The 288,358-nt window shown below is 39.7% G+C and overlaps 7 protein-coding genes, 3 long non-coding RNA genes and 1 other non-coding gene across 26 annotated transcripts; 5 read left to right on the top strand and 6 right to left on the bottom strand.

Moving 5' to 3' along the window:
* Positions 1-7,104: 7,104 nt before the first annotated feature.
* Positions 7,105-8,893, top strand: LOC124149030. The gene is made up of 4 exons (XR_007219429.1): positions 7,105-7,209; positions 7,735-7,766; positions 8,037-8,092; positions 8,259-8,893. It is a non-coding gene; the product is annotated as an uncharacterized LOC124149030 (long non-coding RNA).
* Positions 8,894-17,416: 8,523 nt separating this feature from the next.
* On the bottom strand, positions 17,417-58,028 carry LOC124149040 (pre-B-cell leukemia transcription factor 1-like). Of its 9 annotated transcripts, none has more exons than XM_046520374.2 (9): positions 57,594-58,028; positions 57,395-57,468; positions 47,592-47,836; positions 47,256-47,446; positions 45,742-45,877; positions 31,292-31,433; positions 30,582-30,706; positions 28,654-28,749; positions 17,417-19,799 (listed from the first exon to the last, which is right to left on the bottom strand). In XM_046520374.2, exons 1-9 carry the CDS (start codon positions 57,836-57,838, stop codon positions 19,551-19,553), a joined length of 1,503 nt encoding a protein of 500 aa, XP_046376330.1. In that variant the 5' UTR covers positions 57,839-58,028; the 3' UTR covers positions 17,417-19,550. The 9 variants fall into 9 exon arrangements, with proteins under 9 accessions (XP_046376330.1, XP_046376331.1, XP_046376329.1 ...); XM_046520375.2 differs by having other exon boundaries at positions 30,606-30,706; positions 57,582-58,028; XM_046520373.2 differs by having other exon boundaries at positions 57,582-58,028.
* Positions 58,029-66,371: 8,343 nt separating this feature from the next.
* Positions 66,372-66,444, top strand: Trnar-acg. Its single transcript has one exon. It is a non-coding gene; the product is annotated as a tRNA-Arg (tRNA).
* Positions 66,445-94,366: 27,922 nt separating this feature from the next.
* LOC124149041 (coiled-coil domain-containing protein 180-like) lies at positions 94,367-189,675 on the bottom strand. Of its 2 annotated transcripts, XM_046520382.2 has the most exons (36): positions 189,380-189,675; positions 187,528-187,721; positions 186,669-186,757; positions 185,974-186,031; positions 185,394-185,445; positions 180,533-180,637; positions 179,354-179,488; positions 178,503-178,598; positions 178,123-178,286; positions 176,071-176,190; positions 175,535-175,614; positions 175,293-175,381; positions 174,208-174,330; positions 173,385-173,558; positions 171,221-171,336; positions 170,470-170,596; positions 166,007-166,141; positions 124,098-124,381; positions 122,542-122,623; positions 121,931-122,024; positions 117,340-117,520; positions 116,652-116,798; positions 115,022-115,198; positions 113,543-113,726; positions 112,614-112,752; positions 112,044-112,112; positions 110,733-110,832; positions 109,238-109,489; positions 107,024-107,171; positions 106,385-106,529; positions 104,588-104,748; positions 101,813-101,950; positions 100,301-100,412; positions 99,419-99,535; positions 96,977-97,104; positions 94,367-95,112 (listed from the first exon to the last, which is right to left on the bottom strand). In XM_046520382.2, exons 1-36 carry the CDS (start codon positions 189,464-189,466, stop codon positions 94,984-94,986), a joined length of 4,731 nt encoding a protein of 1,576 aa, XP_046376338.2. In that variant the 5' UTR covers positions 189,467-189,675; the 3' UTR covers positions 94,367-94,983. The 2 variants fall into 2 exon arrangements, with proteins under 2 accessions (XP_046376338.2, XP_046376339.2); XM_046520383.2 differs by lacking the exon at positions 112,044-112,112.
* On the top strand, positions 133,507-141,867 carry LOC124149043 (arrestin domain-containing protein 4-like). 5 transcript variants are annotated; one of them, XR_006863058.2, is made up of 3 exons: positions 133,708-133,959; positions 138,368-140,116; positions 140,705-141,867. XR_006863058.2 is itself a non-coding variant. In XM_046520389.2 (2 exons), exon 2 carries the CDS (start codon positions 138,473-138,475, stop codon positions 139,655-139,657), a length of 1,185 nt encoding a protein of 394 aa, XP_046376345.1. In that variant the 5' UTR covers positions 133,507-133,530; positions 138,368-138,472; the 3' UTR covers positions 139,658-141,867. The 5 variants fall into 5 exon arrangements, 4 of the variants coding, with proteins under 4 accessions (XP_046376345.1, XP_046376340.1, XP_046376341.1 ...); XM_046520389.2 differs by lacking the exon at positions 133,708-133,959 and adding an exon at positions 133,507-133,530 and having other exon boundaries at positions 138,368-141,867; XM_046520384.2 differs by having other exon boundaries at positions 138,368-141,867.
* Positions 189,676-192,561: 2,886 nt separating the features above from the next.
* On the bottom strand, positions 192,562-203,909 carry LOC124149004 (lengsin-like). The gene is made up of 3 exons (XM_048389485.1): positions 203,776-203,909; positions 203,103-203,239; positions 192,562-195,198 (listed from the first exon to the last, which is right to left on the bottom strand). The coding sequence occupies exons 2-3, from the start codon at positions 203,233-203,235 to the stop codon at positions 194,066-194,068; spliced, it is 1,266 nt and encodes a 421-aa protein (XP_048245442.1). The 5' UTR covers positions 203,236-203,239; positions 203,776-203,909; the 3' UTR covers positions 192,562-194,065.
* Positions 203,910-215,372: 11,463 nt separating this feature from the next.
* On the bottom strand, positions 215,373-221,459 carry LOC124149005 (lengsin-like). The gene is made up of 4 exons (XM_046520338.2): positions 221,384-221,459; positions 220,179-220,295; positions 217,018-217,154; positions 215,373-216,677 (listed from the first exon to the last, which is right to left on the bottom strand). The coding sequence occupies exons 3-4, from the start codon at positions 217,148-217,150 to the stop codon at positions 215,584-215,586; spliced, it is 1,227 nt and encodes a 408-aa protein (XP_046376294.2). The 5' UTR covers positions 217,151-217,154; positions 220,179-220,295; positions 221,384-221,459; the 3' UTR covers positions 215,373-215,583.
* A 16,753-nt stretch (positions 221,460-238,212) lies between these two features.
* On the top strand, positions 238,213-244,877 carry LOC124149045. The gene is made up of 5 exons (XM_046520391.2): positions 238,213-238,343; positions 239,777-239,913; positions 242,692-242,853; positions 243,974-244,020; positions 244,751-244,877. Exons 1-5 carry the CDS (start codon positions 238,297-238,299, stop codon positions 244,808-244,810), a joined length of 453 nt encoding a protein of 150 aa, XP_046376347.2. The 5' UTR covers positions 238,213-238,296; the 3' UTR covers positions 244,811-244,877.
* Positions 244,878-256,446: 11,569 nt separating this feature from the next.
* On the bottom strand, positions 256,447-256,844 carry LOC125376922. The gene is made up of 2 exons (XR_007219384.1): positions 256,723-256,844; positions 256,447-256,571 (listed from the first exon to the last, which is right to left on the bottom strand). It is a non-coding gene; the product is annotated as an uncharacterized LOC125376922 (long non-coding RNA).
* Positions 256,845-260,606: 3,762 nt separating this feature from the next.
* On the top strand, positions 260,607-264,159 carry LOC125376921. 3 transcript variants are annotated; one of them, XR_007219381.1, is made up of 5 exons: positions 260,607-261,127; positions 261,253-261,330; positions 263,203-263,259; positions 263,643-263,900; positions 264,107-264,159. It is a non-coding gene; the product is annotated as an uncharacterized LOC125376921 (long non-coding RNA). The 3 variants fall into 3 exon arrangements; XR_007219382.1 differs by lacking the exon at positions 260,607-261,127 and having other exon boundaries at positions 261,194-261,330; XR_007219383.1 differs by lacking the exon at positions 260,607-261,127 and having other exon boundaries at positions 261,200-261,689.
* A 2,062-nt stretch (positions 264,160-266,221) lies between these two features.
* On the bottom strand, positions 266,222-277,603 carry LOC124128599. Its single transcript, XM_048389528.1, has 4 exons — positions 277,305-277,603; positions 269,811-269,989; positions 268,815-268,916; positions 266,222-267,475 (listed from the first exon to the last, which is right to left on the bottom strand). The coding sequence occupies exons 1-4, from the start codon at positions 277,378-277,380 to the stop codon at positions 267,425-267,427; spliced, it is 408 nt and encodes a 135-aa protein (XP_048245485.1). The 5' UTR covers positions 277,381-277,603; the 3' UTR covers positions 266,222-267,424.
* Between the last annotated feature and the right edge of the window lie 10,755 nt (positions 277,604-288,358).

Genomic DNA, 288,358 nt, shown 5'->3' on the forward strand with positions numbered 1-288,358 from the left:
ACTGCGTGGTGAATGTACCTTTGGACACTCTGTACTAAAGGACACTGCATGGTGAATGTACCCTAGGACACTGTACTACAGAACACTGCTTGGTGAATGTACCCTAGGACACTGTACTACAGGACACTGCGTGGTGAATGTATCCTAGAACACTCTGTACTACAGGACACTGCACGATGAATGTTCTCTAGGACACTGTACTACAGGACACTGCGTGGTGAATGTATCGTAGGACATTCTGTACTACAGGACACTCCGTGGTGAATGTATCCTAGGACATTCTGTACTACAGGACACTGCGTGGTGAATGTATCCTAGAACACTCTGTACTACAGGACACTGAGTGGTGAATGTACCCTAGAACACTCTGTACTACAGGACACTGCATGGTGAATGTACCCTAGGACACTGTACTACAGGACACTGCGTTGTGAATGTATCCTAGGACACTCTGTACTACAGGACACTGCGTGGTGAATGTATCGTAAGACACTCTGAACTACCTGATACTACGTGATGAATGTATCCTAGGACACTCTGTACTACAGGACACTGCGTGGTGAATGTATCCTGAGACATTCTGTACTACAGGACACTACGTGGTGAATGTACCCTAGACCACTCTGTACTACAGGACAATTTAGAATGGTGGATATTATTTTAGCTCCACTAAGATATCCTTTATCGTTAACATTTGGCCCACGATCCACACACTGAATGGATAATGAACTATAACCTACTTAAATTATAAACTATCCATTTTAGTGGTGTTGAATTATATTCAAAACCTAAATACGTCTCTTAACGTAAGGGTGGAGGCGATGAGTGGAAGAGCCCGTCGGTTAGCCATGTTTGAAGATTTTCAGTTTACGTCACAGGTCATTACAGATTTGATTTTAAATCCAGCTCAAATGAAACACAAGGTTAGTCTTAAATTTGGCAACTTAGAAAAGTAATAAAGTTTGCTCTGACCCTATGTTCAGTGTAACAAAGTATACTTATACCCTGAACTATTATAGTTAAAGCACAAGGACATTATAACTTTAACTGGAACGGGGCTTGGTACTGCGCGGATTGTCGATGACGTCACAATCTAATGACGTCATAGAAGAGGCAATGTTAGATCGACTTCAGAGCATACGTGTTTAGACAACTGGGACCGTCAAAATGGAAAGGTAAGCATTTTATAGTGCATGCTCTCAGAATAGGTACCTGATTCCGGGTTAGAATAGATCCCTGGCAACCTATGCTTGTCAACAGTAGGCGATTTAATGGATCGGGTGGTCAGGCTCGGTGACTTGGAAGATTAGGTATCATCGTACCTATGTTGCTCATCGCTCAAAATATAGTCATTCTTATTATACAAGAAATCCTTTCTGTTAATCTATTACAAATGTTGATAAGTGATTATTGAACATAATGCCACCATGTATGTTTTTATATTGATCTCTGTTAACATGCTATGTCTTGTAGCCTTGAGTGAAATCAAGTTCAATTCTGTACCCAATGGCGAGGGACATTGTTCATACTACCCAACACTGGTTTGTCTGGCCAAGATTCTATTATTTGCAGGTTGCATTGATATGAGGCGTTAAACAACCCACTGTATTTTCAATGTGACGAGCAGGGCCCAATGCCATACCTGCCCCCAGTTGCCAAATTGTTGTCATATATCATAAGTCTTTTGTTCATATAAATCTGTCATGTTTTTTTCTCATGCTTGTCAGGTTACAATATTTAGGTAATAAATTAGCCATAGTTAATTCTCTGTTAAGAATCAGCAGGGGCTGAGACCTAAAGTCCTTCCGTACACTCACTCAGCATTCCATCAGGACTGTCCAATGCTGATCATTTATAATCATTCAACACCCGTGCTCATTCACAACGCTGCTTCGTCCTAAGCTCTCCCGTCCGATATATCATCTGAGATAGAATTCAATAATACATTTACCAGATAAATAATTACGGGAACTAATGTATTTTTTTAAAGGATTCGATCACTACATCGTCATTTCATATATGATCTTAGTCTGGGGTTAATATGCAAACTCATGTTTGATTGATAACTGGGGCTCGTGACTTTTCCAAACAAATCCAGTATGTCATTTCGAAGCGGTACTTGAAATACATGTAAATGACGTTTTGTACGCTACCCGTAGATACGCTTCAAAGTGTCATAGGGCGGTGAGGTAGCCTAGTGGTTAAAGCGGTCGCTCTTCGCGCACAAGACCCAGGTTCGATTCCCCACATGGTTACAATGTGTGAAGCCCGTTTCTGGTGTCCCCCACCGTGATATTGCTGGAATATTGCAACCAAACTCACTCACTCAAAGTGTCATATGGGTCCTACAGTGTATGTTTGGGCGCACGTACGCTAATTCTTTCTCCTGAACTCTCTAACAGAGAGAAACCAGGTGATGGAGAGGAGAATGCGAAGGGGAGGGGCACGGGACATGACGCTCAATTCAAGAAACAGGAGAGGATAATGCTTCAAAGGGGGCAGAATCAGAAACGCACACACAATTATGTGAACCCCGAATATTTTTAGGCATCTGTTCTGTCAATTACTTTTTGACCACAAAGCATTAGACACATTGCTAAATCTTAATTTGTACCCATCCGCAACCCTGCACTTATACGATCATCTGCTTAAAAAGCATGCACATATACTTTCATAATTTTGACAGACATGAACATACATGAACACATATACCATAAGATTGATAGGCGTGTTAATATAACTGTATACATATATACCTACACATGATTGATAGGCGTTTATATAACTGTATTCATATATACCTACACATGATTTATAGGCGTTTATATAACTGTATTCATATATACCTACATATGATTGATAGACGTGTTAATATAACTGTATTCATATATACCTACACATGATTGATAGACGTGTTAATATAACTGTATTCATATATACCTACACATGATTGATAGACGTGTTAATATACCTGCATTCATATATACCTACACATGATTGATATGCGTGTTAATATAACTGCATTTATATATACCTACACATGATAGATAGGCGTTTATATAACTGTATTCATATATACCTACAGATGCTTGATAGACGTGTTAATATAACTGTATTCATATATACCTACACATGATTGATATGCGTTTATATAACTTTATTCATATATACCTACACATGATTGATAGACGTGTTAATATAACTGTATTCATATATACCTACAGATGCTTGATAGACGTGTTAATATAACTGTATTCATATATACCTACACATGATTGATATGCGTTTATATAACTGTATTCATATATACCTACACATGATTGATACTCGTGTTAATATAACTTTATTCATATATACCTACACATGATTGATAGACGTGTTAATATAACTGTGTTCATATATACCTACACATGATTGATAGGCGTTTATAAAACTGTATTCATATATACCTACACATGATTGATAGACGTGTTAATATAACTGTATTCATATATACCTACACATGATTGATAGGCGTTTATATAACTGTATTCATATATACCTACAAGTGATTGATAGACGTGTTAATATAACTGTATTCATATATACCAACACATGATTGATAGACGTGTTAATATAACTGCATTCATATATACCTACACATGATTGATATGCGTGTTAATATAACTGCATTTATATATACCTACACATGATTGATAGGCGTTTATATAACTGTATATATATATATATATATATATATATATATATATATATATATATATATATATACCTACACATGATTGATAGACGTGTTAATATAACTGCATTCATATATACCTACACATGATTGATAGACGTGTTAATGTAACTGCATTCATATATACCTACACATGATTGATAGACGTGTTAATATAACTGTATTCATATATACCTACACATGATTGATATGCGTTTATATAACTGTATTCATATATACCTACACATGATAGATAGACGTGTTAATATAACTTTATTCATGTATACCTACACATGATTGATAGACGTGTTAATATAACTTTATTCATGTATACCTACACATGATTGATAGACGTGTAAATATAACTGTATACAATATTCCAAAATATTGAGTTAGATTAATCAGGGTAAGTTTTAACCTAATATTTAACACTTGGGACTATAAAATGAGGAAATCGACACAACCGGGTTAAAAAGAGTGGAAAATAATTAGGAGTATGTCGGTACCTGACTGTAAGTTCGACATAATAAGGGATCCCACGGGTGGTTCGACAGTATATGCTTGTGATGGGTGTTAATTCAATGTAAGTTAGCTCGGGGTTTTGAGAGCGTAGCTGTACACTTATAAAACCATATCTTATTTATAACCCAATCCTACCAATGAATGTTTATATATGTATCTGAACTCAATAGAAGATATATTTATGAAAACATAATGTAAGCTGTTTGTTTATGAGGGGATGTAGAGGATTTGTTTATGACGGGTGTTTGTTTATGACGGGTGTTTGTTTCTGATGGGATGTAGGGGATTTGTTTGTGACGGGTGTATGATAATGTTGGGATGCAGGTATTTGGTTGTGACGGGTGTTTGTTTATGAAGGTCATTCACACTACGTACAATCTGCTAGCCTTCATTCAACATGTGACTAGCCTTTGCAGCATAGTGTACTTGGCATAACTTAAAGAGGTTTGTTGGCGCCACACGACATCAGATTTTATATTTGCACAGACAAGAACAGAATCATGCAGTACGGGAAGATGGTGGTGTTGAGGATGTACCAGATGAGTTCCCCCCGGAGGACACCCCCCATATGCCCCCCTCTGTACACGACGCAGTGACTGAGGGGGGACACAAGAGGCGGCCCCTCCCAGCAGCACTCCGGTGCCAACAGCCAGACAGGTCCGACATCAGCTTGACCCCAATGTTGTTATGGTAGAGACTGTAATGTAACATGTTCGTATCCATGAAAAGTATCAGTTGTTCTATTGTTTTCATACATATGTTCAATAGTAAGAAGTTGGGTTTTTTTATAGGACATCTCTTGGAGACAAGGTAATACACAGATTCCCATGGTTCAAGGACGAACACAATTACAAAATCACAATGATAAAAGTGCACCATGTCTGTCTTGATACCATTTCCCTCAATCTACCATTATCTGTTGTTTAGGGCTGCTCCCCGAGCGGGACACGAGAACAGAGATCTCGGGGCTGGGGATGACTGCAAGGATGAATTATCCCACCCCAGGTCACCAGGTCCTCCACCCAGGTAAGATAGCGATCACTGGATGTATTGTTTCCCCCACAACACATTATGTTTCAGAACATCCATCAAGTCCGGGGAACGGGATTAGACTTTTTATGCGGTTTATATGAACCCGTTTTTAATGAACCCAAGAATTATTATCTGGCATCTGTTGTTTGTATTGACTGACAGTTTATATAACATAGGGAAATTAGACTGGAAAGTTGGTTTCAACGATATCGTATTCTTGCCTATCGCCACAAATATGCCTACTCCACAATAGTATAACGAAATTAACAGTATTCACGAAGGTAGAAAAATTGTTTCTTTGTTGTTTAACACCGCTCTCAGCAATATTCCAGCTATATGACGGCGATCTTTAAATAATCGAGTCCTATAACTTTATTTCGTTATACTTTCTGGTCTTTGCAGGGATCCTGAAGTTGCCTTGAATCGAAGCGCAGACAACTTGTAAGTTTATAAACCATTAACTGTTTATTCTCCACTAACTAAACTGTTTTTTCTCTATACTGACATCAGCCATGACCTGTCGGATACAGACAGTGATACACCATACATTGTTTATTCTCCACTCTCTATACTGACATCAGCCATGACCTGTTGGATACAGACAGTGATACACCATACATTGTTTATTCTCCACTCTATGTACTGACATCAGCCATGACCTGTTGGATACAGACAGTGATACACCATACATTGTTTATTCTCCACTCTCTATACTGACATCAGCCATGACCTGTTGGATACAGACAGTGATACACCAAACATTGTTTATTCTCCACTCTCTATACTGACATCAGCCATGACCTGCTGGATACAGACAGTGATACACCATACATTGTTTATTCTGCACTCTCTGTACTGACATCAGCCATGACCTGTTGGATACAGACAGTGATACACCTTACATTGTTTATTCTCCACTCTCTATACTGACATCAGCCATGACCTGTTGGATACAGACAGTGATACACCATACATTGTTTATTCTCCACTCTCTGTACTGACATCAGCCATGACCTGCTGGATACAGTGATACACCATACATTGTTTATTCTCCACTCTCCATACAGACATCAACCATGACCTGTTGGATACAGATAGTGATACACCATACATTGTTTATTCTCCACTCTCTGTACTGACATCAGCCATGACCTGTTGGATACAGACAGTGATACACCATACATTGTCTATTCTCCACTCTCTATACTGACATCAGCCATGACCTGCTGGATACAGACAGTGATACACCATACATTGTTTATTCTCCACTCTCTATACTGACATCAGCCATGACCTGCTGGATACAGACAGTGATACACTATACATTGTTTATTCTCCACTCTCTATACTGACATCAGCCATGACCTGTTGGATACAGACAGTGATACACCATACATTGTTTATTCTCCACTCTATGTACTGACATCAGCCATGACCTGTTGGATACAGACAGTGATACACCATACATTGTTTATTCTCCACTCTCTGTACTGACATCAGCCATGACCTGCTGGATACAAACAGTGATACACCATACATTGTTTATTCTCCACTCTCTGTACTGACATCAGCCATGACCTGTTGGATACAGACAGTGATACACCATACATTGTTTATTCTCCACTCTCTATACTGACATCAGCCATGACCTGTTGGATACAGACAGTGATACACCATACATTGTTTATTCTCCACTCTCTGTACTGACATCAGCCATGACCTGTTGGATACAGACAGTGATACACCATACATTGTTTATTATCCACTCTCTGTACTGACATCAGCCATGACCTGCGGGATACAGACAGTAATACAGTGTTATTCTCTGTATTTAGGCACGACTCATCTGGCCTAATCTCAACAAGCAGCACCAGCAGCAGCAGCAGCACCACGAGCAACATCAGCATCATCTCGTTCTACTACATCGATGAAGTGGATAGGTGACTTATACTTTTTTACTGTGTTTTAATTATCACAATAGGTACTGTAAAATTAAAGACAACATGTCTTGTAAATAATTACTAGGTTAAAGAGCAGTTAATTATGGCCGACAGTTCGATCACAGACAGGAAGTTGGTCGGACAGCCTCTTGCAAAGTTGACAATAGCTGTCGAATGTTTATCATCACTTATTATTAATTATTTAACAAATCATACAACTAACTATAAGACATGCCTTTGACTTATTCGCGTCAGAGCCGATACGTTTAATGATTAAATAATTTCATTAACTTTTCATCAAACTTGGTATGAGACTGAGACAAACAAAAAATCGCAGGGCTAATATTTGAGATACTTTTTCTACGAACATCCTGATCCCCTCTATATGCGTCCTCCTCTCGAGTAAAGGCAGTGACACTATGGAAGCATGCACGCTGTCAGAATACCTGCTAGAAACTGTAAACCGGTAGGTAGAAAATGACAATTCTTCAGACAGTAATGTTATTGTATTCCTCCTCATTCCAGAGTTCCTGAAGCACCCTCCGCCACCTTCTCAGGTACCTATATTGTCAAGAGTGCGTAAACCTCGTGAATATCCGCCCTTCCTTACAATACAATACAGATCTGATGAATTTGTGTTGGAAGTTGTAGAATTGCCATTATATATTTCTTGTTTCATGACAAAACGTATATGTTTATTTCCCGACGGGAATACGCGTTGAGTTACGAATAGATAGCATAACATGTGAAATACTTTGAATCGCGAATTGGAGATAAACCAGAGACCATATGGTCGCTGAGATAAACAAATGTGCTTTCTTCAACAGACAATTCCAACAAAAGGAAGTCTAGGATTCGCCTTGTGGGAAGAGTGATTCTCAGGGTACGTACATCTATACTGTGTCAACCACACGCGTTACAAACATCCATCAAATAAAAACATAATACACGTGTATCATGAACGAATCGGTGAAACTAGTGTCCAACATAAAATTTATTTTTATGTTTGATTGTCAAGACTCGACTTTTCTTATTTCCTTCTGTTTCAGGGACTACGTATCCTTGCCCGACCATTTGCTGCATGCTGCTGCTGCTGCTGCTAAATGTTCCGTTAATGTTGACTAGCTGACATCTTTACATGGAACAAAAAAACCGCTGAATTTATTTCGATATCTCTTCATGCACACTGTAATAATAATTTCATTGTAATACATAACTGTAACTGATAAATTCAAATATCTGACGATGTCGGGTTGTCGTCCGGGTAAGTTGTCAAGCCAGGAACTGACCCAGTACCCGGAAGCGGCTGACCGGGTGACCGAGTTGTGATGTTCCTCACCCACCCTCCGACTGTCTGACGACCCCCACCCCTCCTCAGGGCGAGGACTCATCGGTCAACTGGTCAGTCTGACCGGGTGTTGCGTTGTACAGTCCTGATTGCACTCGTCTGGTGATAGTCCCGCTTCGTCCTTCAATGTCGAAATTCGAATTATCATTGAAATACTCATATTTCTGGCACACGTTTTTCTTTTTGGGGTAATTGTAGGATGTCAGTTCAGTCACCATGCTTGAACATCATTTGGTCAACTCTATACTTGTGCACTTCATAGACTGAGCAGTTCAGTCTTTTATTTGTTTACTTGGATTCATTTATCATGTTGTATTTTCTTATTGAATGAATGTTTATCAATTTTCAAGAATAAATGTGTTGTTGTATAACTTTATTTTAATACTCAACAGTTAAATTGACATTGCACAAGACTCATTTCTGAGCCTTATACTTACCTTCAAGGAGAATTATGAGTAAAGTATTTTGTAGTCATAAAGGCGGCTTCACACGGAAAACATACGTCGGCAAACTCCAAAATGTTTCAATGGTGAGGTGAAAGTTTTAGCTTCATTCGTCCAGTGGATTCTGATGTGATGTTTACAATGCGAGCACATGCATTTTGAGAGAATTTAGGAGCATGGTGCTTAGGTCAAATCAAGGTCACATTTTAAATATCGCAAAGCACAGAACAGAAATCGGATTTGAACATCCTGAACGGATTCGAGTATCACTTAAGCACGTGCAGTTTCAGCATCATTGGTCAGGTGGTTTCTGTGGAAAGATGGTTACAGACGACGATGCCGGACCCCGGACAAGCAGGCCAAATGTGGCAAAGGCTCACGTGGTTTTCAGTCGGGTTCAAAATGAAAGTTAAAGTCTTCGTTAGGGGAACGTTTAGAATATGATCGTCATTAGCCAAGTTTTAGAAATATCAATACAAGGACCACCAATGCAAACTTTCAGCACTACAGGGTTCGTGGTTATAGTGAGAGATTGAGTATGGGCTAGCTTTGAACAGTGTTTCAGTAATATCACGGCATGCCAGCTTGATATAGAAGGAAAGTCCGAAGTGATGCGGGTCTAAGATATTTACCACTTGGTCAAACACACGAGCACGAGCACGGAGCTGAGAAACCTTCGTAAGATATAAATACGACCGACATATCAAACAGATTCCGACATGTGCATAGCTTTATGCTGTTGCCCAAATCAATCACTTGTCTAACTCTAGGAAGAAGACATCATCAGCAAATAGTACCAGAATATATGCCCCTGCCTTTAACAAGGTATTTGCCTGATGAAGAACACACTTTTCTACAGACACTGGGCAATGAAAGAATAAGGAAGTTGAAATCAACACGTTCACTCTGTCGTCACTGATACTACAGTTTCTACACTTACTTTACCATGTGATTCACCAGTCAGTGTCAACGAATATCACTACTTCTTCAAATTATCTTGATGTCTATATAACACACTGAACTATGGTGCCTATATTTAAGATGCATATAAATGAAATAGCTCTATGTATATAGGCCTATATATACATTCCTGCTTTAAATTGAGTCCGCATTTTCTGAAAAGAGTCGAGTGGTTGGTTATGTTGAAGAACGGTACGGAATCACAAGACATATCTTCAGCATCCCCGTCAATAACAGATAATAGAAAATTGTCTTCAGCGATAGTACTGGCGTTCGAATGGGCTGTTTTTCAGCACCGACTTCTGTGAAAAATTGCTAAAAGCAAACCGAAATTCTATAACCATCCAACATTTGTATCAACCTTTTCTCGATTAGCGCATGTGTTCCGGCTTCAATACGACTTCAGCTGACATTACAACTGCCTTTCTATGGGACTAGGGTACCGTTGGCGTGGACAGCACCCGCAACTCATTCTTACACTTCACCATGAATGCGGAAGGTTATACTTTCCCCATTACTCGGAACATTCAGACCAGCAAAATACACAATCTACTGACCACATTCTTAACAGGGAAAGTCCAGCATAGCATGGCTTTCGCAGAATGGAGCCCACGTGACCATGAGCAGTTAGTGATGCACTGGAATGGACTTGATCTTCACCAAAACAAAACTAATCAGATAATGTTCTCCAGAAAAAAAGATAAACATATTTCGTTACAATTTGTGGTTAAAAACTTCGTTCCCATAAATAGCCACACAAACTAGGGAGAGAATTTACTAAACTGACAGACTATATTTGCATTGACAAGTCTCATTTATCACAAAGTAACGTGTCCCCCAAAGCATCTGGAAGGTGTTTTTCATGTGTAAATCACCAACTTTTATTAATTTGCTAATAATTCAAATAGAATAAGAAAATTGGGAATCGGGACTTTTCAAAAGTTGTTATCCTATCCAGAGTGCTGGGGCCTTTTCTAACCCGGGTTCCAACGGGTTGAGAATCAGTAATAGAGTATAAACCTAAGTCATTTTTTTCCAAACTTTCTATGTTAATACACTGTATATTTCTGATGAACCTCTGCCTTTTTAAATACCTATAACAAACATGCTATTGTTACGTCGTAATACGCTTTTACGATCCGGGGTAGAATAGGTCATCAGCAACCCATGCTTGCCTCAAGAGGCGACTAACGGGATCGGGTGGTCAGGCTAGCTGACTTGGTTTATGCATGTCACCGTATCCCAATTGCGTGGTTCGATGCTCATGATGCCAATCAATGGATTGCCTGATCCAGACTCGATTATTTATAGACCGCCGTCATATAGCTGGAATAATGCTGAGTGCGGCGTTTAGCAACAAACAAACAATAAGCTTTACACACCTTCCACAAGTCTATACCATTTAGTAAAATCCAGACGTAAGTACAGAGACCATCAAAATACATTTTATGGTCACTGGTAAGAACAAAATATTTTATGAAGATCACGTGGACCAATCAGATCTCATCATTTTGACATGAAGGTATGATAAGTCAGTATTTCAATTATCAGACGTTACATCATTACAATAAAGTAAATGGAAGTTCCTAGTTATCGACTTTGTTATAAGGATTTTAACGATAGAAACATTACTTCAGTGGTAAAGTCGGGATACGCGATACGCACTCTGTCATGTCAGTTGAAGTATTACTTGTTTTACCACATACCGTCGGCAGAAACACAATTATGTCCTCCACATGTAAGGTCTGGTATGAATTATAACATTTAATAACACATTCGCAAACTACCGAGAAGGAAAGCCACATCAGTGAATTGTTTCCACCCCAGCATATACTGTTGAAAGCAGTGTTGCTGTCAATCAATCAATCTTTATTCATGGTACTTATGAGGCCAAAGGCCTATAGTACAATGTGTGGGGCGTGTTACAAATTCATACATTTTCTTAGTTTCATGGCATGATAAATGAACATTGATAGATTTCTAATAGTTTCTGTACAATCACAAGTCATTAATTTACAAAATTTGTTACCGTTTGGGTTGCGGTAGAAATAGTTATTTAGATATTTTGCTCTTAAATCTTCATACACTGGACATACACATAAAAAGTGATATTCATCTTCAGTACAATCAGTTTTACAAATCCTACAAAGTCTGTGTTCTCTTGCAATACCTTCATATCTGCCTGTTTCAATAAATAGATCATGTGAGCCACAACGGAATCGAGAAAGAGCTGTTCTAAACTTATGTAAATTTACACTTAATAGATAAGGTTCTAATATAATAGTAGTCTTAAATGTAGTGTAATAGTTTGCTTTTCTAGAACTAAACAAAGAACAATGCCATTTTTGAATGTACATATCTTTTAAAGTCTGTGTCAAACGGGAGAAGAAATGTTGTGGCATATCTACATGCTGCTGTAACCAAATATAACCATATCCACATTCGTATAACATGTTTTTAACTTTTGATGCCCAATTTTGTTTCCCATGGCTGTCGTAGAGAAGCATCATATTATAACATTTTTTCGGGTATCTTGAAGATGGCATATTTAATATCTTAACCCAGTATTTAATAACCTTTAAATAACTATTAATATACATGGGAAACCGTCCGCATTCACCATATACCCTTGCGTTTTCTGTGCTAGATTTTACCCCCAAGAACCGTTTACATGCATATAAATGTATTTTCTCAATAACATCCAAATGTTCTAGGCCCCAAATTTCGGATCCATACAATAGCATCGGGCTTATTTTTGTATCAAATATTTTAAAATAAACATCATATGTAACATTGTCCAGAACTCTAAGACTTTTTAATATGCCTACAAAAATTTTCTTGGCTTGCAATGAAATGTTATGTGCATTCCTTGACCAAGTTAATCTACTTGTAAAACACAAGCCTAAGTATTTATAAAATGGAACAACTTCTACAGGCTTCCTTCTGTAAAACCATTTTTCTTTTCTGGATATGTTACCACCATTTTTAAAAACTACAACTTTGGTTTTATCCATATTTACAGTAAGTTTTGACTCGTCACAATAACTCTCTAATACATGTATTTGCTTTTGCAGGCCAGGTATTGTGCTCGAGAACATGACTATATCGTCAGCGAAAAGAAGCAGAAATAATTTAATAGTTTCGGGGTGCAGTTGTATTCCATCAGTGCAATTTTTTTGGATTTGATATGCCAAATCATTTATGAAAAAGGAAAATAAGAAGGGACTTAATATACACCCTTGTCGGACACCCCTGCTACTTACAAAAGTATCCGATATAGCGCCATTGTTCCGTACACATACCTTCACATTTTTATATAGAGAGCATAATAACTTTCCAATTTTGCTACTTAGCCCATGTCTTTGAAAGTGTGACCACAAGTTATCCCTTTTCACAGAGTCAAAAGCTTTTGCAAAATCTACGAATACAGCATATAGCTTCCCTCGTTTCACTGATAGATATCTCTGAATTATAGAATATAGGATAAAAGCATTGTCAGTGGTGGAGTATCCTTTTCTAAAACCTGCTTGTGACTCACTTATCTTATCCAAAGAATCCGCCCAGAAAACAAGTCTCTTGTTAATAATTGAAGTAAATATTTTACTGAATGTACTTAGGAGAGTTATGCCTCTGTAATTATTAACATCGCTGGTTGCGCCCTGTTTGTGAAGAGGGACAATAATGCCAACTGTCCAATTATCTGGAAAATATGATCTCTCTAAAAGGATATTAAAAATTATTTCCAAATATGGTATTAAAATGTCTGAGGAATGTTTAAAAAACTCTGCTATCACATTATCATTTCCAGATGCCTTATTATCTTTAAGGTTGGATATGCTGTCAAAAATTTCCTCTCTAGATATTGGACATTCAAGAATATCATCTGTTACGCTGTCAACTTTATCTTCCATGAATTCCATGTCAAATAAATTGTTATTGTCATGGCTAAATGGAACTGAAAACAGTTCCTGGAAATGCTCAAACCAGGCTTGAATATCAATATCATTTTTGCAATATCTATTTGGTTTAATGGCTTTTAGCGATGACCAAAATGTTTTAGAATTATCTATGCTTGATTCCAACAGTTTCTGTTTTTGTTCGAAATATTCTGTCTTTTTTTTCCTACAAACATCGTTGTACTGATTTCTTACTCTATTATAGTCGGTTAGTGATCCTCTATCCTTATTCTTTCTAAAATTATTCAAACGTCTACATCGCTCCTTTTTAAGTAGCTGGCATTCGCTATCAAACCATTGTTGATCATATTTACAGTCCTTATTCATTTTCTTCATATCTGATGCAGCAATAATAACAGCTTCAGTGATATACCTAATACTTTCTTCAACATTAACAAATGCTACATCTACAGCCTTCTCCAGTAAATCATTCGCAGTCCCAGAAATAAGGTTTATTCTAAACTGTTCAGCCTTCTCTTCAACCCACACAAATTTGAAGGAAGCATTGTTACGTGTATTGCGTGGCATAGGGTCATTTACTAGAAGCGTACGTAAACTAGTCGTGACAGGAAGGTGTGATGACTCGGCTCGAGACGGAATGTCAAAGCTATGGCACATATCAAACAACTCGGACGAGGCAATAACATAATCCACCACACTCGCACCCTGATTTCCTATAAAAGTAAAATCTCCCACCCCGGCGTCTGACCCGCACCTTCCATTCATAATATGTATATTTAGTATACTGCATAAATCTAGTAAGCTCTTTCCAAAATTATTCAAAGATAAATCCACAGAAAATCTTTTTAAGCTGAAATTGTCTAACAGAAATCCCCATACACTGTTATCATGACCCTCGAGATATTCAAGAATATCATCTTCTACAAAATCAGATTCCGTGCTAGTTCTGGCATTCAAGTCTCCCCCAATCATCAAATAAACATCATCACAATGTGCTAGTGTATCAAGTAAGTCATTTTGTAATATTTGTATACCATTTTTGCATTGCCTCAAAGGGTTGGTGTACCAAGTCGAACATTCAGGGTGAACATAGACACATGAATATAGCAAATCTTTTTTAGATCCAAATACGGTTTTATCTAACAGCATAAAAATGCCACTGTCGTAAACTTTAGACCATTTTACATATTTAACAAGCTGCTGTCTAACTAATATGGCAATACCACCAGAAAGTCTACCAAAGTTGGAAATCTTTTCAGCTTCTTTGATCCATAGCTTGAATCCTGGGAATATCAAACTTATGTCTATACCTTTCATCCATGTTTCTGTTATGCCGATGAAGTCAAATGAGTTTAAATAATCCTGATCAGTTAATTTAGAATTAAGTCCTGATACATTCCAGAAAACAAGTGTTGCTGTCTATTCAGCCACTCCTTATAACACTAAATGTTGCAATTGCTGAAGTTGTGAATATTGTAAACATTATGTGGCAAGAAATAGATGACTGAATTATACATTTCTGCACTTATCTTACTGTTATTTCCAACGTTCCTTCCGAAATCACTGCATGGCAAGAAATCAAGTTGAAAAACGTTTCTTGTGCCTTCGTAATAAACATCTAAAAATATTCATTGAAGCGCCTTAATTGTAGAAACAACAATAATAAGCGTTTAAGGTAATTTTCATCTCGATTCTAAATGGACTCCATCAGTTTTGTGAAATAAATTTAACATGCGCCGGTGCAGGTGTTCAATATCCGCCACTTCTGCTTCCATTCATGGCGTCTGGAATAAACGCGCATCAAAAACTCGTGCAAAGAAAGTGCAACCCGATTGGTGTAACTCGTAGCCATGACATCACGTGGCAACGCTGGTGAACACCTGCGTGAAATATACAACGCTTCACAATGACACATGTTTATGTAATTATGTTTAACTCGAGGAAGCTGACGTAAAGGAGAGACATAGAAGGGACGGTGGGGTAGCCTCGTGGCTAAAGCGCTGGTTAGACATGGGAACACGCACCCTGTGGTACAATGTGTATAACCCGTTCTTGGTGTCCCTCGTCATGTGACTGGGATAATGCGACAAGCGCCGATAAGCCCAACTCACTCACTTAAAGATGTACTGTGCCCCACTACCATTTCCAGGCCAAGTCTAGTTATAATTATAGATAGCGCCTTTTGTGAAGTAACACGGTAACTGCGTTGATTTAAGATTAATGAAGGCTAAAATATTATCAAGATTATGCAATTTGAGTAAGTTGAGTAACAACAAGTAGCAGCTTTTGATATGACGCGGCCGGGGACCTTCCGCTGTCCGGGTGGACGCTCTACCATTACTTTGCAATAATTTGTATTGATTTGTCAACCTAGTAAATTTTAACTGTATAACATGTGTTGGTTGTTTGTGGGTTTCCCACGGAATTCTTTTGCGTACAGATTTCAAGGTTAACTGATTCTTTCAATTTGGAAGTCGTTACGTAACAATATGATATTCATATGCGAATTGCTTGTACTAGGTTTTCTCTACTTTTAAACCTGGGATCTTTCAGTACTATCAACTTTTATTTTCATATTCGCCATATCCTTTGTAACTGCTGAAATGTTTTGGATATGATACAAGCAACTGTCTAAGTACAACTTACAGCCGCTCCTCTCTAAATCTAGTGTCATCACTACTGACGGAAACAAGCATGGCAAGTTTCATCTTCACTGGTTTTGTCATTTCACTGAGATGGGGGAGCTGAAAATGGAGTTTAATCCGGACTTACGCTGATTTTATGTGATGCTAGCCCATTGAGATAGCATGCCAAACGTCTGGCAGGACTACAAAAAGTATCATCTTTTAACTTCTTTTCGCATGACGCGGCCAGGGCATCGAACTACCGACCTTCCGCTCTCCGGGCGGACGCTTCACCGTACGGATTATGGGAGATGAATGATTGCACATGACGACTGACAAACAGGTCGTGGCATAAACTGAGATTCTGACACTGGCACGTGTGAGTAGACGGAGAGACCAGTATATGCAAACAGGGCCAAGAATAAGTAGAATTACCTGTGCAAGTCTCGTGACGCATTTTCACGTGTAGCCAACCTACCTTTTTAATATGGTTCTGAATAAACAAGAAACAATTATCACTTGGCGCAGGTCATCCAGTCGTCTAAGTGTCGCAACTTGATGTGTAGAGTTGCGTCCCTTAGGCGTTCCAGAACCCTCTGATCGTGGTTCCAGTCCGTGTTTCGCCCTAATTATGATTCTTGGTTTGCCATTGCCATACCCGGCTCTTAGGTTTCAGGAAAGAGATAAATGTCTTAGACCTGCGTCATTTCCAGAAAACTCTATTGACATGCTCGGATATAATTGAAATATTGCATGTTCAAAGGGTCAGTAAACTACACTCACTCACAAGATCACTTTGCTCCTGTCCTCTTGAGCTGTATATGTCCTTCTGAGAAAGCGCCATCTTGCATCAAATACTGACACCGATTTAAACCATGGTCCCCGAGCGGGATGAATGAAAAGTCACACTACACCTAACGCTAACTCTTTATTTTCATCCTCACAACATTTTACAATTATTGAAGTTTGACTAAAAACCACCAGGTTAATACATCAATAAGTTCAGATAAATCGTATGAAATTGTAATGCTGATATAAATGAAAGGGGCTTTGTAAAATGATTAAACTTTCATTAAATAAACAGCCGGCAAGGAAGTATACACCGATGTTGATGGCTAAAACTGAAACAATCAAGAATGGTTAATTTATGGTGATGTATTTGATGCGGGCATCAAAGTCGTGTCTTGGACCTCAAGTATGCTGTGTTTCAGCCACTGTTTTCAGTCTAATAAGGGGGCACGGGTGGCCCAGTCGTATAAGGCGCCGCGATTCGCTGTGCAGAGTTGCGTCCCTTGGGCACGCCAGAAATCTATGATTGTGGGTTCGAACCCCGTTTCGCTCCGATTATGTTTCTAGGTTTGTCAGCACTATACCCGTGCTCGTGGGTTTCACCGAAGTTGTTAACGTCTGAGACCTGCATCACTTTCCTCCCACATTAAACTGACACGCCGTGATATAACTGGAATACTGTGTAATTTTTTGGTCAAATCCACTTTTCAAGGGTATACTTTCTTTTGCCCGACAGTTTGGTTCATGGTGACCCTCCAAAATGCGTGTCTACTTGAAGGAATATTGATGAATCACAATGTGTTGTAACTGTAACGCTATCGTCTATTTTCTCAATGACCCTCTCCTAAAATGGTGTTATTTTCCCCATTCCCTACTTGTCCTGTCTCTGGTGACCTAAGAGCTCTGACGGTCAGTCGAGACACAGGTAATGGAGTCCATTTAATTCTACCGTTCAAAGTATTACCATCCACTTTCCCATACTGGCGAATGAGACACGAATGAATGTCCCTCAGTGTCAAAGATCACAGTAGCGATGAAATTCTTAATTCTCACCAATCCGTGATCAACACAAAATGTACAACAGCCAATGGTAAACGTTGCACAATCAAAAGAAGCTGCACGTGAGAGTTGGCGCTAAAGTACACTGAGCATTGAATGAGGGCCTGATTCGGACAAGGTACACCATGGCCAGCAACTTACAAACTCGCAAACAAAGTCAAAACTAGTTTGTTAGTACTAAAGAGTTTATATTCGTTGTAAAATAAACTTCCCATCGAATTATCTCTAGCGCTATGGAAACCAAACTAAGCTTTGTTTGGGTAAAACATGGAGTAAACTTGGTACCCACGCAACAAAATTCCAACATTGTTGATAACAGTCAAAGATGATATATCACGAAGACATATATGAAGAAATCTGAAATACTATGGTCTGTTTCATTGACATTAAGGTGTTTTTTTAACATTGGAAACTTTTTTTATCCGGAAAGCTCAACTAATTCTTCAATGTCTGTAAGCAGCGTTTAGAGACACTACTGTCCAAGAATCCTGGGCTAATTGGTTTCCTAGATATCGTATTTAAATCATATCAGTATGCGAAAGTCAACGGCCAACTACAGACGTGTAGGTTTTCAATGGGGGGAGGTGGGGGTGTGTGTTATGGCCAGTATTTAAATCGAACCTGAGATGTGTTTTAGAGACACCGGTCTTGAGATGAACCATGCAAAAGTCGGTCAAATAGTTTCCTCTGTTTCACCTGCTGGTTTACAGAAGGCCGAGATGTACAACTGTATGCGAATACGCTTCGGTCATATTGGACATCGGACAAGACAGAGTTATCTCCCTTTACCTATTTCCTCCAAGTTTGAAAGCATGTTGTGGAGTCCTGAATGTTAGGCTTTAGTTAAAGGAGGAAGTTAGAATTCTATAATCTTCAACAAAACAAATGAAGACCAATCTAAAATCTACTTTTCCATTTTATATGTCAACAAATTAATTTCATTAATCTTTGCGTTTTCTCATTTACCTGTTGTGTTGTGAGACCATTCAAGTTGAATCATGATGGTTATTTAGTCCTTAATGCCTCTTGATTTAACGTTCTTTCATGTGTAAAAGTAATGCATGATACAGTGTCCTACTTGGAATCTGGCAATAATTTCTAGAAATCATAACATACTCCATTCAAATAGAAACACTTTTGAGTTGACAAGCTTCAGCTAGTCTTCAACCAGTTCAGATCAGTCTAATCTGCCTAAACTGGTTTAGTCCGACCCCATGGATCCAGTTTTGTGTTTGATATCTTCATCTTCTTCTTCATCATCGTAGTCCCCTTCCCCTTCCTCGTCGTCGTCCTCCTCCTCCCGTTCTTCCTCATTCCCTGCCCGGAGGCCTGCAACAAAGCCCTGCATGGCCGACCCAGCCCAGGTCATGCCGACCTTCTCTGACTTCAGAGAGGCTAGGTCAGAGTGACTTGGTTGACTGTCACTGCGACCTCGGCTGTGAGAGGGCACCTGCAAAAATCAAATGGAACGTAAAGCAAGTTTTCTTAGCCAGTCTGACACAAGTATTATATCACTGCATTTACACCTTGAAATTCCAGTAATGTGTGTAAGACTTTACACATGCACGTGCACTGTGCCACACTGGACAAGCATGCATACATATGGCAGTAAGTAAGAATGAATGTACATCACGACATCTACACTGTCCTGTTATTCCAAGGCTGGTAAAAATCCGGAGGTACACCTAAAATGCAAGTTAATAATGGTACTGTGCCCCTTGTCTCTCAAGGTCAAGACGTTGTAATTAGTGCCTTGTGTAATGGTTAGTCATGAAGTGCATGATTTATGTACAACATGTTAGTACATATAGATTTTGAAGACTTACAAAGTGGTGGTGTGGAATTTTAATCAAACCTACAGGGACCCCCAATTGGCCCAAAACTATAGTCCTCATCTTTACACGACAGCGTTACTACAATTGTAATAAGGAAATAGATACGATCTTGTTAGGGGGTATAAGTGATATTGGTCACTATCAATGTTGTCTTGTAGCAATTCGTGTTACTTACCACTGATTTTATTCTTTGGAAATAAATACACAGATCTTAATTCGTGCTTTATGAGAAAGGATATCTCAAAGTACATTCTCACATTTCTAAAGGTGAAAGAATTTATCAAATGATCTTTGCATCACAACTGTCCATGGGAGGATAACAAGACACTGATAAAATATCAATAGTTAACATTGATGCTGCACTACACAACACTTCACTACCACGTTACAGTTCAAGTTTAGAGTACTGTGATGTCACACAGAGTTACAGTGCTGTGATGTCACGCAAGGTTACAATACTGAGATGTCACACAAGGTTACAATGATTTGACGTTATACAAGCTTACAGTACCGTGATGTCACACAAGTTTACAGTGATTTGACGTCATACAAGTTTTGAGTACTGTGATGTCACACGTGGTTACAGTAGTGTGATGTCATACAAAGTTACAGTACTGTGATGTCACACAAGGTAACAATGGTGTGACGTCATGCAAGGTCACAGTACTGTGATGTCACACAAAGTGACAGTTGTGTAACGTCATATAAGGTTACAGTACTGTGAAGTCACACAAGGTTACAGTGGTGTGATGTCATACAAGGTTACAGTACTGTGATGTCATACAAAGTTACAGTACTGTGATGTCACACAAGGTAACAATGGTGTGACGTCATGCAAGGTCACAGTACTGTGATGTCACACAAAGTGACAGTTGTGTAACGTCATATAAGGTTACAGTACTGTGAAGTCACACAAGGTTACAGTGGTGTGATGTCATACAAGGTTACAGTACTGTGATGTCATACAAGGTTACAGTACTGTGATGTCACACAGAGTTACAGTAGTGATGTCACACAAGGTTACAGTGTCGTGATGTCATACAAGGTTACAGTACTGTGATGTCACACAAGGTTACAGTGGTCTGATGTCATACAAGGTTACAGTACTGTGATGTCATACAAGGTTACAGTACCGTTATGTCACACAGAGTTACAGTACTGTGATGTCACACAAGGTTACAGTGGTGTTATGTCATACAATGTTAGTGCTGTGATGCCATACAAGGTTACAGTACTGTGATGTCACACAAGGTTACAGTACTGTGATGTCACACAAGGTTACAGTGGTGTGATGTCATACACGGTTACAGTACTGTGATGTCATACAAGGTTACAGTACCGTGATGTCATACAAGGTTACAGTACTGTGAAGTCACACAGTTACAGTACTGTGACGTCACCTAAGGTTACAGTACTGTGATGTCATACAAGGTGACAGTGGTGTGTCACAAGGTTACAGTGGTTGGACGTCATACAAGGTGACAGTGGTGTGATGTCATACAAGGTTACAATGGTGTGACGTCATACAAGGTTACAATACTGTGATGTCATACAAGGTGACAGTGGTGTGTCACAAGGTTACAGTGGTTGGACGTCATACAAGGTGACAGTGGTGTGATGTCATACAAGGTTACAATGGTGTGACGTCATACAAGGTTACAGTACTGTGATGTCATACAAGGTGACAGTGGTGTGTCACAAGGTTACAATGGTTTGACGTCATACAAGGTGACAGTGGTGTGATGTCATACAAGGTTACAATGGTGTGACATCATACAAGGTTACAGTGCTCTGATGCCATACAAGGTTGCAGTGGTGTTGCGTCATGCATGGTTTGTGCTGTTATGTCATACAATGTTACAGTGCTGTGATGCCATACAAGGTTGCAGTGCTGTGATGCCATACAATGTTACAGTGCTGTTATGTCATACAATGTTACAGTGCTGTGATGCCATACAAGGTTGCAGTGGTGTGATGTCATACAAGGTTACACTGTCGTGATGTCACACAAGGTTACAGTACTGTGATGTCACACAAGGTTACAGTGGTGTGACATCATACAAGGTTACAGTGGTGTGATGTCACACAAGGTTACAGTACTGTGATGTCAATGTTGTAGATACCAACTGTATGTGAACTAAATTAGTTGGTAATGCTGGATAACATATAATGTGTTAAAATACTGAGGTTTGGCTGTTCGCGAAGGTTTGTGTCTCATATTCTGTAACTACGGCCAAAGTGTTGTTGCTGAGCAGGTACATTCTGAGTTTGTTGAGAGATGTATGTTGTAAAATATTTAGCCATTAATTACAATATAGAAGCCTTTCACATTTACTGACCATGCAATGTGGTCTGGTTTGATGTGAGAGAATATTATGACCTCAGTGTAATACATTTCATTTTGTATAACAATGTCATGAAATCATCCCTAGCTTATGAAATGCAAGATATTTCTTTAGAAGTTGTCAATTATGGCCACATTTCTCAACTGATTTTAAAGTTCTGGTAATAATAATTTTAATAATTACAAGCTATGTCCCTTTTATAACCCTATTGACCGATCAGATTCCACCTCTCATATTACTTGCTTCAAACAAATTGGCAGCGCTAGTCAAGACGATCTTATCAATAATCAGATCTAAATTGTAATACAATTGGTCTTACTTCGCGAAGTGCGTCAATTTACGTGATAAAAAACATGAAAAGTTTTGGAAAATATCTCTTGGCACCGAGTTGGAGGTACACGTGCTTTACAAATCCTGCAATCGACCGAAATCTTCGAGGCAGTTGAAGAACTGGATTTTGATTTCATTACAAGATTTTCATTGAACTATGCATATACTCCTTGGTCCGCCAAAATATATCTCCATAATTTCATCGTAGTTCGGCAAGGGTGGAAACTGGACTTTTACAGTCAGTTAACTCACTTGCCTCGGAAAGATGGGTCGGTACAGACATGAGCACGGGTACCGACAAACCAATAAACTTAAACATGTCAAACCAGGCATTCAAACCAATTATCATCGGTATCTGGCACGCCTAGGGGACGCAACTCTGCACAGGGATAGTCAAACTTTAACTCCATTTTCTCGACATGTTATTTAAAGCAGTGTAACTTCATAGCCTGACACACTCCTCATGGACTCCTTGTTCCTTGTGAGTGGAGAATAGGTTTAAAGACACTTCGACCAGAATTTCATTTATATCACAGCGTCTCAGCTTTATGTGTGAGAAAAGCCCATGATACTAGCTTTGTGCACACCCATTTTATGCAACTCTACACAGAAGTTGCAGCGCCTTTGCCAACAATATCCCTCATTCCCTTCATGTTATTATGCAATGTCTTATACTGGTAGTACATTTGTACAGAGCTGTGCCCCGGGGCTTCAGGTAACAACGCATTGGTAGTGCTAAGCGCCGAGAACCTTGTGACCTGCTGGACCACACTGGGAGGACATGTTACTGGGCTTGACCTCTCCTTCAGCAACTTACTAGGCTACCCATTTGTGAGCCTGGTGTGGACAACATACCAAACAAACTCATATAAGCTTTGTTCATCTCCGACTAATTGAGCTATCAATAATGAAAATGTTTACTTGGACTAAACAACATTACAAATCAGTTGTCAAAGGTATGGAAGTTTTCTCATTGTTTTAATGCATGGGCACAAAGGGTAAAAACAAAACAAAAAAATTGCTATGTGTTTGCAAAACAGAATCAGCCCCAGGAATCATTTCATGCCACCATGCACTTCCGGTTCAGTTTGGTGACACATAAGCCTACAACCTCCAACCAGACAAGCTACCTTAGCTAACCCGGAGAGAACCTACATGCAATTCTGATCATGTAATTACTTGTGGTCTGAGAAAACACATGACCTCAATACAAATTGATATTCAATTCAGCTCTAAAGACATTTCTTGCCCAATACAGTACAACTTCAAAACAGAAAGTATGTGACCAGGAAGACTGTAAACAAACATGGCATGGCATAGACTAGAGTAGCTTCCCTGATAAAAGGGCAGTTACTTAAGCAGGCGGACATATAGATTTCTGCGAAAGACAATCACTGACAAATTGAAAATTGAAAAATTGTGCGTAGGCAATTATATTTTTGCCTATATGGTAGTTAGTTAAGTCACTGTCTACAAAATAAGTTTCAGTAGGGATTATATTACCTGCCATCACTGATTAATCATTGACCTTGTGGCACATAATATCTATGTGCACATTCAAAGAAAACTTGCAATGTTTAGGTACTGTTTGTAAGAGTGTTTTTGAGATTTCGTAATTAGAAATGACATAACAAGTAAGAGGTTATCACCATTTTGTTTTGGGATGCTAAATATCCTGTCACCTTAGGGGAACCCCTCCACACAGCAGACTGAGTCTCAGATGACTGGGCCACCCATGCAGCCATGTTATCAATGACATGGGGATGCACAACAATATTTCATAATGACATGAATAAAACAAAGCCAGGTAAACGTTTACACATTTAATGCATGTTTGTTTTTTGAAGTACAGTACACAAATTTCACACAATATAAGGACTGAAATGACCTCATGACCTTTGTATGACCTACAAAGGTCATGTCAGTCTGGCTGCAGAACATGAAATCTACAATTTGGCTATCTTTGTTATTGACTATGCAATTACTGAGATATCTGCATGCAAGCTAGATTTAATTTTACTTGTTGGTTTGACATTTTCTCAACGATGAGGTAGCACCGCTTATTACTTTAATATGATAACTTGGCAATCAAATCTAGATGAGTGACCGGCAGCAATTTTCAACACTGAAGGTCAAGGTCATGAAAACTCTCATGAGCATGATCTGTCAAATGTGAATTCATTACACAAGGATAATGAGTAAAAGTGATCAAAAATATAACAACATTTGCAACAAAGTGAATTATTATTTTCAATTTTTACAAAATGTCACGATTCTGACAATGAAATAAAAATACAATAAATTTCACAATTACTTCTGACACAAATGAACTATTTTAAAGTATTTTTTAAGCAACATATCATCAGGATTCCATCAACTTTTAACATTTGTCCTGACATCAGCAAATGAAGAGGTATTAAGTACATTCAAGATCTGATGCCACACTATCTGCCCTCACACATCTAGGTAAGATGGACATGCTATCCCAGCTTGTTTTGGAATGGTCATCATTAAAGCTATGTACCACACAGTATTCACTAACAAGTCCCTGTGATTATGCAAAGAACAAACTTGTCTTCTATATAAAACTGTCTCCAAATATTTTTATGGCCAAAGGGAGGTAATGCTGATATCCATGATAATTTCAGATACGGTAATATTTTGGCTGCTACCAAACATTATTTCCACAATTCAACATCCAGACTCCTAAAAGAGTAAATGTATACATAATTTATGAAATCAACTAGTAACAACACGATTTATCGCAAACAAACAAAAATGAACATTGTTTTCTAAGGAATAGGCACAATGTTTGGTTCAGCCAAAACAGGATATCATTTGACAATGGCACATGCAACCAAAAACATATGAAGACAGTTGTATTCAGAAGTGGTAAGATTTGGACAATAATGACAGACAGACAAAAATCATAATGACACAGTCAATGAAACAGGAAAACAAAGCATCTAGCAGCTCCTCGTGTTTCCTGCAGCACTTGATAGTCTTTCAATATAAGTTATATATCGGATGACATGGCACCTCGTACATAGTGTGCGCACGCATTATAAAGTCATCCTTCAGAAACTCACATGGACATGTACACAGAAATTACCTTCCAATAATAACAAAACCACAGTGTCCTAGAAATAGGGGCCTATCTGATTAATTTATGAAATTTTGGGAGTGGGCTAATTCCTGCAAGTTACCCTATCTCTGTCATTCAGGAGCCAAGATACAGTTACTATTATTGTGTCTAATGATTCTTTAATTGTGAAGTTTTACTTCATAAATATTGCTAATCTGAATATAGCAGATGTGGTTTATTGATTCTATTCCTGACGTCAATACATTTAGAACAAAAACTGATCACATCATACGGAGGAAGTATTTCTACATTTTAGTTGACATTATTGGTGATAACATTTCACAATATAATATCTAATTCACCTAAATCCCATCTATAATACATTATGAACATGTATTTACTATCTAAAGTAGAAGTTACCATAGGGGTTATTAAAGGTAAGAGATTTCTGATACATAGTCCAACATTCGCCACCTCTGACATTTGCAGTGTGAGATTTCTAAAAGACAAATAAATAAATCTTGCCACTACTATATCCAGTCTTTCATTCTTAAGAAATAAAAGTTTTCTTATAACAGAAGATAGATGACAATACAATAATACACAATTCACTCTATTCAAGTATGGGTCAGCCTTTTTATTTTGATTTTGTCTTCTTCAAAATTCTACTGGCTGAAATCTACAGTAATTTACCCTTTTTAATCCGTCTACATTCAATACAAGCTTACACATAGCCTTGAAGGCCTGCGGTCGACATACAAACATAGTCTCCAGCATGTATGCTTGATGTCGGCACAAGCTTACATACAACTGCATGCTTGTTGTTCAAGACTAAGTTCATACATAACAGTGACTGTGCTTGCTGTTTACATACAAGCATGACTGTTGACAAACAAGCATACACATAACCGTGTGCTTGCTGTTAACATACATGTTGAACAAGCATACACATTGTGTACTTGCTGTCAATACGCAAGCATACACAACAGTGTGCTTGCTGTTAACATGCAAGCATATATTTATTAGTGTGCTTGCTGTTAACAAACATGCATACACTGTAGACATAGTAGCATACACTTGTATACTTTCTGATAACAATCATATGCATGGAGTATGCTTGCTGCTAACAATCAAGCCCACAATCCAAACACTGTTGTCATTAACCTTTGACTTACAGTGTGATAAATCACTGTATGATTTCTGCCTGCATACACGTCGACACACATGATTTCTCCTAAAGCATACTGAGCTTATGCTTGCATGTACCAATCATCCAGAAAATAGTCTATGCTTGTTGTGATGTGTCACAGACATGTGAATTTTTTCTTTACAGTGGACAAGATCACACTTTAATCCAAACAAGAACTATCAGGTATTTGTCCGTAAGAATTCTTCTCGGTACGAAATAGGAAACACCGCCAGTTCTCATTCATGCGCGACTGTAGATCTGAACATAGGTCTCCATTACTGAAACGTCCAGACTGTCCAACCACTGACTACAGCTCTTATTATGAGCTTCTTTGGTCGATATCCTTTGTTTTAGAGTTCGGCATTTTTCGGCATATTGCTGTGATTTGAAAAAAAATTCACATCCACGAGAGGTTTATTGCATGAATCTTCGAGTAAACATTTTTCGAGATTTGACAATTCTACAAACAAAACAAATAGACATTGACTACAACCAAACATAAAATCATCCAATAAAAATTTGCATGTTAAAAAAATTGTCATGATATAAATGTATGTTGCCTTTAAGTCTCGTAAAAACTGCACCCAGTCAACAGTTCTGTCCTTCAAATAATACTAATTAATGAGCACTTAAAACGTAAAGAAATATATCTCCAAGAGTCATGTCTACGTAACGTATTTGCTACGTTCTTCTCAACTCCATCAGTATTGCGGATCCTCTTCATCGTATGCGTCCGATTCGTCCCCACTCAGATGAAATTTCTGAAAATAACCGTATATGCAAACTCAAAATTTGCCTCCGTTTTCACAACACGTCCTTTGGATCAAACCGTCTGAAAGAGTTTTGTCTCGGCTTTTGTTTAATTTTTCTTAAAACATTTGTGCACCTGTAAGCTGACTTGAAGAGAAACAGAAGCGCCACATGCAGCCAACTTGCAGAAACATTTGGCAGTTCATTTTATTAAATTTCAGACAAACTTTGACTTCATTATTTTTAGGCTCATCACTTCATTATTTTAAGGCTCATCACTGAATTTAATATCAATAAAAGTAAATATTGCATTTTATTGCAAATGTTTTTGTCTGAAATTCAAATTAAGAAAAAGAAACATTTTCCTTCTTGACTACAAGTGTATAAGGAAGAAGCACTCTAATATTTCAATTTAGGATAACTTGAATAACAAATTGATACTAGAGAAAACAAGAAATTTGACTTATGCTTATGAAAAAAGAGTTACTCATTTTAAACAGCTTGATCCATGGGCAAACAATTCTTTCTTACAAAAATCATTGATAATTTAGAATTCATGTAAAATCTACAAATAAAAATGCAAAATTAGAAATTAGGTAATTGTTTTTCTGTAAACAAATTTGAACTTAGCAGAATTAAAAGAATAAAGCATGCATACGAAGCCCACAACATGTACATAAAGACAGAGGTGATGCAAACATGCAAACTGCTGCCAAAGATGCAAGGGTCATGATGTGACAGGATATTGAAGGTCATGTGACAGGAAGTACCTGTTGTTGCATGTGATCGTACATGCCAGTGCCTCCTGGGATACCATCTGTGTTGTAACCCCCAGTCTGAGAAATAACATGCCGAAGTGCATTCACCTATGGAGGAAAGGAAAGTTGTTTACGAACATGCAGCCATTCCGATAGTCAAGCAGAGCAACAACATAAAAGCAGTCTGGTCAATATCATGCCGTGCTACAATATGGAGTTGTGGGACAAAACTGATTTTGAAAGTGAAATTTCAAAGAGAAATTTGTCAAAACAAATTCTATGTTTAGGAATATATACAGCTTTGGTCTTTTACTGGTAATCAAAAACAAACATGAGAAGAGAACTTTTATTCAGATTTGTTTGCGGCTGGTGGGTCTTGTTTACATATATTATGTTTGGAATCACACTTTCTTTTAGTTTCATCATTGCTTGAAAAATGTTTCAGAGCAAATTTTCTCAAGAATTCGGCTTAAAAAATTAACTCCTTTTTTTGACCAGACCTAAATAATAAGCAAGGTTGACAAGACAACAAACAAAGCTTCACACATTCCATGAACAATATACACACATGAAACACAGTACATCAACAACAGTTACATAGGTCAGACTCAGCTTCCAAAGGCTGCATTATATCTGAATCTGTTGGATACAGCAACACATTTTCTTGACAAAAGGAGACATTGAATTGCAAGGCTTCATAGAACTCACTTATATCCTAGAACATTGGATACCCTCTAGAACATAGCATACCCTCTAGAACATTGCATACCCTCTAGAACATTGGACACCCTCTAGAACATTGCATACCCTCTAGAACATTGGACACCCTCTAGAACATTGCTTACCCTCTAGAACATAGCATACCCTCTAGAACATTGGACACCCTCTAGAACATTGCATACCCTCTAGAACATTGGACACCCTCTAGAACATTGCATACCCTCTAGAACATTGCATACCCTCTAGAACAATGCATACCCTCTAGAACATTGGACACCCTCTAGAACATTGCATACCCTCTAGAACATTGCATACCCTCTAGAACATTGGATACCCTCTAGAACATTGCATACCCTCTAGAACAGTGCATACCCTCTAGAACATTGCTTTCCCTCTAGAACATTGCATACCCTCCAGAACAGTGCATACCCTCTAGAATACTGCATTCTCCTTAGAATATTGCCAAATATTGCATAGCCATTAGATTAAATTTCCTCTAGAACATTTCACACTCTTTAGAATATTGCATATTCTTTAGAACATTACATATCCTCTAGAAAAATGCCTACCATCCTATCTGGCCCTAGTCTGGATTAGTATCTAAATACAGTGTTCCCATGTCCCTGTATCATTACATGCCACACATGCCACACATGCACCACATGCCATACATGTACGATGTCTGTGTCCCAAGCAGTCACACATGCAGTTGTATAGCCCATGTACTCCGCCATACCTCAAGCACAACTTACCGGTACACCTTACATGCTCATAGAATTGCAATTGTTTTTCTGCCCCAATGAGAGTGAAAACAAGTAAAGCAAAAATTGCTGCCAAAAGCAAAGCTCCATAAAATTGCATTGATGCTCCATCAATATTTGCTTTATCCCAGGCACTCGAGGGGGAAGAGATTGTAAGATTTGTTGAGGTATCATGTAGTTTGGATTGTGAAAGATGACAACAACAAACAACAAACAACAAACAACAGAACATGCCACAATACACAAACTTAAAATAATGTTCAGCGTTTCTACAATTGGTAATTTCATTGACGTTCATCTTCAGTAGACAGTGCTAAAATTTGGTATTTGATTCAAATGGTTGAACTTGATAAAAAAGTAAACAAAATAAGTTTGTAAAATCAAATTTAGAACTTGTAATTTTTTTGCCAAATGAGGCACTGTCCATTGAGTGAAACAGTCGGATGGAATATTACCAACCTGTGACTGAACATTAGCTCCTACCGAGTTGTCTCCCCCTTGATAACTCTCTCCGTTGATGTTCATATACATCCCCTGCTGCTGACCTATAAGTCCAGACTGTGAGGTCCCAAAGCCAGCTGCACCTGGAATGTAAGGAATACTTTACTGAACACAATGATTACCAACATCTTCCTCAGTCACAGAGTCACTGGTTTCTCCTTCAGTCAGCAATATTCCAGCCACATCCCGGTGGTCAACACTGAGCAACAATTCAAAGCAGTGAGGTCGTAACCACCCAATCCTCACAAGTTGGCTGCCTGTACAACCAGCATGTGGTACTGGAGACCTATTCTTCCCCGGAATCCAAATTCGGTGGGTCTCTTGTGTTGGGTGATTGTGTGAGGCTGACGACAGATTTTATGCAACGTCAAGAGAAATTGCACTCACATTCACATTCTTTGTCATTGTATCGGTTTTTTTATTGGTCATTCTTCTATATAATTCCAAATTTTGAAGAGAATCTTTGAAATATTTAGGTTGCGGGGCACTGAGACTTTGCAAAACCTATGAGCCTAAATATTTTTTCCTTAAAAACACATTGCAACAATGTAATTTTGATGGCAGACAATTTCTTTTTTGTTCTAAAAATATGAATAATTCAGTGAGAGACAAACAGATTTGACTGGTGACTGAGACGGTCTTAAAGTGTGTTATGAACACTGTCTCACCTTGAGCTGTAGCACTATCTCCGCCAGGGGTGTTGGATGCAGCTGCTGATGCTGCCTTGGCTGCGTACAGGTTTGCCTCCTCCTGCGCCTTGCCGATGTTCTTCTTGTAGCGGATACGTTTGTTGCCAAACCAGTTAGACACCTGCGGAGACAACCAAGCATGTCATCGGAGGTCCAAACAGTCCACAGGCAATTCTGTAAAATACCCCTTGGTACACAATCAGATTTACATTGGGGAAAATATTCAACAAAATCGACACAGTTATGATAGGAATGTCCACCTTCAATTATACATACAACACAAGTAAATTAGGACTGCCTTGATGAATTCAGTTGTCCATAGAATTCACTTAAGTTGCAACCAACTGACCTCAGTTATCCATACAACACAGGAAAGCTGACTGACCTCAGTTATCCAGACAACAGAGGAATGCACTGATTAACCTCAGTTATCCATACAAGAGGAAAGCTCTGATTGACCTCAGTTATCCATACAACACAGGAAAGCTCTGATTGACGTAAATTATCCATGTAACAGAGGAATGCTCTAATTGACCTTAATTATCCATATAACAGAGGAATGCTCTGATTGACTTCTGTTATCCCAAATTTTATGTTGTTTCTTGTAAATTTGACAACACTGCTTCTTGTCACTGACAAGGAGTCGGATCACAAGGAAATGTCCGTAAATACACAACAGGACAATAACATCTGATCAATGATAACAGGTCAGCTCAGTGGCTTGGTACCAAATTTCATAAGTGTTTTCATGTTCAAATAGGGATAGCGTGTTCAGAAAAAGGAATAAAAATACTGAACAAAATAAATTAAATTATTATCAAGAAAATATGTTCAACTATCACTCAACATTTCTCTTGATGGACCTATAACACAATAAGGTTATTTTTGAGTGAGTGAGTGAGTGAGTTCACATTGCATCAGTCTGTGTTTTAGCCACAAAACAACCCACGTAACCTATATCTACAGATCCAAACACTGACTAAATCGATAACTTGGTGCACTCATGTTATATATGCCTTATCTTTGAATCAAATCAAGTTTAAGAACCATTGAATCTTTAATCCATTCGTTTCCTGTAAAGATGTCTCCTATATTTACATAATTAAATCCACAGTGATGTCGCAGTAAAATTTAGTTGTCAAGGGATCTGGATACTCTCGGAGACAATTTTTTAATGTCAAGAATTCCGAGGACGATATTGATTTTTTTCTCTGTGCAGGCTTAATTTCTCTCCTACCGTCTTGTAACTGACCTATCAGTCAAAATGTTGATCCCAAAGCAAGAAGATCAAGATTTGTTCGTATTGTATCTTAGGTTGCCATAGTAACTAGTCAATGGATTTTTTACCCTCCAGTCTCCAAGGATTGTGTAATTTTAAGTACAGAGAAGTTTACAGGAAGTGGGTCAAAGTATGTGGAAGGTAGTCAGTGAAAGTCATACTTTCATATCTATTGATTCTGAACACATACTTTGTTCATATTAAGACGTTTGTCACATTGATTTATTGATGACGGAAAGATTTTAAGAAAATCAATTAGCAACTAAGAAACTATGAACCATGAAATAACTAACATAAAAAAACAGCACATAAAAAAAACCACTTGATAAAAGAAGTCTGATTGAAACATACATTGAAGGTGTAGCACTTTCAACATATCTTACATTCCATATTGAAATGTGGCTTCGTTTCCTTGCATGACTACATTCATGTCATCTATCGATTAGTGGTCCTATTCCTTGGTGCAGGAGCTGTACACAATTTCTTTGTGAGGCAACTGAACGTTGGAACGCTGGAATGCTGTCACAGGGATTTAGCTCCGATTCTGAACTAAGTGCCCCTGGCAGGCATAATGGGGAAAAAATGTTATAATGTTAAAAATTGTCATTTGCTAAAGTTCATATTTTCTTAAATTTAAAAGATATTTTATCATTGTCTTTTGTGATTGTATTCAATGCAATAAAATAAAACTATGCATGAAAACTACTTCCACTTTATTGGTCCTGTTATCAATGAAATAAAAATTTCAATAACATTAATAGTTATATAAAAAAAAAATTGGGAATTTTTACTGAAATTTGCTGCAGACCTGGGGCCGAATATCTGCCTCTGAGCAGGCTGAGATAAATCCCTGTATCATCATGTGCATTAATCTCTCAGTCATACAAACACGGATAATTGTCAGCAAAAGTATAAACCTTACCAACATCATAAACTACTCCCAAAGTTTAGCATGTTTAGTTTTCTGTCTTTAGCATTGTAATCTAAGCCAAATTTCTCAACATTCTGGTATCCATAGGATTAGCTATCATTTATCTATGTAACAGACCAAAAGGAAGACATTTCTGTCTTTGGGTTTTCTGTTATTAAAGTTTTTCCTGTTGCTTTTTTACGAAAACAGACTCCTCTTTATGAAACCACTTTTTTTGTCAGGTTAATTTTGCTTAAAAAGTCTCCTGCCTTCTCATGCTGCTGTTTTCTCCACTCTTGTAAATATATTTGACAAATAACGTAAGGTTAGATTATTTTTTCAACAATATTTCCGTCAATCCAGAACAAGAACATTGAACAATGTGAGTGTTATCTTTTCACCAATTCCGTGATCAATACATTTATCGGCCATGTCCAGCAATAACATTCCCCTTCAACTATAACACATGAATAAATGATGCCACATGCATCGGAGTGGAAATATCACTGTGATCTTCACCTGCTATTCAAAGAGTTGTTGCATTTTCACAGAAATGTTGTGATTTTTGTCTATTCGAGCGTTAAGAATCCAACAGTTAACTTGATGTTTATTACATTCTAATTCGATGTAGATAAAAAGATATTAATTGTGTAAGTAAAACTTAAATGCCAACCCTGCATGCTGTCTCACTCATAAATCAAACACAACAGTTCCCAGGATGCTTACATTCCACAAAAACTATTTTTGCAATTATTTCAAAGTCGCAAATTAATAAACATATGTTTGTACATACTTTCGTTAATGCACTAAATAACTCAACACTGACAAAGCTTTTATAAATATTATCAAGTTTGATAGCGTATATAAATTTCCTCCAGTCAGACACGAAATGCTGATGTAACCAACTACCATATCATGTTGTTCTATCAAATACTAAAGCATATTTCAAAATCAACTAAAAAGACAACGATTTCTTTATGTTAAGTGCCTTAACAAATGCACAATAAATTGTCTCCCATATAGAATGACGAGTAGGCAGAGCAAGACAAAGATCTAGCCACATATCTAAGCACCCCTCAGATCAACAATTGAGAATCTCCTCAGCCGTAAGAGTCAGGCTACGCTAATATAACTTCTTTTTTTTTTCTTCTCAGCTTCTCTTTCTGGTCCCTCAGGCTATTGGCGAAGACGGACTTGATTGATGAGGGAAATCTTTCCTGCCAGAAGGCCAGCCTCCGCGAGGGACTATCCCTTGACGGATTACCACGAGTCTTACAGTACAACACTGGGCTTGTCCTTACTATCAACACTTGTAGTGCCTGCGGCAGTCTTATGTACACCCAACCCTTTCACTTTATTGCTTCAGAATATTAAGTACCTTAATACATAAAGAGCTGATTGTATTGGCCTTTGTCCCCATGTCCCTGAGTGTATGTGGAATCTTCTCTCAATTACAGACTTTTAACTTTGTACTACTTACTATGGAATCATAGGGCAGCTTTCTGAATCACAAGCCACCGTAAGTGTATTATTGGGTACTTTTTTGTATCATAGGACACCGTTATCCATCATAGGACACCTTTCTGACCTATGGTCCACCTTTCTAACATATGGGACACCTTTTTGTATCATATGACACCTTTCTAAACAATAGTAACCTACAGTATACAGCAACAACAGTATCATAAGGCAACAGTATTGAAGGTCAACTACAGTATTATAGGGCAACAGTATTGAAGAACTACAGTATTGAAGAACAAGAGTATTGAAGAACAGTATCATAGGGCAACAGTATTGAAGGACAACAGTATTATAGGGCAACAGTATTGAAGGACAACAGTATTATAGGGCAACAGTATTATAGGGCAACAGTATTGAAGGACAACAGTATCATAGGGCAACAGTATTGAAGGACAACAGTATTATAGGGCAACAGTATTGAAGGACAACAGTATCAAAGGGCAACAGTATTGAAGGACAACTACAGTATTGAAAGACAAATACAGTATTGAGGGACAACTACAGTATCATAGGGCAATTACAGTATTATAGGGCAACTACAGTATCATAGGGCAATTACAGTATCATAGGGCAATTACAGTATCATAGGGCAATTACAGTATCATAGGACAACTACAGTATCATAGGGCAAGAGTATACTGTATTGAAGGGCAACCGGCAACTGCCTCTTCAAAGGCCATGTATTGTACCTTGTACAACGGCAACTGTATTACAGAGAACCTAACAGACCAAGGGGAGAACTTCCACTAAAAATAATCACTGAACAAAAGAATTAACTATGTGTAATGTAATGTGACTTTTTTGTTTTCAAATATCTCATTTAAAAATAGTCACTGAGTCACACCAAAATTCTGGAGGACCTAAAGTAACACATGCCCTACATACATCACAACTGCATTCTCTTTCTGCACGTCAGCAGGGAAACATCATTATTGACTGTATCTCACAAAACAAACAATGTATATATTAAAGTAAACAGTGCAGTATGTGGTCTATGTTTGACAAAAAGCCTACATCCAAGCTGTTCCTGAAATAAGCTCTAACTTTAAACCAAATTTAATGATTTTTATTTTCCTGTGGTTCTTGCCAACAAATGCTGCCGTATTGTGATTCTCCATAAAAAAACTTGAAGACTTGGTCCTGCTGGACTCAGTGTTTCATATCATAGAGGAAGATGCTGTCTACACTTATACACCAATACACCATACATCATCTCTTCTGAAATGGGGGTTTACAGAACACTAAGTTCCTTTCATTATAAGGTGAGGCCACTAGAAAACACATGAAGGGACAAGGGCGTTCTTACTTTTGGTGGGTAATTTGTCTCTCGATCGATCAAGCGAGAGCAATGTTATTCCATACTGGAGAGAGAGGGAGAGAACAACCAACTGGAGAGAGAGGGAGAGAACAACCAACTGGAGTGAGAGGGAGAGAACAACCAACTGGAGAGAGAGGGAGAGAACAACCAACTTGAGAGAGAGGGAGAGAACAACCAACTGGAGAGAGAGGGAGAGAAAAACCAACTTGAGAGAGAGGGAGAGAACAACCAACTGGAGTGAGAGGGAGAGAACAACCAACTGGAGTGAGAGGGAGAGAACAACCAACTGGAGAGAGAGGGAGAGAACAACCAACTGGAGAGAGAGGGAGAGAAAAACCAACTTGAGAGAGAGGGAGAGGACAACCAACTGGAGAGAGAGGGAGAGAACAACCAACTTGAGAGAGAGGGAGAGAACAACCATCTAAAGAGAGAGGGAGAGAACAACCAACTGGAGAGAGAGGGAGAGAACAACCAATCCTCGAATGATGGCAATGTACCTGTCAATTTTGAGACTGGGCCGGGTCATTAGACAAGACTAATTCCTGTTACAGACATTTTGGGTGCAATGGCTAAAGTTTGACAGTCAGATCTGTTTACGGGTAACTGATTGGGTTGGCCCAATGAATACTAACGTTGATTTCTATTTCACTTGACACTACAAAGAAATAAAATGAATGCACATCCTCCATTGGCAGACATGGCCTAACTTGTCCGACTTCTCAACGCACATTCAAAAGTTAGGCAATAGTAATGTCACCCCTGCATGATGAAAGTCAGTGTTCACCAAGTGATGCCACATTCCTGATTACAAAATTTAAACTATCATAAAACACAGATTAAAATCAACATACATGAAACCTAAAAATTTACTTGAAAGGATCATATAGCAGCCAGACCTTTCAACACAAGTTTAACAGAGGATGAAATGGTATGGTTAAAAATGTTTAAAAAACGATACATCCTTTTCCCTGACACCTACTGATGTAAAGATAAATGTATCCTGCAAGTTGTTTCCACCGCGATCTCCAATCCCCTAGAGTCTAACAACACCGTGTGCACTCAAGGGAGGGTCAAGCAACAAACGATGCAGACACTTAAATGAAATTTGAAAACACTGGAAATAATCTTTTCAGACGCTTTTTTTTTCAAGACTGCACTGAGATACCCCGATTTCGGAAGAAAAAGAACTTTTTAGGTTGCAGTCTAAACGAATTCTACCTAAGCTGTCCTGTATTAATCTAGTGAAGTCGACCAAGATGGTGCTGTCTGCATGGGATTTGATTGGCACATTCATTATCACAGCACTTCTAGTTCCCTTCCTACTGTGGGGCTCTACAGGAGGGGCTTCGAAAGAGATGTTCAGTTTCCCTAACTGATGTGTAGCATTATTCTCTATAAACGTTAAATTCACATGAGATAATCCTACAAATCACCTACACAATTTTCTTTTTAAGAAATTAATTATTTTTCATGAGATATCATTGCCTGCATGTATTTGATACCCTCTAATGTATTTGATACCTCTAAATGAGATTTCTCATAATGGTTTGTCAAACATTATGCCATTATTCACCCATTTTCAATGATTTGGCGACATGATATGAATCGTCCCTAGACAACACTCTAATTGTATATGATTCCGTTAATAACATAAACAGCTGTTGTCGCAGTTTTAACAGATTGTGTTAAATATCCAGCCAATTTATGTTTGAGCAATGAATCAAACACTTCAGCAAGTTGAACAAAGCCTAATGTTCAGAACACATGTCAGATACAACAGTCATATCTAACATACTGTTTACTCATTAAAATCAATTTTAAATTCATTCATTAAATATAGTTTAGGAGGTTGATTTTTTAACCAAACCACAAACCCGTCATTCACCCCCCCAAAAAAATCATGTCATTTCACAGATTGGGAGATCATTTTCTGAACTGCAATAATGCCTTTTGAATAAGACGCCATATTTTGTGGGAAGCTGAAGATTTTCTTTTTCGCCAATAGCATAAAAAATTACACACACACACCCCAACAGGATTTTCTATTTTAAATTCAATTTTAATTTGTTATAATCATTTGATTCTTCCAAAATCTCCTCCACTCATTCATGAAACAGTATTTTTACATGCAAATCTAAAATATGTTGAAATATTTTACTCAAGAAAGATTGATGTTTGATGATGGACGAGCACAGACTGGCATTTTGCTCTCCTTCACTTAGATAGATGTTCTTGTATTTTATCATTACAACTGAACAGAAGTGTTAAGTCAAGGAATCGACTGGGTGTTTAATATGAAAGACATGCCAGACCCTGCCAGGGTGACAGTTCAACATTTAACAGTTGGTTGACGGTTACCCTGTAATAATCTGCACATTTTGCAAGATTTTGTGCATGCTGACTAGAAGCAATTTACCCTATTTCCAAATTATTCTATTTTAATACTTTCTTGTAGTCTCTGGTGACAGACTCAGGTCTTAAGTTCGAAAAGATTTGTAATGATAAATTCTGCTTGAGGATTCTTCAAATAATTGATCAAAAACATACCATATTCACCATATTAGCGCCATGTTCTTATAAGTGCTTCCTGACCAAATTCTAGCCCAATCTTTGTAACACTGTCCATATTTTCCTGTACTTATTACAGATTGTTTAACAAACTAAATGCAGCACAGAAGGGGGAAAAAAAACCTGCCTAGCAACCAAATCACAAAAGTGTTAATTTCAGTGATGTTTGAACTGATATATGGTTCAGAAATATCTTTTTGTCACCCAATTCAGGATTTTTAAGACCCTCTCAAGTCTGTTACTACTTTTTAAGGCTGAAAGTCAATACATCTGCAAACTTTGTCATTGTCCTTGGCAGGTAAATCGCAAAGAAAGAAGTTATTTTTTTCAAAATTAGGAAGTTCTAATGTATTTTGATATTGCATTCGGTGCAACAATGTAAAACTAAGCACTAAAGCCTCTTCCGCTTCACTGGTCCTGTTATCAGTGAAACCCATATCACCTCCTAAAACTTGGCAAATGCCATAAAGTTAGTTATGACTACATACATATAAATTGGAACATATATAATTGCAATTTGAGATTTTTTACTGACATTTGCTGCAGTGTTGGTGCCCAATTTTTGGCCTCTGGTCTTGATAAACACCTACTATACATACAAAACAACCGAGAATTATTCTTAAAGGTCCAATTCTGTCAAATTCCAACCTTTTTCAATGCATTTACTCTTAACTCTATCCAGTCAAGGTAATCTTGTGTTAAGAGGTCAAGGGGTCAAGGGTGTGAACATCAGGGTATGGGTACCAAATGTACCAGTGGCCATTGTGGACGTAGAAACACCAATTTAGTGTACAAACACCATTTTGGACGTAGAAACACCAATTTAGTGTACAAACACCATTGTGGACGTAGAAACACCAATTTAGTGTACAAAAACCATTTTGACCGAAGAAACACCAATTTAGTGTACAAACACCATTTTGGCCATAGAAACACCAATTTAGTGTACAAACACCATTTTGGCCATAGAAACACCAATTTAGTGTACAAACACCATTTAGCCATAGAAACACTAATTTAGTGTACAAACACCATTGAGGACATAGAAACACCAATTTAGTGTACAAACACCATTGTGGAAGTAGAAACACCAATTTAGTGTACAAACACCATTGAGGACATAGAAACACCAATTTAGTGTACAAACACCATTGAGGACATAGAAACACCAATTTAGTGTACAAACACCATTGGGGACATAGAAACACCAATTTAGTGTACAAACACCATTTTGTCCGTAGAAACACCAATTCTGTTTACAAACCATGATGACTGCATTTGATTCAACCACTAGGCTACCCCACCATCCCAATTCATTTTTGAATATCATTCACAAATATCACAGCAAAATTTCATAAACTAACCAATTATTAGCTCTCATTCTAGTTTATCTGGTATCTGATAGATTCACATGAGTACAAAATTGAACATCATACAGTTAACAGTCAATATGTCTTAAATAGTGTCATGGCAAATATAGCCTCAGAATCTACAGCCAGCGCACTACGAATCTAGGACTACACCAATACATATGTGGATCAAACTCATCATTAAAATATTATTGTTTGTATTTCAACATGACAACAAATTGGGCAACAAAATAATCCATAACAAAGGCTATCATAGTTCACTGCCTTATTCTCCTAAACAAATAAGTCTCAGCTAAAATATGAGCTTTCATATCCCCTACAGCAGCACTAGAACCTTTTAACAAACTCATAAACTAACTTTCCATTCTCAGGTCACATATACTCCTCACTACAAAATCCGTCTCCTACATTTAGCATAGGCAAGTCTCTGGTACAAACTATGATATACTCTAATCTGATCAATAGTTGAGATGGGAAGTGGCAGCACTGCAACAAAAGTCCAGCAGAGTCTGTGATGCAAGCTGCAGGTTAGCTATAGAGCTCTCCCTCCATTCCACACGCAGTCGATATCCGGACGACCCGGCTTGAGTGACAGATTCATTATCAGGCCGCTTTCCATATTGCGTTACCCTCTCTGGAGGTTGTGAAGCAAGGACACGAAAAAAGACTGATATTTTCTTTGGTTAAAAATAATGGACTTTATCTGCAAAATCAGGACAGTCAGCCATTTTCCTTAATTGAAAGTGGGTAATTCTTATCACACATCACAGGCAGAAAGTATTTGACTTGTTATCTGTTTCATATTGATACTTTGCTGACTGAAATAACTACGTTATTAATTATTCAGAAGTAAGACGGTTGGTATTTTTTGTGTGAAAATGTCAAAACATAAAGAAGAAAAATCGACAAAGACGACCATGGACATTATATCAATGCTATACATCAATGACATACATCAATGATATATTTAACACAACAGATGGATGTTAAACCAGTTAATCAGTGTATCCAGGTTGTAGATATCAATACCCTTCTCTTCTCTGTCTCAACAATTAGAGCTAGTTCACAGTCTCTTAGAAATTCTTCAAATATCTTCTTGAACCATAACAAAAATAAAATTGCCCAAATATCCATGACTACATTGTTGGAAAGGATTGTGAGCAGACTGCTATTTGCATAGTAATTTCTTGGTGGCCATTACAGTTTGTGCAGGAAACGGAGTTTGATTGACAGCTTCATTATCAGCAGCAACGTTCAGCCAGTCTTGGATGGGGCTCTACACAAGTGGCCAAGTAGGAGGAACTAATTTTTTAACTTTGAATTTTTTTGGTGTGCAAATAAACAAGAATGGCTGTTCCTAGAATAAAGTTGGAGATTCCATTTCTTCATGAAGTTTAATTTTTCAATATCAACATGAGATTTCTTCTAATTTTAATCTTATATATTTTGAAAGTATATATGAAAAAAGCCAGTTTTGTCCAACAATATTTTTAAACTACCCTCTAGCATTGTTTTGAGAAAAATAAAATATGATTTTGTGAAATTTAAATACTTTTCACCAAAAAATTTTTTTTCCCGGTTGGGATCAATTTTGAGTTCTTGATCACTGTTGGCGTGAATGGATTCACAAAAGACTTCACCTACCACAAGCAACATCATTTTTCAATTGATGTACAGGCCACTGACAGCTAAAGTCCCTGTATTTGGCTTCGATCCCTGTGATAAGCAGTCTAGCTTAAAAAATTTTGCTATCTCTGTCAGAGCTAAATATATATTATTAATGTTGTAAATATACCAGATCAGATCATTCTTACCAAGAGATTTTGCTCAAGACAAATTGCATTAGGTCATTTTCATGATTTCATCAATGCTTTAAACAACATTGTTCCATATCGTTAAGAAATTTAAACAAGAGTTTGCCACTAACGTGGTTATATCCCCCCATCCCTGTTGCAGAATTTATGACATAATTAAATCTAAACAAACCCTAACCTTTTTTAACCGAGGTGGAACTTGTCATGGAAAATGTTAAAAAAAAGAAGAGTTTGGAACCTAAGTCAATCTTGTTGCCATGGAAACGTAAAAATTAAAAATTTCTAAAATTTCTAAATAGCAAAAGGCACCAGTTCAGCATGTACCTGACAGACCTGCAAAGTTTGATGAAAGATACTGAATGGTTTATGAGTTATGCTCCGGAAACGAACCCTACCCTCACAGAACCGAAGTCCATCTTATTGCCATGGAAACATAAGAAATAAAAATTTCTAAAACTTCTAAATAGCAAAAGGCACCAGTTCAGCATGTACTTGACAGATCTGCACAGTTTCATGAAAAAATATTGAACTGTTTCTCAGTTATGCTCTGGAAACGAAACGTGACGGATGGACAGAGCCCGTTTCTATATCCCCGCCAACATTGTTGGGCGGGGGATCATAAAATCTTTAGGACATTTTGGAATACAATAGCCAAAGTCCAAGAAAATTAATCATTCTGAAATCCTATGACTTACACTCTAACTACATATGTCGTTGCTCGTGTTGTCAGCCAATAGTTTGTCTGATCCAAACTTGATTACTTACAGGACACAGGGATATAATGTAACACTGGCGTCATACTGTGGTGTAAAACAACACTCACTCACTCACTTCTCACAGTACCTCAAGGAGAGGAATTAAGAACATGTGCACTGGCTACACTACATAACTTTATACCCTTGAAGATCCAGGTGAGAATTGGTCTTCAGCAACCCATGCTTGTCGTAAGAGGCGACTAACGAGATCGGATGGTCAGACTTGCTGACTTTGTTGATGCATGTCATCACATCCCAATTGCGTGGATCGATGCTCATGATATCAATCACTGGATTGTCTGGTCCTGACTCAATTATTTACAGACTGCCGTCATATAGCTGAAATATTGCTGAGTGCGGCGTTAAACAACAAACAAACAAACAAACATAACTTTAGCTGTTCACCCTGGACACAGAGCAAGTTATGAATAACTTAAATCAATGGTCAGGGTTTTTTGTGTGTTCCAAAGTACTAAGACTCAACAATTTTGCTGTGTTGTTTGGATTTCAAAATTTAGTTTGGTGCAAAAGTATACATGCACTAAAAGACATTCATGTATTTAACATATGGCCGGTCATGATAACTACCTGACAAAATGAATCTTGAGCATTTTCTACATTTTTCCATAAAATCATTATTGTTGTCACAAAACAAAGCAAACGAGTCTACTTTAGATAAACATGTCATTTAAACTGGATCCTGGAAAAAAAGCATCTAAACACAAATTGAATGTCATGACACGTATCCATTTGTCGCAATGCATAGATGAGACATGTTCAACAATTCTGAAACAGAATGCATTTTAACACATTCAAAAGCACTCAGCACCATGTCATCAGCGTTCATGTTCTCACCAGACATAAACAGCCTGACTAGACTCCCCAAACTGCTTCACAATTAGCTGCAAAACTTACTACTGTCTACCTGTGTGAAACTTGAAGCCAGTACCAGACAGAGCTGACAAATCCCATACAGGTCATTCAGCTATACAATTAATTGTGAATGTGAATACAATTCCTTACAAGTGGATATCAAATTATTAACACCTGATTTCAGAACATGATCTATTGCAGTAACAACTACACAAAGCATAGTGCTGCAGAATATATTTTTTGTCAATCATTATCTTCTTCTTTCTTTTTTATTAAAAAAAATGATAAATTATGCTTATGAATAGAAATTTTAATAACATAATATTTCCATCTTATTCAGTGGTATTAAAAGTCTTGCAGTAATATCTAAACTCAATTTTGAGTGTCACTGAATAGGTTTTTTTTATTTCTTGATCATTATCATTTTTAAAAAAAACAACATGATAAATTAAAAAATGGACAGAATTTGAATTAAATCATTTCAAAAATGTATTTCAATGATCTGTTACCTTTAAGACTATGTACATTTCAAAGAATGAAATCCCATTTGTCATGTCATTAAGAGCCCGGACCGTACGTTATTTAGAACGTGTCGTGAATTTTGCCAACACGAACACACATTACCCAGGTTCAAGTTAGTCATTACTCAGTTCTATTATTAACCAGCCAATCAAGCTACAATCATCTGAGAAATTTGGAAGCAGGTCAGAAAAAAATCAATTCCACTGCCAAAACCTGCTTATTAGATTTGACAGGAGAGGACCCAAATTGGTTGAACTCCTTTCTCTAAATTATACACTGCATAAGGCTGAGATATCGCTATCTTCAAGAATCAATAAGATGTTACGATTTTTCTTTGCAATAATTTAAACATTATTTCTAGAATAGAAACAAAACAAATTATCTTATGTTATTTAGAAGGGAATTTTGCTATTCTGAAATTATTATGATTCTGTTTTGATTTGAAATTGTTCAGAAATCTTCTTTCAACATTTGTCCAATAAAAACTGAAATCTAATTTACCATAATAGTAGAATGTTGATTGGTTGAATATTCATTTCAAAATTTCTAAAGTATCATTTGATTGGCTGTTGATATGAAATGTGGCCAATAGCAAAATACATGGCTCGCAGTGAACATTATCCTGATGATTCATACCAACTCAATGTTCAGCTTCTAAACTACAACACAAACTTAAACTTAAGAGCACAAATATCCACTTGTAAAGCATTCTATTCAGTTAACAAATTGGGGACCGCAAAAAGAGAAGAAATATGTATTGCTGCATCCCAAATTGCTGCTAAAATCTTGATGTGCTAAAACAATATCACCGCACTGTCTACCAAGCGTCGTAGTGTCAAAAGTAGTGGGTAACCGTGGCAACGGTTTTCTAACTGCTGTAATTGACGATACATTTAGTTACGCATTAAACCTATATGTTTCACTTTACTGATTAAATACTGATCACAGTTATGTAGGAACAGAATAAACTACGTCTTCATTGCTTTCTTATATGTTATGCTTAGTATGCAAGATACAAAAATGTAAAGTTAATACTTGCTTCAAATTAATTCATACTGTAATCGTTCTATAAAATACAATGACTTTAGCATTTGGTAAAAGGTATTACATTTACTTTGATGTAATTCAACGACTTGTTATTTTACAATTTTCAAGCATGCAGTGTTCAAAAACAATTCTCAAAAATGTACAGACAAGTTAAGTTAGTTACAGCTAGCCAGGGAACAATTTTTCCGTTATTGCCAACACGTTTACAGCGAAATCAGCTTTAATGAGCAAAAACATTACAACAACATGCATAATATATTCATATTGAGCTACATTTCCTCTGGGTATGTTGAGATAAATGCTCTAGGCCACGTACGGAAACTAAAAATGCCAATGAAAGCGTCAAAAACAGCGTAAACTAAATGTACTCAACCCAACCACGTGACTCTAAGTCTACTTGGCCCAAACAGGCAGTATGTTATTGCAGTAGCCATCACGATCATAGCACCAACCTGAGATACGGTAATGCCACACTTCCGCGCCAGTTCTTCTTTTGCTTCTTCTGAAGGGTAGGGGTTGCTGAGGTGTGAGTAGAAGTATTCATTCAGTATCTCTGTAGCCTGCTTGCTGAAGTTACGCCTCTTTCTTCTGAAAAAAACATTTTAAATTTTCTTTTAGAAACAAAATTAGGTCAAGGTCATATAAAGGTCATTTTGAAAATATTATATAGTTCGAATTTTTTGTCAGCCATTCACATCAAATCCTGGTGAGATTTTCATAATTTAAGTAATAAGTTCACCTTCAAAAAAAGGTGAAGGTCACACAGCCACAGAAAGGATTCGTAAGATTCATGTCAATAGTACAAGTTTACACTCACAGCACATGACATGAAGACTGAAGCATCTTATCAAAAAACGGAATGTCATTTCTTTCCATAAATTACCTCAAATTAGCTGTATGATGCGGAAAGAAATGTTTTCGAAGATTTTAAAGCAGATCTCTTCTTGGAACGTTCCATACAGTTTCTTCAGCCACCCCCCTTGGTTTTATCACCAAAGCATGCATATTTCTCGCACAATCTAACCTCAAATTAAACTCAGAGCATGCATAATTCATCATAATTGCCTTCACATGTCATTGCTTATCACAGTACCAACAAATCTTTCTCTAAGTCAAACGCGACAACTCCGCCATGTGGAACTATCTATGCCGTGTCCTATGAATATTTTAATAAGTTCTAAAAAGATAAGGCATGATTGTTATTTTCTTGAGTTAACAGCTGTGTTGGTTTTTCATATCAACAAACATAAGATAACATGCTGAACATTTAAACCACATGTTTTTATTTGGTTTCAAAGAAATTACTTCCAAACCGTCGGAACTTAACACAAAGTCATAAACTTCATCACTGTCAGCTGTTGAAGGACTATCAGTCAGGTGCTATTTTCACAATTCTCTTTTATTAAATATTCAAACAAGTGAAATAACTTGTACTTGGAATGCTGCATAGCATGTGTCTGGCCTGTATACATAGTACATAAGCCTATCTTTGTCAGGAATCTGGTGCTGGTAGTTATACCATTATCAAAAGATTACTGGAGCGATCATATAGGGTCATATGTCCCTAAGTTGGCTGTGCATTCATTGACTTACGTGCAACTACTTGCTTGATTGTAGAATACATTAATGACATTGATGACATTTTAATCTAAAAATAATAACTAGAATGGAATAGTTTCTCCTGGTGTTGAAAGTGGCTTACAATGTGTCCCATCTTACTAAAAAAAAAATCAGATGGTTGGTTTCAACTAATACATGAAAATTCCAAATTTACACTACAACAGACCAACCACTTTCCAGTCCTCAAACCCAGAGTTGTTAAACAAGGATTTCGCCCCCCTACCACCAAGCCATTGGGTCCATGCAACTTGATAAGACTGAATGCCCAACAAAACATTCTACTCAAAGTACAGAAAACCTCAGGATAGTTTAAATCTGAAATGATAAACAATTTGAAGTGACTGACCTGGCGTCTAGGAACCGTGATCTGAGAATCATCACAGCTTCACATGTACTTTGTTTCAGTTGCATTTCAATTGCTGAGAACTTCTTGCGGATTATGCTGACCATTCTTTCGATTTCCTTAGGTGCTATGGGTCGCGTTCGACTTTGTTCCCGTAACAAGTTGACCACATGTGTTGTGAATTCGTTACAAGCCTAGAAAAAAACAATTGCCTCAATAATGCTGTTTGAAGTGTAAAGAACAAGTATTGCTTTTCCAGAAACCTTTAGGTTGGAACTAAGGTCAAATACAGAATGTCCATTATTAATGTGGCCCAGAATCAAATGAACTTGAACTCACCTGTTCATATTTCTCTAACTCTGTGTGATATATCTGCCTGATCTGGGCCAACTTGGCCCTGTAATCTGAATGTTCAATAGCGCTGTCTGGCTGGCCCCCTGATGCGGCAGCTGTTGCGCTGGCCGCTGCCGACGACCCACCCCCCTTCTCTGGCCCTGCTACCCCTTCAGCTATCAGCATATTGTCCAATCGCATGAGCTGGGGATCTGGGGGCTCCTCCTCTTGTGTATTGCGAATACTCAGTACTGCAAGAAATCATGTCAAACATTAGCGTGGAACACTTACCTACATCTCAAACATTCATACCATAATTAATATCAGATGTTACTCCAATCCTAGAAACTAGCCATCCAATACCATGAAAGGATTTACAGTACACAGTGTTTGAAACAATTCAATCATGAGTGAGTGAGAAGTATTTTACGCTGGAATATCCCAGCAATATTATGGCAGAGGACACCTGAAATGGGCTTCACACATTGTACCCAATCGGAGAATCAAATCCGGGTCTTCGGGATGAGCAAAGGCTTTAACCACTAGGTTCATTGCAGCCCCTAATTCAAACATCGGACCAGGTAGACGTACTCGCAAATTTTACATAGCAGTATTTCAAATAAAGCATGAAAGTCAAGAAGTCCATGTCATAACCCTCATGTGGAAAGTGCAAGATTTAGAGGATCCCTAGACCCAACCAACCTAGTAACTCAAGGACCCCAAGACCAGACTTACTTTGGGACACCTCACAGTGATGACTATGACTAGGTTCCAGATCTTGGAACCAGCACCCTACTTATCCACAAACAACATCACAAAATCATGAAATAACAAACATATGATTAATACCTTGATAACTGTGTACATTCTTATGCAAGTTTTTTGACAACAGGCCAAACCACTCGGTTAACAAAACAGCTGGCCCTATACTTTTTCTACTGGCCACAGGCCAAAAAGCCAGCAACCATGCCATGCCACCATTACAAGAAACTTTCTCATGACCATTAGCGACAGTTCATAAGCACGAACTTCTGTTTAATGCATGGCAAACTGACTAAGTTTGGTTTGTTATAGAGACTTTGAAATACCATCTTGTGTAATAAACACAGGCGTGAGCCAACGTTTATATACACACAGAGCCATTACCGACTGACACATATCAAAACTCATAAACATTATCCGACGATAGCTCCACCAACTCCTATCTTTTTCAACACAGTGCTAAATACCATGATGCACAACTGGAAATAGATATTACAAATCTACTGCACTTTATGGCTAATCCTGCTGCATAATTGTGCTGCTTAGTGTCAAAGAAAACACACTGTGATGGAGGTTATCTGCCTCGGCAAGAAAATGTGTATTTAATTATCCACTGACGGGCTAAGTATAGCAATGCTTTCTGTATAGAACTGTTATTTGATCTACATCAAATCATGGCCCCCTAAAAATGCTGTCATTAATTCCACATTAGATAAACATGTTCTCTGTAATTATCAGCTATCGTTGTAATTACCATGGCGTTGATTTAGCTCAGTTTCACTAGCCTGGATGGAATGTAACTTTGTGTTGCAGTAAATTAAGAGTGAGAAATATGTGTTTTTTGTCAAAGAGGTACAAAAGGTGTTTTTGACACTATCTCTAAAACAGGAAATGCCATGAAAATCTTTTGATCTTTTAGGCTAAATTTAACCATTAATTTACATGATTTTATCAGCTTTTCTGAATTAATGGCTTCCTCAACCGTTCTTATGCAATCTTCTCATGTTCCACTATTTTCCTTACTCAAAATGTAATACCCCTCCAGTTACCATTTTAGCGCTGTATTTAATGTCAAGTTAAAACTCAGTTTTCAAACGTCAACACCACATTCTTTACATAAAACGTTTACCCCAATTAAGTGTCCGAATGTTTCAGATAATTTTTCAACTACAATTATCCACAATTAGGGGCAAACAAATCACTTAAATTGATTTTTCAACAAAATCACAAAAACAGAAATTGGTCGTCCGCTACAATCGACTTATTCCTGGCCAAATTCCATGAAAGGATCTTAGTGCTAAGATCACCAGAACTTACCAAGACTACTGTGTAAACAGGGACCCAACTAATATATTCACAGAATGTCAAGCAAAACGTAGTCATACACGACTCTCAAAATCACTTACATTATCAACAATACACATTGCTCTCAAACATTTTCCATCAAAATAATTTATCAACATAAAATAACATTATTTATTGGTAATTTATTCCCAGCACATACTCAGAAAAAGAACTGCATTGCTGCATTTCACGTGTGTATTGGACCAGGAGATATTCCACACACATGCCCGGTAGACCCCACGCCAGTTTTATATCTCTGTTAGCACTCGTCCATCTATCAATGCTCTGTACCACGTGTCTATGACTTGACACTTAGAACATTTGATGAATTATGTCAATGTTTAATTTTGTCTATGCTGTGTTAATTTAGCGTTTAACATCAGCTAGCTGCATTAAAGCCATACCGAGAAGAGAAATAAACTTAGCAGACATTTCCTTGGCGCCAGAAAAAGGTGAAGTGGCCTTTGTAAGAATCAATAAAATTTGTTATAGGTAAGAAAGACATACAAATGCCTAAACTTTAACAAAACTGTTAACATAAGCTATTACAGCAGGACTACCGGTAGCATAGGTTAACCCACAGTGACAAATAATTATGCTTTGAAATCACACTGATTGTTAGAACATTTTCAACTGCAGTTCCTGATAAACGAAAAATCTGGGTTTGAATAATATTTTACAAATAAAACTTGTCAGAATGTGTTTCTACATATGTAAGGTATGTTTATAAATTTACAACTTAGCTGCATATGAATTTAACTCAACTTTTCAAAGAATTGTCAGGAAAATGTCAAGTAAATGAGTAAATATTACTTGTTGTATAGGGTAACTCTCTTATTAGTTAGTTAAATGCTATACTGATGATACGCCCGTGGCTCTTGCGGTCACTTGAAATACAAATTTCATGCCTATTTCAAATTTACTAAGAATGTAAATTGCTATTACATCATAATAATGGCTGATTTCCAATCAGACCAAGATTGATTGCACTCCCCTGGAGGTAAACTCTGGTCACATGTGTCTGTTTATCTGTGGTCATCTCATGGAAATTAATGATATGACATCATCATTGTCAATTTCAGACCAGCTGTCACAGCTCAAATCTACATGCAACAGGTTTAGATGAAATGAATGCAATTTGTGCCTTCTCCTCTCCTTCAAATTGAAATACACATGATCACGTCCATTATATCACAATGTTATCACAGCCACAATCACGAAATCTTGCAGGATCATTATTGACATTACGCAACATGGAAGAGAAGAAATATAAAACAGAGATTTGTTGAAATTTTTCTGTAATACAAGCTGTTTCCAGAAATCCCTGTCGCCTTGTCAACAATGTCACCTGGAAGAAATCCACATCAAGATAAATCCCTACTGTCATGTAGATTTCGCTATAGATCATGCTCATTTCAATAACGCATTGAGATTCAAGGGCTCACTGTGTGGCAGCCTATCTTATCATTTCAGGGCCACACACACCATTGACAGATCTTGGATGGGCTAGAAGGGGAGCTCAAATTACGCATAATAATCCCAGGCAGATAATTTTCATCCTTGCTGTATCTGGAGCTATCGGGTGACCCCTTAACTTGCCACTGAATTAAAAATCGATAAGCAGAAAAACGAGTCGAATGTGTGATATTTTGTCGGCTCTTATAAGGCATTTACGCTCGGTTATAGAACCTCCAAGGTTGAAAAAATCTCTCACTTTATACTAAGCTACAATGGGCTAATGTGATCTGTGAACACACCTAATAACCATTAAATCCTTTTCCTAGCATATTAACCTTTGACAGCGTGTGCCTATCAATTACTTCCAAGTGTGTTGGAGGCCATAAAGGCCTGGATTTTAGATTCTTTCAAAACGATAAATCCCATAGAAATATCATAAGCCATTGTCCTTTCTCTACGTTCAAATTTCAACACTTATACACATATTCATTCACACAAAAGATGTAAAAACATCCATCACACATATTCCAGCTTTTTGTGTCACGATTCACATATTTTTTAACGCAGGGCCCACACTGAACCAAGGGACTTGAACATTCAGTTTGGAGGCCTGGTAAACGAGTACATCCCACTGCCTGGAACACATATACTGGGGCAGTACCCTGGAGCATGTTTCACAGTTCACTACCAGCTTATTGGACAAATAGTGTATTTGCTTATTAGTGTAGCCGACAGAGTTACAATGATAAGATCCCACGAGACGAACCTAACTCAAGCTAGTCACCCAAGCTTCATAAATGCCCAAATGAGACTATTTTAGGCTTGATTTACAACTGGAAACAGTGATTGCATATTATGTTCTTATCGGTGTGACTCCTTATGCGAGCTAGGTCTCCATGTCTGCCCAGATCTCAGGTCACGTAGGTTATCTTGGGTAATCACTACACCGACGTTGCCATTATTTCAAACGGCAAGGTACACACGAAAAATAGAACGCATGGAAACCTCGCTCATAAATTTCAAGAAACAATACACTTCAGTATGTCCTGCGACAAGGTTGTGTATCTCGCAAAAAGTCTCGGGTTTAGAACCGATAATAACTTGATGACTAACATGCAGCACTCGTTAAGGAAATGGGGTTGTTGACCTCTACATGACATAATATGTAACCGAAAACTTAACGATGGTATTAGATTAACGTTTCTACTTGATGGAATATTAATGGTCTATAATTAATTGTCAGACACAACTTGCAATCTGTTTTAATAAGACCATACTGAGAATTAATTGGAGCTTATATGAAAAAGGAGTTGATGGTAATCATGTTTTAAAATAGCTGACAAGACATTTTTGAACAAAAATATTTGTTGGCAATCTTGAATTACGTTCTCTCTGATCATGGATCCAATCCCCAATTACACTAGAGAATTTCTGACATGGAAAGGAACAGGCAAAAAGTTTGTAGATCTTTTCTTGAATGAATGAATTACTGCCAGTGAGGTATATAACTGTCCTAATTAATCAATGAGATGTCTTTTTTATAAATAAACATAAAACTGGTTTAGCTACAGACAGTGAAGACCACATTCAATGGGAAAACAAGAGTAGTTTACACAGTAGGACTATGTTATGTTTCCTGCTTTCTTTCTGAAAAGACAATATTCAGTAAAGACCTTTTTTCAAACTAATGTATTTGACAGAATTAATTTTGCTGCAAGAATTTATTGACCTGATTGAAATCATTTGTCATGAAACATTTGAATTGGCCAGTATTACTATCTTCAGGGTTCACAAGGAATTGTCTCCTTTGTTTATCAAAAGGGCAATTTACATAGTGAGCAGTCACAAACCGGATTCACACTGAGACGCCAGAAATACTTAACCCACTAAATACATGGCAACGGGTGAACATCTGAACACAGTCCACGCCATGAACATCATTATTAACCAGAACACAAAGCAAGAGCAAATTTGTCATCCCAAACAGGATGTATGAAGCATGAAGATGGTTTCCTAAATTGTATAACTCATAACATATGTTAATATCCCATCACTTTGTATTCATGTCATTCCTGGTATAGACATTAACACCTTGGCCAACTAGGAAGTACTCACTCATTTTAGGACGGGTCAGTAATTGTATCTACTTAATCTACATAATATAATCATCTAACAAAATGTACATAATCAGCAATTTAAATTCCTAATAACATATTCCAAGGAATTCAATAAATAAGCTGAACAAAGCAATCAAGTCAAGCATAAAATGGTAAATTGACAAAACAAAAAAATTATTTATTTTAATTTATATCATGATTTATGCATCATAATTTATTACATGCTTTGCAGAACTACAAACTATGAACAATTTTTTCGTATTCCTTTTTTCGATTCCCCAAATAATAAATCATGTCAAATCATCCTCATTGGTCACAGCTTGGCAGTTTCCAAACAACAACAAAGGAATCGCTGCCTTAGTTTGTCCAAGGCATCCATGCCCTTAGAGCCTCCAAACCCCCTTTTGTCCTCCTGTGAGAGCCATAGCTACTCAGGCATTAACTGGTGATTTTCATAAAAGCACCCTTCTTTCATAAATGGCACATTTTCCACCCCACACTTCAAGAAAGGTCATTAGAGGAGAACAAAATGGAAGAATCTATTTAAGTGTGGGCTGTAAACAGACACGGGGCCCTCGGCCTATTGGTTTGCTTGGCTGGAGACATTTGAACCCCCAAATTGGAGTAAATCTTTCCACAATAAATCTGGATTTGGACAAGGCTCCTTTTGATTTAAATATCATGACACTGAATGCTTCTCCGTTAATGATTTGTTTACACTGTCAAGGAACTGCCTGTCTAATTAAATTACTGTGGTATCACATTTGAACTGGCAGAGAGGATCCACTAGTCCAAATACTTGAAATGCTTTGTCAGTTTTAATGATATTAAACGACTGTTTACTGAACTGCACGTTTACATTTTGTCAAACTTTATGGAAACTCAGTGACTATTTACATAACATGGGCATAACAGGGTTGGGTGTTTTCTAACCTTATTATAACTATAATGATGTATTCGCATAAAATTAGATACCTATCTCAAAATAATAAATACCAAATGCAAGTCTGCACAACATAGCATGAGTGATGTTAACAAATATTAATCTAAACAGAAGTGTCTCACAGCAAGTTAAGCAAGACGCCAAAACAAGCACTGCGAAAATAGGGATGTACAAAACATAAATTCAAATTTGGAAGTTAATGAAAGTTTATAAAATATGGCAAATACCCAAAATAACAACAATAAATCATTCGTTGAAAGTAATGAAACTGCGATGTTGATTTCCAAGCATTAGCAAACATCATAAATCATATTTACTTGGGGATTTCAAGACATTTTCCAACTTTTTGTTGTTTTCGAGATATTTGTTCCAAAAACTTAAAATATTATTAAATGATTTTTTGGAGTGGTAATTCAAACAAGATGATCCTCTGATCATAAAAAACCCATAAAACAGCAAACAGGATTCATTCAAGTGCCACATAAGAACAGACATTGTGAAAATGTTAAATTAACATGATACTATCTACTTTCTCTTTACTTGAACATCTATCTTTTCAATTAAACTTGAAACATAAAACCTAAATCAATGTGTAAAACTATTCTACGGCCAATTGAACAGCATTCTCTCATTTTGTCCTAAACAGATTCCATGGGACCAAATCATTAATCAATTTCTTCAGTATTGTATGACACACCCAAACATCCACTAGACCCAACTGCCCATCTATTGCTAAGTATCAGGTTATATTTTGAAGGCAGTGGCTGCCATGGTATTAGGAGCAGCCCTGTCTGACACAGGGGCAATTTTAGATAGGAAAGTCTTCCCTCCCTGCTGTGACCCTGAGGTCAGAGGGTCAGGGTTCATTGTAACCATTTCCTTGGGGCTCAACTACAAGAACTAGGCAGGACCATTTACTTGGATTTAGAGGCCAGCTATTTGAGAAATTTGGAGGGTTGGAAATTAATTTTCCCAGCTGAGGATGGTAGGGTCCGTTCAATGTGGCCTACAGATGATTAGTATCTATGTGGAATTTTCTTTGTCAGTTAATGTCTGCTATCAGCATGTGTTTCAGTTGAGGAAATTGTTCCCAACAATTCCTTTGTTGAGGGTCTTAGGAAATTGAGTTTCTCAGAACAAATTAATAATAAAATGTCTTCGATTTGAAGAAGTTATTTGCTTAACACTGCTTAAGGGTTTAACTTCAAAAGTGTGTTTTGAGTATTTTCAAAAAATAATTCAAATTCCTGCAAAAAGTTAATAAAATCAGTAGTTCAAGCTTGCTTGAAGACAGACCTAAAGTCTTTTCTACTCTGTTGGTGAAACCAAGAAATGTTTGAAAAACTTATCATTCAAAGCTATTCTAATGTTGCCAGTCTGTGCCCAACAGACAGACTCTTCTTTGAAAGCAAGAAAACTTGCTAGCTTCCTATGTAAAAGTAGGTCTTCGTCTTGTGTTGGAAATAATTCACATTCATCAATCCTGATAGCTTTGTGGTGAAAGAAATTATTCCAGAGCGAAATGTAAACCCTGAGTGTTCAATTTCCTGTATCAAATATTCAGCAGCCCAATCCATCATAAATTGACAGATCAGTGTCAAGATTGCAATCTACAGCCCCTGAGCCCAATATTCCTAGCTCTGACAGTCTGGGCTAGAAAGTCTTCTACAGTCACTCTTCTTTCCCATGAAGCCAAAGAATGGATACACATGATACACAATGACCACTGGTCAATGGGAGTTCAGGGCCATAGCAAACAATGCTGATTAAATCTCTACTCATCGACTTGAAAATAGTCAAAGAGATGATCATCAATTTCAATGGATCGATAATTCAAGTGACTAATTGAAATGAACAGAGAAATTCTATTAGTTGGAGACATTAGAAACTGTCTATACTGAGACATAAATTTGCTTCCTTTTTCAAACTGAATAAATCTTAAAATTAATATTTATAATATATACATGATAGGCAATAAAGGTGAAAATGGTATTAGAAATACATTCTAATATTTTCATAATTAATGTAATGCTTGTTTTCTTATCTATGTTATTGTTTCAATTGCTGTAATAATGATGCATACATATCAATAACAACATATCTGTCAAGTATACAGCTCTCTGCAAGAAAATACTGTATAAAAGGTCTCTACTTTCTTGTTGGGGATCTCTGTTGATAAATACTGTATAAAAAGTCCCTTCTTACTCGTAAGGGAAGTTAACAAGCCTAGGTTGTCAAAATATATCTGCACATTCCCTTGTTCTTCCTCACAAATAGCTTCATAAACAAAGCGATCATTCTGTGTCTGTCCTAAACAGATATCTGTGATTCTTCATCGAGTACCAAGGTACATATAATTTTATTTCTTTGACCAAGTTCCAGCTGTGACCATGAGCCTCACATGGGTATTGTGACAACACTGACATCTAGCATTAGAAAACGATTAGAACCACACACATCTACCTGAACTGTTTTGTTCATTACTATGTAAAAAACATAATTGTTTAACATAAAACAATTACAACTCAGTCTTCGGTAGCAGACATGTTAAATCTACAGTTTGACTTAATTATTAGCAATGACTATATACATAGACTGCCTATCACTATAGACATCAATTAAAAGGCATTGAAACTCCACTGGTTTACAAGTTGACTATATGACATTTGACAGTACAAAGCATGTGATAATGTTGACAATACAGCAAATTTGCTGCAGCGCTTTGGCAGGCTTGTTCTCATTGTATATAATTATAGGACATAATATGTGTCTTTCAAACTGCATTGCGTTGAGAGGGGTTTTCTTAAACTTAGATCTAGTAATACATATTAAACGTAATCTTATCACTATCACTTCCTCAGTTAAGATATTCGTGATAGACATAAGTTGTATCATTGTTTGTTATTTTGTACCATTTTATATATTGGCTAGGAAACATATTCTGTTCGTGTAGTTTAATGTTATGGAGTTTGTGGCACCTCCAATGTTAATTAGCACTCAACACATGCGCTACTATTTGTAACATAGTTGTCAACACATTTAGTAGTAAATTATGTGCATGCGTAAGAATAAAATAATGGAGATAGAGCACTTTGTTGCATGTTTTAAAACACGGGATTCTAACAATAACGACTAAAACAGATAAAAAGTCACAACATGGGCAACAACGTTAAACTTGTACATACCAGTCTTTTCTTTGATTTCGCACAACACACTGAAAAGCGCAGGTTTCATCCGATGACAATTTAGGGTATGTTTCCTGTATTGAGAAAACAAATATAGATCATAGCACACAGCCGAAGCGAATATTCGCGGTTGTAAAATTCCAGAAATCGAAATTCGGAAAATATTGAAATAAAAATTTGCACTCGCCTGTCGACCCACCTGGCTTGAGCCTCATCCAAGCTTTGGTCGGTGATGGTCATGATCTGTTGAAGGATATCCCCAATTTCTTGTTTGCGCTGGTCTGGATCGGAAGGATTCCCAGATTGCTGCATGTTTTGGTCGTATCCAGTCTGCTGGGTCATCACTCCACTCGCCATGCTAACTTGGCCCTGATGAAGAAGTCTTTGTTGATCTTCCATGCCCGTTGTCGCAGCGGACGAGGCGAATCGAACTAAACTATCCATTTGGAGGCGTTTAGAATCAACACAGAAATACGTCACACTAAAGTGTGAATGTCAGTCCTACGTGCACACTGAATTTCCGCGTCGATTGTCTCCTACACATGCGTCCAAAGCTCGAAATCCAAACACCAAACTCACTCAGTCATCTTCATAATAATCACAAATGGCGACGGCGGTGTGCATAAAATCTCGAGCCAGTGCGCGGAACCAGCCAATCAGAGCGCAGGACGCACGAGCTCACGTTTAGCGGGAGAGAATGGCACAGTGACCTACTAAAATGTCTGCGGGTTTCAGAGATATCCGTGGGGCCCCGTTTTAGCTAGTATTACAATAAAACGTCGATAAAACCAACACTTGTCTATGGTTGCATTATACAAACACTGCATTTACGAGACAGTTTCACGCCGGTCTATATCCGCTCGTATAAATGCAATAAAAGGGATTTTTAAAAGGGTTAACTTAGGTGAAAGTTTGGTAACACCCTCATGCCCGTCAATAATCAAGTTGATGAAGATTGACAGTTATTGACATGTGTGTAAATATACTACAATGCTCTCAACCAATCAGTGGAACTGTCACATTTCTTTAGTAGTGGTACCTGTCATAACGGTGAAAAGTGCATACTAACAAAATTTCTGACTTTAGGAACTAATTTTGAAACTATTCTGTACATAAATCAATAATACAACCATACACATTTGAAAAATTTCGCTCATTCCATTTGTAATAAATTTAAATATCAAATTCAAAAGAAATGTAGTCTATTTCCGTTCGTTTTTTTATGTGATTCTGTTCTTTTTGGTTTTATCTATTTAGCTTGCCATAACAATTCACACACAAAAATATTGCGGCTTGAGCATGTATGGTGTAAGAATCTCCATCGAAACGTGGCTTACACAATAAACCAGAAGTTGTCATTCGTGAATTATTTTTTATTCACTCACCAACTTCTAGAAAGCCAAACAAACAGTTAACTTATATTCTAGTTCGCGACTTAAATAACAATACCCGTGTGATATATGCACTTTGACGAAATATTTCCCCAAAAGGAAATTGGTATGACACATGCATGGCAGTTAATTCAAGTGTTGAGACACTCCTATAATATTTTTAAATGTGTTAATATATATTACGATTCATTAACAGAAACCAGTCATATTTGATTCCTTTCCAGTGCCATGCAGTATGGTGGACATAGCTTACTCTTGCATCAGATACTATAGTACACAATCACGTTGGGCCATGTAAATATTAAGATAATCTGCGATACGTATGGAAATCAACGCCCATCATCTCTGATAATGATTTCAACAACGTAAGTTTGGTCCGATGAAATATAGTTTTCACGAAGTGTTATTGTTTATTTGTAACATTCTGTAATATGCGTATACATTATACATTAGCATATATATTTAAAATAATATTCAGCGGTTCTGTTTACCTGACAATTTTATTTATCACTGCTCAAAATACTTTCGAAAATTTAATTTCTTGTTTTCCTCAACGTATTTTACATAAAAGTGACATAATCTGAATCTTAAGTGACTTCTCATTTTCCTTTCCTGGAGTGATGACATTTATCACTAATGGTCCTTCAAACGTATCAATTTCGCACCTGTCAAAATAGATAAAGATTAACAGTAAATCCTCTAATCCGTTCTTGCTGGCGATAGAGGTAAAAATGTCACGGAAAGGGCATGACAGTCTGTAACCTCCCCCACCCCTACCTAAGCCAATCAAAAATTAGGAATCGCGTCACTAATTACTCCAGTTTCAAGAGTCAATCAGTAACGGTAAGCGAATTAGCTTGCAGGTGTCACAGCGGCAAGTGTTGCAGGGTATATAAAACAGTGATCTTATCTGAGCGCCAAGGTATATAGCTGATAGCTATTAGCATACGGTAAACATGGTATTGCTACCTGTTTAACAGGACCACCTGTAGACAAATGACAGTTTATTGACATTACAGACAACGGGTTATTGTGTTTTGTGGCGGAATGTCAATTTAAATATCTTCTATAATAATATTTATGTCGTATATTTTTTAATCCATAAATACACAAAACCAAACCGTAAAAGTGTCGTTTAATTTTAGAATGTTACAAGTTAATTTAATGTACATTGTCTGAGCAGAAATAAATAATACAACAACTGAATTTAAAAGTTAAAGTTATAAAGGTAAATGAAACACATTTTGAATCGAATCTATTTTACAGATGCATGTTATTCATTTTTGTTTGTTTCTAAATGTAAATTTCTAAAAATATTAAAATTTGGATGTAGTGTTTAATTGAAATTGAGAGTAAAAACTCAAAGTACTATATAAAGTTTCGTCATATGAAACCCTTTTCTGCTCTTGCAGAGGCATGCGTAGGATTTATCTGTTTAGAAACATGTCATTGCCGTTTTTGGCTTCATACATCGGAATACACAGATGATGCATTTTTTTAAAACAAATTTATTTATATATATATTTCCGTCATGACGATAAACAGTATATACCATTGAAGTGAAAGCTCTGCTATGAGTTTCTCACGGGCAACTTCTTGCATAAAACAACACATTACACATCAGATCACCGTAGAAACGTATGGCAACGCAACCAACTATATCCTGAAATAGTTTTAGTTAAAACAATTAATTTATATTTGTATGCAAACACCTTATGTTTTCACAAGTTTTTTTCGTGACCTTCTAAGGTCAAAACACGTTTTGTGAGCATGGGTTGTCCCCTTGGTGACATTTTATGTATGTGAGAGCTCGGTCAAGGTCAACAAAGTTGATATAAACAAGGATATGTTTCCACCTGCATGGCCGCATGCTTGTTCGGAGTATCTCGTACATATCAGTAACACATCATATACCACACAGATTGTCAATATACAATAATAATAATAATAATAATAATGTTGTTGTTGTCATCACTATTATTGTCATTGGTGTAACAGTACTAGGAACAATAATAATAACCATCATCATCTTCTTCGCATAAGTGTTCAGATTATAAACATTTGCACACATATCGCACATTCAGATACATCTCGGTTTGGGTCAGTATTTGTTTAAAGATTCACACCAATAGGATCACTTTTTTAAGCTGTGGCATTACTATTTTATTATTGATTTGTACTAACCACAGTAATATACACTTTTTGTGTGACAGTTCAGTGTACCGAGATTCTAAAACCAAACAACAGCGCGTGACGCAAATCCTTCACCTAGTTTAACTCTTCCTTACGGAAACATCCGATTCGTGCCGACGACAATATCGGAGTGACGAGAACCGAACTTTTAATTTTCAACATAGATAAGATGGTGTACTTTAAGAAAACACCAACTTGATACAGAGAAGCGTATACTTATACATTTACGCTGAAAGTATTATTTTTTCAAGGTATTTTAATCAGGTGGAGAGACACCAAATGAATCAATTATTATTAAGTCAAGTGTCGTTACAAATATTTTAACAGGGCAAGGAGATCGTATAAAATATGACCAATATATTTTATAGTTATATCATTGATATACACGTCATGTATTACTGTTATGAATTACAGCTTCGCATTTTTCCGTGTCGCATAAAAGCGCTTGACTTCACGAGAATGATTTGACTTTGAATTGCCCAATGTACAAGTATATAACTAGTTTGGTCATATAGACACCTTGGCAACATAAGTATCTAAACGGTCAGCGTATCTGGCAAGACATTATGCACGACTGTAGGTCACGTTTTGCCTTCCTTCAATTTATCATAAAGAAAGTAAAATGTATACATATTTCGCATGAAATGTGTCACTTTGAGTGACGGTTACAGGTGCCCCATGCGAATGAAACGACAGTGGGTAAAAATAGACCAAACTATAGGTCGAATTTAGTCCAGGTTTGCGGTGTGAGCCAGGGGTGACAGAAGTGGAAGTGAGGGTAGCGTGGGAGGGGGAGGGTAGGGAGGGGAGTTTTTGACTGATGAGTGAAGTGTGATTATTTATGAATAAATCTATAATATGTGTTCATGTATGTTAAAATATGATTAATAATATATTGTCCATTGCTGAAGCTTATAAAGTGATAGCAGATTTCATATATATATATAAACTCATTAAACTGTAACTGAACTCTTGAAAATCACACTCGTGAAACCGTTTGAGTAAATTATACAGCTCATGCATCTTTGGACTTTTGGATTTTCATATATTCAGATTTTATTGTTTCTAATGTTGTTTAAATGTCATATTCAAAATCAGCCATGTACTGAAACGCAAAGGTATTGTATTGTATTGGTAACTGAAAATTAATACCAAATATGGTTATATGAACTAAATACGACTCTGCATATTGATCAGACTTTAACTGTGTATATACAACAGGTATGTTCTCAAGGCAGGCACGCCAGGCTATAGTTTACAAATACATATTGGCGTCTTTTGAATTTCTTAATTATAATGTAGACATGGGATCCATCTTTAGCCCAAGTTAACATCAGTTTTAGTTTTCAAAAATGTTTTAAAGTTGTTTTTTTAGACTTATGCTTCAAAAGCAAGACCACAAATGCTTTACTTGTCTTTGAGAACGAATATGCATATAATGGGGGAAACATCCCATTTTTGTATAAACAGTCTGTTTATCTCCATTGACATAAAATAATTGATACAAGCAAGGCGGTGCGATATCAAAGCACTAATAATGATAATACACATTTAGAAGGGTAGGGGGTATATTATATATATTATATATAATATTTAGGAATCAAGGACCTGAATAAATTATTTAGGTCCGTGAAGGAACTTATAATATATCATACAATATGTCATCATTTATCCATTCTGCGCATGGGATACATACTTACAACAGCTCCATAAAAATATTGTCCATTTGAAATGTTGAAAACAAAACGATTGTTGATATACACATAAACTATTTGCCAAAAGTGTTTATTTGTATATTCTTCTATCCGTATTACATGGAGCGAATTTCAAAATCTGGATTTTGTAATGATAATTTATGATAAAGGTCTTTTTAAGCCAAAACACAAGATCTGCATAGTTGAAGCAATGGACAAACCTTTCACAATGGGTTATGAAAGTTATCCGATGTGTTTATAGTAGTAAGAAGTTTAAAAAAAATATATATATAACTAACTAGCTAACTAACTGTATTCTTTGGGGATTTGTCTGCAAGAAAATGAAAGAGTATTTTGTTTCTACAATGCGAGGCATTATTTTCTGAGTAAAACATGCATGGGTTTCATTATTTTTTTGAAAATCAAATGGTTGCTCCCTTAATGTGGATTGAGACTAAACTGTGTCGAAAAGAAAGATTGAAAAGATTTCATGAATCGTGTTTCTAATATTGAACATGAGCAAGCCTTTGACCCAATATGATATTTTTAAGACATAGAGATATAACCGGAACAAGCATGACCAGGAAGGTCAGCCTTTGCAGCATTTCTCATAATGTTTATGTCATTATTTCAAAGTTTTCTGCAACTTTCAGATTTGGCATTTCCAGTTGATTGGCAGAGAAAGGCCGTTTGAAGGCAGATTGAAATAGTAGACTAGAAAATATGAATGACAACTTCTTTATTATACTGTAATAGCTGCGTTTCGGAATAGATCCTTAAACCCTTGTAAAGCAAGACACAATAATGATATGTTTGTTTGTTGTTTACGTCGCATTTAGCAATATTCCATCTATATGACGGCGGTCTGTAAATAATCGAGTCTGGATCAGACAATCCATTGATTGACATCATGAGCATTGATCTATACGCAATTGGGATGCGATGACATGCATAAACCAAGTCACCAAGCCTGACCACCCGATCCCGTTAGTCGCCTTTTACGGCCAGCATGGGTTGCTGAAGACCTATTTTTTTACCCGGATCTTCACGGGTACTGAATAATAAAAATGGTACAGGATTATATATGGTAGGTGAATTATCAACAGTGACAACAATTGAAATACCCATAACGTTCGCGAAAATAGTATATTTGTGACAAAATCATAAGAAATGGTTCCTTCCCATATTTATACTACTGTTCAGTGACAAGTCCAACAAATTATCACTATCACGTTTATATCAGGCGTTATCTCGCCTTGCACGAGTTGCACGGAGTTATAAATGGAGTCGGGTTCGGCGTTGACAAGAGGCGCTCGTGAGGATTGACATTACACCACGGGCAATTCATGCGTGAAATGAGAATGTGAATTAAATGGACTGGGAAATGTTTTGTCGTTTGCGATAGCAGACAGAGCGTCGCGGATAAGATTAAACAGACACAGATACCCCCTAACAGTTTTACCTATATTAGCGATAGAACTGGGCGTTCTCTATAAGTAACGTAGGTAAAAGAAAAAATAAACACGAAACGCCATTTAACGCATGCGTATTTCGTGCTAGGTGGCCATTACTTTTGGCGTTTTATAGAAATAGCTACACTGTGGCTATGTACCCGGTATTTAAGTTAACTGGGACATATGTAGACTTTAAGTACATACAAAGGGAACGCGGGTAGGTCAGCGTGCCCATGCAATTTGAAATAGGAGTGGCATAAAACTTGTAGATTAAAGTACATTTTATACACAAAGGCAAACGTAACTGTGAAATTTATCGAAAACTGAAAATAATAATGAAATGGACTAGACTGATAAATCTTCTAAGTGCACATGTGCACGAAATATCGCTTGTGAAACATACCGTGTAGCTTTATTTTATATGCCGTTTTCAGTGGAGTCAAACACAAAAGTGACACCTCAAAATGTTTTTTTCCTTTCAAATTTCCGAGATATATTATGGGGAATACGTTAACATTTCACCACAGTTTGTGCGAAGGACACAAAAGTTTCGAGGCGCAATTCGAACGTGAAACTTCACGGGGATTTTTTAAATCTTGAGAAAACCTACATTGGGTCCATGAATTCCTAACCCAATTTAGCACTTATACACTAAATCATAAAAGAAAACATCCTACAAAATAGCAGAAGGCAATCCATCAAATAGCATGAGAAAGCCAAATTTCGGGTATTTTAATCCTTATTTGTATCCTGTAGATTCCGACTACTGTCAATGGCTGTAACCGTGCTTATAGTGTTTCACCGTACCTTGATCTGAGAGAGAGAGAGAGAGAAGAGAGAGAGAGAGAGAGAGAGAGAGAGAGAGAGAGAGAGGGAGAGGGAGAGAGAGTTTATTTGTGTCCAAATAAAACAACAACCCTGTATGCTATATATGACAGTTTGCTAAATTATCTAGAGAGAGAGAGAGAGAGAGAGAGAGAGAGAGAGAGGAGAGAGAGAGAGAGAGAGAGTCGATCATCCCACTTGGGGGTTCCTTTATAAAATTTGTTTCATTTTACCAATAAATACATACAGTAAACTACGGTTACAACGAATTCAAAAGGACCACTAATTTTAGTGTTACATGCAAATTCAAAAGATTTTTGTCCTTTCTGATCGATAACCATATTTGTTTGAATTAATGATCTTGATTGATTCATCCAATCAATGATATCGTACGTGATGCACAAAAAGCAAACTAAGCTGTTATTTATAGAAATACATTATAATCGATATATGAAAACTGACCGTTATGATGATACGAACTTTGGGTTGATTGATCAGTCTTTTGTGTATACATGCCGATCGCGATGCCTTAAAATTGTTGCAGGTCAACGGGAAAGTCACACTTCAAATTTTCTTTCACTTTCAAACTGCTGTACAGCTCTAGAATTAATCTTGCACATATGAAATCAGCATCGGGAAAGTTAATTGTTTTAATGTTAGAGGAGAGATGTGTATTGTGTAATAAGAGATTTCATAGGCCTATATGTTAGTATACTCTAGAATCTTAAGGGAGAGCATGGAACCAGAGACCATAGAATATGTTATGGTCTCTGATGGAACTCGCTGTATTTCCACACAGTACACAACACGTAAAAATGCTCTATGGAATTTGAATTTGATTAAATTTAAACTTTTGTTTACAAATTCTGTGTAAAGCCAAGCTATGGGGTCCATTTGAGCCAAGCACACTTCAGGCCTAAATCTTCATGGTAAGAAATAGTAATTAATAGATCCAGATCTACTGCAGCAGGCCTAGATCTATATATTATAAACATGACCTCTGTAGTTTTGTCTGTGAGCATATCCAGGATCAATAAACAACCGAATTCATCTTCTCACAAGTCTGGTTCGTATTTTGGGCATGGATCATTTGAATAACCTCAAACATTCCACCTTTGTACTCAGATCATAATCAACCCAAGTTTGCTGTTATACGACAAGGCTGTGATCCAACGCAATCAGCCTTCTTAAACAATAATTTCAATTGAAACATCGGAAATACGTTGCGCACATCGGCTGTATTTAGCGTATTACTGAAAACGAAGTGTTACAAGATTTAGTTTGAGGTAGAAAAATCCGAAACATGCAAACAAAAATTGTCGGCATTGTCGTCTGGGCTATTTTTAGCATCCCGGAAGTGGTTGCGAAGCATAAATCCTTTTAGCTATATATAGCCTAAATTTGCCCTACCACGTCAGCAGGGCGTGTGGCGCAACGGATAACGCGTCTGACTACGGATCAGAAGATTCCAGGTTCGAATCCTGGCACGCTCGAACATTTTTTTTCACTTCCAAAAACTTTTATTTTTCCGATTGATGTAATTTTTCCATGTCGGAATAACAACACGGCGAAATTTTTTATATATTTCAATTTCGTGTGTTGTGTATCGGTTACATTCATAAACAACATTGAACAATCAAGTTAGCCGAAGTTGGCTCGAATTCCAAACGTAATAATTCTCTTATCAAACAGTTTTAATTTATCAGACTCAATATTCCATATATCTCGTGAACTAATCCAGATAAAACGTCTTACAATATATTAAGTGCATTTGGTATCGGGTGCGTTGATCTAGATAACGTACATCTAAAATTGAGCAGGCTGGTTGCAATGTTCCACACGGGCGCCTCTGCGTGCCCCGGGGTAGCTGACAAACAAAGGGTGCCTGTCGGGGGGTTGATTGCGGAGAGTCCCCTGGGGTTAAAAGATGTGACACGACTAATCCATCATGGTTCAAAATTAGGCTTAGTCGAGGTCTATTACGTAAATAAAGTCACATCCCTACTACATTTTTGCTCAAACTGCCCAAGGATATTTGCCGGTAATTTGTTGGTTTTGACATGATCCGGGCCATGGTGAGCCGTTATCTTTAGCTATCTTTAAAACAGTTCATGAACTGTTTATTGCAATTGGACTTTATTAGCGGCAGTGTGGACTAAGGTCTCGCTGGTAGAATGGCATGTTGGACAGAGGTGTGATATTTATAATGGATTTCTTCGAAGTTGTTTGTTTGTTTTTTAACGCCGCACTCCGCAATATTCCAGCTATATGACGGCGGTCTGTAAATAATCGAGTCTGGACCAGACAACCCAGTGATTGGCATCATGAACATCGATCCATGCAATTGGGATGCGATGACATGCATCAACCAAGTCAGCGAGCCTGACCACCCGATCCCGTCAGACGCCAGTCATGACAAGCACGGGTTGCTGATGACCAGCTCTACCCCGGATCTTGACGGGGTCCTACCAAGTTGATACATGAGGCTCCTTATTCAGGACATCGAACATTCGCGATGTTAATGTTGTTGATTAAAAATGTTCTGACATGAGATGTAATATCAACACATCAAAGCACACATAATCTTTACTGTATCAATAATTGTACATAATACAGATTTTCTGTATCGAATAGATTATATTTAAATGTGACCCCCAATAAATAATTTATAATCTTATTATATTTGTTTAAGAAATGAGTTAAGCGTGTGGTGCACGTCAGGTGAAATGTAAATTCGCGTTTTAAGTAACTTCTATTAGTTTTGGCTACATTGTTAGCATGTCGAGGAATAACAAACAAATGTACCGCTATAGCCTTCTCAGGAACAGTGGACACAAAGTATAGCTTTAAAACAGTGCTAATAAAATAGCATACCTCGGTACAGTATAAACCGGTACAACGTAGCACGGTTAAATATATAAACAGATATATCATAGTACGGTACAATATAAACATATATATCATAGTACGGTACAGTATAAACATATATATCATAGTACGGTACAGTATAAACATATATATCATAGCTCGGTACAGTATAAACAGATATATCATAGCTCGGTACAGTATAAACAGATATATCATAGTTCGATACAGTATAAACATATATATCATAGCTCGGTACAGTATAAACATATATATCATAGCTCGGTAAAGGTACAGTATAAACAGAGATATATATATATATAACAAATATATAACAAATATATTGACAAATATATTGTAACTATCAATTGCTGTAAAAGCGACTGTGCTTGTCGTACGAGGAGACTAACGGGATCGGGTGGTCAGGCTCGCTGACTTGGTTGACACATGTCAGTGATCCCAATTGCGTGGATCGATGCTCACGATGTCAATCACTGGATTGTCAGGCCAAAACTCGATTATTTACAGACCGCTGTCATATAGCTGGAATATTGCTGAGTGTGACGTTAAACAATAAACAAACAAATATCATAACAAGCTACAGTGTTCCTGTTCCTACAGTATCATAACTAGGAACTGTATATCATAACTAGCTACGTGTCTAAATCGATATATCACCACTGGGCACAGTATAGATCCAATGTATCATAGCTACGAGAGGCTCACAAGATTTAGCATACCTGGGAACAGAGAGGGACTTAACAGATACAACATGGTCAGAAAATATGTGAACGGATATTCTATGGCTAAGACGTCATGCAGTCTACCATACAGACCCTGAAACAAATACATCCCAAACAGTCCATGCAAGTCTATAACAGTATAAACATGTTTTAGTTTACTTCATGCATTCTCGTGGTTCCTTTTATATTATATTTTATAACTATATGTTGACAACTGCTTTTTTTCTGTAAAATACGTTCACTTCAGAGACTAGATGTTCGTCTTGAAGTCAGGCATATTTCGTGAATCATGGTTTTCTTTTCTTTAGAAGAGGATGACAAATCATTTTCCGATATTGTGTATTGCTGAAAATTAAATCGGACATTTTTTATCATTATCGGACTTAAATCCGCTTTCAGCTAATACCGATTGCAATTCGATTAGACAGACGGGTTTAACATATGACGGTATGAAAACTATGGATTTAACACATCAACGCCATTAAATCTCATTCCATCAAAGCAGAAATAACACATCTCTAATCAGTTTGACTGTATCTCAAAGTGTGATATCTTTCTTGCATTGTGTTGATTGACAGATGTCATGTAATGTTGCAACTTAGACGAAAGTTCCGCCACAAAATTTACACCCTTTGACACAGGACTTGCATCTTGGTGTGATAATTTATGAAAATCGATCAATCTTCCGTCTGATGTCCACCGAAAGTCTTCTCTCTATTCGGATGACCAAGTGTTGCGTCAAATTCGACAAACAGGGATTTCAATGACACTAACGCCAGCTGTAGAAATTGCTGGCCTTTACAGCAGCGATTGACAAATGTATCATTTACCTAACACAATGCGACCCCTGTCTTCATTCAACAGTCGTTAGCGGATACAATGACCACTGTTATCACTGACCAGTCGTCCTATTTTCGGTTCCGCGTTGCGAAACGGGACTCCTGTAAAAGTCAACAATGCTTGTGTGTTTGTGAATCCCCAGCCCTTAGGGGGTACTTGGTGGACAAAAGGGGAACTTGAGCTCGCGTTAATGATTTATTTCATAATCTCGGAACAATACAACCTTTTTTAGGCTCAAAGGATCTATTTCAACTTTACCGTGCAGTGACCAGACACTCCGTCTGTGTTGATAAGGGATGTTGGATTTTCTAACCGCCTTATCCGCACCCATACAATGAAACTGAATAGAAAGGACAGTGTCTCAGTTTGTTTATAGTTGAATTAGATTTAAGTTTTAAAGGCTCTTCTTTTCGCAAAGGATAATTGATAAAAATGACCCGTCATTCAGAGATGTCAACCATGGTCAGTTCATTTATAATAATGCACGGGATAAATATTTTTTAAAAATGTATGGCGATTAAAAAACTCAATCACAACTTTTCCGTCGGCGACGAAATCCATCTCCACAGATCATAGAAAATGCCACAAAGCAAATTCTGTCACGAACCAGTCGGAATGTGAAGGACTTCATTGCAGTGCGTGACAGTTTCGTTACCCATGTCCATTCCGGCAAATGTGATTAATACGACTAGTAGCACCTATTTAATTATATACTTGATATTGCTACATAAAGTCAATCATTGCACCGCACAAGTACGAATGGACAAGTGTATTTAGAAAAGACATATTTATCTCACAGCATATATATTTATCATTCCACGTTATACGAGGTGTCTGTGATTTTATCAGGCACATATATATATATTGTTGTCGACTTGTCCAAGAATTGTTTGAAACCCTTGTGACAGAACTTTATTTCGCTCAGGATGAGGACCTCGACATATGAGGTACGGAGAGGAGGGGTCAGGCTGAAAGAAAGTTGCCTTTAACAGTTTTCATAATGATATCGGAAAGTTTACAGTTTCTTCTGGACAGATATCTCTTCAGGAATTCTATAAAATTTATCATATTTGATTGAATTCTTTATTTACATGGGTATACAATTCACGAGCATCATTAAAATAGGTACATTCAAAATGGAATGATATTCATCACCAACATCTTTCATATCACATAATTTACAGTTAAGTTCGCGTACAGAGTTTTATCCCATCTTCCTGCTTCAGTTGGCAAGCGGTGACAAGACGTTCGACAAAAAAGTATAATATAAGGCCTAGCGCGAAGTGGATATAAATATGTTTCAAGCTTATTGTCAGTAGAGAGAGAGACTCATCCCACTTCGGGGTTCCTTTTTAACATTAGTTTTATTTTACCTTTAAATACAAAACTGTATTTCGGGGACTATATCTCGCCACCGCTATGTCATTCCATGTGTGGTCACACTCTACCTCATATAGACAAGGAGTTGAGGGACTTTTTCGTCCAAACCGCCGCCAAAAGTGTGGTGAGTGAGTGAGTGAGTTGGGTTCAATGCCGTTTTGTACAGTATTTCCGTTATTTCACGTCGTGTCACCGTCGTGCGGGAAAGCCCAAAGTGAAGAAAACCAAAGTAGACGTTGTCACTGGGTGAAAGCCCAGAGAGTGGTATGGTGCTGACAGACACGGATGAATACGTGTCATGTTGTCCTGATGGCGTGAATAGGTGCTCGTGCCATCAACCATCGGTTTGCCTGACCCCGAATCGATAGTTTACAAGACGTCGTGATATAGCTGGAATGTGTTCAAAGATGAAGACTAATAATAAACATGCACCATCTGTTTAGACCCCCGTTGATACGACTGTTCCCATCTTGTGGCAGGAAACAATGGGGTCACCCTGATTAGGAATACCACTCTGCGCTAACCCAACGTTATGTGAACGTTAGTGAATGTAAAACACCAAATGATATTGCACATCGTCGTCAGCATTTTCCATCCATCCATCCATCCATCCATCTCATGGCGGAATGTTAATATGCAACTGGAATCTGGGTCAGGAAAACCAATGGTTGACAGCATGAGCAATGATGCTGACACAGTCAGCGTGGCCACACATTACAGCCACACGACCTTCATTTCACCACCCTCGGTTATCCAGTGTTATTTCACCACCCTCGGTTATCCAGTGTCATTTCACCACCCTCGGTTATCCAGTGTCATTTCACCAACCTCGGTTATCCAGTGTCATTTCACCACCCTCGGTTATCCAGTGTCATTTCACCACCCTCGATTATCCAGTGTCATTTCACCACCCTCGGTTATCCAGTGTCATTTCACCACCCTCGGTTATCCAGTGTCATTTCACCACCCTCGGTTATCCAGTGTCATTTCACCACCCTCGGTTATCCAGTGTCATTTCACCACCCTCGGTTATCCAGTGTCATTTCACCACCCTCGGTTATCCAGTGTCATTTCACCACCCTCGGTTATCCAGTGTCATTTCACCACCCTCGGTTATCAAGTGTATTATGCTTTATCTCCATGATAAGATGGTGAATGCCTTGTGCACATTCGCCACAATGTTTTGAATGGTGCGACGCTGAAAATAGGTCTTCAGGCAAATATCTCTTAAAAGCATGATACATTTTTTGCCAAGTTGGTGATAGAAAAGATAGAGGGGTCACTTCTGACACAAAACTATCATGGCGAATGGATCCAGGGTATTTCTTGTAATGGGATGCAGATATAACATACTGGATAATCGCTAACATTTTCGTTAGCTCTTTCTCCCAGCATGTGTTCATGATGTCTGCAGGGACTAATTCTTCCCCAGCATAACCAACGGGCTCTACAATCTTGTAACATTATAAGTGAGTGAGCGAGTATGGTTTTACACCGCTATTAGCAATATTCCCGCAAGATCACGGCAGGACACACCATAATTATGCTTCACACATTATGCCAAAGTTGGGAAGCGAAACAGATCTTCGACGTGACGAGCGAACGCTTAACCACTTAGCTACCTACAGCCTCTGTAACAATATAAGATTGGTTACATAATATCAATCTCATAAATACAAACAGTATTTAACCCAGTTTTTGTCAATCATAACGATATGAAAACTTATTTCAATTTATGCTCAGTAGCATGCTTGTAGATATTTAATATAAACTCTTTTTAAAAATGAGCAGACGTAGGTTTGTGTACGCCCGATAACACTGTAAAATGTATTTAGCTTATTTTTAAGCATGAACTGCTTTGATGTCATATGCATATTATGTAGAATTAGTACCGTATATCATGACTTTACATGTGTATTAATTAATATACCTTTTCAAAAAACACCTTATTTTTTTTTGCCCTCTAAACTAGAGATCAGACTTATTGGTCGATTTATCAACCAAGATATCAATTTGGAAGCTTTCAATGCAAAACAAACGTCAGTTTGAATAATGAGCGTATGAGACGTATAGGTACTTCAAAATCTTCGACGATGTGAAACATTTGATTCAGTACATAAAATCCAAATGCCGCCTATCCGTCAAGAATGTTTCTGTGATCCACAAGCATAACATAACTTTCACATAGAGTCATCAACAATTTGTGACATATTTTGACACAAATCTTCAGGTCACATGTAGACATGGCACGACACTCAATCCGCACCCCGCGGACATAACTTTCCGCTCTCGGGCCGCGCCAAGGGCAGATAACTGTAACGGAGTTTCGTGTCAGCGTGAGTCGCATTGTAAAAGTATTATGGCTTTCTCCAAAGGCACCCTCGTCAGGGAATTAGTCACAGTTGTATAAACGGATAATCATCAGGTAATAATCTCTGCTATTATGATGTCAGATACGAAAACAATACGCGGATAATTAGTTATTATGACAACTGGCGTTTTGTTTAGGCCGAAGTGTCACGGTTTAAAGACCTTAAGCCTGCCACATGAAAACTCATTAGGCCGAAGGTTTTTTTTGCTGTGTATTTAGATTTTGTAAGTACTGGTGATTCGATTAACCTTTACCCTACCGTGCATATAGGAATAAAATACCAAAGGGCACATGAAGTCGTTTGAACGGGTCAGGGGATACTTTTAGAACGTTGTGTGCTCAGTTTTCCGTCGGCAAAAATATCCCCAAAATATTCATGATCCCTAACTTTATTTGTTCAGTATACAAGACACTCAACCATGACGAGCTCAAACAGACCACCACGGTCAGTTCGTTGTATCCGAAATTCCTAATTCGTAAGAACAGTTGAATTTTTCATCAGCCGGTGGAGTAGAATTTTTGTTAGAATCGAATATTAGTTTTACCCAGTATTGACAGTATTTGACCGCTAAGTCTTTGCTTGGCATTTAGACGTTGAATATGAAGACATGAAACACAGATAACACCTTCTTTATTGTTTGTCACGATCAACGTTTTGGGCTTCCAAGGGTGAATGTTTATACACAGTCGTGGTCCTACACAAATATCCTGCTTTTGTATTTTGCCTGAGTGTCACGGCCATGTTTGTCAGGCAGAGATTGGCCGGTATTCCAGTTGTCAAATATGTCCTCGAGCAAAACATCCCTTTGACTAAAATTTCCAGTAAGATACTTCTTCTAATGATCGCTGTGAAAAAACAAGCTCACTGAACAAATACTTAATGAAATGTTGTATTTGCCTGATCAGTCGATCATTTTAACATGACATGTTTCACACAGTTGCTTTTCCATTAAAATCAACAACAAAAATAATAATAAATAAATCAACGAATATGTAAAAAATATGCCCTTCGAGATCAGTTATACATGATTTTTGTTGTCATAATTAGCATTACAATGTATGTTTTACATAAAGCATCCACTCAGATGCAGCAACAGGTGGAGTGTCTGCGTGGGTTACTGTACACCGGGACACATGTATACACAGTTATGTATTTATTGCAGTTGATGGCTCCCTAGCAAACACACTGCTTATAATACTTTGACGTTACTTCATCTTCGAATGTCTTTATGCCCTTTTCTGTTTTGTCTGGAATATTTATTGCTTAGGGGAAATTTTGTCGCAAACAGTGTTCTGTGTGTGTGGATGACATGTGATCTGTGTGTGTGGATGGCATGTGATCTGCGTGTGTGTCTGGGTGGCATGTGATCTCTGTGTGTGGATGGCTTGTGATCTGTGTATGTTGATGGCATGTGATCTGTGTGTGTGGATGGCATGTGATCTGTGTGTGTGTGGATGGCATGTGATCTGTATGTGTGTGGATGGCATGTGATCTGTGTGTGTGGATGGCATGTGATCTGTGTGTGTGTGGATGGCATGTGATCTGTGTGTGTGGATGGCATGTGATCTGCGTGTGTGTGGATGGCATGTGATCTCTGTGTGTGTGGATGGCATGTGATCTGTGTGTGTGGATGACATGTGATCTGTGTGTGTGTGGATGGCATGTGATCTGTGTGTGTGTGGATGGCATGTGATCTGCGTGTGTGTGGATGGCATGTGATCTGTGTGTGTGGATTGCATGTGATCTGTATGTGTGAATGGCATGTGATCTGTGTGTGTGGATGGCATGTGATCTGCGTTTGTGGATGGCATGTGATCTGTGTGTGTGAATGGCATGTGATCTGCGTGTGTGTCTGGGTGGCATGTGATCTGCGTGTGTGGATGGCATGTGATCTGCGTGTGTGTCTGGGTGGCATGTGATCTGCGTGTGTGGATGGCATGTGATCTGTGTATGTGTGGATGGCATGTGATCTGTGTATGTGTGGATGGCATGTGATCTGTGTGTGTAGATGGCATGTGATCTGTGTATGTGTGGATGGCATGTGATCTCTGTGTGTGTGGATGGCATGTGATCTGCGTGTGTGTCTGGGTGGCATGTGATCTGCGTGTGTGGATGGCATGTGATCTGTGTGTGTGTGGATGGCATGTGATCTGTGTGTGTGAATGGCATGTGATCTGTGTGTGTGGATGGCATGTGATCTGTGTGTGTGTGGATGGCATGTGATCTGTGTGCGTGGATGGCATGTGATCTGTGTGTGTCTGGGTGGCATGTGATCTGCGTGTGTGTCTGGGTGGCATGTGATCTGCGTGTGTGTGGATGGCATGTGATCTGTGTGTGTGTGGATGGCATGTGATCTGTGTGTGTGGATGGCATGTGATCTGTGTGTGTGTGGATGGCATGTGATCTGTGTGTGTGGATGGCATGTGATCTGTGTGTGTGGATGGCATGTGATCTGTGTGTGTGTGGATGGCATGTGATCTGTGTGCGTGGATGGCATGTGATCTGTGTGTGTGGATGGCATGTGATCTGCGTGTGTGTCTGGGTGGCATGTGATTTGTGATCTATGTGTGTATTCGTGATATTGTTTGTTGCCTGTGTGTTTGAACGAGGTTTTGTTGGCAGTAAAAGGTGTAATGCCAGAAGCATCTGTGGTATTATTGATGGTAATTCGGATCTGATCAGTGGTGTCGGATCCCTGCCAGTAGTCTGTGGACTACAGTAGTAGTTGACAGAAGCCAAAAGCCGGACAAGTTGTCGCGAGCTGGAACAAACTGAAGAACTGCTAAGGGGAGACTGAATTACCAACCGTTGATTAATTTACGAGAAATTTGCTTTTTTTTGGTTCAGACTCAAAACGTTTTTTTCTCGTATTTTACATCACAAGGACCACAGGCCCCAGTCATCCTGGCGGCAGACGAGAAATTACCGCGCGTGATTGACATGAAGGTACAGACACGCCGCGAAAGGAAGACCCGGTCGTTTGCCTTGACTGTCGTCTGTTGCTCAAGCCATTTTAATTTGGAGAGGCCGTTGGGCGGGAAAAAAGAGGCATCTGCAGTCCAAGATGGCTAATTTAGAAACGCTTGGAAGGAGAAAATTGCATTGCATGCATTCGACACTTTGTTGAAGGTTCCCTGAGTATTCATTTCGCACCAAAAAATCAATACTCTTCCTCTGTGTGGTTACTTGACCTTTGACCATTTTACGCACGGATTTCACGCATGAGCTGCGCTCGGGTGAAGGGGCCGCGGTTGACTTGAGTTTGCCCACGGCGACGGCAAGAAATATGAGCTTTAGAGCAAGTATTTTATGGCCCTCGAATGTTATGCTACATCGCCTGCGTTAATTTTCTCGTTCGGAGTCCATTATAACATGGGGTGATTTGATATGCGTGTCATCCCGAGTTTAACATGGCCACCATCAGTGAAAACCCCACTCCAAGGTCTCTTTAAACGCTAAATGTTCAAATTTCAAGTATTTATTAAATAGCACTTAACATTTTGTGTACATTCACCCATGGAGAGTTTGGAAACCAGTTGTAGTCGTGTTTTTATAAACTGCTGGGGTGTGTGTATAACAGAAGATAGCAAGGCCTACTGAGGTATAGAAAAGGAACCTCAATGAACCGTCTGTATGTCTGACCAATGCATAGGATAATATTTTCATAATGAAATATCTTTTGGAAAAACTAATGATTGGTTTGTGTCATTGCGAATTAAACCTTATGAAAACACATACCATGCAACCCAGATCTAAATATGGCATATTTACTCCACAAAATTTCAGTAGACCTTGACATATGCAAAACACCATAAATATATGCGCATGCGGTTACAGCTTTTACATAAGCTGTTAAGATTGTATCTTGTTTCCTTTTCTCGTCACGTACCGCGCTATTTGTCGCAATGTTATTGGAGGAACGTTATTTGCCTTCATAACTATAAAGCCTATGTAACGATGCGCGAAATCTATGGTATATGCTTACTGCAGAGCACTTCTTGAACATCTTTTTTCCTAAGCATTTAGTTTATCGTCCGGGGATGGGAAGATTACAATGTAATGGAACGTGAATTACCTATTTTTATTATCTAGACTGTTGAATGGAATCTTGAATCTGGGTATATTTTTCAAGGTAGAAACCAGGGTCTCTGCAGAAGAGGACACTCTGATAAAGTGTCCGCATTAGGATCCTCTACCAACACTTCCGTGGGTGCCTTCGTACAAATCCGTGAAGATCCGGGTAAGAAAATAGGTCTTCAGCAACCCATACTTTCCGTAAAAGGCGACTTACGGGATTGGGTGGTCAGGCTCGCTGACATGGATGATGCATGGCATCGATCCCAATTGCATGGATCGATGCTCATGATGTCAATAACTGGATTGTCTGGTCCAGACTCGATTATTTACAGACCGCCGTCATATAGCTGGAATATTGCTGAGTGTGGCGTTAAACAACAAACAAAACCTTGGTACAACGTGTCCCTGGCACTCTATTGCTAGTCGTAAGAGGCGACTAAACTTGGAACCAATGGAAAGTCCGGGTTAGACTTGGTCCACGGCAACCAATACTGGTCCAGAGGAGACCTAGTGGATCGGGTGGTCAGACTCAGTGATTTGGCTGATGTCTTTTCGACGTACCTCGACAGCGTGGACCGCTGTTCATAATATCAACCTGTCTGATCCAGATTCAATTATTTACAAGCCGCCGTCATATATGCGGCAGGCGACTATGCTTGTCTTAAGAGGCGACTATGCTTGTCTTAAGAGGCGACTATGCTTGTCTTAAGAGGCGACTAAGCTTGTCTTAAGAGGCGACTAACAGGATCGGGTGGTCATGCTCACTGACTTGTTTAAACCTTGTCATCTTATCCCAATTGCGTGGATCGATGCTCATGATATCAATCACTGGATTGTCCGTTACAGACTCGATTTTCACAGACCGCCGTTATATATAGCTGGAGTATTGCTGAGTGCGGCGTTAAAGAACAAACAAACAAACAATTAAATCATATAACCGGCATATTGCTAGGTGCGGCGTTGAACAACAAACACACACAAAGGCTTCTGCCAGACTGTTATAGCAGTACCCTGATATGGACAATTAACTTCTTCTGAGTTCGAACACGATCTGTTTATTCGGTGCGTTTATATGTTTATTCATCTAATACAATCTCAGTCTCAACTCGGCGAAATGACAACACACAGGTTGAAATTTAAACAACACAGTCACCATGTTTGCGAAAATGAGTAAACACAAACAAGTAGCATTTATTTTCAAAACAAATCGTGTCCTTTTTGGAAACCATCACATGCAATCCACACTGGTTTCAATTTTACAATGTTTTCTTATCGTCCATTACACGTTACAAAATCTCCCTTCCCCCCATTACATCTTGCCAGTCGATATAGTTTCAGGAAAAAGTCAACAAAGATTAGTTCAACATCCTTCCCAATAACCTTACTGTGAAAATGTGACATTTTTACAACCCATTCGCGATCCGATTTGTCAGGATCGTTAGCGATGTTAATGACTGCCTGCGGTTCTATCGCCTAAGACGAAGCATAAAGGACTATAATCACTTGCTTCCATAAATGAAGCAAAGGGTTAGACAGGATGTCGTTTAAGAGATTAGATCTAACTGTACAACATAGCTACGCATGTTTATTTTTATTCAATTAACCAGCACGGAAGTAAACGCATTTCGGAAATAAAAGTTTACAATTTCGTTTGGATCAATATGACCTGCCTTGTAGGAATACAACCCAACAGTTTATTTTCTCACGAAACTATTTTATTGGTTTAGAGTTCGCTTAATTTAATTCAGGTTTCCAGACGTTAGAATGGGTTGAAAAGTTTGTGCAAATTGTTTCGAATTATATACTGCACATTTTATTCACCATGCTGCGTTTCCTTTGAACTGGATTGTGTGCAACTCGTTTGATTTATTGTCATGCAAACATATCGATTTATGTACTAAAAGATTAACCATTTGCAAGTAAAGTGTACCTAATAATATGAGATTCGGCATATCAAAGGCCGACGGGACAGCACAGAATGTCTACGTTTGTTGGAAGTCTGCTGATTTCGACATTCATTCTTAGATCAAAGAGACACACAGACTCTTCTTATTCTTAAATTCCACATAATTTTGATCACACAATTCTGATTAGCATGTACATTCTCACACATAACCTTATACATTTCTCGTAAATGTTTGCACTTCAAACAGTGCACGAGAAGCACGAGAGCGGCCTCTCTTCAAGTCTGCAAACTGACAGGTCACATGACGTTGTTTATTTCACAGCCCCAGACGACACCCAATAGTAAAGCATTGTTTAGGAAATGGATGCACCTGTGTTTATAGCAAGTTACATAATATCGCTGCCCGAGTCGGTGTTTATACGGTGAACTTTAAACACATGTGCAAAACGTGTAACGTACACGTGTGCCTTATCCAGCGAAGTGAATTTTCATGTCATCCTATAAATGTGTTCTCAGTGGACTAATGGTATTGTTGTGGATATTTTATATCATCATATTAATTTATATTATTTTGTTTTTCACTTAGATGTTTGTTGTTTAACGCCACACTCAGCAATATTCCAGCAATATGACGAGTCTGGACCAGGCAATGCAGTGATTGACATCATGAGCATCGATCTACGCAATTGGGATACGATGACATGCATCAATCAAGTCGGCAGCCTGACCACCCGATCCCGCTAGTCGCCTCTAACGACAACTATAGTCGCTTTTTAGAGAAAGCATGGTTTGTTGAAGAACCATTCTAGCCCGGTTCTTCACTTAGATTGAAAAGCTAGGATGTAGTTAGTTTTTTTCTTCATATTTTAGTGCTTCTCACTACCCAAATACATAGACTGTTTTCTTTCTCATGACACTGTCGACTCTTAACCTCCTAACGCCTCGCACGCAGCTTTGGTTGTATACTCCCCAGGAAGCTGAGACTGAAAATGAAGTGCTCACTGATCCATTGACCGGGGAAATAATGTAGCACTTTGAGCATGTATTATGATGCCGATTGGCGCATTATAAATATACACATTATTAACTCTAACCGAATCAAAGTTAGAAAAACTGCTGATTGGAAACATAGGATAAAACTTGTAATTTAGTTGTCTGCAACTTGCGTCCTGTGTGGTAAATCGTCACTAGGATGCCGAAACAACATCACACAAGTTCTCCAACAACTTCATTGACACACAGTTTCCAGCAGGTTCTTTCAAGATTCTGTTCCACATACATCGACGCCTCAACACAGCCTCTGCACCTGCATATCTTAAGACCTTCGTTCAGCCTCACAAACCAAACAGAGTTCTGCCTTTACAAGATAAACAGCTTCTGCAAAAGCCTGAGTGCAACTAACTATGGGCAAACGTAGGTTCCGATGTTCCGCCGCAACGCTGTGGAACTCCCTTCCAGGACACATCAATCACCGGAAACGCCAGCGTCATTTCGAAGATATTTGAAAACCTACCTGTTACAAATTGCTTATGACATCCTACATGAACAGCCCGCGTATATCATGTTTATATAAGTTGTGTGTAAAGATTCCCGTGGACAGATGAACTGAAACTTCAGGGCTTCATGAATATATTTGATTAGGTAAATGTGATGAACAATGTCAAATCAGAGGGTAATTGGATCCTGTTTAATTTCCCCTTTGTTTCTCAGTATCCGGACGACCGAATGTCTCTATACGTGGATGCAAAGTGAAATATAGAAATACAGAACTGTTAACATGTTGTACTATCCTATGAATCAGTTTACGATTCTGTTTTTGCGTACAAATAACACGCTGATGACATGGTGAACATTCAAGTTATAGAATGTACTGTTGAAAAGAGTCTTACTACAAAGGAGTGAGTGAGTGAGTTGAGTTTAACGCCGCTTTTAACAGTATTCCAGTTATATCACGGCGTGTCAGCTTAATGTGGGAGGAAAGCCCGAAGTGATGCAGGTCTCAGACGTTTACCACTTCGGTGAAACCCACGAGCACGGGTATGGTGCTGACAAACCTAGAGGTTTCTGGCGTGCCCAAGGGACGCAACTCTGCACTGCGAATTGCGGCGCCTCAGACGACTGGGACACCCGTGCCCCCTACTACAAAGGATGTATAGGACATCCTTAACAGTTTGCATACGTTAGTACAATTTTTTCCAAGCTTACAGGCTACATTCGAACCAAAGACACAACCAGCCAGCATATTTCTGCCTCCACGTGTCAAGGTATTCTCTGTTGATGATAATGGAAAGAAATCAGCTCCCGCGCCGTCACCAAGTATCCCCAGCTGAAAGAGAATTAAGGGGATGATGCTCCTTCCTTTGCCACTGTTCAAGAGGGGAAGAGAGAACCTCGAAGATGACCAAGATCAGGAAGACCTTCAACTGCTACCACTGAGGATATTGTTGATGACCTATGTCAAGTATTTTATCATCATTATCCTTAGTGGTAGCATGGTTGATACATGTTATCGATCTGCTTGGAGCGATGCTCATTATATTAATCACTGGATTGTCTGGTCCAGACTCGATTATTTACAGACCGCTGTCATATAGCTGGAATATTGTTGAGTGCGGCGTTAAACAACAAACCAACCATCCAACCTTAGTTGTAGCCGTTAAAAATGACGACTCACCACGTCACAAAGCCCATTGAACATTCTAAGGAATGAACTGGCTATGACAAAGGTTTCAGCAGGCTGGGTTCCAACGCTTCGGACTACAAAACGCGAGTATTTACGTCTTTTTGAAGCAGATCCGGCCGATTGTGTTGTGCGATTTGTAACCATGAATAAAGCTTAGGTTCACCACTATCAACCATAGACTAAACAACAACCAAAGTAGTGGAAACATCTAATGCCACAAGGCAAAGTCTGTCCCATCCATTGGTACAATGTGTGAAGCCCTCTGATGGTGTCCCTTTGCCGGCATATTGCTGTGGCATTGCTTAAAGCGGCGTAAAACACAACTCATTCACTCATTCTAATGATCATGAGTATTTCTGTTTGTATGGACGTATAGAAATACAGTTCGATATCAGCACTTAGAAATTCAATTAATTTCAAGAAATTACACATTCTTTAAAAACTCGTTCTTAGTTTTATAACTACCTGGACCTTAAGGTTACAGTCATTTATTTTGTGTGGGTGGTTCAGATGGAATCAGGGGAGGGTTACCAAAACATATGACAGTCTCTTGGGCAGGGTCAAAAACAAATAATACTCATATTTGGGTGATGCATGTCATCGATCCGAATTGCGTGGATCGATGCTCATGATATTAATCACTGGATTGTCTGGTCCAGACTCGATTATTTACAGACCGCCGTCATATAGCTGGAATATTGGGCCATGAAGACACATGCACAAGGACATGGGGAGGGTCATCAAAAATATGACAAGCACTAGGGTAGGTTTTTATTTTCAGTATATTTGTGTATCCAAAAACCTCTGACACCCCCCCCCCCCCCCCACACACACACACACACACACACACCCCATCCCTAATTGGGCTTTCTTCGCGTGATTCTGTGTTTCTGTTAAGGTGTAAAAAAACCAAGTTTAGTTGTCCACATTTAGAAGGAAAGGTGACCTTGACGTGTTCAGAGACGAGTGTAGCATCAATCTTATTTCGGTCGGTGTAAAATGCGAAAATGATATCAGCAGTAGCGAAATGTTCCAATGGATTTACAAACATAAAACTTTCCCATCTCCGCTTTACCTCCCCCAACTCCAACCATTTAAAAATGACACATGTCAATTAATTAGAAGTAAAAGACTGTATTGTGCAGTTTAATTTGGACGAGAGATTAGAATGGTTTATCAGAATTAATGTTGCATGAATAGGGAAATTGGCTCATTCGTGAAAACGTTTGATATGTCGCTTCAGCGAGGTTGTTGCAGGATATTATCGTTGTAAATTACCTGCACGAAAAGCAACATGCTTTCTTTTACCTTGTCGCCACTTCCTCGTTAATCGGCCATGTTTCTAAGGGTTGGCGTGCCTTCTGAATAAGACCATTGAAATCGCGGTGTAAATATTGTTTTAAGGCAAGGAAACAGACATGAAATAAAAATGTGTAGTGAAATCCTCGGTCAGGTCTTTGTGACGTCATATTAAATCTGTCCTTGACTTGTGTTAGGGTCCGACGTATTCCAGATGCCTGGGGAGACCATGTCCCAGACCATTTCTCAAATTATATCTCATATGTGATCCTACTTCTGGCCGTGGACTGTACAAGACCATCTCTCATATGTGATCCTACTTCTGGCCGTGGACTGTACAATACCATCTCTCATATGTGATCCTACTTCTGGCCGTGGACTGTACAATACCATCTCTCATATGTGATCCTACTTCTGGCCGTGGACTGTATAAGACCATCTCTCAGATGTGATCCTACTTCTGGCCGTGGACTGTACAAGACCATCTCTCATATGTGATCCTACTTCTGGCCGTGGGTTGTACAAGACCATCTCTCATATGTGATCCTACTTCTGGCCGTGGACTGTACAATACCATCTCTCATATGTGATCCTACTTCTGGCCGTGGACTGTATAAGACCATCTCTCAGATGTGATCCTACTTCTGGTCATGGGGTGTACAAGACCATCTCTCATATGTGATCCTACTTCTGGCCGTGGACTGTACAAGACCATCTCTCATATGTGATCCTACTTCTGGCCGTGGACTGTACAAGACCATCTCTCAGATGTGATCCTACTTCTGGCCGTGGGTTGTACAAGACTATCTCTCAGATGTGATCCTACTTCTGGCCGTGGACTGTACAAGACCATCTCTCAGATGTGATCCTACTTCTGGCCGTTGGTTGTAAAAGACCATCTCTCAGATGTAATCCAGTTATTGTTGTGCATCACTCACTGACGACGTGTTATAAATGATATATAAATCATACTGTAAATGATGGACTGGTGTGGTTATCCATGCAGGTTTGAGTTAGTGAGTGAAAGTGATTTTTTACATCGCAGTGAACACTATTCCAGCTATCAATAATAGCGATCTATACATAATTTGTTTGGAACACGCACGCCATTGGGCTACGAACCCCAATAACTGAAAGCCACAAAGCCCTTCCCATAAACATAAGAAATCTTTTAAAAAAACAGAGTCAATTGTACGATTCCGACTTCATCACAAACATGTGTTTATGATTCAAAATCAAATAGTGGTGAGACCAGGTGTTGCTGAGAGGTGAGTGTATCCTGCCCACATTGTAGCCACTCGACCCTAGTCGTGTGTTAAGCACACCCCTATTTCTGAACCATGACAAATGGCAAAAATCATGGCAAGGGATGACTGACCACAGGAGCTGGGCGATACCAATGTCATAGGATAGGACAAACATTTGACAACAAATAAAGAAGATATTGGTGAGTTGTGATTGAAATTTACTGACAAAAACATCATGGTAACACAGGTACTGTTTTTGACCTTAGACAATACCTAAAAAAAATATGGAGCTGCAGGATTAAGTAAACGAGTTACGTTTGATGTTTTATGTAAAAATGTTCCTTAAAGTCTCCACTTGACATGACACGTGATGCAGACCAGTATGCGGGTATAACCGCCACGTGCCCGGATGACGCATTCCACCCTACGTCTCATGCCTCCAGACAGACGTTGGATCTGTTGATGGGTCAACAACAACCACTCCTGATTCAATGCTGCTTCCAGTTGGGGTAAATCTTGTACAGGAGGTTCTCGTGCCTGTATGCGCTGCCCCAGAATATCCCAAACATGATCAAGGGGGTTCAAATCTGGGCCCATTGCTGGTCAGGGTAGAGTCGTTATTGCATTGCCCTCATGTAATCCACGACTGCATGCGAACGATGAGGCTTGGCATTGTCCTCCATGTACTGAGTTCGAGTAGCAAGAGGGTGGTTGTCAAAATGAGGAACGATGACGGGCCTCAAAACGTCCCAGATGTACTGAGCCTCTGTTAAGTTGCCCCTCATGGTGACCAAATCCAACCTGCAATCATGAGAGATACACCCCCAAACCATTACCGAGCCCCCGCCGTATGCAACAGCCGGTTTAATGTTCCTGGGGGTGTAGGCCGTGTCCTGGTGCCTCCAAACCCTCGTTCTTCCATCAGTGACGTTGAGCAGAAAGCGACTTTCGTCTGACCAATGGATCCGTCTCCAAGTTCTCAGATTCCAGTTCTGTCGCGCAATACACCATGCTAAACGAGCAGCTTTGTGGTGATCTCTTAACAAGGGACGCTTTATGACTCGTCTAGCACTAAGTCCTGCTGCTTTCAGACGGTTCCTGACGGTTCTGGTGCTGAAACGACGATTGGGCAACCACAGCTGTTTCAGACGAATACTTGTTAAAAAGTTTTCGGCGTATGAGACGACGACGACAATAATGAAATATATTAGGGCGTGCTTATCTTTTTTCTTTGTGTACATTACCAAAATTTCGAGATACTGCTTGAAAAGCATTTACTTCAAAGAAAAATCCTCACAGAGATAAAATATTTGAATTAAGTTAAGAAATGTGTTGTCATATATGTTTGAAAAGTGTTTGTGACTTCCCTTACAAACAACCACCCACATCACAGTGAACTTTACACAACTATTTACATATGTTCCAGGTTAAGTGAAGACATTCCGAACATTTTTTATACAAGTTAGTTATTTTCTCCATTACCTCCCATAAAGCTTGAATATTGCCGTGTGTGGTGTGAAACAACAAACAAAGCAACAGTTTAAGGTCAAATAGATGAAGATTACAAACTAAAATCAACAGAATAAATAATTGTTTTGATGCACGTTTCATGCTGAAACTGCAAATTGTCTTTAATATTGTGTTAAATGTCCTACATGTGTTTCCAAACGACATTCCCCTACTAAATGATCAAACTCGTTCAACAAAAACTCACATCTACGATTAATAAAACGGATAATGACAGCGATACCATATATCTGATCGCGCAAAACGTGCCTTCGACTTCTTTGTGAATTCCGTGGAAATAATGTTCCATATTTGGAAATGTTTACTTTGTGCCAACGACAGGCGTGCATCATATTGACTTTTTTCCAAAATGTCGGTAAAACTTTATATTTTAGCGAACCTACAAATGTTAATTAGTTGATAGTTCAAGGTGATTGTCAATAAAACACGAACCTTGTCGTGTACCGACGTCCTTGCGGGGCAAATAGGTCATGCGATCAGAGAACATGTCACTGTAATATGATACCTCTGAATGGCCTTAAACATTACAACATTTCGGACAATAATTTCTACTAATTAAACTCATTTTCCGATGTCACTGTCACAAAGTATGTGGAATTATTATGTTTATTAGGGGAACCATTGTCTAACAATGTTCCATCGCAAATCCATAATGCCCCCCCGGACGGCATGTCTGCTCAATTACATTGACACTTCAGCGTTAAGTCCTTCACAGGCTCCCAATTGAAGAGGTTTTACATGGGTCGTTGGACACATCAATACCAGGACCGACTCCACGCCATGACACCCTGCCACTGAACTGGGCGAGCACAGCAGACTACAGGTCCTAGTTTGTTGTACTGAATGGGCGACACACGCGCCTTGAGTAAACTAGAAACACATAAATATACTGTCAGGGCGAAACATGAACCTAGCCATGGAAGCAGAAAACGCCATTTAATCTCTGGGGCGTGGCGCGGGAGGAAAGGGCTGGGATTGAATTAGTTTTGTCAGCAACCTGAGGCTTCCATAATTCATTTAGGCTCCCCACGGTACCAATGGAGACTTCATGTCGCAAGTACCGCATTACAGTGTGTATTGTGTTCTCTATCGGCGTAGAACGATGCTCATGATGTCGACCTTTGGTTTCTATGCAAACTCTATTAAAGGGACCAAGTTCAGGTAAATTTGATTCAAATGAGGAATTAATTTTAAATTGGCCATTAATTATTGCCCTAACTATACATAGACAATGTCACACTTAACATATTGTGACGAATCAAACCCACTGTTAGTCCTGACGAGTGAATCAGCCCTACTCATAATAACAGGTTGACCTTCAACGGGGAAAAACCAGACTCTCCACAGAATATACAAATACAGTGTCTTAGCGTATTATACAGCCTATAGAAGTCAGACATTATGGCACATGTGCTTCGCATGCATATAACTGCTGTATTCTGTTCCAAATCGCTCTTCAAGCCTCTATGCACGCAGGTCCATGCATGTCATATTCGTTGATGGATTCATTATATTGTGAAGCTGTGGAATTGTCAAGCTGTACCGTTAACTGAAATTTACAGTTATAAATTGGTTAATAAACTTTAATAAAATTAAATTAAGAGGGACACCCGAATTAATATAATATCAATTTATGATTTATGGCTGTTAATTTAAAATAGGAAATAGTAAAACTAGTCTAAAACGAGATTGGCTTTACAGAAATAATAAAATATATGATTATTCGTACTGTCGTACACTCACACCTGTCATGCATGTTCAGAAGTAAAACAGTTTTACTGAATATTATAGAGGAAGAGTGTGGAATGTGGCTTCGCTGAGTAGTACATACATATGTTATGCTCCTTTTGACAACAAGAGTTAATGCTATTCAAATATATTCTACTTTATTCATATACTTGGAACAGCTGTAGAAACAAGCAATAACTGTCATTATTTACATTCACCTGAATACACCATGCTCAAGTTTAGCTATATTATCTGGTCATGTTGACGGTTGATTGGCGTAGCACTGCGAGGCATTGTAATAATTCTTTTCGAATGACTTTAATTTCATTCAACGTTGACATGTTCGTTCTGAATTAAATTCTGTTTTTTTTCAAAATAAAATTCCAAGTGACACGAACAAAACTCATAAATAGCTTTGGTATGTATATGAATATATGTATACCGTTAAATGCATCGCGAATTCTACATGCGCTCGGGCTTACCAGAAGTGTCAAGAATAGAGTCGTGTTCGTATGCGTTCGAAGTGATTTTGTATGAAACCATTGTCGTTAGTCCCGTTTGTTAAATGTCCAATATCATATATTATCATTATGATATTTGTATTATTATTACACTTGCAGGGCATGTTTTTAGTGACACGTCAATCAATCTGCACGTGTTCTATACGTGTTCGTGGTTCTCGAGACATCAGGCACTACACGACATATCTTTTAAATTAACACAGTAAATGCATTGCATAAAAAAAGAGTTTTTTTTGACTGACACAAAAAGGAGATGTTCAAGTTCGTGTAAAACATATTTTATTTGCTATTCTGCATTGGTGGGATATTTTTATTTTCAGAACTCGGATCCAGAAGTGAGTGTGTGTTTGTGTTTTTGTGTGTGCGCATTAAGCATACGAAACATTTACACATTCGTATTTTGTTATAGGTGAAAGGATATATTATCCTTTCTTTTAATGACACACTAAACGCGAATTGTAAAGATATATATAAATATGCAATTGCTTTACTGATCTCTCGGGAAGTTGATAATTCAATTTCTTTCATATGGAAACAAAACGAATACATATAGAACTCCCATTTGGATAAACTTTATGATGAAGCTAATCTAGTCAGTGACACAGGGGTCTTTGTCTTGTTTAGGTTGCACAGAGGCCGCCTCATTTGCAGGATAATGTGAAATGTCAAAAGACGAAACCCCATAAGTCATTAAAAAGTCATTTGGCGCTACTCAGCGCGCACCCCGTCAAGTTAATCAAAGATGCCACGTTTCGGTAATTGGCGACAGAAATTGGGAGATAAATAATAAAGAACTATCACTTTTTTAGACAACGCGATGCTGCGACTTTCAAGACAGTGTTTGTTGAGACAGCAATGGTCACTTTCCATTTTCAAGAAATAGTAATACTTATGACTCATCAAATGTGCCGTGACTTTGTGATCGGTGTTCGGTAATAATGAAGGTTTGGAACTTGAACAATCATATTTCATGATAAATAACTACTTTGTCGTACAAATTCAGATTTACCTAACTGGTAAAAAAACCATCGCTCACATCAATATTTCACCCAAACGCGACAAATCATTGAAATTAGGTTTGTTAGTGTACACTGACTTCAGTAGTCCTGCACCATGACCGTGGAATATATTTATTTTATGAAAAAATAATAATCTAGAAATGCATACAAAAGCAAGTCTAGCCAGCTCAAGCTAGCTCTATTCCATGCTGATTTCTGAAATCAGCGTAGGGAATTTTTTTTATTTTTAGAGTCAAGAAGGATATTGTGTAATATAAGATTTCAGAGACTAAATGTTAGTCTATGACTTCAGTTGAATGATGTAATAGGAAGAAACCATTTCTGCCTAGGTTTGACAGGGAGTAGGCATTCAAATAAATAATAATACTATGAATATTATTAATACTATTATTAATATCATCATCATCATCATCATCATCATCAACAACAACAACAATAAAAAAAAAAAATCATATAAGATGACACAAGGTAGACCTTTTTCCGGCAACAGTTATGACAGAGTATATAGACATATATTTCATGACATAACTACATACACACCTACTCCTATTAAGAAATAAACAAAACTTTCAACAAGCAAAATACATTTGTGCCCCATTTGTTTCAAATCACATGACGGAAACTCAGTACAAGAGCAGATTATGTTTTAGATTTAGATAGTATTAAATATATACTAACTTTGATAAGGAACTATCTCCGGATGAGCTTCTCAAGTCACTTGGCACAGCTTTGAACAGTTTTCCGTCATTGCGCCACATATCAGCTGTGTGAAAGAAGGCGAAAGTAACACGAACACCACACCAGGATACAGTATCAACAAAGGGGCACAATCGGGGGAATATTGGACTTTCAGGGAATGATGGAATCAAACATAGGACCAGTGGATCCTGGCATGACTAAGGGAGGTAAGTCTTCAGAGCGAGGTTGTTCGACCACCGGGCTACAAGCGCCCTTCAATATGACACGAATGAGCACGAGGAAGTGTATGTGCATCCTCATCAGCATTTGTCAGACGATCAGATCACATGACACACTTGCTGCAGACAAGCAGTAGCTCATACCGTACCAGCTATCTGTACGTCTGTACGTCTGTATGTCATGTAATATTTCATGCTTGGGTGAAGTTCGGACCAGGCTTGCTGCCGACTACCATGTACTTACTATTGTTAACTGAAGGCACTGATCACATGCAAACACTGTTAATACAATTCTTCATATTCTAAGTGTTACGGGTGAATCAGATGAATTTGAGTTTTTCTTCTGATAACTTTCTCAGAATACAGTCAAACTCCGTTGTGTCGAAGTTGAAGGGACCTACGTAAATACTTCGAGTTATCAGAAGTTCGACACAACCGAAAATTACCACTAAAAAAAGAATATGCAGTGACCAAGCTTTTACTTCGAGACAACCAGACGTTGGACAAAGCGGCGTTTAACTGTATCGGGAAGGAATATCATGCAGATATGTCTTACATGCATGTTATCCATAGTAATTCCATAGTATTCATATTGTGTTTGGGAAGTTAGAGAAAACAACAACAGATAATAATGTTTTAATAATAATATCCTTCTCACGCGTTTGAAAGCCTTCTCATTTGACCATACCAGCGAGTGAATGTTTACCTCCCTGCCTCTTGAACAGTATAGTATATGAGTTCTATCACAGTGACAACGATGTCAACGTGATGTGAGAAGAGAGCCCGAAGTGATGCATGTCTAGGATGTTTACCACTTTGAACAAGTCCACCAGCACAGCTGTGGTGCTGACAAACCATGAAACATTCGAACCCACGATCATAGGTTTTCTTGTCTTGGGGATGCAACTCTGCACAACGTATTGTGGTGCCTTAGAGGAATGAGCCAACCCTCCTCACAAAGCAATCAACAACATAATGCTATTATATAAATGAACATTCAGATGCAAAACTGCCAAATTCATAGACAGTTTACTTGAGAGAACAGTGCACATTGTCAAACAGGTCAGGGTTTTTATCAGGAGCAGTCACCCATGCTGCAAGAAGACCAAGGCCACTTGTCCTGCTGCTTATGAAGTCTCTCAGTGAGGAACATCTGGTATCTCCTTGGCCTAAAGCCTTTCTTCAACTAAGTCACTTTGTGATTCACCTCACTGCATATTTAAGCGAGACTTTGTCACAATCACCACTAAGTTACTTTGACAGTTTCTACTGGGTCCATTTGGGAAAAGGGAAGAAAATGCCGTTTTACTTACACACTAAAAGGAAGGAGATGACGTTTTCCTTACACTTCAAGAAGAAGAAAATGACGTTTTCCTTATAAATCAAGATGGTAAGATTTAATTACACTTGTACTGGAAATATTTGTTCAGCTAATGTCGACAATAGTTGAAAGTACAAAGTTCGAAGAGTTCGGATACTATCGCTTTGCAGAAGGAAAAATCAATGACATTGTCGTCAAGTGTGCAATATTTCATATGCCGATCAGACATATTTTAAAACAAATTAATAGTATGTGTGTAGATAATCTCAGACCAAATAATCTTGAAATCGATATGTGTTAGGGCGTTCCAGACTAATATGTAAGCATTTATAATCGTTTTCTATGGAGTAAAAATTATTGTCGTGTAATAATACACATCCATTGGAAGAACACTTCATGTCAGCCTGCTATTGGGTACAGTCAAAGAAAGGGGCCTTTTGAACGCTGACTGGGAAATATCTCAAACAAATCTAGAAGTTTTGTCAATAATGTGATACGACTTGCAGTGTACAGAAAATGCAAGGGCGACGTGTTTGTTTGTTGTTTACCGCCGCACACAGCAATATTCCAGTTATAGGACAGCGTCCTGTTAATAATTAATCATATCAGATAATTCAGTGGTTGATATTATGAACACTCGATCCACGAAGTCGACTCTTATGACTAGTATAGTTTGCTGGGGACCAATTCTAACCCGGAATCACCACGGGACCAGGATCGGGGAGAAAATTAGAGGTACAATTTTCGTATGATTTACCAAAACATTTGGAGATGGACGCGGTCATCAACCTCATTTTACCTAACGGGTAATCACACACACTGTCAACTGATTAATATCTGTCTCTACCGGTACAGTGTAAACCCAGTATGACAACGTAATATGTGATGTTTACCCATTGTTGAAATTACAGCAGAGTTCACTTTAAAAGACTTTAGTGGGTCCAATGATGTTATATAAATGAGTAAATATTGATTTTTTTTTGCACTGCTAATGTTGATCATAATAGAAAGAGAAGCCAAAAACCATTTTCATTTTCTTATATGACATATTTTGTTTTCTGAAAGCCATGTAATAATAATAAGCCATGTAATAATGCTCCTAATGTCCAATAACGAAATGATTGCTCACGGCGCTACACATTTCCACACAAGTGATAAACAACACGATCATGGCACTTAGACACGGGCATTGCTGGAGATGCGGTTCGCCTTGAACACACGTACAACCAGACTGCAGATTGAAAAACATAATATCTACAAGTAGGCATCCGCATGGTATTTCCCGAAAAAAGAAAGTTCTTAGTCTTGACTGAAGGCTGCTAAGTATTGAAAATTTCTTGATGGAGAGAGGTAAATTGTTCCAAAGAGAAGCTGGTATGATGGGAACAACGTCAGTGAACAAACCTTTTCATCTAGTAGCTGGTATGATGAGCATTAAGCTGCTCTGAGGTATCTAGATGGTACACATTCTCTTACCAAAGTATGATGGCGCTGACCCTTTAATACACCGTTAAGTGAAAGTCGCTGAGACCAGTAACCAGTGGAGGCGACTGGTGTGGGAGTGTTGCTGCTTCTGTTGATTCGGGCTGCTGCATTCTATACTGCTGTAGTTTGGTTACCAAGTCCTATCGCATTTTTCCGAAAAGACTACTACAGTAAAAGTAGAGTCGGGACAGCACCATTGACCTTACTTTAATGACATGTTGCCTCAGATGTCAGGAGATGGCGTCCATTTGCGATGTTGGTTGGTTGGTTGGTTTGTTGATTAACGCCGCACTCAGCAGTATTCCAGCTATATGAAGGCGGTCTGTAAATAATCGAGTCTGGACCAGGCAATCCAGTGATTAATATCATGAGCATCGATCCACGCAATTGGGATCGATGACATGCATCAACCAAGTCAGCGAGCCTGACCACCCGATCCCGTTAGTCGCCTTTTACGGCAAGCATGGGTTGTTGAAGACCTATTCTACCCCGGAATCTTCACGGGTCTCCATTTGCGATGTACCCCACATGTTTTCTTCTACACTGAAAGGCCTGGATGTTTTCACTTCAGCACTGAAAGATATTGGTGAGTCCCCACTAATGACAGTAGCTCAATGTACAGCCAACAAAATACCAGTCTTATTGTCATTCAGTTTTAATGTACGTGTGGTCATGCAAGATTTCACGTCGGAGACACATTATTGAACTTGAATGATCTCAGGTTTGGGACTGAACGATTTCAGGAACTGGGCATCATCGGCAGCCTAGTAGTGATTATCGACAGCACGACAGATTAGATCACCGAGACCTGCATAGGTCCAAGAACCTTGTGGGACCCCACATACATGTTCATGCACACCTGATCTGACATTGACATGGTATGACCAGAACCAATGTAAGATATAGGGCCGCCCATACCAGTTTTGTAGACTCAAGAAGATGCTTGTGATGTATGACAAGTCCACGAGAATGACGGTGAACAGAGTCAGGTGAAGCTGGGATTGAGTGTCAGAGATTTCATTGTGATCACAGTGGAAACGAATCTCGTTAATGTTATCAACGAAACCTTGAGATGACATGTCATACTATTGGTAAACCGAAGTCAACTGATTTGGGATTGAGTCTACCTCAAGCAGATCTTGACAATGTGTGTCAGGGTTAGATTTTGATTTTGACTGCTACCCAAAATGTTGTGACTGTTACGTATCACTGTGAAGAAACCAAATAAATAAAGTTTGAAGAGAACTAGATAAAAAAGGAACAGAATAGGATGAGAAATGTCAATAAACAATCCCTTTGCTGAATGTGCGTGTGCGTGTGCGCGTGCGCGTGCGCGTGTGTGTGTGTGCATGTGTGCGTGCGTGTGTATAAGAATGGTGTTTATGCTGATGTTTGCAATATTTCAGCAGCATAATGACTGGGGATATCAGAACTGGACTTCACACACTGTACCCATGTGAGGAAAGAAACACGTGACAAACAAACTAATGGTTTGGACCAACCTCGACACTCTTTATTCATGAAAATTGTCAACAAGGCAAATATGGATATCACAGCTCATCGTCACACACATTTACAGCGTATTTGCTTTCAGTAAAATGTACATTTGTGCACTAAAAAGCAGTATGTATAAAATAAAACAAGAATGGACGGACCCACAATAGCAGTTCATTATCACTGAGCTCCAGCAACATGTACATATATATATATTAGGAATATGTTACATATCACATTCATATCAGATATAAAGAGAAACTTTAACTACAAACAAATATATTAGATGCTTTTGCACTCCACAAAAACCTCCAATAACCTTAAACGGGACAAATCCAGTGTATTGCAATTTTGTGATCAACCTTAAGGAAAGGAAAAGTTCAACTTAAAATAAGACACCTTAATAATACACACATACATGTTCAAGTAGTATAATCTGTGTTCCTCATTAAAGCTTTGACCACTTCATACACAGGAACGGAATCATTACAAAATATATGAATTCATGAAATATAGACCATGGCGCTCAGGAATGACAGCATGGCATTCAGGAAGGCGTTTGACTTGTTACCGTGTTCTACTACGACTGTTTGACTTGTGACCGTGTTCTAGTAAAGCTGTTTGACTTTCTCCACGGACATGTTCCAGCTGTCAACCCATCGCTGTTCTGCTCGCAGTAGTCGCGCCTTCTCAGCCTCGATCAACACCAATGTGTGCTCAAACTTAGCTTTGTACTCCTGGAGAAAGAAAATGAAACACACATTCAGGAAACAATGGAATATATCAGAACAGGACCTCGCTGGTCATATGAACCGACCAAGGTGAGTGAACACTGCACAATGCCGTTGATGGTAATATTCTGACAAGATCACCATGGGCTGTAAATAACCAATTCTGGGCAAGGCAAACCAATCACTGAAAAGCAACATGAGCAATGATTCACGTCATGGAAGCACAATGACACACAGCCAGCTCGGTCACAGAACCTGACCACTCCATGTATGTCAGGTGACTCTATGACATCATAGATGACTTGGGTTACACTAGAGTGAGGATCATTTGTTAAAGTTTGTAAGTTAACTGATTTTGTGTCATTGTGCTAAATGCCGCTTTGAACAGTATTTTAGTTATATAATAGCATGTCAGCTTAATATGTGGGGAAGCACAAAGTGATGCAGGTTTTAGATGTTTCCAATTCTGTGAAACCCACGAACACGGGTATGGTGCTGACAAACCTGGAAACATAATCTGGGCGAACCAGGATTCGAACCCACAATCATAGGTTTCTGGCATGCCTACTCTGCACAGGGAATTGTAGTGCCTTAGATGACACTAACATGAGGATGATGTGTTACAGTTTGTGAACTAGCTGATTTTTGTCATCGTTGCCTGTCTACATGGATCGCTGCTCATACATCAACTTGTGTCTTACATGTCCTGGACCAAACGTTTCCCAGACTGTCTGGCGGGACACAGCTGGGACATTGCTTTCTATGGAATAAATCAACTTTCACTCAATGAAACAAAATATATCTCGGATCCAAATTTTTTTAAAGAGAAAATATGTATCTCATGGAGCTAAACAAAAGTTCCAGCCTCCCCCTCCACAATATAAAATGCTTCAGTCCCTAATGTCCTGATATGATGTGGGATGACAGTAACTTGAATAGTTCCTCATCTTCAGCCCACTTTGTCCGTGCCTTGGTTACACGCTAAGGTGACTACAGCTGCTCTCATTCTGTCCAGTAATGATGTTCCATATGTCCCAGTATGTGAAAGTCAGTTGTTCTTATAAACGGGTATCCAGTCAGGTCAGTCTGAGCTGGGAGAAGGCCTTCATTTTTATACTAGGGACCCATTCTAAAAACTCCACACACTAACACAGACTGCCTGTGGTCCAAGGGGAGATAACTCTTGATGGTAGACAGGGACCCTCATATCATATATATCGATATGTTAAGTTATATTGAGGATCACGTAATAATCTCAATGAGTTATTTATTTCAATCGAATTGAGGACTAATGTAAGAGGATAGATGTAATAAAATAATAATGATCAATGTTTTACTCAACCCGATTGTTCTTTTCCCAAATATACATGAGAAGAATATTTCATTTGTTTTCAATGACATGGCTGAAACAATAGATGTAGCATGAAGAAAGCTTTGTGATACTACGTCAATCTCTTAACTCTGGATGTCTCTAGCTCCTATTCATTATGAAATAAACAATGGTTACAGCAGTACTGTTAACAGAAGATGAAATAAACTGGTCTTGCCCTCTCAGACAATTTGAGACAAATGGCCATAGGGTATTTCCAGGGTTTCATAAGTTCTGTATTGTCCATTATTGCAGGAACACTTTTGGCCATTTGAGAAAACTATGTCAATGACTGAAGCCTGACTAATCTGACGCCTGTTCTAGAACCCTGATCTGACAGACATGTTGGTGATGTCCATCCACTGGAATGCAGACATATCCTAATATCATGTCCCACATAATGCCTTTCAGGATCATAGAGTCCGTCAACTTTCAGGCCATACAATACAAGTGTCAGCATGTGTGACAGAACACCTGCCTCTGCTCTGAGGCAAGACCTACCTTGTAAGCCTGGTCTCTGGCGGCGATGGTAGCGCTGTGCCCAAGGGTAGTCTTGGCTGTTGTTACTGACGCTGTCTTCTCGGCTTTAGTTGGCTTAGGGCCCACAACAAGTTCATTGCTTGGAAGGCCTGTTAAACATGCACACTATTTGTATTGAAATCAATGAGTTATCAATCGATATCATATTTCTTTCCATCATGGAATGCTGCAAATTTCAGCAGCTGCTGAGGAGTTTGTGGGGATGACAGCTGCACAGCCCCCATGACAATATTCCTTTCAAACTTTGATGCAGACGTGTACTTTACAGAGTCCTCCAAATTTTTAAAAAATGTTTTAAATCTTTTTTTTTATTATTCCATTTCACGTATATTGTTACAAGTGTAGATATTAACATGTGTATATATGACAGTATTAACTCAAGTTATAATTTTCATAGGTGAGGACAGGCAGATTGTGTAGGGTATGTTGTTATTGAGGTTCTTCTCAAACTGAGAGGGAGATTATAGATAATTGTTTACAAGAAATAGATGATTACTAATTAACAGGTAATATGTTTCAACTGCTTCATTAGATTATGAGATGTATGTTTTGCCATTTCTGAGCATATTGGTTAAATTGATTATTTTTTTTAGCGATATACCTTTCCAAACAAATTGTGTCTTTTAGTAGTGAAAGAAATTGTTGGAAAGATAAATCTTGTTTTATGTTTGATATGTAGATGAATCTCTTTGCTAGTATAATAATATGATTTGCTACATGGTTTTGAGTGGAAATTCCAAAAAAGATATTAAGTTTCGAAGGGATGAAATTTGTTTGCAGGTTGTTATTTAGGAAGTTTTAAACTTTAAACCAAAATTGTTGAACAGATTGGCAATCGAAATATACATAAGACATATCTTCAGAAGCAGTTTTACAGACAGTACAAATATCTTCATCGACAAGTATCATCTTGAGTAATCTTTCTTAGTGTAAATTATTCTGTTTATAAATCGATATTGAAAATCTAAACGTTTACAATCACGAGTGCATTTTCTATAACATAGAAGTATATCTTTCCAATCCAAACCATGAGGAAAAACAGTATTCCAGTGTTCTAATGATTTCGGGACAGTATCCTTCCTAATTAGTTCATCATAAAAAGTCCTTGATTTTTTAACGTCATTAAAAAAGTGTTTACATATATTGTTCAGTTGAACTACATTAACATCAAGGGTTTTGTCTCTGATTTGAAATCTCCAACTCTTTGGAATATTGTTCAGTAATTTTTGAAAGTCTAAAAAAGTTCCCTGGATCTTATATCTTTGTTTGAAATTTTCAAAACTAAGAAAACCAATTTTTTATAATATAAGATGATTCAAATAAATGATTCAGCCAGAGTGGTTGATTCAAAATGTGGTCCAAATCATATTCATACAAACTCATTTTTTGGTAAAATATCTTCCAAGCAGACAATACATCTCTCAAATAAGGGTTATCATGTTTAGACAAACAGTCTACAGCATTAGAACCAAGTTTGAAAAGATGTTTTAGAGGAAAGATTGTTGTAGAATGTTCATGCCTTTTAATTTACTTTTGTAATGAAGATAGTTTGAGAGCATTAATAAAACATTCAATATCTATCATCCTTAGACCTCCATCTTCATAATTTCTACTAATAGTTGATCTCTTAATTTTGTCGTTTTTGTTATTCCAAAGGAATCTAAAAATTATTGTGTTTAGGTCGGTAATAAATGCTTAAGGTGGATTAGGTAAAGCAGAGAAGATGTGTACCAGAGTTGATATAGCAAGAGTTTTGATAACCATAATTTTTCCAATAAGAGTTAAGGTTCTTCTACGCCAATTAGCTAGTAGTCTATTAATATATTCTAATCTTTTTCTAGTATTGATTACCCAAAGGTCGTTCAATGAAGCATTTAAAGTTATCCCTAAATTTTCAAAATCTCCCTTATACCAATCAAGTTTAAAGTCATGTGCTAAAACTAGATTACTTTCAGACAATGATCCTATCCAAATTACTTTTGTTTTTTCTACATTTATTTTAAGTCCTGACATTTGATAGAATTTGTTGAGGGTATCCATTGATGTATTAAGGCTTTTTTCAGATCCATCTAGAAATAATTGAGCATCGTCCGCATACTGACCTAGTTTATTTTCCTTATCGTTAAGTGTTATACCTTTTATATCTAGATTTGTTCTAAACATAATACCTAATACAGTGATGATAATCCTCCAAAATTGTTGACGATAATAGAAATACAAAATAAATATGCCACCATTCCTCATAAGTTTAAAAGTAAGTACACTGTATATCAGCTTAGAAAACCATATAGATCTCCGTGCAGTTTTGAGAATTCTTTTCTACAAACAAAATTTTCCTTGCTGTCATCTAAAAGACATAAACCTGTTTCAGTTTTTCTCTTTTAATAAAAAGTAAGACCTTACCTGTCCATATTCCTTTTCCTCTGGGAAGGGCATTCTTGTCCTCCGTATCAAACAAACTTTGTCCAGCATTCTTGCGGCGGATCAACTCATTTGTTGGGTGCCTCGTAGCTTCTACCTCTGAAGAGGGAGAACATTTCAGAATTTGTATGGGAACAAGATCAAGCAAGACATGACAATCCTGGCTTCACTGATTATGTATTACAGTTAGGTTTATAGTTATTTAACGCCACAGTCGGCCATATTACAGCTATATGACTGCGGACTGTAAATAGTTGAATGTCCAGCAGACAATCCAGTGATTGATATTACAATAACATCCACACCATCGGGATATGATAACACACAATCATCCAAATCACCGAGCTTGACCACTGGATCCATTTATTCGCCATAATGACCAGCATAGGTTGCTGTGGACATCCTGTCCAGAATCACAGAGTGAATATTACAAATGTAAAAGCTGTATAGAAAAAAACTTTATCAACAAACTGGTCGGATATAAATATTTCACTGTATATAAAGAGATGCTAACCCCCGTTTTGAGGCAGTTACAAATAACTTAGATAATTTGGGTCTAAAAATAGTAATCCTTCCCCCACCCCCACCCCAAATACTAATAATTATTTAACAAAAAAATACAATCATCTTTTGCATTGCGTTTTATTACCAATCTCTTCCCATCCCCCACTTAAACAATATATTATTGACTGCTTGTACATGTGACCATGCAAGGTCAATAACTATTTAAATTAATGGCGAAGTTGTTTTGACAAACATAACATATTTGGCGGAAGTTGGTTCAAAATTTTCACCAACAAGCATAGCCTCAACAATGTAAGCCTTAACATCTCCCAAACATACAAAACAAAAAACACCACCCACTTCCTTTCTCCACATCGTCCACGACCAGCAGGTTATCAAACTGCAGCAGTTGTCTCTCCCCCATGCCAGCCAAGCGCTCCAGGAACTGTCGGCCATGTTCCACAGCACATGCCTGAAACACAACACACTCACGGTCAAAGAGGAGAGAGCACAGGAATGAACCAGATCTTCATTGTCTTATCTTACAATTGCTGAAGACACCTCTTCAGTAGGGGGCGGTTGGGTAGCCTAGTGGTTAAAGTCTTCGCTCGTCACACCGTAGACCCGAGTTAGATTCCCGATATGGGTACAATGTGTAAAGCCCAATTCTGTTGTCCCCCGCAGTGATAATGCTGGAATATTGCTAACAGCAGCATAAAATCATACTCACTCACTCACTCACTCTTCAGTAGGGGATAAATGGTGTTAAGGATGCCTACTGGGACATTTTTGTGTTAACTGCACAACTTAAACCATGGTAAATCAGGCTGCTAAAAATTTGAACACAAATATTCACTGTTTGAAATAAAATAAATTGCCAGGCTGCCATCAGGGCCCACAGACTTTGAAACTTTGGGCCTGACACAAGATCTAGCTGCTACAGGCCTACAGCAGGTGCTTATTTCAAACACTGCTAACAGAAAGAATTTATGATCTTTTCCATAAGATCAATGTTTTATCCATGGGTAGTTAAAAGAGTTAAAAAGTTCAATACTATTTATCATACGTTTTGATAACGTTTTCCTACATGAGTCCACAGTAAGTGTGCATTTGGCGCGGTAGTTCATAAGTGCACCCCCTTGTTTTTCAATTGGAGATTTTAGATTAAATCATCTAAATTTTAATACTTAAACACAGACCAGCAAACATCTTTTAAGGGGACATTTTCAGATTGAATATTTTTATGAAATTTGAAAGAAAATTGTAAATGTTTGGATGGTCAATTATGAACTGTGGTCAAAGGGGAGATAACTCTTGATGGATTAAGACTTATCCTCACAATTTATTTGTATTGGGGCTCACATATTTATTTTCCATGAGTTTATTATTTCAAATGAAAATAAAGACTAACTCATCATATCTGAAGCTATTTGTTGACACTAGAAGCTGAAGTTTGTAAATTGTGGTGCTAAATATGTAGGACCAATTTAAAACGCAAGAGGATAGATTTAATAAACTAATTTCAGTGAGTGAGTGAGTTGGGTTTAACGCCGCTTTTAACAGTATTCCAGTTATATCACGGCGTGTCAGCTTAATGTGGGAGGAAAGCCCGAAGTGATGCAGGTTTCAGACGTTTACCACTTCGGTGAAACCCACGAGCACGGGTATGGTGCTGACAAACCTAGAAACATAATCGGGGCGAACCGGGATTCGAACCCACAATCATAGGTTTCTGGCGTGCCGAAGGGACGCAACTCTGAACAGCAAATCGCGGCGCCTTAGACGACTGGGCGACCCGTGCCTAAACTAATTTCAAATATACATGAGAATAATAATTAAGTTTTAAGTCAAAGACATGAATGAAACATTCACCTGAAGATCTGCAGTCTGTTCCTGCACAGCAGCGAGATAGTCGGCGTTTCGAGCAGCCTCTTTCTCACACAGGGCCTGCAAAGCTGCCACCTGGTGGGGGTGACCTAAAGCTGGTCGGAGCTGTTTCTGGTGCTCCACCTGATGACGAATAACAATATACAAGAAAACTGCAGGCAGAGATGGTCCACTTGAATCTTAGTCAATGGGGAGATAACTCCTCTTGGTGAGGTGAGGTGAAATGGGGTTTAACGTCGCGTCCAAGATTATTGCGCTTATATAGCGACGTGCATGCACGTGTGTGTGTGTTTGTGTCCCTGCTTGAACTAGTCCGGACTAATGCAGAATTTGTAGTGCTAGCCCACTGAGATACCATGCCGCAGTTTAACATGAATACCCCACTCAGATACAGCATACTGACTCCGAGCCGACTAGTCCTTGTTTTAGCCCCTTAATTCCGAGCACCAGACAGGGTCACAACAAGTACCATCTTTCAACGTCTTTTGGTATGACGCGGCCAGGAATCGAACCACGGACCTTCCGCTCTCCGGGCGGACGCTCTACCACTAGACCACGGAGGCGGTTAACTCCTCTTGGGACATAACAAACAATTGCTTCAGCTGGGGCTCACAAGTCAGACGCGTATATAAGCCCATTCATTTTATTTTTATGTTACTCATTTTTATGTTTAGCACCAATCCGAGCGGGTAGGGGGAAGAAAACAGAAAAGAAATGAAACAAACCCAGCGACTGTGGTTACAATCACAACAGTTGAAAACTGCTCATGAAATTTAACAAATTCTTGACGAGCCTTTGCTCATATTCATAAACTATTACCATCATGATAGTGCTAAGCTTGTGGTGCAATGGCTGTATTGGCGTTAGGAGGCTATAAGATGTGCAAACAGAGAACTTACACGACAAAAGACCCGTGAAGATCCGGGATAGGCTAGGTCTTCAGCAACCCATGCTTGCCGTAAAAGGCGACTACACTTGTCGTAAGAGGTGACTATCGGGATTGGGTGGTCAGGCTCGCTGACTTGGTTGAAGCATGTCATTGATCCCAATTGCGTGGATCAATGCTCATGATATCAATCACTGGATTGTCTGGTCCAGACTGGATTATTTACAGACTGCTGTCATATAGCTGGAATATTGCTGAGTGCGGCGTAAAACAACTAACCAACCAACTACAAGACAAAAAATACTTCAATTACAGTACAATGAAACACAGCGTGTTATTTTTAAGAAACAGGTCAAGCATTTACATCCTACATGTACAGGGTGGTACATACTCTGGTGGAGGAATCTGTGGATATATAATTAGTGTATATGTTTCAGCAGAATGGTAGTTTAGAACCAGCAAGAGAGACACACAAACTTTCACACACAACCTTATTATATCACAGGAATCGGGGAGATTTTAACATGTACAAAGACTTTTGTTCTACTTTTTCTAGACTCCAGAAAGAGAAGGAAGGAGTTGGCTGGGGAAGTCAGATTGTTGGGAGGTGACCATGGGGATGCTGGGTATGTTCGGGAGAATTGTCTTGTAGAAGCTGGATACCTTTGTTTCTAAAGGTAAGTTTCCACTCAGGATCGTAAGAAGAATGAGAAATGCATAGTGTGAGATAGGATAAGTATTATCAATATACAATTTATTGTAAAAATTGACAATTTCTACAGATTCCTGTCATTGTTTACAAGAAATGACTCACAGACCATGCCTTCCTCAGCACTTGCCCAAACATTTTTCAAATATGCTAAATTATCAAAGACAGGAAGTTTTCCTTGCCTGAAACACTGGATAGATTGTTTTGATGAATGTCTAAAATTTCCCTGTTAACCACTGGCCACAAGTACCAGTCAAGAAATACACTGATGGCTCAGGAGAGGCTGAGATACTAGTAGTCTATAGGTCCGGACACAGATATTAAATTCACAAAATGTGCTGACACCCAGTAGATAGAACACCTGGGCTTGTACTGTGCTTTATGTCTATAGGGTATGTGAGACTGTCTGTGATTCCTCCAGTAGAGAAACATGTTTTGCTTTAACTATCTTTACATATACATGTACTGAGATGCAAGTTATACCACAAGCTGGCAGTGCTACATGTTGGTCATAACCCTCGTTACTCGTAATACAATCACACAATATTGCGATTATTAATTAATGAAGATAGTTGCATGTGTGCTAATATTTATAAAGTCAAAACAAGCCATTCCGGCTATAAGGAAAATTATTTGCAGTAATGAAAAAAATTTTAAAAGCGCTTTTAAGATATCAGAATATCAAGGATCTCTCTGGTAGAAACAGTCAGAATATCAAGGATCTCTCTGGTGGAACAGTCAGAATATCAAGGATCTCTCTGGTGGAAACAGTCAGAATATCAAGGATCTCTCTGGCTGAAACAGTCAGAATATCAAGAATCTCTCTGGTGGAAACAGTCAGAATATCAAGGATCTCTCTGGTGGAAACAGTAAGAATATCAAGGATCTCTCTGGTAGAAACAGTCAGAATCATAAGGATCTCTCTGGTGGAGACAGTCAGAATATCAAGGATCTCTCTGGTAGAAACAGTCAGAATATCAAGGATCTCTCTGGTGGAAACAGTCAGAATAGCAAGGATCTCTCTGGTAGAAACAGTCAGAATATCAAGGATCTCTCTGGAAGAATCAATCAGAATATCAAGAATCACTCTGGCAGAAACAGACCATCAGGAAAACAAACTAGTACCGGCGTCTCCTGCCTCCCGGCACATGTCAGGACAACTCACCTGTCTCTTGGTGATGCTGTCCAGCTTGTCTAGGAACTGACCCTCCCTTTCTGTGTGGGCATCCTCGGCAACCTGTATCTCCTCCTTCACGATATCCGAGATGACCAGTCCTGGTACGTGGGAAATACTCTCCTCTAGTTGCTCCAGCTGGCTACGGAGCTCTGAAACATGGCAGTCACTATAGAAACGGAAGGTATCACAAAAAATACAGATACTGTTCTGTTTGTTGTCCATTTCTGTATAATAGCTACAAGATCCATAACTTGTCTGGAGGTAGGAAATGGTCTTGCAGGCTAAACGTTTATCCAACCATGTGTCACTGATTGTTACAGAATAAGATACAGAAGACAGAAGACAATAGACATAGATATCAGAATCATAAACATGTTAAAAGGGGCCTCAATGTACAAAATGAAATTTGAAATGTTATTTTCAGGAAGCTATACTGATGAAACTGAAGGAGAATCTGATGGCAGAAGAAAGGTGGCCCAGTGGACCATTTCACTTGTCAAACAGGTTTGATATCTGCACTTGTCTACTCGTGTCTGTGCCTGTCTACACTTGTCTGCACTTGTCCACGTTTATCTACACTTGTCCGCACTTATCTACGCTTGTCTATGCTTATTTGCACTTGTCTACACTTTTCTATGCTTGTCTGTACCTGTCTATGCTTGTCTACACTTGCCTACTCTTGTCTGCACCTGTCTACTCTTGTCTGCATTTGTCTACTCTTGTCTACACTTGTCCACACTTATCTACACTTGTCTATGCTTATCTACGCTTGTCCACACTTGTCTACTCATGTCTATGCTTATTTGCACTTGTCTACACTTTTCTATGGTTGTTTACACTTGTCTATGCTTGTCTACACTTGCCTACGCTTGTCCGCACCTGTCTACTCTTGTCTGCATTTGTCTACTCTTGTCTTCACTTGTCCACGCTTATCTACACTTGTCTATGCTTGTCCACGCATATCTACGCTTGTCCACACATGTCTGCACTTGTCTAGGCTTGTCTATGCTTATTTGTACTTGTCTACACTTTTCTATGCTTGTCTACACTTGTCTATGCTTGTCTAAGCTTGTCTGCACTTGTCAACTCTTGTCTACACTTGTCTGCACGCTTATCTACACTTGTCTATTCTTGTCCATGCTTATCTACGCTTGTCCACACTTGTCTGCACTTGTCTACGCTTGTCTATAATTATCTACACTTGTCTATGCTTGTCTACTCTTGTCTGCATTTGTCTACGCTTGTCTCCATTTGTCCAGGGGGGCACGGGTCGCCCAGTCCTCTAAGGCGCCGTGATTCGCTGTGCAGAGTCGCGTCCCTTGGGCATGCCAGAAACCTATGATTGTGGGTTCGAATCCCGGTTCGCCCCGATTATGTTTCTAGGTTTGTCAGCACCATACCCGTGCTCGTGGGTTTCACCGAAGTGGTAAACGTCTGAGACCTGCATCACTTCGGGCTTTCCTCCCACATTAAGCTGACACGCCGTGATATAACTGGAATACTGTTAAAAGCGGCATTAAACCCAACTCACTCACTCACTCACTCCACTTGTCCACGCTTGTCTGCACTTGTCCAATGCTTGCCTATGCTTGCCTATGCTTATCTACACTTGTCTACACTTTTCTATGCTTGTCTTCACTTGTCTGCACTTGTCTATGCTTGTCTACACTTGTCTGCACTTGTCCATACCAGGAACACCATTATTGAGGTATGACTGGAGTATTGTCAAAAGGATCATAAAAATCACTCAATCACTCAAACCAAAAGAGACAACTGTTACCCTACCCTGGAGGCACTGGTTGTGGTACTCCGCTGCCTGCTTGAAGTAAGACTGGAGTTTCTGTACCAGGGTGTCGGCACACTGCTCGAAGGTCTCCTGGAGGGCCTGTGGCCGAGTCACCACGCGGTTCCCCTTCTGGCGGTAGTACAGCTGTAAACAATGTGGTCAAATGTGAACCTGATAATTCACACAATTGTATCTGACAAACATCCACTATCCTGAGCAGTGATAGCAATAACCCAAAATGTTCGAAATTTTACTAGCTCTTAGGATACTTTTAACATTAACAAAACTGGTCTGGGCTAGCGGGCTAGAGCTACTTTCCATCCCTGTATGCATGCATTTCTAACACTCCCTTTTTTTTCACCAAGATTCTGGAGTAACCAAGTCACCATCCCCGATTATCCTCTGTATTACATCTCCATTCTTGTATGTTAAATACCCCCGACCCATTCATACAATACCTCGGACGAGGCTGATAATTTAGATGTAGAGAAATCCTGTGTTAAGTTAGGGATAAGAGAAATGGAGCTGGTCACATCACTCCCAGAACAAAGCTATGGTGGCAATAGGTCCAGGGTATCCATCAACATAATAGATCGGAGATGACACACTGTTGTCATGATAGTGCTGTAGACACGTACGTCGGCTGTAGTGAGCAGCCCATCGAGGGCCTCCCTCAGCGTGTGTCTGATGATGTCCATGATGTTGGTGAGCTCTATCTCCTCCTCCTTCTCCCCGAACACCAGGTACTTCTTGTCAAACTTGTTGGATTTGCTGCTGCGTCTCAACCTATAGCACAACATGTAAACAGCACTGAGAGCAGCTGTGGGAGCTAGGGGCAGAATAAGACCCAGTCCCTCATTTAGGTTGCAACAATGTGGCTGGTATGACTGTGGAGGACTACAGGAGGGACCGGCTTTGGATTGGCAACTGACACAGCTCAAACACAAGAAAGTCTGTGCAAAAATCTCTCCTCCAAGCCAGCAAAACAATGGGCGAAACCGCATTATCGGTGGTTTGAGAAGGGAGCTAACTCCGTTTGCCTAATCAAAAGTTCGAGGTGGGCCCACATTCGAAACTAAACGCACTTGTTGTTGAGAATATGTACAATGTAAACTAACCCGCATTACAAACTGCTATTTTGTCTATTTAAAATAAGTATTATGACTTATAATTGGATTAGAATGTACAAATGCGATGACAATACAGCAGAACTCACTTCTACGAACATCGCCAAACTAGGTCGCAGGGTCATTAATATTCATGAGTTATTCCTTTTATGGAACAAGTTCTCGGAAAAGTTTGAGGCTTGTATCATGACTGTCATGTCCGAGATCAATTCAAGTGTAGACATATTTCCAGCGGCAAACCTATCATCAGATTGATGTGTTATACTGGAAAAAGTAGAATGAGTGGTATTGCATCTGTAAATTTAATTTGAAGTAGATCTAAGTTTCTTGCTTTGTAACTATTTTTGCAAAACTAGTGTGGTCAGCTATGATGACGTTATTCAAACTTCAAAGACTTTGTGTGCATTTATAAAGATATTTCCCATCAATATTACAAAATGAGAATAATATATAATGTCACATACCCATGCAAATGTGAGCCCACTAGTCTAAATGACTCAGTCAACCCAATGAAGCCCAGCAATTTACAAATGTGGGCCCACCTGTTTCGATCACTATAAGACGGCAACAATGTGGGCCCACATTTTAGAAAATGGTTATAAGTAAGCCAGGCTAATGAAGCTTAGCGATTTATAAATGTGGTCCCTCCTGTTGCAATCACTATGACAGAAGAACGTCTTCCTACTAGTAGATGTACAAATGTGGGCCAACTTGTTTCGACCACCATATATGACGGGAACAATGTGGGCCCACATTTGAGAAAATGATTATCAATATTTAAGTAGAATTTCGCGATAAATAAATGTGGTCCCTCCTGTTGCAATCAATATGACGGAAGAACGTCTGCCCACATTTAGGAATTGATTATCAGAACTAATTAAACAACCTAACGAAGCTAGGTTATATACAAATGTGGGCCCACTTGTTTCGATCACCATATATGACGGGAACAATGTGGGCCCACATTTTAGAAAATGGTTATCAGCACTAAACCAATCTAAGAAGATGTACGGATGGAAACATAAATATATGATGCATTCAAACATTTAATTAAGAATACGTTTTACCTTAGGGATTAGCTGGGCATTTAATAGCTGGACCAACAACGTACAGCATGACTGACGCCATTTCTCGCAAATCCGAAAACAACGGAGATAGCTCCCGTTTGAATTTAGAGTGACCTCCCTTTCCCAATATGAACCACTGATAACGCGGTTTCGCCAAACTATGTATAATGATTAACAGTTTGACAGCGACATCGTCAAGCAGAATGAAATATTCAAGGGCCCTGTTCTACAAATTCATATTGGTGAGCAATCATATGTCCACGTTAATTTAAGTATAGGAGTTACAATCACCTTAGAACGAAGATCACTTTGTGGAACATGACCCTATATATTTCATTCAGATGGTTCCCTAAATTAATAGAACTAATCAAGGAAACTGATTGCCAAGATCCTGACCAAAAAGACAAAACTTATTGAAACATCCATATGTCTTCAAGTTAACCCCTTAATGAATGTTTATATATCACCAACTGACCCATACTCCGTACTATCATAATAGCATATGTACATTTACATCATATCACAACGTCACAAGATTTAAGACACAGCATTAATATTTTCCTTACATGAATACTCTATCCATGTTTTAAGTTACAATTAAGGACTCAAGTTAACAGATGGCAACAGAACAGTTTCTGTGCCACTAAACACAACTCACGCTGAGTGAACTCTCTTGACTGGAACATTTAGGTCAATGACAATTGATCCGAGAGTTCCACGCCGACTCCCCGCCTTCTTCTCCCCGATGTTGCTGAGCTTGTTGGAGCTCTGGGACATGGAGGACTTCTGCTTATCTCTGGCCAAGTCCTGGGTGATGCTGGTGGAAGTGGGCAGCATCGTCGTGGACGGCGTCATCGTGTCACCATCCAGCTCAGCATCCATTCCAAAACGCATCTTGCTCTTCTGGCTTCTGTAAAAACATCAGTGAAGTATTAACAACACGTTCCACCTTTTTTTATAAGCAACCTTCCAATACATTGGGATTTTTCACTGTTTAGCTCTCCACATTCTGTGCTACTCAGCCAAGGTCTAGACAGTGTAATCATTGCACAATGTGGACATTATCTGATAATCTGTGATATTAGGGTTATCAAGAACTGTGGACTGCCTCCGTGGACAGAGCATCTGCCTGGTGATAAGAAGCTAATTGGTTCAATCCCCGGCCGCTTTATACCAAAAGACGTTAAAGATGGTACTTGTTGTTACCCTGTCTGGCGCTTGCCATTGAGGGAGTAAAACAAGGACTGGTCAGCTCGGATAGTATACTGTCTGAGTGGGGTATTCAGGTTAAACTGCGGCATGGTATCTCAGTGGGCTAGCACTATAAATCGGCATTAGTCTGGACTAGTACAAACAGAGACACACACAAACACAGACACAGACACAGGCACGTTGCAATATAAGTGCAATAATCTTGAATGCGATGTTAAAGCCCATTTCATCTCACCAAAATGAACTGCGGGTTTGATATACATGAAATAACTTGAGGCAGCAGACACAGAATCAGCTGGGACTGCCAGTGAACATGAGGCTAGTTCCCCTTTAACACAATGAAATCCCATCTTGTGGATGATTACTGTTTGGAATGTGTACTTCTGTGAAAGGAACATTGCTACATATTCATGGTTTGTTAATCCATACATTTCTACTTGATGATTTAACTTGGAACAATTCTACTAGGATTAGCAGGGGTTTATTGTTACATACGATGTCAATGACTGCTGCTCTGGGACAACAACTATATTTACTACACCTGACTCACCGACTTCCGATAACCATGATATATTCATTATAACCAACACTTTCATGTGGCATGTTCATTTTTCCAAAAATCTGGTTTAGTGACAAAAGATAAACGCTAGACATACATAAAACAAAAGTCCTTAGGCTTCATTAAAATTCATTATTAGATTTTCAAAATTTAAAAAGAACAGAGGTGGAAGTACTTCATTGATGCATGATTATGGGTTGTGTGACTTTGTAATAACTGGTATCTGACTCAGATATATAGATATTCAGTTACCCAGGCAACAAAGGTGTCCTGATAACCAAGTACATAGTTTTGTCCTCTTCAGGGCTCTATATCATGTGATCTGATGCCATATTGTTTGTGCATCCAAAGTACATAAACATAACTGGAACAAAACACTGACTTGAGAATGCTCTTGATGACTCCGACAGAGGGATCTTCCGATGGCTGTTTGCCGGGTTTGCTGACTGCAGTCACATCGTACGAAAAGCCGACCCGAGCAGCTGCAAGGGGAGGTATAGACAACATGAACATTCTCCGCCATTTGAGGACAACAAAGTGAGTGAGTGTTGTTTTATGCCACATTTAACAATATTCCAGCCATATCCAAATCTACAAAAGTCTACACCAGACAACCAGTGACTGAAAGCATGAGCAATGATCAACATCATCGAGACATGATGACACATAATCGGCAAGGCCACTGAGTCTGACCACCGGATCCATCTAGTCGCCTATTATGACAAGCATAGGTTGCTCTGGACCTATTCTAATCAACAAAGACTAGCAGAGTCTCAAACTTGATCAGTTGATAAATATCAAGACAAAATTATTCTTAAATGTAATGTCGTACATTCAAATAAATCTGTTTTATATTTTAGGAAACATATTGTGGAATATACAGTGATGTACGTGGTTGTAGTTAAACAACATGCCAGCAATGTTACAGCTATATCATGGCAGTCTGCAAGAAGTTGGGTCTGCACCAGACAAACCTACCACCTCCGTCCTCAAGTAGTAGAGCATCTGCTTGGACAGCGGACGTTCCAGGGTTTGATCCCTGGTCGTGTCATACCAAATGCGCTAGGCATTAAAACAACCCCTGGTCGGCTCGGAGTCAGTATACTGCATCTGAGTGGGGTATTCATGTTAAACTGCAGCATGGTGTCTTAGTGGGCTAGCACTATAAAATCGGCATTAGTCCAGACTAGTACATGTAGCCACACACACAAGTGCATACACATCACTATATAAGTGCAATAATCTTGGACGTGACGTTAAGCCCCTTTTCACCTCACCTCACCAGACAAACCAGAGGTTGATAGCATGAGCAATTATCAGCAAGGTTAAACATTTATAACCAACTTATTCTCGATTTGTTCAGCTCTTATGACAAGCATCTGGCACTGTGGACTTATGATTGGAAATCCTCCACAGTGATTGATGTCATGAGTAACGACCCACGCCATCAAGGTACAGTGACAAACAATCAGCTCAGTCACGGAGTCTGATGACTTGATCCATTAAGTTACCTCTTACAACCAGCATAGGTTACTGGGGACATATTCTGACCCCAATCTCCATGGCTATTAACTTAGCAAAACAAAAGTGACAATATTTTCCAAATAAAAACAACAAAGGGAAAACAAATAAACAAAAATCAAACAAATGAATATAAAGAACAAAAGACGTGTTATAGAAAGGACCACTATACCAAATGATACTATTCTAGCTGATGTAGGCAATGACAGACTATAACTCCGACGCTTTTTTCTGGCAAAGCCTGATACCAACAAAAAAAGAATCACATTAATTACCAAAGTTAAAACTATGTGAAAATACACAGAAATAAGCAGACAATATCATAAACATTTGGTCATGATTCTGGTTGGTCAAAGAGAAAGATATTTAACTGTAAATGTCACATTATTTAGTCTAACATTTGGTCATCACAATTAAGTCCTCCTGGATGGTTGCAGTTGAATATATATTGCTTGTTTGTTTGATGTTAAACACTCAGCAATATTCCAGCTATATACTGGTAGCATGTAAATACTCAAATCTAGACCAGACAAACCAGTGATTATTATTATGAGCACAGTCCATGCCATTGGAGTATGATGACATGCAATGAACCATGTCCTGCCTCCCCCGATCAATACAGTTGCCTCTCATGACAAGCAGAGGTTGTTTGGGTAAAGGCCACTCTTCTTTGTACTGCTTAACTCAAGTGACCATGCAGAAGCATTGTATCACTCCACACTCCCCTACCCTCTATACTCACCGGTGGCTGGATTACCCTGCAGGCTGGCTGACTGGGGTCGGGCCAGCCCCTCCTTCATACAGTTGAGGTACACGCAGCGTGCATGGAACGCCTCCAGTAAGGCTTTAAGGCTGTCATTCAGCTGACTGGATGTGATTTGCTGGAATACAGAAGATGGAATTATGATCTATGTATCCGGGCTCCAGATAACGTTTTCAGCCATTTAATATTTGCTTCTATGTTTTCATGCACATATATAGTTTTGTTTGGGTAGTCAATGTATTTTCACTCTCTTGAGTAACTGGGTAATAGTAATTTATTTTTGTGCATTTTATGCAGATACAAAGCTTATTTGGAGCTCTGACAATTCAGGGTTATATTTCAAAAAACTCCAAATGAAAATTTAATTCTAATCATTAGTTTACAAATGTGATGCATCTATTTCCTTTTTAATTCAGTGCAAATGAAATACACTATTCCTTACAACTGTGATGAAGCATTCATAAAATATTGTAATAATTATCAATAAATTTGTTTGTAATTTGTGTTGAGAATAGTCACTTACAGTCATGCCCACTGTAATTTTTACAGTTCTCTCTGTCCCTGAAAAGCGTTTATTTTTCAGTAAAGGTCAATGAGATTATATTTTTGAGATGTAAAAATTATGTTTTCATCCTTAAACTATGGTCAGTGACTCAAACAGACACAATTCCTATTTCCTTTTAATAGATTGCGTTTCTCACATCTATGCAGAGGTCAAGGTCAAGGTTAAACACAGTCCAGCTCACCTCCCAGTTGCGGCTATGTTTTACACTTGTCAGGGTTAGGTTTCCCACATTCATCTACCATGAAGTCAGTCATTGGCACCTTCTGACTCACCTCCTTGTCAGGGTTAGGTTTCCCACATTCATCTACCATGAAGTCACAGTCATTGGCACCTTCTGACTCACCTCCTTGTCAAGGTTGGGTTTTTCACATGCATCTATCCTGCGGTCAAGGTCATTGAGGTGCTGCATCAGTCGTTGAGCCTGGGAGTTGCTGTTGGCCACCTCAGCCTTGATCTTCACCTGGGTGTTAGTCAGCCATCTGGCGATCTTCTCCATGAAGAGCAGGTCAAACATGTGACTCTTGAACCTGTGGACATCAAGTGCAACCATCAGCTCAAGCTGAATCTATCAAGGTGTGAACTGTGGCTGAGGTCTACCTGACAGGGTTCTTTGATATCACCATCCAAGAAGATATCCTACTGACCACCTCATTCTCATGTTAATTTGCACTGGGGGCCTTCTCTTTCCCACTGATCAGAGCCAAAACTCATCTAGGGAGTAATACATTCAGTTATACAAATATGTCTTCCAAGTTTCCAGGCATCTTCCCGAGGTAAGGGAGTTAACTGACTGTGAAAGTCCAGTATCCACCTTTGCCGAACTAGGATGGAATTATGGAGTTATATTTTGACTGGACTACCGAGTCCATGCATAGTCCCATCAAAATGGTGTTACAAAATCAACATCCAGTTTGTCAACAACATGAATTTCAGCATGCAGATTTCGGTCGACTGCAGGAATTGCAAAAGATGTGTATCGTCAACCGGGCATCGACAGGTATTTTTAAAATCTTTTCAGGATTTATATCAAGGTGCTCATATAATTTGATGCACTTCACAAGGTAAGTTCCGTTTTATTACAATATATATCTTTATCATCGATCAGATCGTCTTGACTGGGCGCCGCCATTTTGTTTGAAGCAAATGCAAGTGATATGAGAGTTGGAATCTAACTGGTCAATAGGAGGGGCATAGAAGGGACATAACTTGTAATACCCACTGGTGGCGCTACGATCGAGCGCAGAAATTCCAGCATATTTCGGCAATCGTGGAAACTGGACTTTTAGAGTCAGTTAACTCCCTTTCCTTGTAAGATAGTTTCCAGCATAATATTTCCACACTATATCTTTTCAAAATGTACCGTTCAAATTGAATTCAAAATATCAATAATAAAATCCTTTACTCTTTACACCTTGCACAGATTGAAAGAAAGACCACATTCTGGTGCCCATCTCCAGACGATGTCTAGACTTGTAATAAGTACCCTGTGTGGGGTGGGGACTCTGGGTTATAATTGGTTCCCAGCAACCTATGGTTGTCATAAGAAGCAGCTTAAAGGATTGTGAGGTCAGGCTTGGTGACTTGTTTATAGTATCAATCACTAGTTGGTCAGGTCCAGACTCGATAATTTACAGGCAGATGTGATATAGCTAGAACATTGCAGTGTGTGCTGTTACACAATAAAACCAGAAAAAAGAGTGTAGACACTGTAATTAATCCCATGTGTGAAATTGTGTCTACTGCTATCCATCATGAACCAAAGTGAATCAAACTTGCACAAACAGCCAAATGAGTCCCTCATTAAACACTCTGAAGTCCCCACCTGTCCTCAAACTCTATGGCAACTTTAGTGGCCTGCTCCAGTCTCTTCGACTCCATTCCTTCCAGGTCGGACATGATGGAACCCTCCGACGTGTCTATCTTCTGGGACATCTTCTCCAGTTTCTTCCGATATTCCTCGATCTCATCTGGACAAAAGTTGCCTCCATCTGAGAAAACCCTGCAGTAACACAGAACACATTCTATAGGTTGATCAACTGGCAATGTCTACTTGATCCACCAATACAATGTAGAGACAACTGACAATGTCTACTTGATCCACCAATACAATGTAGAGACAACTGACAATGTCTACTTGATCCACCAATACAATGTAGAGACAACTGACAATGTCTACTTGATCCACCAATACAGTGTAGAGACCATTGGCAATGTCTACTTGATCCACCAATACAGTGTAGAGACCATTGGCAATGTCTACTTGATCCACCAATACAGTGTAGAGACCATTGGCAATGTCTACTTGATCCACCAATGCAGTGTAGAGACCATTGGCAATGTCTACTTGATCCACCAATACAGTGTAGAGACCATTGGCAATGTCTACTTGATCCACCAATGCAGTGTAGAGACCATTGGCAATGTCTACTTGATCCACCAATACAGTGTAGAGACCTTTGGCAATGTCTACTTGATCCACCAATACAGTGTAGAGACCATTGGCAATGTCTACTTGATCAACTGGCAATGTCAACTCATCTCTACATTCTGTTGGTTGATCAACTGGCAATGTCAACTCATCTCTACATTCTGTTGGTTGATCAACTGGCAATGTCAACTCATCTCTACATTCTGTTGGTTGATCAACTAGCAATGTCTACTTGATCCACCAATACAATGTAGAGACCATTGGCAATGTCTACTTGATCAACTGGCAATGTCAACTCATCTCTACATTCTGTTGGTTATTCAACTGGCAATGTCTACTCGTCTCTACAGTGTACAGGTTGATCAACTGGCAATGTCTACTCGTCTCTACAGTGTACAAGTTGATCAACTGGCAATGTCTACTCGTCTCTACAGTGTACAAGTTGATCAACTGGCAATGTCTACTCGTCTCTACAGTGTACAAGTTGATCAACTGGCAATGTCTACTCGTCTCTACAGTGTACAAGTTGATCAACTGGCAATGTCTACTTGTCTCTACAGTGTACAGGTTGATCAACTGGTAATGTCTACTCGTCTCTACAGTGTACAAGTTGATCAACTGGCAATGTCTACTCGTCTCTACAGTGTACAAGTTGATCAACTGGCAATGTCTACTCGTCTCTACAGTGTACAAGTTGATCAACTGGCAATGTCTACTTGTCTCTACAGTGTACAAGTTGATCAACTGGCAATGTCTACTTGTCTCTACAGTGTACAGGTTGATCAACTGGCAATGTCTACTTGTCTCTACAGTGTACAGGTTGATCAACTGGCAATGTCTACTTGTCTCTACAGTGTACAGGTTGATCAACTGGCAATGTCTACTTGTCTCTACAGTGTATAGGTTGATCAACTGGCAATGTCTACTTGTCTCTACAGTGTACAGGTTGATCAACTGGCAATGTCTACTTGTCTCTACAGTGTATAGGTTGATCAACTGGCAATGTCTACTCATTGTTACTCACTTGAAGGACTTGATGAACCTCGCGTTAGACTCGCGGAGCATCTGGAGCGTCTCGTCAAGGTGCTGGCGGAACTGCCGGAGTGATGTGCGGATCACCGACATGAACTTGTCCAGCTCTACACTCAGCTGGTTCTGTAGAGCCACAAGTCTGGAAACACACCGAGGGAGTGAGTGAGTGAGTTTTTGCAGCAATATTCCACAAGGAACAGATATTCTATTATTCCTAAATCACTAATTCCTTTTGTTTAACCACTTTGACTCGTAATATTGAAAACACACACATAGAACATAAACATGCACTATTGTACTGCTTTTTGGGTGTAGATGCCATGGTGCTCAGAAAGTACAAGGTGAATCAAATATCTACAACAAATAATGGAGCAGTCTCATTTATCTACATTCAGAAGAAGTCGAGATACAAAAATCAGATATGCTGGTCTGCATGCTCCGCTCACTTGTGGCAATAATTTAGAAGACTCAATGCTGATTGGCCGATAAGACAGTTAACCTGATGTGACTTTCCATGGAGGCGTCCTAAGATCTTCCCTTAGAGAGGCATGGTATGGGAAATCTGATGTTAATGAGACTGTCATTGAGATAAACATGTTATTTAACAAGAAAATACAAATATCCACTAATTATCAATCCCTGAAATATTTATGTGTTTTTGTACTGATTGCTGTGTTAACCTTGAAGATTTTGTAGCATTGATAAAGATGATCTCCAGAGCTTCGATATCCTCTCGGAACTTCTGTGCCAGCTTGTTGTGTTCATGACTCATGCCATTGAAGCGATGCCGGAGTTCGGAGAGAGCCTGCTGGATGCCCTTACAGTGACGGGCCACACGCTCCGAGTGCATCACAAGCTCGGCTGCAACACAGAAGGGATGACTTCACTAGACCAACGCCACATCACTTCACAACATGACAGTTACCATCAAGACTAGTACGTTTATATGGACATTATTTTTGCTACCTGATAGTTGTATTTTAAAAGTGTCGTTTAGAATGTAAATGATTTGGTAATAACAAAAAATATGCAGTATTAGAAATTAACAAAGTGATGGAACAATGTCAGCCATCTCTAGAAATAATCCCTGGAAACAAACTGCAGTGATACAGGTGCCCTGTCTCAGCCACTTAGTCTGTCATCACTTCCCATGTCAAGAAATCTCTAAATGTACCATTAATCCTTGAATAATGGCTGCACTGAATAAATGCCTGCCTTCAACAATTCCTTATGAAACAGTGATGGAAAGCAACGATTACATTTGATTAAGTTTTCAAATCTTCCTATCTTAGTTCCAGACACAGAAAAGAGGCATTTAAAACAAAATTGTAAAAGCTTCATGCAAATGCTTAAAACATCCATGCATTCAAAGGACTTTATGAAAACAGTAAAAGCCCTGTGCTTTTTCAAATATTTACAGTATCTATTCTGCTTCCTCAACGGGATGGTACAATGATTCCATGACAACAGCCATTTTAGTCACTTATTATAACAAGCATGTACAAGCAAGCTACATTTTCTTCTTGAAGTACACATATAAAGGTTGTTCTGACAACTACAGAGACAATGGATGTTCTGACAACTACACAGACAATGGATGTTCTGACAACTGTACAGACAATGGTTGTTCTGACAACTACACAGACAATGGTTGTTCTGACAACTACAGAGACAATGGATGTTCTGACAACTACACAGACAATGGATGTTCTGACAACTGTACAGACAATGGTTGTTCTGACAACTACAGAGACAATGGTTGTTCTGACAACTACAGAGACAATAGATGTTCTGACAACTACAGAGACAATGGTTGTTCTGACAACTACACAGACAATGGTTGTTCTGACAACTACACAGACAATGGTTGTTCTGACAACTACACAGACAATGGCTGTTCTGACAACTACACAGACAATGGTTGTTATGACAACTACACAGACAATGGATGTTCTGACAACTACACAGACAATGGTTGTTCTGACAACTACACAGACAATGGTTGTTCTGACAACTACTGAGACAATGGATGTTCTGAAAACTACACAGACAATGGTTGTTATTACAACTACACAGACAATGGATGTTCTGACAACTACACAGACAATGGTTGTTCTGACAACTACACAGACAATGGTTGTTCTGACAACTACACAGACAATGGTTGTTCTGACAACTACAGAGACAATGGATGTTCTGACAACTACACAGACAATGGATGTTCTGACAACTGTACAGACAATGGTTGTTCTGACAACTACAGAGACAATGGTTGTTCTGACAACTACAGAGACAATGGTTGTTCTGACAACTACTGAGACAATGGATGTTCTGAAAACTACACAGACAATGGTTGTTATAACAACTACAGAGACAATGGATGTTCTGACAACTACACAGACAATGGATGTTCTGACAACTGTACAGACAATGGTTGTTCTGACAACTACACAGACAATGGTTGTTCTGACAACTACACAGACAATGGATGTTCTGACAACTACACAGACAATGGATGTTCTGACAACTGTACAGACAATGGTTGTTCTGACAACTACAGAGACAATGGTTGTTCTGACAACTACAGAGACAATAGATGTTCTGACAACTACAGAGACAATGGTTGTTCTGACAACTACAGAGACAATGGTTGTTCTGACAACTACACAGACAATGGTTGTTCTGACAACTACACAGACAATGGCTGTTCTGACAACTACACAGACAATGGTTGTTATGACAACTACACAGACAATGGATGTTCTGACAACTACACAGACAATGGTTGTTCTGACAACTACACAGACAATGGTTGTTCTGACAACTACTGAGACAATGGATGTTCTGAAAACTACACAGACAATGGTTGTTATTACAACTACACAGACAATGGTTGTTCTGACAACTACACAGACAATGGTTGTTCTGACAACTACTGAGACAATGCTTGTTCTGACAACTACACAGACAATGGTTGTTCTGACAACTACAGAGACAATGGATGTTCTGACAACTACAGAGACAATGGTTGTTCTGACAACTACAGAGACAATGGTTGTTCTGACAACTACACAGACAATGGTTGTTCTGACAACTACACAGACAATGGTTGTTATGACAACTACACAGACAATGGATGTTCTGAAAACTACACAGACAATGGTTGTTCTGACAACTACAGAGACAATGGTTGTTCTGACAACTACAGAGACAATGGTTGTTCTGACAACTACAGAGACAATGGTTGTTCTGACAACTACAGAGACAATGGTTGTTCTGACAACTACAGAGACAATGGTTGTTCTGACAACTACAGAGACAATGGTTGTTCTGACAACTACACAGACAATGGATGTTCTGACAACTACACAGACAATGGTTGTTCTGACAACTACACAGACAATGGATGTTCTGACAACTACACAGACAATGGATGTTCTGACAACTACAGAGACAATGGTTGATATGACAACTACACAGACAATGGATGTTCCGACAACTGTACAGACAATGGTTGTTCTGACAACTACACAGACAATGGTTGTTCTGACAACTACACAGACAATGGTTGTTATGACAACTACACAGACAATGGTTGTTATGACAACTACACAGACAATGGATGTTCTGACAACTACACAGACAATGGTTGTTCTGACAACTACAGAGACAATGGATGTTCTGACAACTACACAGACAATGGCTGTTCTGACAACTACAGAGACAATGGTTGTTCTGACAACTACACAGACAATGGTTGTTCTGACAACTACACAGACAATGGATGTTCTGAAAACTACACAGACAATGGTTGTTATGACAACTACACAGACAATGGATGTTCTGACAACTACACAGACAATGGATGTTCTGACAACTACAGAGACAATGGTTCTTCTGACAACTACAGAGACAATGGTTGTTCTGACAACTACAGAGACAATGGTTGTTCTGACAACTACAGAGACAATGGTTGTTCTGACAACTACACAGACAATGGATGTTCTGAAAACTACACAGACAATGGTTGTTATGACAACTACACAGACAATGGATGTTCTGACAACTACACAGACAATGGATGTTCTGACAACTACACAGACAATGGTTGTTCTGACAACTACACAGACAATGGATGTTCTGACAACTACACAGACAATGGATGTTCTGACAACTACACAGACAATGGTTGTTATGACAACTACACAGACAATGGATGTTCTGACAACTGTACAGACAATGGTTGTTCTGACAACTACACAGACAATGGTTGTTCTGACAACTACACAGACAATGGTTGTTCTGACAACTACACAGACAATGGTTGTTCTGACAACTACAGAGACAATGGATGTTCTGACAACTACACAGACAATGGTTGTTCTGACAACTGTACAGACAATGGTTGTTCTGACAACTACAGAGACAATGGTTGTTCTGACAACTACACAGACAATGGATGTTCTGAAAACTACACAGACAATGGTTGTTCTGACAACTACACAGACAATGGATGTTCTGACAACTACACAGACAATGGATGTTCTGACAACTACACAGACAATGGATGTTCTGACAACTACACAGACAATGGTTGTTCTGACAACTACACAGACAATGGATGTTCTGACAACTACACAGACAATGGTTGTTCTGACAACTACACAGACAATGGTTGTTCTGACAACTACACAGACAATGGATGTTCTGACAACTACACAGACAATGGTTGTTCTGACAACTACAGAGACAATGGATGTTCTGACAACTACAGAGACAATGGATGTTCTGAAAACTACACAGACAATGGTTGTTATTACAACTACACAGACAATGGATGTTCTGACAACTACACAGACAATGGTTGTTCTGACACTACACAGACAATGGTTGTTCTGACAACTACACAGACAATGGATGTTCTGACAACTACACAGACAATGGATGTTCTGAAAACTACATAGACAATGGTTGTTATGACAACTACAGAGACAATGGTTGTTATGACAACTACAAAGACAATGGTTCTTTTGACAACTACAGAGACAATGGTTGTTGTGACAACTACAGAGATATCGGACATAGTGACTAATACACAGATAGTGTTCAAAATTAATGCGGGTCCAGGGATCCTTGAGGTTTGCTCCTATGTTATTTGAATCTATGGACCCCATACCTATTTATCTTTTAACATTAAGGCTGTATCAAGGACCAGTGACTTCCATGGTTAATTTTGAACACTGCAGATGAGTGTTTCCAGCATCCACGTACCTGCTCTGACGTTGTGGACGTCGAACTCAGCCCGCCGGGCTCGGGGCTGGTGCAGATGGAGGCGCAGATCAAGCTCACTGTTCAACTCCTCACACTGATGGAGACAAGGACAACATTGTAATACACCACAAACATTAGACAGTCCTCTCAACTAGTCAAAGTGGAATCAATCAAATTTCATAAAGATCTGTTGTCTGTGGTATAAATTCTTTCGGTCTAGTATATTTCTGAAAGACAGCAAATAACAGTAAAATCTACTGAACTGGTTTGGTCAAGCTAAATTTTTTGTTCGTTTATCATTTAACATTGCACTCCGCAACATTCCAGCAATATTATGGTAGCCTGTAAAATATCTGGACCAGACAAAACAATTATTGACATTTTGTAGGAGTATGAAGACATGCATTCAACCAAGGCACAGAGTATGACCACCCAATCTAACTGGAAGCCTCTTGTGCAAAGCCTATGTTATTGGGGGCCTATTTAATCCCACAAAAGAAGAAAGACTCCAACTAACATGACTAAATTTAGTGTCCTCAAACTCGGACCCTTGGCCAGATGAGGACAGAACAATAAGTACAGTTAACTGTCACTTCATGACCATGGCGTACCTTGGCCACCACGACGCTGCTTGCTCGCTCAGCGGCCTGGGTCATCCAGTCCTCCAGGTGGTTCAGAAAGTTCATCCTCACCCTGCAACACATCACTGCATGGTGAGGACAGACTGGAAAACTCTCATGCAAAACTGACATGTTTCCAAGTATAACCATACATTAAACAATCTTCATTCCAGTTGACAAAATAGAACAGTCCTTCAGGCCCAGTAGTGAAAAAAAGGTGGGCAGGTTTAGAAAAGGGGAGGGGAAGGGGAACTTTCTAAAAGGGCATTTTCAAAACGGGAGAGGTGGGAGTCATTGTGAAGGGGCTTCACCAACTACTTGGTGATGGTTACTCTAAGCATGTCAGGGTGCTGGTATGGAAGTTTGAGTCATTAAATTCTTATTTTAGTAAAAAGAAAACAGCCAAGGAAAAACAGCTGTCCCCTTCTTTTGCAATAAGTAGTTGGACCGGGATGATGTTTCACTGATCGTGACAGTACAGCTGTCATCGTCTGACTTTTTTTCACTTGCTGTTCAGCTTGCCCAATTCCTGAATGGGAAAGTCTGCCTTCGACTGTGCAATGATGCAGTAAATAAACACAAAAGCATTTTGAAAGGCGTGACACAATCGCTGCATTGTTGATTTTCCAAAGTGTGTCTAGAGATCTTTACCCATGTTAGCAAAAGCCAATTATAACAACATTTATAAATGCTACGAGCCAGTCAAACAGCCTATTTTACATGTCAGACACTGCAAAAAAGCTACAAAAAATGACACCTTATTGAAAGTGTTGAGCATTGAAATGGAGCTGCATTTGAGTGTCAATTATTGTATCATTATGGAAACAGATAATACAATGCTGAGATTAAGTGAGCTGAACAATGCAGATGTTAATCACACCCAAAAGTGTTTGTAATCAAGATTTCGAAGAATCCAGACCATCAATGAAGAACCCAACTTAGAAAAGTGAGAAGGATTTTATGCAGTTTCAAACATTAGGAAAATGTACAGTGAGAGTTGTTTCCCTTTATATGGGAAGCAGGGGTACATTTGAATTATGAAATGGAGCATACCGATCTGTGATCTAAGTACAGTCTGTGGCTTTAACCGCTTGTCTGAGGCCCAAGTCTAGTAAAATTTTCTTTTGGTTTGGTAACTAAGTCCATACATTAACACTAAGATCTACTAAAAAAGAATGATGTTGAGTGACAGGACGAGGTTAGTAATCTTGATCGTTTTTGTCACAGACAAAGTAAGACCATAGTTTGGCCTTGGTAGCATGTGGCAAGATTAAACACTGCTCCAGAGGGACTGAACCAAACAGCTCTTGGAATAGAAAATACGGTCAAAATATTTGAGAGGCTTCTACTTTTGTAAAATAAATTATGATATGAGTGACAAGGGTCCAAAGCCACCTTTCGTTTGTTTTTTTTGGTTGTTCTTTAACACAGCCTGCAAATAATCAAGTCGGAATCAGATGAATCAGTGATTGATATTACGAGGGTTGTCCCAGTCAGGTGAAAGGTGAACCCTGGTTGGAGCTGGTGAAACAACAACATATTCTTACTTTTTTCTAACTTCTATGAGGAGTGAGGAGGGAATGTCCACGCTCTTGATATACTCTGGCATGTTGTCATCAACAATTGCTTCTTCAGTCATGAATGCCGGGGTCAGCGACCTCTTGGGGGGCGTGGCCGGCACAGACTTCGTGGTGGGAGTGCCCGGCACTGACCTTGGGCTGTCCTGAGGTATCCCATGTTCCCCAGCAACTGTCAGCACATAGAAGGTCGTGCCCCGCTCTGTCGACAATACCTCACTGACAGCCAGTGGCAGCTGACTTGATGAAGGTTTCTGGAAAAAGCAGTGAAATATCTTTAATATATTCTCAAACAATCTCAGCAAACAAACCACCAAAAGACATGTCCCAACTAAGAGTTTGTGCTACACACAACCCTTAATAGTCCAATACACAAAATAAACACAATATCACACAGGCCAATGACCCCACTGTCCTAAAGTGGAGGATGAAAACCTGTGAACCCTATCAGTCTCACTGGAACCATCACTTGAATAAAAAGGGGCACAAAGATAACTGCAACAGCTTCAAGCTAACTGTCCACAGCCTACCTGTTTCCTCATCAAAACTAAATTAAACTGCAGGATTCCAAGAATCTCACCCCAGCATCTGATTCAGCACTCCCTAGGCCTCCACTATCCCAAAACACCCCACATTACTCTCCCTTAAATAAACATTTTACCATTTTTTCTTGAGTATAGTGCACCCCCTGCCCCCCAAATACAGCGGTTTAGAATGGGCGCACATAAAACATGCCTACAATGATATGAATTCTGATGTTTTTTTACCCTATGTAAAGAAATTATCGCCAGTACATTACACCAAAAAAACCATGTCAACAAGTCCATACTGAAGTACGCAATTTAATCCTGTTATGACACTGTCTAGTAATATAAAGTGTTCATTATATATCTCAACTTATGTTTGTAATCTATTTTATTAGTTTTTTTCAAACTTTCTTTTATACTCCCCCAACAACCCTTAATTCCTAAATAGCAAAAGGCACCAGTTCATGGCTAGACTGATATTAGTGCAAAGTTGGATCAAGAAATATTGAACCGTCTTTGAGTTATGCTCAGGCAACAAAATGTGATGGACCGCAGGATGGATGGACCACACCCATTTCTACACTTTGTTGCTGTGGATAATAACCAAAAACACATCTTGTTTGTAGATACATGCATGGGCATCCATCTAACAAGTTGTGTGGATCCTAGGCATTAAAATGGTGGTCCCAGACAACCACTGTACACCAACAGCAAATAATATTGTTTGTTTGTTAACACTGCACTCAGCAGTATTCCAGCTATATGACAGCGGTCTGTAAATAATCAAGTCTGGACCAGACAATCCAGTGATTGTTATCATGAACATCGATCCACACAATTGGCACAAGATGACATGCATCAACCAAGTCAGCGAGTCTGACCACCCGATTCCGTTAGTCGGCTCTTACGACAAGCATAGTCGCCTTTTACGGCAAGCATGGGTTGCTGAAGACCTCTTCTAGCCCGGATCTTCATGGGTTCCAACAGCAAATAAACTACAAAGTATGTTTGATGCCTGAGGCTTGATGTAGATGAGGGTGTCCCTGCTTGTATCACACATAGTGATTGAGTGGAAACAACCGACCTGAACATTGACTGTATTTCTTACCAGAACAGAAATATCAGATAAAACTTTCATACATGCTTCAAGTAAATGAATTTTAATCATTCCAACATCAACTCTTTTGAGTCCAATGGGACTTGCAATGGATATAATTTGGGCCAACCTTGATCTTTATGCATACAGGACTAAATATTATGCTTCCGTAAAACTGTGCAGAAAGAAAAGCCAATCATAGTCCATACATCAACGTTACCACTAGCTTGACAACACTGTGAATATCTACACAGAAACATTGCATTCATTGTTATAAAGAAGTTGTATATCCAAGGAAATATCTCCAATATATTTGATTTAAATAAGGTCAGAACAAAATCACTATTATCCTCAGCTGCCTAATGTAAACTTGATAGAACAAGTCAATTTCTCAAACCAAGCTACCCAAACAATTGGGTGAGGACATTCGAGTATACTTTACGTCTCAAACAGTTCATTACAACATGTGCAAATACTTTTCAGTCTACTATACTCACTTGAGCTTGGCTCTAATCATAATTTTCAATAGATTTTACTGTTATCATATTGATTATTATTAGCTGGGGTTACTAGACCTAACAGGATTTTAATAGACTTGGGCTTCAGATTAGTGGCTAAAGTCACAGACTTACAACGATCACCTCAAACTATGAGCAGGGACCCCAGCCTGTCTCTGTTCTTTAGGTCTACACATGGAGTCCAGTTAGTAGGGGATCAACAGTGTCTGTCAGGTGTTATTAAATATTTGATGTTATGCAATCTACACATTTGAACTGTTCCTTCCAAATGAAAGTTTTCTTTTGATGTCTTCAATATTGTGATAATGAAAATCGGCAGCAAGGTCAGTCTAGGATGATTTGTGAGTAGTTTTGTCACATGTCAATATTGACTTTTACTTACTCGTACTAAGTGAGCCAAGTTTTACAATCAATAACCTGCTTGACAGCACACCCACACTGCACCAAGTCCAGTGTTTGCTTAATACATATTTAATTTTCAATAAGATGGCAAACATCACTGACAACATAATCAATGGAACATTGGCGTTCAAACACTCTAATTCCAGGCCAACAGACAGCCAAACTCAACCTGGAAGTCATCGTCAGTGCTAAATGGGATTGTAGGTTTGTATGCACTACCTTCCTTTGTTTGTTTGTTTGTTTAACGCTGCACTCAGCAATATTCCAGCTATGACGGCAGTCTGTAAGTAATCGAGTCTGGACCAGACAATCCTGTGATTAATATCATGAGTATTGATCCACACAATTGGCATATGATGACATGCATCAACCAAGTCAGTGAGTCTGACGACCCGATCCCGTTAGCAGCCTCACATGAAAGCATAGTCGCCTCTACGGCAAGCATGGGTTGCTGAAGACCTGTTCTACCCTGGATCTTCATGGGTGTGCTACCTTCCTCCATCACTCATGAATGCATAGTGCTTTGCATTGTTGAGACATTTTTAACCAACAATTCAAACGATGGCCTGGTTTCAGCAAGAGGGAGCCAGCATGTCCTCCAACAAATAATACAAACTGCAATATTTATTGTGCAACATGTGTTACAGCCCTGCGGCCATCTACTCTCTGCATGGCTCAGGTAATGGTAGGGTTTACACAACATACATGAGTTACACATAGACACATTTCACTGCTAAGCTTACATGAGTCATCAGGAGATGACATATCCCCCCAGTCTGGTGCAATTCGGAAATGGAGTTTGGCTACTTATACCCAACTTTTGGTTGATTGCTATTTGATACCTTACGGTCAGAGAAGAAAAAAATAATGCTATTCAGTATTTTTCAATATCCCAAAACATCAAAAGGCATCAGTTCACCACAAGACTGATCTGAATAGCAAGTTTCATCTAAAACATACAATGGTTTTAGAGTTCTGCTCCAGAAATGAGCACAACCCGTATTTTCAATAAAGTGAAGATGAAATGGTTTTAACGTCCAAGATTATTGCACTTATGTAGCGATGTGCAAGCACTTGTGTGTGTTTGTGTGGCTGCTTGTACTAGTCCAGACTAAAGCTGATTTTAAAGTGCTAGCCCACTGAAATACCATGCCGTAGTTTAACACGAATACCCCACTCAGACACAGTGTACTGACTAGTCCTTGTTTTATGCCAAGCGACAGGCAGGGTAACAACAAGTAACATCTTTTGGTATGACGCGGCCAGGTATCGAACCTCTGACTCTCTGGGCGGACGCTCTACCACTAGACCCCGGAGGCGGTCATGCCTCAGCGAGTCTAGAAATCAAGTCATCTAAAGGATAATGTATGGCACTAAAACAGCCGGGTTTGAAATATATGGGTCTGCTAGTCTGAGTCAAGTAAAATTCTGGAAGGATGAGTGACATTTACTATGGACAATTACTTTAATTACATATAGATTCTGTTTCAATTTCACACATCACTATTTACAAACTCTAGACAAAGGCCAACCTATGTTTGTGAAGCTGTTGGTCTGTATTGACGTTTGATCAGACCATGGGTCACTGATGGCTTACACGCCTGTTGCACAGATCTCATTGATCTGTAAACATGTTAACATTGTGAATTGATAATCTCAAGCTGACTTGTTAGCAAACAAACATCTTTCATGTCCACTCCTGATATTCAAGGACAAGCTGAAAGTGACCCCTGCCCTCACGTCAACATTTATTCTGTATTTGCGCAAGTTGGCATTTTAAAATATATGGTCATCTTTTTCAATTTTCTGTGATTTGGCTGCTTAAGAGTAAATATTTTATACATTTATATTGAAAGCACACTTGCTTTTATGATCCAAGCATGTGGATTGGTTTGCAATGTTTTTGTAAATAACACGCAAGGAGAGGTGAAGACTGACGAATATGCCAAACATGCTACTCACAACTTAACAAAGTCTTCAGTTGTGATTCTGGTTAAACTTGCAAGGTATGGTTGTCAATTGTTTATTGTAAGGGGTTCTACATACAGATTTTGAGCAAACAAAGACATCTGGCTGTACAAACTCCAATCCTTTACTATGGACATGGTAAGTGTGGCCGTTGGATCATTCCATTGTGTAAATGCAAGATCTCATTGATCAAAATTTCAGTTGCGCTCAGTGTCAAAAGCTGTTGGTATCATTGCACCCTGACATATAATAACCAATACTTTGTCCTGTCCACACACGGATTATTTACAGTTAGTGAGTGAGTATGGTTTTACGCCGCTTTTAGCAATATTCCAGCAATATCACGGCAGGGGACACCAGACATGGGCCTCTCACATTGTACAACTGCAAGACAATAGGTTATAACGGATAAAACAACAAGACATAGGTTACAATGGGTAAAACTGCAAGACAATAGGTTATAATACCGTATTTTCTTGAGTATAGTGCGCACCCATGTATAATGCGCACCCCCCTCTAGCGGGTTCAATATTTTGGAAAAAAAGAAATTTGAATATTATGCGCAGAAATTTTTTACACCGTACCCTTTGAGCGAAGTCCGGCAAACGAACGGGTGCTGAGAAACTTCGTCAGTACAAATTCGAAATTTGAGATAAAAAATCACCAGACATGTTTATTTACCGTTTAGGTAGGTAAAATGATGTGACAATCATGCATAAATTGCAACATATTCAGATATTGTTTTGAAGAACAAAAAAAATATTCTGAAAAGTGTTTTCAGTTTATTTTATCCTCCACCTACTCAGCATGACTTTTTATATTTACAAACTAATCTCCAAACCAAGAAATATGAAGAATCTGGCCTGACTTCTATAGTCCAGCAGAGCATATGTGATAGTTGTCATGTTGAAAAAGCTTTGGAGAATTAGTTCTGGCTGAGAGCGTATGAGACATTTTGACACAAGACAAACAACTTTTTGAAGCTAAATGTGTAGTCTAAAATATTTAATGCTGATGAGACGCATGTCAACAACGGGACATTCACAAAAAAAAAATAATCACAGAGACCAAAAGAAATCCTTACATATCCAAAACTTCTGACATAACAAGTATGAAGTATAACACGTGTAGGCGTTACACAGAATGAATGATATGATAAGTGTGGCTGCACAGATCACAAGGTAGTGACGCAGTCATGTTTGTTTGGTAGCTCTGGAAGGGAAACACTTACTGGTCTACAACACCCATGTCCCATTGTCTACCACCAGTAACACACCGATGTACCATTTACCACCTGAAACACATATGCCAGCTTTAACCACCTGAAACACATACATACCTACCTTTACCACCTGAAACACATATACCAGCTTTATACCAGCTACATATACCAGCTTTAACCACCTGAAACACACACATCTGCCTTTACCACCTGAAACACACACACCTGCTTTTACCACCTGAAACACATATACCAGCTTTATACCAGCTACATATACCAGCTTTAACCACCTGAAACACACACATCTGCCTTTACCACCTGAAACACACACACCTGCTTTTACCACCTGAAACGCACAATCCTGCCTTTACCACCTGAAACACACACCTGCCTTTACCACCTGAAACACACACACCTACCATTTACCATCTGTAACCAACATAGCTATCATTTACCACAGGTAACACACACACCTGCATTTACCATCTGTAACCAACATAGCTATCATTTACCACCTGAAACACACACAGCTGCCTTTACCACCTGAAACACACACACCTGCATTTACCACCTGTAACACACCCACCTACCATTTACCATCTGTAACCAACATAGCTATCATTTACCACCTGTAACACACCCACCTACCATTTACCATCTGTAACCAACATAGCTATGATTTACCACCTGTAACACACATGCCTGCCATTTTCGAGGTCATCGTGTCAGTTACAGAAATGAGAATATAAGGATTAATCTAACGTGTCATGTAATGAAATTTTCAGGATACAATAAACGCCTTTTTTAATAATCACCAATCATAATGTTAAGTGTTTTGGTTGGATATTTTCGCCATACAAAAGAACAAATCCTGTGTCGTAATGTTAGCAGATGTATGAAAATCAAACATGGCAGGTTTCATTGGACCTCAGTGAAACTTATTGCTATTTTAATATCAACAAATTTTATATTGTCTTCATATATATGCCTTGGCGAAAGTTGATGATCTTCTAAATCGAAGAGTGTTTTGTTTTCATATTTCCGTTGAATATGACGAGAGAGAAATGAAAATAAAAATTGTGAGTTCTGACAGCAATGTTTTAGTAAGTGCAAAGGTCACCGTATGTGAAGTCACAGACAGGGGTTGTCTGCTGATACTCTTTTGTTACAAAACAATTACAGTAAATCCGGAAATATTTCACGAGTCACATAGTGAATAAACACAAATCACTACATGGTATCAGTTATCACCGCTAATATGAAATAACATTCTCAAACCAACATACCTGTCATTTACCACCTGAAACACACACCTGCCATTTACCATCTGTAACCAAATTCCCTATCATTTCCCACCTGAAATACACTAGAAATTGTTACGAAACATGTTTAAATACCCAAATGTCACGAAACATGGTACAAAAGTCTTGAATACTCAATCAAAATCAACCCCTGGGTAAACTACCCCAAAAATCCAACAGTTTATCTAAAGCTGTGGTGAGGTAGTTGTGGAGGCTGCAAATACCGTTACTGCTGAGAGACAAGTCAGACACAGGGTGGAAACAGGCCACGCTCTAACACTAATTACTTTGTACAGAAGGAACTATAGACAGTTCTAGATCACCATGTTTGTATTTCCTATCTCCATAAGGATTACATCACCCATGCCCAAGGGTGGGGTATATTTTACATGACCTATGTCCAAGGGTGTGGTATATTTAACATGACCTATGTCCAAGGGTGTGGTATATTTTACATGACCTATGTCCAAGGGTGGGGTATATTTTACATGCCCCATGCCCAAGGGTGGGGTATATTTTACATGACCTATGTCCAACGGTGTGGTATATTTTACATGACCTATGTCCAAGGGTGGGGTATATTTTATGTGACCTATGTCCAAGGGTGTGGTATATTTTACATGACCTATGTCCAAGGGTGTGGTATATTTTACATGACCTATGTCCAAAGGTGTGGTATATTTTACATGACCTATGCCCAAGGGTGTGGTATATTTTACATGACCTAAGTCCAAGGGTGTGGTATATTTTACATGACCTATGCCCAAGGGTGGGGTATATTTTACATGACCTATGTCCAAAGGGTGTGGTATATTTCACATCACCTATGACTAATATCCAAGCGTGGGGTATATTTTACATGACCTAATTATTCAACCTAAATCCAGGATTAAAGTTGGGTGAAATATTCTGACATGTGACATAGAAAAGGGTTTCTTTGTACAGCTGCAGGTGTATGGGATGTTGTTTCTCTCAGTGGGTATTGACGGAAACATTCCTTGAACAAAGTAACAGCTTAATACTACACATATAACTTTGGTCAGTTTTAATTACGATATTTGCATTTTGTTTCATTCATTTGCTGTTGCATTGAACAGAATTGTTCTTGTTCCTCTTACTTTTCGTTGGGAAGATCTTTGATGCAAAATAGACAACACAAAGGCGTTGTTTTCACAAGCCTTTTAATTCGCAGGCATGTGTATATGTTACAGTCAATGTGTAAAATGTGATTCACTCAGGAAATTTATAAAATGTCTTAATATTTCAGTCATTTTACAAATTGACAAACAGATCTGTCCATTTATTTAACTGACTGACTAAGAAGTTATTAAGACGTTCAAAGGGCTTAAAACATCACAATAGACCAATTAGGATGATAGAAATGTACTTTGACTTTAGTTTTCTTTTAATCCTATCATTTTCAGTCACTGGGTGATGAAATAAAACATCAAAATGTTTGGAATTCATTATCATAACAAAGCAACTGGACCGATTTTTCGGTCAATTAGTAAATTAAGAGAATATTTTGGCATTTATAAGTGACATAAGTGAAATTTTTACTCGTTTTACACATTGACTATAACATATACAAATGATAAAATAACCAATAATCAGGTAAAATATTTAGTTTGTGTTAAAAGTCACAAAAGTGCAAATGAAAACTGCTCAATACCAAGCATGTGACTTATCAAAACTTTGTCACCATTACCGATGCCGACCCTAAAGGTACCTTATTGTTCCCAAGACAAAACTATATTTCATATTGTTGACCAATGTGACGATACACCCTTATACTATCAATAAAAGTGACTAATGTGCTTACTGGTGGCGCAGCACCAGTCGCGAACTAGTCAAGATTTCTGGGATATCATCCAGGCACTCACAGGGAAAAAAATAAAAAGGCAACAACCAGTCTTGGGGACTTGCTATAGATCAGTGCCGCTTTAAAACAAATCTTCCAAATCTAAGTGAATTTCCTAAAATGCAGCGTTAGAAATTGGACTAGTCCTGTATTCCTTGCCAAACTGCCCAATAGTTAAGGTATCATAAGGACGAGTAGACATTTCCCCTTTTTAGGGGTTTTACTATATGTTATCATTAATAAGGACTAGTGGATCAAACCTGTTAGTTTCTACTGCTGAAAATGAAACAATTGTACATGACATGCAAGAGCACACTTTACCCAGTGATCACTGCTCAAGCAACAATGCAAACAAATTATTACGTAACCTCGTTAGAGAAGTCTCGTTAATGACATCTGATACCCCAAGCCAGCACTAACATCGCTCAGGCTTAGAGTCACTCCTCCACAAGCCACCCATAGTCTCTTATCATCCAATCAGAGCCCTTGATACAACTGTGCCAGACAGGTAGGTTCCTTGACAACATGTCAACTAACAAACGAATGGCTATGACAGAAGCACCAAGTCTGAAAATGATAGCTTTTATTTGAAGCTTTTCAGCATTGTCACAGCAGCTCAAGTGCTTGTGTATGTGACTGGTTGAGGTTGCACTGAGGCTACAGACCCTAACGAGATCAGGTGTGCTAGCTATTCATCCAGCTTGAGATCTTTCTTCACTGGCTTGGAAAAACAGGTTTTATGATCCCGAAATAGCGTGGGTAGCATTTACAGTCCTTCTTGCTTGACTGACAACCCGCTCCTTATAATGCAGACTGACCCAGTAAGGATGGGGTAGCAGAGATTAGAATGTATAACACCACCACATAGTGATCAACAGCTTGTGAAATATACACTTTGACCAAAGACAAGTTTCTGGGAGAGAATACAGTTGTTGAGGTATGTTGTGCATGTGAAATTGACGAGTGATATGTACAAGTGTCTATTTCACAGAAGACATGGCAGTAGTGGGTAGATGTCACCCCACCCTTTATTGAATAGAAAACTTGACAACTCATGCTCCACTGATATAGACCGGTTCAGACTGTCGGGTAGGTAAGTCGTTCATTTCAGATGAAGTGAAATGTATTTCATGCTGTATTGTGACAACAGTGATAACAATGAATGATGTTGTTGATCTCATTGCTAAAGTACGACGTATTTATACATGTAGTACATTAAAACTGACAACCAAGTAAATATATATAGCCTACACTGGAATGCTGGTAGCCGTACCAGTATATTGTGAATTTCATTTCAGCAATGTACAAAGGAAAAATCTTTTACCATATGATCAACATTAACAATCTCTTTTCAATCCCAAATCAGGTCATTTATTTCTAAGTGATATTGAAAAATGTTACAAACATTACAAAATTTCAGACGGGGTGATTTTCTGGGACACCAATCTTGATTCATTGTCATGCAATATGTCCAAATATTTTTGAGAAATTTGATATTGAAATAGAAGAATGTCCTTTCAAAAGTTATCTTGATGAACAAATAACATTTGCCTCTGGAAAAATCAGTGTGTCTCAGCATGTATATAAATATTGTTACCAAGAATGCTAGGGAATCCTTTTTTAAATGAGCAATTTATTATCCTCTTTTTCAAATGTATCTTTGTATTAAGACGTTTTGAAAGTCTAGGAAACAAACATGTTAAAACTGAAGGCAAATGTTGACCTGACATTGTGTTTTATGAACTTGTTTAACAGGTTGGGCTGCTCATGATGAGAATTTCAGCCAGCTTAAAGAAGCAACATAAACAAGTCAGAATATATTTGCATTGTGCTGCTTTTAAAACTTACTGTTTCTTAGCTTCAAGGAAGTTAATTCTCAAGTTATGTACATAAATCTTTTGAAACCACTGAGTCGTTCCTATGACTGTACACATACAGACTTGTGACATGAAACATGGGAACGGGGATATATGTCTGGCACATTCTCAGGCTGTGTTTGTGTTATGATGCATCCAAGTAAACTGATAAGATAACTGGGCCATTTATTTGTCATCCACATCCTGGGTTCGGCCCATGGTTAAAAAGCCCATTCCTGATGTCCTCTGCCATGATATTGTTTGAATATTGCTAAAGTCGCCTCACTCACACACTCTCAACTAGCCCCTACAATATAACCCCAAAAATCATTAACTGGCCATTTATTACTTCAGCAGCTGTGAGAGAGGTTGAAAGTGACACTTGCGACAAATCATGAATGAACAATTGTTTGGCTGAAATGTAAAGATGGCATGAATTCCCTACAAATTAATGGAATAGCTTTCACCTCATGCAGACAAAGGCAGCTTTCTTAATGTTTGCTTCTTGCATGTATATGGACGATTTACAACTGCCGACATCAAGCTTAACTGTAACATAATATGTCTCGTTCATAGTCATTTATTATTCATTGTACAAGACAAATGTGGGGCTGCCAAAATCTGATTTGTTAAAAAGTCTGGGTAAAATTGCAATATGAAACCAAGAACTTCGTGACTAACATATATATGTGTACTAAAATCAAGAAAAAAGTCCATTGCACCAAATTGAAATATGATGATGGAACTGAATAAAACTATTGTTTGCCTAACCCTTAGTCAGACAACACAGTTAATAACACATCTCTGTGCCTTGAGTTTGAAACCTCCAGTTTATTGAATATATGAACACCTGCGTTGACTTCAAGCCCCTCAGACTTGTCAAAGTACATTTCACTACAGAAATATACATCCAAAATTATACAACCTCACCACATTGTAATCATTCGCACAATACCCTACATGAAATTATTAAACCAAACATTATATATATACAATATCGTGTCAATAGGAAGGTGTTAAAATATTTATTTAGTTTGGGTCGGAGCTATGACAATATTTGCTGTTATGTACGCTGCTGTGTTACAGAGTCAATACTGACAGACATGTGTGCATTAGAGCACCAGTGTCATCATCCGTCCCGATACTCTCTCATGGATAACCTACAATCAACACTTGCATAGCCATCAATCAACACCAGAACTGACAAGTTTCTTATCGAATTTGGTTCAAGCATCAAATAAAAGAACCGTTCCTTCCGCACTAATGGTCTATGAAAAGATAATGATTATATTTCCATGCATTGAAATAGCAGCTGGTTAGTGATTGACATGTGCAATGTACACCTGATGGACAAGTGATGGAGGTGATCCCAGTCAGCTGATCACAGTACGCTTCAACACCCTCCAGTGGTGCATTACACCCCCTCAGGCTGTCACTATGTTAATTGATATTACGAACAATGAAAGGTGTTGATAACATTGTGTTCCGATGACACACCCGGGGGATGTACAGAAATTATCCAAGATTGCACTTCTCAAGCTTGAATGAAAACATGTGTACCTACTGAGGCAATATTTGCTGATCTCACTAATAGAAGAGAGAGGTTCAAAAGCTCAATGTCGCATACAAATCTCATTTCAGAAACAATCAGTTAAATGTGAAAGCTACTTCCCACTATTACTGAATTAAGTCTTGTACAACAAGTTAAAAGTGTCATTAAGTTGACATCTCTTGTGACAGGGATTGTCATCACAAACAGTGACAAGTGATGAGTGAGTATCGTTTTACGCCACTTTTAGTAATATTCCAACAATATCACAGAGGGGGGACACCAGAAATAGGCTTCACACATTGTACCCATGTGTGTAATTGAACCCAGGTCTTCGGCATGACAAGTAAACACTTTAACCACTAGGCTACCTACCCAACCACCTACCCATCCACCCCTAAAACCTGTGCATGGGTATTGATACACATTAATAAATATTTCATTTTTTATGTAATAGTTAAAAAATAATCCACATCACCAAAAACCTATTCACTCCCATTTTCAAAGAAAATTACTTTCATATTGCAAACTTCAAATTCCCTTCAAAATTTGTTAAAAATAGGGGGATCTAAAAGTAGTAAAGTTACAAACTATATCAAGTTTATCTTCCATCTCCACCCTCATAATATGTGACAGGTTTTATGAATACACCTATCGTAACTTCTGTAAACATGGTAACCCCTTCCAGTGGTGTCAGATTGAATGCAGACAAACTGGATACAAGTAAACATATTACATATTCAATCTTTAAATCTAAACTACCTGTCGATTGAGTTGACCTGGGAGAACAGCACTGGGTAACCTAACGTCCATTGTCATGTGGCCACCAGACCAAACAGTGTGTACAAACCAACACAATTAGTCAACACCAAACAGCTTTCTTCAAGTCATGATGTACCCCGTGCAAGGAAAGACTTTCTCAAAAGGTTTTATGATTTCGAAATAATTCTCATGCCCTTTTACCCTCTATTTTCATCTAAATCTTATCACAACTTAACAGAACATTCAGTTATATGGAGTTATAAGGATTTTCAAAAGACATCCTACCTAAAAAAGAATGTTAATAATTTCATAGTCAAAGTAAAAGGTGAGAAGTAAATTGCTTGTTAAATTATAATTTCATTTTGTATTCATCTTTTAATTATGGTCTAAACTGGATTTTAATTTTATTAACTTGACATCGTCATTTCTTTGATAAACATGCAAATGTACTTAAAGAGCGAATTGAATCACAATACATTGATATTGACTGCAGCAGTCGCACATTTCGTGCACTTTTGTTCAAACAGCAACCGCAACAAACAGCAACAGCATTAGCTGCAACAAAACCAGCGCAAACATTTGTCGCTTTGTTAATCTCATTAGTATGCGATTCTGTCTTGAGGTCCCCATTATGAGGTCAGTCAAATTACATTTATTGATTGAGAGGTCTGAAATGTGACATAGTCTACTTCATCTCGTTTAATCTAAGGAAGGAGAAAGCCTGTATTAATTAGTGAAGAATCAATGTATCTATTATTCATGTCGATCACGCCAGACACTCAGTTACACCAGTTACGCCAGGTATACGAGTTGCTATAAACTTCCGACTTCAAACAGGTTAACAACATCTTCATTCTTGTGATTGTGAGGGTATTGTAAAAAAATATGAACAATCTTTCCGATGTTTCGAACCAGAGCACAGCTGTGTGTTTTCTGCAATGGGTTTTGGTTTGCTGTGGGAGTGTCAGACATACACTGATGTACGAGTCTGTGGATTGTAAATCAGAACACAATATTCTTTTTGTAACCGTGAAACATGGTGGCAAGTTTGACAAGAATTTGCACATGTAAAGGGTACATCCGTAGGTATTAGTCAGAACATTGTTTTAGGTGTCATTTTAACAGCAAAACTGAACTATTTGTCAACAAAATACTTAATAACGATAATTCTATTTCAGATCTGGAACTTGAACCTCAACAGTGATGTTGTGATGTAGTTGAAGCAGCACAAACAGCGAGCCCTAAATCTGTATCCCACCAACTGGATTAACACACCACACAACATGTCTGCAATTGAGCAGTTGTCAATCACTCTGGAACATGATATTGACGAGCAGTATCAGTATCAACCGGGCGAGGTGGTGCGTGGCGCCATATGTATCAAATCCTCCAGACCCACCTTCATAAGGACAATATTCATCACGATAGTGGGGGAGGGCTCAGTCGGGTGGGACGATGAGAGTTCCGGAGAGACGTACACGGCCAGCGAGACATACATTAACGCGTCTAAAGTTGTCATTGACGCTCGGGGAGGACGACCGAAGGGGATTCACGTCGGCAACAACGACTTCCCCTTCGAATACCAGCTTCCTGAAAACCTCCCGTCTTCGTACATCGGAAAATACGGGAGTGTAACATACCTAATGAAAGCCACGGTCAAGGGAGACAAGTCTATTGACCAAGCTATTACAAGTGAGCCGTTTCTGTGTTTACGGAGGAGTCCTTTGCCAGATTTCATAGAAACACCATTAGAATTGGAACGAAATCAGTGTTTCTGGGCTTCGTGCACATTCGGGAATGTTTATGTTCGAGCCGGACTTAACAAACAAGGTGGCGTGCCGGGAGAAGATTTGTTTGTTCATGCGGAAGTGAAAAACAAAAGTCGGCGTACGATCACTGCCGTTCAGGCATCTATCATCATGCATAGTACATACAATGCCAAGAAGTACACCACAAACTTTCGACAGATAGTAAACAAGAAACGCGATGAGTATGACCTAACCTACAATGATGGAAGGCGATGGTCATATGTTCGTCTCACTGTTCCACCATACATACCGGAATCAAACTTGGAATACTGCGATATTATCGACCTGTCGTATCTTTTCCAGTTTCGGGTGGAGTTAACAGGGGGGGTTGAAGTCAAACTTGAAGCTCCTCTCCTGATCGGAGCTCATCCGGCTGGATTGGAAATTCCGAAACAAGAGAAGCCGAATAACAACATCAATAGTCAGTGGACAGTGAAAATGAAGGGGGTTGTACTGGACAATGTAGGCAACGGGTTCGATGAACGTGACACAGTCAATGACTGGCATGGGGGAGTGCCACCAGAGCTCCGGAGTGACGACAGGAGTGTCATCAACAATCCTCTGTTTCGTAACAACTCTTTCATGAATCGTGGCGGGCGTCCTGGGATGAGGAACATACCAGATGAACAGCCAGAAATCATCGAGAACACCAAATTATGAAGAGAGTTATAGAAACTATTAATCATATATTCTGTTTTGGGTTGCTACTGGTCAAAATATTTACTATATGCAAATTTGTAGATAAAAACTGGTTTGAGACTTATAGATAGCCATTGTAGTGTTTCTGATCAATTTACATTAATATTTGGTAAATTAATGTGAAATTGACGTAAAATAATGGTTTTGTCCATGAATCATCCTATAAAATAAAAGAGAAATCCCAAAAGACATTCATGCAATTAACAAGGAAATGCCCTGTCAATCACAGGCACCTCAACTGACATTGATGAGCTTCATGGAAAATCACATATCAATTTCGTGTACATAGTTTGACAGTTTATTGACAAGCCTTGTCAAGTTTGTGTTGTAAATATCACTGAAATGGATTAGCATGTGTACAGGAATATATATATTACCCAGTGACCATCAAGTGCAATGGACATACTATAGACAAGCTATGTAAGTATCACATAGAGGGTTTTTATATTTATATATAAATATTATTTTACTGCTATTTGTCACTATAACAGTATTGGATATCAAATGTCAATAAATGATTTTACAATTGTCAAAATAATTCTATGTTCTAGTAATCATGCATTTATTTCATAATTTCCAGCTTTAAAGATATTTGAAAACTGTAAAACAGAGTTTGTTATTATGTTCTGCTACCTTACTGTAAGTCTAGCTGTAAAACCATGTTGTTTCACTTTAGTATTCATACAGATGTTTCAGGTCAACATTCAAACTCTTTAAAAACCTTTTTTCAAGGACTAGTTTATGTCTATAAAAGAGGCTAATTAGTCACAAGAGTGGATATGAAACAGTCACGTGATACTTTCCTCCATCGTATCGGTATCATTTGCTGGGAGCCAGTGGGAATGATGCTCAATCACCTAACTGTAATCTCTATGTGTAATTAGAGCGATAAATATTCTTGCAAATCAGTGGCATATTGTGTGTTCAAATCCTTTCAGCCCAAATACAATTTCAGCTCTTTTCAAGCACCTTGTTTGAGAAATGGTCAGTTATTTTTTTACTTTTCAGGAACAAAGTTACCTTCAAGAACTTTCCAAGTTTGTACCGTGCACATGTTGATTACTGTGGATGAGCAATGTATCAGTGCTTTTTTACCAATGCTTTCATGAAATCCACAGAAAGTGGAAATGTTTCTGAATATGCTGAGAGCTGGATGTGTTTGGATTCTTGTAACATTCTTCAGATGTTTTCTTTGATCAACAACAAAACAAGAAAGTAATTATAGACCAACGAGGGTGCATTTCTTTTGATGCTCAGTATATGCAACACAACTGGACACTTTCACAAGCAGCAACATATGTATTATATATAGGAGAGGATTTTACTGTAAACATTTTACTCCCAAAGATTCCAACCATGTCATATTTTCAACACACAAATACTGTATCTGAGCAATTTGATACAAGTTCCTAGTACTGGGTTATTATAAATACTGTATTTGTCATGATTCATGGTACCTCTCCTGCAAGCAAGCAGTACTGATCACCATATTTGTCAACAACAGACTTGAATAATGAAAAGTAAAACGTGGTAATGGAGATCAATGTTTTGCTATAACTTGGGACAAGGTGACTTAGCATACAGTAAATCTTTCAATGTGGATTCAGACTGTGACAAGCATTTACTGCGTCCTCTCATTATGTCTGTGCTGCTAATTACCAAACATATGGGGTAATCAAAATCCTGCTATCAGTCATATATTTCTATGTCACTGAACTATGTGTTTCAGCAGTGGGGTACATTGTATTGAAGCATTGTGATTGTTTCACGATACGCCTACCTATGTATCGACCAGGGATATAATTCTATATTGATATTCAACAAGTCATAATTTACAAATTTTTGCTATAGCCCAGCCTGTGTTACATTCCCAGGTCATACAAGAAAATGTTAGATCTGATTTCATAACACTAAACAAGCCTGGAGTAACCAGTTGTGCGAGTTACCACAAACTGGTTGATAGTGACAACCTCTTGGTAGCCGGATGGAGCATTGAGAATGTCATGCAACAACAGTGCAATCAAAGTATGAGGACTTAAGTACTGGGATATGTATCGATACCTACGGTGGGCGTATCGTGATACCCCTAGTACATTGCTGTTTAGGTACAAGTATGTTCCCAGTAAACTTTCCATCCTGTCAAACATTGGAAATAAAGTCGGTGTATGTAACACTGTGTTTGTCAGCATTAGGTACATTCACAGCAAACATGAGCATCGTTTGTTTCAGTGACAATAATATTTTTGTTTATTATTGCAGTGGCGTTGATATATTAAAGTTGTTATTAATGACAAAGGAGACTATTGAGTCAATGTGGTTCCGCACACTCAATTGCTTTGATAATGAAAATTATGAAAAAACAATAATACTAATAACGGCAATTATTATTTACATAGTTTAAACAGTTTGTATTCATGTAAGTGAAATGGATTTGGAACAAGTTCTTACAACTTAGAAAACCCTCTGAAATGTCATGTCATTTGCTTCAACCAGGAAGTGGCTGTGATGTTCAAGAAATCTGTCGTGTGGAGAGAGGACTAGGAAGCTAGCAGGACACAAAGAAAACCCGGTATATGTTGGATCAGTATACCACGTTGGAGAGTCTATTTTATTATTTTCTTTCATCCATAGCTCTGGCATAGTGTGTGCCAGCTGTGAGATTATGTGCTGTATTGGGTCATTGCATTACCACTACCTATATAAGTATCAATATATTCATTCAACATTCATCTATGATTACTGTGTGTTGAAAGAAATTATGTATTTATAAATAGTGTTTGAAATGAAGCATGAAAGTCATGGTGACCTTGTCATGATCCACAATGTTAAACATTGAGGAGGGTTCAAATATTTCGGGGTAAACCTTAGGACCCCCTTAATTTCGAACACTGGTAAAAGCACAATCTCATTAAAATCAGATCTTAGTTCTCGCTACCGCTAAACAAAGATCTGAGGACATCCCATTAGGGGTCACGTCAGAATGACCTTTCATCCGACCAATCAGAGCATCGCTTACCAGATCATGAACGTGACAGTCGGAATGTGATTTATAATCATGCAACCTCGAAAACTTTAACATGGGATATTCTGAATGATAGTTACTGAATCCATACAATCTAGACCATCTATTAGCCATTCCATTTAGGTTTCAATTTTTTAATCGAGAATTTCTCAAAATATGGTTTGAAGCCAGTGCCGTAAATCACGAGAAAGCTGCCTTACGATTCACTTATGTCGACTTCTTGTCAATCCTTCCACTGGTGGGTCAAAGTTCATGCAAGTTCGGTCTGACATGACCCGTAATAGGATGTCCTCAGATCTTTGTTTAGCGGTAGCGAGAACTGAGATCTGATTATAATGAGATTGGTAAAAGCATTTTCAATCATGTTTGATCACATATATATATTCCAAACAACAATTTACAGTGAGACCGTGCAATACCCACACTTCTAGCAGAATGTTTCAGACACAATCTTCCACAATCAGGATAAAAAGCAAAAAAACCCTGTATAACCCAACTACGCAATTTCTGTCCAAAAGCAGGTTTTGAAGTTGGCTATTGACAACATGTAGTATGCCTTGACTGACAGCTATGTACGCATGTGACCACAAGCATGTCATTAATGTAAGTGGACACGTCACCAAGCCATGTGGGAACAGTTTGAGAACACAGGGGCCTTATTTCATGTAGTGTGCAGCCACTGAAGCAGGTGACACTGATGACTACACTGCCAGTACTCACAATGCAGTTTTTGTTGCTAGTTGTAGTGCAGAATTCAACATAATGTGTACCCTGGTCGCTATACATTACAATTCAGACATTTCATGTCTCCACAGCTGTGGGTCCTTGTGTGATGAGAGGAATTAGGTAGAAACTAACACTTTTAGACCACTAGTCCTTATAATGATAACATATAGCAAAACCCTTCAAACAGGTAAATTTCTACTAGTCCCTATGATACCTTAACTATTAGGCAGTTTGGCAAGGACTACAGGACTAGTGCCAATTTCTAACACTGAATTAAGAATACATGTCGATATACATAATAGAAGTAAGTGGTACTGGACTGGTCTTAAAAGGCAACAGTACGTGAAAATTTTCTTGAAGTAAACAAAAACAACATGATTATGTTTCTTCCCTTTTGTGTGATTATTAACGTGACACTGGGCACAACATTAATGTGTAACAGAGTTAATCAAGTACTGAATAACGCTGAAACCATTTTTTTGCCAAATGACAAAGACAAGAGCTATTGGTTTTTGATATTTGTGTATTCGGCTTCGGTTACATACAATGCATCAACACACTAGCTGGCCATCTCGATGGCCTGATTGGTCCTCGTTTGTTTACAAAATCACACTAATGAGGGAGCAATGTCCTGTTTTTATGATTTCCCTACTATACAAGACATCAACAGATTTTAATTTCTGAATTACGTGGAGACAATAACACAAGTTCTGAAATATGACAATAATTCAATTTTGTTTATATGTATGCCTTCTCTAATTTCACAAGGCAAGATACACACTTCACATGTGTTAAGACAAAACTATCTTTGAAGACAGCATGCACTAATCAGAAAAGCCAAGGTGCTTTAAGGATGTAGAAAAAAATCTTGTATAAATTGTAATCTTTGTGTATAATTTAACTTATGAATTTATATTTTTATTTATTTTGCAGATTCATTTCTATTAGGTTTATATATTTTACTGTCGAAAATTGAAGAATATTCGCTTAATTATTGTGTATAACCTACCCAACCTACCCTTTAAGCTTAAGAAACATGGATGCAGATCTAGACTGGAAATAGATGGCGGAACATACAAAGACAAAATAAAAAATAAAAAAAGTAAAAAATAATACAAACATAATGAAGGCGTTTTAGTGACATTTTCCTTAAGTACCTTCCACTGTACAAAACACATGTCATTTACATGAGCACGCAATTAAACAATCAGAACAGAACTAGAATATATATTTCATGTTATCATTTCATCAGATAACAGAGGCCAGGGACATAGCATTGCAAAATGTATTCTTCAGTTTTAGTCAAGCATGGAGTTGTGACTACATACACGCGGAGGACATAACAGACCTGACAGGAGGATTACCCTTAACACCAACTTCCTTCATACAGTACATACACGCGGAGGACATAACTGACCTGACAGGAGGATTACCCTTAACACCAACTTCCTTCATACAGTACATACACGCGGAGGACATAACAGACCTGACAGGAGGATTACCCTCAACACCAACTTCCTTCATACAGTACATACACGCGGAGGACATAACTGACCTGACAGGAGGATTACCCTTAACACCAACTTCCTTCATACAGTACATACATGCGGAGGACATAACAGACCTGACAGGAGGATTACCCTCAACACCAACTTCCTTCATACAGTACATACACGTGGAGGACATAACAGACCTGACAGGAGGATTACCCTTAACACCAACTTCCTTCATACAGTACATACACGCGGAGAACATAACAGACCTGACAGGAGGATTACCCTTAACACCAACTTCCTTCATACAGTACATACACGCGGAGGACATAACAGACCTGACAGGAGGATTACCCTCAACACCAACTTCCTTCATACAGTACATACACGCGGAGGACATAACAGACCTGACAGGAGGATTACCCTCAACACCAACTTCCTTCATACAGTACATACACGCGGAGGACATAACAGACCTGACAGGAGGATTACCCTTAACACCAACTTCCTTCATACAGTACATACACGCGGAGGACATAACAGACCTGACAGGAGGATTACCCTCAACACCAACTTCCTTCATACAGTACATACACGTGGAGGACATAACTGACCTGACAGGAGGATTACCCTTAACACCAACTTCCTTCATACAGTACATACACGCGGAGGACATAACTGACCTGACAGGAGGATTACCCTCAACACCAACTTCCTTCATACAGTACATACACGCGGAGGACATAACAGACCTGACAGGAGGATTACCCTTAACACCAACTTCCTTCATACAGTACATACACGCGGAGGACATAACAGACCTGACAGGAGGATTACCCTCAACACCAACTTCCTTCATAAAGTACATACACACGGAGGACATAACAGACCTGACAGGAGGATTACCCTCAACACCAACTTCCTTCATACAGTACATACACGCGGAGGACATAACAGACCTGACAGGAGGATTACCCTTAACACCAACTTCCTTCATAAAGTTATGCAGGCCACAGTTTAATTATTTAATGGTTTACAGATTTCTGCAGACCAGTTTGTTTGGGTTGGTCAAAATAAAAATTAAAATGGATTTGCGCAGCTCAAAATCTTAAATAGACTTACGGTATTCGAGGTAAAAAGCGCCTGGGGCGCTCTCAAAATTAGAAATAGGGGGCTCTTGTTAGAATATAATTTTGGTGAGAAAAAAAAACAGAGTTGAAAGATTGTAAAATTCATCGTTTATGATGACAGCCTGAAATGCGTATAACACATATACATATAACACACAAGCGCGTATCATACACGAATAAACTTGTGAACATTGATCAATCGGAAGTGTGCTAATTGGGATTTTTCAGTAGCCAATATATTAGCAAACATCGCTGTGGGCGCTTGTGTCAGTGGTTTGGGGACCAGAAATGTGTTAATGCTGAAGGACATGAAGTGACATGATTTCTCAATCTGGAAATTTATCAAACCTAAGACTATTTCAAACGGAATGGTTGTACTTGAATCAATGGAGTTTCACTGTTGATGTTAAATTTTCACTATTGCACATTCACATCAAATTGGTATGAATTTCAAATGTTCATAATACAATACAATGAGGCATTCATTGACATCAATAACACGCAAGACATGACTTAATAGACAAATGCTGATAATCAATATTGAAGAAGCACGTGCATATTCACATTAGGACCAACTCTCAAACAACAGCCCACAGCAATCAAGTATGGAAGGAAGTATATCTATATATATCTATATATGTTCATCACAATGGTGTTTTAACAATTAACATGCTATTGCAATAGTGAAAATGTCTCATCAGCCACTACAACTGTGCAGCAGGCACAGTCAAATTGTCTTAATGATAAATTTATATTTGTACATTTGTTGAACGTTTACACATTTGTGCATGACTGATTGGTTGAGTCAGTCAATTGAAATAATGACGTACATGACACCATATGTCACTCTGTTGGAAGTCAATTTTAATCCTGCTGATGTGTGTGAGATCAAGCTTCTAGAAACTGCACAAATTGTCTCATCACAGAACAGTCATACAGTGATTGTCATGCTTTACCTGGGTGATCAAGGAGTGTGATACTTCTACATATACACACATACTTGTAACAATGCATGACAATCAATGGCCAGCTAAACTGTTGCACACAAAAGTCCTTGTCCCACAGTCCTTCACTTCTCTTATTTTGTTATTGTAATTTCTAAGTAAACATTTTCATTAAAACTTTCAATATACTGACAAGAGTTTTTTAATATATGTCAGGCTTGAACTTGGCACTGTAGAAACATTACAAATAGTACAAGACATGGCAGGTGACATTTTGTGTAGTTTTCACAGAACCTGCCTCAAATTTTGCGGATTAGATGAAGAAAAACAACGTGCTTTGTCTGGCTTGATCTTAAAGGAAACAAACCAATTAAAAAAAATCTACTGATAGTAGAACTATTGATTGAGAACACATCTTATTATCCAGTCACAACTGCATCCTATATGAGTGAGTGAGTTTGGTTTTACGCCGCTTTTAGCCATATTCCAGCAATATCACGGCGGGGGACACCAGAAATGGGCTTCACACATTGTACCCATGTCGGGAATCGAACCCGGGTCTTCGGCATGACGAACGCTTTAACCACTAGGCTACCCGACCGCCCGCATCCTATATGAGATAAACACCATGTGTTTTTAGGTTGCAGGTGTTTTGGGGAATTTGAAGCATCAACACTCAATAATAAGTTATAAATTGCACTTTTTCTATGTGAACTCTGAAAGCTGTGATACAGACATGACGTCATGATACAATGGATGACATCATATACTTCAATGATAACACTGAAATGTTTCTGATAAATATTAGTCAAACCTACTAGATATTGACAGTGTATTTTCGACAGTCTACTAGCCTAAACTTGGTTCTGAGCATCATTTTCAGTAGATATAAGTGTTCTAATATTGACTATTATTAGGTGGGTTGACCAGACCAAACAGAATATTACCTGGTTTGGGATTTGGACTATTGGCTAAAATCACAGGCTGAATTGAATTTTTGTCAAGCCACGTTTTTTCAAATTTAGGATTGAGAAAAGAAGATGCTTATCAAGAAATGGATTAACACGCAGTGAAAAGTCAAGACAATTTTCAAATCACATTAAACTATGATGTTTTTCCACCAATCATACTGTTCAAATCACATTAAACCAAGCTCACTCGCTATAATCTATTTTGATAATTCTAATTAATGTCAACATCGCAAGCAGTTACCTTAATGGTGCATATCAAGTTCCTTTCAACTACAATCTACAGCCCATGAAACAATTCTGGAGAAGATATGGCACCAGATGACATTATCTGTCACCCTCTGAACATAGAACAATATATATGACAATCATTATAAAATCCTAAATGACAGATTGGATCTCTCAATATGTTAATGACACTGCAGAAACTATAAATCTGATGTGGCCAGGGATCTACCTAGGTTGTATGTCGTATACAGGGTGTCTGGTTGTGCATGTGCTGTAGACAAGCACAAGAGTGATATTGACCTACTATGTACACTTGCCCACAGATAGTGAACGGCCTGTCCTGGTTGTAGACTTGATAGAGCTGACAGGTAATGTGAGAGTGACGGCAGTATTTATACTAGGCTATTGACAAAGTAAATGTCAGTTTCTCTCTGTGTGTTCAGACATGGGTTTCCCTTCAACAACCAGATTATCTAAAACAGCGACCAGGTTAATCTAAACACATCTCATCTCACATCCCAGTATAACTGTAAAATATATATTTGTCACCTTTTAGTTGTCAGTTTAGATGTCAATAAAGGTGCAGAATCAATCATTTTGTTTCTATAAGTTTTGTGGTTTGGCAACTCCTTGACTTTAACAATCATCATGTAATGTCATGTCATGTGAATTATTGAGTTATAATTTGGCTGGACTAACGAGTCTATGCATAATCCAATCAAAATCATGTTACTTAATCTACATCTGGTTCGTTAACTATTGTGCAGATTTCAGTTGTTTGCCGGATTTGTAACGCATGTGTACCGCCAACTCAATGTCTGCATGTATTTTCCAAATCCCCCCTTTTTTTTAATTAAGGTGCTCATGTGATTTGATGCAAGACCCCTTTTTATTACAATACGGTGAGGTGAAATCGGGTTTAACATCGCGTCCAAGATTATTGCACTTATATAGCGACATGCATTCACGCATGTGTACCGCCAACTCAATGTCTGAATGTATTTTCCAAATCCCCCCTTTTTTTTAATTAAGGTGCTCATGTGATTTGATGCAAGACCCCTTTTTATTACAATACGGTGAGGTGAAATCGGGTTTAACATCGCGTCCAAGATTATTGCACTTAAATAGCGACATGCATTCACAGTGTGTGTGTGTGTGTGTGTGGCCGAATTGATGCCGATTTATAGTGCTAGCCCACTGAGATACCATGCCACAGTTTAACATGAATACCCCATTCAGACACAGCATACTGACTCATACTGTAACAACAAGTACCATCTTTTAATGTCTTTTGGTATGACACAGCCAGGGATCAAACCCCAGACCTTCCGCTCTCCGGGCTGTCGCTCTACCAGTAGACCATGGAGGCAGGCTAATAAAAATTAGATCAATGCCATAATTATGTCAAACTAAAGACACCAGTTTGGGATATATAATTAGCCACTGATTTGGGACAACCATATTAGTGAATGAACATTTCATTCCGAAGGCTAATTACCATGCAGCCATGACATGTATATGGCTAGAACTACTTAATTGCCATTAATTATAAGAAGCTAATCTCCATTGTTAATCCCCATTGTATTGTGCTTTGACTGTCCGCTATCCTGAACGTGCTTATGCAACTATGTCACTTCTCATTATTACTGTTGTTAATATTTATGAGTTAATCCGTGTCAGATGACTTGGGGTATATTGGCCTTGGTCCAGAAACAGAAAGAGGAAGGCTAGGTGCTTCGGGGCACCAAGACAACACCGCTACCAGTATGTGCTGACCTCAGTCCTGGCATGTAGTGCTTCTTGTATATATCTACTTGCATAGAACTTGCATAGTCTTGTTCTCGCCTTCCTAGCAACGTGCTGGGTCTCTGAAAAGTCTATGTGTGCTCACCATTGTATATATTTGTTAGCACCGTATATATTTGATCTTCATGTAAATCTATCTGTGGATATGGTACTAGTCGTCTCTTCTGCCTAAGCTAACTCCCTTAAGTTAGAACATGACAGATATATAAAATAAACAAAGGATGGTGTTATGTGTAATGTGTATATGTAATATTAATTACTACATAATGTAGACAAGATACATATATATCATATGTGACTCACATATTTTCATCACAAATTCTGTCAGATTTAAACCTAATTAATACTCTAAACCCTCACTGAGTTCTCACTGAGGGTTTAGAGTATTAATTAGGTTTAAATCTGACAGAATTTGTGATGAAAGTACGGATAGATGAAATTATTTCTAGATTTATTTGAGATGATAGGCCTCATATCCGTAGTTGTAAGAGGGGACTAACGGGATCGGGTGGTCAGGCACGCTGACTTGGTTGATACATGTAATCGATCCCAATGGCGTGGATCGATACCCAAATCAATCACTGGGTTGTCTGGTCCAGACTCGATTATTTACAGACCATCATCATATAGTTGAAATATTGCTGAGTGCGGTGTAAAACAACAAACCAATAAACAAAATCATTTACCTAGAGTACTGTATTGATATCATATACTTTTATGTAATATATTAAATTGCTACAAATGTGATCAAATGTGGTATGTCTTCAAGTACTGTGATGATAGTGTTGACTGAAGGCAACGGCCACCAGGGCCAGGTCAGGTTGTGTGACAATGTGTGACAATGTGTCACAGACATACCCCAGCTGCTAGGGGGCTGAACGGAATGTGGAGTTAAATTAAAGTGGATCGATATCTGACAAGCCTGCATCAATACTAGCCGGCTTCATCAGGACAATATGTCGCATTGTCTGTGTGACTGTTATAGAAAGACAGCGTGAAAAATGATGCTATATTAATATGATTCAGTCAATATTGCAATCATGTGGGGGAAAGCATAGTGTCAAGGTGAGTGAGTGAGTGAAAAATGACACTTTTAGCATTATTCAGGCAATATAACAGTTGCTTGTTTTGTTTAACGCCACCGTCAACCACATTCCATCTATACATCACCAGCCTGTTAATAATCAAGTCAAACAAAGTGATTGATGCAGGGTGTAAGGTCCAAGGCACTGTGAGTACGATGATATGCATACAAACTAACCAACCGCTCCAATTGGTCACCTCTAACAACCAGCATCGGTTACTGGGGACATATTCTCACCCGTAATACCCACATGGCTAATGTACAGTAGGGGACATCCAAAGCTAGTTTCACAAACCGGTATCCTAGCCATAGTGGAAACTGAACCCAAGCCTCATCTGCCAAGATGCTTCAACTACTTGGCCAGCACACCTGAATTTTCTAGTTTCCACTGTGTAATTATGGTTCTCCTCCAATTTAGAACAAAACTCATAAATGTCATGAAAAAAATATGTTAAACTATGTTGCCTCCATCAAAAACATAGTTGTTAATTTGTTTATTTCATTATTATTTATTTTAAAATATACCTCAAACCAATATTCTTAAAGTATGTTGCCTCCAAAAAAAAAAAATTGTTCATTTTATTTCATTATTATTTTCTTAAAAATATACCTCAAAACAATATTCTTAAGAGTATGTTGCCTCCAACAAAAACATAGTTGTTGGTTATTTCATTACTATTTTTGTCTTCAAATACCTCAAACCAACAATCTTCTATTTTCTCTTTTCTATTTTGCCATGTGATTAATCTGGGAAACTAGAAACTAAATGTGTGTGGCAGTATGATAAACTTCACTGTCCTACGTACCACATACATAGCATGCCCAACATGAAACTGACATGGACAAAGATCACACGGCAGGGTGTGGTCGGGTATTTCGAAATATTGTGGGAGTCAATTAAGTTTGGCTTGTCTAACATTAAAAGGCAGGGTTCTGTTAGTAAGTCCTACCCGGTGTAGATCCTTTGTTTGCACTTAAAGGGCCACACCCATATGTACAGTCTCAATCATTGGGTAGAGTTACTAGAGTCAGGATTATTAATAGAATTACATATAAGTCCCTGTGACATGTTGCATATATCTTATCCATGATTCACCTGACCATGACACTGGCAAAAACATTATGAAGTTTGCATGTGTCAAAATAAATTACCATCCAAAATAAATGAGATTTATATCCCTGTCTGCCTCACTACTCAACACCCCATCTCACATCATTTTATTGTTCCTAAGTATTTACTGATGTAGAAAGTCAATGTGTCTTCTCTTCTAACATGACTTGGTAGAACACACTATATATACTACTCAAGAGAAGATAAGGGCCACCCGATGTGACAGAATAATTAGTATTATGAAAGAATCGGGTGGTCCTTAACTTCTTTAAATTAGTATACATAATCCTACCAAACATTCAAGCTTCATGTGAATTACATGTGAATTAAAATGTGAATTACATAATACAAAATGAAATGCCTCCTGCTCCACATTATGGGTGAAATTTAATAATCTAGTATCCATGCAACTGGGATATGATTACATGAAGCCAAACAATTCACCAAGCATTGGGCAGGCTCACTGACTTGGTTGAAGCATGTCATCGATCCCAGTTGCGTGGATCGATGCTCATCATATCAATCACTGGGTTGTCTGGTACCGACTCGTTTATTTACAGATCGCTGGAATATTGCTGAGTGCGGCGTAAAAGAACAAACCAACCAAGCATTAGGCCACCTGATCCATGTAGTCGTCTGTTGTGAGAAGTAGAGTTTGCTGGGGAACTATATCATTGCCTGGAATTCCCACATGTGACCTAGAATGTCTTGCCTTTCTGAGGCAAACTAAGTATATATCACAACAATCCATGTACTTGTGACTGGTGCTTTAACACAACAGCTGGTCAAACAAAGATCATCTTACAATCAACCAACCTCCATTAAATATGTGCAGGCTGTGAATCTTTGTGCCATTCAAGATCTGTCAATATTTACAAATACTGTTCAGAGACATGACAGTGAACTTCAAATGCTTGTGAAAACTTGAAACATGTAACGATAAACCATGTATCTACCAGGTAGTCTAGCATGTGTTCCGTGTAGGGCCGGGACAGGTAACGCAGGTATTCGGGGCGGTGGATACTGAGTAGAGCCTGGTACCCACAGGACTACCTGGACCCGTGGTTAGTCACGTGATGTATTGTTTAATGACAACAACAATAAAATTCCATGGTTACACTGGTACAAGTAGATAATGTTGCATTTCTTTCTGATTATGAACACTTTTATATGTTTGAGCAAACAGAAAACAATTCCCAACAATTTGTACCCAACTTGAGATCTACAGTGGGTACCCGGGTAGGATTGGGTAATAGGGGGTTGGGTACAAGTAGGCCATTTGGACTCGTCCTAGCCCTAGTTCCTTTTAGCAAGAGCCCTGGCAGCAGCTCATGTGTTAAGACAATGTTGTACAAGGTCACTGAGCAGCCAGCAGTTGAAGGGTACCAGGCAGAATACCGTATTTCCTCAAATGGTATAATTAGTTTTTGAGAAAGTAATGTCACATATGTGTGTTGTTTGCCTCACTTAACAATAATCCAGCTATATGACAGTGGCATGTAAATAATCAACTGTACTATTCAAAACAGTGATTGATATAATGAATGACATTCAATGCTGTTGGGCAAGATGACATACAACCAACCAAGTCAGTGAGTCAGACCAGAAGTCGCTACTTACGACACTGCGTTACTGATGACATAACAACAAGAAATATATAGTACCGGTCCATAAATAGACCAGTCCACATTCTGGATACTCCCGGCACATGTTGACACAACTCATAGTTTTATTGAAAGGGTGGTTTTAAGGTATCTGATAAAAAATAGTATGAAACTTGGTGTTAAACGTGTTCTGTCACCTGCTCTAAAACTTCAAGCCACATTCTGATGAAGCCAGTACGTACACTGCACAAATCCACAACACATCAGTCTCTGTCAACATGGGTTTAACTGTTAAATAATGCATACTTTTGAAATGTATACTGCTGAATAATTTACACATAGGTAATAAATTACCTAAGGTAGAATTTATAATCAATAACCTACATGCATCTCAGACTTTTTGGATGATTGCCATCCTGCATGCATTAAGGATATCCTTACTGAATGTAGCATTGACAGTCTATGTAACATGGTAAATATCTCCATAAATAATCCCGACAGCTGCATAGCAGATGAATGGTATAATAGAAGCGTTAGCCAGACAGTCACATTTTCATGTATACATGATATGCATGTTGGATTAAACGTTTCACAGGGCAATATTCCAGCTATATTACACATGTAAATATTCAAGTCTGGATCAGACAAACCAGTGATCGATATTATGACCAACATCTCTGTCTGGGTATGATGACATGCAATCAACCAAGTCAACTAGCCTGACTACATGATCAATTTAGTTGCATCTTACAAAAGAAATGGGTTGGTGGGGACCTATTCTATCCTCACATTCAAGATTATAGACTAGCTAAAATAGTGTGGATGCGTGGGTGCGTGCGTGCCTGTACTAGTCTGCCCTAATGCTGATTTGATAGTGCTTTGATAGTGCTACCATGCCCCAGTTTAACATGAATACCCCACTCAGACACAGTTAACCGGCTCCGGGCTGACCAGTCCTTGTTTTAGCCTCTTAATGCCAAGCGCCAGACAGGGTAACTACAAGTACCATCTTTTAATGCCTTTTGGTATGACATGGCTCAACCAGGCGACCAAACCCCAGACCTTCTGATCTCCAGGCGGCACTGTACCACTAGACCACAGATGCGGTCCACAAATTAGGGGATATTTTAACACTGCATTCAATGCAATAGTGTAAAACTAAGCTCTAAAGCTTTTTCAGTTCTCTTAAATGGCCCTGTTATCAGTGAAATATACAGTCATATATAATGTCATAGCATTGGTTATCATTGGTTATAGCTATCACTTCATGAATTGAGAAGTTTGTGAGTCCAATTTAGGAATTTGAACTGACACTGGCTGCAGACTTGGGGATGAACATCACTTTCTGTGCAGGTCTAGATAAATAACTGTATCTTTTTAAAAAACACTGAGTATAATCACATTATATTTATATATATTTTGCATGTGTGACATGTTGGTGGAAAAGAAAGATGTGTGAATTATCATTTTTTCTGAAAATATGTCTGCCAGATCTAACAGCTAAAACAAGTAGCCTTTCTTGAATAGCAACTAATCAAATAAATTACACATTCTGTATCTAATACAATTAAGACACCTGTAAAATTTCACTACCATAGCTACTGATGGTTAGTGTGGCCAAGGCACAGGATAAAAATATAAACACATACACTTGTTGTGTAAAACCATGACTAATACGAAATATCAAAACAAATATTCCAAAAAACGACATTACAATGTAAATATATGCAGCATAATATGATGAAATGAGTCAAATGACTATTGAAATGAAGGAGTGACGATGCCTCATAAACAAGATAGCTGTTACCGTCCCTGGGGCGTGTAGCTCCCCTGTAGATAAAATCAATATTGTAGTGCTTAGTGTTTGCCCAGCTCAACCCACCTCATGAACAATGTAGAAGCCTACCTACCAGCTCATCACTACCTACCAGGAGATGAAATGAACGTGAAATTGACATGAAATTAATGAAACAGCTATCACATGAACAAAAAGACACCAATGTCTGTAGGAGATGAAACACTATTTAAAAATAATAATAATATAAATATTATTTTTGTGATCCAATGTTCAAGAAGGGAGTATGTCTGTATTAATTTTTCTCTTTGTCATATGACGACGAAATATACCAAGTCTACCTTTTGGCTGATTTCAGAATAGAAATAGTGAAATATAATGAAGTTAAAAATACTTATCATGCTGTTATTCTCTGCTAAATTCCAAAATTACATAGGAGGTTATAATGAGGAATAACCCTAAAATAAAAGTAACATATTCTTGCATGACCAAACAATGAATCAATGTTAACAAATATCACAGCAATCAATGAACAAAACTGTCATTAACTCTGTTTTCTCAATCTGGTTTACTAATGATGTTCCTAAAAGCAATTAGTTTCTTCACTGATTGTTCAGCAGGCATCAACTCAATCAATAGAAGTTATTACTGGCAATCAGCTGTGAGTGAGTGAGTGAGTGAGTGAGTGAGTGAGTGAGTGAGTGAGGGTGGGTGAGTGGGTGAGTGAGTGAGTGAGTGAGTGAGTGTGTGAGTGTGTGAGTGAGTGAGTGAGTGAGTGAGTGAGTGTGTGAGTGAGTGAGTGAGTGAGTGAGTGAGTGAGTGAGTGAGTGAGTGAATGAGTGAGTGAGTGGTTGAGTGATTGGTTGATTGAGTGAGTGGTTGAGTGGTTGAGTGGTTGAGTGAGTGAGTGAGTGTGGTTTTTAAACCGCTTTTAACAAAATTTCAGCAATATCACGGTGGGGGAGACCAGAAATGGGCTTCACACATTGAACCCATGTCGGGAATCGAACCCGAGTCTTCGGCTTGACGAGCAAATGCTTAAACCACTAGGCTACCCGACCGCCCCTCTATCATCCATGAAGTTTACACATGATTAAACATCGACATGCAGCCTATCAGGCTTATTTTAATGAAACCTGAAAAAATAAATAAATTTTTATTCACTATAATTAGTGATTGACTGGAAAAAACTGATCAAAACTATTAATGAATTTCCAACACTAGCTATTACTTGATTCATGCCATCCCCGAATTTTGTGAACTCTGTGGGCGACGAACCCCTAACCCTCATTACTCTAATAATATATTTGTTCAAGGGATCAAAAAACACCTAACAAGAACCTACGCCTACGTCTTAGGGGAGTCACTATTGTGCTGATAATTACTTGTATTTACCTTCTGTCAATGTTTCGTGTAAAGTGAAAGTGAAACGTGGCACTTAGTCAGGTACGCCTATTTCCCCCAGGGTTTGACAAACTAATTACTTCTCTATCATGTCTGTGGAACTTGTGGTACCGTATTAGAATCAATAAGTACTTTGACTCTTGTTAGGCAGACTCTGTTTGACTGGAAAACTTGGATAGATATACGCTTGTTGGATCCTTTCACATCATATAATTTCTGGTAACTATAACACTAAGACAGCACTTTGTGACAAATAATTTGCATCTACCACCCCAAAAATGTATTTTGACTCTATTTTCATAATATTTTAGTCTCTAAGTTTATGGACTAGTCTTGTGTGATCTCAGAAGAAATTTGACTAGGCTTCAGACTAGTGGCTAAAGTCACAGACCGGAGTTGTAATACCAGATACTAGATTCTGAAGTTAAAAGAAACAGATCATCACTTACTGATCTGATGTAACATATGTTCAGTGATCAAGCAGAAAAATCCTTTAAGATGCAATTTTTTAAGTGTAATGATAAGAAATGTTAATTACGCAAGTCCCCAAATACTGTTTTATATTAATTCTAACCCACCACTCTATCTCCCAATCTGTGAAAATGCCACAATATGTCACACTCCTAGTCCCAGCATTGGAGACGTATAAACAATCCGGGGATGAATCTCAGACTGTGATCACAATCACAATATCTGTTTACTTATAAATAATGTTTAATAGCAAATGCTAATATGCATCAGTAGGTATAAATATCTATGCAGCTGTATGATTAGTTATTTGGGAAGAACGGTTGGAATTGATAAGTGGATTCAGGACATAGTTCCAGCTCAGTCCCTATAGTTACCACTAATGAGGCCTCAGATGTTCAGACTAATGTTATTGTTTGGCCAGACCAATTTAAATACTTGTTTTACAGATTCATCTTCGCTTCCTTTAGCCATTTGCAAAACAAATAAAATTATCTGTAACAAGAAATAACTGTTCTAGTAACATCTTATGTGAAATGGTATGGTTACACTAGTACTTTGACTATGACTGTTCTGTCCTGGGGAAGAAAAATCAGTCATTTTATGAACAATGTCTCAGACTGTACACAATGAAGACATGACTGACAACACAACCTATTCTAACCCGGGACCTCCACAGGGTGCTGCAACCTCTGACTCCCTTCCCACCTCTGTCTGAGACCAGCCCTCCATGAGGATTGCTCAATACAACAGGACTATTACTTCACTGAATACCGGTGCTGATACACATCACGAGACCACTGCATATACCTGTGTCAGTGTCTGAATGACACAACTGAAGCATGGCATCTTCATCTAACCCCACCCTACATGACAGAGGTCCCCCAGGCAAATTAGGGCATCATATGAATCTTGAAAGGCTGCAGGCCATGGCCTGGTTATCTTCTTACATTCTTGTGAAGTGGGGTGTGGTGAGTACATACTCAGTACAAAGAGGAAGATGCATGATGGTGTAGGTTTTAATAACAATAATGTTTTATTCATATACCATACTGTCCCTATTGTTATAATCAAGATGAGTTTATAAACATGTGAGTTTATTCAGTCCTGCTTGGCATGCTGGAAGCACACAAAGAAAATCCGGGTTGGGAATAGTAGGGATGTTGTGATATAGGTGTCACATGATACGATACATATCTTGATACAAAAGCCACGATATGGTACGTATCTCGATATTGCATATTCAACCTTTTGTGCGGAAAACCCAGTCATTTGACTGAAAATAGAATCAACGACACGTTCAAACAGGTAAAGAAGGACAACTGACAACGGACTGATACTCATCGACATGGCACGTGAGTCAAGTAAACTATTCTTTAGAGAAAGTAATGAGGAATAAAAAAATAGTTTGTACTTGCTTATTGACATCACCACTAAATAGAGAAGATGACAAACTTGGTTCTCCGTTCAGGGTTTCAAACAGGGCTTTTCTAGGGCACTAACTCCAACTGTTGTTAAGATATTTTGAAATTTGGTAATACCTGGATGAATACCCTATCAGGAGTTGATTTAACCATGAAAGTGTCCTGGTGCTACAGCAAAATCACCATGACATCAATTTCAATTCTCATTCTCATCTTTTGAGGACAGCCAATTTTCTTTTTGTTAAAAGATATAAACTGAAATTTGCAAAAATTAAGAAACAAACTACTGTGTACAATTAAACGTTTTACATGGCCCAGAATGTTTAAAACACAACTTTTCCCAACTAGGACCACCATGAACATAAATCACATGGTCTAGTACAGATTAGTGTCTGGAAATCCTTGCTTCTTGATGTGGTCTCTGACTCACTCAGCTGGCATGATTTTATTGGCCCACAGACTGACCCTGCTTGTGCAGCTTGCACAGATCATCATCAGGAAACAAGCATTAACATATATTTTGTGATTGTGAATGACTTGTGTAAACACAGATATTACAAAGGGCAAGTTATGTAGTTTTAATATTTCAGGTGGTATGATTAGTCTACGTATTGCATGTTCACATGCCATTATCAAATAATGAGTGAAAGCTCAGACAAATTGTTTATAATTTGAACTGTCTCAGGTTCTCTTTGAAAACAAAAATGGCAACAGAGTCCTTTGAGTAGAAACCAGACCAGAGTTGATTATATATAATAATAGTTGCTTGACATGCTCCGTCTCATGTTAGCTCAGGTCAGACCAATCTAATTATTTGTTTTACAAATCTGCTTAAGCTTGTCCCTTTTCTGCCATGAAAAACAAATCAAGGGACATCACTCTCAACGTATGTAAACTTGTGGTGACTGTGGTGAAAATGTTTTTAGCAACTGGAACAAACATTTACTTTAACAACAACACATATTACTAGTTCTGCTGCTGGTTGCTGCACAAAAATAGATCTTTACATCGTGTGATGATCAGAAGAGATTTCTTGAAATTATTTGAAACTCAATCAAATTTGATTATAACATTATTCAAAATGTTATTTGTTTCGCCCTGATGTGACTGTGAGTAAGACAAAATAGATCCTTTTTCCAAAACCAGAACATTTCAGATGTGTAGGTGCTATTAAGTATTGATGCCTGGAAATTTTATTTGGAACCGACAGCGTATTAGTATATATTATTTATTTGTTTGTTTCATGCCACACTCAGCAATATTCCAGCCATATGACAGCGGTCTGTAAATAATCAAGACTGGACCAGACAATTCAGTTATTGACATCATGAGCATCTATCAACGCAATTGGAATATGATGATATGCATCAGCCAAATCAGCGAGTCTGACCCCCCGATCCCATTAGTCGCCTCTTATGACAAGCATAGTTGCCTGTTTCTGGAAACATGGGTTGCTGAAGGCTTATTCTAACCCAGATCTGCACAGGTCGTGTATTAGAAGAAATAATGTGTTAGAGGATATTGTATTATGACTTTGATGCCGATACACAGCACTGAGGATACTGGCCTACATAAGGCATAAAGTAAGACAGCAAACAGGCTTCGTGCTACATGGTGTTTTGACCTTCTTGACATGAGATGGGACTTGAGAACAACCTGGTCTACTTTCTATCAATGATATTCAGTGAGTTGTTCTGTGTTACATTCACATTAGTTGGGTGTTCAGAGTTAATGAGCTGATGTTTCTGTATCCCCCTGGACCAATTCTGATCAGGTGTAGAAAACCTTTCAACCCTTTTGAGCCATACTATTGAACATTATTGATTTATGTCTCTGCTAAAAAGACTTTTCTATCAAATGTTTTGCTGACGATTATTTAATGGCTTAATGGCAGTGGTTTATCAGTAATCTCAGTACTATTGTTGAGAACTGACTGAATGACAGAGTGAGTGACTGCTGTCAAACACTACAGTCACGTGCACCAGTACTCCAGCCATATCACAGTCTGGACCAGGCAAACCAGTGACTGAAGACACCAATGTATGTTTGTTTGTTGTTTAATGCTGCACTCAGCAATATTCTAGCTATATGATGGCGGTCTGTAAATAATCGAGTCCGGACCAAAATCCAGTGATTAATAACGTGCATCGTTCCACTCAACTGGGATACGACGACATGCATGAACTAAGTCAGCGAGCCTGACCACCGGATCCCGTTAGTCGCCTTTTACAACAAGCATGGGTTGCTGAAGACCTATTCTACCCCGGATCTTCACAACAAGCATGGGTTGCTGAAGACCTATTCTACCCCGGATCTTCACGGGTTTAGACACCAATGAATGCCATCTGGACATGATATGCAATCAACAGAGTCATTAGTCACAAGGCTTGACCACCAGGTCCAGATTCCCTCTTTCGACCAACACTGGAGTGTAAAGCCCCGTTCTAGACTAACATCTAGTCTCTGAAATGAACATATTTTACTGATGATAACCGTCGTAAAATTTTAGCTATCAAAACATATTAAAAATGAGCCCAGAGACTCTCTTCATTTTCAGATACTGCAGACACAGACACTCAGACACAGACGCACATATCGCCACAGACACACACACACACACAGACAGACAGACACACAGACAGACACACACACCTATACCTGCCATGACATAATCACTGTGCCTGTGGATTGTAAAACTGAGTTGTCTCCCTGCCCAGTGTTGCCCCATGTCCCTCTCATGAAGGACAAAGACAGTGCTCATGCATGGTAATTAGCGAGTGTAGTTTAATCTTGGAACCTCCATGAAATATTTACGTGCAGTAGATTGCCAGGAACTTCACATGCAAGCTAGGCATCAGAATTACTTACTGGGAGTTGGGAGTAGACAGGCCATGAATCATTAATGCAACTGTGGTTGAGATTCAGGGCACTTTCTGCAAGGTGTTTTGAGGGACGAAATTTAACTCATAAAAAAAGTGAAGTGACAGTTCTATTACCATACAAGGTTATAAATGGCAGTTGTGTACATGTAATTGATTATTTATGTATTTCAGCATGTCATATACATAATGTTGTTTTTTTTTTGTGGTTTAAGCTTTCATTTTCAAAGGTTGTTTAAACTTTTATTTTCAAAGGGAAACATTAAAATAAGTGAAAATATAATTTTACATAACATTGAATGTGTTAATATGAAAAGGTGTGAAATGATTCAATTGGCATATATGATTACATTCTGATATATGTCCTTATTATGGTAGCATCAAATGTTCTCGCATGTTCAACAAACATTCAGTGATCAACTAAACTTTTAGCAATGACAATGTGTCCAGATGGACATGCACCTTATAAGAATACAACTCCATGCTACAACACATACAGCACCATGCTACAACACATACAACATGACCAGTAGGGCTGGGATGGGTATCTCGGGGACACAGGTCAGGTGGGTACTGAGTAGGACCTAGGTACCCACAGGATCTCACAGACCAGTCACACAAACAAAAACAATAAAACTCCATGGTTACATTACACTAATGTTTGCATTTCTTTCTGACTATGCACATATTCCTTCTGACTTTTATATTTTGGAACAAAGATAAAGCTTCAGTCAATTTTAATGTATGCATGATCAGATCATTTTATACGTATATCTAAATATTTATTGCCAGGGTTCTAGAAAAACAATTCCCAATCAGACATTTTGTACCCAACACAATTCAGCGGGTACTGAAGTAGGGTTGGTTATAAGGGGGTTAGGGTGCCCAGGTAGGAAACTTTGACTTGTCCGAACCCTAATGCACAGGGCAATGCTCAAAATTAAGCAGAAAAGTCAAGGTGTACTTGTCATAACTGTAATATTAAGAGTCAAAGATTTAAGGGATCCTAAAATTAAAACACTACAGAACACTTCAAAGACCCCAGACCCCCATTAATTTTGAACATTGCAAGGTGATACTTTGTTTTTCTCAACTCTGCCCTACACATCTCATCCTACCGTATACGTTGGGGCATTCACCCAGATAATGCATGTTTACTCATCCACTCTTACAAAGGCATTCACATAATCAGTTCCTTTAATGAGTTCAATATTAACACAATCTTAATTATATGCTTTGAAAGAGTTTCAATATATACTGCTGTTTATCAATTCATATATCCATGACACAATTAACAGAAATATCTGACACATATCAAGTACTGTAAAGGATATTTCTATCAAAAGGATGTACCCTGGTTTTCACATGCAATCCAACTCAACTTAACTTCATCTGTACATTTTTCGTGTTGATACAAACGATGTCTCGTGTTAATACATTCTACCTAAAAGTCCTTATATTGAGAAGCAAGCACTCATTTATTGTCATCAATTCCAAATATGAATCTTTTAAAAGTACAGGAAACGTTATGAATGTTCTTAAACAGTGTGAAAGAGTGACCTCAATCTTATATTTCAGCTTGGCAAGCATGAATCGTGACAAGAGGTGAAGAGTTGTCTCCCTGTCATGGTATCACCCAGTAACAACAAAAATGGCTCACTGTTGTTTGTTTGTTGTTTTACACTACACTCTGCAATATTCCAGCTATGTGATGGCGGTCTGTAAATAATCAAGTCTGGGCGAGAGTCAGCGAGTCTGACCACCCAATACTGTTATAATAGTTGCCACTTACAACAAGCATATAGTTGCCTTTCATGGCATGGATCTTCACGGGATCTTCACGAATGACTCAAAAAATTTGATAAATGAGTGTAAAGATGTTTATTCTACTTTCGCAGGACACCAGAAAAAGTCATCACACATTGCACCCATTGCATTATCCTTCATGATATCCCACTGGTTTATAAGTAGCACAATGGTAAACTGGGGGTGTCATACAACACATCCCAAAACATATATCATTATCAAACTCTAGTCCAAGGTTGATAATGGAGGTCAGACAAGAGTGAATTCCTGAAAAATGTATTTTGTACAATTTCGGCACAGCACTTATCAAATGCCCAAGATGACAATGCAGTCGATATGTGTCATTGTCAGCTAAACTTTCATATTGAAATAATTCAACATGCTGAAGGCACCTGCCAAAATTAATCTTCTGTGGCAGAGGCAGCTACAGGAAAGGTTACTCCTGAACATAATTTGAAGGAATTTAGGTCCCACTGGAACCAAGAGTTTGGTCTATTCCTGTCTGGATTAAATTCTCCGGTGAACTTATCAGCGGAACAGACACATGATCAGGCATTTAACTTGGTCTGTCAGTCTAGTCCACGGGACTTGTTGGTATGTTCTGGTCTCAGGGATGAAAGAGGGGGTCGATGGCTAATTAATGTGCTCGACAGGCAGACCATGTGGCACACTATACTTGACTTCCAAGGATATTATAACGCCATGATGCTCTACAAGAATGGAAGCCCTATGTTGAGTGTACATTGCTTGGTTGAAATGAAATAAGTGACTGAGTGAAGGAAACTGAGAATGGACAGTCTGAACTTCAATTTCCATCAGGATAGAACTATCACTTTGATTTAAAATGTATCCTACAACCGAATCAAATGTAATACTTTATGCAACCCTACATGTGCGTGAGTGAGTAAGTTCATCTTAATTGGGTTTAACGCCGCTTTTAACAGTATTCCAGTTATATCACGGCGTGTCAGCTTAATGTGGGAGGAAAGCCTGAAGTGATGCAGGTCTCAGACGTTTACTACTTCGGCGAAACCCACGAGCACGGGTATGGTGCTGACAAACCTAGAAACATAATCGGGGCGAACCGGGATTTGAACCCACAATCATAGGTTTCTGGCGGTGCCCAAGGACGCAAATCTGCATAGCGAATCACTGCGCCTTAGACGACTAGGCCACCCGTGCCCCCCCCCCCCCAGCACATGTGTGTGAGCAATGGGGATCAGAACATAGACCATATGCATCCAGTTTTTAATACGATGTGTATAATACACAGTATTGTGAGTCTGATGAAAGCCTGTATGATAGGGGGCTGACAATTAACACACTCTCTGAATCAGGACCCACCGGTGAAGACCCACAGCACTGAATTCACTGAACTGAGTAAGTACTGACCCCAACACAGTGGTAGCTGTAGTTCATATAAGTGGAGTCATCCAAGTCTTGTCTCATCCAGCATTCTACAGGAAGCCATCATACTACTACTGATATGAACATATTAAGGCTCTGACCTACATTAATACATACTTCATGAGTCGACCTAGATCTAAACATACATGGAAATTAGGTGCAGCCATCAAAACACAGATAAACACCAACTGACTTGAGTTATCCCTACAACAGGTTTTGGGCTGGGGCTGCCTGATTGCCTAGTTATCCATACAACACATTTAGGCTGATTTCAGTTATCCATACAACACATTTAGGACTGGAACTGCCTGACTGAATGCAGTTATCCATGCAACACATTTAGGTTTGGGCTGCATTTCTGACTTCAATTATCCATACACTATTTTTAGGTATGGGCTGTATGACCGACTTCAGTTATCCATACATATTTAGGTATGGTCTGTATGACCAACTTCAGTTATCCATACAACACATTGAGGCATGGGCTGTATTTCTGACTTCAGTTATCCATACAATGTTTTAAGGCATGGGCTGTATGACTGACTTCAGTTATCCATACAACACATTTAGGCATGGGCTGTATTTCTGACTTCAGTTATCCATACAATGTTTTTAGGCATGGGCTGTATGACCAACTTCAGTTATCCATACAACACATTTAGGCATGGGCTGTATTTTTGGCTTCAGTTATCCATACAACACATTTAGGCATGGGCTGTATGACTGACTTCAGTTATCCATACAACACATTTAGGCATGGGCTGTATTTCTGGCTTCAGTTATCCATACAATGTTTTTAGGCATGGGCTGTATGACCGACTTCAGTTATCCATACAACACCTTCTTTTTAGCAAGTGAATACAGCAAGTTGATATCTGGTTCAAACTGGCAAAAACACGCAGAGAAAGCCATTTTTTCATAAAACAGATCAAAGACCAGCAAACTGTACAGCATGGTAGGGAATGATTTCAAGAAAAATAGAAAATGGCTATAACAGATATGGTGACTTACCACTTTCTCCTCTGCCATGTCATCTTTGCCAGCAGTCTTCTTTTTCTTCTTGGACTTGGGTGTGGACAGGTCAGAGTCTTCCTTCTTGTCATCAGGCTGCAGAAAACTGGACTCCCTGGATGTGGAATCCTTGTCCTGTGTTAGACATACATATCATTACTGAGTAACAGAAAAGATACATGCTGCTCTAGAAATAGTAAACATTCTGCCACTAGAACAGATTCAGTATTTATTTTTCCCCACAAAAGTCACATCTTTTTTAACAATGTGCAAAAGTTTTGACTTATCAAGATAAAAGGTAACAAAAAAGTCTGTACAAAAAGAATAGCCTCCTATATCTCTACATTAAGTTATTCATAAAAACAACAAAATCCCAGATCTTGTGCTCCTTTTTTGTAGAATTTTCCTATTCGGAATATTCTATAAGTAATACGTTACCACTCTTATACTGAGGCTGTTGTCTCCAACAACTGCCCTTATAGCGAAATCTTCCACAGAGATCTCAATTACCTCATGCAGCACGTGCGTAGCCACCTAGCTGCCATGTGACACCCTTCACTCTTGTCTCTAGCGAGAGCAAGTGCTCGGGGGACGGACGGGCGGACAGCAGCCCAGTGGTAACGTATTACTTATAGAATATTCCGAATAGGAAAATTCTACAAATTACATTAAGTAATACGTTACCACTGTTATACCGAGGCTGACTACCACAGTAGGCAGTGGGGAGCACCTACAACCCGAAACCTGACTGCTCGTTTTCCTTCCGACAAGCGGAAGTAAACAACAAGGAGGAAGTACATAATTGTCAATTCAAGCAAACACACAGAAAGCTGCACTCACCTGTGGATGAGCACGCTGGCTTGCGGGACCCCCACTCCCGTACCCATGGCTGTGGGAACATTGGAGACGACCCAGATTGACCACCGTGCAAGGTCTGAAGACTGAGGAGTTCGGAATTGCCTGTGGATGAGCGCGCTGGCTTGCGGGACCCCCACTCCCGTACCCATGGCTGTGGGAACATTGGAGACGACCCAGATTGACCACCGTGCAAGGTCTGAAGACTGAGGAGTTCGGAATTGCGCTGGGCACACCCCTTAGATGACTGCTTGTGCCGCGATCAGCGGCCCAAGACGGTGCACACCCTCCATGTCTTCATCAGAAACCTTTCTGAGGTAATGATTGGCAAAAACCGAGTCAGAACGCCAGTAACAAACCCGCAATATTCTGTGAACAGATATATTGGAGTGTAGGGCAAATGTTGCCGCTAGTGCCCTAATCTCGTGCGGGTTTGACCCCGCAACCGGTAACCCCCGAGCCTGGTACGCCAGATTGATGACAGAATGAAGCCATAACGCAATCGAGTTGCGAGTTATGTCAGCAGTCCGATTAGGGTTACACGATATGAACAGACGGTCTTGTCTGCGTTCATTCGAAGCCTTAAGATAATACTTAAGGGCCCTAAACAGACACAGCGATCTGTCCTCGGTATCAGCAGGATGTAAGATTTCTTTGAGTGATCTTACAGTGAATTCTCTCACTGTTTGGCCAAACTTCTGATTCTTAGCGACGAAGCCCATGAGCAGGCCCAGGCGGACCGCTCCTTCGTCGCCCCTATCGAATCGTACTTTTGTGACATCGAGTAAGTGAACCTCATACACTCGTGCCGCCGTGGCAAAGGAGAGGAGAAATGCTGTTTTCCAAGTCACATGCCGAAATGAAGAATTTTTCAAGGGTTCATACGGAGCTTCCGTAAGCGATTTCAACACCAGGGAAAGATCCCAGGCAGGAGCCCGAAAGCGACCTTTTTTAAGATCTTGCTGTTTGAAACCCTTGATAATACCCCGAAACGCCGTCTCTTTTGAGAGACTGGTACCCATAGCAACGTCCTGTACCGTAGCAACGGAGGAGACAAAGTTGGCAATGGAACCCCGGGAGTTTCCGGGTCTCTTGTAAGTGAGGCATGAAACAAGCAATATCCTGCACTGATACCTTATCTAGCGAATGAATGTGATGTTTACAACAACACTTCGTGAAAATAGCCCAACGTGCATTATACACCTTCTTGGTAGAATCACGATGCATACTAATGCATGCCCGAGACGCCCAACGAGAAAAACCTTTACTCCTCAGACGCTCGGTGACGCGTGCATCCATGCGTGCAGATTGAAGCTGACGGGTGTGAGGGTGGATCAGGAGATCCGGTCTCACAGGCAGTGGAAGTGGCGACTGCGTGACCTGGGCCAGCAAGTCGGGGTACCACGATCTGTTTGGCCACATGGGCGTGATCAGTAACATTTGACAGCGAACTCCTCGGAGCCGGCTTAGAATGAGTGGTATTAACGCCGTTGGCGGGTAAGCATAAGCGTCCATGCCCGTCCGGTCTAACGAGAGAGCATCTTGATCGATGGCCCTCGGGTCCGGAACTGGCGATACAAACAACGGGAGTCGACCAATCGGTCGACCATCGAACGACCCAAACGTTCGCACAGCCACTGAAACACTACTGGGTTTAGCATCCACTCCGTGGGGCTTGGATCCTGAGGCCTCGATAGAGCGTCGGCCAGTACGTTCTGCACACCGGGGATGTGACGGGTGCGTACCTGGCACGTGACACTGTCCACCAGAGCGTAAAACTCGAATGTGAGATTGAGTAGCGAGTGACTGTGGGTTCCCCCCAGTTTGTTCACATAGGAAGCTACTGTCGTGTTGTCGGTCGCCAGCATGAGCCGGGCGTCGGTCTCTGTCTGTGTGGGAACCTTTGACCAGACTGGCCGCCGCAGCCAAGTAGGTGTCGCCATGTGACATAGCGAGCATATAGTGCAGAGAGAGGGTGTCCATTTGCGGTAAAGTCGCCTCAGGGACTGTAGCAGCAGGTGGGGCATGGACCCCTAACCTCTCGACATGGACCTCCGCGGTGGGACCTGCCTCGGGGAAGGCCAGGTCATGCACCGGGAGCGAACCCTTTCTCCATGACAGAGGAGGTAACATGAGTCCCCGACCGGAGGCCGCCGCGAAGGCTTTCTCCAAAGACGGCTTGATCCCGCACAACAAAGTTGACGCGAGAAAAAGCCTTGTCGGCGGACTCGTCGAAAACCTCGGTGGAACCCACAGAGCCATGGATTCCCCGGGGTACCGGCTAGGGCCGTGTCATGTCCTCAAAGAGGTCATACACCATGGCAACACGGTCCTTAGCCGATAACGGGAGTATCGGCTCGGGGGAAGGACCGGTGACCACAGGAGCCGCCGCCGTACCCGTGGACCCCGTTTCGAATCCGCAGCCACCGAAGGGGCGGGGGCCAGAACAACCAGGGCCTTATCCTGAGATAAGGCCGCCAGTTTGGAATCCACCAGTTTAGCCAATAAAGCTGCGACAGAATCCCCGGACAGCCCAAGGGCCACCAAGGGATACGCTGCCGTGGAGGTAGTGCCCGCAAGGGGCGCCGACCGGACGAACCGGCCACCTCAGGGGTGATAGCAGAGCGCACGTAGCGCCTGTATCGCGCAAAGTCCTCCGGCCCCAGACCCTCGCACTGGGTGCACCGGTGTCCTCGCAAGGAACCCTGCACCGCGGGCAACGATCGTGAGGATCCCGAGAAGACAAAAACTTCTGACAGGCCCCGCAGCGCCTGTTTACAGGAGTAGCATGGGTGCTGGACAAAATGTACAATTCCATGTCCGAACAAAAAACAAAACATGGTTACAACACACACACCAAACATATTCGCAAACATATTTTTTTTCGAAAGAAAAACAAACAATAATTGCGAATACATAAAATACATATAATAGAACATATATATATTAATAGGTGATGCAAAAAAACCCCAAGATATACCACTAAAGGTGGACGGAAGACACGAAGTGCCAACGTCACACCCTGTTAGTAGCGAAAAAAAGGCGGGAAAATTTTCCAAGCGCCGTATAACGAATGCCCCATAAATTACGGTTTACTTAAGAGTAAGAAACAGTAATAAATATCACCAAAGGATTGGCAGAAGGCGGAAAACTGGAACGTAGAGGAAAGCAAGCAGAGCAGTCACTTTAAACGTCTTGCTAGGGCAAGCGAAGAGACAAGAGTGAAGGGTGTCACATGGCAGCTAGGTGGGTACGCACGTGCTGCATGAGGTAATTGAGATCTCTGTGGAAGATTTCGCTATAAGAGCAGTTGTGGGAGCCTCGGTATAACAGTGGTAAGGTATTACTTAATGTAATATAACATGTGATTGTTTGATGTATAACGCTGCACTATTCAAGCTATATAACAGTGGTGTGTAAATAATCAAGTCTGGACAAGACAATCCAGTGATTGATATTATGAGAAACGAATCACTCTGTTGGGGTACGAAGACACGATAAGTCAATGAGTATGACCACCTTTTCATTACATCTAATGACCAGCATAGGTAGCAGGGTACATGTTCTAAACTGGGACTCCATGGAGTTCTCCTATAATGATACCTTACCTTTGGATGGGACCTGTCTACACCATAGAACTTGAGGACCGCCTGGTCATAGTTGCCCAGTTCCGTGGTCACCTGTTCTGGGTAGGACTTGACAATGTCTGTCTGCTGGTTGTGGAATATCTCGTACCTGAATGTACGTATATACCCCATATATTACTCATCGTTTTTGCACAACACTTTTTCAGGGCATTTGTACTTGTTCTTATTAGAACCATTTACATTTTTCAATCTGTGCCAAAATCTGCAAAGTTTGCTCCAAATTGTCTCATTAGACATCATTTTGGACTCAGTAGAATATATTAGATCAAATAAATTTTACAAGACTCTGAAGTCAGACTCGTGGGTATTAAGAAACAACTAATGACCACTGTAGACTATTTCTACAGTTTGAGTGATAAAGCAGGGGTGATCATGTTGATGTGCACAAACTATTATATTACCAAACCACTACACATTATACTGTAGAGGAAACATATGATTTGTCAACTTAACCATAAAAAAAAACAGCGTTGACTTAAAAGAGTCATTAGATCATATAAATGCATGAAAGATTAGTTGTCTAGTGGACAGTTAAACAAAGAATTTAACATCCTTAATCTCTACTGTCTAGGTAGGCATGGTTGAGATGTGATGGCTAACTTTCAAATACATGTACACATAATCAACAGCCACACGATCAATGACATTGGAACTTCCTAAGTACTACAGGTGATCTGCAACTTGGATGAGATGGACTGCAAGCCACACTTACGACAGCCTGATTCTCTCCAGCATCTCCAGGGACTTGGCCAAGCTGGCCCTGAGGGAGTCCTCCGAGGCGTCCTGACGCATCCTGTCCATGACAATGTCCAAGTTGGCTTCCCGCTCCTGCAAGAGTTGGTGAGTCAGTGAGTCCAGGAGAGTCAGTGAGTCAATGAGTTGTTGAGTCAGTGTGTTGGTGGGTCAAATAGCCAATGAGTCAGAGTCAGTGAGTCAATGAGTTGGTGAGTCAGTGTGTTGGTGAGTCAAATAGCCAGTGAGTCAGAGTCAGTGAGTCAATAAGCCAATGAGTCAGTGAGTCAATGAGTTGGTGAGTCAGTGTGTTGGTGAGTCAAATAGCCAGTGAGTCAATGAGCCAATGAGTTGGTGAGTCAGTGTGTTGGTGAGTCAAATAGCCAGTGAGTCAGAGTCAGTGAGTCAATGAGTCAGTGAGTCAATAAGCCAATGAGTCAGTGAGTCAATGAGTTGGTGAGTCAGTGAGTCAATAAGTTGGTGAGTCAGTGAGTCAGTTGTTAAGACTTTCAGGTATTTTTATTTATTAAAAAATAACTACCCATCAAAGATGACAACATTATTATTTAAATGTTCCCTACCATCTTGTAAAGCAAACAGATACAAATTTACAGGGAATATCTACTACAGAGGATCCCTATCTTTAGGGAATGATTTTCATGTTTTAATATGTGACCTGAAGACCTGCTTGTTTGTTATTCCAGTCAGCAATATTCCAGCAATATTATAGCAGACTGTAAATAATAAAGTATTGGCAAGATAAACCAATGGTCGATGTCATGAACAACATCCCAAATCATCAGGGTGTGATGACATGTAATCAACCAAGTCATCTAATCTGACCACTCAATCCAATTTAATTCCCTCATAAGAACAGCAATGTTAGCAATTGCCTCTGAGCAATATTCTAGCCATACCATGGTAGAGGAAACGAGACTTCTCATATTTTACCCATGTGGGGAATTGAACCTGGGTTGATTTGGCTATATAAAACATACACAAGTGCACCCTATTTTCGAAAAGTGTAACCTAATACTTGCCAGTCATCAAACTGTGGGTACTTCGAGATTATGTGCAAATGCATGTTCCTATAACGTTTATAGCAATGCATCATTAAATTATGTGGCCTATGTTTCGACTTTATGGGCCCTGGGTGCAACCTGCTTTTGTTTGGTGCAACTTGGTAACATGCACCTGGTCCAAGTTAAATCAAGCTCCTGAAATCAAGCCCTGTGTATATAGTCCACTGTCAATATTTAGGGTATATTCAGAATAGGGATGTTTACTTCTACAGAATGATGATCATGATGATGATGACGTCCACTGACCTGGTCAAGGGTCAATATTCTACAAATAATTACTCTTGAGGGGGTCAATATGCAAAAACAAGGACCCGAGGACCCGCCCCCGTGGTGGTCTGACTGCTGAGGAGGACTCGGGTCCGAGGGTTCTTGTTTTTGCATATTTACCTCGTCCAGAGCAATCATTCATTTTGTCACACTTAAATTCACTTTAAACTTTATGAATACTTTAAATCGTCCTCTGTTTCATTATAGTAACATAGGCTTAAAAAAATAAAGGAATTGGTTCTTGGGCAATGGTTTTTGAAAATATAGTGCAGGCAGGCAGTGTTTTTTCATTTTTCTTGGTTGTACAAACTAGTATGTAACCAATATACAGTTGTGTAATCAATAAAACATTTGTGTACAATCAACTTGAGAAAGAGCCTTCCTACATAAATGTATTCCTTGATGAGTAAAATACTGGAATACGAGTTGGACTTAGAATATTTCGGGATTTTTTATATATCTAAAAAAAAAATGACATAAAAATGCCGCAAACTTTATGATGGTGCAGGCCGTGCCTGAGAACCAAGACTATTATTTTTTTTAGCCTTAGCTGCGAACCGTGAAATGTTCGCACCAGATGCCATCTTGATTTCCTGCAGACGAGTCATTATTCATCACATGACAGTCAATACTGATCATGTGAAGAGTCAATATTCGAGGTCTACCTTGTATTGTTTGTCACGTGGTACGGATTAACCAATGGAATTGCATGTTTCTTTATAGAGGAATAACAATGAGGGTACATTGTTTAGAGGGGGTGTTTTTTTCTACAGTTTGATGATGATGATCACTTACCTGGTTATGATTGTCGTGTTGATGGCGGCAGGCCTCCAGCTTCTCCTGCAGCGCCCTCTCCTGCTTGGCCAGCCCGATCTCGTGGACATCCCACACGTGTGCTGCACCCTGGGTAAACTTGAAAAGGGACTTCGTCTTCTCTTCTATCTTGATGTTGTGATTCTCAATGGCTTTCTGTCAATGCAACACACATATTAAGAATCAAACATACACAAAAACCTGAATGAAAATGGAAATCACCAATTTTTTACAATTTGAAGGGGCTGTGAAATTAATTTGTGTCTGACCTTATGTTGGGACTTCAACAGCATGCATGAAAAGCAAGACAAAAATCTAACTGTTGAACAGTAATAACAACTCATTTATGCACTTTCAGTGAAACCTCTCATCAACAATAGGGCTGTGTATTGGCAATTTTTGTAATTGTAATATATTGTGATATATCGGGAGCTAAAGTGTTTGACAGTAATTGACACTGACTGCACATGCAGGTTCCTATATTCTACAAACTAGAAATGTCAAGGTCAGCATAGTCAGTTGACCACCACCATTTTGTTGTCGTAGATACAGGGGAGATAACTCCACAGAAAAATCACTTATGAATTCCAGCTGTTTTGTCTATCAATTTCGAAGGGAAACATGATTTGTGAATGAATTTCTGTGTAGATTTTACCTTAAATGATTCAAATGGTAACAAAGCTTGTTACATTTCTTTACCCGATACATCAGAACACAGAAAAAACTTTGCAATACATATTGTGTTCGAGTGCACTGGCGATACCACGTTATCCAACAGGATGATGTCTGAACCTGCATGACGTACCTCCATAGTTTCCAGGTTGGACTCCAGGACTCTCTGTCGGTCTCCGACCAATGGCAACATTTTGGCCTCAATCACCTGCTGTGCTTTGGCCTCAGTGCACACACCAGATGCTATCAGGGATTTCTGACAACAAAAAACAAAGTGATTTACTTCAGCATCAGTTAGTCATTCCAATATGAACAGATAAAAGCTGACAACAGATTGGTGCTGTTATACCCAATGGAGGTAACTATTGTTTTCATCAACCTTTGAAACTCTGGCATGTTTCCAAGAAAACAGTCTGTCTGGGATAACATGTAGCATGTCTTATGATTTGTTTGTTTGTTTGTTGTTTAACAACACACTCAGCAATATTACAGCTATATGCTGGCGGTCTGTAAATAATCAAGTCTGGACCAGACAATCCGGTGATTGACATCATGAGCATCGATCCACGCAATTTGGATCGCTTGTCTGACCACCCACTCCCGTTAGTCGCCTCTTACGACAAGCATAATAGCCTTTTACAGCAAGCATGGGTTGCTGAAGATCTATTCTACCATGGATCTTCAGGGGTACATGTCTCATGAAACACCGCCAGACTGGCTCTGGAAGCACCACACTTTGTCTCTCATAGTTTTCATGTAAATAAAAGAATCATTAATAATGTTTTAGTTCTCAACTGAAATGTCAGACAGTAAAGAAATATAAACCTATTCAGTATATTAACTACACAGCATAACATAGAAGACAGAATTGTAAAATACAAACTGGCCAAAAAGTAGGTGATAAGTTTGTCGGTTTAATCAAAGACATTTTGAAAAAAAGATTCCGGCCCTTTTAAACCCTAAATAAACATACACTTTCATGCCAACTGGCCAGTCCCTTTAAAAAGGACATCGGCTGCTCTTAGGATATTGGGCAGGATTGGATTGGACTAGTGCTTGCACGGAGCTGAATGAATATAAGTAGCGCTGTTTTTTTTCAGGTGTCATCTGTCATCAGTACAATATCAACTTAATTTGACATGTATAATAATATTCACCAGCAGGGAAGCATTGCAGCGGGTGTTTGTTTGTGTTTGTGTGCGAGGGTTTCACGCATACCTTCACCGATTCCACATGTTCCAGGCAGGTCTGGCACACACTCTCATACTCCTCATGTAGTTTGCTCATGTGCATCTGGTTCACAGCATCTAGGGAATGGCAATCATGAAATGTACAAGTGTCAATTTCACTTGAACCATGGGAAAGACATACTGAAATTGATTGAGATTAGTAATGACATAAAGTGTAAGGAAACGTCACTGACACAGACAACAACACAGATGGAGGCACAAAACTCCCACCTATTTCCTGTGTAACTATCTTCAGCTGTTGGTTCCACTTATACACAGCTGTCTTGGTGGAGGACGGGGGCTGCATCTCCCTGTAACACACAAAACATGGCTACGTCATTTCCCTCTTACAGACAAAACATGGCTACATAGCTGGAGCCATAGCCGAAGCCACAGATGGAGCCAAAGCTGTAACCATACCTGGAGCCACAGATGCCAATCACAAACTGAGATGGAGATGTATCACTCAAATTTCTCAAATTCTTTAAATCATCACACTTAAACCAGAGATTATAATTTGAGTATTCAATTACTTTGGAAACACCAGTAGTAATCACAGCTACTAGTCTGAATAACTGGCAAACTTTGTCTCTTCACTAAATTATAATAATATGTCCCTTAATCATTTTGGTTGAATTTTGTTCAAAATATGGTAACGATTATGCCATGTAATTGCCGGCATGTGTCCATATTATTCCTTTTAATGGTCATTTTAAGTCAACATCCGTCAAAAGAAGGTAAGTGTTGGGAAAGATGTGTTCACTGACCCGATAGACTCTATGAGCTCCAGCCTCTTGGCGCTCATGATGGCCTGCTCTGCAACCATGAACTCGAACACCTTCTCTACTCCGGGTGGGTTGGTCACAGCACCACTGTTCATGTACTCCCTGAAGGAAGGAACATAAGACAGACATAACATCTTCAAGGAGACCATATAATCAGGTACAGCACAAAACAACATAAAAACATCAACAGCAATATTGAGTCTTGATTAATCCCATGCACATTTTAATCCGTTACGGTGTTAGTTACTTACTTTGAAGACATATATCTTCCAACCTTTCCAATCACATGTTTTTGACATCATGGAATAAGGCTGCTGAATACATATTTTTAATCAAAGAATTCTGCTACATACAGAATACAGAAGTATTATATGATGCACTCAAATCAAAACCTTAACAAGAAAATTGGAATCAATTGAATTTCATTTAACACCAATGCTAAACTTTTACAAAAAGAAAGATTTTGGAATGAAATATGTATTCAACAATATCATTTGTAAACAATGAATTTGAATGGTGAATGCCAATCAAAATATCAAATTTCCTGGCAAGTGAGGCACAAGTTTTATCTCAAATTTCAATCCAACCTACTGACCCTAATTGAATAAAAGTATGAAAAGTTGGATTTTTTTATAGTAAAAGAAACAAAGAACACGAAACATATTTGAATCTAGTTTATTCAATATCTGTGATACATGGTATGACTGTCACAGGTGCTGGATTTATATTTTCTCCTCTTTCTCAAAGTTCTCTGTTGTTTGTTGTTCAAACAACTCTTCTTCCTCCTCCCCCCCCTCTTCTTCCTCCTCCTCCTCTTTTCCTTCTCCTGCCAAGTTCTCCTCCACTACGTTCAGGATGTAGTTGTATTCAGAATGTCTCCAGGTGTCACCGTCAATCTTCTCAGGCAAACTGAAATAGACATGCCATATGCAATGTCAATTTCACTTCTCCAAGTCCAACTGTACAACAAGTTTTAATCAAACTTTACATGAAATCAAGAAGAAATTGTGACTTTATCGTAATATGGTGCATAGCAGTGTCTGTATTTTCGTATCCTGACAGGATTAAGACAGTGTAGATACAAGGACTCACCTGGCCTGTGATGATAGTGTGTGACGGGATCCATGCTCTGGTGATGTACATTGACAGCTGACATGCAAAGTATGTGTCTCATACAGCATGCAAGTGACGTGGCTTTCAGAAACTCCTACTCATATGGAAATCATATGGTGTTTCTCTTGTGAACATGCACATATCAATATGGATGGAAATAAAGAAAAAATAATGGACAATTAAACAACATGTTATTCTTTGTTTGCAAGTTTTGTATCTGCAGGACAAATGACATAACTATTGATTACAAATCAAAATTGCTTCTATTTTAATAGCACTGTGGAAAAGGGGTCACTTAATTATTTGGCCATTAAGCAGGAACGGAATGCTGAATGCTTTCTATTGGTATGTTTTAAATAATGCATGAGAACTTGAGAAAATTAAGTTTGTTTGTTTTAGGGACAAGTCTAACTTCAATCTTACAAAACTGAAAAAAGAACACACTACACATCCCAAATGTGTCTTATTGAGAAGTTATTATTGACATTATATTTGTGGTTAAAACTTTCATTTCATATTCCTTTGAAATAATGCATGCATGCTTCACAGGTGGGCATTTATAGCAGATGACAAAAAAACAACTTAGAGTTATTCCCCCTAGATCTATTAAAGACAAAAATATTGTTAATATCGCGAGAATGGCATCTTACATAATTAATTTGCGATAAAAAAAAAGTTGGTATGTATTTAATGTAATGCCAACAATTCGGCAATTCGAGTGGGAGACATAAGATATGCACCTTACATATCATCGAGGTATCTTAAAAATAACAAACCGGGTCTCAGCCAATCAGAATCCAACTTTCCTGTGTGAGGTCAGATAATCAGCAATGTTAATATCACTGTTCAGGGGATACAGTTAACAGTGGATTTGCTACAGTAACAGATTATGACACCTTATGATGCAATCACAGTACTCACTTAAATTTGGCCACAGCAAGATCAGTGTTGAGTTTCTTCCAGTCCTCAACTCGTCTCCGCCATGTTGAGTGTTGCATCTTCTCTCGCTCTATGTCGGAGGACAGGAGACGGACATTCAGATCAGCATATGCTCGCTTGTTGCTCAGCATGGTCTGGTTGATCATCTGAAGGACATGTTCAGGGAATAAATAACGTGTAAGTGAATGAGGATTTGTGAGTGAGTTGGGTTTAATGCCGCTTTTAACAGTATTCCAGTTATACCACAGCGTGTCAGCTTAATGTGGGAGGAAAGCCCGAAGTGATGCAGGTCTCAGACGTTTACCACTTCGGTGAAACCCATGAGCATGGGTATGGTGCTGAGAATGAGGATGAATGCTCACCTGTGATTCCTTGTCCATAAACCTCTGGAGGTCCGGGGACATTAGGTGAGCTATTTTCTCCAGATTCTTGGAATATGACTGGAAAACACTCTGAATCTGTGAATACAAGGAACAATATCTGTCACAGAGGCATGCATTTGAGACAGGGACCATTTCATTCAGTGACTTGCCCCTATTGTACATCTACTTTAAAGAATGGGAGTTACGACTGTCGTAGTGTGAGATGGTTTTGTGGACTGTGATTCAGGCCGCACCACAGCCACTGCTTCTCCCAGGCTAAAACTACAATACATATTCACAGTCCTCTGTGTTCTCAGGTGATTCTGACATCAGTAAGATGCAACCACACTCTGTTCACTGAACACTGAAGTGGCTCTTCTTCATACTGAAGCAAACTATAGCACTGATCTGTACCAGATCTTTGCTGGAGAATTGAATATTGCTTTCTTCATGTGTCAGCTTTATAAACAGATAGTGCTTATTTAAGGCAGTCCTACAAGCATTCCTCATTAACTTGATAACATTGAGAGTTCTGCTCCTGAGCTATGACCTGTGCTAAAACCTGTGCTATAACTTGAGCTATACCCTAGGCTATGACCTGTGCTATATCTTGAACTATACCCTATGCTATGACCTGAGCTATTACCTGTGCTATAACTTGAACTACACCCTAGGCTATGACCTGAGATATGACCTGTGCCATAACTTGAACTATACCCTAGGCTGTGACCTGAGATATGACCTATGCTATAACTTGAACTATACCCTAGGCTATGACCTGAGCTATAACCTATGCTATAACTTGAACTATACCCTAGGCTATGACCTGAGCTACAACATGAGATACACACCATGTCCATCCTGTCATCCTCTATGTTCTGCAGCTTGTGGTCAAGCTCTGTGATCCAGGTCTGCCTGACCGGGGTGTGGCGTTGGACATCCTCCCATAACCGGAACAGGTCCTCCAGACTGAAGAGTTTCAAATCCTGAAAAGTACAACTCAGATTACAGATGTTGCCAGTAATTAGTCTTGTGCATCCTCCACACAGCAGCATGTAAATAATCAAATAATAGCACGAGCAACAATCCACTGGGGCACAATGACACAGTCACCTAAATTAAAATTGAAAGAAAAATCTACTCATTTCATAGAATTTAACTTGATCAAGATTACACTTGTTAATAGTGCCAGTGTATAGAAGATGCTACCTTACAATTGAAAAGTGATTTCATGGTTCACCATTGCTATGCCATGATGTCACATAGCTAGAATATGTTCACTTCCACTAACTCAGATTCCAAACAGAGAAAAGTCTGATATTTGGATGTCTTGAAATAAGACACCTATGGTTAGATTGGGCCATGCATATCTCATGACAATGCTGATGTCAACTGACAAATCTATGATCAGGAAAGTGACCAGGCAATGCAACCAGTCAAAATTTACAAAGATTTACTGAGTGAAATTATCCAACGGTTTATATCTCCTGTAGAGCAAGTACTGAATAATTAAAGTGAAATACTGCTAAAGAGGCCTTAAACCATTCAAGTAAACCCCACTCACTCACTTACTCACGAGTCAGGCCTTACAACCAACAAGATTTCAGTAGATTGCTGGATTTGTAAAGCATGTGTACTGCCAACTAGGCGTCAACACATATTTTCCAAATCTTTTCATGTTTTGAATCAAGGTGCTCACATGATTTGAGGCACCTCATGAAGTAAGACGTGTTTTATTACCACATAGATCTTGGTTATCAAACAGGTCGTCTTAAGTGGGCACCGCCATTTTGTTTAAAGCAAATGCAAGTGTTATGAGAGATGGAATCTGATTGGTCAATAGGAGGGATATAGAAGGGACATAACTTGTAACAGCCACTGGTGGCACTAAATTCCAGCCTAGTTCAGCAAGGATGGAAACTGGACTTAACTCCACTGCCTCAGGAAAAGGGTAGCAAATATACCCCTGGAGAATTATTTAAGCACATTGTTGGCTTACGTTGCAAGCAATACCAGACTATATGACCTACCTCATCCTTCTCAATGGTAGCTAACAGTTTGGCGATTTCACCATCATCATCTTCCAGCCTTCTCAAGGTCATGTCACTCAGCTCAAGGACACGCGGCTCAAGTTCCTAAAATTGAAGAAACACTTTGGTAATAATCTGTCTTAGAAATACATGTATGAAATATGCATCAGCAGAGAGCACCAATTTATGAGTGCAATTTATGCTACAGTCAGCAACTTGTGAGCAATATCACATCAGCAAACATGGCAATGGTCCATATCAACTTGGCTGACACACAATGAATACTTTTACCCTGGAATCCAAACAGTAGTTCTACTACTGACCTTGTAAAGAGGAGAACTTGTTTGCAGAAGAGGAGAAGACAGAAAGCAAGAGTGGTAAAGTAAAGGAAGTTTAAAAAAATATATTGACACTAATTTGGAAAGAATATTTTTGAAATAAATATTAAAATACCATAAAATATTCCGCAGATTTCAATTCAACAAATAACTTTTTTTTGGCTTTGGAAAGGGTTTTGTCGCTTTTATGTTGTATGTATTCACTCTTGTCTCTAGCGAGAGCAAGTGCTCGGGGGACGGACAGGTGGGCAGCAGCCCAGTGGTAACGTATTACTTATAGAATATTCCGAATAGGAAAATTCTACAAATGACATTAAGTAATACTTAACCACTGTTATACCGAGGCTGACTACCACAGTAGGCGGTGGGGAGCACCTACAACCCGAAACCTGACTGCTCGTGTTCCTTCCGACCAGCGGAAGTATACAACAAGGTGGAAGCACTCGATGCGCATGCTCCCAGCTTGGCGTTACCATATAGGGATACCAAAGCACTGTCAAGCGCATACCGTAAGGCTTAATCGTTATTGCCAAACGATTGGTGACTCCAAACGGCCCCACTGGATAGGTATTTCATCGCTGCAGCGGATGAGAACACAGTATCCGTGTGAGCTAAATCTTAGATCAGGTTAAACAGTCGAAAAGAGGGAAATTAATTTCATTCGGCCCGTATATCCCAAGAACAAGCCTACTTAAGCATATGTAATAGGCGCGTGATCCAAATTCAATATTTGAAAGCATGCATTACAAGGTTGCAATACACGACAGACAATCAAGTTAATAATTGTCAAATCAAAATAAAGAAACACACAGAAAGCTGCACTCACCTGTGGATGAGCACGCTGGCTTGCAGGACCCCCACTCCCGTACCCACGGCTGTGGGAACGTTGGAGTAGACCCAGATTAACCACCGTGCAAGGTCTGAAGCCTGAGGAGTTCGGAATTGCGCTGGGCACACCCCTTAGATGACCGCTTGTGCCGCGATCAGCGTCCCAAGACGGTGGACACCTTCCACGTCTTCATCAGAGACCTTTCTGAGGTAATGATTGGCAAAAACTGAGTCAGAATGCCAGTAACAACCCCTCAATATTCTGTGAACAGATATATTGGAGTGTAGGGCAAATGTTGCCACTAGCGCCATAATCTTGTGCGGGTTTGACCCCGCAACCTGTAACCCCCGAGACCAGTACGCCAGACTGATGACAGAACGAAGCCATAACGCAATCGAGTTGCGAGTTATGTCAGCAATCCGATTAGGGTAACACGATATGAACAGACGGTCACGCCCTTGTCTACGTTCATTCGAAGCCTTAAGATAATACTTACGGGCCCTAACCGGACACAGAAATCTGTCCTCGGTATCAGCAGGATGTAAGATTTCTTTGAGTGATCTAACAGTGAATTCTCTCTCCGTTTGGCCAAATTTCTGATTCTTAGCGACACACGTGCCGCCATGGCAAAGGAGAGGAGAAATGCTGTTTTCCTAGTCACATGCCGAAACGAAGAATTTTTCAAGGGTTCATACGGAACTTCCGTAAGCGATTTCAACACCAGGGAAAGATCCCAGGCAGGAGCCCGAAGGCGACCTTTCTTAAGATCTTGCTGTTTGAAACCCTTGATAATACCCCGAATCACCGGCTCTTTTGAGAGACTGGTACCCATAGCAACGGACGAGACATAGTTGGCAATGGAACCCCCGGAGAGTTTCCGGGTCTCTCGTAAGTGAGACATGAAACGAGCAATATCCTGCACAGACACCTTATCTGGCGAATGAATATGATGTTTACAACACCACTTCGTGAAAATAGCCCAACGTGCATTATACACCTTCTGGGTAGAATCACGATGCATACTAACGTATGCCTGAGACACCCGACGAGAAAAACCTTTACTCCACAGACGCTCAGTGACAACATCCACGCGTTTGGATGAAGCTGACGGGTGTGAGGGTGGATCAGGAGATCCGGTCTCACAGGCAGGGGAAGTGGCGACTGCGTGACCTGGGCCAGCAAGTCAGGGTACCACAATCTGTTCGGCCACATGGGCGTGATCAGTAACATTCGACAGTGAACTCCTCGGAGCCGGCTTAAAATGAGTGGTATTAACGCCGTCGGCGGGTAAGCATAAGCGTCCATACCCGTCCAGTCTAACGCGAGAACATCGTGATCGATGGCCCTCGGGTCCGGGACTGGTGATACAAACAACGGGAGTTGATTGTTGAACCTGGTTGCGAACAGGTCGACCATCGAACGACCCAAACGTTCGCACAGCCACTGAAACACTACTGGTTGAGCATCCACTCTGTGGGGCTCGGATCCCGAGGCCTCGATAGAGCGTCGGCCAGTACGTTCCGCACACCTGGGATGTGACAGGCGCGAACCTGGCACGGGACACCGTCCAACGTGAGATTGAGTAGCGAGTGACTGTGGGTTCCCCCCAGTTTGTTCACATAGGACACTACAGTCGTGTTGTCGGTCGCCAGCATGAGCTGGGCGTCGACGAGACGATGCATCCAGTGATTGACTGTGTTTATCACTGCTTTGAACTCGAGGCAATTGATGTGAAGACCTAGTTCGTCTACGCACCACAGGTCCGAGCTCCCCTCCCCCTCTAGATGGGCGCCCCAGCCCCCCTCCCCCTCTTGATGGGCGCCCCAGCCCACTAGAGAGGCGTCTGTATACAGGGCCTGGAAGGGCCGCATAGAGACTCCTGATAAGACGTTGCAAGGGACCGTCCACCACTGCAGATGTCTGGGGGGACAAAGAGGCGATGGGTCACCGCGTCGAACCGACCTCCGATGAACTTCAAGTTCTGTGAGGGGGTTAACTCGCCTTTGGGGAATTTTGACAATTGCTCCAAGAGCCGAAGTGCGAAATCGAGTTGGCGTGACAGGGTGTCCGTCATTCGATGGGCCACTAGCGAGTCGTCCAGGTACGCGAAATACCTGACACCCCTCCTGTGGAGGAACCCCACTATGGGAGTGGTTAACCGGGTGAACAGCCAGGGAGCAGACGAAAGGCCGAATGGGAGAAAACCCACTCGTAGTGCCTGCCTTGAAAAACAAACCTGAGATACTTGTGATGGTCCGAGTGAATCAGAACATGCAGATAAGCATCCTTCACGTCGATCGAAGCGAGCCAGTCGGCTGGCATGATCAGAGCTTTCAGGTCCGCCAAGGTCAACATTCTGAACTTGGGCGGCTTGTGCAGGTAACACTTGTTGAATGAATTCGGCACTGTCCTTCTTGGGAATGAGAAATATCCTGGAGGAAAACCCCGCTGTTATTTCTGGTAAAGGATGGGAAGATCGGCTTCCGAATAGAAACTTCCAATGGGGCGACGGTGAGCGGCGTATCCGCTTTGAGATCTAGCAGATAGCCGTACAGGATCGTGTTGACCCCCCACGGGTCGCCTAACACTTGTTCCCAATTCTCTCAGTAAGTCTGGAGTCTGGCTCCGACAGGGGAAGGAAAGGGAGGCCTGACAGGCTGCGGCAGGCGCAACTGTCCAGGGCTGAATGACTCAGGTTCACCTACTGGCCAACCGAAGCTGGCGCTGTTGGCACACGCACCTTGCAAGTGGGAGTCATTTGGAGGAGACCTTACTGTCCCGAGACAGTTTAGGCTTCCCCCGAAAGGGCGGCATGTTGCCCTTACTGGGGCCCTAAGGGCGGGGTCTCTTCCCGGAGAAAGAAGACATGGACCCCTTGGACTTCCCGGCCGCAGCATCCTGAGGGGCACTCCATTTAGGGGCACCACCCAGGCGTCTGTGCTGAGACCCAACCAGATCCAACGTATGCCGCGAAGCCGCGGCAGACGAAGCAGACTGCTGTTCTTTTAGAACACCAGGGATCCGATTATTAAACAGGGTCTGCTCAGACCAAGGCTGCGAAAGGAGCACCTCTTGGTTGGCGGCGTCCAACCCAGAGGAGGCAAGGTACGGCCGCCAAGGGATCCGTCGCCGTGGAGGTAGTGCCTGCAATAGGTGCCTGACCGCGAACGGAGCACCTGTATCGCGCAAGTCCTCCAGCCCTAGACCCTCACACAGGGTGCACCGGGTGTCCTCGCAAGGGACCCTGCACCGCGGGCAACTGTCGTGAGGATCCCGGGAAAACCTTCTGACAGGCGCTGCAGCGCCTGTTAACAGGAGTAGCCAGGGTGCTGGACAAAAGATCCATTTTCATTGTCAGACATTGTTTTCATGTCAGTCGATACACGTCTTGCTATGGCAAGCGAAGAGACAAGAGTGAAGGGTGTCACATGGCAGCTAGGTGGCTACGCATGTGCTGCATGAGGTGATTGAGATCTCTGTGGAAGATTTCGCTATAAGAGCAGCTGTGGGGGACAACAGCCTCAGTATAACAGTGGTAACATATTACTTAATGTAATTAAAGAGGACAAGTTCTGAGTAGGGTTGCACTATATGGATAGGGTGATCCTAATGGTTAAAAAATCACTGACGGTTACTAAATGTGACCGAAGGTTTGTCCAAAGTATGGCTGCCATGAACTAGTGATGGTACTTACAGCACTGATGACACTCAGCTCCTGATGCATGTCCTCCACAGCAGCTTCATGCCTGCAACACACCAGTCAGCATGCATTTATATATGAACACACAGGCCTACCATACATCCACAAAATTTGTGATAGAAAACATATGATGTCCGAAAACTTATGAAAACTCTGATCGAAAACAGGACAATCCGCGACGGTTGTCCGGCAACAAGATAATATTTTTTTTTAAATCTTTGATTATATTTTTACGAGGAAGGTGATTTTTTCCAAGGACTACTGTTTGAAAAAACGTGATATTCTGCGTTTCCTCGGAGATTTCACATCCCTGCACATTAAAACATGCTGCCTTGTACAAGCGAGTCATTCATTATGGAACCATGCACTACATAACAACATTTGCCTCACAGTGTCAGTAAAATGTCCCTGTAGGGTTTATACAGGCATTGATGCTTTATGACACCAAGTGAAAACTTCAAAAATGTTACAAGTAGAGAGCACATGGGAAAACTATGCTGCCTATGCTACAACTTCTCAAAAGTCATCGTCTTTATTACTTTTGCCTTAGTACATAGCAAGGCTTTAATCTCACCTCTCCTTTCGGCTCGCAGATATCCTTTGAATGATGTCGGACTCCTCCTTTGCTGGCACTGCCAGAACAAATATCATGTTGATGGAAATGTGTTTACAAATAGTGAAAATATGTCCTGGGTTGAACTGTCTTGTTTGTTTTTAAATATAACATGTACTCAGTGCTGAATGTGTAATTGTAGTTCCCTTAACTTTAAATATATAAACATTGTACAAATCAGTTACAAAACTGTAAACAAAAGAATTTCGGTTAGACTCAATTACTAAACGTGCTAAATGGTTGCAACTATGAAAGACCAAATGAAATCGGATCATGCCAAAATATTTTATCTACAAAATATCTCTATACAAAGGGTTTGCCAATAGGTGTTTCTGTTCACGCACATCGATAAGGAATTCAGTGTTGAGCATGTCGAAGGGCAGGCTCTACTTCTCTACTGCTTCAGTGTTGTATATCTCATCTAGGCTCCGTGAATTCATTATTAGATTTTTGTCCACCTTCTTAAACTATGTCAAGTGGAAGGCATTTTTATTATGTTTCGTCCTTTATCAAACTAGTCAAGGAATTTGTGTATACTAACTACCGATGGATGTGATTGGACCATGTATAGTGTTTTTATCAAGTAAAGAAAAGAGGGAACACACAAAGGGACTTTTTTGTCTGCAGATACTTGGGTCCTAAAAAGTGAATCTCACCGACAACATCCGGTAATCCTCGGACTTCCTTACTGGCCAAGTTTCCATCTGTTTCCTTCCGGCGAGCATTTACAAACTCTGTGAATTGTCTGAAATTTAAAAACAGTTTCTAAAATCAGTGGGAAGTTTTACTTAAATGACATAAAAGTTGACTACCAACAAACCTGACAAATGCATGAGAGTTAGACACAGTGGACTTGTTGGGTATGGCCCATGGTGTCTAACCCTGCTGCATAAATCCTCGCAGCATGTTTTGAGCACTATTGAGGGAGTTATTTCTATGAACCCTAAATAGGTTTGGTGCCTGCAGTAAACCACACCTCAACCATCTTCCTGAGGCAAGGGCATTTACTGACTATAACAGTCCAGATTCCACCCTTACTGAAGTAGGCTGGAATTGTGGAGTTCTGTTATGGCTATGCTTATCAAAACTGTGTAAAGGACTCCATATCCAGTTCATTAACAACATGGTGACGAACATGCAGATTTTGGTTGATTACAGAATTTGCAGAGCATGTGTACCGTTAACTGGCCGTCGACAGATATTTCCACATCTTTTCATTTTTTTAATAAAGGCCCTCAAATGATTTGATGCACTTCGACATGTAACACCCGTTTTATCACAATAAAGATCTTGACTATCGATCAGATCATCTAGACTGGGCACCTCCATTTTGTTTGAAGCAAATGCAAGTAATATGATGGGTAGAATATGATTGGTCAATAGGAGGGACACAGCTCGTAATCAAGCCACAGAATTCCAGCCTAGTTTGAAATGGGTGGAAACTGGACTTTTGTAGTCAGTTAACACACTTGCCTCAGGAAGATGCACCTCAATGTAGAAAAACCTTTTCCTTACTTGTAAAGAACGGGGTTTTCCATGTGCGGATCATTTGGGAAGCTCTCCACCCATGTTTTCTGTCGTTCTGCAAGTATACCGTGCTGTGTTTCATCACGACTCAAGTGCACTGTTGGGATTCCTGTGCCCTCTCCTGGGGGATGCGGCAGGCGCTCCTTCCTCTGAACACTGGTCAGACTCTTGTTCAGCTGCACCTGGGAACAAGTTGGAAAAGACCTTTTCTTAAAAACAAACTCTCATGAAATTAAGCACGAAACTCAGAGTCAAAGTGTCCTTGTAATAACAGTTTCAGAGATTTTGTTACAATCAAATGGCATGAGGACATATTCATGATTTCAGCAATATTTTAAAGGATCATTCTTCTGTAACAAGAATAACGATACCAAATCCTAAAAAGGTCAATTTTGTATGAGAATCAGTCAATGTCATACAAAATGAACAGATCTGAAACTATGTTAGCTGTTATCATAGTAATATACACAGTTGAAGATTTAGTGGCTCCAAAGATTAAAAACTATATATTTAATAATTACATATAAGCAAATCTCAGGGAACCCATTGATTTCAAACACTGGTAAATGAGTAATACAATAGGCTACAAAACAGTGAATAAAAAACTAATTGTATACATGTAATATATTCCTGAATATATGACTTTTAAATTAATCAAATAGCTTGAGTTAGTAACACAAGTCTATGAATACACAAAGCCTTTAAGAAAGCCGCTACAAACGTTATATTTGGGATAGCACTTTCTTGGTAAAGGACAAATTCACGTAATTGAAACACACACTCTCAGAGTGAGAATCCTAATCATACTAAAATTTATACTTTACAAAGAAGGAGTTATCTCAACACATTTGACCACTTTCTAAAAGGCATCGTGTATTCATAGCTTTCAGCCATGGGAACCGTGCCAATCTACACTTGTCAGAGGGGTACACAAAGTAGGTGATCTAGACTACCAGTTGTCCGACTTCCTTTTTTGAGGAAGCCTCGGTGGCTGAGTGTGTTAGATCACTGATTAGGAGCCTCACTCTCAGAGTGTGGGTTCTATTCCCGGATGGGACTCAACCCACAAAAGTTACTTACAAGTATGGTCAGTCAAGCATTTCATAAACAAACATTTGTAAATAGTTTGCAAACCAGACAAACATAGCCAACTGTTTAACATAATGATACACCATTAAAAAGGATGCTAAAGTAATTGGCTATTATAATATGCTTAGGTATGTATCTAACTTGTAGTCACTTACAATTTGCACAAACCATCAGAAAATGGTACTAATCTTCAATGTAGCCCTCATTGCAAAACTGTCACCATCTTTTAGGATATTGTAAAAGTAAATACATGTCAGTCTCTGTTCTGTTACTATACAGTGAAACTCAGCCAAAAGCGACACAAAATTATTAAACATGTTAAGTATCCTTTTTATATCACCATTTCTTTACTGTTTGAATTTTGATATATATTCTGACTAGAAGTAGAAATATACCAAATGCAAATCTACCATCTATCAACTGATCAACAAATCAGTTACCCAATTGCAATATAAAACCGATCATTATAGTTTGAAAAAAAAAAATCTCTCCATATTATTCTGTCCCAACATTCTGATACTCATGCCCTTACAAAAAGTAGTAAATAACAGACGTTTGTACCTACAAATAAGAAGTCATACTCACTACTCCACAAGATGTGTAAGATACATTAAAAGATTTTTACCCAGAAGGTTAGAAATAACTGAGGTCATAAGAATCCTATTTTGTCTTGGTTTGTCGCGTATATATCACGAACTATTTCGCCATAGTTTACTCGGTACATATTTTTTATTACAGAAACGAATCTTACCTGGGCATCAAACATCTGACGGTAAACCTTTCCGCTCGGTACAACCCGAATTGCTCTCGTTTCTGCCATGTTTAGATCAGTCGGCATCGTGTTTACTATTTCCGACTACAGCAGGTCAGTGTTTGGGAACGTTTTGTATCAATATTTTGTACCCATATATCGTATAATAATCCGCATTCCTAACACTTAGTTAAAAACACGTGTCTTAGAAGATAACGAGAACCTGCATCAGTTCATGTTTACAAATATTATCGGCGCCATATTGACACTTCCGCTGTCCCCAAGGCAACATGAAATCTCGCGAGACTTTTGTTGTTAAGACCCGGAGAGAGCAGGGACATATCAAACCGGACCACAATTAACCGCAAGCAACCGTTTATTCTAAAAATACGAACCTAAATTACAAATTACAAGGGACGGTTTTTACTATACTCTGCCTCTATATGTCTCCTAAATAAAACGTGCATTTACCGTTAACAAGCAAATAATAGGAAGACAGACACTCTTCCTTCTGTTATTTGGACCATGTAAATGAGGAACACTGTATTTATCAAGACTTTGAATGGTGTATATACTCCGAAATGTTGTGTTCCTCATAATGAAGAAGTTGACACCCTTCAATTCCTACTAACTTACTTAGTTTTGGTTTTTAACGTGCGCTTTCCGGCATATGCGTATTTCGTGTAAGGGCCCGCGGCCGCCAGGCCATATAGTGATGTAGTAGAGAGTGAGTGAGTGAGTGTGGTTTAATGCCGCTTTTAGCAATATTCCAGCAATATCACGGCGGGGGACACCAGACATGGGCTTCACACATTGTACCAATGTACGTCGGGAATCGAACCCGGGTCTTCGGCGTGACGAGCGGGCGCTTTAACCACTAGACTACCCGACCGCCCCGATGTAGTAGAGAAGTGTGTGTCCGAAAGGTAAGGCAACCTGGAGGGGCTTTATGGTCGCATAATTAATTTTGGCGGAAATTTGGAATTTTGAAATATGCCATGCTAATAGGGTGGGTGAACTAAAGGAGTTTGTGTGGTTGTGTGTTTTTATAGATTGATGATTTATCTTTTATTGGTAGCTTGTTTGTTGTGTTTTACATTGTGTTGTAAGAATGTTTGCATTGTGTGGAAGGATGTTTTCGTTGTGTGGAAGGATGTTTTCGTTTTTGTTGTGAGGAAGGATGTTTTCGTTGTGTGGAAGGATTTTTTCCTGTCATGAAAAATGTTTGTTTAACCTCTTTAGGAAGACAGTTATGGTAAAAGATCTGAGTTAATGAGATTGGAAAGCCCAAAGTGGCGGATGTCGCAGACGTTTCCCACTTTGGTGAAACACACGACCACGGGTATGGTGTTGACAAACCAAGCAAAATAATCAAGGCTACCCAAGCCTCTACCAATTACATTAGGCCAGGAGAAATAGAGTAAATACATATAAAGTTTGCAATCTCATTGCCCTCCCGTGGTATAGTACGTTGATTTTGTTGATGCCACAAGGCATTGTGACACTCACAAGATACTACTTTAGATATTTCCTATATTTAATTTATATGTACTCTATACCTATAGTTTTAATCAATTACATGACACTATTTCCTTATCAATCAGAACCTTGTACACAATAATCAAGTGGCTCGCACCTCATTGTGATGATAAGCAGTTATGTCCCCTTTTCTGTGCGCGTGTATACTCACTCTCTGTCGTCTGTTGCTGAAAATCGATTTTCGTAATTTACGGAAGCTAATTTTCGTATCAAATGTATTACGTTATACATTAAACATCAGCACACACATCCATTCGTTAGGTCGTAGTGTCGTGTTATATAGTCGGTGGTCGACCCAGTGCACTGCGACCGCAGTTATCACTCAACTGTCACTTTCACATAAACATATGTGTGTCAGAAAATTATCTCGGCCCTCAGAGGGCTAGAGGGAGCTATTGTACACCTTTGTGCGAGAGACGTAGCAGTATAAAACTGCCCTCGACAAATCAGTCTTTATAACACGTGACTTACCATGTTGTTGGTACCGTTACCAACGTTTGGAGTGTGTGCTTTGCGACACCATGAATACTCTGGCTACACCCGACTGCTATGTTCCTGATTCCAATCGTCCAACGACTTTCTTCCGTTGTGTATCTATTTGTCGAGACATTACGTGAGTGAGTGAGTATGGTTTTACGCCGCCTTTAGCAATATTACGGCGGGGGACACCATAATTGGGCTTCACACATCGTGCACATGTCGGGAATCGAACCGGGGTTCACGGCGTGACGAGCGAACGCTTTAACCACCAGGCTACCCGACGGCCCAAGAACGCAGCTGAACAGTTTCTGACACATAACGTGTTGCCTACGAAACCCACCTCTTCCCATCCATAGACACACCAACTGATCATTCGATTCTGTGGTTTTTGGGTTGTGTAGTTGATCGTTGCTGTGTTTTGATGATCTCACAATGACATTTCAGATTGACTTCATATATCTGCGTCACATATCGTTTAAAGGGCAAGTGAAGTCAACATATAAACTTTTGCAGATTTTAATACTTTTGGGCATACGTAATCACAAATGCTTGACCAAAATTACGCCCCCCCCCCCCCCCCCCCCCCCAATAGCATAAAAAACAGACGATAAAACACGACAGGCGAATTGTCCCCCAAATGAAAACTTCCTCCAGTAAGGAGATCCTCATACTGGAGGAGGTTAAAATGGGTTCCCCGTATTTGACGCACTGCTGTTTTCACCGATCAGGACGATCGGCCCGACGCCCTGTCTGCCTCGGATGTTGTAACACATTATGCTGCTCATCCATTTGATTGGAAACTAAGGTAATATGTGTATGTTTTCGACCTTAATTTTACAAGGGTACTTCTACAATTACTATTTACAATACTTATAAACAATATTGATTAACATTGATTAGTGAGCAAGTTAAAAGTTTACATCGCTTCGGCAACATTGCTGTCATATAGCGATGAGGACAAGGTATTCAATATACAATATTTGTCGACAAAGGACAGTAAAACAGTAATGTGTGTCTCAGTTTTAAAATAAAACTAACCTGATCAACACTAAAAACACATAAATATACAGTAGATTAAGTCTTACCAATTAAAGTCAGGATACAGACCACCAATAACCAAAGCTAATAGAATATTATAACAAACATGCATGTAAACGTGCAAAAGTAAGTTTATTTCAATTAATTTATGGAAGCATTAATATACATGTTCATTTACAAGAAAACTAAAATGTTAGAAAGTAAAACATACAGAGTGTAGTTTTTAATGACCAACAAAAAATATAACGAAGGAACGCCAGAAGACACCGACTGGCAACAATTTCAAGCTAAATAGTTAAATTACATAAATAAAAGCGACAAAACCCGTCACAAACACATGCAAAGCTAAGTAAAGTTCCCAATTTAGACAATTATACAACAAAACGAGGCAAGATTAAACAACATCCTGTGTCACAGGACACAGTGGGAACATGGCTAATCGCAAAGTAATAGCAAATAGAACACGGCACCCGACATTGCCGTACGAATGAACAACACACATAATCGGACAGTGTCTTCACTGAGAGCAGCTCGGCAACAATTTGAAACGTCAAGGGAAACATTATCTATGGAAATACTTGATAATATAAATCCCAAGGGCCAAAATCCATAAATCCATTGATACCAAGCATAAAATGTATCCTCGATTATTCAGTGTATCATATCTCCATTCTAAATGGAAATTCATTGGACTCCACAGCTGTTCGTTTCAAGACAGTTTCGAATTATGTGACGTTAAAGATAGTCGTCGTTTCAAATTACACTGTCCGTTCATGACTGTCCAAAAGCATTGGTTGCTACCCTAGGATGGTAGCTCAGGGTCCAGACGGAAGACAAAACGGAGGGATGAAGATTAAGACGCCATCAGCCATGTTTATTGGTGATGAAGTCGAAAGGGTACAGGTTGATAAAAACTGACGGAACGCACCCCGGGGACCCAGTGGCCATTGTTCCCGAGTGCGGAGACCCGCTCTGTCACTTACACACCACAGGAAGTCGGGCGGCAATACTTCATCGTCGACGTAGTCGTTAATGAGGCGACGGCCTTGACCGACGCCACGACTAGCCGCACATTTCATTTTTTGCTGATTTGTCCTTTATATAACAAAATCTGAATGGAATATTCACCCGACTGGTATTTTCATATAAATAACTTTGCATGTCTGCCGTCAAACTTACAACTACAAGTATCTTTATAGTTACATTCCTCATGCTTTTATCTTACCTCTGTTGCTGTGTTGATATTCTGTATACTACAATATTTGTTAATATAACTGTATGTCTATGTAACTCACTTGTATATGGGCCAATGGCCTTTCATCCAATAAACATTTGAATTGAATTGATTAGTCGTCTCTCCCACTCTTAAAGTCCAACTCGAAAATGTGATTATGATCTCATGTAAATATAGAACTTTGATATATTCTTACCCCCATTCAAGTAAATAAACATTAGAAGGAAATACTTGTAACTTTTAAGAGATATCAGCTGATGGTTAAAGGCTCCTTTGACCACATAAAAAAAAACCCCAAAACAAATGACCAAATCGTTTGACTGCAAGTTGAATATGAATAGATATTTATCTAATACAATGTCATGTCGTCAAACAAGACACTATTATCACAGAAATCAATTACTTAATTCCTTTCTTTTGTTGACTTCCTGAGTTTTTAGGAGAACAAACCAATCCACAAGATCCTTTCCCAGGATGTTTACCATATCAGCATCTGTTTCTAGAGCATGCAATGCCTCGGACAGAGAGGTCGGTAGAGCGGTACCCGCAGGCAGAGTGTCAGATGTTGGGTCTTGATGAGGAGGACCCCCTAGTCCTTTAAGGACCCCATCTAGACCAGCAGCTACAGTGGCCGCTAGTGTCAGATAAGGATTGCTCTTGCCACTTGGGATGCGGTTCTCCAGGTAGACTCCTCGGTTTTCAGTATCTGTCTTGACGCTCACACAAGACAGGCGATTGTCAAAGTCCCAATCTATTATCCCTGGTTTTCTAGGGAGATGTAACCGTGTGTAACAGTTCTCTGTAGGACACCAGAAGGCAGTTAGTGCTCTTGCATGCTTCATCAGTCCACCAAGCCAGCATCTTCCAAAATCAGACAATCCATCAGGGTGGTTCGAGTCGCTGAACACACAATCTCCATTTTGAACAGACCACACTGAGTGGTTGAAATGCAGTCCAACTTCCCCTGTGGGCTGCTTTGATGTCATGTCTACTCGATAGCCCTTCTTATCTGCAATTTCGTGAATGCCATTTCGAAATTTGAATGCCGAGTCAGCAGCTTTGATGCCAAAGGAGGCCTTGATGACTGCCTCAAAGAGTCCAGCATTCCATTCTGCGTGAAAATTTTCAATATCCACATCTGCATGATGCATTCCATTTTCAAGGGCAAAGAGAAAGCTGCTGTGCTTGGAGTGATGTCGGTGGCTCATATGACAGATGGTTGACACTGGACTGTTGTTTTCATCATTTAACATAAATTCCATTTCAAACCCTGACAGCATTTTGTATCCATGGTCTGACAAACGTTGAAGTTGTTGCTTGGCCACATAACGAGTACAAACATTCAATGGAGTTCTGTCCTTCAACCAGAATGCTTCACAAATGACCTCAGCAACTTTGAACTTGTCCTCACCATCCCACGTAACGGCATTCAAAGTTGAAAGGTCGGGGATACCGATGATGCATGTTTTGTTTGGATCGATCAGGTTTGTTTGCACCGTTGTAAGCCATTCTCCGAGCATGAGCGCATCTGAAACAGAGGATGGTGAAGTAAAGAATGAGTACATCACATAGATCCTGGCCGAGCCGTCCACCAACATCGACCAAGCTTACTTCATCAGCCATCTCGTCAACTAGAATCACACACTGCAACTGGTGCTGTTCATTGCGTCCGTGTTATACAGGAGAAACATACTATATTTTAGTGTTGAGCTAGGTTACCTGTAGATTTACCATGCAAAATTAAAAGAATTTGGAACCGAACACGCAAAGTTCTTGATGTCACGGTACAATTGAACAAATGCAATACACATTTCCCTAAGGTTGGCATTTCTATTTTTCAAATTCAAATGCTACTATCGAGGTCATTCACATGACAACATTGATACGTACAAGTGACACAACTGAACATGTAAGCACCTTAGATATACCTATTGCATATGAAAGAATTTCTTTATGAAAGGATACTTATGTCTTTATGTCAGCATGCTTGATATTGAAGGAGAATTTAATATATTAACTTTTTCTTTGGTAGTTAATCATTTTGTTTAGTATTGCCTAAACTCACCCTAATTTATCCATAATTATAGTGGTCATATTGAAATATGACGTTTTGTATTTTTTGTATTTTTTGAATATTTTTTCTTACAATTAGCCAACCTAAATATATTTCATAACATAATGTTAGTCAGTTGCTGTCCACATAACTGACCATCATAAACCAGTGACTCTGGATTACCTAACTCAGCCAGGCTGCCATGCTTGCCCAGGCTGTAACATGTTGTACATGGCCGGACGCACTATCATTTTAATACTAGAAAGGTAGGAATATAAAGGCAATTATTCGTTAGTTACGGGGGGCGGTCGGGTAGCCTAGTGGTTAAAGCGCTCGCTCGTCACGCCGAAGACCCGGGTTCGATTCCTGACATGGGTACAATGTGTGAAGCCCATTTCTGGTGTCCCCCGCCGTGATATTGCTGGAATATTGCTAAAAGCGGCGTAAAACCAAACTCACTCACTCACGTTAGTTACGGAGTGCAAAGTCATTGCACTCCGTAACTAACGAATAATTGCAATTAATACACCAGGCAGATGATAGATTTAGATCACAGCTGCAATATTAGGTAACTAACGCATTCTACAGAATGCCCGAGTCCCTATATATACGGAGTCCAGTGACAGATACTTCACTCTGCCACGAATAAAGACTTCACGGGACTCATCTCTCTGTTTTAAGATAACATTATTTTCTTGTTAAACTCTTCTTGCCCAAAACGTATATCATATCATATGCACGCCACTATATATTTACCATGGTTTGATATCTTTAACAATAAGTTATATTTCATTTATTATACCACAAAGCAACATGAATGTGAAGTGTAAGTGTGTGTTTATTGAAGAATTGACTTTCACTTTGTGTGAGTTCATTGGAGTATGAACCTTCATAGACAAAGGACCAAACTGTATGAACGTCGGAGCTTGCGAGTATATCATTCATTATTCACTGCCCCAAATACATGCATGGCCATGTCACATATTCAGCTTCCTAAATATTCAGGTGAGCAGGATGCAACTACCTGGTGGTTAGATCTAGAAACTTGGGTTAAACTTCAAGGTACAGATCAAGACAGCGTTTTTAATATTTTGAACCTCCCTTAGAAGGACCAGCCAAAGAGTAGCATCATGCCTTGAGTGACAATATCAAGTCAGACTGGAATAGTTTGAAACAAGCTTAAATTACTAGATTTCAACCATGAGGACAATTTGATATGTCGGTATTCGCAAATCAGTCAGCAACCTGATGAATCAGAAACAGATTATATCAGAAGGTTACAGTAAGCTACCTTTAGTAAATACACACCAGTCGACATCTTAGTTGCTAACCTGTGAATGGACTGAACCCTTCCGTCAAACAATGGGTCTATAATAAAGAACCCCAAACATTTGAAGAAGTGCGTACTCAGGGTGAACTTGCAGTCAAGTCATACCTCAGCATCCAGCAGCCAGATCAAGCTAACTTCACTAAGCTATCAACGCAAGTGATGTCGCTAATGAAGAGCCAACAGAGGCCTTTGGCAAATGCAATGTCCACACAGCAGGAGACACTCCAAGATGACTGACCAACGAAGGTTCCAGTCACCACCTCGACAAGATGACTACAGCTCAAGACACGCCATCTTATGCCAGTCCACAGTTGCAGCACAGGCCACGTGCCTTCAGACGAGAGCAACTCCGACCTTCCAGCAGAAACAGTGAGTGAGTGAGTGAGTGAATATTTATAGTCACATCGGCAATATTTCAGCCATATCGTGACTAAATCAAGTTAGACAGTAATAATACATACAATGTTATTATAAAACCTGTCGTCAAAGGACAGTAAAATTACTAGATTATCACAGATGTATATTTTAAAACTAGTATTGAACCATAAAAAAGATATCACCATAAATAACAATACAGTATAAAAACGGGGCTAGGGATCGCCAGCAATTAAAGGTAGGCCACAATACTAGGAACCGTGGGGACTTACAATACTTCTGCTACCTGCACGGTTCCCCAGCAGGATTTACGCTATTCCTTAGCTGCTGGCGATTATCATCAAGTTTAGCCAAATTAAAACAAACAAGTATGCTACGACTAAAACGGTAGTAGGAATAAACTTACTTCGAATGATGTGGTCTTACATACACTCTCGGAGGACAATAATTTTACAGTACTTTAACCCCCTTTGAGGATATAGCCACTAACAATCTCAATTACAAGTCAAACACTACTGATACAGTAAAATATTAACTATGTACACATATTCAAAATTTATTTAAAACAGTTCAATTTCTTTTAAAAAGCTAATTATTAAATGAGACGAAACATTATTAAAAAGATCCATAATTGATGTTGCACTGAAATATTTATCCCTTGTGATGGAAAAATCAATACAGTCAAGCAGTACATGCTTGACTGTGATTCTTTCATCACAAGGGATGATGAATGGAGGATCCTCACCTTTCAATATATATTCATTAGTATGCCTTGAATGGCCAATACGACATTGTCGCATAATGACCTCATCAAATCTGGACTGACAAAACAAGTAGGTATAACCAATATTTGGTTTAATTTCATGTAATTTATTGATACCTACTTGGGTGTCCCACTTCTGTTGCAGGAGATCTTTAATGTAACATCCAATAACAGGTTTAATATCACTGTATGGGATTGGAAATGGTGTCACAGATTTGTTGAGCACTGCTTTTGCAGCTGCATCAGCCATTGTGTTACCAGTTATTCCGACATGGCTCGGTAACCAACAAAAACGGTGTCGTATTGTCAAGTAGCAAGAGCATTAAACAATTCAATTATTTCGATCAAAAGTGGATGTTTATATGACATGTTATGAATAGCCAGCAGGCACGAAAGAGAATCAGAAAAAATGATAAACTTCTGATATTTTGACTGTCTACTGATATATTTGAGAGCTACTAGAATGGCATTGGCTTCAGCTGTAAAAATAGAACAATTATCAGGTAATCTGGATGAGATAGTCCTGTATCCAGTGACAGTGGCGCTGGCAACAGCATCACCATCCTTAGCTCCATCTGTAAAGATTGATTTGTAAGTATCAAAAGAGTTTCTTAATTCAGTATATTGTTGTTGATAAATCAGTTGGTTTGTTTCAGATTTCTCTAGTTTAGTTAAGGTGAGGTCCACCTTTGGTTTCACTAACTGCCATGGTGGAGAAGACAAAAGCTGAGTGAGGGCTATATTTTCAAGATTTATTTTAGCAACAGAAATATGAGATTGTATTCTTATTCAAAGCGGTGGGATAAGAGAGGATTTGTTATTGTAGAGGTTTTCGTAAAGGGGATTAAAAATCATATGTCCAGTCATATGCTGGATTCGCGTTATTAGAATGTAATTTCAAGATATATTGTAAAGACAATTTAATGCAACAGTGTTTTAGGGATGGCTCATCAGCCTCCACACAAAGATTATTGATGGGTGAAGTTCTGAAGGCACCAAGGCAAAGCCTCAGACCTTGATGATGAATTGTATCTAGTAGTTTTTAGATCGGTCCAGCAATAACAACAGAGAAGGATGCTCAGTATGTGGTGGATATTGTTAATGTCCCAATCGGCATACCATTTCCAATGTTTGTGGAAAGAAAGGTTACCATACATCTGTATGTTACCAGGTTCTTCTGTTTCACCTTCAGGAACCATATCTGACAGACATTTTTGGTGTAGGAGGTTTAGTCACTCTACAACTTAACATCAGCCATGCTACATATTCACAAGATTTCCATGTCTTCACATCATTACATTATACCATCATTTTTTGTGTAGACTTTCTACAGTCAAACCATGTCAAAATCGGTCAAAATCAAACCACACAGTTCACCTGCAGGATGGATTAACCTTGCAAAACAGTTCAGATTCCTCCCCACTCCCAGGTTGATATTCCTGTTAAAATCTCCCGCTGTGAGACAAACAGAGTATTGCTACTGGAACCGTTTCCTGGACTAGAGGCACTCCAGCTTCAAGGAGCCAAATGTCTCATTCAAAGTGCCAAAGGTAGACCATGTATGAGGTTTCTCAACCCAACTGATAAATCTGTCACACTTCGTTGTCAACGAATTGTAGCCATCACTGACCCATCATCTGTCCATACACTGCAATCAGCCATTCTTCGACCATCCTTCAGTTAACAATGCAGTCCCTTATAGCCCCTCAAAGCTAAGTGCTGACCTAGATTTTGAGAAGAAGCTTGAGGGCTTCCTCTTGTGTCAAAGATCTGGTTTTGCACGAGAGTGGTCAGAGATAGGCAAAACACATCTGCATCAACATAAGATTGAGACAGAGCATACCCGTTCTGTTAGACTCCCCTTCTACCGTCAGTCATCTTCAGTTAGAAAAGAATGTGCTAAGCAAATTGAAGAAATGTTAGACACAGGCATAATAGAACCAAGTCATTCTGAATGGCATTCGTCTGTAGTCATGGTAAAAAAAATCTGATAACAGTTATCGCTTTGTGGTCTATTATCACAAGATCTATGCAGCCACAAAACCAATATTTCCCCCTCTTCCTCGTCTGGAAGATGTCATAGATGCTATTGGTGAAAATAACCAACTCAGCTGTTCTCTGTTCTTGATTGTGCATTTGGATTTTGGCAGATACCACTTAACCCGGAAACAAAACATAAATGCGCCTTGATCACCCAAGATGGCGTTTTTGAATTTTATCGACTTCCTTTCGGTCTAAAAAATGCAGCAGCAGCTTTCCAACAAACCCTTTCTTCTGCTCTTTAGGCTATGTATTGGAAGTACATCCTAATTTGGATAATATAATTATCTACAGCAGAACATTTGAAGAACACTTGCAACATCTGAGATATGTTTTTGGCAAACTTAAAGAAGCTGGTCATACCTTAAAACCAAACAAATGTAGAATTGCAGCTATGAGAGTAACATACTTAGGCAATGTCTTCAGCAAAGATGGAATAGAAGTTGACAAATCAAAGGTAGAAGTTGTTAAAGGCATCCCTTCTCCCAACCCCTGTCTTAACGTATCCTGATCCCAAGAAACCATTCAATGGATGCTTTCACCTCAGCCATAGGGTATATCCTAGGTCAAAGAGATGCTTCTGGCCAAGAATACGTCATCTGTTATGGTGGCCGTGTCCTTCATGCTGCTGAGAAGAAATGGTCATCACCCAGCTAAAATGTTTGGCTGTGTAGGAAGGCATCAAACTTTCACGGTGTATCTTACATAGCAAAAGTTTAAAGTCTTCACAGATCATCATGCTCTGAAATGGCTTAAGGACGTCAAACAGGAAACAGGTCGTCTTGCTAGATGGTCTCTCATGCTGCAGGGAAATGATTATGAGATCGAACATTGAGCAGGTCAAGTTTATGCAAATGATGATGCTCTCTCTTGCATTCCATATCCTGCACTGATCATAGAACCTGTCACTGATGATTTCCCTTGCCCCCCACACTCCTCTATCAACTACACCTCAGCCACCACTCAGTCAAATCATCATCCAATCCAGCGTTCATATGCTGAAGCTATTTCAACACCATCCTCAAATATCTCATCAACAATCCATCACAAAATTACTAAAAGTCAGATAACTTCTGCAGATACTGACTATGGGATATCTCCTAAATGTTCAACTTCTGAAAACCCTCATTCATCTGGTCAGAAGGCTATTGCACCTTCTTCAGCATCATTAATAGGTCTGTATGTTAAATTATCAAGATGAGATTCCATCAGGACCAACAGTTCAAACTATTGGAACTGATCTGAAAACAATCTTGCAGAGAGACACCGAAGTTCATCTGATTTCAACCCTCATTGACTATCTAGAGATTGGCGAGATTCCCTCTCATTACACTGATTCTCCGGTCTCCAAGGTCTCTCACAGGATCATGATCTATGCGATGGCTTCTTGTATAATTTTTGCCCCCTGAAGATCCGGGGTAGAATAGGTCTTCAGCAACCCATGCTTGCCGTAACAGGCGACTATGCTTGTCGTAAGAGGCGACTAACGGGCTCGGGCTCGCTGACTTGGTTGATGCATGTCGTCGTATCCCAATTGCGTGGATCGATGCTCATGATGTCAATCACCGGATATTCTGGTCTAGACTCGATTATTTACAGACCGCCGTCATATAGCTAGAATATTGCTGAGTGCGGCGTTAGACAACAAACCAACCAACCAATCTTGTATCATTTCTACCTTCCAAAGCATAGAGGACGCAAGTAAGGCCGTCACCCAATGGTCACACAACTGAGGGTTCCTATTTCTGGCAAGATTAGTTCATTTGTACATTTACTGTTGATATGGCAAGTGATATACATAAAGCCATACATTACATAACATGAGAAAGAGTACATCTCACGTAAACACCATCTCATGCCAATAATGGTCATGCTAGTCTATCATGTGGTTGAGCATTTACGGCATTGAATTGATATATTATGTCAAATACATTTGTATGTAAATACATTTGTAATGCTAGAATGCCGTGAAAATAAATGTTAACAGTTCCTGCATGAAATGCCTTAGCTGGAATAACATAAAATACTTCCAAGTCCATTATTATGCACAATTCGCTTTTGTAATTATATTACCGTAGTTATCAAAACAATCATGTTCAGAAACAACCAAGACAGTCGCTACTACCGTAGTTATCATAATAGCAATATCATAATTATCTATTCAAATCCATCACAAGCGATACACGTTCTACCGCACTGTATTATTGAATGTACTATCTACTGAACACATATGGAATATAGAACCTTGAAAGCGGCATATCACTATTATTTGTTATTTGGAAGATATATTACTCTGTACACAACATGAAATCCTGAAGTAGTATATCAATTCATGTCAATTCTATATTTAAGTCATTGACTGCATGTATCTTGTAATGTAATATTGTTTGAATATCTCGCACTATATGAAATTTCACTCTGCCAAGAATAAAGACCAAGAAACTCAGCAGCCTTCTCTTTGTTTTAAGGTGATAGCCGAGTAATCAGCTCTACCAAGTTAATTTCCCTACTGTCTTGGTCATTGTGACGTAACAAACGGGACCAGACAAACTAAAACGGCCCAAAATCAATCTACGTCAGTATCTTAACTTAGATTCCTGTTTTGACAAATTCCTGTTTTTAAAATTGGCCCTGGGCATGCTGGTATTGTATGTATTTAAAACGATGATTTTATGGCCAATGCCCAAACATAGTTGTGTACAAAAATCTTTAAACTGTTTTAGTTTGCTACGGCTTTCAGATAAAAAAAAATTGCTACCTGATCATTTTCTTCTTGACCTTTGAGAATGAAAGGTTGACTAGAGACATTCTTTTTGCAAACTATACCTGTGATGCAACAGGAACCTTCAGGATAGATGTTAATACACTCACCAACTCCAACAGTAACACCAATCTCCATCTTATGCTCCACGTGACGACTCGGGACAACTCTACCTTCTGACGTTCCATGGATATTGGGAAATGTGAAACGCACATAGTCGTATGAGGCTACAGTCTTTGCCATGTTCCTGTGTAACAAAGAATCAACATTGGTATCATGAAACATGGGACGGGAGTGAGTGAGTGAGTATAGTTTTACACCGCCTTTAGCAATATTCTAGCAATATCACAGCACATAAAACATGGGACGTTTGTCTAGCTGCCTATAGCTGAAGCGATGATAGTGTTCCCGGGGCCCCCACCACATCCAGCCTCATGGCACACGTCAACTTTACACTACACTTACACTACAGTATGCCTTTAACACTACACACTTACACTACACTAAGCCTTTAACACTACATGGTATCACCAGATAATTGTGACCGTTTATTATCTGGCATTGTTGTTTTATATTGAAATAACTATTCCTAAGTTGAGTAACTGTCAATTTCCAACATGCATAACCACACACAAAATACATCTTGTCCAGCTGATTTCATATATTGTACTTGAGTACATTTTTTGATTATGAAACCCGTTTAGCAGTATGAGAAAAACTATCCATTGACTAAAAAATGTATTACTACGAGATACATGCATACTGACAATGTTCAGATCTCACCTGTGTACAGTGAAAAGCGCTCGCTTTATAAGGTTGATTTGTTGCCAGTCCAACTTAGCCGCTCGTTTAACCCACACTAGTTTGCACCACTGGTGGCAGCTTGGTAGATGCTCTCCAACCTGCCATCAGATACCGACGGGTTATTCACATGAATAGAATGATTAGAAAGGTGTAATTGTATCCTAATGAAACGGTGACACATGAATAATTGAATGATACAGCAGTATTCATAAACATGGTGTTCCAAGAATACACTCTTCAAAAAAAGAAAGAAACGCTTAGGTAGTATGTAGTTCATTGAACATGACTACACAAAAGATCTGGTATATAAATTGGATATATGTAATTGGAAAGTGTTGTGGCCCGATATTCCACAAACGGTGCGTTGCCATTGTCGTTTTGCAATGTCTGTTACACACTTGTTCAAAAGTGTCATGGAGGAAAACATGCAAAAGCAAAATGCACGTGCAAGTTATGGCATTCGTAACTCGTGGTAGTGGCTATAAAAAGGCAAGCATAAGTCAATAACTTGTCATTCAATTGTCAACATTTTTCAAGTTCAAAATGCCGAGACTCAGCGCTGCCGATCGGAACATCGCCATTGGAGGGGAATCGCAGTCTTCTGTTGCACGCCACTTCAACATCCACCACAGCACCATTTGCCGCCTTTGTGACCGATACACACAGTTCAATTCCACTGAAGACCGTCCGAGAACCGGCCGACCAAGAGTTACCACCTCTGCACAGGATCGCTACATTCGACTGTTCCACCTACGTCATCGCAATGTCATAGCTAAGGAGACTGCAGGATGCACCCCTGGGTTGAGGAAGATATAGGACCAGACTGTCAGGAACCATCTTCGCAAGGCTGGAATACAACCCAGAAGACCAGTTATCGTCCCTGTTTTGCAACAGATCCATCGACAACGACGCTTGCGTTGGTGCCATACCTTACAGCCTTGGAATTTGGGAAACTGGAGAGGAGTGTGCTTTAGCGATGAATCATGATTTCTTCTTCACTGGCGAGATGGAAGACAACGTCTTTCACGTCGTCGAAATGAGCGTTTTGCCCCACATTGTGTACGTGAATTCGACAATTTCGGTGGCTGGGGTGTGGAGGGACATATCCCACACCATGGAATCTGACTTGGTTATGGTTCAGGGAAATTTGACAGCAAATCGCTACATGAATCACATTCTTCAACCTCACCTTCTTCCAATCATTGACCGCCAGAGGGAGCTGTTTTAACAGGACAACGCTCCATCGCACACAGGTTGTGTTATGATAGCCTACCTTTATAATTTTAACATCAACGACCTGCCCTGGCCGTCGAGATCTCCAGATCTTAACCTCTGCGATGAACTCGATGGACGTGAACGATAACGTCAGAATCCGCCACAGAAAGCAGGCACGCACGCACACTGCCTGGGGCGGTCACATGAGATACGCAAGAGTTCAGCGCAACATGACAATGAACAGTTTTCAATGCCTTTGAAGAACAACATGTGACTATCAAGCTCCAAAATTTCATATTTGTATCTATGATATTAAAATAGATATATCAACTTTATTAGTAACAATAAAGTTACTAAAAAGTTACCAGTGCGTTTCTTTTTTTGAAGAGTGTATAGTACGTGGCACACCCAGGACAACCAGCATGCAGGAGCCTCGTAGAATATGGCATTATCTTAATTATAACAAAAGCGACAGAACCCTTTCCATATTTCATAAGAAATCCCTGCAAAAACAGCCAATTATTAGATTCCGACTTTATCATGAGCATGTGTTTATAAATCATTATCAAGTAGTAATGAGAGCTGCTGTTCACGAAAAGGTGAGCGTATCCTGCACCACACACGTCAAAAACACATGCAAAAACACGGGGCCATATGGTACAGGTCAAGAAAGGGTTTTGCATCGGACATCATTTTTGTCACTGATGCGTAAATTTTGGAGATATCTTCCGCATGTCAACCATAAAACCTTTTGAAAGTTTTATGCCTTGAATGTTTTTCGTCTTGAATGTTTTAACCTTGATCGAACAACTTCTGAGCAAGAGTTGTAAGGCGCCTTTTGAAATCTCGGTAGAAGAGCTTGCTCGATTGTACCTAAAGCGGCATTCACACTTGCGTTAGTAGCTGTAGTTATCCTTAGGGATATTAACGTAGCCAAAATAACACTAACGTGTCAAAATATGTCAAAAAAGCTTGACTACGTCGAACAACGTTTCTATATCAAAGTGTTACCAGGGAAATGTCCTTCAAATTACAGACAAGTACGTTGTACTAGAGTGAACAACATTGAAGTACGAAAAGGGTGCTACACATCATCTACGTTTTCTTACGTTAAGCTACTTTAGACTACAGTAAAGTACAGTAGCTAGTACATTCAGGTACGTTGAACTACATTTAACAGCGTTACATTACGGTAAACTAGGGTAAACAACGCCCATTTCGCGCAAAAAATACAGGGTATATATAAGGAGACATGTGGTTTTCATCATTCTTTAACTTTTTTATTCCTGACAAAGCACATATATTTCATTTCTTTCGTCATTTTGGTCTTAGTTAGGGTTAGCTTAACTAAAGTCTAGCTATGAGAAAAACAAGAAACAGGAGAGGTTAAACCCCAGCTTCTGACATTGCTGAGGTTACTGAGGTTCATGAGAATCCTGAGGTTCCTGGTGTTTCTGGGGTAGAGCTTATATATAGTTAAAGCTGCTTTACTGTATTTAATCGGTCAAATCTTAACTTTTAAAGGTTTTCAAATATTTTGATAGAGACATCTTTGCTTAGTATTCACGCAAAATCTGAGATCATTTTGTCGAAATTTAAGGGGTGCAAAGGAGGGTTAGAACTATTGGGTCGTACTCTACATTTTGGCTGCAAAGATTAAATTTTGATACCTTATAGCACGTGCAAAAAGGGTGTGTGGTCTGTCCAAATCACCTTTATCTTGTTAAGTTATAACATGCCTTTATTTAACATGAGAGTTTCTTTCAAAATCATTAATTCCAAGTACCATATTTTGAAAAGAAAGGTGTGAAATTACTTTGTAAATTATATATTTTCCTAACATCATTATTGTTTGTTCTTGTTTAGTCTTGAATATAACAAAACTACAAGGACACAAACAAATACAAACGCACAATATAAGCTGGTACAAGGGCATTCACTTAAAAGAGTAAAACATGGTTCTTCACCTTGCCCTTAAATTGGAGGTTCAACAACGGTTCAGTATAGGCGAAAATGTGTATCCTGCCATGGAACCGACCCCGCGGGTGAGCAAAGGTAATGTTCCAGGCAAATCCGCAGCTTCTTTGCTACTACTGTGTCACGGTTACCCCAGTGTGATTCATGTCCTCCAAATTGGCTGTGTCCTGGAGGCACCAGGTACCAAGTTGTGGTTCGCATCTTCCTTGTCCAGGATCATGACATCATTGGAGGGGTTCCTTTCAGGTAGTTGTGCAGCACCACACACGTTCTCACTATCAAAGATGCAGTATCTACCTGAACCTGGAGAGTGCTAAGCAGACACCTGAATCTGTTTGCAAGTATCCTAAAGGCTTTCTCAACCACACGGCGAGCTCTTGAAAGGCGATAATTGAATACTAGCTCATCGTGTGCCAGTCCCCGGCGAGAGAATGGTTTCATTAGCCAACTCTGCATGGCAAAGGCATCATCTGCAATGATGTAATAGGGTGTATCAACATCATCAAATGGTAAAGGCTCTGCATCTGGTATACCCAAGATTTCCTGTTGTATTGATTGGTGGAGGGCAGAGTGGTTCCATATTTGGCTATCGGAGCTAGACCCAACATCACCAACCTGAATCCATAGGAATTTGTAATCTGCATCAACCAGGCCCATTAATACAATGGAGCAGAACCAATTGTAGTTATAATACGTAGAGCCTGAAATCGAGGGCTTTTTGTATGGCGATATGCTTACCATGAAGAGCACCCAAGACATGTGGAAATTGCCATATTCCTTAAAATCGCTCTGCCACTTGTTACCAATCTTGGGGTTCGATAGGAGTCTTCATAACCCTGGCTTCCATGCATGACATCCAAAATAGCCTTACACACGGAAACAATAATCCCTGAGATGGTGTTGTGAGCAAGTCTGACATTATACATCAATGAGTGGTATGAGTCTCCAGTAGCCAAGAACCTTAATGTCAATCGGGTCCTATTCTTGGTGAGACTGTCCACTAACCCTTGCTAACAGTTCATGGAATGTGGCCATGTCAAAGCGCAGAAAGTTCATGAAAGCTTCAGGATCCTCAAGTTGTAATTCTTCCATCAGGGCGTCAGACTGACCATGGATTGATCTGTGCAGAAGCCTATCACGAGCCCACCATCTTCTCTGTTTTCTCTGCTTCTCTTCGTCCTCTTCAAATTGCATGAGACACTGGGCATAACATAGCAGCTCTTTGTTGACACCAGCCCAGAACCGAATCATATTTACTCTTCTATCACTCATGTTGTGTCTGCAGAGTTCAGACAACAAATAATCAGACTGATGTCATGGGTTATAAATATCTCGTGTATCAACCCATACTTGCTACCTAGTTATCTGTAGTTTATCTTAGTTTAACTTATTTAAACGTATTACATGTGCTAAGAGCACACCTAGCAAGACGTGATATAGCATTTTCAAAACGTAGATTACTGTACAAATACTTAGTTCACTGTACCGAAACGTTCTTTAGTCAAAAAGGTAAATATGGTGTAGTGTAGTATAACCGGGTCATGTGAAGTTAAACGAAGTTAGACGGACTTGTGCCCCTAGTAAGATGTAGTTCACCGTAGTTGTTCGTAGATATTTTATGCCTTGATAACTACGATGTTCCTTACATTTGGCTACAGTAGACTATGGTTATATCTACGGCAAACTACATCTAACTACATCTAACTACATTAAACTAAGTTACTACTACGTTAACAAAAATGTCAGCTTACGTGGCTATCTGTTGTGCATGCACACCAGATAAATCCCTAAGTACGTCTTTTTCACGTTAATGGCTACCTTATGAACACAGATAGCCACGGACAGCTACAATGAACAACGTATGGATACGTTACACTACGTAAGATGTTTCTTCGCTTAAGTAAGTTATTTAACGCAAGTGTGACTTAGGCTTAAAATGTGAATTGAAGACGGCTGAAATCTGCAGGAATATTGCTCGACATAAAGGAAAAGTTTACTATTGGAAAGTTTAAGTCATCCCTCTTGTCATACAGTCTTGTGGAGAGTGTTCTTGTCAATCTACATCTTTATGCATATCGAAATATGATAAAGTGGTCTCACTGGTCACACAGCCAATCCGAGCAGAAATTCCAATTCATATGCATAAGAAACAGATCAGCAAGAAGGGGAGCGCAAATGGTGTTCAGCATTTCACATATTGTTTTCTCAGTAATTTTCAGATTGAATTTGCTTATGTAACTATATCTATGGTCACGCATATTAACATTGCAAGTCTGGTGGGATTCCAGGTAAGGATAAGTCCTTAGCAACCCATGGCGACTTACTTGATCTAGCGGTCAGGCCAGGTGACCTGCTTGATTGTGTGTCAACATACTCCAATGGAATGTATCAGAGCTCATACGATCAGTCGCTGGATGGTCTGGTCCAGACCTGATTATTTATTAGCCGCCGTCATACAAGGGGTGACTGAAAAATACTGAGCCTGACTATGATTGACTGCGTTGAGGGAGTGTCAAATATTTTTTCACATAATCGCCTCAAGGGTTCACTCACGTCTGACACAGATGCTGGCGTGCCTCGACCCCATTGGTGTAGAAGGCTTACTTCTGATGGTGTAAAACATTTCCCCACACCAGAAATGACGTCATCACCATTTGCATGAGGTATGACAAACTAGAAATAGGTGGAATTCTGAAGGTGGCAAACCTGGTTAATTCAATGAGTGCAAAAGGCCACATCGCAGCAATGACGACCACAGACTTGGTAGAGGTGCGTTGTCCTCGTGGAAAAAAAACATACCTTTATTGAGTTATCCACGTCGTTTAGCTTTGACATTCTCGCGCTGTTGACTAAGAAGATCAGCAACATATTGGCCATTAAGGGTCTGACCTTTCTGTAGGTAGTTCACAAGCTTCCTTTGGAATCCGAGAAAGCCGAAGTCATCGCCTTGCCAGTTGATGAAAAAGACTTTGCCTTCTTCGATGTTAGATACTTTCCCTGCTTTGACTGTTGTTGAGTCTCTGGCTGATAAAGGTGAACCTAAGATTTATACATGGTTACAAATCGCGCTACAAAATCAGCTGTATTGGTTGTGTGACGTGTGACGTGTGTTGGGTTGGGGAATGAAAGTTTTCGTTTTACGGGATCATGAAACACTTAAGACCATATTTTGTCTTTACTCTTAAGATTTAGACTTGAGACCAAGTTTTGTCTTAAATCGGGGATCATGAAGCTCAATCTATGAGAATAACTTAAGTCTAAGACAAAATTTTATCTTAAGTCCTAAGACTGCCCCTGAGTAGACTTAAGACAAAATCTGTTGCAAGAAAGATGGCGGAGGTTGTTCGCCTCATGCGTCACCTAGGGGCTAAAAAGGAAAAAATAGCAATTCAGCAAAGAGGAGTGGGTGGCTATTAGATCCTAGAGTTCATTTTCAAGTTAATATAGCTGAATATGTACATCTAGCAGGCAGTAATTTCATCACTGTCCCCAGAAATGTGAATATAGAAGGCTCTTCAATATTTGATAATCTGAAACAGCAGTTTTCAGATGTGTGGCCATAGCATGTCCTAGTACTCAGTATCATTTTCAGTTGGTGGGTCCACAAGACTTCGACACACTTTATATCATGAACATTCACACTAAATATCATTAACATTGCTATTAGTTCAGATGAAGGGTATATACTAGAAGGTAGATCTGGAGTGCCCCTATTATTTGCATGATTAGCAATTACCCTCTCGCCCCAGAATCAGAGGCAGTGACAGAGGACATGCTCTTCCCGCGACTCCACAAGTTGAAACAGAAATTATGTATCAATGGAAACCGAATCTCTGTGATAAACAAAAGTATGTCCCCCATTACAGATATTTACAGCTACATCTGAGACAGGAGTTTAAACTGATTGAGTGAGTTTGATTTTATGCTACTGTTAGTAATATTCCAGCAATATCACAGCGGGGGACACCAGAATTGAGCTTCATACCTTGTTTGTTTTGGAATTTTCATAAGACACTTTAAAAAAAGAACATTTGTTTGTTGTTTAACGCCGCACTCAACATTATTCCAGCTATATGATGGTGGTCTGTAAATAATCGAGACTGGACCAGACAATCCAGTGATTGACATCATGAGCATCGATTCACACAATTGGGATACGATGACATGCATCAACCAAGTCAGCGAGCCTGACCACCTGATTCCGTGAGTCGCCTCTTACGACAAGCATAGTCGCCTTCATGGGTTGCTGAAGACCTATTCCAACCAGGATCGTCTCGGGTCTCATACATTGTACCCATGTTTGGAATCGAGCCAAGGTCTTCAGCAAGACGAGCATACACTTTAACCACTATGGCTACCCCATCATCCGAGGTTGAAACAGAACAAAATTAATAGAATCATTATAATTCAACAATCCCCTTGGGTGAAATCATACACAGATTTTAACACTGAAAACTATAAGCAAGCCAAAATGAAACTCAAAAATCATTTTCTAAATTGATGAATGATGCATTTACGCGAAAATGTGAAGGTTGACTGAGTCAATTCTCCAAACCAATGAACAAAAGCCCTGTGCCAAACCAAGCTTAAATGCTGTTCTGGCTGCAGTCAATTTGAAAAAGGCTACTTATGGCGATAAAGTTCACTTCTATAGAGTTGAAAAATATGTTTGATATCAGAAATAATGACTCTTCCAACTCTCTCTATTCCAAGGTTGTTTTTTGTTTAACGCCGCACTCAGCAATATTCCAGCTATATGACGGCGGTCTGTAAATAATCGAGTCTGGACCAGACAATCCAGTGATGGACATCATAAGCATTCATCCACGCAGCGAGCCTGACCCCCCGATCCCGTTAGTCGCCTCTTACGACTAGCATAGTCGCCATTTACGGCAAGCATTGGATTGCTGAAGACCTATTCTAACCCGGATCTTCGCGGGTCTCTATTCCAAAGCAATGCAAATGTACTGGGGAAAATAAAAGATTATGGAGACATTTGTTGCACTCAGGCCTATAACGTATTCTCTGTCATAAGACACTCAAGAGAAACAATCTGCCAGAGGGAACTCAAAAACAAGCATACAAAAGCTCAGTCACAATACACCATGAATATTTGTTTTATTAGGTTCCAAACAGACACACAATGCACCGAATTCAGAGTAGGAGACATCAGTTTTGCAGTGCAGCGTCCTCACTGGGGTGTATCGTCGATATAATTAATTGATTCAAAAGGCTGAATTAATTGGAAAAGATGTTTTCCTGAGTACTGAGGCACAGATTGGGAAGTCCTGTATGTAAGACAGCAGCAAAGTCAAGTCGCCTCTTGTTTCTGTCACGAGAGAACAATGTAATTTGATTGATGACACAAGACTCCAAAAAAATGTATGTTGGTCCAGGGTATTTATCATACTGGAATGGAGATTAATAAACGCGATACCCGAGGACGATAGAAATACAAATGCAAATCAGAGCCTGACCTAAATGACCTTTGAAGACCTAAGCAAGCGCCAATCAAGCACAAGTATTGCTGTTTTCTCATGAATATGGATACATATAATTGAGTTTCCTCAGCCCACAATTGGAGTCGGTGAATGTTGGCTATGTTACAGAATATAAATTAGCAGTAGACTGATAATTCCTTCCATTTTCTGTCGAATTTATTAATACTACTATTTTTCATTGCGATAATTATTTCTATTTTACATACATCTTTCAATATTTTTATAAAGAAAGGAAAGCATAATAGAGTTTTCTTATGCTTGACAGGTAAATGTAATTTTTTGCAAGAAGAATTATATGGTTGAAAAGATAGCTGTCTTTGTTGTAGCAAAATAATTTATCTAGAATGGTGATATGAATATCATATGCAAGTTTAGGTACCCTTCGATTCTAACCAAAGTTCCTTTACAAAAACGCATTCTCCATATACATGGTATAAGTTTTCAGGCCTAGAGATACAAAAAGAGCATTTATCATCATCCATTAACTTTATTTTCAATCATTCCATTTTGGTCTATAGAGCTCTATTTATGAATCTGTACTGGAAATATGTTAGTTTAATATCATTGGTACACATTTTACAATTAGTGAAAACATTATTCCATTAAATGTTTTGATTAAGTTCATTTTCCCATTTATCACACATCAGAGGAAAGTTAGTTGTAGCTGTGGGTTTATCATAAAATATTCTGGAACCCTTTGTTCTTAAAATCAGGTCTCTCAAAATGTTATTTATGTATAAATTAGCTGTTGTACAAAATCTGCTCTTTTTACTATATTCATTACCCATAGATCATGTAATGTGGGATAAAGTATTATTCCCAAGACTTCAAAGTTTCCCTCATGCCAGTCTAGTATTGTGTCCTCACAGAGTTTGATGCTGTTTCCTGTCATTGAACCTATCCCTATAGCTTTAGATTTGTCAATACTTACCTTCAGGCCAGATATTCTATAAAATATATTCAAAGTATCAATTGCATCTCAAAGAAACTCTTCAGATCCATCTAAAAATAACTGTGTATCATCTGCATATTGACCTAATTTATACTCCATATCATTTATCGTTATTCCTTTTATGCTTTATTATTCTCAATCACTATTCCTAGTATCTCAGCTACAAGCAAAAATTGGTAGGGTAAAAGTGGGTAACTGTGCCTGCATCATCTGGCCTGCAAAAAAAATGGAGAGATGTCCATTTTGTATTACACAAGGTATGCATTCTTAGTTAAGATATTTACCCATTTAATTATATTTGGTCCAAAACCATTTTTTTTCATAACCAATTCAATAATGTTTTGTGAAATAAGTAATAAAAGTCCTGCCCTATTTTTCTCTTTCAGCTCATACATAATATCGTACATGGTTTCACTGATACATTGACCAGGTATAAAGCCAGTTTGGTCACTATGAATTAACGTATCTTATGTTTTCTAATTGTGTTTGCTACACACGAGCTTAAAATTTAATATAAAGTATTTAGAAGAGAAACCGGTCGCCAGTTTTTTAGAAGCCTTCTGTCTTTGTTTTGTTTCGGAATACATGTAATCATTCCTCTATTCATAGTTAAGGTAATTTGATTATTTCTGAAAGTTTCATTTGTATACCTAAATACCCATACACCTAAGTCATTCCAAAGGAATTAAAAAAATTGAACTGGAAACCCATCCAGGCCAGGGCTGTTGTTATTCTTCAATGAATTAACAACTTCTGCAAGTTCAAACATTTCAATAGGTTGTTCAAGGCTATCCTAAAGTGAGTTGCTAAATACAGGGGTATCAACATCATCTAATACTTGTCTAATTTCAGGCTCGCTGACTTGGTCAATGCATGTCATCGTATCCCAATTGATAAGGACCCGTAAATATCCGGGATAGACTTGGTCTTTAGCAACCCATGCTTGCCGTAAGAGGCGACTAACGGGTTCGTGTGGTCAGGCTCGCTGACTTGGTTGATGCATGTCATCGCATCCCATTTGCGTGGATCGATGCTCGTGATATCAATCACTGGATTGCCTGGTCCAGATTCGATTATTTACAAACCGCTGTCACATGGCTGGAATATTGCTGAGTGCTGCGTTAAACAACAAATCAAAATCATTCCTAATTTTTTCTCGACAAAACAAACACACACACTATTAATAATAGTGAATTAAGTGCAGGTTGTGGGAGAATTGCGCTCACGCGGCACTGGATTTACCTCACCTACCTTTACCTAACTGCAAATGTCTCCGTTTTTTATCGTCCACTGATAAAATTACTGTGAGACGATTTTTTCGTTTAGCATCTTTACGTAAACTGTGAGCAAACAAAATATTGCCTAATACCCGAACGACATAAATGTTTATCAGATGGATTTATATGCTCATGTATAACGTTATGCAATACGAAAAATAGCCTGCCGAAAATGACGAAAACTGATTTTTCTAAGACGTCAAAAGACGACAGAGAGGTTACACACGTACAAAGAAAAGAGGGCATAACTCCGCTATGTTTAGCACCAGCTTATTGTAACTCTTGGTTATTCGTAAACTTTACGAACAATGTGTCTGAATGGGTATCCATGTTACACATCAGAATCTCAGTAGGCTGGCATTACAAACCGTATTTAGTCCAATATTTCCAAAACTTCTTTTTGGACTCCTATATTTTGTGATACTTGATGTGTGAATTAATATGACTGACTTTGATTTAATTCATCCTGTCGTATATTCAAACTGATGACATTAATACCGCAATAATAAAAAAAAGGATGCTTTTGTCGTTAGATTATGCAAGGAGGTTTTTACGTAGTCTAGATATAGGAACCGTTACAGCATAAAAACAACAGGTTTACATATCTAGAGTCTTTATTAACACAGTTTGATATTGAAAGTGATATGATCAGTGTAATTGGCACCAGACACTCGGGGTGTTCGATGATGACATATACAAAAGTAGGTCCCCACACAAGTAGGATGCGTCTTGTGACAGAGTAACTGTGGACATTTTCGAATGTACCAAGAAGACTAGTAAAGACAGTCACTAAGACAGTTATCTAGTATGTCTAGTCGACAATAGAGAATAAGTGGTTTGGAATGCAATTGCTAGAAGACATTTATCAGTTGCATCGTTCAATGTCTCGATTAGCAACTACGAGAAACCATTCCACCAGCTCCTTTCCGAGAATATTGACCAGGTCAGAATCTGCCTGGAGGGCAGATAGTGCCTCGGGTAGAGTGGTTGGTAGAGTATTGGCTGATTTGGAGTTAGCAGCTGGCTCCTCTGTGTCTGGACATTGAGCAGGACAATCCAGGTTATTGAGTACTCCGTCTAAACCTGCAGCTATAGTCGCTGCAAGAGTCAGATACGGATTGCTGCTCCCACTTGGAATGCGGTTCTCAAAGTAGACGCCTTGTTTATCAGTATCTGCTTTAACTCGAAAAGACGAAAGACGATTTTCCAAAGCCCAGTTTATTGTTCTTGGTCTCCTTGGGCGGTGCAATCGATCATAACAATTTACTGTAGGACACCAGAAAGCTGAGAGAGCTCTAGAGTGTTTTAGCAGTCCACCAAGCCAACATCTTCCAAAATCAGATATACCATCGGGTTTGCTGGAATCACTGAAAATATTTTCACCGCTTTCAATCGATAACACCGAATGATTGTAATGCATTCCGACTTCACCTGTTTCTTGTCTGGACAAAAAACTGACTTCATAATCTGTGTGCTTAGTTGCTACTTCAAGAGTTCCACTTCGAAAGGTAAAAGCCCAGTCAGCAGCTGTGATGCCTTTGGATGCCTTTAAAACTCCCTCGAAGAGTCCAGCATCCCACTCTGTATGAAAGTTTTCAACGTCAACACCTGCATTATGCATGCCATTGTCTAAGGCGTAAAGAAATGCACTGTGTTTTGTGTGGTCCAAGTGATGCATTCGGCATCTTCCAGACGCAGGTAGGTCTTTGTAATACAACATGTATTCCATCTCGAATCCTGACAAAATCGTATACCCATTGTTGGCCAATCGTTGGAGTTGTTGTTTAGCAGCATATCTTGGAAAACAGTTAACAGGAGTCTTGTCTTTTAACCAATACGCGTCACATATGACCTCAGCGACCTTGAACTGTTCCCCCCCATCCCAGGAAATAGCCTTTATTGTGCTGAGATCGGGAATGATTACAAAGCCAAAATCCTTTTGCAGTGACGCAGGAACGCCTGAAAATATTTCAATTCAGTTGAGGAAAAAACCCAATCCTATAAACCGTTTTAAAAACCATGGCAAGAACATTTTTTTTGTTCATTTGTTGTTCAAAGCCACAACCAGCAATATTCTATCTTTATGATGGTTGTTGTAATTTTATTGGGTCTTGACCGGGCATTCATGTGATTAATATCAAGAGCATCGATCCACACAACTGGAATACGACTGACCAGACCAACGAGCTTAACCTCCCATTCCAGTTAATCATCTCTTAAAACCAGCAAAGGTTGCCAGGGACCTACATTCTTACCCGGAATCACAAGACAGGTAGGCTTCTAAGATCATAACACATACCTACTCCTACAGTGACCCCAGTTCTACAGACGTGTTCGGCATGGCGGCGATGAAGAATTCTTCCTCTGGACTTTCCGGATACATCACAGACAGTCAGTCGTAAATAGTCGTAGGGTACCGACATCTGAGACATGGTCCTGCAATAAACCATTCACTGCAATAAACAATTGACAATCATTTACACTGTTCGATTAACTCTAAAGAATTTATCTGCGATACATCGCCATTTGTTACGTTATATTTGAATCCTGGGTTTTGAACGCACGTCCATGGGCTCGACAAAGTAACTTATGCTTTACCGCGTCTTACCAAAAGACGTTAAGACATGGTACTTGTATTACTCTTCCTGGCAATAAGGGGTAAAACAAATATCAGTCAGCTCGGAGTCGGTATACTGTGTCTGAATATGTGAGGATATCCATGTTAAGCTGCAGCATGGAGTCTCAGATGACCAGCACTATAAAACCGGCGTCAGTCCTGACCAGTACCCTATGTAAGTGAAATACTAGTAACAAACCTAATCAGACATCATTGTGAAACAAATGCGCGATACAGTGACAACTCTGTTGGGACTTCCTTAAATTTTAATTATGATCAAGTAACAAATCGTTTCAGCCAATCAGATTGTGTTTTCAATTTGCCTCGACAATCTTGTTCCATTTAAAGGTTAACTGAATGATTTGACTGAAAAACAAGTTCGCTCACACTCAGTTCTTTAATTATTCCAGTACACACCAGAGTGAGTGAGTGAGTTAAAATTTTACAACGCATCAGCAATATTGCAGCCATATTGCGATGAAAACAAATTAATTATTATTAAATACCCGTCGACAAAGGACAGTAAAACAGTAAGTCATGTATCACAGCTAAGGTATAAAACAAACCAGTTCACTATAAAAACAAAGAATTCTTCAGTAGATTTGGTACAAGATAAAACTGGGCTACATACCACTGGCAACCAAAGCTAGACCACCCAACTTGGGGATCACGGGACTAACAGTGCCTTTGCTTCCTGCATGATTCCCAGCAGGATTTATGTCAAGTACAAACCAGACTGTTATTTGAATCGGAATTAGTTAAAAAGAAATCGGTGATTATAGATCTAGCCACGGCTTCGATATGACGAAACGTGCAGTGATTATATATTGTAGCTAAGAAAAGCATCTCCCCGTGGGGACTCGAAAGTGTCCCATGTATGCCAATGCTAGTTCTAATATGCGACTAAATTGAGAAACCTGCTTCCCGTTGATTGGCGAGCGGGGATGCTGGATCCTATTACCTACGTCATGTCTCATACAAATTCTGGTTCTATTCGACAGCAAAGGAGTTTAGAGGCTACAATCATTCATGTGATGATGTTTCAAAGCTGAGATAAACATGGCGAAGTTTTAAAGTAAATGAATCTACAAACAAAGAGCCACACTAACTCAAACCATTTATAATATCAAAGACAGTTGTCTGTGGAGAAATTAAGTATGTTTCATCTCTCCGAGGCGGTTTGCCCCACGTGGAGTTTCAAGTATCAATATGACTGTTCGCTACCCGGCTGACAGTCTGAGCAGACGACAGTTGCTGAACTTATAGAACAAAATGTAACTTCTGTGAAGCGTTTCACTGTCAAGAAACAGGGTGGTAGAATTGTATCAAGGAACACATAGCTCTGGCATACAATTTCGTGAAGCATAAATATACCTTTCTAACCATTGTGTCAAGATCATCGAAGATCCTTAATTGTAATATAAACGCGATATTTCTTTCACCTACTATCTCAAGAAATTGAAAACCAGTTTCCAGTACATCAAAACCTGTAACAAATACTGTTAACTGATTCTCACAGTTTTGTTTCTTTGTTTGTTGTCTAATGCCGCACCCAACAATATTCAAGCAATGTGATAGCAGTCTGTAAAAATATCGAGTCTGGACCAGACAATCCAGTGATTAATATCATGCGTTTCGATCTACGACACTGAAGACTCTTCCATTTTGATAAACAAGGGCGTCCTCCACGGCTCTGTTTTCTCTTAACTGCAGCGCAATCTTCTGGCAGTTTACATGAAGTGGTTGCAGGTTAACCCTTGTTACAACTTTTAATGTAAATGTAAAAAAGATTACAGTGAGGTTGAAGTGAAATATAATATTTTTTTTACTTTTAGGAATAATACTTATCGAACATTCGTGAAACTTCGCGTATTTAATTGATTTTTACCTTGTCTGGATGTGTAAATGGCTGATCATGTTTGGATTCTCTCTCTACAAAGATCACCTGGTTGCTATATGCAGGTTTTACAAAAGAGTTTATGACCCCTGACCTTTTTAACCAATTTAAATTATAAAAACGGACGGTTCGACAGCAACCAAAGGTGGATCACCATACGAGGGGCCATGGGGACTTACAGTCTACCTGTATGGTACTCAAGCAGAATTTACACCACCCCTTCAGTTGCTTGCAATAATTAACAATTTTAGCCCAAAAATAAAATAACAAATATTCTACGTATTAAACGATCGTAGATATAAATATTCTTTCAATGACATGGACATGGACATGCTATGTCGAGTGTACTTCCCCTTTGGTCTTATTGATTATTAGTAAATATGGTTTTACGCCGCTTTTAGCAATACTCCAGCAATATCACGGCGGGGGACGCCAGAAATGCGCTTCTCACATTGAACCCATATTGATTATTAATACAATGTGCCAAAACGTTTTTTTATACAAACGATCAAAATGTTATCCTATAAGATTAAGGAGTTCAAAGAATAAAGACTTTCAAGTATTTAGGATTAAAGACATTAGAACAGGACTGATTCACAAAGAGGCAAGGTTACAGTCGATTCTGGGGACAATCTAGTACAAAGCAAAGCAAACTGCCAGCTTACTGGATCCAGTACCTTCCACAGTGTCTTATTACGTCCAGTGATAACAATTGTCAGTGAAAGTACGTACTGTCTCTGGATACTTCCTTATTGTTCAAGGATATGTGGTTAAGATTTTATTGATAGAAATCATAACTGAATAAGCTTTCCGGTGTCATTTATACTGAAACTGTTGGGAAACTAAACAATCTGAGGAGGGTCTCTGGTAGATTAGCTTCTAGCTGGGTAGGTGCAACCTTCGACCGCAACTCTTGGGAATTGACGGAAATTCGTTCACACAATACCTTGCTGGTCGTTCACAATGTGTTGTGGTCAGCGATGAAAGGTCAGATGGAGCAGATCACAGTCGACGTGTCCCACGTTTTCTGCTAGTTGCAGTGATATTAATTTACACGAGTCCTCTGAAATACACCACATTGAAACATAACAACATGTATGTTTTTCAAATAATTGTGCAGATAAAAAGCAGCCAGTGTATTATTCCGACTATAACTTTTTATCAAGCATATGTTTCCATCTTCCCGAGGCGAGAGAATTAACTGACTTTAAAAGTCCAGTTTCCACCCTTGCCGAACTAGGCTGGAATAACTGGGCTCGATCGTAGCGCCACCAGTGGCTTTTACCAGTTATGTCCCTTCTAAGCGTCTCCTATGGACCAATTAGATTCCAACTCTCGTATCAATTGCCTTTGCTTCATACAAAATGGTGGCGGCGAGACAGGACGATCTGATCGATAATCAAGATATATATTGTGATCAAAGGGGTCTTACATCGCGAAATGCATCAAATCACGTGAGCACCTTGATTAAAAACATAATAAGATTTGGAAAATATCTGCTGACAACGAGTTGTTGGTGCACATGCTTTGCAAATCCTGCAATCGACCGAAATCTGCACGACAGTTTACGAACCGGATTTCGATTTCGGTGCGCGATTTTGATTGGACTATGCATAGACTCGTTAGTCCAGCCAAAATGTAACTCCAAATACCAGCCTAGTTCGGCAAGGGTGGAAACTGGACTTTTATAGTCAGTTAACTGTCAAGCCTCGGGAAGATGATATGTTTCTGAATCACTATCAAAGTGAGTGAGTTACATTTCACGTAGAATCGGCATTATTTCAGCCATAAAGCGATCGCTATAAAAAAGTGATGACACCATGGCCAGACGTTCGAAACCCATGAAGATCGTCAGGAACCCATTTTGGTCGTATGAGGTGACTAACGGGATCGGTGTTCAAATTCGGTGACTATGTAGATGACTGTTATCACATCCCATTTGTGTAGATCGCTCATGATGTCTGTCTGGACCAGACAAAGTGATCGACATCATGAGCATCGATCCATGACATTGGGATACGATGACATGCTTCAACCAGGTCGGCAAGCCTGACCACCCGATCCCGTAAGTCGCCTCTTGCAAGTATAGGTTACTGAAGACGTATTCTAGCCCGGATCTTCATGTGTCAGATTTTATAGTAAATAGCCTACCTTCAGTGGTGGTGCAGAAAGCTGGTGTACAGAGGATCACATGGGTCGTCCCGTGGTAGAATCAAGGAATGAAAACGGCTAGTCCTTTAATACACAGCTTATGTGGAGTAGAACACGTGACCAAAACGATTAAAGCTTATTATTGTAAATATATTTTAGTATAAAAGGAAAATTATTATAAATATTGATGAAGCACGCATTGATGATGATAATCAAAACTATTCTATTTACACTTGTCAGCCAATAATTATTCCATACATGCGAGAGTCAAAATGTCCGCAGCAATTTACTACCACGAATAAATTTACTGTGACGAATGAAAGTTGCACATCTGTTACAACTTTTCGCCTGTTACCTACCCAATGAGCTGCAAACTAGTAATCTGGGTGATAAACATTTGAGATTGTCGGTGGTTATCGAGTACTAGTATTCCTCGACTATTCTCAGCTTTTTGTTTGTTTGTTGTTTAACGCCGCACTTAGCAATATTCCAACTACATGACGGCTGTCTGTAAATAATCGAGTCTGGACCACACAATCCTGTGATTGACATCATGAGCATCAATCCACGTAATTTGCATACAGCGACATGACCACCCGATCCCGTAAGTCGCCTCTTACGACCAGCATGGTCGCCTTTTACGGCAAGCATGGATTGCTGAAGACCTATTCTACCCCGGATCCTCACGGGTTTCAAATGCTTGTAAAATGATGACATTTTGTAGTTTTACCATGATGTTATGCAATATATCAAATGAATGCAACTCAACTACTTTGCATGTTGATCACAAATAGACATGGTGTCCAATAACCCACGTTCATTATTAGCAGTCAACTGAAAATATCAATTATGATTTTTGCTTGTCGTTGATAACATGTTATGGACGTTTTGCTCTTTCAAAACACCCATTAATCATGCATGCTGAACGCTGATTTTACAAATACCGAACTAATTTTGACAATATTATCATTTATTAATGTTTTAATAATAAAAAAACATGCTCAATCGCCGCTTTAGGCGAGAATAGGTTGCTAATGTTACTACAATGTTTTCTGTTTGTTGTTTAATGCCGTACTCAGCAATATTCCAGCTATATGAGGGCAACCCTTTCTTGCCGTAAAAGGCGACTATGCTTGTCGTAAGAGACGACTAACGGGATCGGGTGATCAGGCTCGCTGACTTGGTTGATGCATGTCATCAATCCCAATTGCGTGGATCGATGCTCATGGTATCAATCACTGGATTGTCTGTTCTAGATTCAATTATTTACAGACCGCCGTCATATAGCTGTAATATTGCTGAGTGCGGCGTAAAACAACAAACCAATTAAAATGATGTAACTTTGATGAAACCTAAGCTTAACTATGTTGAGTGCAAAGAATTATGTATTCTGAAACTTATTATATAAGAAGCACACATTCATTTAATTGTTATGTAAAACAATTCTAGATTGGGGTTACCCTTCGTTAACATATATTTTATCAAGCATAGTTGGAAAATCAAGAGGTCTCGTGCTTTGGGCAAAAATGAAAGTGATCTAACTTTGAAGATTCAGGGTAGAATAGGTCTTCAGCAACCCATGCTTGCCGTAAAAGGCGACTATGCTTGTCGTAAAAGGCGACTAACGGGATCGGGTGGTCAGGCTCGCTGACTTTGTTGATGCATGTCATCAATCCCAATTGCGTGGATCGATGCTCATGGTATCAATCACTGGATTGTCTGGTCTAGATTGAATTATTTACAGACCGCCGTCATATTGCTGTAACATTGCTGAGTGCGGCGTAAAACAACAAACCAATCAAAATGATGTAACTTTGATGAAACCTAAGCTTAACTATGTTGAGTGCAAAGAGTTATGTATTCTGAAACCTATTATATAAGAAGCACACATACATTTAAATGTTATGTAAAACAATTCTAGATTGGGGTTAACCTTCGTTAACATAAATATTTTATCTCCGTTTTTGATGAACAATTTCATTTATTTCAGATTTACAAATGAGTTGGCCTGGATAAACTCATACTGAGCAACAGGACTGGCGGCAAGTCCAGCCCAATGAAGAAGATGGCAGGTTACCTGAAGATCCAGGTTAGGATTTATCTTCAGCAACTCATGCTTGTCAGCACGATCTGATGGTCAGGCCCGGGGACAGACAGTGATGGTACTTTTCATTTTTGATAACATTCGATATTTAAGATGTCGATCACTGGATTGTCTGGTCCAGACTCGAATTTTTTTACATGTGTATAAGAAACAAATTGGTCTAACTGGAAAATAAGAAGTGCCCTGCATATCCTGCAACGTACATTTGCACACTCGCGACTGTGGAGTCGCATATGAAACAACTGATGCATATATTTACCCGAGGGTTTCACCTCATCGACAGCTGACAACAAACACATGTTCATGTTATTGAGGCACTCGTGAAGAGCAACCTCCCCGTGGTGAGTGCTGAATAACGCTAATAGCTCTTCCCCCGTGTGGACCCGGGGCAGAATGTGTCGTCAGCACCCGATTGCTGGTCGTATGAGGCGACTCAATTGGGCAACCATTTTGCCGTGGATTGCGCCTTTGTGTCGCTGGAGGAATGCAGTCTGGTTGCGGAGACTGGAGCCAGGAACAGTGTTCCTTTGCCCGACACACCAATTCGACCCTTACTTCACCTAGACGGGTGGTAGAATGGGCCCGATTCTATCAATCGGCTGGTCACGCCATGCCCTGTGTATGAAACATGTACATATTGAAATATTGCAATTTATGTGAATGTTGGGTATGTATATATGTTATTAATGTATGATATCAACTTGCCTAGAGTCCCATGCCAGAAGGCGGTGGCTCATGGGCCAATCTGGTACTATCAACCTCTTAGTTCTGTCTGTCTCCAGTTTACTGTCATGGGCCGAACCAGCCTGGCATATTTGGTAGACAAGTTCAGCTATTCATGTTGTTTAGACTGGAGTATACCACCTCTGTATCCCTGATGTTTGCATGTTGGCGATCCGGTGCAATAAAACATCGCTCTTTTTGGCACCCTATGGTAGGTGGGGAGGAAGGGTGTTGAATACTTTTCTTTCATCATCTCTCACCGATACCCTGGTTCAAACCGTTCAAAACGACGACATATCGATCAAGATGAAACCGATAATTCATCTCCTGTTTTAGATTCATGGGCCCGATTTGTTGTCATAGAAGCAGCTGACAAACAACCAATTAAACTTAATCCCTTTTGCCATTTCCAAAGTTGTATCTGGAATTTGTGGACAAGTTAAGAATGTGACGGTCTTCGCTGTGGCTCTCTTCTTGTTGAGTGTACACAGAGACAGAAATCTCTCAATCTGCTATCTTTAACTACATTTGCAAATATTGAGGTTGCTGTGTCCGTACACAAAACCTTGAATTCTTGCCGAGGCATTGTTCGAGACAGAGCTCGTTGCCTGTCTGACATGTCGGAGCAAGACATTACACAAGAATTAAAAACACAAGGAGTGACAGCAGTGAAGCGTTTCACTATGAAATCTAGAGACGGTGACATCATCCCGTCCAACACATATCTGTTTACCTTTGCACTTTCAACAATTCCTAAGTCTATAAAGTTGGTTATCTCAACATCGGAGTGAAGGTGTATGTCCCCAATCCATAACGATGTTTCAAGTGCCTAAAGTTTGGTCACGGCTCAAAATATTGTAACCACTCTGTGATATGTCAACGTTGCGGCGGTGGACATGAGAACACCGATTGTGATGCAGAGATAAAATGTGCAAATTGTAAAGGACAACATCTGGCTTTTTCAAGGTTATGTCCTGTGTGGCAAACCCAATCACAAATTCTGAAGGTCAAACATGAAAATAACATTTCATTTCATGAGGCAAAGAAACTTGTTGAGAACAAATCTCCTCCAAAGTCAATAAATAAAATATATCCTGAGCTGTTGCTCGTCCTGTTACACAAACCTCATCAATCTCTAGACAGAGTTGTCCTGGGTAAAAAGTCAGATCAACCTGTCAGCATAACTTCTAAAACATCTTCCATCCAAACTGTGAATCTCTCTGAAACAGACAATACAGTGTCTGCTGCTGAAGTGCTTGTCACTAAAGAATCTGATGCTGTAGAACCAGACATTCAACCTTTGACCAGAAAAGAAAGAAAAAAACTAAATAGAAAACAGACAACCAGGAACTCCTCATCTTCAGAGATAGTTCTCCATAACTCCTTTAATGCTCTGGACATGGATGAAACGCCATCGTCACAGAGCAGTAGTAGGAGGCCTTCCTCCTCACCATGACTCAATCGTCCACCATAATTCAATGGAATTGTAGAGGATTTAGGAATAATTTTAATGATTTACAGCTTTTAATTCAAGATTTTAAACCATCAGCTATGTGTTTACAAGAAACATATCTTAAGAACACAGATAAATGTGATGTCAGGAAATATAACATGTATAATCTCTTCTCAGCTCCAGGAGCAAAAGCCGCTGGAGGTTCTTCAATCTTTGTGAGACAGGACGTAATCCATAGAGAAATTCCTCTTACCATCAATCTTCAAGCCGCTGCAGTCCGGCTAACAGTTCACATCGCCTTCACACTTTGCTCTTTGTATATTCCACCATCTTCTCCTCTTCCGGCTGATCTTCAGTCTTTATTTGACCAACTCCCTCAACCCTGTGTCATCATGGGTGACCTAAATGGACATAACCCTTTATGGGGAAGTGTTGATACCAACGCCAAGGGCACAGTCCTTGAAGATTTTGTAACAAACAATAATTTATGTATATTTAATGATGGTCCAAACATGTACATACAGGAACTTATTCAGCATTGGATCTGTCACTTACGGATGCCAATTTACTAAACGAATTTGACTGGTCAGTTCATGATGACCTGTGTGGAAGTGACCATTTTCCCACACTACTAAAAACTATTCTCCCGACTGATGAGCCACCTTCAACAAGGTGGAATTTTGATAGAGCAAATTGGCCCTTATTTCATACCCGTTGGGTTGAAACACTGAAACCTGAAACTTTTCAAAACATTCTAGACCCTATTCAGATGTTTTCAGAACAGTTGAAATACATAGCTGATGAAACCATTCCTAAGTCCTCTGTGAACCTGCACATTCGCAAGCCATGGTTTAGCGATGATTGCAAACAGGCTAGAAAGCGTAGGAAAAAGGCAGAAAAGTTTTTCCGCCGACACCCTACGGTCCATAATTTAAATAATTTAAAAATAAATAGTGCAAAGGCTAGACGAACATTTAAACAGAATAAACGACAGTCTTGGAGAAATTATGTATCTAGAAAAGGTTCACGTACACCTATATCAAAGGTGTGGAATATGATTAAAAAAAATTAAAGGCCAGTGTTCTAAGTCCAGCATTAAACATATCAAAGATGGTAATAATGTATTAACGGATAAATCTGACATAACAAATAAATTAGGTGAAACTTTAGCCAAGCATTCTTCATCATCCAACTATGATCCCAAATTTCAGAAATTTAAGCAAAAACAGGAAAAGAAAAAGGTTAATTTTCACTCTGATAATGGTGAAGATAACAATGAAGTATTTTCACTACATGAACTCAATACCGCCCTTTGGCAAGCTCATGATACTGCACCTGGAGCTGATAATATTCATTATCAGCTGTTAAAACACTTACCTGAATCATGTCTCCAGACACATTTAACTATATTTGATGATATTTGGACATCAGGGATTTTTCCTCCTTTGTGGCATGATGCAATTGTAGTCCCTATACCAAAACATGGACGGGATCATACAGATCCATCAAATTACCGCCCCATATCTCTCACTAGCTGCGTTTGCAAAATTATGGAGCATATGTTGAACAATCGATTAGTTTGGTATTTGGAAACCAATCATCTCATTACAGATATACAATGTGGTTTCCGGAAAAATAGGAGTACCATTGATCATCCTGTGCGTTTAGATTCATTCATAAAAAAATCCATTATAAATAAACAACATGCTGTATCCATCTTTTTCGATTTAGAAAAAGCTATTGCTACAACTTGGAAGCATGGTATTTTAAAAGATCTTCATGATTTGGGATTTCGAGGTCGTTTGCCTCAGTTTATATCCAGTTTTTTAACCGACAGACAATTTCATGTCCGTGTGGGTTCAACCCCGTCTGATCATTACAGTCAGGATCATGGTGTCCCACAAGACAGTATCTTTTCTGTCTCATTATTTAGCATTAAAATTAACAGTTTCTCCAAGGTATTGAATGACTCAATTGATGGGTCACTCTTTGTAGATGACTTCAACATATCTTGTCGTGGCATAAACATGTACACAATAGAAAGGCAACTGCAGCTTTGCCTCAATAAGATCCAAAAGTGGTCGCTTGAGAATGGCTTTAGATTTTCTAAAGCAAAGACAAATTGTATCCATTTTTGTCGAAAGTATAGACCGCATAAAGACCCGGAACTGTTCTTAAACGGTGCCCCCATCAAGGTTGTTGAGGAGACCAAGTTCTTGTGTCTTATTTTGATCGCCACTTGACGTTTGTACCTCATATAAAATAACTTTAAACTAAATGCTTGAAGGTTGTTGATCTACTAAAAGTTGTTGCAAATACTAAGTGGGGTGGGGATCAGGCAACCTTACTTCACCTGTATAGATCCCTTATGAGATCTAAACTAGATTATGGTTCAATTGTATATGGTGGAGCCGCTAAAAGTAATTTTCGAGAAATTAGATAGCATACATCATCAAGGACTGCGGCTCTGTCTTGGAGCATTTAGAACCTCTCCTGTAGATAGTTTGTATGTGGAGGCCGATGAGCCTTAGCTTGCACAACGCCGACCAAAATTATCCCTTCAGTATATAACTATAATATAAATTACGTCCAAACCCATCAAATCCAGCTTATAACTGCGTCGTCCATCCTCTTAATGAGGAACTGTTTCACAACCAGCCAAAATTTGTACCGCCACTTGGCATTTGGATCAAGTCTCACATTACAGATGCAAATATTGACTTAGATTTAATATCTCCATGCCGTCTTTTGTCTACTCCTCCTTTGCAACTAGTAAGGCCTGAAGTAGACCTTTGTCTCACTAATTTTAAACAAGTCAGAGTCATCCGAAGATGACATATCCCCCCGACGTGGCATGTCGGTAAACTGTGTGTACCTTCAAATGTATTTAGATTGGCAAGGAAATCTTTTTCCTTGATGCCAAAACCAGAAATATAATGAAGGTTATTAAATATTGGTTCATGTCGCTCACTTTCTGATGATCTCATGAAATTGTAATATGAATAGCTCTGTTGTAGCCTCATGACACAAAGGCATAAAGAGAATGTACTAGGTTTTGTAGCTCACATCATATATAGTATATGATATCGGTAAATAGTACACCTTAGAATTATATGTCAGGGGCTACAAATTAAAAAGTTTAAAATCAATAAATAACAAATTGCACCACTAGTGAACATGATTGATATGTGCATAAAGTTTGGTGAATCTCTGTCGCATGGTTTAGAAGATATGCTCCAGACGAGGACATAACCCTAGATTCATCAATTTTCAATTTAAATTGAAAAAAAGATAAAAAAAGAAAAAATCTGTTTATAGCAAAGGTACCACTTCATAACCTGTTTGATAGGTGTAAAAACCTTTGAGAAGCTAAGTTGTATGGTTCGGGAGATATGGTCTGGACAAGAGCACTACCCTCAAATTTCCTAAGTTCATCATATTTCCATGGAAACGACAAAAATATATAATTTAAAAAATCACTAAATAGCAAAAGGCACTTCTACTGAGCCTGATTGTTAAGTGTACCAAGTTTTGCGAAGCTAGGTTGTACGGTTTAGAAAATATGCTCTGGACAAGAGCATTACCCTCAAATTTCCTAAGTTCATCATAATTCCATGGAAACGACAAAAATAAAAAAAATCTAAAAATCTCTAAATAGCAAAAGGCACTACTACTGAGCCTGATTGGTAAGTGTACCAAGTTTTGTGAAGCTAGGTTGAACGGTTTCGGATATATGCTCCGGACAAACAATGATTACAGACGCACATACTGATAGCTATATCCCCCCGTCATTATATGTCGGGGGGATAAAAATCTGAAACAAATCAACTAATGTATCTGCAAGAATATAATCAATTACGATCCTCATACAATACCTACAAATCTATATTTACAGATGGATCCAAGGATGGTGACGCTGTTGCCAGCACCACTGTCATTGGATCCAGGACTATACCAAACCGAATACCTGATAACTGTTTCATTTTTACGGCCTAAGCAAAGGCAATATTCACAGCATTATAATATATCAATAACCAATCAAAACATAAACAATTCATCATATTTTTAGACTCACTCTTTTGCCTTCAAGCTATTAAAAATCTATCTTGTACGCATCCCATTTTAATCAAAATTATTGAATTGTTTAATGATCTTGCTACTGGCCAATACGACATCGTTTTTTGTTGGTTACCGAGCCATGTTGGAATCATTGGTAACACAATGGCTGACGCTGCTGCAAAAGCAGCTCTCTACGAATCTGTGACACCACTTCCTATCCCATACAGTGATTATAAACTTGTTATTAGATGTTACATAAGGGATCCCATGCAGAAGAAGTGGGACACCCAAGTAGGTATCAATAAATTAAATGAAATTAAACCAACTATCGGTTATACCTACTTGGACTTTCAGTCCAGATTTGAAGAGGTCATTATGCGACGATGTCATATTGGCCATAGCAGATATACACACAAGTATTTGTTGAAAGGTGAAGACCCTCCGTTTTTCATCCCTTGTAATGAAAGAATCACAGTCAAGCATGTTGTCCTGCTTGACTGTATTGATTTTGCCATCACAAGGGATAACTATTTCAAAGTTTCATTCTTCAAGGATCTTTTTAATCTTAGTTCTCATTTAATCATCAGTTTTTTAAAGGAAATTGAATTATTACATACATTTTGAATGATATATTCTGTATATAATCAGCGTTTTTTTATAATTGGTTGAATAAAATTAATAACTGAGATTGTTAATGGCTGTATCCTCAAAGGGGGTTAAAGTAGTGTAAAATTATTGTCCCCCTGAGAGGGTATGTAAGACCACGTCTTTCAAAGTATATTTATCTGTACCACTCATTTAATCGTAGCATATGTGTTGTTTTAATGTTTGCTAACTTTATCAATAATCGCCAACAGCTGAAGGGATGATGTAAATCTGACTGGGGTCCATGCAGGTAGCAAAAGTACTGTAAGTCCCCATTGAGCCTAGCATGGTGATCCCTCTTCAGTGGCTGGCGATCAATAGCTCATTTTGATCTTGTATTGTTACGTATGATGTTATATTTTTATTGCTATCTACTAGTATAAATATAATCTGTGATAAATCTAGTTATTGTACTGTCCATCGTTGACAGGTTTTTATTCATTCTCAATATAGGTATTATTAATGTACTTCTAGTCACGATATGGCTGAAATACTGCCGATGTGACGTTAAATATTAACTCACTCACTCATGTCATTGAAATCAGTGAAATGAGAACATCGGTAATGATGTTTCAAATCCAACAGCTGTATTTTCAGTCATCTTTGCAAACCATATCAAACGATTTAAATTTGACTCCAAAGCCAACCTGTTTCAATTAATTGCCAGCGGAAAGTAACCAATCATTGTTTTTCAATGATAGAAATATTAAATTGATGATAAACATTTTTGTAGTGAACTTGACACGAAATAGCTCAATTTGTGATAGAATACATTTTGTGTACGTAGGGTATTTTTGGCGCCCTATTTATTTGGATTTTTAGAATTTTGGAATTAGTTACAAGAACACTGTTGTTAGTAGTTTGTTAAATGTTTAACGCCGTACTCGGCAACAGTCCAGCTATATGGCTGAAATAGTGCCAATGCCACGTTACACTCACTGTAAATAATTGAGTCTGGACCAGACAATGTTGAGATTCGTCCCACGCAAATGGGACGCGATGACATGTATAAACCAAGTCGGCGAGCCTGACCACCTGATCCCGTTTGCACACGCTTGTTACGGCTAACAAGGGTTGCTGTAGACCAATTCTAACTTCACGGGTTTTACATAAAAATAGAATAGAACAGAACTGAACAGCAATAATCAGAATTATTGATATTTTGAAATCAAACTTTACAACCCATGTTAGTACCACGTCAATTGTCATTCATTTACAACAGTCGTTTTGCTATGATTACTTTAAGTCTTCAGGAGACTCTTATATTTCTGATTTGTATTCTGTTTCAAGTTATGAAGGATAACCATTATTATTATTTACAGATTAAAATAAAAATGCAGCAAAGAGGGTTTGAGTGATCCTGGCACAGTCAGGCTGGTTAGGCTCATCATCAGCTCAGGGCCCTTGCCCCTCTACACGCAGCCCAGACAGCACTGCCTTGTCAAACCCACCCATAACTTTTCGGAGAATGTGAAGACTCCCTAACACTACAGCCTTCTTCATTACCCAGATTGCCAGAAGGGTTGTATCCCTGGTAGCAAACCCGAGTACTCTCCCAATGTAAGTCAACAGTTTGGGAGGTACCAAACCTAAGGCACCAAGAACAATGGGGAGTCGGACAACTCTGTACTTTTGATGCAAGCGTGACATATTCGAAAGCGAGGTCCGCATATTTGCCATGTTTTTCCTGAATCTTGTCAATCATAGTAATGTCAAAAGAGACAGAACACTCACTGATATAAATGATTTCATTGGGTTAAGCAAATGGACAAGATCGACCTCTACATATTCTTGGAAGCTGTAATTTAAGCGACGTTTAATTTCAACTCACCCATTTTAGGTCGTGCCGTGGATGGACACGCAATAACGATAATAAAAGGATCGAGCCACTCCATTATGTCGATAAAGATATTGTGTTTGTGCCAGAGCTTGGAATCAACTGACAATGTGAGTCTGGGCCTATTTGATATGGCACTTCGCTTGGTTCTCACTCATATCTGTACCGTCCAGCAGTACAAAACCACCAACATTGACAGTGAGATTATATCCTACTTCCTTGGCTCGTTTGAGAATAACTGTGGACTGCCTTGTTCTCACCAGGAGTCTGGACATGCTTCACAAGAGGGTCATCGATCTGTGAAGATCCGGACTGAGTCTCTCAACCCATGTGGTACTTTTTCAGCAACTCATGCTTGTCGTCCGAGGCGACTAGCGGGATGGGGTAGTCAGGCTCGCTGACATGGTTGATGCATGTGATCGTATCCCAATGCTCATGATGTCATTCATTAGATTGTTTTGTCCAGATTCGATTATTAACAGACCGCCGTTCATATAGCTGGAATACTGCTGAGCGAGGCGCTAAACACCAAACAAACATACAAACACAAGAGGGTCATCAGACAAATAAATGTGTGCAAAAGTATTCTAACAGTGTTAGTCAAGTGATAAATGTTTTCATTCACTCGTCGGTCGCTGTGGACATTTTTTCTATTCGTGATGTACTAGATCTTTCCAGTTAAGTCAAAGAGAGTATAATAATTTGGAAGCTGAAACCACGTGTATCCATTATACTACACCACCGGCCGTGAAGATCCGGGGTAGAATAGGTCTTCAGCAACCCATGCTTGCCGTAACAGGCGACTATGCTTGTCGTAAGAGGCGATTAACGGGATCGGGTGGTCAGGCTCGCTGACTTGGTTGAAGCATGTCATCGATTCCAATTGCGTGAATCGATGCTCATGATGTCAATCACTGGATTGTCTGGTCCAGACTCGATTATTTACAGACCACCGTCAAATAGCTGGAATATTGCTGAGTGTGGCGTTAAACCACAAACGAACAAACAAAACGAAACATTTATAGTACCTAAACATTAGATCAGCTGTTTGGGATGATATCATCCACGTCACAACACGCGAGGTCAAATCACGCGCACCTGCCCAGACGACAAATTCACAACGGGAAATCAGTCTATTAGCCTACACAAATAAAATTGCAGATTGTAACGTCATTGAACGAAAAATAGAAGTGTTTACTCATTGCTGACATTTCAGATAATATATCAAATAAGAGTTCAAGGCTTGCAATAGATTATCATACGTTGATCAAGAGTAGTGTCTTCATAAATAATTTCTAAATCTAATATTAATTACGTCTAATATCGATATCGATGGCAAAATGTTAGAAATACGAACTGTCGTGTTGTGATGATATTTTTTTAGGAGATTTAAATATACTGATGGAAATAAATAAGGGATCGCATAGTGTGTTCGGTCAATGAGTCCAAATGTTGTTATTTTTTTGTGGCCGTTTTTCGGAAGTACATGGTCAGCATCTCCAAAACGCAGGGTATCACCTATAGAAAGACATGCAGTGCACGTGTTTCAGTAGTTTTTCATGGCACAATGGGGTATAAAGTCTTCTACTGTAAGACCGATCTCATTGACATCAACTGCGTGAAACATGCCAAGACAGTACATGTGTTTGAAGGAGAAATGGCAGGCAATCGGGATGGTGAGGTCAGGCCAGTCACAGCGAGAAGTTGCAAGACACTTTCATAAGTCCATCAGTGTCCTCTCACGACTGTGGAACCTCTGCAGGCAGACCGGCAATGTTGTCATGAGACGTGGGCGTGGGCCACCAAAGAAAACTACAGCTCGTCAAGATCCTCAGATTCGGCTGATTTGTTTGAGGGATCGCTTTAAACCTGCCCCAAAAGTGAATACCGAGTTCAGAGCTGTCACACATCTACGGTTAAGTGATCGCACAGTACGTAACAGGCTGCGTTCAGCGGGTCTACAAAGTCGCCGTCCCGTGGTAGGAATCAGGATGACTCAAGAACACAAACGGCGAAGGTTACAGTGGGCAAGGCAGCATGGAGCCAGACAGATGCGTCGTTGGCGATACACCATGTTCAGCGATGAGTCTCGTTTCAATATTGACAATGCAGATGGTCGGATACGTGTTTGGAGACGACGTAATGAACGATACCAAGCATGCACTGTCAAGCAGCATGACAGATACGGAGGTGGATCAGTGATGGTCTGGGGTGGAATCACCTACGACAACCGAACAGATTTGATTCTTGTGGATGGTCGTCTTACTGGTGTTCGTTACCGTGACGAAGTGTTACGCCCAGTGGTGCTTCCGTTCGCTAACAGATTTGGGCGGTTGTTAGAGTTTCAGCAGGACAATGCAAGGCCACATACTGCTCGTGTTTCAGCCGATTTTTTTAGGCAGAACCAGGTCGCTGTGCTTCCATGGCCGGCTAAAAGTCCAGACGTTAACCCGATAGAACATTTATGGGACGTTCTTGGTCGTCGGGTGCGAGATCGCATTAATCAACCTCGTAATCTGGGCGAGATGTTTGACTGTTTAAGACAAGAGTTGCATAATGTTCCAAGGGCTACAATCCGGGCATTTATTCGGAGTATGCCAAGACGTTGTCAGGCTGTTGTGAGAGCTCGTGGTGGTCACACATGTCATACTGAAGAACTGAGGTTAAGTCATTATTTACCATGCAGCTTTCATTTGATCAAGTGTTGTATTAAAATCTTATGTCTGCGCCATGTATGCGAACCTTTATTTTATTCCATCAGTGTATATACACATACATAAATGGATATTAATAATCTTGTATAATCACAGCATGTTCCAAGTACGTTCGTCTCATGGAAAATACTATTTCAGCAAACCAATCATAGCGCTATTATCACAGTTTCAATGAAACTGAATAATGAACTTCTTTCCCATAAATATACACTGTATCAATCTCAATATTAACGATCATAGCTATCTTTCCATATCTTAGATTTGAATATTTTCTGTAAATCAGCATCATAAACATAAAGACAATCTGCAATGCACTGTCTCTGGTGCCGTGCTAAATTGCCATGACACACGGTCGATAAAAATGTGCAATACTTGAACAAAAAAACTTCCATTGCGGACTAAACGTCAGAAGTCTGAAGCCAATAATTGGAAAGTGGGGAAAAGTAATTATTTCGGACCAGTCTCATTGATTTCTTTTTCAAATTGGCTGTCTGATATTAAAATAGTTACGTGTATGTGGCCCGGGTGAATAATCAAAACATCGCCGTCATTCGCATAAAATTCATTTCGCATGGAAAAAGGTCGAGAAGCGCGGTAACCACTTTACTAATCTCATCATATTTCGCAATCCGTAGCACTGTATAAAATATGACTTACACGATTTTAAAGCTGAGATGATTAGGGTGATGATGGTCATAATTTTTAAATTTGCGCACTCAGTGTTTGACATCTTAATTCACAGTTGAAAAGGGACATTTTCACGGGACCATATATGGTCCCGTGGCTCTCAGAGGGTGTGGAAATTGAGGGACCATATATGGTCCAGTAGCACCAAGAGGGTTAATTTAAGGAAGACAAACATATAAGGTGTGCTCAGTACTAGTCTATATTAAAATGCTCAGTAATTAGTTGGCTTCAGCACTGGTTGATGACAGTTACATCGATTATGACAAGAGTTACGTGTCACACAGGCGGGCAACCATTTTACAGTTAACTCCCGGACGGAGCCACCAATAATATCAGTTGGTAAAATCATCACACCAAATTTAAAAACAAGCAGCTAATTATTCACATACATATTTAAAATTTAATATACAAACCAATGTCTTTCAAGTAGATGAGAATGAGTTGCCCGCTTACACGGGAGAGGAGATTTTTCAGATTTACGCTTTGATGATGTGAATCCCTTGCAATTGCAAAGTCCACACAGTCAAGTAATATATGCTTGACAGTCAACCTTTCATTACAAGGGATACACTTAGGAGGTTCGTCCTCATCTGTTTTAAGCAGATATTCGAGGGTGAACCGATTGTGGCTAATACGACATCATGACCTATTGTTGTTTTGAATTCATGAATTTTATTGATTTCTAGTGCTGCTTTAGCTGCAGCATCGGATTTTGAGTTACCTGCTATGCCTACATGACTTGTTAACCAGCAAAAAATCATTGAAAAGTTCCAAAATGTAAAGGATTATGGGATGACTTGAGGAGACAATTTTAAGTGCCTGAAGGCAAGACAATGGATATGAAAGGATGATGACACTTTTATGTTGGGTTTATTGTTAAACATAGGTCACAGTTGTTAAGATAGCTTTGGCCTTAGCCATAAAGATTGAACTATTATCTGGGATTCTAGCTGCAGCGATGTTTATTTGAAATCTGTTTAAAGTTGTTGAACCAGGTTTGACAAACGTCGAAGCTGGTTTTTATACAGAGGGTTGAAAACAACAATTGTATGCTGTGTTTGACTGATTGGAATATAATTTAGTCATGTATTGTAGTGTTAGTGTTTACTGTCAGCGTCTCACATGGCTACTTTCTATGACTGTTTGTCCTCCTGTCAACACTGCCATGCAGAATCTTACATTAGTGTCTTTCAGCACAAGTGATCAACATAAGAAAATGACCAAATCACATCAGAAGGTCATTCGGGTGGTTTTGATGTTTCTTGAAGATAGATACCCATTCAGTGAGAACCGAGCTTTGCGTAACATGCTAATGGGGAAACTGTTTTATTTCTTTCTTTGTTGTTTAACGTAGACATTTCCGTCAATGTAGATGATGCTATGCAAACTGGACAGAGGATTCCATGACAGGAAAACAAGTTCTAGGATTTTCTTTCAAAAAGAAAGATGAAGCTTCAACCCTTGCAACCAAGTCATCAGTACAAGTGGATGGAGACATAAATCATGTAGATCCACAACTACAGCGACTGATCACCACAGCAGATAACATTGGCGAAAACTTGTCATGCATGAACTGTGTAGTTACACACAACCCCAACTGGAAACCGCCTGCAGCTGATGCACTGAAACACTTTGTCTTTGATGGTGGAGCTGTACTGCAGCGTGTAGTATGGCCACGTGGATCGACGTACGATTGTATAAGTCTATTGTATACAGATTATGTGTAAAGGAGGTACGGGAAAGCCACTGTTCTTCATGGAATTGAAAATGGTCCCTCAAGGAAGACATGACCCATTCGAGACTGAAAGGTACCGTTGGTGGGAAGGTAAAGTTTAGCGGGAATATGTTTCTCTGTTCAAAGAAGGAAGACTTCCTTGGTGAGGGGGCGGTCGGGTAGCCTAGTGGTTAAAGTGTTCGCTCGTCACGCAAACACTGGTTCGATTCCCGACATGGGTACACTGTGTGAAGCCCATTTCTGGTGTTCCCCGCCGTGATCTTGCCATACCATACTCACTCACTCACTCTTAGGTGAGATGCTCCAGAAGAATGGATGTGAGTTCAAACCTGACAGTGGAGATGCTGACTTGATGATTGTGCCGACAGCAGTTGCGTTTGTGAAAGAACAGACAACAATCCCCATTGGAGTGGACACTGACTTGCTGGTGCTGTTATGTTACATGAGTCACCTGAATAATACTTCATGCCTGAAGTAAAGAAAAGTGTGGAATGTTAAAGAGGTAAACAGATAACAGACCAGGTAAAATTGTTTGTTTGTTGTTTAACGTCGCACTCTGCAATATTCCAGCTATATGACGGCGGTCTGTATAATAATCGAGTCTAGACCAGCAAATCCAGTGATTAATATCATAAGCATCGATCCACGCAATTGGGATACGACGACATGCATCAACCAAGTCAGCGAGCCCGATCCCGTTAGTCGCCTCTTACAACAAGCATAGTCGCCTGTTACGGCAAGCATGGGTTGCTGAAGACCTATTCTAACCCGGATCTTCACGGGTGTCAAATTATGTGCTCATGCTACATACTCGAATAGGCCGTGTACCGTATTAGGTAAACGCTGATGGAACAGTTCAGTATAACCTGTGACAGGTGTTAATCAACATGGTAAGATAAGATTAGCGTGACCTACTCCTTTCCTTGAGTTATAATTGTGTACAAGAGACATTCAAAATGTCTTCCTTTTTCATCGTTGCAATTCTTCTCGTTGGCGTTTCATGGTAAGTTGTAATATTTTGAAATGTCAGTTTGATCAGTCTAGTGACACTGCGTAATATTATATTTGACTAAGTTTTGGCTTGCCATCGGCACAAAACTTACATTTTCAATGCTCACTATGTTTAAGATCTGATCGCAATTACGTAACGAATATGTATACACAAAACTGTTTGGGTCATATGCACAAACTTTCCGTTTCATAACATTAAGAGGTTTCAGAGAAGATGTCGCAAAAAAGAAAAGCGGAGCTAAAAAAAGGAGCTTGGACTAAAAATTTGCGAAAGAAGCTCTTATTCTGGTCCTTGCTAATATTTAATTTCACAATGTTACATGAAGAAATTAATAAATAATTGGCTAATGTAGCCGTTTCAATATGTCTGCATTTGGCAGTCATGACTACGACATTTCTAATCCACTTCTTCTGGAACCCCTTACGGCATGTCAAGTTGCTCATGATATCAACAGCTCATTTATGGACCACGTGGGGGCTCCGGGAAAGAACGGTTCCCCAGCAACCTATGAATGTCGTATGATGTGACGTAATAGATAGGGTGGTTGGGCACGGTTGATTGTGTCATAGAAACCCTGTGGCAAGGGACGTTTCCCATGATGTCAACCACTGGCGTGACTGATCCAGGCTAGTTTAATTACGGACCAGCTAGTCTCGTCCTTACACGACAAGGAATGTAAACGCTTATGTGATTGCACGTGGCCCTGTTCACAATCACAAATGAGGAGAGGTTAAGCAACGTCGGTCGCATAGATTTGTTGCATGGGTGACAGTGTTCGAAAGTTTGACCCCTGAGAGTTTCTAGGGATTCGGTCCCGATCCACACTGAAGCACATGTAGCACATGTTGTCTCCTTCAACCGGAAGTGACTTTGTTTTAAATATGCGTCTGTTCACCAAGCAAGAAAAAAATGGGTACCCGGTAGAATATGGTATTGTGACTGCTAACTGTCTAGCACTTTTCAAGGCAGCTCGGGTTAACGTTGTATAGTCTCTAAGGGGTAACGAATGGAAACCGAATGAATCCTGATCCATTGACTAGGGTAATAATGTTACCGCTTTGAGCCACGCCGAGTGTTGGGAGGCAAGCGCAATATACGTGCGCACATTAGTATTATTCTTTCCATTGAGTATGTGCTGTGTACGTTTCAAAAGCCGTTTCGACAATAAGCATGATACAATCGTCGGCTATAAAGTAGTTGATATCGGCAAATGCAGGTACATGTACAATTTTGTGTGTATTCCTTTTGACAGATGGATTTCTAAAACTGAGGCGATAAAATAAAACCGGAAAAACATCATACTTAATGCTTTGTAAGCCAAGATATGCGATAACTTTGAATTATGGGGGGCATTCTAAAAAGCGACGACGTTGTTGCTGCATTTGTTTGCTTGTCATGTGAAATGTAATTTTCCAATTTTCCAGCGAGCACAATCATCACAACAGCCATGAAATCTATACTAATGTGATCGAAAATGTATGGCTGAGCTCGGATGATAACGGCGATGGCATCTTTGAAAGATTCGAACTAACTCTTGTCTTCGCTCACTACGATGAAAATGGTAGGACTGGGATGGGATTGGATGTCTGTGGTTAAAGACTGGGAGTGGATGCCAGGAAGTCCTTGCTCTGGGAGTCATAGTGCATTTAGTCCAAAACTGGGAGTGAGTGTCATGGTGCCTTTGGACAAAAACTGGGAGTGAGTGTCATGGTGCCTTTGTACCAAGACTGGGAATGAGTGTCATGGTACCTTTGGACCAAGACTGGGAGTGAGTGTTATGGTACCTTTGGACCAAGACTGGGAGTGAGTGTCATGGTACCTTTGTACCAAAACTGGGAGTGAGTGTCATGGTGCCTTTGGACCAAGACTGGGAGTGAGTGTCATGGTACCTTTGGACCAAGACTGGGAGTGAGTGTCATGGTACCTTTGGACCAAGACTGGGAGTGAGTGTCATGGTGCCTTTGGACCAAGACTGGGAACGAATGCCATGGTGCCTCTGTACCAAGACTGGGAGTGAGTGTCATGGTGCCTTTGGTCCGAAACTGGGAGTGAGTGTTATGGTGCCTTTGGACAAAAACTGGGAGTGAGTGTTATGGTGCCTTTGGACAAAAACTGGGAGTGAGTGTCATGGTGCCTTTGTACCAAGACTGGGAATGAGTGTCATGGTACCTTTGGACCAAGACTGGGAGTGAGTGTTATGGTGTCTTTAGTCCAAAACTGGGAGTGATTGTCATGGTACCTTTGGACCAAGACTGGAAGTGAGTGCCATAGTGCCTTTGGACCAAGACTGGGAGTGAGTGTCATGGTACCTTTGGACCAAGACTGGGAGTGTGTGTTATGGTGCCTTTGGACCAAGACTGGAAGTGAGTGTCATAGTGCCTTTGGACCAAGACTAGGAGTGAGTGTCATGGTACCTTTGGACCAAGACTGGGAGTGAGTGTCATGGTACCTTTGGACCAAGACTGGGAGTGAGTGTCATGGTACCTTTGGACCAAGACTGGGAGTGAGTGTCATGGTACCTTTGGACCAAGACTGGAAATGAGTGTCATAGTGCCTTTGGACCAAGACCGGGAGTGAGTGTCATGGTACCTTTGGACCAAGACTGGGAGTGAGTGTCATGGTACCTTTGGACCAAGACTGGGAGTGTGTGTTATGGTGCCTTTGGACCAAGACCGGGAGTGAGTGTCATGGTGCCTTTGTACCAAGACTGGGAGTGAGTGTCATGGTGCCTTTGGACCAAGACTGGGTGTGAGTGTCATAGTGCCTTTGGACCAAGACTGGGAGTGAGTGTCATGGTGCCTTTGGACCAAGACTGGGTGTGAGTGTCATGGTACCTTTGGACCAAGACTGGGAGTGAGTGTCATGGTACCTTTGGACCAAGACTGGGAGTGAGTGTCATGGTACCTTTGGACCAAGACTGGAAGTGAGTGTCATAGTGCCTTTGGACCAAGACCGGGAGTGAGTGTCATGGTACCTTTGGACCAAGACTGGGAGTGAGTGTCATGGTACCTTTGGACCAAGACTGGGAGTGTGTGTTATGGTGCCTTTGGACCAAGACCGGGAGTGAGTGTCATGGTGCCTTTGTACCAAGACTGGGAGTGAGTGTCATGGTGCCTTTGGACCAAGACTGGGTGTGAGTGTCATAGTGCCTTTGGACCAAGACTGGGAGTGAGTGTCATGGTGCCTTTGGACCAAGACTGGGTGTGAGTGTCATGGTACCTTTGGACCAAGACTGGAAGTGATCGCATAGTGCCTTTGGACCAAGACTGGGAGTGAGTGTCATGGTACCTTTGGACCAAGACTGGGAGTGTGTGTTATGGTGCCTTTGGACCAAGACCGGGAGTGAGTGTCATGGTGCCTTTGTACCAAGACTGGGAGTGAGTGTCATGGTGCCTTTGGACCAAGACTGGGTGTGAATGTCATAGTGCATTTGGACCAAGACTGGGAGTGAGTGTCATGGTGCCTTTGGACCAAGACTGGGTGTGAGTGTCATGGTACCTTTGGACGAAACCTGGGAATGAGTGTCATGGTACCTTTGGACCAAGACTGAGTGTGAGTGTCATGGTACCTTTGGACCAAGACTGGGTGTGAGTGTCATAGTGCCTTTGGACCAAGACTGGGTGTGAGTGTCATAGTGCCTTTGGACCAAAACTGGGAGTGAGTGTCATGGTGCCTTTGGACCAAGACTGGGAGCTGATGACTGATGTAAGAGTGGGAGTCAGGGTGTATGATCTCAGACTGGGGCTGTGTGTCTCAGCAATCCGTCACTGTCACCGTTATGGTTTAGATCCTTTGGGGACTCAGGGTTAGAAGCGGTCCCGAACAACCTATGCTATGCTATAAGGATCGGGGGCTCTTCGTCGGTGTCTGGTTGACCGTTGTCATCCTACACAACGGCAATATATCTATCACTGGTTTGTCTGACCAAGAGAATATTATTTACTCTGGAATATTGCTGAGTGTGGAGTTTAACAACAAACAAACGTTACGGTTCTATGGATCTGTTGTTCAGGCTTGGTGACTGCGTGGGATGTTGGTTATGTTTGTTGTTTAATGCCGCACTGAGCAATATTCCAGCTATATGACGGCGGTATGTAAATAATGGACCAGACAATCCATTGATTGACATTATGAGCATCGGAGTACGATGACATGGATCAACAAAGTCAGCGAGTCAAAACCACCCAATTACACTTCGGTTACAGGTTGCCATGATATAATTTTTGACTGGTCCTTAAGAAAAAAATCGTGTCTTGAAGCAGTGATCGAAAATATATCTCCTTCCCGTTGGAATAAGAAATGGTGGATCCCCAGTGTTATACCTTTCCTTTGTCACCAGGTGATAAGATTGTCACCCACCACGAGTACATGGACTCCGTGCCTCAACACTCCACCCTGAGGGAGTACAGCCATGCGGTCTTCAAGGAGTTCGACGCTAATGATGACGACCTGCTTGACACTCCAGATATCGATCTCGTCTATGGCAAAATGGATCTTGACGGTAAACAATACATTATTACAGTCCCTACAACACTCGTACCTATGATCAGTAGGGATCGTTTTCCACTACTTGCACCCACGGCAGAAATCATTCGTGTGAGATCAAACGATGTCCTTGTGCTAAAACACACATTTTCAAAGGTTTTATTTTATTGTCCGGTTCTACATATAAAGGTCCGGTGGTGAAGTATGTCTACAGGTGAGGTGGGATCATCTGTTATTGGGGGCGGTCGGGTAGCCTAGTGGTTAAAGCGTTCGCTTGTCACGCCGAAGGACCCGGGTTCGAATCCCGACATTGGTACATTGTGTGAAGCCCATTTCTGGTGTCCCCCGCCGTGATACTGCTGGAATATATTTCTAAAAGCGGCGTAAAAACATACTCACTCACTCATCTGTTATTGGACGATTACAAGTTGCCAGCTCTTCCTTTATGATGTGACCCATGAAGATCCGGAGTAGAATAGGTCTTCAGCAACCCATGCTTGCCGTAAAAGGCGAGTATGCTTGTCGCAAGAGGCGACTAATGCGATCGCGTGGTCCGAATCGACGTCTTGGTTCGATGCTCATGATATCAATCACTGGATTGCCTGGTCCAGACTCGATTATTAACAGACCGCCGTCATATTGCTGGAATATTGCGGAGTGCGGCGTTTAACAACAAAGAACCATAAAAAGGTTCAAACGTACAAACTTTGTTAAAAGGCAAGCAAAAGCTGGAACATTAAAACATGTCCGACAGAACGTGATGCTTGTCGCGTGCTTTCAGTCACAGGTTTGCCAGGCATCATGATTGAGCTTGCGTGTTGTGCGTCAAACGACAATCACTAACACTTGGACAATGGTCGGCCCCTGCAAGAGTTGATTTTGAAACCTATGCTGGAATCCGGGTTCGACCTGATTATGTTGGAGCTATAAATGGCGCTCATAGGTTTCACAATAGTGGAAACCCGCATGACTTCCGTTTTATCGCCCACCTCAAGCTCACACGCACAGTTATAAAACTGAATTACTGTTCAAAGCTCTAAACTGTCTCGCCCTCCAACACTGCGACGAAATACAGTAACTGCATTTGTTTGGAATATCTGGCTATGACATTTCAAGAATCTGCTTATTTTGTTCAGGAAACAAGGAAGTCTCTAAAGATGAGTTTACAGCCTATTGGATGAACGTAAGTGTACAAAGCTTGATAGATTAGGTTTAAACCTCTGCTTGTCTAATATTCAGCCAAAATAAATATCTGGTGGTTTGGTTATCTCCCCGTCTTGCCAAAACCCCCGTGGAGTTTCCACTTGAAGAGGACCCAAATTACCTATGCTTACCGAAGGAGGCGCATAAAACGGATCGGGTGCTCAGTCTCGGTGACATGGGTCATTGCGTGTTGTCGCACCCAGTCGGAATATTGCTGAACAACAAATATAACAAACCTGTTGATGAAAATATCAATCACTGGTTTGTCTGGTCAGTAAATAAATATTTACAGGCCGACGTCACATTGCGTTGATTTCAACAACAATATACCAACAATATACAAACATGCCGTAACTTCGGCGATGAAGTATAATATCACTACCCCGTTGTTATTATGGAATAACCGTGAGACGAACGACAATATAATCTACCCCTGTATTTGATTTGATTTGTTTTTTGTTTTTTTGTCAGAGGCGAGTAAGCGAATCGGTTGGTAAGGCCAGGTGAAATTGTTGATGACGCGGCAAAGTACCCTGACGGCGTGGATTGTTGCTCATTACATCAATCACAGATTGTCTTGCCCAGAATCGATCATTTACTGTCCATCGTAATATAGCTGAAGTATTGTTGAGTGCGGCTTGAAACAACAAGACACGCAATTATTTTGTATTAATATATATAATCGATCACATATTTTTATTACACTTCAGATTTTGACGAAGACGGCTCACCTGCACGGCCACGGCCTTCACTTGGGCCACCACAACTGAATCACGTGACCACTTGCAGCAATAACTGCTAAACGTGTTTGATCAATAAAACAGGAATTTTCCTACATATTTACAGTGATACATGTGGAAACAAACAAAGGATATTTGACCGGTATGTTTTGGTGTCTGACATGTAAAACTCGTTAACATTGACTGTCCAGCTATTATTCCCTGATTGGTTTGATAGATACCTCTATTTCATGCACTTGGGTTACACCAAAGTGTGGGACTCATTTACAATGTCTGGGAATACTGCTAGATTTAATCAAATTAGTAGTAATGTACTGACTAAAAAACGTCAAATTTTGCAACATCCCCACGAGTTACAGGAGCAGGATACGGAGTCTTCTCCCAGTGGTCTGAATGTTATAAGAGTCGACCAATGAGGATCTGGCGGTCACATGGTGTTACCAGTCTTGGTTGATGCATGTCATCGAATCCCCATGGGGTAGATCCACGCTCACGATGACAGGGCTGTCTGGTCCAGACTGGATTGTTTTCAGAACGCCAACATATAGATAGTGCTGTGTTAAACCACAAACAAACAAACAAACATTGTGGTGGAGTTCACCTTGAGGTGATATTGCTTGATCTCGTCAAAGCGATATATCTCGCTGATCCCAGTTTTTGGATGACTGACTTGCACATATGCCCCTTTAACGTACCGATTTCGTTTTTTTCTAATGACTGAGTGATGTTACGAGTCGATTCCCAAATTGAAACAATATGTTAAGTCAGAAATCTGTACGGAAAAGAACTTATAATTAATGTGAAACCAACGAATTGAGTGAAGTGATATTTAAAGTCACATCGGCAATATTTCAGCCATACAGAGACGAGAAGTTATAGATTAATAATACATATATAGAGACTAAATGAAAACCTGTCCTCGATGGTCAGAAAGTAACACAGATTAATATTTAATACTTGTATTCAACCATAAAAGGATATTACTATATGTAACAATACAAAATGAAAAAGGGGTATAGATCGCCAGCAACTGAAGGTAGATCACCATACTAGTGTGAGGATATGTAAGACAACATCAGGAGGACAAAATATTTACGCTCCATCAACCATACCGCCGTCATATAGCTGGAATATTGCTGAGTGCGGCGTTAAATAACAAACAACCCACCCTTTGAGGGAACGCATGTCTTTCACGTTTACAACTTTGGTGAAACCAACGAGCACGAGTATGGTGCTGACAAACCAAAAGATCGTAATCTGGGATTCGTACCTGTGATGATCTTTTTTTGGACTCAACTCTGTAAGACGAATTGTGGGGCCTGAGACGAATGACACACTCATGGCCCCGCCTTGGATTAGGGCACAGGAACATGTACGCATTGACACAGCTGTGTGTTATGGAGATAATAAAGAAGAGATCAATGAAATCGGCAATAATCCGGTCAAATGGGTTTCAATATGAATTTGTGCCAATAGGATGTGACGTCATCACGTCACGGACTCGTGGACAAAAAGGGAAATGTCCGAGTATCACGCAAAACCTCATGCAATGTAGACATGTAGAAAGTAGTGGTTGTTTTGTTGTTGTTTCATACTATTACAGCATGACCGTACAATTGGCGAATGCATTTTAATAAGAAATATTAAATACTACACCATTTAGTTTGGTGTCCGAAGCGAAATGAGAGATGACATTTCGCAACTGGTATTTATTTTAATAGAGGGTTCCCAGATAGTTAGACAGGCATACAATTTCATTGTTTTAATCAGAAATTCAAATTAGAATATTATTCAGTGACACCCATATTTACTTTGTATACAGAAGATAGATTCTCTTATTTTTTAGTATTTACAGGCAACCATCATATAACTATATAATGGTCCACACTCGACCATATTCGAAACCGAGTTAAATCCATAGCTACGGGTCGGAACTCCAGACTGCCCATTGCCTCGACTTGGTACACACGACTAATAGATATGTCCCAGTCAATATTACCGCAATGATACATCTTATCAGCATTTCATGCAATCGGTGCACCTACGCAAGACTAATATTATGACAGGTCAGCACTTTGACCTAGTAGCAGTAGATAATATCTATTTTAATCGCTGCATGAACAGGTTGGTAGATCAGTCATGTTTTAATATCATTTTAAAATAAAACATAACACTTGGTTTCTTCATAGGTCTATATATGTATGGTTTACAATATTACTAATTATAATGAAAACGAACCATGGAGAGGTGGAATATATAGTGTAAAATAGAGCTACAGTGTAATTGAAGTAAGTGTCAGGCATGACACATTCTTATGGCATAATCTTGAAAGGAATTGGCAATAGGGTAATCTGTATTGGTTTCATACACAATGAACCCTTGGGAACTCGGAGCTCCCATCAACAGTGTATTGATGTCTACTGTACATAGCATCGGTGTGAAGAAACCTTTCTATGATATTTCGTCTATGACAACCTCATGGACACCATGTGTGCCTCTCGTCAAGCTGATCTGTTTCTAGATCCATAATTTCTGCTCTGATTGCCAAAGTAAAAGAACAGGTACTTTGGCCATGAAACTGAACTGAAACTTCAGCTCTATCAATGATCTCATCTCCTTCAATAACCATCAAAATAGCCAATTCCCTTCCTCTGTTTACCCACCTGAACTAGAAATAAAGGAAACTAGTCAGACCGCCTCGTCTGTTTCATATATAGATCGTGATATTTAAATTTAGATCATAAAAAATCAGAATGACAAAAAAATAAAAAATAAAACTCTTTACAAGACTGAATGACAAGGGAGAACTTCAACTTTCCACTGGTCAATTTTCCCCATATTTCGAGCAAAATTCCAGCAGCTCCAGCCTTTGATATTTAAATTTCACAACTTTTGAGGAACTATCGAGCCTGCTCATTCGTCATCTAGGTTACAACATTCAAAGCCCCAGTACAGCTTTTAAAAGGTTTTAAGGTAAACATGTGAATGGCATTTCCAAATTTGACGCATCAGTGACGTCAAATCGGAATCGTACAATCGAGATTTCTTAGGAATATGGGATGGGTTTTGTTGCTTCTATGAACTTGTCAGCTGACTCGGTTGATGCATGTCATCGTATACCAATTGTGTGGATCGACGCTCATGATATTAATCACTGGATTGTCTTGTCCAGACTCGATTATTTACAGACCGCCATCATACAGCTGGAATATTGCTGAGCGCGGCGTTAAACAACAAACCAACCAACCTGTCTGCCTGTCTGACTATCCGTACGTTATAATTTCGTTACCGTAGCACAACTCGAAAACCGTTCAATAGTTTTCAACACAGATTGGCAGATATATGAAACAGATCCTGATGTGCTGCTTTTTGCTATTTATTTTGGGCATGTTTATTTTTCCAGATTTCCATGGAAACAATTTGGACTTAGTCTCAAACTGGGGTGGTAGATTTCGTTTCCGGAACGCAACTTGAAAACCGTGAAAGAATTTTCATCTAAACTTGATACATGTATTAACCAAAGGCTGAAGTGGTGCCTTGTACTATTTAGGATTTTTTTACCTGTTTACATGGAAACAAGTTGGACTTAGGTAGGTAGGTGTCATTTCCGAAGCTGAACTAACGATCTGTTCAACATTTGTCATCCAAACTTGGTACATGTATTAATCAGTGGTTGAAGTGTTGACATTTTGCTATTAAGGGATTTAAGTTTGACTTTGACTCTATTCATAATGGTGTGTTTGTCCGGACCATGATTCTAAAACTAATTGGTATTCTTTCATGAAACTGTGCGCACACATGGTGCCATTTGTTATTAAGTGATTTTAACCATTATTTTTTTTGTCCATTGTCCATGAACAGTTTGACTCTGTTCATATTGCTATGTATCTGACATAGAAAAACAAAGTTCTGAATCTTACTTCCATGTCATTGTTTTGACACCTCAATAACTACTCTTGTATTTTCGCATTTTCTCATAAAGTTGGACTTAAAGTAACAGTAAGATAATTTGTTCTTTCGAATTTGTGGGGACAGGTACTTTTGTCATCTTCTGATGACTCTTGTTTAGTGACTGCCGTCATATATCTGATCATGAAATATCGCGGTGTTAAACAAAGCAACCAAACTAAAGGTAACAATTCACACATTTGCGTCCATGTACATTTATTATCAGGCGAGACGGATTTGTAAAAAACAATCAACTTGCAAAATGGTGACCCGATATCTTTATCTACTTCAGATAAGACTTTCCAGCCAACGTCAGAGGATTGCCACGTTTTGTTTCCACTTTAAAGACTTTGCATTGTTAAATGGTGTTATTCAAGTTCAAATCCTTGGTGTAAAGATATCGTTGTTTCCATAGCAGCCACACAAATGAATAATGCTATGTTTTGTATTTAATATTATATGTATTCGACATGTGGTTTCAAAAGAGAAACCATGTTTTTATTGTATTTTGGTGCCACTTTCTAGTAAACAAAGAGCTAACTGATCTCAACATTTTATATTTATTTTATATATACTAGCATTTTCTTTGTGTTAATAGTTCCACGTCAACATGAACGTTCTGGCTGTGTGTGTAGGCTGGACTGTGATATCAGCTGCATTGTCAGACAAGTATCTGTAATGGGTTTGTTGATGTGACGCCATCGTATTTGTTGTTATTATGCACTCGTAATAGTGATGCTGCTTACATGACTGACGTTTATACGGTTTTGCAACTACATCTACTATTAACTAGTGGAAAAAAGTAACTGTGCTTCATATAAAGTGGTGTAAATGTTATTGAAGTTAATAACATAATAATTTGGTCATTCGTCTGATCAATGTTTTATCATAAGAAATTCATTGACAACACCCATACCTCGGAACAGGAGACAGAGCAACACGTGGTGTAACAACTCAATTAACAAAGTCAGTATACTGGCAAGGCAGCATTCAAGGCACCAGATGATTGATCCAAATGTCAGGGGGCACGGGTGGCCCTGTCGTCTACGGCGCCGCGGTTCGCTTTGCAGAGTTGCGTCCCTTGGCCACGCCAGAAACCTATGATTGTGGGTTCGGATCCCGGTTCGCCCCGATTATGTTTCTAGGTTTGTCAGCACCATATCCGTTCTTGTGGGTTTTACCGAAGTGGTAAACGTCTAAGACCTGCATCACTTCGGGATTTCCTCCCACATTTAGCTGACACGCCGCGATGTAACTGGAATACTGTTAAAAGCGGCGTTAAACCAAACTATCTCACTCACTCCAAATGTCAACCAAAGATTGGCCCAACTAGTGTAACCGGCTGGTTCTGGTCCTGTTGTAGGCGTCGCCCTATCTCATTCCAGACATGTTTTGTGGGGGAGAGGTCCGTAGAAACAGCCGGCGGCCATGGCAGGACAGCAATGTTTTGCTGCCTCTAAAAATTTGTTACAACACGTGCAGCATCTTAGCGGGCATAATCCTGCTGTAACATGAATTTACGTCCCTGCATTTGCAGAACATAAAACATATTCTCGACCGATGTCGAGTACGTTAATAATGATGTGTTGTAGGCCCTCACGAGTTGTGGTGGCATCCCATACAATTGCATTCACACCCCAAAACGGAAGCGTCGCTTAGCCCGTAGACACTTGCACGACCATCAGAGCTGTCCGGATGAGACATGTACTCATCTGTGAACAGCATTCTATCCCAGTCTACGCTCGGCGTGCCTGACGGTAACGTTGAAGCAAAATTGGGCGTATCGCTTGACGTCGGGGTCCCCTCAACCGGTGAGTGAGTGAGTGAGTTACTGTGTTAGGCATTATTTCGCCCATATAGCGACCAAGTTAATATATTCACAATTTAGGCATTTATGCAAAGTATAATTTTAAACCAATTTATGAAACATATTTTAGCATAACAATATCATGTATACAGTTTTAAAACAGGGCTATAGGCCACCAGTTACCAAAGCAAGGCCACCTCGCAGGGGATCATGGGGTCTTACAGTACCTCTGCTTCCTGCATGCTACCTCAGCAGGATTTACGTCATCACTTTAGCTACTGGGGGTTGTGCACAATGCTAGCCAATATTAAAAAAATTCTCATTAATGAGTTGGCTTAAAAACACTGGTGATAGTTACATCGATTATGATAGGATAATGTGTCACACAGGGAGACACTATTTTTACGCTACGTTAAGCTTCTGGACAGAGCCTTCAATAATGTCAGTTGCTAATAGCATCACGCCAATTTAAAAAAGAAGCATTTAATTATTCACATGCATGTTTAAAATTTATTATACAGACCAATTTCATTCAAGTAAATTATGATGAGATGCTTTTACGGCAAGCATGGGTTGCTGAAGACCTATTCTACTCCGGATCTTCATGGGGGACAAGCATGGGTTGCTGAAGACCTATTCTACCCCGGATCTTCAAGGGGGACAAGCATGGGTGGCTGAAGACCTATTCTACCCCGGATTGCCAGGGGTCCAGACCATCGGTCGCCTCTGAAGACAAGCAGAGGTTGCATAGTGTGACCGACTCCATATGAGCAGCATTTAATTACATAAGGGCTTCATGACAGTCAGTGGAAGATCAACCCAGCGATATTGACTACTGCGACATGGCTGAGTCTTCAGTCTTTAAACAATTGACACGAGCGCTTAATATTCAAAATATGTACAAGCGGATCGATTATTCCTTCTTCGCGAGGCAAGGGAGTTACCTGACTTTAAAAGTTAAGTTTCCCCCCTTGCCGAACTAGGCTGGAATTATGCAGACATAGTTTGGCTGGACTAACGACTCTATACATAGTCTAATCAAAATCCATAAACGATATCGACATCCGGCTCATAAACAAGATCGCATGTGCCGTGCCGAATTCGTTCAATAGCAGGATTTGCAGAGTTCCGTCAACTGGGTGTCGACACATATCTTTTGATGTTTTGATGTTTTTACTCAAGGTGCTGAAGTGATATGATGTACTTCGTGAGGTAAAACCCGTTTAAATACAATAAAGAATTTCATTATCGGTGAGATCGTCTTGACTGGGCGCCGCCATTTTGTTTGATGCATATGCAAGTCAAATGAGAGGTGGAATCTGACGCGGGGAGTTAGTTATTCGTGATCATTTTACAAAGGGGGTAAAATATTTTAAGTTTGAACAGGTGATTTGGTCATTTCAAACAACGTGAAGCGTTATTTCATTCAAAATATATATTGGGCGATATATCCAAATGTGATTTAACAATTCCAAGCCCGTTTGGGATGTTATGTTTGGTTTAAGTCAGTGCTTGATTGAAAGAATGCACAGTCTCAAAAAAAAAGGAAACAAATTTGCAATTAACCCAGCTGTCATTCAAAGCAAAGTGGCCCTACATGAAGACTTTGGAATTGCTGCTATTGACAAGGCCTCAAATGTCATAACCATTACATATAAGCATCACTTCATTAATTGTTTGATCAAAAACTTGGTATAAGTAACATATCAAATAATGCCACAATAGACGTAATGGCAATTGACTGGGTTATTGACCATTGTATTACACAATTTTATGATATACTAATATGCCGATTTATATCATATAACCACATGAACCATTCCATTTTTTCGTGCACCTGCCTCGTGTAGCAGGTTGATATTTGAATTAATTGTCTGAGTTGTCTCGAATATCTGATCAGTCAACGGCTGTTACAATATACAAACCTTATTCTAAGTTAAGCTTTAATTAACGCCACACATAAGCAATAAAGCGAGGCTGGAATCCAAGCACAGTCAGTGCATTATACTTGCAAGACATTTGAGGGACGTTATCATTTGTGTGTAAGCAAATATAACTATTTGTTTGTGAATAATTCCTCATTGATTGGTATAAAATGTTTGTAAATTTACCAATGCGGAGATACACTTTTTAAAGAACACATCATCATGTAAAGCTGCACATTTTAAAACTAGAACACGAGATATACACACATACATGGTTTGCACGTGCTTAATATAGGTGCATGTTAGACTAAGTATATATTTCAATGACCCAAATATAGGCGGAAGAACGCATTTCTAAACTGTTTTGTGCCATTTGTTGTGTTGTGTGCCACTATAGTGCCGCCAATGCGCCACTATAGACACTACTGCGCGGCTAACGCGAAGCATCGCACCTTTTGCTCTGTACTTTCATGGCACTGTCGCGAACCTATTTTACGATACAGGGAAATGAACTAATGAAATTTGTCCAGGCGTGGCATTTGGGGAATATTTACCAAAAATGTTGTATGTTGAAGGTAACCATGACCTTTAAATAACATTACTAAATAATTCTAAATCTTATGTTAAATACAGTCTGTCCGGGTTGAGAGGCACAAGGTTTGTTGTCTCGTCACTCTAGATGGGACTGGAGATGGAATTAGCATCAGGATTAATTAAGCTTCCGGTTGTGATGTGTTACTAAGTGCACGTCATCGTTTTGCCGTAATGAGATCATGTTGCGAGTCTTGTTACTCATAAAAAATACTTCCTAGAACTGTTAACTAAGCCCTTGAATCTGTTTCCGAGAAAACAGAATTTCCTGAATCAGTTGTTCGAGGAATACGCCGAGAGCCTTATCATATGTCAGTTTTCTTTCGTGCGTTGTTGCTATGGAAAGAAGATGTAGACCCAAACAAAGGTAACATGATTACATTACATTCAGAGTTTTCTGTGTATATTTCGAAGCAGCATGAGCCGACTACTGGGTGTCTGGTGTATGATGTGTTTGAGTACATGCATGTGTCCTTGTATCCCGACTACTGGGTATCTGGTGTATGATGTGTTTGAGTACATGTATGTGTCCTTGTATCCCGACTACTGGGTATCTGGTGTATGATGTGTTTGAGTACATGTATGTGTCCTTGTATCCCGACTACTGGGTGTCTGGTGTATGATGTGTTTGAGTACATGTATGTGTCCTTGTATCCCGACTACTGGGTATCTGGTGCATGATGTGTTTGAGTACATGTATGTGTCCTTGTATCCCGACTACTGGGTATCTGGTGTATGATGTGTTTGAGTACATGTATGTGTCCTTGTATCCCGACTACTGGGTATCTGGTGTATGATGTGTTTGAGTACATGTATGTGTCCTTGTATCCCGACTACTGGGTATCTGGTGTATGATGTGTTTGAGTACATGTATGTGTCCTTGTATCCCGACTACTGGGTATCTGGTGTATGATGTGTTTGAGTACATGTATGTGTCCTTGTATCCCGACTACTGGGTATCTGGTGTATGATGTGTTTGAGTACATGTATGTGTCCTTGTATCCCGACTACTGGGTATCTTGTGTATGTGTTTGAGTACATGTATGTGTCATTGTATCCCGACTACTGGGTATCTGGTGTATGATGTGTTTGAGTACATGTATGTGTCCTTGTATCCCGACTACTGGGTATCTTGTGTATGTGTTTGAGTACATGTATGTGTCATTGTATCCCGACTACTGGGTATCTAGTGTATGATGTGTTTGAGTACATGTATGTGTCCTTGTATCCCGACTACTGGGTATCTGGTGTATGATGTGTTTGAGTACATGTATGTGTCCTTGTATCCCGACTACTGGGTATCTGGTGTATGATGTGTTTGAGTACATGTATGTGTCCTTGTATCCCGACTACTGGGTATCTGGTGTATGATGTGTTTGAGTACATGTATGTGTCCTTGTATCCCGACTACTGGGTATCTGGTGTATGATGTGTTTGAGTACATGTCTGTGTCCTTGTATCCCGACTACTGGGTATCTGGTGTATGATGTGTTTGAGTATATGTATGTGTCCTTGTATCCCGACTACTGGGTATCTGGTGTATGATGTGTTTGAGTACATGTATGTGTCCTTGTATCCCGACTACTGGGTATCTGGTGTATGATGTGTTTGAGTACATGTATGTGTCCTTGTATCCCGACTACTGGGTATCTTGTGTATGTGTTTGAGTACATGTATGTGTCCTTGTATCCCGACTACTGGGTATCTAGTGTATGATGTGTTTGAGTACATGTATGTGTCCTTGTATCCCGACTACTGGGTATCTGGTGTATGATGTGTTTGAGTACATGTATGTGTCCTTGTATCCCGACTACTGGGTATCTGGTGTATGATGTGTTTGAGTACATGTATGTGTCCTTGTATCCCGACTACTGGGTATCTTGTGTATGTGTTTGAGTACATGTATGTGTCCTTGTATCCCGACTACTGGGTATCTTGTGTATGTGTTTGAGTACATGTATGTGTCCTTGTATCCCGACTACTGGGTATCTTGTGTATGATGTGTTTGAGTACATGTATGTGTCCTTGTATCCCGACTACTGGGTATCTGGTGTATGATGTGTTTGAGTACATGTATGTGTCCTTGTATCCCGACTACTGGGTATCTGGTGTATGATGTGTTTGAGTACATGTATGTGTCCTTGTATCCCGACTACTGGGTATCTGGTGTATGATGTGTTTGAGTACATGTATGTGTCCTTGTATCCCGACTACTGGGTATCTGGTGTATGATGTGTTTGAGTACATGTTTGTGTCCTTGTATCCCGACTACTGGGTATCTGGTGTATGATGTGTTTGAGTACATGTATGTGTCATTGTATCCCGACTACTGGGTATCTGGTGTATGATGTGTTTGAGTACATTATGTGTCCTTGTATCCCGACTACTGGGTATCTTGTGTATGTGTTTGAGTACATGTATGTGTCCTTGTATCCCGACTACTGGGTATGTGGTGTATGATGTGTTTGAGTACATGTATGTGTCCTTGTATCCCGACTACTGGGTATCTGGTGTATGATGTGTTTGAGTACATGTATGTGTCCTTGTATCCCGACTACTGGGTATGTGGTGTATGATGTGTTTGAGTACATGTATGTGTCCTTGTATCCCGACTACTGGGTATCTGGTGTATGATGTGTTTGAGTACATGTATGTGTCCTTGTATCCCGACTACTGGGTATCTGGTGTATGATGTGTTTGAGTACATGTATGTGTCCTTGTATCCCGACTACTGGGTATCTTGTGTATGTGTTTGAGTACATGTATGTGTCCTTGTATCCCGACTACTGGGTATGTGGTGTATGATGTGTTTGAGTACATGTATGTGTCCTTGTATCCCGACTACTGGGTATCTGGTGTATGATGTGTTTGAGTACATGTATGTGTCCTTGTATCCCGACTACTGGGTATCTGGTGTATGATGTGTTTGAGTACATAAGGCAGGGCGGGACAACTTAGGAATGGCCAGGAGTCCGAACTTGACCACACAGAAGGAAGCGAGCTACAAAAACATGTTTTATATCACTGGAAAGCTCTCGAGGAGACGAATCCAAATAATGTGTGTCCCAGTGTGTTCACATGTTCATAAGCTCAAAAATTGGCTCAGAAAATGCATTACTGCAGAAATTTCTGGCCGAATTTTTTTTTTCTGCAGAAATTTCTGGCAGTATTTTTTTTTTCTACAGAAATTTCTGGCCGAATTTTTTTTTTCTACAGAAATTTCTGGCCGAATTTTTTTCTGCAGTAATATTTAGCAGAATTATTTTAATTCAGGAGAAATAAGATTCAATCATTGGATAGTTTAACCTGGAGTTGCTTCAAATGACATTTTTCCTCAAAACAAACATTTTTAGTTCACATGATTACAAGCAATAAAATAAAACTAATTTCGTGAGATATTTCAAAAAATTATTTATTCACATGCTATATTACAAGACAATTTCTTGGGAGACTTTGCACTTTTCATTCTCATGAATGAGTCGTATTTTCTTGGGTGAGGTGATTTTTTCAGAGATGGGTCCTGTCACAAAAGAAAATAGATGTATAGATGAGTGGATCCATATTGTCTAATATAATGGATAATGGCAGCCTATACGCAGCTAGAGTTTAACTTTACAATAGAGCCTGCGGAATAAAATGTATTATGAATGTAAATAGTGTGCTTTACTTACGTTTTCTTCTCAACATACTTGAAATGAATTCTTTTTTTCGTCTGGTCATTGAAAGCTATGTGCACATATTCTGAAAAGATATGAAAAAAACATTAAAATGCTTTTCATTTCAGTAATTAACACATTCCACAAACTTTAGGCACATGAACAAAGTAAGATAAGTGAGGTGAGTTGAAATTGGGTTGAATGTCGCGTCCAAGATAATTGCACTTATATAGCATGTGCGTGCGTGCGTGTGAGTGTGTGTGTGCGTGCGTGCTTGTGCTAGTCGTCTGCATCTTCCGTTTTGTATAGGTCAAGTTGTCAGTGACTGCATACTTGTGTAGGGGGCACCCAATGTTCACACTGTCATGAAGCTGAAATTATATAAGGATGAGTATACTGCGAAAATTACATTGGATTAATTGGTTAAAAGAGACTTATGTATCATGTTTGGGAGAGGCATTCAGATAAGCAAAATTTGCTTGTTTGCCAATCCCTCCACTTTATGGAAATAAATATGTTTATATCAAGAGACTTCTAAACCATAACCGAACTCAAAACTAACCCCATGTGTCGTAAATAGGTGCTCTAAGGTAAAAGGATGGTAAACACGTGTTTCATTGGCAAGGGGTACTCAACCCTTATGATCGGAAAGGGGGTCCAAGGACAAAGGAGAGACCAGACCTACTACCCAGAGGGGCCAGCCTGGTACAAGACTTAGTGTAAAGCTAGCCTAGTCTATGTCATCAGCAGCTGGTCACTGCGGCGGAATGTGGTTTTGGCGTTGCTGTTCAAGTTCGAATTTCCGATAGGCCTGTCTCCACTAAAAAAAAATAGATAAATTTTCGGACAGCATAATCTGATGTCAGATCTTAAAAAAGTTCCGAACGACTGTGAAACCATGGTATTATTATTATTGAAGCAACCTTCCCAAATGTGTGTGCTGCATAAGCCGGAGTGGTTCCCCTTGAATTTCCAAAATATGAATCGACAGACGAAACGAAACATATCCAGTTGGGGGTTATTCTTTTTTAGTTTGGTGGGAAAATGATATGAAACACTGGGGTCTGACTGACTGATATAGGAGATTTAACGTGCGCTTTCCGACTGTAGCGTATTTCGCACACGGGCCTGGCCGGACCATTTATTGTATTCCGAAAAGGGTGAAAGTGATGTGTGCAACCCAAGAGGGGGGTTTTAGGGGTTGCTTATATTGAAGTTTTGGAATTTTTAAATTTGGAATAAATGCCGAGGTGGGTAGAGGAGGGAACTATGGGAGCCGGGTGAGGTGGGTGTTTGTATGTTTATTGGATTTTGGATTGGTAGAATAATTAGTTTTTAGATGCGCTTAATTAGGTCTGTTTTGATTAGGAATACGTCTAGGGCCTTGAAGTTTTCTGGTATATTTTGAGGGTTTAGTATTTCATCTAGAGTAGGAACCTTATTTAGATTGAGGGCGGTTTGTAGTGTGGTTCTGTGTGTTTGGTAGTGGGTGCAGTGGATGAGTGCGTGTTCTGTGGTTTCGGGTTGTTTGCAGTGGGGGCAGTTGCCTGTGATGTGTCTTTTAAGTTTTTTTAGGTGGTTATTTAGGTTCGTGTGTCCTGTTTGGAGTTTTTGTAATAAATCTGTCAATTTATTTAGAGAGGTGTAGGATTTTAGGTTTTGGCTAGTGGTTTTCTGAGCACTTTTTTGATTTGGCTATTTGAGTTTTGATATTGATTATGCCATTTTATGGTTATTTTTTGTTTGTTTACACTTTTAATTTCTGATTTTGAGATGGGTAGGTTTAGGCTTATTACTGGTATTTTGAGAGATAATTTAGCTGCTTTATCGGCGCTTTCGTTGCCGTAAATTCCTACGTGGGCGGGGATCCACAAGAAGGTTATTTGTTTGCCTGCTTTTGTTAGGTCGTCGGAGCTTTTAAGTATTTGGTTTATTAATTTAGGTCGTTTTTTGGTATTTTTGTTTTGGAGGGCTTTTAGTCCACTAAGGGAGTCGGTGAGAGTTAGAATTTTATTGTTGTTTTTAGATTGGGGCTGCCCAAGGACTAAATATATCATACAATTATTGAAATACCGGTATACCCTGTGAACAACCAACACCCTCCTTTAACCACCTCCCCCCCCCCCCCCCCCCCCCTAAAGTAGCACGCTAAAGGTTTTCAATATATTCGATAACATACTACTTAGATGCGAACTGTTTAATTGACAGCTGTTAATTGGTAACGGTCAAGCCTCAGTGAATTTGCATTGGGAGTGTGTGTGTGAGGGGGCGTCTGAAATAAAGGTGGATTCAGTCGGAATAAAGATAAGATAATGATCTCATAAATTTTATTGAAGGCTTTGAAAGTTTAGGATCGGCGAGACCGTAACACAGAGTAATTAACAAAACGATCACGTGATCGTGGCGCTGATAGACAAAACCCACCGACCACGTGCGCGAGACAATGTATCACCGTATGAAGTGACAATACCCGAGGATATTTAATTGCCAAGTTGGCAGGAAGTCTGGCGGCACGGCACGTACAATATGCGTCGTTTGGGTATTCTATATTGTCTCAGCACCAGCTTTGATGGGGCAATAAGAAAAGATGATATATATGTTTATTTTAGGAAAACATTAATACAACAATTTGTTATATTAATTAACATAGGGTCTATAAAGTTATTTTTATCTAAATATTTCTAACGTTATAAATAATAGAAAACTCGCATGTAAATCATCAAAATACTGCATGGATTGGTATTTTGTAATTTTCCGTGTTTTCACTTTCACTGATCACCACAGGCAAATTCATGGTCACATAGCTACACTACAAGTGTCGCCATACAGCTACAATAAGTTGCCTAATGTACATGTAGACAGTATACAAGTCGCAATAACACCATAGGGGATGGAGATATCTCCTTTTCAGATTAGATTGTTTGCGTATTTTTTTATCAAAAGTGGTAGAAATAAATACACTAAAATTAGACTCTTACAAATCGCGTTTCGCATGGCAGCAGAGCCACACATTCACTGTTTGGAGTACAGGTTGTTATTTGGTTGTTGTTATATGAAATAACCGTGTTACCAAAATTCCACGTTCTAGGGTCGGCGTTTCCAGAAATAAAACAATAAATATTTTGACGTCTTATCTGTATCGTAACTGCAAGACGGTAACCAGACGCTGTAACTCTGCTGACTGCACGTGGTTCGGGATCTTTGCTGTGGCTGAAATAAAGAGTGCTATGTTTTACAGAAAGAGACCACGTTGCTTGTGCCATTGTTCAAAGACATTGTGCGTAGGTACGATTCTGAATATACACGAATATATACAAGTCACATGACAAAGAAGGTATTTACATGAAAGATATTTCAAATCTCGATGTTAGAGACCTTGAGAAATGTAGATTTAACTGAATCCAATCCGATTTAGTGTTACTATCATTCATTACAAATGGATAATACGATATTGCATTATAGAGAGGGTAATTATAGCTACCTGAAGGAGCAACCATATGTCCACTCTTTGAAGTTGCCGCCAAACCGGACGCGTTATTGTAACTCGCAAGAACACTGTGTACACAGCTTCTTTCTAAATTTGGAGAAGCGTAAGTGTGGTGAAAGAACAATATGAATGTAAGTCAGGCATGAAGTTGCACGGAGGAACCAACGTGAGACTTTATAATCACATGGTTGTTCATATATGTTGTTTAATGCGTGATAGGTATTACCGCTTAAAAGGTGGTTTTGTATTTATAATAAAAACTGATCGTTTACATTTAACATAGAATAAAAAAATAGTTTTGTCTGGGTAGCAACATAACTGTTGCATAGGGTATGTTGTTTAATGATAATACTATATGAAAATTCCTCGAGCCAGCTGACTTACCCTATGGATAGTGTACAAGACAACAGTTATAGAACATCACGTGATAAAGTTGATGGAAACGGCAAAATATTTATTTACAATATATGTGTTTCCAGGGGAAGAGCCTGTTACAAAGTCTGTGTCTAAAAAAAAGTAAACTCGCTCCTTGTCGGACAAAACTGAATGTAATTAAGTTAACTACCTATGTACATTATCAGTGGAGTACTTGAATTAATATCAAATTGTAACCCGAGATGCTGGTGCCACACCTTATTACGTGACCACCCAGTGAGGCGTGAACACTCAGGGGCATGATATACACCCTTGTGTTTGATTTGATATACCAATCAGCCGTGGACGCCCGACCATAAAAATGGTATATATAGATTTAACCCTAATCAGGTATCGTTAAATATCGTTAAATCGTCGAGAACGTTCTGTCAGACGATCAAACGATAACTATTCAACAAGTCGGTAAATCACATCGAAAACCCAAGTTCTGGTCGCAGTGAGAAGCTCTGGATACCTTGAGGAGGGTTCACCAGCTCTGCTTCAACAACGTTGACATGGGTAAGGCATTTTATTCTATTTTTGTACACCAAACACTGTATATATCTTGAAGAACCTTTGCCTTTTGTTTGGATCATGGTTTCTTTATGAACATATTCACTGAACATGTTGCTACCCTATTACAGATCTTACCAACGTCATCAACAGTCAAGGCAGACATCTTTCTTCAAGAAATCTGCCCAAAAGGAAAAACACTGAAATTGGTAAGTAATGCTTATGTGCAATGTCGTTAACTATAGTTCATTTATTGCATCGGCACTATTAGGTAGAGTTGAGCTACGAACGCGAAAATAAACTGGTACGGCGAATGTAGGGGTGAGGTACTCCATCGGCTTCGTTGCGCTGGGTTTTTTTACCACCACCGACTGTGTTGCCAATTTAAATTTCGTTTCGGAATCAAAGCACGGTGCATGTTTTTTGTTTTTTTATCAAAATGTCAACATGAGCTAGGAAAGGAAGAGCGGAAGAGCCAGGGCTCTGCGAACATACGCGGATTGTGTAGCCCATATATATATATGGCTTCGCGTGGCCTTATATTGGTGTTACGTACGTAGTATACCAGGTAAGTGTTGCCCTCGTTGCCCACAGGGCCATGACTTAATTAGGGTGCGAGTTGGTGGGTGGCTCGGTCTACTCGGTGGTGCTAACAGTAGGCGTAGGGCTAGGCAAGTTTACGAGACATACTCTCGCGTGGACCTTAGTGATAGAACCCTTTCTTCGTTTTTAGAGGACATGTCGATATCGAATTTCGCGAATTTTCTTCTCGAATTTCTGGGCAACAATGCAGTTTACCGGGCGCAGCCCGAGCTCTACCATCCGCTCAATTACCGCGCTATAGTGCCACGCTGTCTCGTTATACCGTTACCGTGCCTCACGCTCTGGTGACTCTCGCTTCACGATCCAACACCCGTTTTCGGTCTTAGGGAAACTTACACATCTTTACAATCAAACACCCGTTCTAGGTCTTAGGGAAACTTACACGTCTTTACGATCAAACACCCGTTTTTCGGTCATTAGGGTTAGCTGGCTTTGGGCAAGGGTTAGCCATGAATTCTTACTTTTTCAAGCGTTAATTCAGTTAATCCCATTGGTTGTTGACATAAACAATTGCGGGTGTGGTTTCAAGAAAAGATGAATGGGAGAGCGGGCCGTGACGTCACACGCATGCGCAATTCATTGTTTACTCAATTACACATGCATGTCAATGGTGAATCTAATGACCTGTTAAACGAGCACTGATTACATGTGATAGCGCCTGTGGTCCAGTGGCAGAGCGTCGGCTAATTAACGCATTAATTAGCAGAGCCGGTGAGTCGGCGAAGCGCGTTCGAGCCCCAACAGCGATAATTGGATCTGAAAAAGTGTGCCCGGTAAAGTGCACTAATCCCGATTTAATGGGTCATTATTGTGTAATTGGTATCCAAGCACAATATGTCTTTTTGTGATATTTCCTTTCCAGTTTCCAGTGAATTCTATGCTTGTCTTAAGAGGCGACTAACACTATTGCGTGGTCAGGCTCGCTGACCTGCATTGATGCTCATGATATGAATCTCTGAAATGTCTGGTCCAGATTCGATTAATTACAGACCGCTGTCATATAGGTGGAATATTGCTGAATGCGGCAGTAAACAACAAACCAAACCAAAACATATCTTACTGTCTACATATCCTATTGGTAGGGAGTTATGTAGATTCTTATTTAGAAACCAGTGGAGCTTAGTATCCACAGTGCACATATATGGGTTACGTTATTGTAGTTTGTCCAATATTATTAGTAAAGGATGTAATGGGATTTGTTTTATAATGGGATCGTGCCATGTATGTCAAGACATTTGTTTGTACATTATATTTGTAACACACGTTTAGAAGGATAGAAATTTATCTTTGTCTTAGCTAAATGCTTGGTACGGGCCTGTTGAATAAATTCAATGTTTGTCTGGTAGACTTGTCTAATTTTTTCGAGGAATTGTGGATTTTTGAGAATGGAAATTGGCAATTGTTATATTTGTATGACTATCCAATTACATTAAAGTTGCAATTTATGTATTGTTCAAATATTTATTTGACATTTCCAGGACCAGTAAAGCTGCAAGACTTTGTCGGCCAGTCAAAAGTGGACGCTGCAATCCAAGGTATCACTTTTAGTGCTATCATGAAGATAGTTATCAATGAAATTATTGGTATATGACTCCACATACAATATCATGTATAGCATATTTATTCCTTGAGGCTATACTATACAATTCAAAGTAAATGCTGAAGTCACATGTGGTTAATATTTTTATAATTTATGTAAATTGTTTTAAACCACATTAGAATTGTTTTGAAGCAAGTATTTCATGTCCAGTTGCTCATCCTAAGTATAAAAGAATCTGCACACAATGTTGAAACTTTTTAAATGCACAAGATTGATTTTTCTCTCAATATTCAAATCAATATTCTGTAAAAATAAACAAGTTTTGTACAATTTGATTTGTTTTCATAGTGATAATACTGATGTAAATACTATTTTCAGGTGAAACTTTCTTTCTCATGGTGGGGCACACGCATGAAGATTTGGATCAACTGTTAAGTGTTTAGTGCAAGGGAACTTAGACAGAAGCCTGCAACAACCCGCGATGCCCTCCTTCAAGATTGGGGACATCCGGACACCCACCACCAAGCTATGAGACTTCAAGCCCTTCATGCCTGCCCCAAGGGAAGCGACAACCCTCCCAACTAAAGTTCAAAGGCAATAGAGAAGAACAATGAAAAACTGCAAAAACAATCAAAGGTAATTTCAATAAATATTGCATTTCTTTTGAAATATGTATTGTGATGTGTAATATTAGGGTTAGTCAGCGTTACTTAGAATATGTGTAATGTGGGCAGAGAAACAACCCAACTTCATGAGGTTACTATTTTTGCTTTTATTGTATAGATGCACTGTGATTTTAATTATGTTCTCATATTCTTTACATTTTTTTTCTTTACTTTCAGATCACTCTGACAAAGCACCGAAGACAAGCGTCAGTATCAGAACAATAAAGAAGGAGCAGCAAGTTTTGCTGAAATGAACATATTTTTTGTCTAAGCTATGTGGCTGAGATATTGCCGAGGATTGCATTGCAGGAGTTTTGTACTTTGTATGTTTTTGTTTCTTAGTAAAGCTGTGTATTTAGAATTGTATATATATATACATATATAAGATGAGATGTGCACAATGAAATTTATAAAACAATATATGCAGTTATATTGTAAAATCTTGGTTGTGTTCTATTTTTTTCCATGTGTGAAGTTAACCTACTTTCAGAGTACCGTATATCACATGTAGGTTGTTTCTTTGAATTCCAACTGGGGATTATATATTTGGTTGGCCCCATGGAATAATTATGAAATTTATTTTTTGAGAATCACATTCACCTTTAATGTTGTACACTTCAAAGTCGTCAAAAGGCCATTGAAGATGGTCACTGAAATTCTCATAATAATTTAGATAATTATAGGGTAAGCTCAAGGTTCAATGATTTGCATCTGTCTAGTATACAAAGGTATGAGGCCAACATGTTGTTCCATTGTTTAATTCGAGTGACGTCAACTTTTCTTGATAAATTTGGTAAATATAATACCAAGATAAATATCTTCAATTGCTGAATTCAATTCAAACTATCCAATGATTGAATGTTATTTCTCCTGAATTAAAATAATTCTGCTAAATATTACTGCAGAAAAAAATTCGGCCAGAAATTTCTGTAGAAAAAAAAAAATTCGGCCAGAAATTTCTGTAGAAAAAATAAATACTGCCAGAAATTTCTGCAGAAAAAAAAAATTCGGCCAGAAATTTCTGCAGTAATGCATTTTCTGAGCCAATTTTTGAGCTTATGAACATGTGAACACACTGGGACACACATTATTTGGATTCGACTCCTTGAGAGCTTTCCAATGATATAAAACATGTTTTTGTAGCTCGCTTCCTTCTGTGTGGTCAAGTTCGGACTCCTGGCCATTCCTAAGTTGTCCCGCCCTGCCTTACATGTATGTGTCCTTGTATCCCGACTACTGGGTATCTGGTGTATGATGTGTTTGAGTACATGTATGTGTCCTTGTATCCCGACTACTGGACCGTTGTTCATTCTATCAACCACCGGTTTGTCTTGCCCAGACTCGATGTTGCTGTGATATAAATGAAATGAGATGACTGCGGTGTAAAACACCGATCTAACCCTCAATATGGGTGTGAGTGAGAAAGTTTTACGCATCTAATCTTTTAGCAATATACCAGCCGCTGCGACACCAGCTTTACACATTGTGCCCATGTGGCGAAATGGAGAACCCGGGTCTTCAGCATGACGAGCGAACACCTTAACCACGCCACCACCCCTCCCCCTCCGCCCTCCATATGTATATTTGACAATGAAATATTTCACATGTAAACATATATCAATAATAACGACACTTCTCTATTATGAAAAGCTGTTTGTTCAGAAACTCCCCGCACTGTATCTGGCCCTCGTTGAAGTGATAACAAACGTCCACAAAACTCGAATTTTAAGCCACATGGCTGCTATAGGCTATATCTTATATATTTGCATTGTAAAAGCGCAAAGGTATATATATTCAAATATCATGATACATAATTTAATTAATTTCAAAATTCAAAATGTTTTTAGTGTTGTTAAAAATTGTTGCTAAAACAACACCGCTGTAAACACTCAGTAAACGTGGCGCACGCGAACCGCGGTATGTCTCCGTCAACACAAATCTAACGCGCGCACACTTGGGTATTAATTTCAGTAAACACATCTAATGCAGGCCCCTCGCTGTATATATAAGTAAGCACAGATCTGACTCACGTACACCTTTACTTAGTAAGCACAGATCTGACTCACGTACACCCTTACCTAGTAAACACACATCTTATTCACGTGCACCCTCACTCAGTAAACACAGATCTGATTTACGTGTTTACGGTACCAGGATACGCTGATCGTTGGTTCGAATCTAAGATGATCTACCAGAACCATGATAACGATGCTCTACCTTGATTGATGACAGAACCGTTCTTTCGTGTGACTTTTATCGTTGCTTGCTTAATAATAACAAAACATTTTCAGGTACAAACTCATACTTTATTCAATTCCGCCGTATTATATGCGACACAATAAAATAGCTGTTGAACATATTAGATACACGGGTCGGTACATCGTGTTTATGATACTGCATACTGAATGAAAATGTACACTACAATTTGTAACATAAGATTGCTTCCCTAGAAAACAACGTAATGTTAATGTAAGTTCTTCTCTCCGTAATACTCCAAACTGTTACATTTGGACAAATTATAAGGTTCTTTTTGAAACAAGTCCAAATAAAATCGATTCTATTTTTGTATCATACATCACTTGTACCACATGTATATGGACGTTTTGATTCAAACATTCAAAACCAGTGATAGTGAACAAAATGAAAACCTATTATCGCTTGTGATCGATGATGAAAATTGATATTGGATTGCTGTTCTGAACCAACTAAAGAAAAAAAATAATGTGAAAAAAATATAAATCCATAATTTAACCGAAAGATAATGCTCTTATAATAATCATATTCTACATTATCAAACTAATATTAATTCTTACATGTTTTCAATAAATTGTAAATTGAATTTAGTGGATCGAACACAGGATTGATGATTATACACGAATGCACTACACAACATTCATGATCAAATCAAATACGATTGTCTCCCTTATATGTCTTCAGCGTGAACAGGGCGAACATCTGCGAGGCGAGTTATATTACATCATAACAAGCGTGACATACAGGGAATGCATTTGTACCACCAGGGGGCATATTGAGCAGGTCACTTGGTCACATCCGTCCATAGTAATGCGCTGCTAATTTATTTATTCACGTTGAACAGATGTCTTTTATTTCAGCCCTGAGTTGTTTCACGTCACTAACAATGAACTGTTTTTTTCTGATCGATTTGGTTTCAGTATATATGCTATTGATGTAAATGACAAGAACATTGTCGGAACCTATTTTCATTATTTTCATTTTTGATTTCGTGAAAGATTAGACATAAATATAAAAAAGGTCAACGTGATATAAATATGAACTTATGATATCGCTCATAAAATGTTTGGCACTCAGGAGATGTATCTTTGCTCATTCACCAACAGTAGCCATGGCAACAATTGCATATGAAGCTTACACCTATACCGCAATGCGCATGCGCATTGCGTATGTTTTAAACCGACGTCAGGTACCCATGATACCATGTCCAAAATGGTGACCGGCAAGGGTTTCGTGGTCGCATCAGACACGTTTAAACTTCTGAACCATGGACTTTCCTTTGCTTTCCGATGTCTGAAAAGAAGTAATTGAGTATTGAAACAATAACAGTAAATTCATCCTGTTTTATACGTATAGTTAGTGTATAACCAACTATGGACCCATACTTGGTTATACACCACTCATATAATCTATCTCTCAACAATGAAGGACTAAGTGGATTGTTAACAGCACATGCAGCCATATTCATGCTATGTATCAAGGGGCCCGTAAACAATCGAGTCTTAGCAAGACCAGCAAAGCAGATCAAGCATCCACACCATATGGGCACGATGACACCCAATCAACTGACGTCACAAGGGATGACGACCTATAAGTTTGAGTCATCTCATAGGTAACTGGGAACCAATTCTAAGGTCAATGTTTAGTTTGTTTGTTTGTTGTTTAACGCCGCACTAAGCAATATTCCTGCTATATGACGGCGGTCTGGGAACAATCTAGTCTGGACCAGATAATCTAGTAATTGACATCATGGGCATCAATCCACACAGTTGGGATACGATGACATGCATCAACCAACTCAGCGAGTCTGACCACCCGATCCCGTTGGTCGCCCCTTACGAAAAGCATAGTCACCTTTTACAGCAAGCATGGGTTGCTGGAGACCTATTCTACCCCGGATCCTCACGAGTCCGGTCTATGTTTTAACAGAGCTTGATTTTAATTCCAAAGTTATGTTCATCATCAGAGCTCTCTTTCACACGGCAATCATAGCGCTACAAAGCACTGGCAAATGGAGACGCGGTCGGTCCAGTAGACTTAAGATGGTAATTTGCTGCAATTGTGCTGAGTTGCGTACCTTTCCTCGTGCCAAGAACCCCTGACCGTGTGTTAATTAGGTCATGTATGTTACGGCTGCCGTAGTGCTAAGATTGCTCTGGTGATTTACAGGAATACACTACACAAAACAACATTCATGGTCAAGTCAAACGCGATTGCCTCCCTTTTATGTCTTCAGCGCTAAGAGGGCGGATATATAAGACGCGAGTTATATTACAGATATTACCCGTGTGCGACATACGCTTGCAGTCGGAAAGCGCACGTTAAATCTCCAATATAAGTAAGTAAGTAACAGATATTACGCCATACCAAGCGTGACATTCATAGCATACAAAAACCTATTATCACCTGTGAATGGTAATAGAAAAATGGTACGGCTGTCGTAGTGCTAAGATTGCTCTCTTTAAAGAAGTAAGTTATGTTTAGGGTGTTACGAAAGTCGTAGAGCTGAAGTTGCTTTCTTTAAAGGGCCAAAGGCTTCGTTCAACAATGCGATGTTATCGCTAAGACTATAGTAAGTACGGGACCATATCATTGGGCAGGAGCACTCATTGAATCATTCCAAGTAACTGACCAGTGTCATTGAATCTCCTTCCACAGTCCTGACCGAGGTCCACTTTCCGGTCACAGAGGCGTGTTCCTCTTGGCAAGCACTTACGTCCCATCTGATCGTGCTCTGTAACAAAGTTTTCCATTTAGAAACTCATGTCCTGGTATGGGATCTCTTACATGTTAGAACCGTCTCCCTGGTGTAGTTGATAGAACGTAGCCCGGAGAGCGGTAGGTCGGTGGTTCGATCCTCAGTCATTAACCAAACGACATTAAAATATAGTACTTACTTCTACCCTGCCTGGTGGCATTATGGGAATCAAACAGATATTTTATTCGGGTAACGAAAAGTTTTAGTGCTTGTGTTTCCTAATATTCTAAAAAAGATTCCCAATAATTTGAATGCCGTGGTTCAGAAAAGCGTACAGTGTCTTTCGAATGAAAGGATGACGAAATATTAACTATTTTCGATCGCCCAAGATTCAAGAAATGCTAACCCAATCCAAAGATTCGTGACTTCTGGCCACAAACAGATGTTTAGCATTATGTCTGCCGTACATAGATACTAAAGTGGAAACATGGTCCAAATTTATAATATCTCGAAAATCATGAATTGGGTCCGACTGGTAACTAAACCCATGGCAAATATTATATCCATTTTGAAGACATGTGGCTGAGTAATGGTCATCAATAGTTGTTCTGTAGTATGGCTGCCATGTTAACTATTTTGAAACACCCAAGATTAAAGGAATTACTGAGCCAACCCAAAACAATCGTGACCCCTGACCCCTGACAAAAGAATTTTTCAATATGGCTGCCGTATCAGCCATAATGAATTTCGAAATCGAACCTCATGGACAAGTTTCATGACAGTCGCCCAAAAAACCGGGCCATGACATAAGCTTTTAATCAGGTCACACACGCACGCACGCACGCACACACACACGCGCGCACGCACACACACTGACACTGACACATACATACATGACGAATGCATGCCCCCCAGCAGATAAACACGTACCTTCATCTTCATGCCATCGAGTCCCTCGTACTCAAACTCCACCCCCGGCGTCCACGAGTACACCTTAGGCTCGTTGGACCCCACTACCTCCACCTTTGCCGTCCAGCTGTCGCCATCTTTCGTGTACTCCATTACGTATGCCACTTTCCTGAACGCCTCACGGGCTTGCTCAGGAACTCCTGAAAGAAGGGTACAACGTTAACCCCAACAGGGATACAACTGGGTGTTTGTATGTTGGATAACTCCGAATACAGCTATATGAAGGCAACCTGTGTATAGTCGAGTCAGACAAGGCAGTGATTGATATTATGATGACACTCGAGTAACCAAGACCCCAAGCCTTAACCACCTAATCCGTATGCAGTGTTGATGTATCGAGATGTTTGTGTTGTTTTGGCTGTAACAAGGTAGAACTTGCTTTGTGAGCTCATAGAAAAACAACGCTGATTAATAAATACAGAAACCACAAGTAATACTGACATTTCATTTCCGTAATAAACTCAGCAGAGTCTGGAATAGCTTACTCCCGCTGTGAGCGAGTAGAGCGAGTTTGTTAGGCGTATAATTTACATGTTTACATGTTACATGGTTTGCCGTTTCGCCCCCTAAAAGCCAGGAATCCGGGAGAAAAAACTATATTAATTATAAACCTTATTTTCTATAACCGTGCTTATAAAAAAATCACAAATAGTTTCCTTGCCTGGCCAGTGTCCCAGATAAGGGTACATGCCCAATGACCCAGACAAGTGGTACTTGACCGAGGACCCAGTTACGTGGTACTTGCCCAATGACCCAGACAAGTGGTACTTGCCAAAGGACCCAGAGAAGTGGTACACGCCCAAGGACCCAGACACATGGTACATACCCAAGGACCCAGACAAGTGTTACTTGCCCTATGACCCTGTTAAGTGATACTTGCCTGAGGACCCAGACAAGTGGTACATGCCCAATGACCCAGACAAGTGGTAAATACCCAAGGCCCAGACAAGTGGTACATGCCCAATGACCCAGACAAGTGGTACATACCCAATGGCCCAGACAAGTGGTACATGCCCAAATGACCTAGAAAAGGGGAACATGCCCTTTGACCCAGACAAGTGGTACATGCCCAATGACCCAGACAAGTGGTACATACCCAATGGCCCAGACAAGTGGTACATACCCAATGGCCCAGACAAGCGGTACATGCCCAATGACCAAGACAAGTAGTACATGCCCAATGACCCAGACAAGTGGCACATGCCCAATGACCCAGACAAGTGGTACATGCCCAAATGACCCAGACAAGTGGTACATACCCAAAGGCCCAGACAAGTGGTACATACCCAATGACCCAGACAAGTGGTACATACCCAATGGCCCAGACAAGTGGTACATACCCAATGACCCAGACAAGTGGTACATACCAAATGGCCCAGACAAGTGGTACATGCCCAAATGACCCAGAAAAGGGGAACATGCCCAATGACCAAGACAAGTGGTACATGCCCAATGACCCAGACAAGTGGTACATACCCAATGGCCCAGACAAGTGGTACATACCCAATGGCCCAGACAAGCGGTACATGCCCAATGACCAAGACAAGTAGTACATGCCCAATGACCCAGACAAGTGGCACATGCCCAATGACCCAGACAAGTGGTACATGCCCAAATGACCCAGACAAGTGGTACATACCCAAAGGCCCAGACAAGTGGTACATACCCAATGACCCAGACAAGTGGTACATACCCAATGGCCCAGACAAGTGGTACATACCCAATGACCCAGACAAGTGGTACATACCCAATGGCCCAGACAAGTGGTACATGCCCAAATGACCCAGAAAAGGGGAACATGCCCAATGACCCAGACAAGCGGTACATGCCCAATGACCCAGACAAGTGGCACATGCCCTTTGACCCAGAAAAGCGGTACATACCCAATGACCCAGACAAGCGGTACATGCCCAATGACCCAGACAAGTGGCACATGCCCTTTGACCCAGACAAGCGGTACATGCCCAATGACCCAGACAAGTGGCACATGCCCTTTGACCCAGACAAGTGGTACATACCCAATGACCCAGACAAGTGGTACATACCCAATGGCCCAGACAAGTGGTACATGCCCAATGACCCAGACAAGTGGTACACGCCCAATGCTTGTAAATATTTCCACAAAGATATTTTATAGCTTTACCAGTACTCGAAGGAGATGACGGCTTTGTTCCCATGTGAATTATATGTATTGTGTGTTATTCCTATGAAATTTCACAAAAGAATACTAACTAAAAAATAGAGAATGTTCACGCCCCGTTGTTTAATATACTGCAGGGTAAAGGTATACACCCATGTTTGACAGTGGCTGAATATGAAATAAACAAGCCATGGTTTATTCGATGGTTATGTATGAGAGACGGGTATCATATTGGACCTTAAGTTTGCAGTGTTTCAGAGACTGTTTTCATCCCAGTAAGGTTTTGGTCACTTTTGTATTTTTTTGGTCAAATCCAGTTTTCAAGTTTATTTAACCTGGCAGTTGATATATTAAATATATATAAATAATGTATATGTTACCTGGAACATCTGGTTGACGTGCTAGGAAGGGTGATTAGACTCTAACCTTCGTTTAGCATACCTGAAGATGAGGGTTAGAATTTGTCTTCAGGTACCTGTGTATGAGGCGACTAATGGGATCGGGTGGTCAGGCTCGCTGACTTGGTTGATGTATGTTGTCGTATCTCAACGGCTTGTGATGTCAGTCACTGGAGTATTAGGTCTTGATTCGATTATTTATAGCCGTCATATAGCTACAATATTGCTGAACAACAACCGCTGAACACCAAAAAACAAAACAAAAAATATATAGCATGTCTCCTGTGGACCAATATGAGTACATAGTTTGTTTGTTTGTTTGTTCTACCAGCAGTGAAAATAATGTGGTGATCTTAAGTGACAGTCGCCTTGATATACCAATAGTACGTATGTGTCCTAATAACACATTATCACATGTGTTGGCTAATTAGGGAATAGAGCATTTCAATATGGTTTTTGATGTATTTTCTTTGTAGAAACACGGTATGAAAACTCGAATGCTTTGAAACTAAAACGAGATAAACGAGCGGCCATTTTCAAGTCACTTCAGGAATGTTTTGCCGTAAGTACTTTCTTAATGCATGTCAGATAAAAGAAAAACGTATCTTATACCTCTGATGTAAATTCAAGTTCATTCAGGTTTAAATACACACAACATATTTTCAATATATTTGGTTAGCGTATTTTCCTCGAGTCGCTAGAAATAACGGTACTTCTTCTCAAACAGTTCTGTCATGAATGAGTGAGTGAGTGAGTTGGGTTTAACGCCGCTTTTAACAGTATTCCAGTTATATCACGGCGTGTCAGCTTAATGTGGGAGGAAAGCCCGAAGTGATGCAGGTCTCAGACGTTTACCACGTAGGTGAAACCCACGAACACGGGTATGGTTCTGACGAACCTAGAAACATAATCGGGGCTAACCGTGATTCGAACCCACAATCATAGGTTTCTGGGGTGCCCAAGGGACGCAACTCTGAACAGCGAATCGCGGCGCCTTAGACGACTGGGCCACCCGTGCCCCCGTTCTGTCATGAAAGACACCGTTATCACCGTTATATTTGAAACACACCGTTATCACAATACTACGTCTATTTGAAACCCACCGTTTATCATAGTAAAACGTGTATCTGATATAATTGTTTTCTACTTCACTTATAAGAAAAAATGTAGACTTTAAGGAAGTTATTTATGTTAAAAATATCTTGTTCGATTTGTGGAGGTTCGATATAAATATATTTTATTTATTTTTGTAATATAGTTCGTGTTCTCATTGGTTATATATAGCCTGTATAATTAAATGGAATTTCAAGCGTCTTATTCCAACTACAATTATATCAAGGGACCGGATGTCCAAACACTTGCGGTTAGGATACCAAAGGTCGTAGTTATGTGGCATGCTATTGCTCACACTCGTTCATTCACGTTGCTACAGATATCAGGCAGTTGTATTTACAGTAGCAGTAACAGTGATGCATACATGTCCACTCCCTATACAGTAGTCCTGTATCACGACTGTTGAATATTTTGTATTTTATGAAATCAAAACTAATCTAATTTTATATAAAAGCAAGTCTAGCCAGCTCTAGCCAGCTCTATTTCACAGTCATGTCATCTTTTGTAGATAGGAAGGCTCTGAAAATGTTTATTCTATGAAAATTATTTGTTTTTATAATTGAGGAGAGAAATGAATTTTGTAATACGATTTCACGGCTATATGTGAGTCGACATAGACAGTGTATATAAAAGCGACAGTGATGTATATAAATAAGTGACAGTAAAACACTTGAAAATAAACTGGGGGCGCGTGTGGCCCAGTCGTCTAAGGCGCCGCGATTCGCTGTGCAGAGTTGCGTCTCTTTGGCACGCCAGAAACCTATGATTGTTCGAATCCCGGTTCGCCCCGATTATGTTTCTAGGTCTGTCAGCACCATACCCGTGCTCGTGGGTTTCAACTTAGTGGTAAACGTCTGAGACCTGCATCACTTCGGGCTTTCCTCCCACATTAAGCTGACACGCCGTGATATAACTGTAATACTGTTAAAAGCGGCGTTAAACACAACTCACTCACTGAAAATAAACTGTGACTGTACATTAATGTCAGACGCACCAACCAACACAACCTGGATCACAATGCTAAGAATAATAATTATTTACCAGTAGCCTGTGAACATTTTGTATATTTGTTTGTTCTATAGAATGTGAATTAATAACATGAGTGTGGTATCTGCTCGAAGCTCGCAGACGGACTGTTCCCGCTCCCTCCTTCCGTCTCACAGAAACCATCTTCCGCCCGGTCTCACAAATCGCCAACCTCAAAAACATTATCTGGTGTCCAATCGGGGAGACGCAAGACGATATATTATTTTAACCTCCTCAGCAAAGTCTACATCCTATATGCTCTACCAATTGCAGTCCTCGTTCAGGATGCTCCCTTCACCCAACCTCCAGCATGGCGTGGTATTTTCCGACACCTGACCTGGATTCAAAGCTGACCCCTCTTTATGATACATCCAACCGCAGGCGAACACAAACAATGCTATATTCCTGCCGCACACCACAACCAATTCACAATAACGAGAAGTGGGCCATTGGGATCGGCGTGCTGAACAGCGTTTTATCGAGTTGAAATGTATCTCTCTGACATATGAGTTGAGACAAACACTGAGTCACTGTGTCCCCTGCGGAATGTTAGCAGACCATACATCGTTTGGTGTTGATTCCATGGAAACCTGCGAGAATACGGGCTTGTTACTTTCTGGCTATACCGTGCTGCCTCGTTTAATAACCCTGTTATAACTTATAAACGACAACACCATTCTCTGTTGGTCACGTAAAAGACTTCAACTCTTAACACGGGATGTGGACTTTTTGACTGAGTCAGTGAATGTTGTTGTTTTTCTCGCTAACTTTAGCCAATGTACAGCGGGGCGAGCGAGGGATGGTTGACACAGTGATGGGTTTCACATATTGTTGTCACGTTGGAATCGAACCCGGATTTTCGGCGTGACGAGCTATGCAACGCTTCAGCGACTGCACCTTCTCTCGACAATTGGAACAGTTCATGTTGTAAAAACAGCGGTATATCTGAGACCATAAGACCCACAGTAAAGTGTATTTCATATCTATTGAGCTTAAGTTACACTGTGCATAGCAATTGATCTCGCCCCACTCAGCAATATTTCAGCTGTATGATGGCGGTTTGTAAATAATCGAGTCTGGACCACACAATCCAGTGATTGACATCATGAGCATCGATCTACGCAATTGGGAAAAGATGACACGCATCAACCAAGTCATCGAGCCTGACCAGCCGATCCCGTTAGTCGACTCTTATGACAAGCATTGTCGCCTGTTACGGAAAGCACTGGCACTGGCTGCTGAAGAATTCTAACCCGGATCTTTACGGATCGAAGTTACAAGACACATGTAAAGTAATTTGCATCTATCATACATGTCTCAGAAGCTGAGGTGATGAATATGTAGTGATACGATGAAAGTATCTGACATGTCGTCATACCTTGTGGGAAACATTATATTTTATTCCTATATGAGTTACATTAAATGAATTAAAGATGTTCATGCTTTTAATAACCTGCATCTCTTAGGCAAAATATTCGGTACACAATATTGGGTGCACATTTTACACATTTGCAAAGTTTGTTTCTTTGAGGCTACTACTAACATAGCCGAACATGACAGCATAACGATTTTGCCAAATATGGCGATAAACATCAAAATAAGCAGAAAATGGTGTCGTGGCATTGTAGCTCACCTGGATACGTAGTCAAAAGTATAAAATGTAAAACAAAATATAGCGGTACCTAAATTCTGAGGACTAAAAACCAAGACTAAAATATAATAATTTGAATCAAATATAGATAAAAGATAGAAATATTGAGAACTATAAAGGTTCATCTCACTCGGCCAAATATGTCTTTTGACATAATTTAAGATCACGGACAAAACGAGGTCAAAATTACATTTCATATATATAGCAACAACGGAACGTATGTTCAAACTTATGACCAAAATACAGGTTTTTCAATATGACTGACAAGGATCTATCTGAGGCAACATAATAAAAAATTATATATTCTGTATAATTATATAATAACCGACCACCCAAAAGCACGGCAGGATTCTAAAGGTTTCCTTTAGTTCTATTGCCAACACGTGCAAAAATGTGCTCGTGGGGTCTTCTCTGCCGTGACATGGACAAACGTTTGACAGTGAGGCTAACAAGTCTTCTGTAATATGTAAAGTGTCTGGTTAATATCGTCGAGAGCATACCACACATATGTCTGTTGCTGCTGTGCGGTGTCTCTCATCACAGACCAACGTAAAAAATCGGCCATATCCGAAAATGTTTACTAATTTTAACATTTGAATGATCCTCAGTTATCCTAAGGTAATCAAGACAGGCTGTGAGGTTTTAGAGCCTTTGAGGAACGCCAATTTAGGTTTGAGTGATTCCAAAGTCTAAAAAGAACTAATATAAATGGACCCGTCGACTTGTTTTGTTGAAGAAGTGATCACGAACAAAATATATTTTCTGTGGCCTTAAGTTGACAGGCTTTAAATAAAATACATCCTTTAAACGACATTGATGTTTTGACTTTTTCAGAATGGGAGATATTTGCAATTGGGAGAGTGGCAAGTCGTTCCATGTAGAGATATGCAGCAATTAAGAACGTACAACGAAGGCACGGAGCTTGACCTAGAGTCAGTCAGTCTGTGGCCCCAGGAAAAATCTTAAGCAGGTCGTTTATTCACGTAAGGTGTACGCCCTTTGATTCGTATAACGTCAGCACTCCTTGGGCAATGGCAATCGAAAAACAGGAATCCAAGGGTTAATGTACGCGCGGGGCATAGCGGTTCTGTTAGGTAAATCATAAATCATAGGTAAAACAGTCTTACCTATAGCATCGGTGAATTCATCAAATCCTGTTGTTTCTTCGGGGAGCAGTTCCCATTTTCCTTGATACAGATCCATGCCTGAAGTTACACGGAGACGATGCTTTTACACAGTAATAGGCTATTCTACCGAGATTCTGCGAGTTGTCGCGAGGTTGCGAGTTGGGTCTGGAAAGACTTGAAACTGAATGACTGCCGGTATTGGCGGTCGGGGTTTATATTATACAGTCTGTCCGGGTTTGAGAGGCACAAGGTTTGTTGTCTCGCCACTCTAGATGGGACTGGCGAAGGAATTAGCATCAGGATTAATTAAGCTTCCGGTTGTGATGTGTTACTAAGGGCACGTCATCGGTTTGCCGTGATGAGATCATGCTGCGAGTCCTGTTACTCATAAAAAATACTTCCTAGAACTGTTTACTAAGCTCATGAATCCGTTTCCGAGAAAACAGAATTTTCTGAATCATTTGTTCGAGGGATACACCGAAAACGTTATCGTATGTCAGTTTTCTTCGTGCGATCTTGCTGTAACCCCTCACTTACGAGGGTCCACGTGTCACACTGCTGTCGTTGTATGACCGTGGGTCAGCAGGTTGTCAATAAAAGTGACAATGGATTAGGACCAAGCAATATCTGGACAGGATGTCCATCGAGCGTGAATAAAGGTCGAAAACAGCACTTCACGGAAGTTTTTTTAAAGTAAGTGAGTGAGTTGTGTTTTACGATGCTTTTATCAATATTCCAGCAATATCACAACGGGGTACACAAGAAATGGGATTCACACATTTAAGCCATGTTGGGAATCGAAGCACTTCCTTTGGCATAAAGAACACGTCCAGAAGAGAACTGTTTAAATATTGTTATTAAATATGATATTCTTTAGAATTGATTTTGATATTCAGCAACAATCTTGGCAGCGTTACATTTGTATGAGCAGTTGGGGTACCAGTATATACGGGGTTGGTGTGTTTTCTGAGTTGTCAGCGCTTATATGTCCTGGGGCGGTCGGATAGCTTTGTGGTTCGATTCCCGACATGAGTACAATGTGTGAAGCCCATTTCTGGTGTCCCCGTCGTGATATTGCTGGAATATTGGCGTAAAACCATACTCACTCGCTCACTTACATGTCCTACCCGCCCTATCGCATATACGATCATTCCCAGCATCTCAATATCGGTATTTCTGTGCAATATCGCTTCGCATTCTCTATACTTCCTGGGTTTGCATTTTGGTAAAACTACAATATTCCCTGGGTCCATTCGCGCGGTGGTAATGTCACCACGGCGCTGCCATACTTCACTACACGATGACTTGGATTGTTTTCCATAGTTCTAATCACTAATCTTTTTCCTGTGCCTCTACCACTCATGACATTCGTGAAGTGTTAATAGGCAGGAAGTGCACAATGCGAACTGTGTGCAAACAAAGTTGTAATATAACAGGATACGGTAATAAGGTCATTTGTGCTGAATCATGGTGTGCTTTAAGAGACATTGTTATAAGCTTGACCTTTTCCCTTCATGAGTCATGTATAAATAATGTAATCATCAGACATATTTATCAACAATTAGCAATAACAAGCAATAATGTCGGCCATGATGTTGAATAAATATAAATAAATAAAAAGTTTCCCCCTCTTTTTGTCTCTTACCTCCCTCTCTTTTTCTTCCTTTTACTTAAAATACTCTCTCTCTCTTTCTGTCTCTCTCTTAGAGAGTAGAATATATATATATATGTATGTGCGTGCGTGCGTGCGTGCGTGTGTGTGTGTGTGTGTGTGTGTGTGTGTGTGTGTGTGTGTGTGTGTGTGTGTGTGTGTGTGTGTGTGTGTGTGTGATCACTTAAGTGGAAAATAGGGTAACTGGTATCCAATCCCGGTTTGAAGCTTCTAATTTGGGGTGACTGGTAATTCTACCATCACATATTGATTTAGCGGCAACCGTTGCCCTACGAATACTGCACAATCATGCAAATCTATTATTACGTACCATGTCTTGTACATCAGACAATGTTTTATATATATTCATACTAAAGAAGCTGACATCGATAAATTCGCTTCCTTATGTGTATCCCTTTTAAATGCCATTCAAAGACTTAACAAATATCCCCAGTAGGTTCTGTCATCACATAGCAGGAATATTGCTGAGTGTAGCGTTAAACAACAAACAAACAAACACCATTGCTGCCGGGTAGCGGAATAAGACGAGTGGACCCGAGTGGGAAACGGGAACTAAATGTTACTTCACTAAGAAAATGAATCATGAATAAACCGTGTGAACCGAATGAATGAATATATCGTATGGAGGAATGACGTAAAGGAGAGGGAAACATGTCTGCCATTGTCGTAAATACGTATAACATCTTGCATACCACATCTGACTGTCTATCGGCTCCTCGCACTCCTCCTCCTCCTCCTCCTCCGCAGCACGTGCAACAGTTCCCACAGCATTAGTTATAATTAAGCAAGCTTGGAGTTTATGGGATGGACGAGAGTGTTCTTTTTCCCACGTTGGTACAAGCTCAATCTTCCTATCTCACGAAAGTACTTTAAACATTGCTGAATAGAGCCTTGATCCCTTTGGTCACTATCTATGGTGTCTGCATGTATGGTACCTAAACCGAGGAGCAAAAGGAACTATACCTCTCCCCGATTTTATCATCTAAAAACTTAACTTTTCCTGTGTTTTGTCAGCACTCCAAAGAATATTTCTACATGTTTTTATTTAAAAAAATATAAATTGATTTATTTTTTTTAAACATGAAAATAATATAAGGACGAGAATCTATGGATGTCATCTTCTTTATTATGACGAAACACAACGTTTCGGAGTATATGCTTAATGCTATGAGGCAGAGATCATAATATTATATATAATGTACATGTAAGGACAATAAAAGTAATAAGATAACAAAAGGTGGAAACTAACAAGGAGGCCACCAGATAACTGCCGCTGAGGGGTGATTAGCAAAAGACAATAGAAGCCAAAACTTTACAGTAATTAGCGCTGATGGTTATGGACAACTGGAAGCCAGTCCTTAAGTTATCATTGATTGGTTATGGGGAAACGGGAGGCCGGGGGATTAATTTGAACCACACTCAAATACAACCACACTCTTTAGTCTACAACGTACACGAGAGGAGTATTGTGTAAGGTGGGTCTGAAACATCGCCATGTGGTTAATAACAACACGGTGCCAACACAACAGTGCATTATCTGCGTGGAAAGAGGATGCAGAGTAGGCTCTGGCTCCCGGAGGCGAGGAGTTCCTCCCTGCACAGCTGGAATCTCAAGCATGGCATGCGGAACTTAACCAATTTGGCAAAATGCCGAAAAAACCCTCTCATGGCAAGGAGAGTAGGTTCCTCTGTTGTGTCGGAGTTGCGACACGTGGCACCTGGCAGTGCATAGCCCTCCACACGTTATATATGTTGAGATGTCGAGACCGTCTCCGTGGTCTAGTGGTAGAGCGAACCCCCGGAGAGCGGAAGGTCCGGGTTCGATCCCCGGTCGCGTCATACCGTTAAAAGATGGTACTTGTTGTTAACCTGCCTGGCGCTCGGCATTAAGTGGCTAAAACAAGGACTGGTCGGCTCCGAGTCAGTATACTGTGTATTCTTTTTATGTTGCAGATATACTATCAGACAACATTTCTTGGAGTAATGTCAATCTAGAAGAACTCCTGAATCTTGTTTTAGCGCCACTTTGAACAGTATTCCAGTTATGTCACGGCATGTCAGTAATGATGCAGGTCTTAGGCGTTTTCCACTTTGACGAGACCCACGAGCAGATGTATGGTACTGACAAACCTAGAAACATAATCACTGGCGTATCGGTCAGTTCCACACACAAAAGGCTCTCGACAACCCGACACAGGATTGTAGAACCGTGTGAGTGAGTTGCGTTGAACGATGCTTGGAACAGTATTCCAGTTACATGTACATCACGACATGTCAGCACATGTGGGGGAACACAGGAAGTGATGCAGGTCTCAGACGTTCACCACTACGGTGGATCGAACCCTGGACCTTCCGCTCTACCTCTACCACAGAGGCGGTCTGGGGACTTCTTGTAACACCCAGAGGATTATTAATTACAAATACAAATACACATGGAAACATACGTCCACTTTGAAGGGGGCACGGGTGGCCCAGTCGTCTAAGGCACCGTGCTTCGCTGTGCAGAGTTGCGTCCCTTGGGCACGCCAGAAACCTATGATTGTGGTTTTGAATCCCGGTTCGCACCGATTATGTTTCTAGGTTTGTCAGCACCATACCCGTGCTCGTTGGTTTCACTGAAGTGGTAAACGTCTGAGACCTGCATCACTTCGGGCTTTCCTCCCACATTAAGCTGATACGCCGTGATATAACTGGAATACTGTAAAGCGGCGTTAAACCCAACTCACTCACTAACTCACTCCAACTGGAACGTTTGTCTTTAGTGAAAATTATTACAACAAACCGCTCTGCTAATGTTAATTTAGTCGAGAGTCTGTTATTTCACTGTAGTCCGTTATTTGTTTTCGTTCGATACCGAGGACCAATGAATGTCATGTTTAGTGACGTCCAATCGCAGCCAACGACAAATCGACAGTCGCCTCTCTACTAGTTTATGTAGTCCAGTGTAGGTAGTTTAGGCAGGACCCCATTCAAGTTCGTACAAGGACGCGGTTTTGAATGTTCATCTATGCGTTCAAAAGAGCAGATTTTATTGATTGTTGAGATGGTGACGTCACTTCAAAGACAAAAGTACCTCAGTATTCAGGACACACTACATTCTATGGGAAGACTACCAGCAAAGGATCCACATGGTCGATCATCGTTTAGGATTTATATCACTAATTGAATGATTAATTGTTGTGTGCCATTTGATTTAAAAAAGCAATTTATTGACAAGGCACTATATCGTCCGTTTTAAAGCTATTCAGTTCTTTTTTGTGTCAATTATTATATATTTTTGGTGTGAATAAAGAAAGCACAATTGACATGATTTTTAAAACAACAACAACAACAACAACAACAACAACAACAACAACAACAACAACAACAACCCTATGTTATCAGCTGTATCATTAAATTGACAAGGAATAAATACTTTACCATAACAAAGCACATTGGAGGTATAAAACAAGATTTTGTTTATGGGTGAAAGACGCTCACGAAACTTAATCAATTACATAGGCATTTAATTCAAAATGAAATCAAGTATTTGTTGAAATATCCACATTTCTTTTTTTTTGATCAACCATCAGGGTTCAGCAAATACACGAGTTCATCGGACAGTAGCCAGTAAACATTATTTGGGACCAGTAGATTTAAATCTAATTGGTCCAGCTGAAGCGTGGAAAATAGGAAATGTCGGTTACCTCATTTTTCTTTATTAGGAGAATATTTGGAATACACAAATTATCAAAAATAGGTGTAATTATTTCTATCTGTGTTACCAGTCAGTATTTTGTACTTAATCGTGCTCATCAATGTTCACTGCATGGTGATAAAGTTGATTGGTTGGTGTGGCTTTTTGTATTACGCCGCACTCAGCAATATTCCAGCCATATGACGGCGGTCTGTAAATAATCGAGTCTGGACCAGACAATCCTGTGATTGACATTATGAGCATCGATCCATGCATTTGGGATCGATGACAGGCTTCTACCAAGTCAGCGAGCCTGACCACCCGATCCCGTTAGTCGCCTCTTACGACAAGCATAGTCGCCTTTTACGACAAGCATGGGTTGCTGAAGACCTATTCTACCCCTGAACTTCACGGGTTTATACAACAGAGAAGGTTGAACCTATTAATGAATACAAGGCCATGGTGAAATGCCGGATTTGGTCATATTATAACGTTAAATGTTAAGAGTGTGCGTCTGAGCAATCACATTGAAGATCTATTTATAGTCAGTTGCCTGTCAGTTTGGTAGAACATATCATCAGTGTTTGGCATCCTACTTACTTACTTACTATTTAGTTTGACTGACTATGTTCCCGAAGATCCAGTCCCGTTTTCAATATGGATGTCACTGCTACATCGTTTTTGGGGACACAAGAAACAAGCTTCAAGCATTGTTCCATGTAGGAACATTAAGAAAACATATTTCATAATACTCTCACGCCTCCAGGAAACCATCGTGTCTTTGTCAGTACATTTAAATGTTTGCTAACTTGTTTAAACAGACACTTTCGCCGCATAGCTTAATTAACATGTTGATGCTGACATCGTAGGCTTTGACGCAACTTCTTGTTGTATATTTACACCGTAATCAGAAGATCTCAAACTGTGATTATTCGCAAACAATTCTAAATAATCACGGGATGATAAGTGCCATATCTTCGTGCAAAGATTTAATTCAAATATCTCCTTTCTTCAGGTGTTCATTCAACACATGTCCTTTGCTGTTGGGAAATAACATCTGTGTCAAACGAGCGAAATAATCAAGTTGTTTTTCACGTGTTTTTGAATCAAGGGAGAGGACATAAATCAGGCTGAAGAAATATTACTTACATATTCCACCCTCCAAAGAACCAAGTACTGTCTTTAAACAGGCATATTGCTGTTATATAATAATAAACCGAACAGAAGTAGTATTTTCCTTATTGGAATACTAAGGTACAATATAACTATCAAATATGTCTAACCACTCAGATATATTGGTTTAATTGCAAAACGATTTTAAGTAATCAGTTTTCAGAAATGTAATCAGAAATCAATATTTCCAGTGATGGAACAAGATGATAATAACATTACGTGCTATTTGGTTAATAAGAAACATTTCAGAAATAAGTGGATGTTACATGTATATCCAGGAAAGTTTTGGAAAGGCATATTCCAAATGATTTACAAAGATAGAGAGATGCATGTCCGAGAGTTGTCACGAAATTGTTTGTTTGTTTGTTTGTTTGACGCCGCCGTGCTTTATGACGGTGGCCTGTCTATAATCGAGTCTAGAGTAGACAAACCAGTGATTGATACTATGAGCAATGCCTCACGCCGTCGGGTTACGATGCCACACAAGTCACTGATCCATGGAGACCCGTAAAGATCCGGGGTAGAATAGTTCTTCAGCAACCCATTCTTGCCGTAAAAGGCGACTATGCTTTTTGGAAGAGGCGACTAACGGGATCGGGTGGTCAGGCTCGCTGACTTGGTTGAAGAATGTCATCGATCCCAAATGCATGGATCGATGCTCATGATATCAATCACTGGATTGTATGGTTCATACTCAATTATTTACAGACCGCCGTCATATAGCTGTAATATTGCTGAGTGTGGCATAAAACAACAAACCAACCAAACCAACAAACTACTGATCCATTGAGTCGTTTCGAGCAAGGATATAATTGGAATACTGTTCAAAGCAGCGTTTAAGCCAACTCACTCCCTCATAGGCCAAACATATGCATAGGGTGTTGGGAACCCCGCAATCCCAGATTGGCGGAACTGATGTTTGTTTGTGTTTGTTGTTTAACGCCGCACTCAGCAATATTCCAGGTGACAAAAAAAATAAATCTATCTACACATCCGCACAACGTCCTCGGTTGAATCACATTCTCCTCGAGTTCTCTCAAGTCCCCGCGAGAGACCGCCACACTTGTGGTAGGGTAGTTTTGATGTTACGAGTTAAGAAGATTATGTCCACAATCACTGGATGTAATTATCTGTAAGTGTTTGCGGGCATCACTGTAGTTAAGGTCAGATGAGTTACTCCCCTTTCATTAGTAAATTGTATGCTCTAAGTGTTTTCGTGTTTCGTGTTTCTTGTATTTCGTCTGTGACTGAGTATCTCTTTCCTCTGACCCTTACAGATCCGCATTCTTATTTCGTCAGAGGCGACTAACGGGATCGGGTGGTCAGGCTCTCTAACTTCGTTGATGCATGTCATCGTATCCAAACTATGTAGATCGATGCTCGTAATGGCAATCACTGGATTGCTTGTCCAATCTCGATTATTTATAGACCGCCGTCATATAATTGGAATAATGCCGAGTGCGGCGTTAAACAACAAACAAACCAACCTTGGCAATTGAAAAACGTAGACGTCATAAGCAGGATCAGTGGTATATTGCTCGGCAAAAAGGGGACGTTCAAGATTCGAATCGCACCGAGGCTGCCGTCATAATTTCTATGCACACATCCAGATAAGACACTGAATATGGTTTCTCGGTCCTGTCTTTGAGGTTAAGAAAAGAGGTCGTCAATACATCTGAAACTGAGGTTGAACGTTTGGTCAAAATGTCCATTTTCTTATTTAACTAAAATAATATCAGGTTGTGTGTTGAAAAATAGTTTAGATGAGTTGTGCTTATAGAATCCAATCCACGTGCAATATTTATCACTGCTATTGATTACGAAAATCTAATAGGGCCCATTTTGATTCTTACCATGTACCTGCCGTTCACAGTGTTCACAGACCCAGTCTTATGATAGGTTGCATGTTTACTGAACACAAAAGTTCAGGATCATGAATGCCTTTTGTTGTTAAGAGGGAGCACACAATTTCATAAATATATCCACAAAGATCTTCATAACCCCTATCGGGGGCACGGGTCGGCCAGTCTTCTAAGGCGCCGCGATTCGCTGTGCAGAGTTGCGTCCCTTGGCCACGCCAGAAACCTATGATTGTGGCTTCGAATCACGGTTCGCCCCGATAATGTTTCTAGGTTTGTCAGCACCATACCTGTGCTCATGGGTTTCACCGAAGTGGTGAACGTCTGAGAACTGCATCACTCAGGCTTTCCTCCCACATTAAGCTGACACGCCTTGATATAACTGGAATAATGTTAAAAGCGGCGTTTAACCCAACTCACTCACTTATAAACCCTATCATTTTTTTGTTCAGCATATTTTGTCCCATGTTCACTTATTCAACCAATCTGATAAAAATCAGAACTTTACTCCGATGCAATGCCGCTCCCGGGCCACCCCCGAGAAGGTCGCTTCAGGGAACTTTACTCCGATGCAATGCCGCTCCCGGGCCACCCCCGAGAAGGTCGCTTCAGGGAACTTAACTCTGATGCAATGCCGCTCTCAGGCCACCCCCGAAAAGGTCGCTTCAGGGAACTTTACTCCGATGCAATGCCACTCTCAGGCCACCTCCGAGAAGGTCGCTTCAGGGAACTTTACTCCGATGCAATGCCGCTCTCAAGCCACCCCCGAGAAGGTCGCTTCAGGGAACTTTACTCCGATGCAATGCCGCTCTCAGGCCACCTCCGAGAAGGTCGCTTCAGGGAACTTTACTCCGATGCAATGCCGCTCTCAGGCCACCCCCGAGAAGGTCGCTTCAGGGAACTTTACTCCGATGCAATGCCGCTCTCAAGCCACCCCCGAGAAGGTCGCTTCAGGGAACTTTACTCCGATGCAATGCCGCTCTCAGGCCACCTCCGAGAAGGTCGCTTCAGGGAACTTTACTCCGATGCAATGCCGCTCTCAGGCCACCCCCGAGAAGGTCGCTTCAGGGAACTTTACTCCGATGCAATGCCGCTCTCAAGCCACCCCCGAGAAGGTCGCTTCAGGGAACTTTACTCCGATGCAATGCCGCTCTCAGGCCACCCGCGAAAAGGTCGCTTCAGGGAACTTTACTCCGATGCAATGCCGCTCTCAGGCCACCCCCGAGAAGGTCGCTTCAGGGAACTTTACTCCGATGCAATGCCGCTCTCAGGCCACCCCCGAGAAGGTCGCTGCAGGGAACTTTACTCCGATGCAATGCCGCTCTCAGGCCACCCCCGAAAAGGTTGCTTCAGGGAACTTTACTCCAATGCAATGCCACTCTCAGGCCACCTCCGAGAAGGTCGCTTCAGGGAACTTTACTCTGATGCAATGCCGCTCTCAGGCCACCCCCCAAAAGGTCGCTTCAGGGAACTTTACTCCGATGCAATGCCGCTCTCAGGCCACCTCCGAGAAGGTCGCTTCAGGGAACTTTACTCCGATGCAATGCCGCTCTCAGGCCACCCCCGAAAAGGTCGCTTCAGGGAACTTTACTCCGATGCAATGCCGCTCTCAGGCCACCCCCGAGAAGGTCGCTTCAGGGAACTTTACTCCGATGCAATGCCACTCTCAGGCCACCCCCGAAAAGGTCGCTTCAGGGAACTTTACTCCAATGCAATGCCGCTCTCAGGCCACCTCCGAGAAGGTCGCTTCAGGGAACTTTACTCCGATGCAATGCCGCTCTCAGGCCACCCCCGAGAAGGTCGCTTCAGGGAACTTTACTCCGATGCAATGCCGCTCTCAGGCCACCCGCGAAAAGGTCGCTTCAGGGAACTTTACTCCGATGCAATGCCGCTCTCAGGCCACCCCCGAGAAGGTCGCTTCAGGGAACTTTACTCCGATGCAATGCCGCTCTCAGGCCACCCCCGAGAAGGTCGCTGCAGGGAACTTTACTCCGATGCAATGCCGCTCTCAGGCCACCCCCGAAAAGGTTGCTTCAGGGAACTTTACTCCAATGCAATGCCACTCTCAGGCCACCTCCGAGAAGGTCGCTTCAGGGAACTTTACTCCGATACAATGCCGCTCTCAGGCCACCCCCCAAAAGGTCGCTTCAGGGAACTTTACTCCGATGCAATGCCGCTCTCAGGCCACCTCCGAGAAGGTCGCTTCAGGGAACTTTACTCCGATGCAATGCCGCTCTCAGGCCACCCCCGAAAAGGTCGCTTCAGGGAACTTTACTCCGATGCAATGCCGCTCTCAGGCCACCCCCGAGAAGGTCGCTTCAGGGAACTTTACTCCGATGCAATGCCGCTCTCAGGCCACCTCCGAGAAGGTCGCTTCAGGGAACTTTACTCCGATGCAATGCCGCTCTCAGGCCACCCCCGAGAAGGTCGCTTCAGGGAACTTTACTCCGATGCAATGCCGCTCTCAGGCCACCTCCAAAAAGGTCGCTTCAGGGAACTTTACTCTGATGCGATGCCGCTCTCAGGCCACCTCCAAGAAGGTCGCTTCAGGGAACTTTACTCGGATACGATGCCGCTCTCAGGCCACCCCCGAGAAGGTCGCTTCAGGGAACTTTACTCCGATGCAATGCCGCTCTCAGGCCACCCCCGAAAAGGTCGCTTCAGGGAACTTTAC

This window comes from Haliotis rufescens, unplaced genomic scaffold (assembly GCF_023055435.1).
Source record: "Haliotis rufescens isolate VD_foot unplaced genomic scaffold, xgHalRufe1.0.p SCAF_8, whole genome shotgun sequence".
NCBI lineage: Eukaryota > Metazoa > Mollusca > Gastropoda > Lepetellida > Haliotidae > Haliotis > Haliotis rufescens.

Coding starts and splice junctions, on each gene's coding strand:
- LOC124149005 (XM_046520338.2), bottom strand. CDS start 217,150: ATGTCTCAGATGTCGGTACCCTACGACTATTTACGACTGACTGTCTGT. Junction 216,678..217,017: donor TGGGGTCACTGTAGGAGTAG/GTATGTGTTATG, acceptor AAATATTTTCAG/GCGTTCCTGCGTCACTGCAA.
- LOC124149041 (XM_046520382.2), bottom strand. CDS start 189,466: ATGCCGACTGATCTAAACATGGCAGAAACGAGAGCAATTCGGGTTGTA. Junction 122,624..124,097: donor CTCATAGAAGTTAGAAAAAA/GTAAGAATATGT, acceptor GATGTGTTGCAG/GGTGAGGATGAACTTTCTGA. Junction 109,490..110,732: donor GTCATCAAGAGCATTCTCAA/GTCAGTGTTTTG, acceptor ATGTTTTTACAG/AAGCCAGAAGAGCAAGATGC.
- LOC124149043 (XM_046520389.2), top strand. CDS start 138,473: ATGTCTGCAATTGAGCAGTTGTCAATCACTCTGGAACATGATATTGAC.
- LOC124149040 (XM_046520373.2), bottom strand. CDS start 57,838: ATGGATAGTTTAGTTCGATTCGCCTCGTCCGCTGCGACAACGGGCATG. Junction 31,434..45,741: donor GTGGCATTACCGTATCTCAG/GTTGGTGCTATG, acceptor TTGTCTCCGCAG/GTGTCTAACTGGTTTGGCAA. Junction 28,750..30,581: donor GAGCTAATGTTCAGTCACAG/GTTGGTAATATT, acceptor TTTCCTCCATAG/GTGAATGCACTTCGGCATGT.
- LOC124149045 (XM_046520391.2), top strand. CDS start 238,297: ATGTCTTCCTTTTTCATCGTTGCAATTCTTCTCGTTGGCGTTTCATG. Junction 239,914..242,691: donor CGCTCACTACGATGAAAATG/GTAGGACTGGGA, acceptor CTTTGTCACCAG/GTGATAAGATTGTCACCCAC. Junction 242,854..243,973: donor TGGCAAAATGGATCTTGACG/GTAAACAATACA, acceptor TATTTTGTTCAG/GAAACAAGGAAGTCTCTAAA.
- LOC124149004 (XM_048389485.1), bottom strand. CDS start 203,235: ATGGCAAAGACTGTAGCCTCATACGACTATGTGCGTTTCACATTTCCC. Junction 195,199..203,102: donor TGGTGTTACTGTTGGAGTTG/GTGAGTGTATTA, acceptor CCTCTGTTTCAG/ATGCGCTCATGCTCGGAGAA.
- LOC124128599 (XM_048389528.1), bottom strand. CDS start 277,380: ATGGATCTGTATCAAGGAAAATGGGAACTGCTCCCCGAAGAAACAACA. Junction 269,990..277,304: donor TGAATTCACCGATGCTATAG/GTAAGACTGTTT, acceptor CCCTTCTTTCAG/GAGTTCCTGAGCAAGCCCGT. Junction 267,476..268,814: donor AAGGAGATTCAATGACACTG/GTCAGTTACTTG, acceptor ACTTCTTTTCAG/ACATCGGAAAGCAAAGGAAA.